The sequence below is a fragment of the Homo sapiens genome, chromosome 19 (assembly GCF_000001405.40).
Source record: "Homo sapiens chromosome 19, GRCh38.p14 Primary Assembly".
Classification (NCBI taxonomy): Eukaryota; Metazoa; Chordata; class Mammalia; order Primates; family Hominidae; genus Homo; species Homo sapiens.
This window is the reverse complement of record NC_000019.10, coordinates 43866497-44152345: the sequence shown is the minus strand read 5'-3', so window position 1 is coordinate 44152345 and position 285849 is coordinate 43866497. Positions and strand designations below refer to the sequence as shown.

The window sequence follows — 285849 nt, the reverse complement described above, 5'->3', positions numbered from 1 at the left end:
CAACAGATATTTATATTAACAGATATCTGCCATGTAACAGGACTATTTAGGCACTGATGATAGAGTAATAAACAAACAAACAAAAAAATTCCTCCACTCTTGGAGATTATATTCCAGTGGGGAGAGAGAGGGGACAAGCAAGTAAACCAAAGTCTATGAGACACAAGAGAAGGTAGGGCAGAGAGTAAAGGATGGCATTTCCAGTAAGGATGTCAGAAAAGGCCACCACTGTGAAATTAAAACTGAGCAGAGACCAGGATGAAGTAAGAGAGGGGCCGAGAGGATTGTAGGTGAGTTTTTCCAGGCAAAGACAAGGGCAAATAAGGGCTTTGAGGCAGAAGTATCTGTAGTTGGCAGAATAATCAACCCCCAAAGAATCCACGTTCTAATTCTCATCCTAAGAATATGTCAGGTTATGACAAAGGGTAATTAAGGTTGCAGAGGGAATTAAGGTTGCAAATCAGCTGAACTAAAAATAGAAGGCAATTCTACATTATCCAAGTGGGCCCAGTGCAATTAGAGGGTCCTTATAAAGTGGAAAAAGGATGAAGAGAGAATAAAAGGGAAATGCAACTATAGAAGAATGATCAGAGAAGCACTGTTGCTGGCTGTGAAGAGGGCCACAAGCTATGAAATTTGGCAGCCCCTACACACTGATAAGGGAACGATACAGATTCTCCTTCCCTAGAGCCTCCGGGAAGAAACAGGGACGGGCTGACAGCTTGATTTCAGCGTAGTGAGACCCATGTTGGACTTCAAACAAAGAACTGAAAGACAATACATTTTTATCATTTAATCCACTCAGTTTGGGGTAATATGTTACAGCAGCAGTAAGAAATGCAGTGTCCAGGTCGGGCACAGTGGCTCATGCCTGTAATCCCAGCACTTTGGGAGGCTGAGGCAGGCGGGTCACTTGAGGTCAGGAGACCAGCCTGGCCAACATGGTGAAACCCTGTCTCTATAAAAAATACAAAAATCCGCCGGACGTGGTTACAGGCACCTGTAATCCCAGCTACTTGGGAGGCTGAGGCAGAAGAATCGCTTGAACCTGGGAGGCGGAGGTGGCAGTGAGCTGAGATTGCACCACTATACTCCAGCCTGGGCGACAGAGCGAGCAATGTCCTTACCAGGTCTGGGAAATAGCAGGGAGGATGATGTGGCTGGAAAAGATGGAGCAAGAGGTAGAATACAGGAGATGTAGTCAGAGACGCAGAGGAGGATGAACAGCAGACCACGCAGGACTCTATAAGCTCCTTTAAGAGACTTCAACTTTAAGAAAAATAAGAAGCCATTCAGAGTATTTTTTTTTTTTTTAAGATGGAGTGTCGCTCTGTTGCCCAGGCTGGAGTGTAGCGGTGCGATCTTGGCTCACTGCAACCTGCCTCTTGGGTTCAAGCGATTCTCCTGTCTAAGCTTCCTGAGTAGCTGGGACTACAGGCGCTGGCCACCACGCCTGGCTAATTTTTGTATTTTTAGTAGAGACGAGGTTTTGCCATGTTAGCCAGGCTGGTCTCAAACTCCTGATCCTCCTGCTTTGGCCCCCAAAGTGCTGGATTACAGGCATGAGCCACTGTGCCCAGCCCTGTACAAGGTCTTAAGTAGAGGAATGGCAATCTGACTTACATTTCCAAAGGATCACTTTAGCTATGATATGGAGAACGCCTGTAGGAGAACATACTTTATACTATTGAGGGTGGATGCAGTGCGCCCAGTACGAAGGCTGTTGCAATCATCCAGGACAGAGGTTTGGCAATTTGGACCCGATGGCAGCAAGAGCAGGGGAGAGAAGTACAACAGATGGACAATCACGTACAAGGACTCTTAGCTGCTTGGTTCTTACCTGATTTCCCTTTTCTTTGAGTTGCTGTCTTCATTATATCAAGCTTTTTTTCCTTTTCTAAAAGGAATACATCATGTTTGAAGGGGTGATGCCCTAGAACACGCAAAGTCACATATTTAAAACAAACACACTAAAGGTACAACTGAACTTACTGGCAATTTGAATTACTACTGTATACTGATCAATCAATCAAAAGTAGTGTTTTCAAACACTTTTAGAAGAACCTAATGAAGAAATATCAGTATTTCAAGATCCAGACACATAGACATAAATATGTGCTATAAAAACCTATTTCTGAAAGGAGTTAGTTCGCTTGCCTTAGGTAGACAGCAAGGGAAGGGTCTTTGGAGAGCCCCTGACCCATGGGTTAGTGTCTTATTTTTATATAACATAAAAAGCAGCCTGGAAAAAAAATTTAAGCTGCAGGCACCAATAAGGGAACTACCACAGGGTGTTGTGCCTGGAGACATGCCCACGGCTGCACAGATAGAAAAACCTCCAGCCCATTTGGATAAAAGCTTGTACATACCTCCAGCTCGCTCAGATAAAGGAGCAAGGCCTGGCATAAGAATGCCTTTGTCCTCTGTATAGTCAGCGGGCTCCCAGGAAAAGGTTTCTTCTCCTTTTGTGGGCATAGGTACAGTGGGCTCCAGTGGGTTCCAGTGGGCACTCTACTTTCTTTTTTTCAAACTGTAAGTCCGGTCTCTATATATCTTTACTTCAACCTGATTGGTCCTGGGCCAAGGTTCCGGGCCAAGCTAAGTCACACTTTCTCCAAAATAGCCCACAAACTAAGCACATTCCTTCCCCTTCCCAGTCCATAAAAACCCCAAACCCCTGCCTCATAGGGGGAATTCCATTTGGGTCCCCCTCTCTGCTGGCAAAAAGCTTTCTTCTTTTGCTTATTAAACCTTCACTCTAACCTCACATTTCTGTCTGCACTCATTAATCTTCTTAAAAATAAAACAAAAAACTCCAGGTGTTATCTCAAACAACAGAAAAACTGTTACATCTTGGTGCATTACTAAAATTACATTTCTAACCAATGTCTTTTTTTTTTGAGACAGTCTCACTCTGTCACCCAGGCTGGAGTGCAGTGGCGTGATCTAGGCTCACTACAACCTCTGCCTCCTGGATTCAAGCGATTCTCATGCCTCAGCCTCCCAAGTAGGTGGGATAAGAGGCATGCACCACCACACCTGGTTAATTTTTGTATTTTTTATTTTTTGGTAGAGATAGAGTTTCATCATGTTGGCCAGGCTGGTCTCGAACTCCCGACCTCAGGTGATCCACCTGCCTCAGCCTCCCAAGGTGCTGGGATTGCAGGCGTGAGCCACTGTGCCTGGCCCCCGTTTATTTTCATTAAATCTCCTCCCACAAGTTCTCACACCACTCATGCAATTTACCAGTTTTATTTGCTATGTATTCCATTAATTTTAGTGAACTCTGATATTTCTATCTCATTTTATTTCACTAAAAACTACTGATAGGAAAGTCAGGTCTACAAATGTAGGCGACTAATTCAAGACCTCCAAAGTGTTGAACCCCTGAAGACACAAAATCACTCCAAGAGACTGACATTGAGTGTTAGAAAGCTCATGTCCTCACCCACTGACAGCAGGTTCCTGAAGTTCTCCAGCATCACATCTTGGTACAGATTCCTCTGGACAGGGTCCAGCAGCCCCAGCTCCTCCTCAGTGAAGACCACAGCCACATCCTTGAAGGTCAGTCCCTCCTATAACATCAAACACACCTTACTTCAGCCTTTTTAACAAACTCTTGAAAAGAAACAGCACTGAGAAAGTGGAGAGTATGTAGGGGGAGCTGGTCCAGATTTTCAGAGACTTAATGTGTAGATTTCTCAGCCCTTCTCCTTCCATCTTACCAATGCCACACTTTGATTTTCCTTAGTGTCAGTAAAAGTACATCAGTAACAATAGCCTTCAATTCCTTTGTGGCTTCACTGAGTCTATTTGTAAGTAACCATCTAGAACTCTAAATGACGCATCCTGAGCCACACGGGTTTCACCTTTCGGTAAATATTACCAATTGCCCCAGAAACATTTAGCAAGTCAGAACCAACATACATGATAACACCCACCTTCCTCCTCTCTCACATAGGAACGCTGGATGCTATCCCTTTTCATTAAAGTCTGCCAAACTAACAAGCTTTTGGTAACATATCTAAAACTGCTATGTAGTTTTCCTTCTGTACACCCAGGGCACACAGCACCAGCATTACCTGCAGCATTTAGTGTCATGATCTGGAGCCATCATGCCTCAGTGCACACAAGGGTACCCTTCAAAGTTGTGTGATCTTGGATAAGTTCACCTAGTTTCATCTTGGTATGATAGTTCTTACATGACAGAGTTCTTTCAAACGTTGAAAAAGAAACTACATATAGCATTTGGAATAGTGTATGGCGCAGACTAAGTACCTAAGAAACATTAGCTATTATCTATTATTATTACCATCATCATCTATTTCACCTCATTTCATGACTGTATATTATTCGAGGGAACTGAAATCTGCATCTACCTGTTCTAATTAATGAATATTTAATTTTCAATATTGTTTTCATTATAACCAATCCAGCAAAGAACATCATTTCATGTAGATCTTACTTTCTTTCCTTTTTTTTTTCTTTTTTTTGAGACAGAGCTTCACTCTTGTTGCCCAGGCTGGAGTGCAATGGCACAATCTTGGCTCACTGCAACCTCTGCCTCCTGGGTTCAAATTATTCTCCTGCCTCAGCCTCCCGAGTAGCTGGGATTATAGGCATGCGCCACCATGCTCAGCTAATTTTGTATTTTTAGTAAAGATGGGATTTCACCATGTTGGTCAGGCTGGTCACGAACTCCTGATCTCAGGTGATCCGCCTGCCTTGGCCTCCCAAAGTTCTGGGATTACAGGCATGAGTCACCCGACTGTCAGATCTTACCTTCGTGTGTATTTAAAATGATTGCAGGCCATGCACAGTCGCTCACACCTGTAATCCCAGCACTTTGGGAGGCCAAGGATGGAGGATTGCTTGAGCCCAGGAGTTCAAGACCAGCCTGGGCAACATGGTGAGACCCTGTCTCTACAAAAAGTACAAAAAATTAGCTGCATGTGGTGGCGTGTGCCTGTGGTCCCAGGTACTCAGGAGGCTGAGGCGAGAGAATTGCTTGAGCCCAGGTAATCAAGGTTGTGGTGAGCGATGATCACACCACTGTACTCTAGTCTGGGTTACAGAGTGAGACCCCGTCCCAAAAAAATAAATTAAACTAAATAACTGCAAATAAAAAATAAAACATCAGAAAAAAAGCACATTAAAAATTATGACCACATAATGGCAGATTTTCTTCCTTTTTTCCTGCCTCCCTAATCTTTCAAGAGAATACAAGCACTTGGCTGGGTGCAGTGGCTCATGCCTGTAATCCCAGCACTTTGGGAGGCCGAGGCAGGTGGATCATGAGGTCAGGAGTTCAAGACCAGCCTGGCCAATATGGTGAAACCCCATCTCTACTAAAAATACAAAAATTAGCCAGGCATGGTGGTGCGTGCCTGTAGTCCCAGCTACTCAGGAGGCTGAGGCAGAAGAATCACTTGAACCCGGGAGGCATAGGTTGCAGTGAGCCGTGATCGTACCACTGCACTCCAGCCTGGGCAACAGAGCCAGACTCTGTCTCAAAAAAAAAAAAAAAAAAAAAAAAAAAGAGAGAGAGAGAGAATGCAAGCACCTTGCTTCTCTATATGATGACCAAAAGCAGGTTATAAATTTTCCAATGGTTTTGATAATCTAATTAGGAAGAACAATTCTATTATTCTTACTTACTTGATTATAAATGAATACCAATGTTTATTATGAATTTCATCTTTTTTGGCACCTGTGTGGTAAATATTTTTGCCCCAACTTGTTTTTCTCTTAATACTCTGTAAGGTATCTTTTGTCACACCCACTAAAACACTTACCAAAAACCTCACCCCCTGATCCCCATGCTTCAGGGTACTCCTCAGAGATGTTCTTGTGTTGTAATGAGGGTGCAGAGGTTGAATGAACCACTTATTAGTAGAATTGACAGTAGAATGATGGCTGTAAACTAGTTTAACCACTGTGGAAGACAGTGTGGCGATTCCTCAGGGATCTAGAACTAGAAATACCATTTGACCCAGCCATCTCATTACTGGGTATATACCCGAGAAACCACTATCTGAGGGGGATATCCGTAGAGTAATTTAAAGACTTTATATAACCACTGTGCTAATCACTGTCCTTGTGCACCTGGAGTGCTGAGCATCTTAGTGCATCTGAGGTGCCACCACATTAGGAACACAAGAGGTCCCCCACTACCTGTGGACGTTATCACCCAACAGGGCACTCCAGACACCCACACCACGGGTCATTCATTGAGAAATATTTGTTTCCTTTTGTCTCTCACTTTCACTTAAATGGAATGGCTAATGTTTCTGACCCCTGACTTTCTATGCCAATCTGAGAAGGTTTCTCATATTTCACCTGTTTAAGAGGAAGAAGAGACCACAAACCTCCTCATTCTGCTGTTCTGAATAAATACAGTAACAGAACACAAGTGACTGGCAAATCTTCCGTGTCACTGGACATTTTAAATGAAGGTTATTACCTACTACTTTGGTCAAACTGGTTACTTTATAAAGGCAATAAGACACTAGTAAATAAAATACATACAAAGTATGATCGAGGCACAAAGCACACAGAATCTAGCTCTTCCTATATGAAAACTCCAACAATATTATTTGTGTGAAGCAGCATTATAGCCTGTTGTGCTGTGCCATGTTAGAGTATTCTATCTACAGCCAGTCACTGTGGCTCATGCCTGTAATCCCGGCACTTTGGGAGGCCAAGGCAGGTGGATCATCTGAGGTTAGGAGTTCGAGACTAGCCTGACTAACATGGAGGAGTCCCATCTCTACTAAAAATACAAAATTAGCTGGGCATGGTGGCACATGCCTGTAATCCCAGCTTCTCGGGAGGCTGAGGCAGGAGAATTGCTTGAACCCAGAAGGCAGAGGTTGTGGTGACAAAAAAATCAGCAGAAAGTTTTCAGAATTGATTTTTGAGGAAACGGTTATGTAGGAAAATTGTCATTGCAGTGTTATGTAAAACAATAAAATTCTTAAATCACCTAAATGTCCATGAATGGGAAGTAGTCAAAAATAAAAAGGCACATTAATTAAATGGGTATATGGCATAACCTCAAAAAATGAACATTATTTAGTACTTAAGGAAAAAATAACAAAAATGAGATATATATCATGAATACCAATATAGTTATGAATGCACATTAGGAAAAGACTATAAGAAAATAAAAACAGCTAATACGTAAGCAGAGAAGTAAAGTAGGAGAACTGTTCATTCACACCAATTTTTCTACTCCATAAAATAAATACAGTTGTCGCTCAATACGCTTGGGGAATTGGTTCAAGGACCCCTGAGGATACCATAATTTGTGGATGCTCAAGTCCCTTATCTAAAATAGTGTTTGTACTACAGTCAGCCCTCCACATCCATGGGTTCCACATCCACAGACTCAATCAACCGCAAAAGGAAAATATGTATGGTCAGCTTTACATAGACTCAGGTTTCAATCTGTGGTTGGTTGAATCCACAAATGCAAAATTCAAAGACGCAAAACCCCTAGATGTGAAACCCACAGATACAGAAGGTCAACTGAAATAATAAAATAAACAACATCTAAAAACAAAGTCAACTCAAAAGGCAGAAGGATGCACTTAGCATAAACAGGTTCTCAAATGCCCGTTGTTCTTGAGTCTTCCTCAGGAAACATGAGAATAGTGAGATGGAATTTTAACAGCAAGAGTGGCAAGCCTTATTCACCTTGAATGTGGTCATTTTTCCTCCTGTTTCTGGGAATTTGCAGAGTCCTGAGTTATGCCATTTGAGAGAAGGCAGAATCGTGCCTGGAACACTATGGAAGACACAAAAAGAGACATGAAAGCGTGGCCAGGGATGTCCCCACCAACACAGATGTGTACTGTGAATTAGCACACGAATGGTCACGGTGGCATTATTCATAATAATCCCAAACTGCACACAACCAAAATGCCCTCCTATGGAAAAATGGATAGACAAATCCTGGCATATCCATACAATGGAATCTTATTTGGAAATTAAGAGGAATGAAGTACTGACTCATGCTACAACATGCATGAACCTTGGAAACACTATGCTGAGTGAAAGAAGCCAGGCACACCAAACCACAGATTGTATGATTTCATGTATATGAAACGTTCAGAACAGACAAATGTTTATAAAGAAAGTAGGTTACTTGTTGATGGGGATTTAGGATAAGAATGGGGATTAACTGTAAATGGGCAAGAGGAGTCCAATTGGGGGATGAAAATGATCTAAACTAAATGATGATGATGATTACTACACTCAGCAAAGTTCCTAAAGATTACTGAATTGTACACTTGAAATGGGTGAATTCTGATACATAAAATACACCTCAATAAAGTTGGAAAAAAATTATTAATCTACATGTCATTTAATTTAACAAGACTGCGTTCTGAGTCCATATTGATAGAATATTTACTTTTGAATGAATGAATAAGCAAACAGGGGAACAGGGGATGCTGGTCTTTACAGTATGTTGCCCACTAACAAGTATATCTACTCATAAAAATTAATTTTATTTTATTTTAATTTATTTGAGACAGAGTTTTGCTCTTGTTGCCCAGGCTGGAGAGCAGTGGTGCAATCTTGGCTCACTGCAACCTTCTCCTCCTGGGTTCAAGCGATTCTCATGCCTCAGCCACCAGAGTAGCTGGGATTACAGGCGCGCACTACCACATGTGGCTAATTTTTGTATCTTTAGTAGAGACGGGTTTTCTTTTTTTTTTTTTTTTCTTTTTCTGAGACAGAGTCTTGCGCTGTTGCCCAGGCTGGGGTGCAATGGCGCAATCTCGGCTCACTGCAAGCTCCGCCTCCCGGGTTAACACCATTCTCTTGCCTCAGCCTCCCAAGTAGCTGGGACTACAGGTGCCCGCCAACACGCCCGGCTAATTTTTTGTATTTTTAGTAGAGACGGGGTTTCACCATGTTAGCCAGGATGGTCTTGATCTCCTGACCTCGTGATCCGCCCGCCTCGGCCTCCCAAAGTGCTGGGATTACAGGCGTGAGCCACCGCGCCCGGCCAGAGACGAGTTTTTGTCATGCTGGCCAGGCGGGTCTCAAACTCCTGGCCTCAAGTGATCCACAGGCCTTGGCCTCCCAAAGTGCTGGGATTACTCGGGCTGTGACCCTGAGTGCCTCAGTTCCATAACTCAGGACTCAGGCATGACCCACCATGCCCTGCCCTCTTATACTATTTTTGCAACTTTTCTATAGACTTAAAATTATATAATTACTGTGTTAAAGTTTTTTTAAAAAATCAGGAAATAGTCATAGGAGAAATAATAATGAGAAGAATAAGAATGAGCATGATAGAATATGGCAGGTCACTAGTTTATTATCTCTTTATCTGGAAATTTCCATGGATAAGCAGATAAATAGAAAAACATTGAGAAATGTATAATAAAAATTTTGTAAAACATTTATAAGTAATATAAACATGGAACCACTAAAACAAAATGCATTAGAAATTTAACCATTACTATCTTTACATCCTGATTTCATAGGTAATTACAATTTTTGTATCTTCGTATTTCTGTAATTTCTGAATGCTTCACAGTGATACGGTTCTATTAGAATGTGAAATATTTGTAATAAATGAAACAAAATAGTTGACAGTTTTTAAAAACTGAGAAAACTCCAAGGCAATTAGCCTTGCTCTTAAGGTCCTTTAATCAAGTTCTAACTTACTTTCCCCACCTGAGTACAGCTAGTTCCTCTGCCTCAATGAGAATATATCCAAGAGATGATCAACTCGGGCTCTGACCCTGAATGCCTAGGTTCCAACCCAAGTTTCACCTCTTACTACTTGGATGACCAGTACCTCTCCACAGAGTCACGTTGCGGCTTAAACGTATCTAATTGTATAAATCCCCTAGAATTGAAGTTAGCAATTAAGGCTTAATTATTATAAATGCCCATGCCCTATTACACATGCTACAAAGATACAGTCTCTGTAAAAGAAAAATGACAAGTCACACTCACGTGGAGCTTTGCTTTCAGTAGCCAAGAAGTCAGTCCGCGCAGTCCTTTTTCAGGCTGGGGAAGGAGAAAGCTGTGAAACATCCTGACTGGGTCGCTGTCCCTGAGAAAAGTTAAATGCTCCCCTCCCTTCGTGGAAGTGGACGCAACCCTCGCCTGCCTAAAAAGAGGTCAGAAGGCGTCCGGGATCGTCCAGCGTCCTGCAGGGATCAGAGATAAGGGCTGAGGCCCCTGCTGCTGGAGCTCTGACCCCACCGGGGGACCTAACAGGTTTCGTGGGAAAGTAACAAGAAACCACCACTCACCAAGTGACAGGGACTGTTTGTGTTGTGTAACCTATTCCAGTTACCAAAACGATTCTACAAAGATGGTCCTAACGTCCCCATTTTAAAGAACAGCAAGGAGAGGCCCAGGGAGATTAACACGCCAACCTTGCACTGTAAAAAAGTGACTGCGCGCCTGGAGTGCAGGGAGGCGGAGTGGGCGAGCTCAGAGCCCCGGAAACCCTCAAACCAGGCGAGACGCGACCCAACCAAGTCCCAATGCCCCCCGCCTCCCGCCGCGGGACACGAGGGGAGCCCCAGCCCAAGAAGGCTCCGCTGACACAACAAAAGCCGCCGCCCTCGCCCCACCAAACCTCTGCTCTCCCACGAGGCTTCTTTTCCCATAACCGGACCACCAGGTCCCAGCGAGCCCCAATCTTAAGTCCCTGACATTAGGAGGGGCCCGCGAGTCGCGGAACTGGAAGAAACTACCGTGGAATGTGCCGTGACAATCGCCCCCTCTTCCCTGGAGCGGAAGTGCCCGCGACTCCACTGATTGGCGGGACTACATTTCCCAGAATTCCCCGGATCCCCCTGCGTGGGTCAAATGGACCACGACTCCACTGAGCGTTTGGATTACACTCAGAATGCTGAGGGAAAAACGTTCAGAATCTCACCCTTCAGGGAAAAGCGATGGGACTCCGCGGTGCTCCTTGCCTACGATTCCCGCACTGCCCATGGGGAACGAATCCTATATCGCTGAGCGCTTGGTAGGGAATGTGGACTGTGACCCTGAGAGTCGTCCTTCCCTCTGCCTGAGTCCTTGAGCGAAAATATTGAATAGACAGCAATTCCTGAAGTCTAAACGCCTCCCAGGACTACGGAGGATTATTGGAAAGAGAACAAGCGAGGAGATACAATCTTCAAGGACTAAATGGGGAATGACTTTTTAGGGGTCAGTAGATGATTGATGATTGATTACTATAAACTGATAATATGAGGCCAAAACTAAAAGTTGGAAGAGTGAGCAAGTACAATGGTTTGGGAGAGGCAATGAAGAACAAAGAAGGTGCCAGCCCCTACTCCAGACGCTGTGGTACCACTGGTTTGGCAGGAAAAACAATCATCATTTGAGAGGGCCAGTGGGGAAGCCCTGTCCTCATGGAAAAGCTATCTTCTTTCGTTTACACTTTTCATGGTATTATGTCTACTGAAGAGGTAAAAACACCAAATTTCAGAGAAGCTCTTAAATTGCCCAATACTTCAAAGCAAGTATAACTGGTGAAGCGCTTGGCATTGATGTCAGACACCCAATGCCTATGATTTATTTAATGCAGTAGCATTAAGGAGGATCCTATACGTGAAGGAACATATTTTATTTTCTTCCTTTATATTTTTTGGTTAAAATATCGTCATTATAGTTAGCAATTTGGAATCTGGCTTACATTGGTTGATACAAATAAATAATAGAATAAAGCAAAATCAGAAAAAAACCCATCTAAAATCTTTCTTCAAGATAACCAGGGGCTGGGTGCGGTGGCTCACGCCTGTAATCCCAGCACTTTGGGAAGGCCAAGGCGGGCGGACCATGAGGTCAAGAGTTCGAGACCAGCCAGGAGAACATGGTGAAAACCCATATCTACTAAGAATACAAAAATTAGCCGGGCATGGTGGTGCGTGCCTGTAATTCCAGCTACTCGGGAGACTGAGGTAGGAGAATCGCTTGAACCTGAGAGGCAGAGGTTGCAGTGAGCCGAGATCATGCCACTGCACTCCAGCCTGGGCGACAGAGCAAGACTCTGTCACGGAAAAAAAAAAAAAAAAAAAGATAACCAGATTTTTTTCTCCCCATAAACATACATTGGCCTATTGATATGGTTTAGATCTGTGTCCCCACCCAAATCTCATGTTGAAATGTAATCCCCAGTGTTGGAGTTGGGGCCTGGTGGGAGGCGATTGGATCACCGGGGAGGTTTCTAATGGTTTAGCACCATCCCTCTAGTGCTGTTCTCCTGATAGAGTTCTCATGAGATCTGCTTGTTTAAAATTGTGTAGCATCTCACTCCTCGCTCTTTTCCTCCTACTCTGGCCATGTGAAGTGCTGGCTCCCTAGTCGCCTTGCAGCATGGTTGTAAGTTTCCTGAGGCCTCCCCAGAAGCTGAGCTGATGCTGCCATGTTTCCTTTACAGGCTGCAGGACTCTGTGTGAGCCAATGAAACCTCTTTATAAATTACCCAGACTCACGTATTTCTTTATAGCAATGGGGGAATGGACTAATACACTTATCAATCTATATTTTTGTTTTTTAAAAAATGAAGTCTCACATTCTAGATTCATTTTATAAACTAAAAAAATACCTTTTCACAATTGTGTTTACATAAAAACAAGGTTACTATGCTAACCACACAATGCCACACATCCCCCTCTTTGAAAATTGACTGACTGCTATTTCTATACTAGTTACAGCTGTATTGTTGCTCTAGTCGGCCCTTCCAAATGACAAAATTTATTGAGATGCTCCATCTCGGCCAGGCGCAGTGGCTCACGCTTGTAAACCCAGTACTTTGGGATGCCAAGGCCAGCGGATTACTTGAGGCCAGGAGTTTGAGACCAGCCTGGCCAACATAGTGAAACACTGTCTCCACTAAAAATACAAAAAATCAGCTGGGCGTGGCATGGTGATACATGCCTGTAATCCCAGCTACTCAGGAGGCTGAGGTACAAGAATCACTTGAACCTGGGAGGCCGAGATCACGCCACTGCACTCCAATCTGGGTGACAGAACGAGACACTGTCTCAGAAAAAAAAAAAAAAAGTGGAAGGGAGGGAGGAAGGAAGGGAAATGCACTCCAGCTGAGTGACAGAGCGAGACTCTGTCTCAGAAAAAAAAACAAAAAAAAAAAGGAAGAAAAGAAAGAAATGTAAATCAGTCAATATCTTCTAAAAAATTTAAAATTATTTTTTCCAGGGTTATATTTTTAACATTTTGATCTTCAGCGATTCCAACATTCAAGATTATGTCTTTCTGGATTATGATCAATTTCTGTCCTTAGTGCATGATCTCAGGATATACCAGATACTAGTTTTTATCCATTACTGGTGCTGCTAAACTTGAACAGTTGATTAAGGGGTTTCTCTCCAGAATTCTGCACTCTAAAATTATTTTTCCCCTAAAAAGTTACTACTATCTGGTGAAAAACTGAGATACTCCAACTCATTCTATGTTGATTTTTTGGCATTATGCTCTAAGAAAAAGCTTTCCATCTATATTATTTATTTGTTTATACCAGTGTGGATTTGTGAATTCTTGTTATATTAATGAGTTCACATCTACTACTGTTATTATGTATTTTGATTCTCTGGTTGTCTCAGATTTTGCCAGTAAAATCCTCTTCAAGCAGTCCCCTCTTGCCTTCTGGCTCCTCCTGTTCATCATGATATGAGCTCTTTGTGCACTGGTTTACTTTCTGATACTGTGTGTTCCAAGTTCATTAGGTATTTTTCAAGTTCATTGGGTATTTTCCCTACCCTAGCCATGAGATCAGATATTTCTCCTAGGACTTCTGGTTCCTATTTGTGGAAAATGTAGTTAGAAACAAAGAACTGAGTGCTAGGTATGATCGCTGCTACCTTAGTGTTTTTTATTCTTGACCCTCTCAGCTGACAAAACTAGCAAATATATACTTTTTTTTTTTTGAGACGGAGTTTCCCTCTTGTTGCCCAGGCTGGAGTGCAATGACGTGATCTCGGCTCACTGCAACCTCTGCCTCCCAGGTTCAAGAGATTCTCCTGCCTTAGCCTCCCAAGTAGCTGGGATTATAGGCATGCACCACCACGCCCGAATAATTTTATATTTTTAGTAGAGCCGGGGTTTCACCATGTTGGCCAGGCTGGTCTTGAACTCCTGACCTCAAGTGATCTGCCCACCTCGGCCCAGCCTTTTTGTTTTTTGTTTTTTTGGTAGAGACAGAGTCTCACCATGTTGCTCAGGCTGGTCTCAAACTTCTAGACTTAAGTGATCCTCTCGCCTCAGGCTTTTTTCACTTTTTATACTGCTATTGATGTCTAGTTATTATGATCTAGACTGTAGTTGGAAAATATATTTTTATGGTGTCAAACTTTTACATTTATCAAGACTTGTTTTGTGGCCTAATATATGGTCTGTCTTGAAGAATGTTTCATGTGCAGTTGAGAAAATGTGTATTCTGTTGGGGGGCGGAGAGTTATGTCAATGTCTCTCAGGTTGAATTGGTGTATAATGTTCTTCAAATTATCTGTTTCCTTATTTATCTTTTGTCTGGGTGTCCTATGCATTTGAAAGAAAGGTAGGGAGTCTCTTACTATTATTGGAGAGCTGTATATTTCTCCCTTCAATTCTGTCAGTATTTACATTTTATATTTTGGAACTCTGATATTTGGTGCACATATGTTTATAACTGTTTCATCTTAGTGAAATGAACCTTTTAGCAATATTTAATGTCTCGTTTAACAGTTTTTGACTTAAAATCTAATTTATCTGTTAGTATAGCTACCTGTGCTGTTATTTTTTTTACATGGGATATCTTTTTCCATCATTTGCCTTTCACCTATGCATGTCATTAATTCTAATGTGCAGAGCATATAATTACATATTGTCTTTCAATCATTTTGACAAACTACATCTTTTTATTGGGGAGTTTCATTAATTTCACTTAAACTAATTATACATAGGTAAGGACTACCATTTTAAATTTGTTTTTTATATGTCCTATTGTGTTTTTGCCTCTCATTTCCTTCATTACAATTGTCCTTTGTGTTGAGTTCTTTTTTTGTAGTGATTAATTTTGAATCACTTTTTTTTTTTTTTGAGATGTTGTCTCACTATGTCGCCCAGACTGGAGTGCAGTGGCACAATCTCAGCTTACTACAAGATCTCCACCTCCCGGGTTCAAGCAATTCTCCTGCCTCAACCTCCCGAGTAGCTGGGACTACAGGCACGTGCCACCATCCCCAACTAATTTTTTTTGTATTTTTAGCAGAGATGGGATTTCACCATGTTGGCCAGGATGGTCTCAATCTCTTGACCTCATGATCTACCCGCCTTGGCCTCCCAAAGTGCTGGGATTACGGGCATGAGCCACCCTGCCTTGCCTTGAATCACTTCTTATTTTCTTTTGTGCATGTTTCATTGATATTTTCTTTATAGTCACCAAAAGTATATGTAACATCCTAAAGTTATAACAGTCTTTTAAATTGATACCAACTTAACTTCAATCAGATATAAAAACCCTACTCCTTCACAGCTCTTTCCTTCCCGCACTGTTACTGATCTCATAGTACATCTTTACATATCGTGTACTTATTTACATAGATTGGTAGTCATTTTTATGCATTTGTCTTTTACGTTGTATGGAAAATAAAAACTGGGATTACAAACTAAAATTACTATCATAATGTTGTTTGTATTGCTTCATGCAATTGCCTTTAGTATAGATCTTTATATTTTCATATGATTTCAAGTTATTGTCTAAAATCCTTTCATTTCAACTTGAAGGATTGATTCCCTTTATCAATTTTTTTTTTTGAGATGGAGTCTCACTGTGTTGCCCAGGCTGGAGTGCAGTGGCACAATCTCGGCTCAGTGCAACCTCCACCTCCCAGGTTCAAGCAATTCTCCTGCCTCAGCCTCCTGTGTAGCTGGGATTACAGGCGCCCACGACCACGCCCGGCTAATTTTTATATTTTTAGTAAAGACAGGGTTTCACCATGTTGGCCATGCTGGTCTCAAACTCCTGGCCTCAAATGATCTGCCTGCCTCAGCCTCCCAACCTTTTCAATTCTTGAATAACTTGTCTACTGGCAATTCTCTCAGCTTTTGTTTTTCTGAAAAGTTATTAATTGATCTCTCATTTTGGAAGTATAGTTTTGCTGAATATAGAATCCTCAATATACCAGGTTTTTTTCCAGCACTTTAATACATCATCTGGCCTTGGAGGTTTGCTGAGAAATCCACTGATGATCTTTTTTTTTTTTTTTTTTTCTTTTTTGAGACAGTCTCCCTCTGTCACCCAGGCTGGAGTGCAGTGGCATGATCTCGGCTCACTGCAATCTCTGCCTTCCAGGTTCAAGTGATTCTCCTGTCTCAGCCTCCTGAGTAGCTGGCACTATAGGTGTACACCACCACGCCTGGCTAATTTTTGTAGTTTTAGTACACACAGGGTTTCACCGTGTTGGCTAGGCTGGTCTCAAACTCCTGACCTCAAGTGATCCACCTGCTTCAGCCTCCCAAAGTGCTGCGATTATAGGCATGAGCCACTGTACCTGGCCAGAGCCATTGATGATATTATTGAGGATCTCTTGTACATGACAAGTCACTTTCATGCTGCTGCTTTCAAGATGTTCCTTGTCTTTTTGATTATAATGTGTCTCAGTGTGAGTCTCTTTGGATTTATCCTACTTGAAAACAAGAATTCAGTCACTGCCAAAATGTGTGATTATTTCTCTTTTTGAGTACACAGTCACAGAAGTTCATGACCATAGGTCCTTATGGAGATCTCTGGGGAAAAAATTAGTGCTGTAAATTTTTTGCAATCTAGCAGGGTCCATCCTTATCCAGAACTGCCCTCCCACCCCATCAAAGGAATTGTGGATTTGTAAAGTGGACATGTCTTGGAATTTATTTTTGGGCTGTGAGTCTGCATTAGACGATTCAAGTTACACTTTGGTTCACTTGAAATAGAAACCTTCTACCTATATAGATTATGTAACAATTTAATAGACTTCTCATAAACTTATTTTTTTGAGATGGAGACTCACTGTATCACCCAGGCAGGAGTACAGTGGCACGATTCTGGCTCACTGCAAACTTCCGCCTCCTAGGCTCAAGCGATTCTCCTGCCTCAGCCTCCTGAGTAGCTAGGATTGCAGGCGCACACCACCACACCTGGCATATTTTTTGTATTTTTAGTAGAGATGAGGTTTCACCACATTGGCTAGGCTGGTCTAAAACGCCGCCTCAGCCTCCCTAAATGCTGGAATTACAAGCGTGAGCCACCATGCCCATCCTCATCAATTTATTTATTATGTTATGGATAATAAGACCAACAAAGGAAGGTCAACTAACCTGACTTGAAGCCTCCCTCCTTTTTCAAATGCAGAGGAAGGATGATAATCTGTAATAATCCCCACCGATTGTGAAAATATAACCAAGTCAAAGTTATATTAGGGAACTCACCAGTGTCCACAAAAGAAAAAGGAAATCAAATCTGTGGTGAAAAATGGCAAAGAATATTAGCCCCACATAAGCTCAGGGTACTAGATATAGAACTAGGTATTTAATATTCAGCGTGGTTGGGAGAAACAGAAATATTAACAAGAAACACAATCAGTCCCACATGTTAACACCATGTTGTAACCAAGTTGATGATCCAGGACACACCAGAGAGCAGACATAGACCCTACCAAACTTTTAATAATTATAATAAGCAAGTATTTTCTGTTTAATCTGCTGAGTGTTCTGTTACAGTTACCTTGGAGATGAGCTATTCTGGTATCGGTGACAGTTAAAAACCAAAACACACAAAACAAAAAGAAGACTGAGCCAACAGTTTTCTAGTACTATGTGCACAAAAAGTTAATATAACAGGCCTGAGACTGCAAATCTTAGAAAGGACTGCTTATAAGACTGGCCTTTAGCTGGTGTTAGGAAACACGGAGTTTGAGAGGGTTGCCACCATTCCATAACTGGTAGGCATGGTTCAAGTTATTCTGAACACTTGCTCCCCTTCTTGGAGTCTAGAATCTTGATATGTACCAGAGGGATGGTACCTACATGATTAGTTCCAATAAGAACCTTTGGTACGGGTTGATAATTAATTTCCATTGTAGACATTTCACAAGTACAGTCACAATTCAATACTGGAGGAATTGAGACCTGTTACTCCATGCACAAAGGATCTTTACAAATTTACATCTGATTCCCTCCAGATATTATACAAGAACCTTTTCCCTTTGCTGATTATTTGTATCCTGTCACTATAATATAGTCATGAGTACAACTATATTCTGAGTCCTCTTAGCAAATCATAGAATCTGGAGAGATTGTCTTAGGGACCTCCAACCCACTATGCAAATTGAGACAGCATGGATCTTCATAAAGTACCTAGCATCCTGAAAAGATACAGTCTAGAACATTAAGTATAAAAATCAAATCTATCTCTAGTAGATTTGATTATAAAAATCAAATCTATCTCTAGTAGATTTGATTATAAAAATCAAATCTATCTCTGGTAGATTTGATTATAAAAATCAAATCTATCTCTAGTAGATTTGATTATAAAAATCAAATCTATCTCTAGAGATAGATTTTGCTGAAGAAAGCCTTTTAACCTAATGTACTCAAAATATCACCACGGTGTCTATGAATGGAATGGCGCTCAATCCTGCTCTTTGTCCTAACTGGTTCCAGACTGTTAGAGGCCGCACTGCTGTCATGCTATTGTTCCCTACCCATACACACCTTTTCTTAAAAGAATCTTTGTTGATTTTTTACATCCACATGTATACCCCTTGATTTCTATCTCCAGGATTTTTCCACTCCTTCACTTATGCTTAAAGCGAGCTCACATGCATTATGTATGAGGACAGCTGAAGACACTCACCAATTTTTCTCTATATTCAAACTAGAGAATTTTTTTTTGAAAACCAATTTCCACAATCTTATTCCTTAATTTTGAGTCATGTCATACTATTATATGATACTTGGTACATATCCAAAGAAAAGGAAATCAGTATGTTAAAGTGTTATCTCCACCCCCCCATGTTTATTGCAGCACCATTCACGATAGCCAAGAAATAGGCCAAGGTATGTAATCAACCTAAGTGTCCACTGGATGAATGAATAAAGAAAATGGGGCAAATATACACATCAGAGTACTATTTAGCCATGAAAAACAACAAAATTCTATCACTCACAGCAAAGTGAATGAGACTTACAGGGCATTATATTAAGTGATATATGCCAGGCACAGAAAGATACATACCACATGTTCTCACACATATGTGGAAGCTCAAAAAGTTAACTTCATAGAAGTAGAGAGTAGAATAGTAGTTCTTAGAGGTGAGGAGGCAGGGTGGTAGCCAAAGGTTGGTTAATGAATACAGAAATACAGGCAGGTAGGAGGAATAAGTTCTAGTGTTTTACACCACTACAGGGTGACAGTAATTAACAACGTATTATTTTCAAATAGCTAGGACAGTGAATTTTAAGGGTTCCCAACATAAATAAATGATAAATGTTTGAGGTGATAGGTATGTTAATTACACTGATTTGATCATTACACATTGTATACTTGCATTAACTATCACACTGTACCCCATAAATGAGTACAACAGTTATGTGTCATTTAAAAATAATGACAAAAGCGTATCAAGATTCAAGCGCCTCTTGTAGCGCTTCCCACAGTCCTCACATTTAGATGTTTTCTCTCCACTTTGGTCTCTTTGTTGGTCTTTAAGGCATGAACTGTGCACAATGCTCTTCCCACAGTCCTCACATTGAAGTAGTTTTTCTCTACTGTGGAGTCTCTGATGGGTTAGATGAGTTGAGGCCCATCTGAAGCTCTTTCCACACTTCTCACATTTGTATGGCTTTTCCCCAGTGTGAACCCTCTGATGGGAATGAAGCTGTGAATTCTCAGTAAATCTCTTCCCACACTCTTCACATTTGAATGGCTTTTCATCACCATGGAGTCTCTTATGATTCAAAATACTTGAGGCCCGGCTAAAGCTCTTCCCACATTCTTTACAATTATAAGGTCTCTCTCCGGTGTGGACCCTCTGGTGCATGTCAAGATTAAACTTACTGTTGAAGCCCTTCCCACACTCTTCACATTTGTATGGCTTTACTCCAGTGTGGACTCTGCGATGAGAATAAAGTTGTGAATTCTGAGTAAATCTTTTCCCACACTCTTCACATTTGAATGGTTTTTCTCCACTGTGGACTCTACGATGGGTATAAAGTTGTGAATTCTGAGTAAATCTTTTCCCACATTCTTCACATTTAAATGGTTTTTCTCCACTGTGGATTCTCTGATGATTCAAAAGACACGAGGCCCAGCCAAAGCTCTTCCCACATTCCTTACAATTATAGGGTTTCTCTCCTCTGTGGACCCTCTGATGAAAGTCAAGATCCAACCTCCTTTTGTAGCCCTTCCCACACTCCTCACATCTATATGGCTTTTCTCCACTGTGCGCTCTCTGGTGAGAATAACGTTGTGAATTTGTATAAAATCCCTTCCCACATTCTTCACATTTGAATGTTGTCTCTCCACTGTGGACTCGCACATGTCTTGAAAGACCTGAGGCCCATCTGAAGCTCTTTCCACATTCTTTACAATTATATGGCTTCTCCCCTGTGTGGTCTATCTGATGCTTATAAAGATCTTGCCTATAAATGAAGCGTTTTCCACATTCCTCACATTTGTACCGTTTCTCTCCTGTGTGGACCATGCGATGACTATTAAGTGCTGATTTCAGACCAAAGCTCTTACCACATGTATCACATCTGAATGGTTTCTCTCGCATGTGAACCATGGAATGCCTATTAAGATTTGCTCTACTACGGAAGCTCTTACAACATATATCACATTTGAATGGCTTCTCCCCAGTATGGATTCTTTGATGTTCCTGAAGCTGGGAATCATGAATGAAGGCCTTCCCACATTTCTCACAAATATGAGGTTTCACTCCTGTGTGTAATTTACGATGAACATAAAGTCCTGATCTACGACTAAAGCCTTTCCCACACTGCTCACATTTGAATGGTTTCTCTCCAGTGTGGATTCTCTGATGAATTTGCAGATGTGAGCTCTGATTGAATTCCTTACCACACACATCACAATTATAGAGTTTCTCCCCCATGTGAACTCTCTGATGAATACGAAGAGCTGAGCTATAACAGAAACTCTTTCCACATTCATCACATGTATGAGACTTCTCTCTTGACTGTAGTTGTTGATGAAGATCAAGGACGGAGACATCACTAAAGGACTTTTTACACGTCCTACCCTCAGAAGGTTTCTGTCTTACGTGAATTATAGATAGTCCTGCATCAACCTGGCAGGGCATATCATCTTGTTTGGAGAACTGAAAGCTGTTTACCATGGAGTCTTGAAACCTGGTTAAGTCACTTGAAATTTGTTCCCAGGTTTGATGACTGAACAAGCCTTCATGTGTTCCTGATTCTGAAACAGTCTCCATCTCCATTTGGATCTTGCCTCCTATAATGACACAGAATTAAGAGATGTGGGCAAGTAAAGCTTTTATTCAGTGTTATCAAGATTTCATACTTAGGACATAGCCTGAAATTTTAATAAATATAGGGAATGTTCAGATTGTATTTTCCTTTTTTTTTTTTTTTTTTTTTTTTGAGATGGAGTCTCGCTCTGTCCCCCAGGCTGGAGTGCAGTGGCGTGATCTCCGCTCACTGCAAGCTCCACCTCCTGGGTTGTTCACACCATTCTCCCGCCTCAGCCTCCTCAGTAGCTGGGACTATAGGCGCCCGCCACCACGCCCAGCTAATTTTTTGTATTCTTAGTACAGATGGGTTTTCACTGTGTTAGCCAGGATGGTCTCGATCTCCTGACCTCGTGATCCGCCCTCCTCAGCCTCCCAAAGTGCTGGGATTACAGGTGTAAGCCACTGCGCCCAGCCCTGTATTTTCCTTTTTTAAAGAGAGTGTCTCCCTCTGTCACCCAGGCTGGAGTGCAGGGACACAATCATGGCTCGCTGCAGCCTTGACCTCCTGGGCTCAAGTGATCCTCCCACCTCTGCCTCCTGAGTAGCTAGGACTACAGGCACATACCACCATAACTAGCTAATTTTTACACTTTTTGTAGAGACAAGGTCTTGCTATGTTGCCAAGGCTGGTCTTGAACTCCTGGCCACAAGTGATACTCCCATTTTGGCCTCCCAAAGTGCTGGGATTACAGGCTTGAGCCACTGTGCCCAGCCAATGTGTTTTCCAGGTACACTATGGACTCTGGTTTGCATGAGACCAATTCAGAACCACACCACGTGTCATATGTGAAATACTTGGTAGAAATAAAACCTTGCATGGTAAATTATGTAACTAATAAATTATGTAAACAGTGAAATATGAATCAAATGTGAACTTTAAGGAGAAGCCATAACATCGTCAAAACTTTGTATATTTTAGTTTGTATTGTATATCCTTATGAAGTAAAGAAATTATCCTAAGTCACAAAGAGGCCTGGGTGATGTCCTCAGCATCTGAGAGGCAATCTCTCAGTCCTTAAAATGTCATGCCCTAGGAGAGTGTCTTTGTTTGCCTGGAGGTAGTAGGTCTAGTAAGTCACTCTGGACGGTGTAATTCTACGATTTAGGATTATGGGTGGCCACACCTATGAGGAGAATGTGGTGCTCACTATGTGAGAAAGACCAACAATGTGATTTATGGTGAGGCTTTAGGTCATGTGGAATCAGTCAACCAGGAGACTGAGACTACTCATACGGGAAAGAAATCAACCAATAATGGCTATGTAATTAACAGACAACGATTACTCTGAATACCAGGGCTCAGGAAAGCTTCCCTGATAGGCTCTCCTCCCGTCTAATGTCACACCTTAATCTTGGGGATGTAATGCATCCTGATTTCATGGGGAGAGTACAATAAAAAGTTCTCATTTGATACTTCCCTGGACTCTGTCTTACTTGATTTTTCTCCTAATTGTAATATGCATCTTTCCCCTATAAAAACCCATAATTTTAAGAATATGGAACATGAAAATAATTTGGGGAAACCACTGAATTTGTCATTGGTATGCAGTGACAGCAGTCTTCTGTGAGCTGTCACTTTAAACTTTGCAATTGGTTAAGCTCTTCACAATACTAAATATCAAATACCTAGGAGTATTTATGTCTACATTTTCAGAGTATTCCTGTACAAGAATTTTTGCAGAACATGTATAATCTCATTTGTCTGTACTGATATGAACAATAACTTGGTTACCTGAAATAGAAAAGGATCAGAAACCTTCAGTTTTGATGGGAATCTGAAAGGCTGGACCTGACAGAAATACACAAAGGGGGATGATCCTGATGAGACAATGAAAGTTGGTAAGATCACCTGGGATGAAAAGAACGCCTAAGGGGTCATGCCCTGATTGGTTCCATGTGAAGTTATTGGACTGTCTCATTGAAAACAGATAGCAGAAAAAATATGATGTAAAGAAACAGACCTTTATACCCATTTTCAAAATAAACACTACAGACTCTTAGTGAGCTGTAAAATAAATCTGAAACCTTCTAAAAAGCATTTAGGAAAAAGAACCAGAATAGAAATTATCATAGCATCGTGACAAACAGGAAAGGTGCCATTATATGAAATGCCTACTAAAGGTACTCATACACATCTACATGCACAAAATATTTTCATCCTGGTGATGATGAAAGATGTATTTCTTACTATGGCTCATGGTCATAAAACATTGAAAATCTTGGTCAGGATATTACCACATTCTGAATTAAGTAAATCAATCAAATGGAAAGTTAATTTTCAATGGCTGAATCTTAGGAAACATTAGTAAGTAAGTGTGTACCTACTGGTGCACATTAGTACATGGATATAATTAAAACATCATCCCTTATAAATAAGAGATTTTTGGGAAGAAGGAGGAGTCTCTTTCAGGATGTTAACATTTTGAGAGGGCAGTTTCCTGATTCCTTCCAGGATATAAAGTTCACCAGTTCAAAATACAGCACCATGTCTCTATACAAAGAAAAGGAAGACTGTACGAAATCTGTATTCTTTAACATGTTTAACAAATTTGTAAAAAATAAAGATGCAGAAATATATACCACGCTATCAAACAAAGATGACTAGAAATACAGGCAACATTCAGATGTGTGACTTGTGTCACCCTTATCCTCATTCTTCTTTCTCTAGGAGAAGGAAAGAGAAACCGGGGGTTGGTGATGTACATGTACATTGGTGATGTACATTGGAAGAGGCAAACAGGCTGCAGATGGGTAAATCTCTCGAAGGAAAGGTAGCTGGAAAGCTGGTTATTTTCTGAGACATCAGAGAATTGAAAGTTTTTTCCCCTTGTATAGGAGAGCTGTTTCAGAAGGAGACATCAGAATCTTCCTTTGAAAAGGTTTTTTTTGGCTAGGAGTGGTGGCTCATTCCCTGCAATCCCAGCACTTTGGGAGGCCGAGGTGGGCAGATCACCTGAAGTCAGGTATTTGAGACCAGCTTGGCCAACATGGTGAAACTCTGTCTCTACTAAAAAATACAAAAAAATTAGCTGGGCATGGTGGCATATACCAGCTACTTGGGAGGCTGAGGCAGGAGAATCACTTGAACCCGGGACACGGAGGCTACAGTGAGCCGACATGGCACCACTGCACTCCAGTCTGTGTGACAGAGGCAGACTCCGTCTCAAAAAATAAAATAAAATAAAATAAAGAAAGAAAAATAAAATAAAAGGTTTCTTTCCACGGATGAATATTCTCCCTACAAAAAGCTCCAAGACAAGATCATCATGGCGGACGGAAGGCAGGACTAGATTGCAGCTCCAACTCAGACGGACAGTGCGGCATACAGAGTCTCCCATTGCGAATTTTACCTCCAGATCAACTGCAAAAACAAACTAGCAATCCCAAGAGGACCCACAGACCCTCTGAAGGAAGTGGACTGCTCCTGCAGGACCCTGGAGACACCCCAAATACTGTGAGTGCCCCAACTGTGGAAGTGAGAAAAAGCCTCCTCTACTGAACACACACCCTCACTGGAGAAACTGAAGGTCTGTTTGTGGGAGAAGTTTCCGACCTTACCTGGAGCTGAGTCAATTTAGAGAGCTGAGTAAGATACAGGGGTAGACAAAGCAACAGAAAGGCCTTGGGACCTCGTTGGGTCCCTAAGCAGGCCATTCTTGCCTGGCATCACAGGGATCCATCAGGAAGGCAGCCAGAGGAGCAGGGGGTGGGGAACTCCACAAGGAGAAAGAAGTATCCAGCTGAACTTTATAACAGTTTGAACCAGGCAAGAAGCCTCCTGGCCAGAACTTGGGGGAGGGTGTGAATCCAGTGTGCAGACTCACAGGCAGGGGAAGACCCAAGCCCTTTTCTTTTGCAGCTGAGAGGTGGTAGCCTGGGGCAAGGTCTCAAGCCCAGCTTGCCCACTGCCTGGAAACAGACTCAGGGCTGTTAGTGGGGGCATGGTGGGAGTGAGACCGGCCCTTTGGTTTGCATGGGAGCTGGGTGAGGCCTATGACTGCCAGCTTTCCCCTACTTCCCAGACAATTTGCATGACTCAGCAGAGGCAGCCATAATCCTCCTAGGTACACAACTCCAGTAACCTGGGAACCTCACCCACATCCCCTACAGCAGCCACAGCAAGACCCACCCAAGGAGAGTCTGAGCTCAGACACACCTAGCCCTCCCCCTCCCTGATGGTCCTTCCCTACCCACCCTGGTAGCTGAAGACAAAGGGCATATAATCTTGGGAGTTCTAGGGCCTCATCCACCTCTGGCTCCTCTCCATACTACCACAGCTGATGCTCTCTGGAAAGTGCCACCTCCTAGAGGGAGACCAACCAGCACAAAAATAAAGCATTAAACCACCAAAGCTAAGAAACCTCACGGAGTCCATTGCACACCCCCACCACCTCCACTGGAACAGGCGCTGATATCTATGGTTGAGAGACCCACAGACAGTTCATATCACAGGACTCTGTGCAGACAGCCCCCAGTACCAGCCCAGAGCTGGGTAGACTTGCTGGGTAGCTAAACCCAGAATAGAGACAACAATCACGGCAGTTTGGCTCACAGGAGGCCACATCCATAGGAAAAGGGGGAGAGTACTACATCAAGGGAACACCCTGTGGGACAAAAGAATCTGAACAACAGCCTTCAGCCCTAGACCTTACCTCTGACAGAGCCTACCCAAATGAGAAGGAACCAGAAAACCAACTCTGGTAATATGACAAAACAAGGCACTTTAACATCCACCAAAATATCACACTAGTTCACCAGCAATGGATCCAAACCAAGAAGAAATCCCTGATTTACCTGAAAAGGAATTCAGGAGGTTAGTTATTAAGCTAATCAGGGAGGCACCAGAGAAAGGTGAAGCCCAGCACAAGGAAATCCAAAAAATGATACAATAAGTGAAGGGAGAAATATTCAAGGAAATAGATAGCTTAAATAAAAAAAAATAAAAAATTCAGGAAACACTGGACACACTTATAGAAATGCAAAATGCTCTGGAAAGTCTCAGCAATAGAATTGAACAAGTAGAAGAAAGAAATTCAGAGCTTGAAGACAAGTTCTTCGAATTAACCCAATCCAACAAAGACAAAGAAAAAAGAATAAGAAAATATAAACAAAGCCTCAAAGAAGTATGGGATTATGTTAAAGGACCAAACCTAAGAATAATCAGTGTTCCTGAGGAAGAAGAGAATTCTAAAAGCTTGGAAAACATATTTGGGGAAATAATCGAGGAAAACTTGCCCAGCCTTGCTAGACACCTAGACAACCAAATACAAGAAGCACAAAGAACACTTTGGAAATTAATTGCAAAAAGATCATTGCCTAGGCACATTGTCATCAGGTTATCCAAAGTTAAGACGAAGGAAAGAATCTTAAGAGCTGTGAGACAGAAGCACCAGGTAACCTATAAAGGAAAACCTATCAGATTAACAGCAGATTCCTCAACAGAAACCCTACAAGCTAGAAGAGATTGGGGCCCTATCTTCAGCCTCCTTAAACAAAACAATTATCAGCCAAGAATTTTGTATCCACCAAAACTAAGCATCATATATGAATGGAAGATACAGTCTTTTTCAGACAAACGCTGACAGAATTTGCCACTACCAAGCCACCACTACAAGAACTGCTAAAAGGAGCTCTAAATCTTGAAACAAATCCTGGAAACACATCAAAACAGAACCTCTTTAAAGCATAAATCACACAGGACCTATACAACAAAAACACATATTAAAAAGCAAAAACAAAAAAATACAAAAACCAAAGTACACAGGCAACAAATAGCAAGATGAATGCAACGGCACCTCACATCTCAATACTAACATTGAATGTAAATGGCCTAAATGCTCCACTTAAAAGATACAGAACTGCAGAATGGATATGAGCTCACCAACCAACCATCTGCTGCCTTCAGGTGACTCACCTAACATGTAAGGAGTCATATAAACTTAAAGTAAAAGGGTGGAAAAGGCATTTTATGCAAATGGACACCAAAAATGAGCAGGGGTAGCTATTCTGATATCAGACAAAACAAACTTTAAAGCAACAGCAGTTAAAAGAGACAAAGAGGGACATTATATAATGTAAAAGGCCTTGTCCAACAGGAAAATATCATAATCCTAAACATATATGCACCTAACACTGGAACTCCCAAATTTATAAAACAATTACTAATAGACCTAAGAAATGTGGTAGACAGCAACACAATAATAGTGGGGGACTTCAATACCCCACTGACAGCATCAGACAGGTCATCAAGAAAGAAAGTCAACAAAGAAACAAAGAATTTAAACTATGTCTTGCAACAAATGGACTTAACAGATATATACAGAACATTTCATCCAATAACCACAGAATACACATCCTATTCAACAGCATATGGAACTTTCTCCAAGAGAGACCATATGATAGGCCATAAAACGAGCCTCAATTAATTTAAGAAAACTGAAATTATATCAAGCACTCTCTCAGACCACAGTGGAATAAAACTGGAAATCAACTCCAAGAGGAACCTTCAAAACCATGCAAATACATGGAAATTAAATAATCTGCTCCTGAATGACCATTGGGTCAAAAATGAAATCAAGATAGAAATTAAAAAATTATTCAAACTGAAAGACAATAATGACACAACCCATGAAAACCTCTGGGATACAGCTAAGATGGTGCTAAGAGGAAAGTTCATAGCCCTAAATGCCTACATCAAAAAGACTGAAAGAGCACAAACTTACATTCTAAGATCACACCTCAAGGAACTAGAGAAACAAGAACAAACCAAACCCAAACCCAGCAGAAGAAAGGAAAGAACCAAGATCAGAGCAGAAATAAATGAAATTGAAACAAAACAAAACAAAACAAAACAAAACAAAAAATACAAAAGATAAATGAAACAAAAAGCTGGTTCTTTGAAAAGATAAATAAAATTGATAGGCCATTAGCAAGATTACCCAAGAAAATAAGCGAGAAAATCCAAATAACCTCACTAAGAAATGAAACAGGAGATATTACAACTGACACCACTGCAATACAAAAGATCATTCTAGGCTACTGTGAACACCTTTACACACATAAACTAGAAAACCTGGAAGAGGTGGATAAATTCCTGGAAAAATGCAACCCTCCTGGCTTAAATCAGGAAAAATTAGATATCCTGAACAGACCAATAACAAGCCATGAGATTGAAATGGTAATTTAAAAATTACAAACAAAAAAAGTCCAGGACCAGATGGATTCCCAGCAGAATTCCACCAGACACTCAAAGAAGAATTGATACCAATTCTTTTGACGCTATTTCACAAGATAGAGAAAGAAGGAACCCTTCCTAATTCATCCTAGGAAACCAGCATCACCCTAATACCAAAACCAGGAAAGAACATAATCAAAAAAGAAAACTACAGACCGATATCCTTGATGAACATTGATGCTAAAATCCTTAACAAAATACTAGGTAACTTAATCCAACAACATATCAAAAAGATAATCCATCATGATCAAATGGGTTTCATGCCAGGGATGCAGGGATGGTTTAACATACCCAAGTCAATAAATGTGATACACCACATAAACAGAATTAAAAATGAAAATCACTTGATCATCTCAATAGATGTAGAAAAAGCATCTGACAAAATCCAGCAACGCTTTATGATTAAAACTCACAAAATCGGCATACAAGGGACATACCTCAATGTAATAAAAGCCATCTATGACAAACCCACAGCAAACATAACACTGAATAGGGAAAAGTTGAAAGCATTCCCTCTGAGAACTGGAACAAGACAAGAACATCTGCTCTCACCACTCCTCAACATAGTACTGGAAGTCCTAGCCAGAGCAATCAGACAAGAGAAAGAAATAAGGGGCACCCAAATCGGTAAAGAGGAAGTCAAACTGTCACTGTTCGCTAATGATATGATCATCTACATTGAAAATCCTAAAGACTCCTCCAGAAAGCTCCTGGAACTGATAAAAGAATTCAGCAAAGTTTCTGGATACAAGATTAATGTACACAAATCAGTAGCTCTTCTACACACCACCAGCAACCAAGCAGAGAATCAAATCAAGAACCCAACCCCTATTATAATAGTTGCAAAAAAAATCAAATACTCAGGAATACACCTAACCAAGGAGTCAAAAGACCTCTACAAGGAAAACTACAGAATGCTGCTGAAAGAAATCATACATGACACAAACAAATGGAAACACATCTCATGCTCATGGATGGGTGCAATCAATATTGTGAAAATGACCATACTGCTAAAAGCAATCTACAAATTAAATGCAATCCCTATCAAAACATCACCATCATTCTTCATAGAATTAGAAAAAAAATGCTAAAATTCATACGGAACCAAAAAAGAGCTCGCAGAGCCAAAGCAAGACTAAAGCAAAAAGAACAAATCTGGAGGCATCACACTAACTGATTTCAAACTATACTATAAGACCATAGTCACCAAAACAGCATGGTACTGGTATAAAAATAGGCACATAGACCAAAGGAACAGAATAGAGAACCCAGAAATAAACCCAAATCCTTACAGCCAATTGATCTTCGACAAAGCAAACAAAAACATAAAGTGGGGGAAAGGACACCCTTTTCAACAAATGATGCTGGGATAATTGGCTAGCCACATGTAGGAGAATGAAACTGGATCTTCATCCCTCACCTTATACAAAAATCAATTCAAGATAGATTAAGGACTCAAATCTAAGACCTGAAACTATAAAAATTCTAGAAGGTAACATTGGAAAAATCCTTCTAGACATTGGCTTAGGCAAGGATTTCATGATCAAGAACCCAAAAACAAATGCAATAAAAACAAAGATAAATAATTGGGACCTAATTAAACTAAAGAGCTTTTGCACAGCAAAAGGAACAGTCACCAGAATAAACAGACAACCCACAGAGTGGGAGAATATCTTTACAATCTGTACATCTGACAAAGGACTAATATCCAGAATCTACAACAAACTCAAACAAATCAGTAAGAAAAAAACCAAACAACCCCATCAAAAAGTGGGCTAAGAACATGAATAGACAATTTTCAAAAGAAGATATAGATGGCCAACAAACATATTTTAAAAAGCTCAAAATCACTAATGATCAGGGAAATGCAAATCAAAACCACAATGCGATACCACCTTACTCCTGCAAGAATGACCATAATCAAAAATCAAAAAAACAGTAGATGTTGGCATGGATGTGTTGTTCAGGGAACACTTCTGCACTGCTGGTGGGAATGTAAACTAGTACAGCCACTATGGAAAACAATGTGGAAATTCCTTAAAGAACTAAAAGTAGAACTACCATTTGATCCAGCAATCCCACTACTGGGTATCTATCCAGAGGAAAAGAAGTCATTACACGAAAAAGATACTTGCACATGCATGTTTACAGCAGCACAATTCAAAATTGCAAAATCGTGGAACCAACACAAATGCCCATCAATCAACGAGTGAATAAAGAAAACTGTGGTATTATATACAATGGAATACTACTCAGCCATAAAAAGGAATGAATTAATAGCATTTGCAGCAACCTGGATGAGACTGGAGACTATTATTCTAAGTGAAGTAACTCAGGAATGGAAAACCAAACATCATATATTCTCACTGATATGTGGGAGCTAACCTACGAGGATGCAAAGGCATAAGAATGAGACAATGGCCTGTAATCCCAGCACTTTGGGAGGCCGAGGCGGGTGGATCACGAGGTCAGGAGATCGAGACCATCCTGGCTAACACGGTAAAACCCGTATCTACTAAAAATATAAAAAAAATTAGCAGGGCATCGTGGCGGGCGCCTGTAGTCCCAGCTACTTGAGAGGCTGAGGCAGGAGAATGGCGTGAACCTGGGAGGCGGAGCCTGCAGTGAGCCGAGATGGCACCACTGCACTCCAGCCTGGGCAACAGAGCGAGACTCTGCTTAAAAAAAAAAAAGAGAGAAATGGACTTTGGGGACTTGCGGGAAAGAGTGGGAGGAGGGCGAGAGACAAAAGACTACAAATATGGTGCAGCATATACTGCTCGGGTGATGAGCGCACCAAATTCTCACAAGTCGCTAAAGAACTTATGTAACCAAATATCACCTATACCCCAATAACTTGTGGAAAATTTTTAAAAAATAAAAATAAAAACATAAAGCTCCAAGACAAGTCAGAGAGAAGGCATAATACTCAGTGTGGCCATAAAAAGAACACTTAGAAGTTTCCATGGGATGTAGGTGAACTGCACATACCTAAAAATAGTATCCCAACAAGGAATCCTAAGAAAGTTCTAATTAGATAGGCAGCCATCAAAAGACAGAAACATGTTCTGCAATAGCTCTCATTCACTCTAGTTTGTGTATCACTTATTAGCTATCTATCTCCATGATTCCTGGAGACACTGAAGTTCCCCTCATCCATTAATTTATTTATCAGGATAACAAATAATTAGATACCTGCCATGTACCAGAACAATACCTTCTAGCCTGTGAATAGACAGCCATGAGCAAAACAGCTAAAATTCATCCTCTTAGACATCACATTCCTGGGGGTAAAAGTGACAGGTAAACAGAAATATATAAGACACAGTGCAAGACAGCACAAGAAGAAAAAAATAGAACAGTGTTTTGTTTGTTTTTTTGAGACAGAGTCTTACTTTGTCACCAAGGCTGGAGTGCGGTGGCGCCATCTCGGCTCACTGCAACCTCCGCTTCCTGGGTTCAAGTGATTCTCCTGCCTCAGCCTCCCGAGTAACTGAGACTACAGGCACACACTACCACGCCTGGCAAATTTTGTATTTTTAGTAGAGATGGGATTTCACCATGTTGGCCAGGCTGGTCTCAAACTCCTGATCTCAGTGATCCACCCACCTTGGTCTCCGAAAGTAGTGGGATTACAGGCGTGAGCTACCGCGCCTGGCCTAGAATAGTATTTTAAATAGGGTGGTTGGAAATGGCCTCTCTAAAACTGAACAGAGACTTGAATATGCTTAAAGGAGAAGCCAGAAAGTTTTGAGGTGAAAGAGTATTCTGATCAGACAGAAAAGCAAGTAAGGGCTCTGAGGCAGAAGCTTCAGTAGTAGACAGAACAATGATTCATAAAAGATGTCCACATCCAGTACCCAAGACCTATGAACATGTTATATTACACAGCAAGGGGGACTGGGATTGCAGATGCAATTAAGGTCACTAATCAGCTAACAAGAAAGAGAGGTCATTGTGAATCATCCAGGGGTAACCAACACAATTACAAGGAACCTGAAAGGCAGGAGAGAGAGGCATAAGAAGAGTGGCAGAGTGAGCATGACTATGGAAGAAGGGTCAGAAATGCAAAGTAGCTGCCTTTGAAGATGGAGGAAGGGAAACAAGAGCCAAGGAATGCCTAGAGACTGGTAAACCAAAATAAAGGCTTCTCCTCAAGAGCATCCAGAAAGAAACAAACACCTACAGACAGCTTGATAATTGTCCGGTGAGACGTGTCAGACTTCAGGCCTAAAGAACAGAAAGATGATAAATTTTTGTTGTTTAGTCGACTAAATGTGTGGTCATTGGTTACTACAACAGGCAATACAGTGTCCTTGGCAGGTCAGAGAAACGGTAGGGAGGACAACGTGGCTGGAAGGACAAGGCAAAAGGGAGAGGACAGGAGATGTAGTCAGAGAGGTGGTGGGGGATGAAAAGCAGATCACATGGTCTCTAAAAGGCACTTAAAACACTTGTAACTTAAGTAAACATAAGAAGCCAGCCGGGCGCGGTGGCTCACGCCTGTAATCCCAGCACTTTGGGAGGCCAAGGCGGGCGGATCACGAGGTCAGGAGATCGAGACCATCCTGGCTAACACGGTGAAACCCCGTCTCTACTAAAAATACAAAAAATTAGCCGGGCGTGGTGGCGGGCATCTGTATTCCCAGCTACTCAGGAGGCTGAGGCAGGAGAATGGCGTGAACCCGGGAAGCGGAGCTTGCAGTGAGCCGAGATTGCACCACTGCACTCCAGCCTGGGCGACACAGCGAGACTCCATCTCAAAAAAAAAAAAAAGAAGCCAGAAAGGCTTTTGAGCCGAGGAATGGCAGTCTGACTTTCCTAAGGAATACATTGGCTGCCATGAGGAAAACAGATGTCAGGGTGGGAAAAGTGGGAGCAGGGAAACCAGCCGAAAGTCAGCTGTAATAATTCAGGAAAGAGGTCTGGCCATTTAGACCAGGACAACAGAGCTGGGCAATGGACAGAAGTGAAACCGATGGGAGAGTCACGCACAAGGACACAGAGTTGCTTGCTTCTTACCTAAATTCCCTTCTCTTTGGGTTGCTGTCTCCATCATCCAAAACTTTTCTTCCTTTAGGAAGTGGAAAGTATCTCTGTGGAGTGATTGATGCCCTGTGAACGTGAAAAGTCATGTGCTTAGTGCCAATATATCCTAGAAAAAAATCTAAGTAAAATTTACTGGAAACTTAGGTTCCCAATGCATACTCAAACTTGAACACTCTAGGATACAAAGCCACTCCTGGTCCTGATGTTCCCTTACAAAGGGTGCCTGTCCTCACCCACTGAGAGCAGGTTCCTGAAGTTCTCCAGCATCACTTCTCGGTACAGTTTCCTCTGGGCAAGGTCCAGCAGCCTCAGCTCTTCCTCAGTGAAGACCACAGCCACGTCCTTGAAGGTCACTGCCTCCTACAGCATCGAACATATGCAACCTCAGTCTCATGACCAATGACTACTGAGAGAGGGGTGGCACTGAGCAGACAGAGGGGAGGAATGAGAAGCTGTTTTGGATCTTGAGAGACATAGGTCAACACACAGACTTCCTTTTTTATTATTTTATTTTATTTATTTATTTATTTTGAGACAGTCTTGCTCTGTTGCCCGGGCTGGAGTGCAGTGGCATGATCTTGGCTCACTGCAACCTCCGATTCCCAGGTTCAAGTGATCCTCCCGCCTCAGCCTCCCAAGTAGCTGGGATTACAGGTGCCTGCCACCATGCCTGGCTAATTTTTGTATTTTTAATAGAGATGGGGTTTCACCACATTGGCCAGGCTGGTCTCAAACTCCTGACCTCAGGTGATCCGCCTGCCTCGGCCTCCCAAAGTGCTGGGATTACAGGCATGAGCCACTGCGCCCAGCCAGCTCATAGATTTGCTATTCATTCTGTCTGTATCCTGATAATGATGGATTTTCCTGAGCTCCACCAGAAGTGCAGTGATGGAAAAGACCTCCTGTAGGTTTACTTTGTGCACTTACTGAGTCTCCTTGTAAGTAACCCTGTAGGACTCTAAATGCAGCATCCTGGGCTGCACGTATATAGGTTTCAGTGAATCTTGCCAACTGCCCCAGTAACATTTAACAATTCAGTCCCAGTCTTGCCTGATAATTCCCATTGTTCTCTCTCATACTTGAACCCTGAATGTTATCATTTTTCTTTAATATCTGCCACCAAACTAACAAAGCTTGTGGTAACCTGTGTGGGACAGCTATACAGTACATCCTGTGTACTCTCAAGGCATAAACTACATACATTGATTGCAGCATTGATCTATGATCTGCAGACAGTGTGCCTAAAAGCACATCCCAAGGCTCTGTGCCTTCCTGGTCACATGACCTTGGACAAGTTCACCTATTTACTCCCTCTCTAATAATTTTCATATTATAGTTTTTTCAATGATTAAACAAGGAAATACATGCAGCATTGGGAAAGTTGATCAGTGCAGACTAAATACCTAATAAACACTAGCTTTTTAAAATTTTTTTTATTATTATTGTCATTGTTGCCATCTATTTTATCTCATTTCATGTCTGCATAGTATTCCAAAGAATTGATAATCTATTTTTATCTACTCTAAATAATCTTTAATTTTATATATGCTCATTAATACCAATCCTGTAAAAAAAAACATTTTGGGTAGATTTTACTACTGTTTATTTAAAATAATTTTAAATGAAAATTAAAATGTCAATAAATAGGCATATTTAAAATTGTGATCATATAATATCAGGTCTCAATTTTTTACCAAACCCTAATCTTTCAAGAGGATACGTGTACACTGATTTGTCTTACCATAACCAAGAGCAGGTTATCAATTTTCCCATGATTTTTGTAATCATATTAGGAAGAATTTAACAGTCTCACTTATTTGATTATAAATAATACCATCACCTTTTCAAATATTTATTGGCCATCTCAATTTCTCCTTTTAAACTTGCCTGTTAATGTCTTTTATTCACATTCCTTTGGATTTTCTTTTTCTATTCTGTACATAAGATTCTTATTTTGGATTTTATCTGTTTCAAATATACAAGTAGTGAATATTTTTGCTCTAGGCTGTTATATTTTCTGGTAACATTGTGTGAGGTACCCTTTACCATACTGAAAGTAAAGATTTTCTATCATGACTATGGTTATCACTGTCCTTGGGTGCCTGGAGCACTGGGTGCATCTGAGTAGGTGTCATGTCAGGAAGAAAGAAGATCACCCCAAAATGGTGCCTGGGAGGAGCAGTGCCACCTGTGGACGCTGGCTCTCGTGTTGGCACAACACAACAGGCTATAACTGCTTAACTGCTGCTTCACACAAGGATTATTGGAGGTGTTCACACGGGAAGAGCTAGATTCTGTTTGTCCCATGCTATATCTCTGTTGTACTCCCTAAGTCTTCCCAAGACTGAGAAGAACCTGTGAGAATATGAGTAGTGAGAAGAAATACGGCCGGGCACGGTGGCTCACATCTGCAATTCCAGCACTTTGGGAGGCTAAGGCAGGCAGATCACCTGAGGTCAGGAGTTTGAGAACAGCCTGGCCAAGATGATGAAACCCCGTCTCTACTAAAAATACAAAAATTTTCTGGGTGTGGTGGTGTGTGCCTGTAGTCCCAGCTACTTGGGAGGCTGAAGCAGGAGAATCACTTGAACTCCGGAGGTGGAGGTTGCAATGAGCCAAAATCAGGCCACTGCACTCCAGCCTTGGCGACAGAACAAGTCTCCATAAAAGAAATTTTAACAGCAAGAGAGGCAAGCTCTACTCACCTTCAACGTGGTCATTTTTCCTCCTATTTCAGGGAATATTCAGAGTCCTGAGTGATACAGTCCAAGGGAAAGCAGAATCCTGCCTGGAAAGTACCAGGGAAGGCAGAAAAAGAGACATGAAAGTGTGGCCAGGGATGCCATCCACCAACACGAATGTGTATTGTAAATTAACACATGAATGTTCCCAACAGCATCATTCATAGTAACCCAAAACTGCACACCAACAAACTCCCTCCTATGCGTACATGGATAGACAAATTGTGGCCTATCCATACAATGGAATCTTATTTGGAAATTAAAAGGAATGAAGTACTGATTCATGCTACAACACGCATGAACTTTGGAAACATTATGCTAAGTGAAAGAAGCCAGTCACATAGGAAGGCCCACATATTGCATGATCCTATATCTATGAAATTCCAGAGTAGGCAAGTGTATATAACGAGAAAGTAGATAGGTGGTCTCTGCATATTTGAGGTGACAAAGAGGATTAACTATAAGTGAGCACAAGGAGGCTTAATGGGGGATGAAAATTATTTAAACTGAATTATGGTGATGTTTATTCCACTCCACAAAGTTCCTAAAAATCATTAAAGTGTACACACGAAATGGGTAGTTTCTATGATATGTAGAATACACCTCAATAAAGTTGGACAAAGCATTGGTAATTGTTCATCCACATGTCATTTAACTTAATAAGACTGGATTCTGGATCTACACTGATAGAATATTTATAGTTGAATGAATGAATAAGCAAATGAAGGAGAAGGGAGAGTTCACCTTTACAGTAGAATGTGCACTAATAAATGTATTTCTCCTTACAAAATTTTATTTAACTAAAAAATTAGGGAGTGTATATTGAGAGCAACTTGAATCTGTGTTCCTGGGGTAAAAAAAAAAATTCAAAATAATTTTACAATGCGGAAATCTGACAAACATGACTTTAGCCAAGTGAACAAAGTTGAGATCACCAATGAAGTGACAAACTGACATATGGCCCCTGTTATGTTGCAATAAGAAATTTACCACTTCAGGCTGGGCACGGTGGCTCATGCCTGTAATCCCACACTTTGGGAGGCCAAGGCGGTTGAATCACCTGAGGTCAGGAGTCTGAGACCAGCCTGGCCAACATGGTGAAATCCCTTCTCTACTAAAAATACAAAAATTAGCCGGATGTGGTGGCAGGCACCTGTAATCCCAGCTACTTGGGAGGCTGAGGCAGGAGAATAGCTTGAACCCAGGAGGTGGATGTTGCAATGAGCTGAGATCGTGCCATGCACTACAGCCTGGGCGACAAGAGCGAAACTCCGTCTCAAGAAAAAAAAAGAGAGAGAGAGATTTACCACTTCTGTGGTATTCCAGCAAAAAATGCATATTTTGAAGTTAAACGTGAAATACATCAGAAAAACTCCAAATGAACATCTTTGACCAAAATAACTTCATCTATACTCTTCAAAAATAACAAGGATAAAATACCAAGAAAAAACGATGAAAGCTATGCTATCTTTCAAGATTAAAGACTAGAAAAACATGACAACTGAAAGCAACACCCATGCCCGAAGACACATCCTATACACTCTCGGTTGGGGTGAGCATCTCTGTCAAAGAAAAAAGCCAAGGATCACTCACGTAGAGCTTTGCCCTCAGAAGCCAAGAAGTCCCTCCCTGCAGCTCTTTTGGAAAGGTCGGGCTGGGTAAGGAGAAGGCTGTGAAACACTCTGACCGTGGTCGCCGTGCCCCATAAAAGTTAAATGCTCCTCTCCCCTCCTGGAAGTGGATGCAACCCTCGCCTTCCTAAAAGAGAGGTCAGAAGGCGTCCGGGATCACCCAGCGTCTTGCAGGAATCAGGGAGAAGGGCCGGTGCCCCTGCAGCTGGAGTTTCACCCCACCCGGGGACCTGACAGGCTTCGTGGGAAATTAACAAGAGACCACCAGTCACCAAGTGACAGGGGCTGCTTTAAGGCTCTCATTTGTGTTACCGCTTTCAGTTCCCAAAACGATTCTATTAGGATGGTCCTAAACTCCCCATCTTAAAGAACTGTAACGGGAGACCCAAGGAGATTAAGTAACATCCCAGCGTTTTATCGCGAGGAAGTGGCCACGCGCGTGGGGTGCAGGGAGGCCGAGTGGGCGAGCTCAGAGCCCCGGAGACCCTAAAACCAGGCGAGACGCGACCCGACCAAGTCCCAAACACCCCGGGGACGCGAGGAGAGCCCCAAGCCCAAGAAGGCTCCACTGACGAGAACGAAAACAGCGGCCCCGCTCCGCCAAACCTCTGCTCTCCGACGAGGTTTCTTTTCCCCTAATTCGATCACCAGTTCGTTAAGGATCCAATGCGTAGGTCCAGGAAATTCAGAAGGGTCTCGCGGAACTGACCCAAACTACCAGGGACAAAACTGCAGCAACCTCACAGTAACGGAGCGGAAGTGGCCCGCTACTCCACTGAGTGTCTGGACTCCACTTCCCAGAATTCCTGAGACAAACTGACCGCGACGACCCCGAGCGTCTGGACTACACTTCCCAGAATTCCCTGGGATCCACCTGCCGGAGTCAAATTGACCGAGACTCCACTGAGCGTCTGGACTACATTTCCCAGAAATCCCCTGATTCGCCTGCCGGAGCCAAGCTGACCGCTACTCCACTGAGCGTCTGGACTACCATTCCCAGAATTGCTTGTATCCTCCTTCTGGAGCCAGTGTGTACGACTCCACAGAGCATTTGGATTACACTCCTCCGAATGCTGAAGGAAAAACGCTCAAAATCTCATTCTTCAGGGGGAAGCGTTGCCACTCCGAGGTGCCCACTGGGAACGAATCCCAAAGCCACGAGCGCCTGCCTAGTGGGGAATGTGAACTGTTATCCTGAGAGTCGTCCTTCTCTCTCCCTGGTCCAGGACAGAAAATACTGAATAGACAGGAATTTCTGAAGTCTAAACGCCTCCAATGATAACAGGAGTGTTATTGGAAAGGGAACAAGCGAGAAGACACAGTCTTCGAGGAGTTAAGTTTTGCTAATCTAATGGTAAGAAATGGTTTCTAAATGTAGTTTTAATTTGTATTTGTTCTTTTGTAAATAAAGTGGAACATCCGTGCATATTTTCCGTTGCCACTATTATAGTCTTTGTGAATTGGTCAAATAGTTTGCCCACATTTCTATTGAGTGTTTAGTTTTTTCCCCTCCGTTAAGTATTATTTACATACTCATATTAACATTGTATCAAATATTGCTCAACCAAAAAGCTTTTTTCCTTTGACTTGTTTTTCGCTATGCAAAACGTTTTTAACGTGGTCGTTTTATTATTTAAAAAATATTTTTGAGGTGTAATTCACAAAACAAAATTATTTTAAGGCACATAATTCAATGGCAATGGCATCTAGTACGAATACAGTGTTGTTAATATATACGAGTTAAGAAGCCATCACTTAGGCAGATAGGGTATGGGAGCCCTCGGTAAGGCTTTTCTTTTTAATGAAAAGCAGCCCCAAATTATTTCCCTTCCTAAGGAAGAGCAGCCTGTAAAATCCAGCTGCCGCAGACATAGATACCAGCAGTTGTGCCAATCATGTTAAAGATGGCGGCTCCATCTTCCCTTCTCTTTGTCAGCCACGTGCACAGTAAGAAGCTGGCAAGATGGGCCAATCAACTGGGAAGCCTATTTGCATAAGAAGATTAGGGTGGGGCGACCAGCCTTCCCCACGCACTATGTAAACGTCATAACTGATCGAACCAATCTATGACCCCTATGTAAATCAGACACTGCCTCCTCAAACTGGTCTGTAAAACTCAGCACATTCACTGCCAGCCGACCCTTTTCCGCTCGGAGACCCCTTCCTCTATGGAGGAACCCGTTTCTCTTTCTCTTCTTCCTATTAAACCTCCGCTCCTAAACTGAGGAGTTTTTGTGTGTCCGTGTCCTAAATTTTTCTGGCGCTTAACGACGAACCCCGGGTTTAAACCTCAGACAAAGTAGCTGCTTCATTGTGAAACCACCACCTCTTGAATTACAAAACATTTTTATCACCCAAAGAAAACCCCATGCCCACTAAGCAATCACTACTGTTGTCCATAATCCCATTCCTGGGGAAACATGAATCTTTCTCTCTTTTCTATTACCTATTTTGGACAAATCATAAAAATGAATGGAACATTTTGTTTCTAACTCCCTTTGCTTAGCATAATATTTTTAATGTTATTCACATCATACCACGTATCAGTACTTCATTCCTTTTCATAGATGAATATTTTATGTTTATACTACAATTTGTTTCTCCATTCATACATTGACGCACATTTGGCTTCTTTTCACCTTTTGGCTGTAGTGAACAGTGTTGCTACAAATGTTCGTGTATACGTATTTGTTTCATTACCAGCTTTCAGTTTTGGTTGTTTTTTGTTTGTTTTTTGTTTTGAGAGGGAGTTTCGCCTCCCGCGTTCAAGCGATTCTCCTGCCTCAGCCTCCAGCGTAGCTGGGATTACAAGCATGTGCCACCACGCCCGGCTAATTTTGTATTTTTAGTAGAGAGGGGGTTTCTCCATGCTGGTCAGGCTGGTCTCAAACTCCCGACCTCAGGTGATTCACCCGCCTCGGCCTCCCAAAATGCTGGGATCACAGGCGTGAGCCACCGCGTCCAACCGTGTATTCCACTTCTTTCTGCTGCTGAGACACAATAATTTCAGATGACTTCTCTTTATATTCACTCATTCTGAATACAGCAAGAGTAGGGAGATGAATATTAGGTGCACTTACCTGTGGCTTCAGAGCCTGCACAAACACAATCTCATATATACCACTTCCAAATGGAATACTAATCTGCACATGTAACTTAAAAAGGTGCAGGGGTCAACACCCGATTCATGATGGAAAGCATAAGTCACATGTTAATTTGGTGGTCTGTGGTCAAGTGTTCTGTCCGTTTTAAGACCCCTAGTGGCCGGGCGTGGTGGCTCACACCTGTAATCCCAGCACTTTGGGAGGCCAAGGCGGGTGGATCACGAGGTCAGGAGTTTGAGGCCAGCCTGGCCAAGATGGTGAAACCCCGTCTCTACTAAAAATACAAAAATCAGCCGGGTGCGGTGGCGGGGCACCTGCAATCCTAGCTACTCGGGAGGCTGAGGCAGGAGAATCGCTTGAAACCGGGAGGCAGAGGTTGCAGTGAGCCAAGATTGCACCACTGCACTCTAGCTTGGGCCACAGAGCAAGACTCGTCTCAAAAAACAAAAACAAAAACAAAACAAAACAAAACACCCTAGCAAAATGAAAAGCTTCTTCTCCAGAGGAGAGTAAGTATATGCAGAGGATGGCAGAAATTTGCTTCAAAATACTAAGCATCTGAATTTTGATTCTCCAATTAGGGCCAACCATAGGCTTCAAACATACTATCTGCCACGGACATTTCAAACACTTTTGGACCCCCGGGGTCACAGGGTTTTAGTGGCAGAGAAGCTTACGTGGAAGCTGGGACATATTACACAAACTTCTCTTGTCTGGGACAAGTCAAAGTTTTTGGGTCACTCATAAAAGTCAGAGTAGCACAATCGAAACAATAAGTTGCATCCAATATCAAAAATGGCACACTAAGCATTGTGACATTTTCTTTGCTTGTAGGGGGGTGATAAGCCCTATTTGTTCTATACCTTAGAAAATATATCACTTTAACTTAACACACTTAAGATATTACTATGGTGTATACCTGATGAATTAACATCTGACAATAGTTTGAATATGTATCCCCTCCAAATCTCATGTTGAAGTATGACCTCCAGTGTTGGAGGTCGGGACTATTGGAAGGTGCTTGGTCATGGAAGCAGATCCTTCATAAACATTGGTGTCCCCACCATGGTAATGAATGAGTTCGCACTCTTAATTCACACAAGAGCTGGTTGTTTAAAAGATCGTGGCATAAAAAAATTAAAAATGCATGGAAGTATAAAATGGAAAAATGCCTGCAAACACTCATTGCCAGCAAAGATCAGTAAAAATATTCATTTACACAGTATGTAAACACTCAAAAGAACATAAAACACACAAAGATATTTATTTGATTAGGTTATGAAGGCTAAAAAAAGCCACATTGTTTTTCTCCTTTTGTTATTGTGTCTATGTCATCATCTCATTGAGTTCATATTATTATAGGAATAAATGCAATTCACACAAATTCCTGTTCTTGAACACTTGTTCTTTCCATTTTAAAATGCAGTGACATCATCAATGTGGTCTTCTACTTTTTGGAGTTTTAGTGTCATAGGCATAGTTTCCTATCCTATGGTTTTCATATCAAACAGTTGCACCTTATACATTCTGGCATGTTCTGCTCTCCAAAAGACATATTTTTACTGCCAGCAATAAAGAGGAGGATTTAAATGTTACTCCTGCCCCCAATAATGAATATATTTGATGAAATTACCAAACTCCATTTTCTCTTCCTGTTTCATAGCGTTGGTGGAAGAATATTGGATAAGAAGGTTGACAAAAGCTGTCATTCAAATTTAGAATATTTTATACCAGAGAAGTTAAAAAAAAAAAAGAAATTGTACAGCAATTAAAAGGCAATCATACCAAGGCCTGCATAGAAATCACAAATCATGATCAATCTAGGATTGACTAAGAAAATTTCTGTCAATGTACATCTGGCACTTTAAAAGTGTTACTGTAAATCTTGCCTTAATACTGTTGAAAACACTTAATTGTGAAATATGCAGTGGTCTGTTATTGCAAAATTAACCAAACCTTTTCAGTCTATACTGTGAGAAAAACTACAAAAGATAATTAAATTTATACCGTATACAAGCAATGGACATTTCATAGAGCCACAAATAATACTCTGACTTCAGAGCACAGGATGGGGGGAAGCCAGGAGCCAAGTGCAATAAAATAATGTTCAATGAATATGATAAATCTGATCAAGAAAAAAATTTAAAAGAAAAAATAATAATATGCAAAATATTGCTATGGATTGCAGTACTGAGTTTACTCTGCATTTCAACTCATGTTTCCCAGAATTATTTTTTGCAGGCTTCCCTTTTTGGATACACAAAATTGTATCCAAATCCATACATATGTTTTATCCTTTCATTGATTTAACAAACAAGTACTGAACACATACAAAGTGCTAATCAATGTTAAGGCTGTGACGACTTAGCAGCAAAGACACATGTAGTTTACATTCTAGTGGACATCAATTTGGACATGTCCACCATTAGTCTGGTAAATTCATGAACTCTTACTCTTTCTAAGGCCTGTCTCCTGAATGATAGCTGTAATTATCAAACTTCTGAATGAAGCTTTATTGCACCATTTACAAGGATTCTCCATTATGGTGGTCCTGAGACTACTGGGGCATGCTGAGCTATGGCTGAAGCACTGATGTTATCTTAAACAAATGTTTTCCCTCTTCCAAGAATGGGTGAAATTTATCACCAGCATGGATTCAGAGATAAAATACTCAAAGGGAAGTGCTTACTATGTGCCTCATATTTTAATGTGTCTCTCCTTTGTGAACTTTCAGATGAGACTGCATTCATGAAGACTGAGTGAAGACTTTATTGCACCATCACATCACTAAGGTTTTTCTCCAACATGAACATTCTGATGAAGTCGAAGGCTTGAGGCCTGACTAAAGCACATATCACACTCCCTACACTTCCATGTTTTCTCTCCCATGTGGACCCTCTGATGCATATCAAGATTCAAGCGCCTGTTGTAGCCCTTCCCACAGTCCTCACATTTGTATGGCTTTTCTACACTGTGAACTTTTTCTTGCACTTTAGAGAATGAATTCTGTACAATGTTCTTCCCATGCTGCTCACATTTGAGAGGTGTTTCTCTGCTGTGGCGTCTCTGATGGGTCAGACGAGTTGAGGACCAGCTGAAGCCCTTCCCACACTCATCACATTTGTATGGCTTTTCTCCAGTGTGCACTCTTTGATGAGAATGAAGCTGTGAATTCTGAGTAAATCTTTTCCCACACTCTTCACATTTGAATGGTTTTTCTCCACTGTGCAGTCTCTGATGTTTCAAAAGACACGAGGCCCAGCCAAAACTCTTCCCACATTCCTTACAATTGTATGGTCTCTCTCCTGTGTGGACCTTCTGGTGCATATCAAGATTAAACTTACTATTGTAGCCCTTTCCACACTTCTCACATTTGTATGGCTTTTCTCCAGTGTGAACTCTCTGATGGGAATGAAGATGTGAATTTTGAGTAAATCTCTTCCCACACTCTTCACATTGGAATGGTTTTTCTCCACTGTGGAGTCTCTCATGTTTCAAAAGACATGGGGCCCGACTAAAGCTCTTCCCACATTCCTTACAATTATACAGTTTCTCTCCTGTATGGACGCGCTGGTGAAAGTCAAGATCCAACCTCCTTTTGTAGCCCTTCCCACACTCCACACATTTGTATGGTTTTTCTCCACTATGGGATCTCTGGTGGGAATAGCATTGTGAATTTGTGTAAAATCCTTTCCCACATTCTTCACATTTGAATGGTTTTTCTCCACTGTGGACTCGCTGATGTTTCAAAAGACACGAGGCCCATCTGAAGCTCTTCCCACACTCTTTACAATTATATGGCTTTTCTCCCGTGTGGACCATATGATGCGTATAAAGATCTCGCCTACAAATAAAGCCTTTTCCACACTCCTCACATTTGTATGGTTTCTCTCCTGTGTGGATCATGCGATGACTATTAAGTGCTGATCTCTGACGAAAGCTCTTATCACACGTATCACATCGGAATGGTTTCTCTGCCGTGTGAACCATGGAATGCCTATTAAGTCTTGATCTACCACAGAAGCTCTTACCACATATATCACATTTGAATGGCTTCTCCCCCGTATGGATTCTCTGATGTTCTTGAAGCTGGGAATCGTGAATGAAGGCCTTCCCGCATTCCTCACAATTATAAGGTTTCTCTCCTGTGTGTAATTTATGATGAACATTAAGTGCTGATCTACGACTGAAGCCTTTCCCACATTCCACACATTTGAACGGTTTCTCTCCAGTGTGGACTCTCTGATGAGTTTGCAGATGTGAACTCTGACTGAATTCCTTACCACACACGTCACACTTATAGCATTTCTCTCCCATGTGGACTCTCTGATGAATACGAAGGGCTGAGATGTAACAAAAGTTCTTTCCACACTCATCACACGTATGAGATTTCTCTCCTGAGTGTAATTGTTGATGAAAATCAAAGTGGGAGACATCACTGAAGGATGGTTTATATCCATTGCCCTGGGAAGATTTCTGTCTTGTGTGAATTACAGATAGTCCTGCCTCAGTCTGGCAGGGGAAATCACCTTCTTTGGAGAACTGAGAGCTATTTATCATCAAGTCTTGAGACCTGGTTAAATCACTTGCAATTTTTTCCCAGATTTGCTGGAAGGACCACTCTTGATGTGTTCCTGCTTCTGAAACAGTCTCCATCTCAGTTTGGATCTTGTCTCCTATCAGAATACAGAATTAAAAGATGAGGACAAGTGAAGCCTTTGTTCAGTGTTATCAAGATTTCACTTAGGCCATGGCAGGAAACTCTCATGAGTATAGACAACATTCAGTTTGTATTTTTCAAGTGCACCATAATCTTTGGTTTGGATGAGGCCAATTTCGAACTAAACCAAGTATCATATGTAAAATACTTGATAGAAATAAAAGACGAAAAACAATAGATGTTGACATGGGTGTGGTGAGAAGAAACGCTTATACACTGCTGCTGGTGTGAATGTAAATTAGTACAACCTCTATGAAATACAGTATGGAGATTCTCTAAAGAACTAAAAGTGGATCTACCATTTGATCCAGCAATCCCACTACTATCTACCCAAAGGAAAAGAAGTCCTTACATCAAAAGGACACCTGCATGCCTATATTTATTACAGCACAATTCACAATTTCAAAGATATGGAACCAACCTAAGTGCCCATCAACCAATGAGTGGATAAAGAAAATATGGTATATATTCACCAGGGAATACTATTCAGCCATAAAAAAATGAAATAATGTCTTTTGCAGCAACTTGGATGGAGCTGGAGGCTATTATTCTAAGTGAAGTAACTCAGGAATGGAAAACCAAATACCGTGTTTTCACTTATAAGTGGGAGTTAAGCTATGGGTATGCAAAGGCATACAGAGTGATATAATGGACTATGGAGACTCAAAATGGGGAGGGTGGAAGGTAGGGTAAGGGATAAAAAGCTACAAGTTGGGTACAATGTACACTACTCAGGTGATGGGTACACTAAAATCTCAGACTTCACCATTAGACAATTCAACCATGTAACCAAAAACCAGTATATACTTTAATAAAAAAAGACTACTGAAATAAAATTTTTAATAAAAATAAAAGACAATAATAAAATTAATATGATACAAACATTATACCTGCTACTCTTCCTAGTGAATTTCCTAATCAGTCTAAAATCTTGCATGGTAAATTATGAAGCTAATAAATTGTGTATATAATAAAATATGAATCAAAACCAATTTTAAACAAAAGTAATATAATCAAGACTTGGTACATTTGTGTTTATATTGTGTATCCTTACAAAGTAAAGATATTAACCTTACTCAAAATGAGGTCTAGATGTTTTCCTCAGGATCTGAGAGGTAATGTCTAGGAGTTTATGCCTGAGGAGAGTGTCTTTGTTTGCTTGAGAGTAAAACTAGGTCACTGGAAAGTGAAACAATATGATTTAGGGTTGTAGCTGGCCACGCCTTTGGGGGTCGGTGCCCCCTATGTCACAAAGAGCAACGTGATTTAAGGTGAGGCTTTAGGTTACATGGAATCAGTGGCCCAGGAGACTGACTAGCCACATGGGAATCAATCAACAAATAATGGCTATGTAATGGAGCCTCAAAAATTACTTGTAAAACCAGGGCTCGGCTGGGCGCGGTGGCTCACGCCTGTAATCCCAGCACTTCGGGAGGCCGAAGCGGGCAGATCACGAGGTCAGGAGATCGAGACCATCCTGGCTAACATGGTGAAACACCATCTCTACTAAAAATACAAAAAAATTAGCCAGACATGGTGGCGGGCGCCTGTAGTCCCAGCTACTCGGGAGGCTGAGGCAGGAGAATGGCAAGAACCCAGGAGTTGGAGCTTGCAGTGAGCTGAGATTGCGCCACTGCACTCCAGCCTGGGTGACAGAGCGAGACTCCGTCTCAAAAAAAAAAAAAATACAGGGCTCAGGTGAGCTTCCCTGATTCGCTGTACCCTCTACGTCACACCTTAATTCTGGGAATTTAACGCATCCTACTCTATGGGGAGAATACAATACAAGATCCTCATTTGGTACTTCCCAGAACTGTTTCTTATTTTTCTCTTGGTGAAATGTAATGTGCATCTCTACCCTGTAAATATCCGTAACTTTTAGTATAAAAGCATTCAGTGAGTTCTGCTTATCTTTCTAGGTAATTACTGAATGTGAAGGTAGTTTTGGGAAATCCCCACACTTGCAGTTGGTGTGAAGTGAGAGCGATCTTCTGTAAACTCTTGCTCTAAACTGTGCAGCCAGTTAAACTCTTCACAATAATATCAAAGGCCTAGGAGTGTTTATATCTACATATTCATAATATTCCTACACAAGAATTTGGCATAACATGTATCTTTAATTTTATTTTTCTGTAGATGTGAACAATAATTTGGTTAACTGAGATAGGTAAGAAACAGACAACCAGTTTTGATGGGAATCTGAAAGGTTGGACCTGACAGGGGTAAAGAAAGGGTGATGCTCCTGATGAGACAATGAAAGGTGGTGAGAACACTTGGGATAAAAAGAATGCCTGAGGGGTCATGCCCTGGGTTGGTTCCATGTGGGGATATTAGACTCTCATTAAAATAAAAAAGACCAGAGGCTAGGCACAGTGGCTCATGTCTGTAATCTCAGCACTTTGAGAGGCCAAGGCGGGCAGATTGCTTGAGCCCAGGAGTTGGTGACCAGCCTGATTAACATGGTGAAACCCTGTCTCTACTAAAAATACAAAAATTAGCCAGGTGTGGTGGTGCACACCTATAATCCCAGCTACGTGGGAGGCCGAGGTATGAGAATCATGTGAACTCAGGAGGCAGAGGTTGCTGTGAGCTGAGATCATGCCAATGCTCTCCAGCATGGGTGACAGAGTGAGACCCTGTCTCAAAAAAATAAAAAAAGAAGAAAAAAGAGGGCAGAAAATATATGATATAGATAAATACTCCTTTATACTTATTTCCAAATGGAAGAATATAGACAAAAAGTGAGCTATAAAATAAATTTAAAACCTTCTAATGAGCATTTAGAAAAAAAGAACTAGAAAAGAAATGATCACATCTTCATGACAAGCAAGAAAGGTATCATTTCATGAAATGCCTACTGAAGTAACCCATAGACATCTACATGCATGAAAAATGTTTGTCCTGGTTATGGTGAAAGATGTGTTTCTTACTATGACTCACAATCATAAAAATGTTGACAACTTTGGTCAGGATATTACCAAGTCCTAAATTAAGTCAGTCAAATGGAAAGTTAACTTCCAAGGTTGAATCTTGGAAAAACAGTAATAGGTAAATATGTACCCAATGGTACACGCTGGAATATGGATATATTTAACACACTGTTACTTAAGAGGTTTTTGGGGAGAAGAGAGAGTCTCTTTCAGGATGTCAGTATTTTGAGAGGGCAGTTTCCTGATTCCTTCCAAGTTATAAAGTTGAAAATAGAGCACTAGGTCTCTAAAAAATAAAGGAAAAATTATGTTGTAAAATCTGTATTCTTTTATGTTTTTAACAATTAAATCTGTATACAATGAAGGTGCAGAAATATACATATTTTTGAACAAAGATGACCAGAAATATAGGCAATGTTTAGCTGCATGAATTGTGTTGCTCTCTTCCTCATTCTTCCCCACCCAGGAGAAGAAGAAACCTGGGGTCAGTGACGTGCATGCAGACTTTGGAAAGGCAAATGGGCTGCAGATGGGTAAATCTCTCAAAGGAAAGCTAGCTGGGAAGCTGGTTATTATCTGACACATCACAAAATGGAGAATTTTTTCCCCTTGTAGAAGAGCTGTCTCACTAGTAGACATCAGAATGTTCATTCAAAAATGATTTCTTTCCAGAAATGAATATGCTTCCTATGAAAAGCTCCAGGATAAGTCATATGGAAGGCATATAGCTCAGTATGGTAATAAATAGAATGCTTAGAAGTTTCCATGGGATGTGGGTCCACCGTAAACACACAAGGCAATCAAATAACGGAATCTAAGAACATTGTAATTAAATACATGGCCATTGGAAGACAAAAAACATGTTCTGCAATATCTCTCTTTCACCGTAGTTTGTGTTTCACTTATTAGTTCTCTCCATAATTTCAGGAGACAGTGAAGTCACCCCATTCATTAGCTCATATATCAGGTTAACAAAAATTTGGAAACCTGCCATGTACCAGGACCATTCTAGGCACTGAAAATACAGCCACGAAGAGTTAAAATTCCTTAGACATTATAGTCCAGCATGTAGAAGTGACAGATAAACAGAAGTATGTGAGACTTGGTACAAGAGAGCACAAGAAGAATCAAAATAGAATGGAATTATAAAGAGAGTGGTTTAGGATGGCTTCTCTCATGACTTTAAAACTGAAAAGAAACTTGAATAACTGAAGGAGATGCCAGAAGGTTTTGAGGTGACAGAGTATCCCAGTGACTGAGATGAGCAAGTAAGGGCTGAGACAGAAGCTTCTGTAGAGACAGAATAATGGTTCCTAAAAGATGTCCACATCCAGTCCCCAGGACTTATGATCACGTTGTTATACAGCAGGGGAACAGAGGTTGTAGATGCAATTAAGGTTGCTAGTCAGTTAACCAGAGAACAGAAAGATCATCCTGGATTATCCAGGAGTGATCAAAACAATTACAAGGGACCCAAAAGGTGAAAGAGGAAGGCATAAGAAGAGTGGCAGAGGGAGCATGACTATGGGGATGCAAGTTGCTGCCTTTGAAGATGGAGGAAGGGAAGCAAGAGCCAAGGAGTATGGACAGTGCCTAGACACTGATAAACTAAAGTAAAGGCTTCTCCCCAAGAGCATCCAGAAAACATGAAGCCCTACAGACAACTTGATAATTGCCCAGTGAGATGTATCAGACTTCATCCCTAAAGAACACAAAAATAATAAATGTTTGTCTCTCAGTCTGCTCAGTCTGTGGTCACTGGGTACCAGCAAAAGGCAACACAGTGCCCTTGGGAGGACAGAGAAACAGCAGGGAGAATAAAGTGGCTGGTAAAGACAGAGCAAGAAGGAGAGGACAGGAGATGTAGTTAGAGAGGTGGCAGGGAGGGGATGAAGAGCAGATCACAGGGTCTCTAAAAGTCAATTAAAGAGGTTGTAACTTTAATAAAAATAAGCCAAACAGGCTTTTGAGCTGAGGAATGGCAATCTGACTTACATTTCCTAAGGATCACTTTGGCTGCTATGAGAACAGATGTCAGGATGTGAAGGCGGGTGGCAGGGCCACCAGGTGTAAGATGGTTGTCAATAATCCAAGAAAGAGGTTTGGCCATTTAGGCCAGGGCAATGGATTTGAGCATGGACAGAAGTGAAACAGGTGGAAGAGACATACAGGGATTCACAGTTGCTTGATTCTTACCTGAATTCCCTTCCCTTTGGATTGCTGTCTTCATCATCCAAATCTTTTCTTCCCTTAGGAAGTGGAAAGTATCCCTGTGGAATGCTTGATGTCCTGCAAACAGGCAAACTTACATGCTTAATCCCAACACATTCTAGGTAATATCAAGGTAAAGTTTACCAGAAATTTAGGTTCTTACTGCACACTCAAACTTGAACCATAGGTTCAAGTTACTAATTAAGACTTGAAACTTTGTACCCTAGGATACAAAGCCACCTCTGGGGCCTGACGTTCTGTTACAGAGGGTGCCTGTCCTCACCCACTGAGAGCAGGTTCCTGAAGTTCTCCAGCATCACATCTCGATACAGCTTCCTCTGAGCAAGGTCCAGCAGCCCCAGCTCTTCCTCAGTGAAGACCACAGCCACGTCCTTGAAGGTCATTGCCTCCTATAGCATCAAACATATGCAATCTCAGTCTCATGACCAATGATTCCTGGGAGAGGGGTGGCACTGAGCAGACAGAGGGGAGGGGTGGGAAGTTGTTTTGGATCTTGAGAGACATAGGTCAACTCGTAGATTTCCTACTCATTCTGTCTGTATCCTGACAATGACTGATTTCCCTGAGTTCCACCAGAAACACAAAGATGAAAAAGACTTCCTGTATTTTTACTTCGTGCAATCATTGAGTCTTCTTGTAAGTAACCCTCTAGGACTCTAAATGTGGCATCCTGGGCTACACATATATATGTTTTGATAAATCTTGACAATCACCCTCAGCAACATTTAGCAATTCAGTCCTGACTTTGTTTGATAATGCCCATTGTCTTCCTCTCTCAAACTCGAACCCTGGATGTTATTGTTTTTCTTCAACATTTGCCAAACTGACAAGCTTATGGTGACATGTTTGAGTAGTTATGCAGTGAGTCCTCTATACTCTCCAGGCAAAAACTACATACATTAATTGCAACACTGAATGTCATGATCTGCAGCCAGCGTGCCTCAGAGCGCATATATAAGGCTCTGTCCCTTCCCAGTCATGTGACCTTGGACAAGTTGGCCTGAATGCATTACTTTCCTCTCTATATAATGATCGTCACATGATATAGTTTTCAAATTAAACAGTGGAATATACGTATGTTACTGGGGAAAAGTGTGTAGCAAGACTGAATACTTAATAAACATTAGCTATTTTTATTTTTGTCAATTATTGTCGATTTTATCTCATGTCTGCATAGTGTTCCATGGAACTAATCTATTGTTATTCTAAATAATGAATATTTAATTTTATATCTTTTCCATGATTACCAATCCAATAAAGAACATTTCAGGTAGATCTTACTCTCCTATTTAAAGTAAGTTTTAAATAACAAAATGTCAGAAATTTAATATTATGATTATGTCATGTTTTCTCAATTTTTTTTTTTACCTAACTTCAAAATCTTTCAAGGGGATACATTATTCTGGTTTTTCTTAACATAGCCAAAAGCAAGTTATCAATTTTCCCATTACTTTGGTAATCTGATTAGGAAGAAATTGTTTTTTTCTTTTTTTTCTTTTTGTAGAGATAGAGTCTTGCTATGTTTCCCAGGATGGTCTTGAGCTCCTGGTTTCAAACAATCCTCCTTCCTAAGCCTCCTAAAGTGCCAGGATTATAGGTGTGAGTCACAGGCCTGGCCATGATTTTGTTTTATTATTCTCACTTATTTGATTATAAATGAATACCACCATCTTTTCAAATATTTATTGACATCTGTTTTTCTCCTTCTATACATTCCTGGTAATGTCCTTTATTTGTATTTCTTTGGATTTTCTTCCCTGGTCTGGGCATAAGATTCTTATTTTGGATTGTATCTTGTTTTAGATATCCAAATGGTAAATATTTTCACCTTAGACTGTTACATTTTCTGGTTTGTGTAAGGCATCTTTTCCCATAATGAATTTTAAAATGTTCTATAACAATTGTGGTAATTGCCGTCCTTGGGTGCCTGAAGTGCTGGGGGCCATGGAAGAGGTACTACGACAGGAAGAGAAGATGCCCCCCTCCCAAGGTAGGTCCAGGGAGGAGCGATGCCACCTGTGGACATCATCACTCAACAGGACACTCCAGACACCCACACCACAGGGCACAGTTCCCTCAATGGAGAATTCTCTCTTTCTTTTTCTCTCTCTTTCAACTGAGTAAAAAGGCTAAAATAACTAATATTCTGGACCCTTGGTCTCCTGTCTGAACCTGAGCAGGTTTCTCATATTTCATGTGTTTAAGAGGAAGATAAGAACAGCCTCATTCAGCTGTTCTGAGGAGTAAATGAAGAAACAAAACACAAGTGACTGGCAAATTTTCTAGTATCATGCACAAAAAATTTAGGTTAGGCTGGGCGCGGTGGCTCACGCCTGTAATTCCAGCACTTTGGAAGGCCGAGGCAGGTGGATCACCTGAGGTCGGGAGTTCGAGACCAGCCTGACCAACATGGAGAAACCCTGTCTCTACTAAAAATACAAAATTAGGCATGGTGACGCATGCCTGTAACCCCAGCCACTCAGGAGGCTGAGACAGGAGAATCCCTCGAACCTGGGAGGCAGAGGCTGCAGTGAGCCGAGATCGCACCATTGCACTCCAGCCTGGGCAACAAGAGTGAAACTCCATCTCAAAAAAAAAAAAATTAGCTTACATATTACTTTGGTCAAATTCCTTAGTATATAAAGGAGTAAAGAAAGGCCAGTAAGTAAAAGACATAGAAGGCATGACTCAGGCATGGGGGAAAGAGAATCTAGCTCTTCCTGTGTGGAAACTTCCAGCAATCCTTGTGTGAAGCCACAGTTACAGCCTGCCATGATGTGCCACATATGGATACTCTATCTACAAAACAGCCAACGTGGCACACATCAAAAGTAGCCTTTCAAAACTGAGTTCCTGGTGTCTGGAAGTATAAAGTAATTAAAAAGGAACATCGATTAAATGGGAATATGGTGCAACCATTAAAAATGAACATTATATAATATTAAATACAAAGAGTGCAATTTAAATTAGATTAACATCACCAATACAAATACAGTTATGAATGCACATGAGGAAGAGTATCACAGGATAAAAATAGCTAATGTGTGAGCAGAGAAGTAGTATAATGAAATAATTATCCATTCCTACAATCTTGTCTACTCCATAGAATAAATGATAGAAGAAAACAAGTAGTAAAAACAAATGCAAAATCCACTCAAAAGTAACAAAGGAAGTACATGGTACACAAGAGATCCTCAAATGTCTGTTTTTCTCCTTGAGTCTTCCCAAGACAGAGGAAAACTTGTGACAATTTAAGTACTGAGAGGGAATTTTAAGAGTAATAGAAGCAAGTCCTACCCACCTTGAACGTGGTCATTTTCCCTCTTACTTCTGGAAACTTGCAGAGTCCTGAGTGATGCAGTTCCTGGGAAAGCAGAATTGTGCCTGCAAAGTGCCAGGAAAGGCAGAAAAAGAGACATGAAAAGGTGGCCAGGGATGCCACCCACCAACAGGGATGTGTATTGTGAATTGGCACATGACTGTTCACAGCAGCATTAATCATAAAAACCCAAAACGGCACAACCAAAATGCCCTCCTGTGGGTAAATGAATAGACAAATCATGGTCTATCCATACAATGGAATCTTACTTGGAAATTTAAAGAAATGAAGTACTGACTCATGCTACAACATACATGAACCTTTGAAACATTATTGCTAAATGAAAGAAGCCAGTTAAAAAAGACCACATATTGCAGGATTCCATTTCTATAAAATGTCTGGGTAGGAAAATGCATAGAGAAAACTGATTAGTGATTGCTTCAGATCTGAGTGAGAATGAAGTCTAACCATAAGTAGGCAGGAGGAAATCAATATGAGCATGAAATGATCACCGAATTGTGGTGATGGTTACTCCATTCAGCAAACTGTCTAATGATCACTGGATGTACACCTGATATAAGTAAGTTATATGATACAATAGGTTGGAAAAAATAATTGTTAATGTACACGTTATCTAACTTAAGAGTCAATTCTAAGGCCATATTGATAGAATATTTGTAGTTGAACAAAGAATAAATGGAGAAGGTCATTTTACAGCTGAATGCCCACTAATAATGTTATCTATTCCTAAGAAACTTTATTCTTTTCAATTTTTTTTAAGTAACTTTATAGTGGAGAAATCTGAAAGACAGCGTCTCGGCCAAGTGGACAAGGTTGAGATCACCAATGAAGAGACAAACTGACATCACTTGGACCCTGTTATGTTGCAATGAAAAGGACATTTCAGCACTTCTGTGGTATCCCTACCAACAATGCATAATCTGAACCCGCAATTCACCACTTCTGTGGTATCCCTACCAACAATGCATAATGTGAACCCGCACATGAATTACATCAGACACAACTCCAAATGAATGCCTTTCTCCAAAATAACTTGCCTATACTCTTCAAAAATATCAAGCATAGAAAGACAAAGGGTGTAGAATCCTCAAGATTAAAGATTATGGAAATGTGACAATTAAAGGCAATGCATAAAATTAGACTGTGAACACAGGTGGTGGTGGCAGATGGGTAGGGGACACTTGTAAGAACCTTAAGTGAAAAATAGAACAAATTTAAATATAGAACTGCAGAGTACATAACATGAAGTTAGGTAATATGTTATCTAGCACTGTATAATAGATAATACAATAAACTACTATTAGCAGTCTTTGGATAGATATCTAATATTTAATAAATAACATTATCTGGTATACAATCTGAAATTATCTAATATGTTATGTGAAACCATATACTAGGTCTTCCTAAATTCTACTTACCAAGACAGCCCCTGGTACGTGGGCTTCCTTGCTGCAGAAAGCTATAATCAGCTGTCTCTGGTTACAGGTATGTTTCTAGTGGTATTCAGCTGATGGTCATCAACAAAACAAACAGGAAAAATGTAAACACTTGGCAAACGTGGGTAAAGAGTAAATAAGAATTTCTTAGGCTACTTTTGCAACTTTTCTATAGGTTTCAAATGACATGAAAATAAAAAGTTTTATAATTTTAGGAAACAGTCATAGGAAAAATAATAACAATAATGAGATTAATGAGTATGATATAACATGATAATTCACTAGTTTAGTCTGTCAGCATTTGGAAATTTCCATAGTTAAACACATAAGGGGGAAATATTAAGAAAAAAATTATAAAAATTTGTAAATGTTCATAAATAAACCTATAAATATACAAAAAGAAAGAAACACATTACGAGCTTAACAGTTGCTACCTTTACTTCATGGATTCGTAGGTAATAAAAACATTTTGTTCTTTTTTTTTTTTTTTTGAGACGGAGTCTCGCACTGTCGCCCAGACTGGAGTGCAATGGCAGATCTCCGCTCACTGCAACCTCCGCCTCCCAGATTCAAACGATTCTCCTGCCTCACCCTCCCGAGTAGATGGGATTACAGGCGCCCACCACCACGCCCAGCTAATTTTTGTAATTATTTTTTAGTAGAGATGCGGTTTCACCATGTTGGCCAGGCTGGTCTCGAACTCCTGACCTCGTGATCCGCCCGCCTGGACCTCCCAAAGTGCTGGGATTACAGGCGTAAGCCACCGCGCCAGGCCCATTTTGTTCTTAATAAAGAAAAATAGAATGCTGTACAATGACATGGTTCTATAAGAATACAAAATATTTGTAATGATTGAAACAAAATAGTTGACAACATTTTTAGAAACTCAGAAAATTTCAAGCCCCTAAGTCTTGCTTTCCCCACCTAAGTCCAACTAGTTCCTCTGCCTCAGTGACAACGTATCCCAAGAGAAGATCAAATCAGGCTCTGACCCAGACTGCTTAGGTTCCAACCCCAGCTCCACCTCTCACTAGTCGGGTGCCTATGCGCTCTGTGTCTCACTTTCGTTTTTAAAATAGAAAAAAGCAATACTTCTCCACAGAGCCACGGTGTGGCGTAAATTTATTTGTATAAAGCCCTTAGAATGAAGTTACTAATTAAGACTTAATTATTATCGACCCCCATGCCCGAGGACACAACCTATACACTCTCGGTTGGGGTGAGCATCTCGGTCAAAGAGCCAAGGACCACTCACGTAGAGCTTTGCCCTCAGAAGCCAAGAAGTCCCTCCCTGCAGCTCTTCTGGAAAGGTCGGGTTGGGGAACGAGAAAGCTGTGAAACACCTTGACCGCGTCGCCGTCCCCCATAAAAGTTAAATGCTCCTTTCCCTTCATGAAAGTGGACGCAACCCTCGCTCTCCTAAAAAGAGGTCAGAAGGCTTCCGGGATCATCCAGCGTCCTGCAGGGATCAGGGAGAAGGGCCGAGGCCCCTGCAGCTGGAGCTCTGACCCCACCCGGTCCTTCGTGGGAAATTAACAAGAGACCACCAGTCACCAAGTGACAGGGACTGCTTTAAGGCTCTCATTTGTGTTACCTCTTCCAGTTCCCAAAACGATTCCATTAGGATGGCCCTAAAGTCCCCATTTTAAAGAACAGTAACGGGAAACCCAAGGAGATTAACACCCCAACGTTATATCGAGAAGAAGTGGCCACGCGCGTGGGGTGCAGGGGGCGGAGTGGGCGAGCTCAGAGCCCCGGAAACCCTGAAACCAGGTGAGACGCGACCCAACCAAGTACCAATGCCCCCGGGAAGCGAGGACAGACCCAAGCCCAAGAAGGTGCCACGGACGAGAACGCAAACAGCGGCCCTTGCCCCTCCAAACCTCTACTCTCCGACGAGGCCCCTTTTCCCCTAATTCGATCACCAGTTCTTTGAGGATCCAATGCGTAGGTCCAGGAAATTCAGAAGGGCCTGCAACGCGCGGAACTGCCCCAAACTATCGCGGAAAAACTGCAGCAACCTCAGTCCCCGAGCGGAAGTGTCCGCGACTCCACCGAATGTTTGGACTCCACTTCCCAGAATTCCCCGGGACCCGCCAGCCGGAGCCAAACTGACCGCGACTCCACTGAGCGTCTGGACTACACTTCCCAGAATTCCCTGGGACCCAACTGCCGGAGCTAAACCGACCGCGATTCCACTGAGGGTCTGGACTGTACTCCTGCAGCATTACACTCAAAGGGAAGTGTTGACGACTACTGGGAAGCCCTTGACCACTCTTCCCACGGGGAACGAATCTCGTACCCCCGAGCGCCTGTTGGGAAATGTGGACTTCTACCCTGAGAGTCGTCCTTCCCTCTCCCTGGGTGCCTAAGAGAAAATACCGTATAGAAAGGAATTCCTGAAGTCTAAACCCCTCTAGTGAGGACAGGAGTGTTACTGGAAAGGGAACAAGCGAGATGATACACTCTTCAAATAAGTTTTGCCAGTGGTAAGAAATGGCATGTAGTTTTAATTTATAACTCTTGTAAAGATGGCATATTCTTGCATATTTTCAGGTGTCATTATTACATTTTTTGTAAATTGTCCAGATGTTTTGCCCACTTTCTTATTGAGTTTTTGGTTTTATCCCTCACTTTTCAAGCACTGTTCTTATATTCATGATATTAACATTTTATCTCGCAAATATTTTCTCAACAAAAACGTTTTTTTTTATTGTTTTATCTATGCAAAACATTTTAATGTATTTTATTATTTAAAACATCTCTATTGAGGTGTAATGCACAAAACGTGAAATTCACCATTTTAGGATATATGTAGTACAAATAAAAAGTTAGGAAACATTTTCATCACCCCAAAAACCCCATACCCACTAAGCAGTCACTGTCTAACACTAATCTCTGTCCTATTGAATTACCTATTGTGGACATTTCATATAAATGGAATTATACATTATGGAACCTTTTGTTTCTGACACCTTTCACTTAGCATCCTGCTTCTTTTTTTTTTTTTTGAGACGGAATCTCAAAAAAAGTGCCAGGCTGGAGTGCAGTGGCACGATCTTAGCTCACTGCAACCTCCGCCTCCCGGGTTCAAGCGATTCTCCTGTCTCAGCCTCCCGAGTAGCTGGGACTACAGGCGCGTGCCACCACGCCTGGCTAATTTTTCTGTATTTTTAGTAGAGACGGGGTTTCACCGTGTTAGCCAGGATGGTCTCGATCTCTTGACCTCGTGATCCTCCCGCCTCGGCCTCCCAAAGTGCTGGGATTACAGGCGTGAGCCACCGCGCCCTGCCAGCATACTGCTTTTAAAGTTCATCCACATCACAGCATGTACCAGTACTTCATAATATTTTATGTTTCTACTACGATTTGTTTTTTTTGTTTGCTTTGTCTTGTTTTGTTTTGAGGTGGGGTTTCCCTCTTGATGCCCAGGCTGGAGTGCAATGGCACGATCTCAGCTCACTGCAACCCCCGCCTCCTGGGTTAAAACGATTCTTCTGCCTCAGCCTCCCAAGTAGCTGGCATTACAGCCATGCGCCACCACACCCAGCTAATTTTTTTGTATTTAGTAGAGACAGGGTTTCACCAGGTTAGTCAGGCTGGTCTCGAACTCCTTACCTCAGGTGATCCGCCCACCTCAGCCTCCCAAAGTGCTGGGATTACAGGCTTGCGCCACAATTTGTTTATCCATTCATTGATTGAGGGACATTTGGGTTCTTTCCACCTTTTGGCTGTAGTCAATAGTGTTGCTACAAACAGTGGTGTACAAGTATTTGTTTCATCACCTACTTTCAATTCTTTGGGGTATATACCTAGATATGAAATTTAGTGATTCATATGGTAATTCTATGTTGGGAACCACGAAACAATTTTCCACAGCAACTGCACCATTTTTACATTCCCACCTTCAGTGTGTGAGGGTAGTAATTTCTCCACATCCTCTCCAATACTTATTTTGTATATATGTATGTATAAAATATATATGTATATGTATATGTGTGTGTGTATAAATTGAAAACGGGGTCTCCCTGCGTTGTGCAGGCAGAATTGCAGTGGCTATTCACAGACAACATCTCACTACTGATCAGCATGGGAGTTCTGACCTGCTGTGTTTCCACCCTGGGCCAGTTTACCTCTCCTGAGGCAACCTGGTAGTCCTCTGCTCCTGGGAGATCACCATGTTGATGTCGACTTAGTGTGGACACCCAGTGGGCATAGCTCACTACACCTCAAAACTCCTGGGCTCAAGCGATCCTCCTACTTCAGCCTCCCAAGTAGCTGGGACTGCAGGTGCCTGCCACCACATCGGCTATTTTCTATTTTTAAAGATGATAGCTAACATAGCTGTTGTAAAATGGCATCTCATTATTGGTTTGATTTGCATTTTCCTAATGACTAATAGTTGAGCATCTTTTCACATAATTGTTGGTAACTTGTATATCTGAAATTTCTATTTGTATCTTTGCCCATTAGAAAATTGGGTGGTTTCTCCTCTTGTTATTGAGTTGTAAGAGTTCTTTCTTTCTTTTCTTTTTAAGAAACAGAGTCTCTCTTTGTTGCCCAGGCTGGAGTGCAATGGTACATCACGCCCCACTGCAGCCTTGACCTCCCAGGCTCAAACAATCCTTCTGCCTCAGCCTCCTGAGTAGCTGGGACCACAGGCATGGGTCACTATGCCTGGCTACCTTTGTTTTTTGTTGTTGTTTTTTGTTTGTTTGTTTGTTTCTTGTAGAGACATGGTTTTCGCCATGTTGCCCAGGCAGGCCTCAAACTCCTGGGCTCAAGTGATCCACCCATCTCAGCCTTCCAAAGTGCTGGGATTATAGGTGAGAGCCACCTCACCTGGTCTAAGAGTTCTTTATATATTCTGATACTAGAAGAATTCATGCTCTTGACAATGTCTCTGTATGCATAGCATTTTTTTTTTTGCTCTAGTCCAATTTATGTGGGGTTTTTTTAGCTTGTGCATATGGTGTCTTATCTAAGAATCCATTCCAAATAAAAAGTCTTGAAGATTAACCTTTATGTTTTATTCTAAGAGTTGTATAGCTTAACCTCTTATATTTAGGTCATTGATCATTTTGAGTTAATTTTTAAGTATAGTGTGAAGTGCGGATCTAACTTCATTATGTTGCATATGTATATATATTTGCCCAGCATTATTTGCTGAAGAGACTATGCTTTCTCCATTAAGCAATCTTGGATCCTTCTTGAAAATCAAGTGACTTTAGATGTATGAGTTTCTTTATGGACTCTAAATTCTATTCCATTACTATAGCTTGGTAGTAAGTTTCGAAATGAAGTGGGAGCCATCCATCATGTTCCTTTAAAAAAGAAAGATTTTGTCTATTTGCCTCCATTACAATTACATATGAATTTATGAATTGATTTCTGCAAAAAAAAAAAAGGCTGTTTGGATTTTGATAGTGATTGCAGTAAAACTGTAGATTGGTTTGGGTAGTACTGTCATCACAAAAATGTGAAGTCTTCCAATCCATGAATGCCTAGACAATAAGCGAATTCAGCATGATCATAGGATACATGATCAGGATACCAAAATTAATTTATATATATTATACTAGCAATGAACACACGGAAATCAAAGTTCATACCTAGATGGAAGTTTGACAAAAGATGTACAAGGGTTGTAAGATGAAAATTACAACACACTGATGAAGAAAATCCAACAATATTAAATGAATGGAGACACATTCCATGTTTGAGGATCGTGGGACTCAATATAGCAAAAATGTTCATTCTCCCCAAATTGATACACAGGGTTAAAATAATTACTATCAAAATTCCAGCAAGATATTTTGTAGATATAAAATTATTCTAAAATTTATATGGAAAGGCAAAGGAACTAGAATATGAGTATGGTTAGGGTTGTCTTCACAGTTGAAAATCTTTCATTTAACCAGAGACATTATAGGGGAGACACTCTGTAAAAAGCTGGTCTCAAACTCTTAGATTCAATTGATCCTTCTGCCTCAGCCTCCCAAAGTGCTGGAATTACAGGTGTGAGCCACCATGCCTGGCCACTTACAAGAGACTTACAAAAGTGAGGCACTAAATTATTAAAGTAAAAATCAATAAATTTCCTTGAAAAATGCCCTGTATAAATGTGATTATTGTATTTTCAGCTTCAGTTTGATTTCACATCACCATCAAAATCAAGGAGCACATAAAAGAAAGCAAGCTTGTTTACTTTTATTTTTATTTTTATTTTTTTGAGATGGAGTCTCACTCTGTCACTCAGGCTGGAGTGCAGTGGCGTGATCTCGGCTCACCGCAACCTCCACCTCCCTGGTTCAAGCAATTCCCTTGCCTCAGCCTCCTGAGTAGCTGGGATTACAGGCACACGCCACCACCACACCCAGCTAATTGTTTTGTATTTTTAATAGTGATGGGTTTTCACCATGTTGGCCAGACTAGTCTCAAACTCCTGACCTCAGGCACTCTGCCCACCTCGGCCTCCCAAAGCGCTGGGATTACAGGTGTGAGCCACCGCACCTGGCCAAAAGCAAGGTTATTATACTCACTTTGGCACGGGAGAAGACCTCTCATAACCAGCAGACAATTTTCTCAGAAAACCTATGTGTAATGAATGTGGACAAGGATTCGGTGATGGCTCTAGACTTGAAATTCATCACTAACTAGATTTAGGAGACAGCCCCAATATCTTTAATAAAATATATGGGCTTTAACGATAGCTGAGTTTTTCCCATTCATGAGTTTTCATCCATAAGCCCATCACCTTGTCAGTGTTGGAAACTTCAGAAATGTGATGCACCTTCAGATGGATTAAAGTCTTCACGTTTATTAAGGAGTCCATGACAATGCTACATCTTTTACAGATAATGAGTATGGTTAGGGTTGTCTTCACATTTGAAACCCTTTCATTTAACCAGAGACATTACAGGGGAGACACTCTATAAAAAGTATGTGCTTTAAATATTCCTGCTTATGTTATGTTCATCTTTATGCCAATATTTTTATGCTGTCCAATTCATCAGATTTTCTTTGTTGTTTAGTGATTTCCACGCCCCCCACCCCCAAATACTAGCCTTCCCAAGTTTGTGGAAACAGTGTACTATTTTGTTATAGAAACTAAAGAAGATCAATCAGGGGTGGTGGTCCATGCCTGTAGTCCCAGCTTCTCAGGGGATTGAAGCAAGAGGATCACTTAGGCCCAGGAGTTCGAGGCTATAGGGCACTGTAACTGCATCTGTGAATAAGCAATCCAGCCTGGGCAACACCGAGAGACCCCATCTCAAAAACAAAACAAAACAAAACAAAATGCTGTGCGCATGGCTCAGGCCTGTAATCCCAGCACTTTGGAAGGCTGAGGAGGGAGAATCGCTTGAGCCCAGGAGTTTGAGACCAATTTGGGCAACATAGTGAGACCCCATCTCTACAACAAAAATTTAGCCAGGCGTGTTGTTGCATGCCTATAGTCCCAGCTTTTGAGGGGCTGAGGCAGAAGGATTTCTTGAGCCTGGGAGGTCAAGGCTGCAGGGAGCCGTGATCATTCCACTGCATGCCAGTCTGGGTGACAGAGCAAGACTGTCTCAAAAGAAAAAAAAAAAAAAAGCCAATTCTTGCCTAATAATGGTCAGAGTTTATAGTGGTACAACCAGTTTGAAATACTTTTCGGAAGTATCTACTAAAATTAACATATTCATATCTTATAACTCTTTGCTGTCACATATATCACATTATTAAGGTTTCTCTACAGAACAGACACTGAATTTGAAGATGTGAGCCCTGACTGAAGCATGTACCACAATCTCCACACTTCCATGGTTTTTCTCCAGTGTAGATCCTCTTATGCATATCAGCATTCAAGTGATCCAGCAATCCCACTACTAGCTGTATATCCAAAGGAAAGGAAATCAGTGTGTTGAACTCCTATCTGCACTCCTATATTTATTATAGTACTATTTGCAATAGCTAACATATGGAACCAATCTAAGTGTTCATCAACAGAAAATGGTAAAGAAAATGTGGCATACATACACAAAGGTACACTATTTAACCATAAAAAATAATAAAATTCTGTCATTTATGGCAAGATAAAGATAAGCTTTGGAGAACATGATGTTGAGTGATGTAAATTCAGGCCCAGAAAGATAAATACCACATGTTTTCACACATATGTGGAAGCTAAAAAGTTGACATCATAGAAGCAGCATAGCATTGGCTGGGCACGGTGGCTCATGCCTGTAATCCCAGCACTTTGGGAGGCCAAGGCAGGTGGACCATTTGAGTTTGGGAGTTCAAGGCTAGCCTGGCCAATGTGGTGAAACCCCATCTTCACTAAAAATACAAAAATTTTTAGGCATGGTGGGCATGGTGGCTCACGCCTGTAATCCCAGCACTTTGGGAGGCCGAGGTGGGCGGATCATCTGAAGTCAGGAGTTCAAGTCCAGGTTGGCCAATATGGCAAAACCCCATCTCTACTACGCATACAACAATTAGTCAGGTGTGGTGGCGGGCGCCTGTAGTCCCAGCTACTCGGGAGGCCAAGGCAGGGAAGAATCGTTTGAACCCAGGAGGCAGAGGTTGCAGTGAGCCGAGATCAAGCCATTGCACTCCATACTGGGCGACAGAGCGATACTCTGTCTCAAAAAAAAAAAAAAAAAAGTACAAAAATTAGCTGGGCGTGGTGGTGCGTGCCTGTAATCCCTGCTACTCAGGAGGTTTAGGCAGGAGAATCGCTTGAACCCAGGAGGTGGAGGCTGCAGTGAGAAAGGATCATGCCACTACACTCAAGCCTGGAAGACTCTGTTCTCAAAAAAAAAAAAAAAAAAAAAAAAAAGCAGAAGCAGCATGGCATAGCAATTACTAGAAGGGAAAAGTAGGAGAGAGGGTGGATGATGAAAGATTCGTTAACAGATATGAAAGTACAGTAAGATGATGAAAGGAACAAGTTCTAGTGTTCCACAGCACTAAAGGTGACTATAATTAATAATAACTTATTTTCAAATAACTAGAACAGCAGTTTTTGAACGTTCAAAGCACAAAGAAATGATAAATGATCCACAAATAAATGATAAAGGAGGTGATGGATATGCTAATAACACTGATTTGATCATTATACATTGTATACATGTATTGAAATATGCTGTAACCCATAAATATGGACAATAATTATATATCATTTAAAAATAATGATAAAATCATATCTAGATTCAAGCGCCTCTCGTAGCGCTTCCCACAGTCCTCACATTTGGATGTTTTTTCTCCACTGTGGTCGCTTTGTTGGTCTTGAAGGCATGAACTGTGCTCACTGCTCTTCCCACAATCCTCACATTGGAATAGTTTTTCTCTGCTGTGGAGTCTTTGATGGGTTAGATGAGTTGAGGCCCATCTGAATCCCTTTCCACACTCCTCACATTTGTAAGGCTTTTCTCCAGTGTGAATTCTTTGATGGAAACGAAGTTTTGAATTCTCAGTAAACCTCTTCCCACACTCTTCACATTTGAATGGTTTTTCTCCAGTATGGAGTCTCTTATGTCTCAAAATACCTGAGGCCCACCTGAAGCTCTTTCCACATTCCTTACAATTATAAGGTCTCTCTCCCGTGTGGACCCTCTGGTGCAAGTCAAGATTAAACTTACTAATGTAGCCCTTCCCACACTTCTGACATTTATACAGTTCTTCTTCTCTATAGGCTCTCTGATGTGAATGGCCCTGTGAATTCATATAAAATCTCTTCCCACATCCGTCGCACTTGAATGTTGTTTCTCCATTGTGGACCCGCTGATGTCTTGAAAGACATGAGGACCACCTGAAGCCCTTCCCACATACATTACAATTATATGGTTTGTCTCCTGTATGGTCCATCTGATGCTTACAAAGATCTTGCCTACAAGTGAAGCTCCTTCCACATTCTTCACATTTGTATAGTTTCTCTTTTGTGTGGTCCATGCAATGACTATTAAGTGCTGATCTCTGACCAAAGCTATTACTACAGGTATCACATCTAAATGATTTCTCTTGCATGTGGACCATGGAATGCCTATTAAGATTTGATCTACTATGGAAGCTCTTACCACATATATAACATTTGAATGGCTTCTCCCCAGTATGGATTCTTTGATGTTCCCGAAGCTGGGAATTGTGAATGAAGGCCTTCCCACATTCCTCACAAATATGAGGTTTTTCTCCTGTGTGTAATTTGCAATGAACATACATTCCTGATCTACGGCTGAAACTTTTCCCACACTGCTCACATTTGAATGGTTTCTCTCCAGTGTGGATTCTCTGATGAGTTTGCAGTTGTGAGTTCTGACTAAATGCCTTACTACACACATCACACTTATAGCGTTTCTCTCCCATGTGAACTTTCTGATGAAGACAAAGAGCTGAGCTATAACAGAATCTCTTCCTGTACTCATTACATGTATGGGATATCTTTCCTGAGTGTAATTGTTGATGAAGATCAAGGATGGAGACATCACTGAAGAATTTTTTACACTTCCCATGCTCAGAAGGTGTCTCTCCTATGTGAATTATAGATAGTCCTGCGTCAACCTGGGAGGGGACATCACCTTGTGTGGAGAACTGAGAGCTACTTATGGAGTCTTGAGGTCTAGTTAACTCACTTGCAGTTTGTTCCCAGATTTGCTGGCAAGACCACTCTTCATGTGGTCCTGTTTCTGGAACAGACTCCAACTCAGTTTGGATCTTGCCTCCTATAAGGACACAGAATTAAGAGATGTGGGTAAGTGAAACCTTTGTTCAGTGTTTTCAGGATTTCACTTAGGACATGGCCTGAAACTTTACTGAATACAAGGAAGGTACAGTTTGTGTTTTCCAAGTGCACCACGGTCTCTCGTTGTCACGAAACCAATTTTGAATGACATAATGTCTCATACGTGGTAGAAATGAAAGACTTAATTTAAAATATTAATATAATACAGTTAATGTGTTACTATTTCTACCAATTTCCTAGTTAGTCTAAAATCTTGCATGGTATATTATGTAACTACTAAATTATATATGTGATGAATCAGAAGGAACGTTAAGGGTAGGAGGACTTCAAGATGGCTGACTAAAGACACCCAGAGCTTGCGTCCTCCACAAAGAGCCAAAATAATGAGTAGTGCTCACTTCAGCAGCACATATGGTAAAACTGGAATGATCAGCCCCTGCACAAGGCCGATATGCAAATTCATGAAGTGTTCTATATATTTTATTACTAAAAAATTTAAAAAGCAAATAGATACTCATACATCAAATAGCATCTAAGAGGGATCACTGGAATTCAGCAGAGAAGTGACAGGAAACACCCGAAGCACAAAAGGAGAGCGAAGGGAGGTAGCCCTTCTGGCCGTGATCACCTGAAAGCCGGGAAAGGCTCCTAGTGCTGGGAAAGGGTAAGTGAGAGAGCCCTAGTGGTTTACATTTCCGCTGTGCACTCCAGCAATCAGCCATGAGAGAGGCCCTCGACCCCTGTGGGCCCTGAGACTAGCACAGGGGGCTACCTGGAGTCCATGCAATGGCACTCAGAGAGGGTACTCATGATGGGACCCACACACTTCCTGAGACTCAAGCAGCTATGGCACAGCGCTATTTTGAGAGCTGCACCCCCACCAGACTGCATCTTGCCCTGGGGCCCAACAGCCTTTGCATCTCCAAATCCCTGAAGCCCCATGGACATGCCCCCACATCCACCCAGAGGGTTACAATAATGCCTGTTAGACCCAGCAGTATGGCAGAGTCCCCAGCAATCTAGGCCACATAGTGTCCCATACTCTAGGGAATGGGCCGTGAAGGACACCAGGGAGGCTGCCCCCAGTACAGTACAAAGGGACCCAAAGTGTGTGCACTCACCAGAGCTTGAAAGCTGCCTGTCTGGGGCTGCTGCCTCTAACGGCAATGCTACCTCACCCCCAGCAGCAGGGCCACTGTACACTCATATGTGTTCTCATTCTGAGGAAAGTTTCTCTGCACACTCTGCCACTGCCACCCAAGCACACCTCCTAAAGGCATGGGGAGTCCCTTGCACTGCCCACCACAACCTGTGCCCGTGCACAGGACAAGCCCACTTCACTTGGTACCGCCCATCTCAGTGCCAGAGCATGACACAGAGGGACCTGGGGATTGCTCTACCCTGTGTTGCCTCAGGCACATGTGTGCACAAACAGGAGACCTGACAAAGACCCAGCTTGTGTGCTGCCAGTGCTGGAGCATGCCATCTGGGGACCTAGGGATCACGCCGCCTCTTCCACCACAGCCTACATCTGCCTGCACCACTGAAAGGCCTGAGGACAGGCTCACCTGGCCTGGCGTCATTCCTCCACTACCTAAGCATACCACCTGGGGCTGTTGAGATCACCCTGCCATGTTGGTTGCCCCAGGCATGAGCATGTACCATGCAGGGAGCTTTACAACAGACCCAGAACCCTGCCGCAGGTGCCCAAGCATGCTGTCTGGAGACCTAAGGATTTCCCTGCCCTGATCACCACCACTGGCATCTGTATACTCCTCCTAGTGACCTGAGGACAGGTCCTACAAGCCTGCTGCCACCATCACCGCTGACACTCACCTGCACACACCATGTGGGGGCCTCAGGACTGGCCCACCCAGCCCATCACCACTACCTCTAACACCGGTACACATAGCCTTAAAACCTGAGGGTTATCCTGCCACCACTATTGGGTACTATGCTCAGTACCTGGGTGACAGGATCATTTGCAATGCAAACCTCAGCATCACACAATATACCCAGGTAACAAACCTGCACATGTACCCCCTGAATCTTAAAATAAAAATTGAACAGCTAAAAGTCCTCCTCTTAAGACATTCCATTCCAGTGGGTAGAGATGACAGCTAAATAGAAATATATAAGACACAGTATAAGACAACACCAGAAGGGTAAAGATAGGATGGTATTCCATTCCCTCTCTCTCTCTCTCTCTCTCTCTCTCTATATATATATATATATATATATATTTCTTTATTTATTTTTTGAGACAGAGTCTCATTCTGTCACCCAGGCTAGAGTGTAGTGGCACAATCCCAGCTCACTACAACCTCTGGCTCCTGGGTTCAAGTGATTCTCACGCCTCAGCCACCCGAGTAGCTGGGATTACAGGACTGTGCTACCACACCCAGCTAATTTTTATATTTTTAGTAGAGTCAGGTTTTGCCATGCTGGCCAGGCTGGTCTCAAACTCCTGGCCTCATGCTATCTGCCTGCCTCAGCCTCCCAAAGTGCTGGGATTACAGGCATGAGCCACCACGCCCGGCTGGTATTTTAAATAGAGTGGTCAGAGAAGGCCTTTCTCATGATATTAAAACTGAACAGAGACCAGAATAAAGGAAGGGTCAGAAGGTCTTGAGGTGAAAGAGTATTCCAATCAGAAAGAAGAGCATATATAAACTCTAAGACAGAAGCTTCTGTAGTAGACAGAACAATGGTCCTTGAAAGATGTCCACATCCAATTCCCAGGACCTATGAACCTGTTATGTTATATAGCAAGAGATATTAAGGCTGCAGATGCAATTAAGGTCACTAGTCAGCTAAAGAGAGAGTAAGAAGGTCATTCTAGATTATGCAGGAGTGACCAATCCAATCGCAAGGGACCCAAAATGTGGAAAACAGAGGCTTAAGAAGGGTGGCAGATGACTATGGAAGAATGGTTAGAGATGCAATGTAGCTGCTTTTGAAGATGGAGGAAGGGAGACAAGAGCCAAGGAGTGTGGACAGTGCCTAGGGATTGGTAAATTAAAGTGAAGGCTTCTCCCCAAGAACATCTAGACAGGAACAAAGCCCTAGGGACACCCTGATTTTTGTCCAGTGAGATGTGTCAGACTTCAGATCTGAAGAACAGAAAGATAATTGTTTGTTGTTTAATCTGCTAAGTGTGTGGTCACTGGGTGACAGCAACAGGCAATACAGTGTCCTTGGCAGGATGGAGAAACAGCAGGGAGTACAACGTGGCTGGAAAATGGAGATGTAGTCAGAGAGGCAGTAGGGGATGAAGAGCAGATCAAGGGTCTCTAAAAGGCACTTAAAGCAGTTGTAACATTAACACAAATAAGAAGCCATAAAGGCTTTTAAGCTGAGGAATGGCAATCTGACTTACATTCCCTAAGGATCACTTTGGCTGCTATGAGGAAAACAGATGTCAGGGTGGGAAGAGGGGGTGGGGGAGCAGGACAACCAGCAGGAAGGAGGTAAGAATCCAGGAAACAGGTTTGGCCATTTATACCAGGGCAATGGAGTTGGGCAATGGACAGAAGTAAAACAGATGGAAGGGTCACGTACAAGGATGCATCGTTGCTTGGTTCTTACCTGAATTCCCTTCTCTTTGGGTTGCTGTCTCCATGATCCAAAACTTTTCTTCTCTTTGGAAGTGAAAAGTATCTCGGTGGGAAAGTTGATGCCCTGTGAACAAAGTCACATGCTTAATCCCAATACATCTTAGGTAAAATTTACTAGAAATTTAGGTTCTCACTGCACACTCGAACTTGAACACTGATATGGTTTGGCGGTGTCCCCAAATCTCATCTTGAATTGTAGTTCCCATAATCCCCACATGTCATAAGAGGGAGCTGGTGGGAGGTAATTAAATCATGGGGGCAGTTTCCTCCATGCTGTTCTCGTGATAGTGGATGAGTTCTCACGAGATCTGATGGTTTTATTTTATTTATGTTTTTTGTTTTTGTTTTTGTTTTTGTTTTTTTTTGAGACGGAGTCTCGCTCTGTCGCCCAGGCTGGAGTGCAGTGATGCGATCTCGGCTCACTGCAAGCTCCGCCTCCCAGGTTCACGCCATTTACCCGCCTCAGCCTCCTGAGTAGCTGGGACTACAGACGCCCGCCACCACGCCCGGCAATTTTTTTTGTATTTTTAGTAGAGACGGGGTTTCACCGTGTTAGCCAGAATGGTCTCCATCTCCCAACCTCGTGATCTGCCCTCCTTGGCCTCCCAAAGTGCTGGGATTACAGGCATGAGCCACCGCGCCCGGCCCTATCTGATGGTTTTATAAGGGGCCTTTTCCCCTTTGCTCGGCACTTCTTCCTGCTGCAATATGAAAAAGGTGCCTTTCTTCCCATCGGCTTTCCACCATGACTGTAAGTTTCCTGAGGCTTTACCAGCCATGCAGAACTGTGAGTCAATGAAATGTCTTTTCTTTATAAATTACCCAGTCTTGGGTATTTCTTCATAGCAGCATAAGAACAAACTAACACAAACACCCTAGGATACAAAGCCATTCCTGGGGCCTGATGTTCCATTACAGAGGGTGCCTGTGCTCACCCACTGATAGCAGGTTTCTGAAGTTCTCCAGCATGACATCTCGATACAGCTTCCTCTGGGAAACGTCCAGCAGCCCCAGCTCCTCCTCGGTGAAGACCACAGCCACATCCTTGAAGGTCACTGCCTCCTACAACAACAAACGTATGCAATCTCAATCTCATGACCAGTGATTCCTGGGAGAAGGGTGGCAATGAGCAGGTGAAGGGGATGGGTGAGAAGTTGCTGTGGATCTTGAAAGATGTAGGTCAACATACAGATTTCCCATTCATTCTGTCTGTATCCTCGCAATGACACTGATTTTCCAGAGCTCCACCAGAAGTGCAATGATGAAAAAGTCCCATAGGTTTACTTTGTGCACTTATTAAGTCTCCTTGTAAGTAACCCTCTAGGACTCTAAATGCAGCATCCTGGGCTGCACATATATAGGTTTCAATGAATCTTGCCAGTTGCTCCAGCAACATTTAGCAATTCAGTCTTAACTTTGTTTGACAATGCCCAGGGTTCTCGTACTTGAACCCTGGATGTAATCATTTTTCTTTCTTTCTTTTTATTTTTTGAGACAGAGTCTCACTCTGTCGCCCAGGCTGGAGTGCAGTGGTGCGATTTCAGCTCACTGCAACCCCTGCCTCCTGGATTCAAGCAATTCTCCTGCCTCAGCCTCCTGAATAGCTGGGATTATAGGCACCTGCCACCATGCCCAGCTAATTTTGTATTTTTAGTAGAGACCATGTTGGCCAGGCTGGTCACGAACTCCCGACCTCAGGCGATTTGCCGGCCTCGGCCTCCCAAAGCGCTGGGATTACAGGCATGAGCCACCACACCCGGCCCATTTTTTTTTTAATATCTGCCAAACTAACAAGTTTACAGTGACCTGTGTGGGACAGCCATGGAGTGGGTCCTCTGTATTCAAGACGCAAACTACATATATTAATTGCAGCACTGAATGTCATGATCTGGAGCCAGTGTGCCTATGATCACACTGAGTGTGTGTGCTCACTCACAAGGCTCAATCCCAAGGCTCTGTGCCTTTGCCTTCCCAGCCACGTGACCTTGGATAAGTTTGCCTACATGCATTCGTTTCCTTTCTGTATAAAGACTGTCACATCAGTTTTCTCCAGGAATAAGCAAGAGAATATAAATGGGGAAAGTCTGTGGCACAGACTAGGTATTTAATTAACATTAGTTAATTTTATTACCTTTTTGTCTTTTTTTTGAGACGGAGTTTCGCTCTTGTTGCCCAGGCTGGAGTGCAATGGCGCAAACTCAGCTCACGGCAACCTCCACCTCCCCAGTTCAAGCAATTCTCCTGCCCCAGCCTCCTGAATAGCTGGGATTACAAGCATGCGCCACCATGCCCAGCTAGTTTTGTATTTTTAGTAGAGATGGGGTTTCTCTTTTTTTGCTGTTTTTTGTTTTGTTTTGTTTTGTTTTTTTTGAGATGGAGTCTCACTCTGTCCCCAGGCTGGAGTGCAGTGGTGCAATCTCAGCTAACGCAAGCTCCGCCTCCTGGGTTCACACCATTCTCCTGCCTCAGCCTCCCGAGTAGCTGGGACTACAGGCGCCCACCACCACACCCGGCTAATGTTTTGTATTTTTAGTAGAGACAGGGTTGCATCATGTTAGCCAGGATGGTCTCGATCTCCTCACCTCGTGATCCGCCTGCCTTGGCCTCCCAAAGTGCTGGGATTACAGGCATGAGCCACCACACCCGGTGGAGATGGGGTTTCTCCATGTTGGTCAGGCTGGTCTCAAACTCCCGACCTCAGGTGATCTGCCCACCTCAGCCCCGCAAAGTGCTGGGAATATGGGCGTGAGCCACCGCACCTGGCTGGTAATGTCCTTTATTCGTATTTCTTTGGATTTTTTATTATAACTTTCATTATAGTTATCTATTTCATTTCATGTCTGCATACTATTACAGGGAACTGATGATCTATCTTTATTCTAAATAATGAATATTTAATTTTATGTAGTTTTCATTAATACCAATCCTGCAAAGAAAATCATGTATGTGGACCTTACTCTCCCGTCTGATCATTGAAAATAATTTTGGCCAGGTATGGTGGCTCATGCCTGTAATCCCAGCACTTTTGGAGGCCGAGACAAGCAAATCATTTGACCTCTGGAGTTCGAGACCAGCCTTGGCAACATAGCAAAACTCCGTCTCTACAAAATATACAAAAATTAGCCGAGCATGGTGGCACGTGACTATAATCCCAGACACTTGGGAGGCTGATACAGAAGAATCGTTTGAACCCAGGAGGCGGAGGTTGTAGTGAGCCAAGATTGCGCCACTGCACTCCAGCCTGGGCAACACAGCAAGACTCTATTTCAAAAAAGAAATAAAATAAAATAATAATTTAGTTTAATTTAATAATTTCAAACCAGGTGCAGTGATTCACACCTGTAATCCCAGTGCTTTAAGAGGCTAAGGTGGGGGGATTGCTTGAATTCAAGAGTTCAAGACCAGACCAGGCAACACAGCAAGACACCAACTTTATAAATTTTTAAAACTAGCCAGGCATCGTGGTGCGTGCCCGTAGTCCTAGCTACTTGGGAGGCTGGGGCAGGAAGATCTGGACCCCAGGGGTTCAAGGCTGCAGTGGGCTACACTTACATCACTGTACTCTATCCGAGGCAACAGAGCAAAACTCTGTCTCTAAAGAATAAGAATAAACTATAATACAATAATTTCAAATGAAAATTAAAGTGTCAAAAAATAAGAATGTTTAAAATTGTGATCATATATGTCAGATCTCAATTTTTTCTCAAACTCCAAAATCTTTCAAGGGGATATATTACCCTGGTTTTTCTTAAAATAGCCAAAAGCAGATTATCAAATTTCCTGTGATTTTGATAATCTCATTAGAGAGAATTCACCTTATTAATCCCATGTATTTGAATATAAATAATACTATCACCTTTTCAAATATGTATTGGCCACTTCTATTTCTTCTCTAAAATTTACCAATTAATGTATTAATGTCCTTTATTCATATTCCTTTGAATTTTTTTCTCCATTCTGTACATAAGATTCTTATTTTGGATTATGTCTTTTTTAGATATCAAAGTGGTAAATATTTTCACCTTAGGCTGTTATATTCCCTGGTAACACTCTATAAGCCATCTTTGCCATTAGGAATTTAAAGATTTTCTATAGTGAGTGTAGCAATCACTGTCCTTTGGTGCCTGGAGTACTAGGTGCACCTGAGGAGGTGGCACAACAGGAAGAGAAGAGGACCCCCGAGGAGGGGTCAGGGAGGAGCTATGTCACCAGTGGTTGTCATCACTCAAGAGGGCACTCCAGACACCCATACCAGAAGGCATAGGTCCTTCAATGGAGAATCCTCTTTCTTCTTCTCTCTCTCTTTCAATTTAGCAAAATAGCTAACATGCCGACCCTAGGTTTCCTCTCTGAACCTCAGCAGGTTTCTCATATTTCACATATTTAAGAGGAAGATGAGGCTGAGAACTGCATCATTCAGCTGTTCTGAGGAACAAACAAAGGAATAGAACACAGTGACTAGAGAATCTTCTGATATCATGGACATTTGAAACTAAAGCTACCAAAACTAAAAAACTAAAAAAAAAAAAAAAAAAAAAAAAGACAGAAAAATGATTACATCCAGGGTTCAAGTACGAGAACCCTGGGCATTATCAAACAAAGTTGAGACTGAATTGCTAAATGTTGCTGGAGCAACTGGCAAGATTCACCGAAACCGATATATGTGCAGCCCAGGATGCTGCATTTTGGTCAAACTCCTTAATACATAAAGGAATAAGAAAAGACCAGTAAATAACATACACACAATGCATGACTTAAGCATGGGGAAAACAAAAGCTAGCTCTTCCTATGTGAAAATCTCCAGAAATCCTTGTGTGAAGCCACAGTTACAGCCTGCTGTGCCATGCCACATATGGATATTTTATCTACAAAACAACCAACGTGGCACATGTCAAAAGTACTCTTTCAAAACTGAGCTCCTAGTGCCTGTGAGTATAAAGTAGTTAAAAAGAAACATCGGCAGGTGCAGTGGTGCACACCTGTAATCCCAGCACTTTGGGAGGCTGAGGCAGGCAGACCACTTGAGGCCGGGAGTTCAAGACCAGCCTGGCCAACATGGTGAAACCCCGTCTCTACTAAAAATACATATATTAGCCAAGTGTGGTGGTGAGCGCCTGTAATCCCAGCTACTTGAGAGGCTGGGGCAGGAGAATCGCTTGAACCCGGGAGGCGGAGGTTGCAGTGAGCCGAGATTGCGCCACCACACTCCAGTCTGGGCAACAGAGCAAGGCTCTGTCTCGAGGAAAAAAAAAAAAAAAGGAGCATCAATTCAATGGGAACATGATGCAACCATAAATAATGAATATTACATAATATTAAACACAAAGAACACAATTTAAATTAGATAAGTATCAATACAAATACAGTTATGAATATACATGAGGAATAGCATGAGAAAATAAAAATGCCTAATTAGTGAGAAAAGATGTAGTGAAATGGGAGAATTGTTCCTTCCCACTAAATTTCTACTCATAACATAAATAATGGTAAAAGTAAACAAAATCAAATCCAAACGCAAATTCAACACAAAAGAAACAAGGAAGCATCTGGCACACAACAGGTGCACAAATAACTGTTGTTCTCCTTGAGTCTTCCCAAGACCGAGAAAAACATGTGACAATCTTAAGTAGCAAAACAGAATCTGAACAGCAAAAGAGACCAGACTTACTCACCTTGAACATGGTCATTTTTCCTCCTTCTTTGGGGAATTTGCAGAGTTCTCAGTTATGCAGTTCAAGAGAAGACAGAATTGTGCCTGAAACATGCCATGGAAGGCAAAAAAAAAAAAAGAGACATGAAGGGGTGGTCAGTGATGCCACCCAACAGTATGAACATGTGTTGTGAATTAGCACTTGAATGTTCACAGGGGCATTATTCATAATAACCCAAAATTGCACACAACCAAAATGCCTTCCTATGGGTAAATGGACAAATTGTCGCCTATCCATACAATGAAATCTTACTTGGAAATTTAAAGAAATGAAATATTGACTCATGCTACAACATGCATGAACCCTGGAAACATTATGTTAAATGAAAGAAGGCAGTCACAAAAACCCATGGACTGTGTGATCGCATTTATATGAAATGTTCAGAATAGGCAAATGTATCATAGAGAAAGTAGATTAGTGGTTGCTTCACATTTGAGATGAGAATGAGGTTTAACTATAAATGGGCACAAGGAGTCCAACTGGGAGATAAAAATGATCTAAACTGAATCATGATCATGGTTATTCCACTTCACAAAATTCCTAAAAATCACGGAGTTCCATGCCTGAAATGGGTGAAAGCTATATGTGAAATACATCTTGATAGAATTGGAAAAAATAATTGTTAATCTACATGTCATTGAAATCAGTAAGACTGAATTCTGAGTCCATATCAATAGAATATTTATAGTTGAATGAAGGAATGAATAAATGGGGGAGAAATGGAAACTCTTCTTTACAGTAGAATGTCCACTAATCATGTATCTCCCCATAAGGAACTTTATTATTTTCAAAATTTAAAAAAAGTAACTTCACAGTGGACAAATCTGAAAGACTTCATCTTGGCCAAGTGAACAAAGTTGAGATCACCAGTGAAGGGACAAACCAACATCATTTGGACACTGTTAGGTTGCAATGAAAAGGACATCTCACCACTACTATGGTATCCCTGCCAATCATGCATACTCTAAACGTAAACATGAAATTTACCAGACAAACCCCAAATGAATGTCTTTCTGCAAAACAACTTGCCTATACTCTTCAAAAAACCATGCATATAAAAGACAAAGGCTGTGGAATCCTTCTAGATTAAACAAAAGTATAGAAATGTGACAATAAAGACAATGCATAAAATTGGACTTTGAATGGGGTTACAGGTAAAAAGTGGGGCAAGGGATAGTTATAAGGACCAAAAGAAGAAACTGAATAAATTTAAATATGGAAGCTGCAGATTAGATAACAACGTTATGTAATATGGTATCCAACACTATCTAATAAATGACACTACAACTACTATTATTAGCTTTTTAACAGATGTGATATGTAATAGATAACAATATTATTTAATATAATATTTAATTATTTTTTTGAGACAGAGTCTCACTCTGTCATCCAGATCAGAGTGCAGGGGCGCCATCTCAGCTCACTGCAGCCTCTGCCTCCCAGGTTCAAATGATTCTTATGCGTCAGCCTCCCTAATAGCTGGGATTACAGGCGCACGCCCCCTCAAATTTTAAAAAAGTAACTTCACAGTGGACAAATCAGCTAATTTTTGTATTTTTAGTAGAGATGGGGTTTCTCCATGTTGGCCAGGCTGGTCTTGAACTCCTGGCCTCAAGTGATCCACCTGCCTCGGCCTCCCAAAGTGCTACAATTACAGACATAAGCCACCATGCCTAGCCAGTATAATATCTAATAGTATCTAGCATGTTATGTGAAACCCTATAACCAGCCCTTTCTAAACACCTCTTACCAAGACACCCCACAATTATCTTGAAATGTGGGCTTCTTTGCTGCAGAAAGCTACAAGCAACTGTCTCTGGCTACAGGTATGTTCCTGGTGGTATCTGGGTGATCAGCAAGAACAAAGCAAACAGGAAAAATGTAAACATTTGGCAAATTTGGGTAAAGAGTATATGAGAATTTCTAACACTATTTTTGCAATTTTTCTATAGGTTTCAAATGATATGAAAATAAAACGTTAAATATTTTTTTTTTTTGAGACCGGGAGGCAGAGGATGCAGTTTCGCTCTTGTTGCCCAGGCTGGAGTATAATGGTGCAATCTTGGCTCACTGCAACCTCCGCCTCCCGGGTTCAAGCGATTCTCCTGCCTCAGCCTCCCGAGTAGCTGGGATTACAGGCATGCGTCACCATGTCTGGCTAATTTTGTATTTTTAGTAGAGATGGAGTTTCTCCATGATGGTCAGGCTGGTCTCAAACTCCCGACCTCAGGTGATCCGCCCACCTCGGCCTCCCAAAGTGCTGGGATTACAGGCGTGAGCCACCATGCCCGGCCAATATCAGGAAACATTTACCAAAAAAAAAATGAGATAACGATGAGATAAATTAGGATGAGCATGATATAACATGTAAGTTCACTAGCTATTTCCCTCTTGGCAGTGTTTCCAAATTTCCATAGTTAAACACATAAGGGAAAACACATTTTTTTAATCATAAAATTTTGTTTAAATGTTTATAAATAAATATGCAAATATGCCAAAGAAAGACCAAAAAGAAATGCACCGGGTGCGGTGGCTCACGCCTGTAATCCCAGCACTTTGGGAGGCCGAGGCTGGTGGATCATGAGGTCAGGAGATCAAGACCATCCTGGCTAACACGGTGAAACCTCATCTCTACTAAAACTACAAAAAAATTAGCCGGGCGTGGTGGCGGGCGCCTGTGGTCCCAGCTACTCACACAGGAGGCTGAGGCAGGAGAATGGCGTGAACCTGGGAGGCGGAGTTAGCAGTGAGCCGAGATCGTGCCACTGCACTCCAGCCTGGGCAACACAGTGAGACTCTGTCTCAAAAAAAAAAAAAAAATGCACTCGAAGTTTAACAGTTACTATCTTTACATGCTGGATTCATGGGTAATTATAAACTTGTACTACTCGTATTTCTCCAATTTCTGAACGCTCCACAATCATACCGCTGCATAACAAGTGAAATATTTGTAATAAATGAAATAGTTCTAATGAATGAAATAGTTGATAAACTCCCAGAACAGTCCAAGCCCATAAGCCTTGCTCTCAAGGCTCCCTTCAATCAAGTCCTAGCTTGCTTTCCCCACTAGATTCCAGCTAGTTCCTCTGCCTCAATGAGAATGTATCCAAAAGATTATCAACTAAGGCTCTGACCTGTAACGCCCAGGTTTCAACCGCAGCTCCACCTCTTACTGCTTAGGTGACTATTCTCAGATAACTCCTGCTCCTTTGTATCTCACTCATCTTTAAAACTGAAAAAAGTAGTACCTCTCCACAGAGCCACGGTGTGGCGAAAATGTGACTACTTGTATAAAGCTCTTGGGATAAAGTTACCAATTGAGGCTTAATTATTATCAACACCCATGCCTGAGGACACATCCTACACTCTTGGTCGGGGTGAGCATCTCTGTAAAAGAAAAAAAGCCAAGGACCACTCTCGTGGAACTTTGCCCTCAGTAGCCAAGAAGTCCCTCCCTGCAGCTCTTTTTGAGAATCAGGCTGGGGAAGGAGAAAGCTGTGAAACACCCTGACCGCATTGCCGTCCGGCATAAAAGTTAAATGTTCCTCTCCCTTCGTGGAAATGGAAACAACCCTCGCCTTCCTAAAAAGAGGTCAGAAGCGTCCGGGATCACCCAGCGTCCTGCAGGAATCAGAGACAAGGGCGGGGATCCCTGCAGATGGAGCTCTGACCCCACCCGGGGACCTGACAGGCTTCGTGGGAAATAAACACTAAGAAGAGACCACCAGTCACTAAGGGAGGGGCTGCTTTAAGGCTTTCATTTGTGTTACCTCTTCCAGTTCCCAAAACGATTTCATTAGGATGGTCCTAAAGTCCCCATTTTAAAGAACAGCAGTGGGAGGTACAGGGAGATTAATAACATCCCAACCCTAAATTGTGAGAAAGTAGCCTCACAGGTGGGATGGAGGGAGGCGGACTGAGCGAGCTGAGAGCCCCAAAAACCCTCAAACCAGGCGAGACGCGTCCCGACCAAGTCCCAACCCCCAGCCTCATGCCCGGGGACGCGAGGACAGCCCCAAGACCAAGAAGGCTCCGCTGACAAGAACGAAAAGAGAGGCCGTTGTCCCTCCAAACCTCCGTTTTCCAACGAGACTCCTTCTCCCCTTAGTCAACTTCCAGGTGGTTGCGAGCCAGCATCGTAAGGGGACACGTTTAGAAGGACCGACAAGACACAGGACTGACACCAAACTACCACCGAATGCACTGCAGCAACCTCGCCCCCCGGGAGCGGAAGTGCCCCTACCCCGCGCAGCGTGTGAACTACATTTCCCAGAATTCCCCGGATACGCCGTCCTGAGCCTACTTGCTCGTCATTCAACAGATCTCCTGCGCTACACTTCCTTGAATCTCAAAGGAGACGTTCTATAGTATCACCTTCCGGCGGGAAGCGTGGGACTCCGCGGTGCTCTTTGACTACACTTCCTGCAATGCCCACGAGGAATGAATCCCATAGACCCAAGCGCCTGGTTTGGAATATGGACTGTGGCCCTGAGAGTGGTCCTTCCCTCTCCCTGCGTCCTCGAGAGAAAATATTGAATAGACAGGAATTCCTGAAGTCTACACGCCTCCCATGATGACAGGAGTGTTACTGAAAGAGAACAAAGCAAGGAGATACAATCTTCAAGGAGTTAGCGGGGAGTGACTGTGGAGCGGTCAGGAGATGGCTGAAAGGCTAATATACTAGACGCTAATAGTATGAGGCTAAATCTAAGAGCTTAAATAATGGGCCAGGAAAAATGGTTTGGGAGAGGCATTGAGTGGGGCACCAGCCCCTGGTACAACCAGACACTGTTGTACCACTGGTTTGGCAAGAAAAACAACCACAGTTTAAGTGTTTAAGAGGGCTGTAAGAGTTAAAGAGAAAAAAAAAAAAAACACGAAAAGCGGCTCAACAGTCAAAGACAGGTTCGTTTTGGAGAATAAACCGAGAGGGCCTTCTGGCCGATTGCAGTCAGGAGCGCTCTCTCTTACGGACTAAGAGTATGTATTGGCTTTAGGGAGAGAGAGCTTACCACAGGCTTAGAATGTTTCTGTATTGGGGAGAAGTCTGTTGTGGGGTTGGAATATCTCTGGTTGGAGGGGAAGTTATCTTGGGACTGACATCTCTCCAATGGAAGGGAGGTTATCTCGGTGCTGGCATGTCTCTGGTCAGGGAGGGGTTTATCTTATGGTTGGAATGTTTCTGATTGGAGATGTCATTTGTGGTTTATGGTCATGCTGACCTTAGCCATTAGGCTGATGCCCTTTGGATTTAGGCAGTTTTTGATCAACGCGAACTTTAAAATGGCAGTGTTTGTCCAAGATGGCGATGCTCCTGCCCTGTCAAGGGCCAATATGGAGGGCCAATTGCCCTCCTGGAAAAGCTATCTTCCCACTTTTAAAGTTTTCATATTAATATTCTTTAGACGTGGAAATGCCACATTTAAGAGAAATTAAACTGCTTAGTATTGTGAAAGGAAAATATCTTGGGCCCCCAAAATCACTAAGGAAATCTCAAGCTGGAAATCGCTTAGGGCAAACCTGCCTCCCATTCTATTCAAAGTCACTCCTCTATCTGTCCTTGCTATCACGAGAACAGCATGGGAAAGACCCACTCCCATGATTCAATTACCTCCTACTAGGTCCCTTTCATGATATGTGGGAATTATGGGAGCTATAATTCAAGATGAGATTTGGGTGGAGACACAGCCAAACCGTATCAGTATGTGTAGATTTCTTATTTTCCATTATTACTTAAAAGAAAGCACGTTTCTAACTCTTCTATGGTCATGTAACAACATATCCTAGAAATCACTTCATGTACAGTACATTCTTTTTAGTGCTGCGTAAACTAGAAAATCCAGAAATAAATTTCTACACCTACAGTGAGCTCATTTTCAACAAAGGTGCTAAGTATATATATTGGGAAAAGGACAGTCTCTTCAATAAATGGTGCTAGAAAAACATGATATCCACATATAGAAGAATGAAACTTCAACCCTGTTGTTCACCATATACAAAAATAAAATCGAAATGGATTAAAGACTTAAATCTAAAACCTCGAACTATGAAACTACTACAAGAAAACATTGGGGAAATGTTCCAGGACATTGGTCTGGGCAAAGATTTCTTGAGTAATACCCCAAAAGCATAGACAACCAAAGCAAAAATGGACAAATGGGATCACGTCAAGTTAAGAAGCTTCTGCACAGCAAAGGAAGCAATCAACAAAGTGAAGAGACAACCCACACAATAGGAGAAAATATTTGCAAACTATCCATCTGACAAGGGATTAATAACCAGAATATAAGAAGCTCAAACCAAATAGGAAAAAATTTAATAAATCAATTTTAAAATGAGCAAAATATCTGAATAGACATTTCTCAAAAGAGGGCATACAAATGGCAAACAGGTATATGAAAAGGTGCTCTACATCATAGATCATCAGATAAATACAAATCAAAACTACCATGAGATATCCCACTCCAGTTAAAATAGCTTTTATTCAAAAGACAGGCAATATCAAATGTTGGTGAGGATGTGGAAGGAGTGAAGGAGGGAATCCTCGCACATTGTTGGTGGGAATGTAAATTAGTAGAACCACTGCGGAGAACAGTATGGAGGTTCCTCAAAAAATTAAAACTATATCAAAGTGATATCTGCACCCTCCCCTGCAATGTTTATTGCAGCACTATTCACAATAACCAAAATTTGGAAGCAACCTAAGTATGCATCAACAGGTGAATGGATACAGGAAATGGACATATACACAATGGAGTACTATTCAGCCACAAAAAGAATGAGATTTTGTTATTTGCAACAATATGGATGGAATTGGAAGGACATTACATTCAGTGAAATAAGTCAGGCACAGAAAGACAAACTTCACATCTTCTCACTTATTTGTAGGAGCTAAAAATTAAAACAATTGAATGCATGGAGACAGAGAGCAGAATGTTGGTTACCAGAGGGAGGGAAAGTTAAGGTTGGTGGTGAGGGAAGTGGGGATGGTTAGTGGGTACAAAACTATGCTTAGATAGAATGAATAAGATCTGGTATTTGATAGCACAACAGAGTTACAGTCAATAATAATTTATTGTACATTTGAAATAACTAAACGAGTACGGATTGTTTCTAACACACACAAAAATCTGATAAATGCTTGTGGTAACAGATACCCCATTTACCCTGATATGATTATTATGCATTGTATGCCTGTATCAACATATATACTCCATATGTGTACCCATAAAAATTAGGATTTTTTTTTTTTAGGCTGAGTGCAGTGGCTCATGCCTGTAATCCCAGCACTTTGGGAGGCTGAGGTGGGCAGATTACTTGAGTGCAGTAGTTCGAGACCAGCCTGGGCAACATGGAGGAACCTCATCTCTATAAAAAAATACAAAACTTAACCAGAGGCTGTGGTGCACGCCTGTAGTCTCAGCTGCTCAAGAGGCTGAGGTGGAAGGATGGTTTGAGCCCAGGAGGCCACCACATCCAGCTAGTTGTATTTTTAGTAAAGACAGACTTTCACCATGTTGGCCAGGCTGGTCTTGAACTCCTGGCCTCAAGTAAACTGCCCACCTCAGCCTCCCAAAGTGCTGGAATTACAGGCATGACACTGCACCCAGCCCTTTGCCCATTTTTTTAATTGAGTGGTTTCTGTTATTGAGTTGTAAGAATTCTTTATATAATCTGGATAGTAGAACTCATGCTGTATGGTCTTTTCATGTTCATGACAATGTCCATGTATGCACAGCATTTTTTAAAACCTAGGTCCCATTTAGGTATTTATATTTGCTTTTGCTTATGTTGTTTCATTGAAGAATCCATTCCAAATAAAGTCAGGAAGATTTACTTCTATGTTTTCTTCTAATACTTTTATAGTTTAGCTGTTACATTAGGTCACTGATGAATTTTGAGTTAACTTTTAAGTGTAGGGTGAGGTACAATCTAACTTCATTATGTTGTGTGTCTGTGTATAGGTGTCCCAGCAGTATTGGTCGAAGAGACTATTCTGTCTCCATAAAGTAATCTTGGATCCTTCTTGAAAATCAAGTGGCCTTAGATGTATGGGTTTCTTTATGGACTCTCACTTCTATTCCATTTGTATATATATCTGCCTCCTGGGTTGAAGCGATCCTCCCACTTCAGCCTCTCCAGTAGTCTCCAGCTGGGACTACAGACATACACCAACACAACTGGCTAATTATTGTATTTCTTGTAGAGATGGGGTTTCTGATGTTCACTGAGAAATCTAAAAATAATGCATACAATTATAAAATAGAAAAATACCAGCAAATATTCACTGCTGAAGAAAATAAGAATATAATTGTAACACACTATGTATGTACACTCAAAAAAAAAATTCCAGAAACACAGAGAGATGCTTGTCTAGAAACAAAGAAAGGTATTTATTTAATTTTTTTTTTTGGAGACAGGGTCTCACTCTGTTGCCCTGGCTGGAGTGCAGTAGCACTACCATAGGTCAGTGCAGCCTCAATCTTCCAGACTCAAGCAATGTAAGGATGCAGCAAAAATACAAAGACACATGTGGCTGACATTCTAGTGGTCATCAATTTTGACATGTTCATCATTAGTGTTTTGAAAGTGTGTGAACAAACTCTTATACTAAGACCTGTCTCCTGAATAATAACTAATTGTCAAACTTCTGTTAGAAACCCTGCAGCATTCTCTGCTCTGACAGTCCCACGACCACTGGGGTATGCTGAGCTATGGCTGAAACACTAACTTCAAACTGTCCTCAATCACATGGGGAAGCTTAAAAAGCTGATTTCTTAGAAGTAGTGAGAACAGTGGCTCTAGAGGCAGGGAAGGGTAAGGGATAGGTGGGATGGCCAAAGGTTGGCTAATGGATGCAAAAGTACAGGTAGATAAGAGGAAGAAGTTCTGCTGTTCTGCAGCACTAAAGGTGACTATCATCGACAACAATTTATTTTCAAACTGCTGGAACAATGAATTTTTAATTTTCTCAACACAAAAAAGAGATAATTGAGGTGATAAATGTGCTAATTACACTGATTTGATCATTATACATCATATACATATATTTAAATATCACACTGTACCCCATAAATATGTACAACACTTACGTGTCATTTAAAAATAATGATAAAATTATATCAAGATTCAAGCGCCTCTTGTAGCGCTTCCCACAGTCTTCACATTTGGATGGATTTTCTCCACTGTGGTTTTTTTGTTGGTCTTTACGGTATGACCGGTATACAAGCTTCTTTCCACAATCCTCACATTTGAATGGTTTTTTTCGGCAATGGAGTCTCTTATGATTCAAAATACTTGAGGCCTGTCTAAAGCTCTTCCCACAGTCATCACAGTTATAAGGTCTCTCTCCTGTGTGGGCTCTATGGTGCAAGTCAAGACCTGACTTAGTAATGTAGCTCTTCCCACACTTGTCACATTTGTATGGCTTTTCTCCAGTGTGGACTCGCTGATGGATCAAAAGATAGGAGGACCGTCTGAAGCTCTTCCCACATTCTTTACAATTATATGGTTTCTCTCCTGTGTGGATCGTCTGATGCTTACACAAATCCAGCCTACGAATGAAGCCTTTTCCATATTCCCCAGTGCTGTTTGGTTTCTTTCCTGTGTGGACCACACAATGCCTATTAAGACTTGACCTAAGACGGAAGCTCACACTACATATCTCACATTTGAATGGCTTCTCCCCTGTGTGAATTCTCTGATGTTTCTGAAGCTGGAAATCATGAATGAAGGCCCTCCCACATGCCTCACAATTATAATGTTTCTCTCCCATGTGTAATTTGCAATGAACTGTAAGTGCTGATCTACATCTGAAGCCTCTCCCACATTGTTCACATTTGAAAGGTTTCTCTCCAGTATGGACTCTCTGATGAGTTTGCAGATGTAAACTCTGACTGAATTCCTTACCACACACGTCACACTTAAAGAGTTTCTCTCCCAGGTGGACTCTCTGATGAATATGAAGCGCTGAGATGTAACAGAAGCTTTTTCCACACTCATCACAGGAATGAGACTTCTCTGCTGAGCGTATTTGCTGAGGAAGATCAAAGATGGACATATCACTGAAGGATTGTTTACACTTCCCACAATTGGAAGGTTTCTGTCCTGTGTGCATTATAGATAGTCCTTCCTCAACCTGGGAGTGGGCATCACCCTGTTCAAAGAACTGAGAGCTCTTTATGGTAGAGTCTTGAGGCCTGGTTAAATCACTTGCAATTTCTTCCCAGATCTGCTGGCAGGACCACCCTTCATGTGGTCCTGCTTCTGGAAAAGTCTTCATCTCAGGTTGGATCTTGCCTCCTATCAGAATACAAAATTAAGAGATCAGGACAAGCTATGCCCTGTTCAGTGTTTTTAAGAGTTCACACTTAGGACATGGTATGAAACTTCAACGAATGTTCAGTTTGTGTTTTCCAAGTGCACCCTGGTTTCTGGTTTGCATGAGAGTAATCTAAAACCATACCATGTCACTGGGGACGGTGGCTCACACCCATAATCCCAGCACTTTGGGAGACCAAGGCACTTTGGGAAGCTGAGGCAGGCAGATCACTTGAGGTCAGGAATTCGGGACCAGCCTGACCAACATAGTGAAACCCCGTCTCTATTAAAAATACAAAAATCAGCTAGGTGTGGTGGCACACACCTATAATCCCAGATACTTGGGAGGCTGAGGCAGGAGAATTGCTTGAACCCAGGAGGCGCAGGTTGCAGCAAGCCGAGATCGTGCCACTGCACTCCAGCCTGGGCGACACAGTGAGACTCTGCCTCAAAAAAAAAAAAAAAAAAGAAAAGAAAGAAAAAAACATACCACATTTCAAATAAAAAATCATTGATAGAAATAAAAGGTTTAATAAAAAATTAATATGACACATACATTTAACCTGTTACTGTTTTTAAAATTTCCAACTCAGTCTGAAATTTTACATGATAAATTACTAAACTATTATGTACGTAATGAAATATGAATCAAAAGGAACTCTAAGGGAAAGCAGTAACATAATAAATACTTCGTATATTTGCCTGTATATTATATATCCTTATAAAGAAGTTAACCTTCCTTTCAGTTTAAGATGGCTTAAAAAACATTTTTAAAAATAAGAAAAGGAGTTAACCTAACTAAAAAGAGGTCAGGACTTTGTCCTCAGTATCTGAGAGGTAATCTGTAGAATCTTGAAGGGGCATGCCTGAGGAGAGTCTCTCTGTTTGCTTGGGGGCAAATCTTGGGTAACTCTTGACAGTGAAATAATATAATTTAGGGTTGTGACTAGCCACAGCTTTGGGGGATGGGAAATGGCAGGTGGCATTCCCCATGTCAGAAAAAATAACGATGTGATTTAATGTAGGTCTTTAGGTCACAGGGAACCAGTGGACCAAAAGACTAAATAACCACACAGGAATCAACCAACCAATTATGGCTATGTAATGGAGCCCCAATAATTACTTGGATCCCAGCACTCAGTTGAGTTTCCCTGATTGGTGGTTCCTTGTGTCTAAGTCACATGCTAATTTTGGGTATGTAACATGCCCGACTCTACTGTGAGAATACAATAGGAGATCCACATTTGGTACTTCACTGGACTCTGTCTTATTTGGTTTTTCCCCCTTGGTTAACTATAATATGCATCTTTTGCTTGTAAAAATCAGTAACTGTGAGAATAAATACATCCAGTGAGTTCTGAGGGTCTTTCTAGGAAATTATTGAATGTGAAGGTAGTTTTGAAAAACTGCCGAATTTGCACTTGGAGTGAAGTGAGAGCAGTTCTCTGTAAAATGTCCCATTAAACTTTTTAGTTTAACCCTTCATGATACTAAACATCAAACACCTTAGAATGTTTATATCTACAAATCGAAAGTATTCCTATACAAGAATTTTGCATGACACATATAAAATACTTAATCTTATTTTTCTGTTTTGATATGGATGATAAGTTGGTTATCTGAAAGAGTACAGAGACAGACAACTGCAGTTCTGAGGGGAATCTGAAAGGCTGTCCTTCCAGAGGTCCACAAAGGAGGATGCTCTTCATCAGACAATCAATGATGTGAAGAATCACTTGGAATGAAAAGAAAGCCTATGATGTAGATAAACAGGCCTTTTTAACTGTTTTTATATTCAAGACTACACATCAGTGAGCTGAAATAAAGTTAAAACCTTCAATAGACATTTATAGAAAGGAGCCAGAATGAAAATTATCACAGTGTGGAGACAAGCAGGAAAGGTGTCGTTACATGAAATGTCAGCTAAAGTCACTCACATACACCTACATGCATGAAAACTGTCCAGGTTATACTGAAAGAGGTGTTTCTTATTATGGTTCATGCTCACAAAATGTTCAAAACTTTGTCAGGATATTACCAAGTCCTGAATTAGGTAAATTTTTCTGATGGAGAGTTAAGTTCCAAAGGTTGAAACTTGGAAAATATTAATAGGTAAGTGGGTACCCATCAGTATACCTAGCCAAACTCCACCCTTAAGCCTAGAACCTCAGCCCTAAGTGAAAACAGATGACCCCATTTTTCTGCCCCAATGTTGCTTTTTTTGGCCTGCCTGCCACTATCCTGTGACCATAAAAGATTTCAGCTGGCAGAGCAACACAAGCAGCTGAGTGGCAAGGATACAAGTCGCTGAGCGGTGAGCAGAGAAGCAACTGAGTGTCGGAAAGTATGGATAGATGTGGCTAACTTCAGAAGGTGCTGCTTTGGAGAGGGGCCCAGCCACAAATGGCCTGGCTTCAGGAACATGTTGATCCCCTTCCCAGCCCCTTTCCAGCCTCCTTTTCTGCTGAGAACCACTCACCACTCAATAAAGTCTTCTGCGTTCATCACCTTTCACACAGTTCATGTGACCTGGTTCTTCCTGGATGCTGGACAAGAACCCAGGTGCCAAGAGGGCAGGGGCTGCTACCCTGATGCTCCACTGAGCTGATTGGCACTTGGCCATCCCCAGATGGCAGAGCTGAAACAGCATGGGTTGTAACATGCTTGGACACTGCTGTGGGGCGTGCATAACAGAGCCTGCTCTCGCCAGAGAGGAGCGACCAGCCAATTCCAGCATTCATTTGCTCCGGTTCCTGCACTTGCTCGCTTGCACACTCCCTCCTGCAAGGAATCGACAGCGGTGGGCTGAGTGAAACAAACCCTGAAGTTCCTGCCCGCAAAGATGGTCAAGGGAACAATCCTGTCTAATAGGTACATGGATATATTTAATACACTGTGACTTATAAATAAGAGGTCTTTAAGGAGATGGGAAGGGGTCTCAGGATGTTTCTATTTTGAGTAAGTAATTCCCCAATTCCTTCCAGGTCATAAAGCTTACTAGTTCAAAATATAGCACTAAATCTATAAAAATAAACAAAAAGCCTGTCCTTTAACTTTTTGACAATTAAATTTGCATAATGTAAAGAAAAGGGAAATACGCACATTTTTGAAGAAAGATGACCAGAAACAGAGTCAACATTCAGCTACATAACTTGTGTCCTCTCATCCTCATTCTTCCCCCTCTAAGGGAAGGAAGGAGGAACTGGAGGCAGTGAAGTGTGGGCCGACTTTGGAAAAGGCAAATGGGCTGCAGATGGGTAAATCTCTCAAAGGAAAGCTAGCTGCAAATCCTCATTCAAAAAGACTTTCTTCTCAGATATAAATATGCTCCCTATGGAAAGCTCCAGGGTAGGTCCCAGGGAAGGCATATTACTCAGTGTGGTCATGAAAAAAAAAATGCTATGCTTAGAAGTTTCCACAGGACATGGGTCAACTGCACACACATAAAACCAATCATGTCAAGGAAACCTAAGAAAGTTGAAAATGGATAAGCAGCCATCCACAGAGAAAAAAAAAATCTGTTCTGCAATATATAATCAGCCCTCCATATCCATGGGTTTGGCATCCATGGATTCAACCAACAGGACATAAAAAATATTTAGGGAAAAAAATTCCAGTTCCAAAGAGCAAAACTGGAATTTCTCACACACTGAGTCCTATGTTGAATCCTTGTGAATGAAGTGACAGGTAGGCATTGCATTTGGTATTATAACTGGTCTAGACATGATTTAAAGTATATGGGAGGATGTACATAGGTTATAGGCAAAGACTTCACATATATCAGGAACTTGAACATCTCTGGCTTTCGGTATCCATGTGGGGTCCTGAAATCAAACCCCTATGGCTTCCAAGGGACTAATATATTTCATACACTCTGGTTCATGTATTACTTATTAGCTAGCTCCATGATTCCTACAGACAGTGAAGTCCCCCCATCCATTAATTCATTCATCAGGATACCAAATATTTACAGATCCCTCCATGTACTAGGACTATTCTAGGCACTGAAGATGCAGTCATAAACAAACAGATAAACACCTTGTAGAGATTATATTTGAAAGGGAACAGGTGATCTATCAGTAAACAAAAGCATATGACACATAATACTTGCAGGCCAAGTAAAGATAGGATGGTATTTTCAATAGGGTGCTTGAAGATGACCTCTTCCATGACATTAAAACTCAGCAGACACCTGCATAAACTAACAGAGGGGGTCAGTAAGTTTTGTGGGAACAGAGGACTCCAGTCAGAGAGAAAAGCAAGTGAGGGCCCTGAGGCAGAAGCTTCTGTGGTAGGGAACATAATTGTTCCTGAAAGATGTCCACATCCAGCCTTCAGGACCTATGATTCTGACACATTACACAGCAAGGCAGATTAAGGCTGCAGATGTCATTGAAGTCACTAATCAGCTAAGCAGAAAGTAGGAAAGTCAACTTGGATCATACAGGAGTGATGAATACAACCACAAGGGACCTGAAAGGTGAAAGACATAGGCATAAGAAGAGTGGCAGAGGGAGCATGACTCTGGAAGAATGGTCAAGGATGCAATGTAGCTGCCTTCAAAGATGGAGGAATGGAAACTAGAGCCACGGAGTGTGGACAGTGTCTAGGGACTGGTAAAACAAAGTGAAGCCTTCTCCCCATGAACATCCAGAAAGGAACAAAGCCCTAAGACAGCTTGATTTTTTCCCAGTGAGATGTGTCAGACTTCAGGCCTAAAGAACAGAGAAATAATAAATGCTTCTTATTTAATCATCTAAGTTCGTGGTCATTGGGTACCAGCAACAGGTGATACAGTGTCCTTGGCAGGATGGAGAAATAAGAGGGATGACAAGGTGGCCAGAAAAGATGGAGAATGAGGGAGAGTATGGGAGATGTAGTCAAGAAGCAGTGAAAAATGAAGAGTAGACCACAGGGGTTTCTAGAAGCAACTTAAAGAGGCTTTCATAAAATTAAGAAGACAGAAAGGCTCTTAAGCTGAGGAATGACAATCTGACATCCATGTCCTAAGGATCACTTTAGCTGCCATGAGGAGAACAGATGTCAGAGTGGGAAGGCACGGAGCAGGGCCACTAGCTGGAAGGAGGTTATCATAATCCAGCAAAGATGTTTGGCCATTTAGAAGAAGGTAATGGAGTTGGACGTGCACAGAAGTAAAACAGATGGAAGTCACAAACAAGGACACACAGTTGCGTGCTTCTTACCTGAATTCCCTTCCCTTTGGGTTGCTATATCCATCATCCAAAACTTTTCCTCCCTTAGAAAGTGGAAAGTATCTCGGTGGAATGGTTGATGCCCTGTAAACAGGAAAAGTCACATGCTTAATCCCAACATATTCTAGATAATATCACGGTAACACTTATTGGAAATTTAGGTTCCCACTGCACACTCAAACTTGAACACCCTAGGATACAAAACCACTCCTGGGGCCTGACATTCCCTTATAGAAGATGCCTGTCCTCACCCACTGACAGCAGGTTCCTGAAGTTCTCCAGCATCACATCTCGATACAGCTTCCTCTGGGCAAGGTCCAGCAGCCCCAGCTCCTCCTCAGTGAAGACCACTGCCACATCCTTGAAGGTCACTGCCTCCTACAGCATCAAACATATGCAACCTCAATCTCACTACCAATGGTTACTGGGAGAGAAGGAACATTGAGGAGGCCAAGAGGAAAAATGGAAAGTTTTTCAGGATCTTCAGAGATGTAGGTCAACTTATAGAATTCCCATTCATTCTAGTCTGTGTCCTGACAATGACACACCTTGATTGTCCCAAGCGTCATCAGAAGTCCAACGACAAAGAAGTCTTGTGGTCTTATTTAGTGAACTCATTGAGTTTACTTGTATGTAGCCCCCTAGGAGTCTAAATGCTGCATACTGGGCTACACGTATATAGGTTTCAATGAACCTTGCTAATAGTCCCAGCGACAGTGAGCAATTCAGTCAGTATCTGCCCGACCTGGCAGCCGGTTGATGAGGCTGTGGCTGTGAAACCCCAATCTCAGTATTCCCAATAATTATTTTTCCTTTTCCCCTTTATAATGCACATCCTGTTGGTAATTTGCGGTTCAGATCACCGCGGTAACTGACAAAGGTCCTCCTGACTCTAATCTGGAGGTGATGCTTTCCTGAACATCCCCTGACTTCTATGGGATCCCACAGTGGTGAAGAATGAGACCACGGAATACCATAGGGGTCACCAGGGTCCTTCTGATGGTACTGGGGACACCTGATCCCATTTGGGTGGCTGGCACTAGCAGGCATTTTTTGTATAGGACGTGACGTCCCTTCCTGACTGAACAACTGAGGCAGGAAGGTCTGAGCCAAACAACCAGGGGAATGGATGTCTACAATGGTAGTAGCCTCAGGACAGGGACAGACAGACTGGGTCGCTGCACCACCTCAGCCCACCCACTATCCAACAGCTATTAATCTGCTGTTCCCCCAAGGATATGGCAGCAGAGGCCTGGAAGCACAGCACATTCCTTATCTCAAGCTGCAGTCACCTCATGTCACCTGGCTAAGTGTTCCATCTGCTACCCTGCATTTATTCTATCACCAACCACAGTGACCCTCTCATCCTGACTATGGTAAACCACACCAGCATCCTTCATGCCACAGTGCACACCAACAGCTCCATAACCCTGGCTTGTCACGTCAGAACCTGGCACCTGCCACATGAGAGAGAGCTGGAGGGCCCTGTGGTAACTGGTGTAAGGCAGCAGAATCACACAACCTCAACAAAGCTACAGTGGACTGTGCTTTCTCGCACCATGTTCCTTTGATTACCTGGATGAGAAATGTTCCACATAATGAAAACCAGGACTGGATGAGTGGTATTCCTCTCTGTAAGGGCCGCATGAATGTCATACTGGGGGAACTGACCTTATGCAACTGTGCCAAAAATGAGATGTGGCTGGCAAAAGATAATGTCCCCATTCCCACAAATGGGTCACAGAACACCCAAACAAGGGAATGGGTGCTGTGTGCACCTGAGCCTTATGGCTTTCTCTGTGGTTGGTTTGGAGGGTGACCCAGATACAGGGTGGGCAATGTCATGCCTGGAAAGCTGGCAGACTGTTAGATCCCAAACATTAGGCATGCTGGGGGTGCCCCTAGATGTCACCCTGGAAGCGAGATGCACCACTGGGCAAGAAGGCTAAAGCTGTGCCCCAGGCTGACTGGGGACCTGCCTGGAGGTGCAGCTAGCTCCAGATTTATGTCCTACACCTACAAGTGAATTCCCATGAAAAATGATGAGACACCTGCCATAGGCAATGGCCGATAGATACTGTTTATTCCACGGCCACTGCCTTGGGAGCCCAGCAACATCCCTTCACTCCCTCAGGAAGGTTCAAAAAACACAAGTGCTCTGTGCTTTTAGCCCTACTGGGAGGAGTGGGTCTGCAACTGCCAACACCTCCGGCCTTCTCTGGATACATAGCTATTGTAAAAACTCAATGAGAGGCAACCCAGAAGCAGGTCCACTGGCTTCAGACACTGGGGCCACCTGAATGATTCTTCTTTGGTATCTTCAGCAGCTTCTTATTTTGATAACTGGGACCTGGGCAGGATTACTACTTCAGGAAGGTCTGGCTGTGCTGCTTGTGGTCATGCTCCTCTGGGGTCCACGGAATGTATTCCAGCTATAATTCCATGAAGTTGGCAGAGATTGTGTCAGTCAAGGTGTTACACTGATCTAACAAGATCAGGGGAGGCCAGGGGAGGTCGATGGACATATGAAATGGACCAGTTTGCTAAGAGGGATATCTGGGTCAGGGGATGGACTGCAGGACAGTTGGGGTGCAGACCCCACCCAGCTCTCTCCCCTTTATTGCTTGTAGTTCTCAAGAATAACTGTAGATTATTCTAAGAATGCAATATTATGGGGAGGAACTGCCTTTGACAGTCTGGGCTTTGTTCCTCTCTCACCTGGAAGGAAGATGACCTTCAAGTTTTTCTCCATGAGTCATGGCACCCTGAAGTATATAAATGGGGGCAGGTTACCTTCTGGGGTGCCTCAGCTCTGGTGCAAGTGGGGCACATACAGTCAAGATTCCATCTGCTCCAGGTAGCTTTCTTGAGCCCTGGATGGCCAGCTCATACTGGACCCTAGGCTTCTGGGCTCGCCTGCTGCCAATCTGTAGTAATAAATCTGCTTCATGCAATCTGTTGCGTGTGAATGTGTTCTGTCCCACAGGACTCACACGAGTTGGTAATCAGTGCACAGTGAACCTGCTCCATGGTACCCTGAGACAGTTATGCAGTGTGTCTTCTGTACTCGCAAGGCACAAACCACATATGCTTATTGCAGCATTTAGTGTCCTGATCAGAAGCCAGAATGCCTCAGTGCACATTCTGAGAGTCTGCCCATTTCTAACCATGTGACCTCAGACATGTTTTCCTACAAGGCTTGTTCCCTCTCTGAATAATAGTTCTTACATGACAAGAGTTTTTTCAAGAATTAAGAAAAGAAATATACGGTATTTTGAAAAGTCTACGGCACAGACTGTTTAATGAACATTAGCTGGTATTACTTATTACTGTTATTACCATTATCTATTTCAGGGTTCCATAGTATTCCAGGGAACTGATGATCTATTTTTAGCTACACTAAATAATAAATATTTAATTTCACATATTTTCCATTATCAGTCCGGCCAAGATGATATGGTAAGTAGTAAGATGTAAGAACATCTGACTCTGTCTCATTTAAAATAATTTCATATGAAAATTAAAATGTGAAAAATAAGCACATTTAATATTATCATTATATAATTGCATACTTTCTTCTCACTTTTTTCCCTACCTCTCTAATCATTCAACAGAATACAAGTACCCTAATTCTCCTTATGATAGCCAAGAGCAGTTTATAAATATTCCCATGGTTTTGTAATCTGATTAGGAAGAACAATTCATTCTATCATTCTCACTTATTATTATAAATGAGTATCACCACTTTTCAAGATTATTGGCGATCTCTATTTCTTCTTTTACAATTGCCTTTTAGTATTCTTTGTTCCAATCTGTTTGAACTTTTTTCTTTATCCTTTTAGAAGATTCTTATTCTGGATTTATTCTTCCTTAACTATCCAAGGGGTAAATATTTTTGCCCCAGGTTGTCATTTTTTCTGGTAACAATGTGTGAGGCGGGCCGGGCACGGTGGTTCACGCTTGTAATCCCAGCACTTTGGGAGGCCGAGGCAGGCAGATCATGAGGTCAGATCGAGACCATCCTGGCTAACACGGTGAAACCCCGTCTCTACTAAAAACACACAAAAAAATTAGCCGGGTGTGTGGTGGCGGGCGCCTGTAGTCCCAGCTACTCGGGAGGCTGAGGCAGGAGAACGGCGTAAACCCGGGAGGCAGAGCTGGCAGTGAGCTGAGATCGCAACACTGTACTCCAGCCTAGGCAACAGAGAGAGACTCTATCTCAAAAAAAAAAAAAAAAAAAAAAAAAATGGTGAGGCATTTTATGCCATAAGGAGGAATTTAGGGATTTTTTTTTTTTTTTTGAGACAGAGTCTCACTCTGTCACTCAGGCTGGAGTGCAGTGGCGCGATCTCGGCTCACTGCAAGCTCCGCCTCCTGGGTTCACGCCATTCTCCTGCCTCAGCCTGCCGAGTAGCTGGGACTACAGGCGCCCGCACCACGCCCGGCTAATTTTTTTTTTTTTTTTTTTTTTGTATTTTTAGTACAGACGGGGTTTCACCATATTAGCCAGGATGGTCTCTATCTCCTGACCTAGTGATCCACCTGCCTCAGCCTCCGAAAAAGTGCTGGGATTACAGGTGTGAGCCACCGCGCCCAGCCAAAGAAAAAATGTGTGAGGTATCTTGTGCCATAAGGAGGAATTTGGAGATAAGAACAGCTGTGGTAATCACTGTCCTTGGGTACTTGGAACAATGAGTACACCTGAGTAGGTGCCAGGTCTGGAAAAGAAGAGGTCACACCAACGCAGGACAGGGAGAAGCAGCGCCACCTATGGATGTCATCACTCAAGGGAGCACTCCAGACATCCACACAACAGGTCACCAGACCCTCAGTGGAGAATTTTTCTTTCTTCTCGTCTCTCTCTTTCACTTGAGCAGAATGGCTAACATTCCTGTTCCTTGATTGCCTCTGATTTTGAGCAGGTTTCTCATATTTCATGAGTTTAGGAGAAGAGATCAGGAACCTCCTCATTCTGCTGCTTTGAGAAGTAAATGAGTGACAGTACACAAGTGACTGGCCAATCTTCAGTATTACTAGACTTTTTTTGTTTTGTTTTCTTTTTTGAGACAGAGTTTCACTCTTGTTGCCCAGGCTGGAGTGCAATGGCCCAATCTCAGCTCACTGCAACCTCCGCCTCCCGGTTTGAAGTGATTCTCGTGCTTCAGCCTACCGAGTAGCTGGGATTACAGGCATGTACCACCATGCCCAGTTAATTTTGTATTTTTAGTAGAGATGGGGTTTCTCCATGTTGGTCAGACTGGTCTCGAACTCCTGACCTCAGGTGATCCGCCTGCCTCAGCCTCCCAAAGTGCTGGGATTACCAGTGTGAGCCACTGCACCCAGCCCAGTATTACTAGCCATTTTAAATGAAGGCTTTCTGGCTGGGTGCGGTGGCTCACGCCTATAATCCCAGCACTTTGGGAGGCCGAGGCGGGCAGATCACTTGAGGTCAGAAGTTCGATACAAGCCTGGCCAACATGATGAAACCCCATCTCCACTAATACTACAAAAATTAGCCAGGTGACAAGAGATCCTCAAAGTCCTGCTGTTCTCCTTGAGTCTTCCCAGGGCAGAGAAAAACACACAACAATCTGAGTAGTGAGATGGAATTTTAACAGTAAGAGAGGCAAGTCCTACTTACCTTGGACATGGTCATTTTTCCTCCTACTTTAGGGAATTTGCAGAGTCCTGAATGACACAGTTCCAGGGAAAGCAGAATTGTGCCTGGAAAGTGCCATGAAGACAGAAAAAGAGACATGAAAGGGTGGCCAGGGATGTCACCCACCAACAAGGACTCATATTGTCAATTAGCACATGAACGCTCACAGCAGCATTATTCATACTAACCCCAAATTGCACACAACCAAAAAGCTCTCCTACAGGTAAAGGGACAGAAAAATTGTGGCATATTCATACAATGGAATCTTATTTGGAAATGTAAAGGAATGAAATACTGACCCATGCAACAACACCCGTGAACCTTGAAAACATTACAGTAAATGAAAGAAGCAAGTCACAAAAACCCACAGACCCTACGATTCCATTTATATGAAATGTCTGGAATAGACAAGTAGAATAGAATAGAAAGTAGGTTAGCAGTTGTTCTAAATTTGAGTTGAGAATGAGGTTCAAAGTAAATGGGCATGAGGAGTCCAACTGGGGGATGAAAGTGATCTCGGCTGAATTATGATGATGATTACCCCACTTCAAAGTTCCTAAAGACCACTGAACTGACTTGTATACCTGAAATGGGTGAATGCTATAACTAAAATAAACCTAGAGTTTAAAAAAAAAACTGTTAATGCACATATCATTAGAATCAATAAGACTGGATTCTGAGTCCACATTGATAGAATATTTATAGTTGAACAAATCAATGAACCAATAGAGGAGAAATGGAAGCTCTTTTTTACAAGAAAATGCCCACTAATAATGTATTTTCCCATAAGAAACTTCATAATTTAAAAAAAAGTAACATAAGAGTGGAAAAATCTGAAAGACATCTTCTTGGCCAGTGACAAAGCTGAGATCACCAATGAAGGGACAAACGAACATCACTTGGACCTTGTTATGTTACAATGAAAAGGGCATCCTATTGCACCATTGTACCCCAGCCTGGGTGACAAGAGCAAAACTGTCTCAAACAAAAAAAAAAAAAAAGAAAAGGGCATCTTAACACTCCTGTGGAATCCCCACCAACAATGTATAATCTAAACCTAAATGTGAAATATATCTGTAGGGGAAAGAAAAAGAGATCAGGCTGTTACTGTGTCTACGTAGAAAAAGGAAGACATGAGAAACTCCATTTTGATCTGTACTAAGAAAAATTCTTCTGCCTTGAGATGCTGTTAATCTGTAACCCTAGCCCCAACCCTGTGCTCGCAGAAACATGTGTTGTATTGACTCAAGGTTTAATGGATTTAGGGCTGTGCAGGATGTGCTTTGGTAAAAATGTGTTTGCAGGCAGTATGCTTGGTAAAAGTCATTGCCATTCTCCAGTCTCGATTAACCAGGGACACCATACACTGCGGAAGGCCACAGGGACCTCTGCCCAAGAAAGCCTGGGCATTGTCCAAGGTTTCCACCCACTGAGACAGCCTGAGAGATGGCCTCGTGGGAAGGGAAAGACCTGACCGTCCCCCAGCCCGACACCCATAAGGGGTCTGTGCTGAGGAGGATTAGTGAAAGAGGAAGGCCTCTTTGCAGTTGAGGTAAGAGGAAGGCATCTGTCTCCTGCTCATCCCTGGGAATGGAATGTCTCGGTATAAAACCCAATCGTACATTCTATTTACTGAGATAGGAGAAAACCGCCTTATGGCTGGAGGTGAGACATACTGGCGGCAATACTGGTCTTTACTGCACTGAGATGTTTGTGTAAAGTCACACATAAATCTGGCCTATGTGCACATCCAGGCACAACTCCTTTCCTTAAACTTATTTATGACAGAGTCCTTTGCTCACATGTTTTCCGGCTGACCCTCTCCCCACCATTACCCTATAGTCCTTCCACATCCCCCTCACCAAGATAGTAGAGATAGTGATCAATAAATACTGAGGGAACTCAGAGACCAGTGCCGGTACAGGTCCTCATTTGCTGAGCGCCGGTCCCCTGGGCCCACTTTTCTTCCTCTATACTTTGTGTCTGTGTCTTATTTCTTTTCTCAGTTTCTCATTTCCACCTTGTGAGAAACACCCACAGGTGTGGAGAGGCAGGCCCCCTTCAATATCAAACTCCAAATGAACAACTATGGAAATGTGACAGCTAAAGACAACGCATAAACTGGACTTTGAATAGGTGAAGGGTGGGGCAGAGGACAGTCATAAGGACTTTAAATGAAAAATTTAACAAATTCGTATATGGAACTGCAGATTAGATAACATGATGCTAGGTAATATGCTATCCAACACTATCTAGTAAGTACACTACAAATACTAGTATTCTTTTAACACATCTATCTGACATGTAATCGGTAACAGTATTATTTAACATAATATCCAATATTATCTACCATGTTATGTGAAACCCTATAACCAGCCCTTCCTAAATGCCTCTTACCAAGACACCCCACAATTACCGTGGTATGTGGGCTTCCTTGCTGCAGAAAGCTACCAATCAGCTGTCTCTGGTTACAGGTATGTTCCTGGTGGTATTTGGTTGATGGTCATCAACAAAGCAAACAGGAAAAATGTAAACACTTGGCAAATTTGGGTAAAGGGTATATGAGAATTTCTTATACTGTTTTTGCAATTTTTCTATAGCTTTGAAATGATATCAAACGTTTTAAAATATCAGGCAACAAGAGACCACTCACCAAGTGACAGGGACAACTTTAAGGCTTTCATTTGTATTATCTCTTTCAATTCGCAAAACAATTCTATTAGGATGACCCTATAAGCACCATTTTAAAGAACAGCAATGGGAAGTACAGAGACATTAACATTCCACATCACACTGCGAGAAAGAGTGTACACACTGCATACGTAGGGAGGCGGACTGAGCGAGGTCAAAGTCCTGGAAACCCTCAGAGCAGGGCACACAAGGCCACCCCAATCCCACCCCCCGGGAGGCGAGCAAAGCCCCCCGACGCCAGAAGGCTCCGCTGACGGGAACAATAAACACCCTCCCCGCCCTCGCACCTCTAAACCTCTGCTCTTCGCCAAGGCTTCTTTTCCCCTGAGACGATCATCGATCATCGGGTGGTTGCGAGCCTCAAGCAAAGGGGGTTCGTTCAAAATGTCCTGCAAGACGCAGAAATGGCTCAAACTACCCCGGTCATTAAAGCAGGAACCTCAGACTAGGAGACCGGAAGTGTCCTCTCTGCGCCAGAGTGTCTGGACTCCACTCCCCAGAATTCCCCGGACCCGCCCCCCTGAGCCAAAGGGCCCGGGACTCCGCAGAGTGTCTGGACTATCGTTCCCAGAATTCAACGGTTCACCTGCCAGAGCCAAAATACCCAGTGTTCCACGAGCCAGTGGACTACACTTCCCGTAAAATGGACTACTCTTCCCAGAATTCTCCGGAAACGCCTACCTGAGCTGAAGTATCAGGAATCCCGCAAGGTGTCTGGACTGCAGAGCCTCAGATGCAAAAGGAAAATGTCCATCACCTCACCCTTTAGGCTCAAGTGTTGCGACTACATGGTGCTCCTCGATTACACTTCCCGCAACACCCACGGGGAACGAATTTCATAGCCCCAGGTTCCTGGTGGGGAATGCAGACTGTTACCCTGACAGTTGTCCTTCCCAGAGTCCTCGAGCGAAAATATTGAATAGAAAGAATTTATGAAGTCTAAATGTCTCCCATGATTGACAGGAGTGTTCTTGGACAGGGAACAAGCGAGGAGATACAATATTCAAGGAGCTAGATAGAGTGACTGTTGAGCCGTCAGATGGCTGAAAGGAGGCTCAGGGTTTAAAGCAAGGATATCCAACTCCAGGGCCACAGACCTGTACCGGTCCACTGACTGTTAGGAACCGGGCGGCACAGCAGGAAGTGAGCGGCAGGTGAGGGAGCATTATGGCCTGAGCTCCACCTCCTGTGAGATCAGCCCAGCATTACATTCTCATAGGAGCGCGGATCCTATTGTGAACTGTGCGTGCGAAGGATCTAGGTCAGGCGCTCCTTATGAGAATCTAATGGCTGAGGTGGAACAGTTTCATCCCGAAACCATTCCCCAGTCCGTGGAAAAATTGTCTTCCACAAAACCGGTCCATGGTGCTAAAACGGTTGGGGACCACTGGTTTAAAGAATGAGCCAGGTAGAATGGGTTGGGAGGGGCAATGAGAAGCCAGGAAAGCATCAGCCCCTGTAACTGAAAAGTAGATCAGTGGCTTCCCGTTTGCAACGTCCAGTTAACAAGAGGGAGATCTGGTATAAAGAAAGTGATTTATTCTAGAGCTAGCGTAGGGGAAGTAGCACAGGTGTTGTCTTTAAGTGCACGGCTTGGCTTTTAGAGCAGAAAGCAGGCACTTTTAAAAGGTAGGGGAGGAAGAGGGAAGGGGTCTGTGTGCTGGCTTGGTGCCTTATCTATTAGGCAGTTGAGCTGGCTTTTTCATGGGCAGAAATAAGTTGTAACCAGAAGGGAGAGAGTAGCAGGCACGCTTTCAACTGTTGTCTCTTCAGGCAACCTCCTGGTGAGTGAGAGTTCAGAGGCCAGCATGCTTTAGTTTGTAAATTGACTGTTAATTCTGGAGGAGAGTTCTGGCTTGGAGCACACAGTTAGATGAACTTTCCCTGTAGGAAGTGTCTGGTGAAGGGGAGGTAAAAGTCTATATTTGCATTTTTAAAGGGCTACATAGGAAGTGGGGAACTAAGGGAATGAGAAAAGAGAGAGAAATAAATAAGCTGTCTCTTAGAAAAATGGTGGTTCTCAGTTACAGCCCTAGTCCAGATGCTGTGGTACCACTGGTTTGACAGGAAAAACAAAATTCCAGCCACCAATGGAGAAGCTGTGTCCTCATGGAAAAGCTACATTTAACATTCTCATGGTAGTAATATTTCTACTTTAGATGTAGAAACGCTAAATTTCAGAGAAGTTAGTGAATTGCTAAGTATCTTAAAGCAAGTATAACTGTTGAAGAGCTTGGCATTGGTATCAATCTGACACCCAATGTCTGATTCAATGCCATAAAACTGGAGAAGATTCTATAGGTGACGGAGCATGATTTATTATTAAGAGTTTCTTCCTTTCCATTTCTTGGTTAAAATATCTTCATTATAGGAAACAATTTGAAAACTGGCATATGTTAGTTGAAAGACATTAATAATAGTATAAAGCTAAATCAGGAAACAATTCATCTAAAATTCTCTTTTGAAGATAAACCATATTTTTTGTCCTCCCAAATAAACATACATTGACCTGTCGACCTATATTTTTCTTTTTAAAAAGAGTCTAATGTCCTGTATCCATTTTCCTAAAGTAAAAAAAAATAAAAAAAAATTAAAAAAAGACTGTTCACAATTTTTTTTTGATACAGAGTCTTGCTGTTTTGCCCAGGCCAGAGTGCAGTGCGCGATCTCGGCTCACTGCAACCTCTGCTTCCTGGGTTCAAGTGATTCTCCTGCCTCAGCCTCCCAAGTAGCTGGGACTACAGGCATGTGCCACTACGCCTGGCTAATTTTTTGTATTTTTAGTAGAGATGGGGGTTTCACTGTGTTAGCCAGGATGGTCTCAATCTCCTGACCTCGTGATCTGCCCACCTTGGCCTCCCAAAGTGCTGGGATTACAGGTGTGAGCCACTGCACCTGGCTGACGTTTCACAGTTTGGTTTGGACAAAAATTAAGGTGACTGAGCAACCACATAGTGCCAAACAAATTTTCAATGCCCCCTTGAAAATTGAGTGATGGCTATTCCTATACCAATTACAGCTGTATCCTTACTCTACTCTGCATTCACAAAAGATAAAATTTATTGATACTCTCAGTGGTAGTGTATGCAAGGAGCTGAGCCTGAGATGTTAGGCGGCACCTGGCATCAAAGGTCCCTGCTGTTGCCCACGTCCCTGTGCTCTGGGCCTCTGATGGGAGGAGCAGCCTCCAAGATCTGTGAAATACTTCTGGGGTCATTCTTCCATTGTCTTGGACAATAGGTCCTGGTTTGAGTCAACATGGTCAATCCATACTAATCTCATAAATCAGTTGTTCAGCCACACCCTTGTTTTCTCCAGGACAGGGTTTTGCATGTTTTCCAAAGTAGATAAGCTGCAAATTTTAAAAGTATTTAGTTCTCTTTACCTTTTAATTAGTAATTCCGGCTTTCAGTCACTTCTCACTTTCTACATTTTACTATAGGTAGTCAAGATTATTCAAGATGCAACTTCAACACATTGTTAAGAAATAGTGTCAGCTAAATATTCAATTACATTGCTCACAAGTTCTACCTACCAAAAAACACTAGGACCTGAATATAATTCAGCCAAATTATTTACCCCTTTATAACAAGAACCCCGCTTTCTTCAGTTTCCAGTAACATGTTCCACATTTCTGACTGAGGTCTCATCATAATGGCCTTTACTGTCCATATTTCTATCAACATTCTGATCGTGACCACATAGGTTTACTCTAAGAAGACTGATGCTTTCTCTAGCTCTCATTCTGTCCTTCTGAGCCCTAACCAGAATTGTCTTTAACAGTCCAATCATGACAATGTAGGTTTTTCCTAGCATGCATTTCAGAAGTCTCCCAGCCTCTACCCATTATACAGTCACAAAGATACTTCCACATTTTTAGATATTTGTTACAACAGCAATCCCACTTCTCAATACCAATATTCTTAGTCACAAAAAACCATGGGCTAGCTGGCTTATAAGCAACAGAAACTTATTCCTCACAATCAAGGCACTGGGAGATTTTATGTCTGAAGTGGGGCTGCTTTCTGGTTCATAGGTGGCACCTTGTTGCAATGTCCTCAAATGGTGGAAGTGATGAACAAGTTTCCTCAGGTCTCTTTTACAAAGGGACTCATCCCATTAATAAGAGTTCTGCCCTCATAATCTAATCACCCTCCAAAGGCTCTACCTCCTAAAACCATCTTATTGGGGGTAAGGAATTAAACATGTGAATTTTAGTGGTCCACAAACATTTAAACCATTGCATCAGGTAGTTTCATAATTACTAAGTCATATTATTGTAAAAATAACTCAGCTAACTAGAGTTCAACATCATTACAGTTCTTTTTGTCTTTATGCTGAGGACATATACTCAAAATACTGTACTGTGTTTAATATGGTACTTAAATGACTTCTTGCTTTCATCTTTAGTCTGTGTTATTGATTTGAATGCATTTAGGTTAGTCTGTTATTCTTTGATTTTAAGTTTCCTGGTTTATCTCCATTCTTGATTTTATATTATTATGTCAATCAATAACATATTCCCATAAGTCTATACTATACAAAATGTTATTCTCAGAAAAGTGCCACTCACTCCCCTCCTTTCCACCGCACCACTTCCACAGTGTTGACTCCTAATACCCATGTGTAACCAATTTCATTATTTTCTGGTTTATCATTACCAGTTTTTACAGAAAACATGTAGATTTCTTATTTTCGCTGTTTACTTAAACAAAAGGTAGCATTCATCTAAACCTTCTATGGTCACTCAACAATATATCCTGGAAAATCACTTCATATAGAGTACATGCTTTTCACAACTCCACAAACTCCATTGTGTGCTTTATTCAATACTGCACCCATTCATGGGCATTTCAGTGGTTTCCAATATTTTATTACTACAAACAATGCCATGATACATAAACTCATACATATATATTTTCTCCCTGTTGATGATATATGTTAAGGGTACATTTCAAAAAGTAGGATTTCAGGGCCAAAATGGGAATAGAAGTGTATTTTGTTGCATATTGTCAAATTGCCTTTATATTTTATACTATTTTTCATTTCCAGAAGCAATGTATGAGGAATGTCTTGCCTTGACACTAGCTAACAGAATGTGGTATTTTGATGTTTTTAAAGTTTTCCCAATCTAATGGTAAGAAATGGTAACTAAATGTAGTTTTAATTTGTATTTTTTTTTGTAAATATCATGGAATATCTTTGCATATTTTCTTTTTTTATAAGGGTAGAACATATTTTATTTTACATGTTATTAGCTTGCTTTGTACACTTAAATATCAAGGCATATGGTAGGTAGGCCTCCATTTGTATTCTTGCCCTGAACCCTGTAAATGTCACAGTCAGGCCTATATTCCTTTTTTTCCACATTTATTCATCACATTTATTCACAAGTTAAAGAATTAGAAACACAGCTTTGTCATTTGTAAAATAACCAAGTTGTATAAGATAATCTCTAATTTTCTTTCCCCCTCTAAAATGTTATGACATTTATTATAATAATAATAATTATTCTTTATTTTACTTTAAGTTGTGGGATACATGTGCTGAACATGCAGGTTTGTTACATAGGTATATGTGCCATGGTGGTTTGCTGCACCTCATCTTTGCATATTTTCAAGGACCATTATTATATTTTTTGGAAACTGTACAAATCTCTTGTCCCATCTTCTATTGTGTTTTTGGTCTTTTCTCCTTAATTTTAAGTATTATTTATACATTTACAATATTAACATATCTTCCAAATGTTTTCTTAAAAAAATAGTTTGAGTTTTCTCTGACTGTGCTTCTAGGTTTTTTGGCTATGCCAGATATTTTGAACATAGTCTTTATTATTTTAAATAAGTTTTCTTTAAGTGTAATTTACAAAAAATAAAATTAACCATTTAAAAATATATAATTTAATGGCAAGGGTACCTCGTACAAATACAAAACCACGACCTCTTAAGTTCTAAACCATTTCATCACCCAAAGAAAACTCCATCCCCACTAAACAGTCACTCACATTGGCCATACCCCTATCCCTGGCAAACACAAATCTTTCTATCCTATTTAATTATCTGTTTTAGTCATTGTATATAAATGGAATCACACAGTATGGGATCTTTGTTTCTGACCCTTTTCATTTAGCATAATGTTTTTAAAGTTCATCTGCATCACAGCATGTATCAGTACATAATTTCCTTTTATACAGGAATAATATTTTATTCTGTGCTTATACTACATTTTGCTTATCCATTGATCTACTGGTAACATTTGGTTCTTTCCACCTTTTGGCTGCTGTGAATAGTGCTACTACAAACATTCCTATACGCATATTTATTCCATTACCTGCTTTCAGTTCCTTTGGGTAAATACCTAGATATGAAATTATATGAATTATAGATATGATTAATAGGGTAATTCTATGTTGAGGATCACAAAACAGTTTTCCAGAAAAATTGCCCCATTTTATGTTCCCACCTTCAATGTGTGAAGGTTGTAATTTCTCCACAGTCTCTCCAACATGTATTATTTTCTATTTTTGGGAATGATAGCTAGCACAGTGGTTGTCAGTGGTATATTATTGTTGGTTTGATTTGCATTTTCCTCATGACTAATGGTGTCGAGCCCTTTATTGGTCACTTGTATACTGGAAATGCCCATGTATGTCCTTTGCCCATTTTTTTTTTTTTTTTTTGAGATGGAGTCTTGCTCTGTCGCCAGGCTGGAGTGCAGTGGCGCAATCTTGGCTCACTGCAACCTCTGCCTCCTGGGTTCAAGTGATTCTCCTGCCTCAGCCTCCTGAGTAGCTGGGACTACAGGCATGCGCCACCACATCCAGTAAATTTTGTATTTTTAGTAGAGACAGGGTTTCACCACATTGGCCAGGATGGTCTTGATCACTTGACCTCATGATCTACCCGCCTCGGCCTCCCAAAGTGCTGGGATTACAGGTGTGTGCCACCATGCCTGGCAGTCCTTAGCCCATTTTTAAATTGGGTGCTTTCAACTTTTTTCATTGCGTTATAAGAATTCTTTTTATATTCGGGATACTAGAACCCATGCTGCATGGTCTTTTTGTGTTCTTGACCATGTATATCCATGCACAGAATTTTTAAAAACTGAAGTCCAATTTATGTATTTTTTATTAGCTTCTGCTCACGTTGTCTCTTTGAAGAATCCATTCCAAATAAAAAGTCAGGAAGATTTATCTCTATGCTTATTTCTAAGAGTTTTATAGTTTAAGCTCTTAAATTTAGGTCACTTACGGATTCTGAGTTAATTTTTAAGTATAGTGTGAGGTACGAACCTAACTTCATTATCCTGTATGTCCATGTATCAGCGTCCCAGCAGTATCGGCTGCTATTCTATCTCCATAAAGTAATCTTGAATGTTTCCTGAAAATAAAGTGGCCTTAGATTTATGGGTTTTGTTATGGACTCTCAATTTTAGCCCATTAGTCTCTCTCTCTCTCCATATATATATATATATATATCTTTGTATGCTAGAACAACTTTGTATGCTAGAATCTTTTTAAATAGATAAAACAATTGTTTTGATTACTATAGCTTGGTAAAAGTTTTGAAATCAGAAAGTGCAAGTTATCCACTTTGTTCATTTTTATCAAGATTGATTTTTCCATTTGTGGCCATTGCAATTACATATGAATTTCGGTATTGGCTTTTCTATTTCTACACAAAAGGCTGTTGGGATTTTGATAAAGATTCTATGAAAAGTGTATAATTCTCTGGGTAGTAGTGTCATCTTTACAATGTGAAGTCTTCCTATCCCCTCAGCTCCTAGATAGTAGGTGAATTCAGGATGATCATAGGATACATGACCAACATACCAAAATCCATTGTATTTCTTTATAATAGCAATAAACACATGGAAACCAAAATAAATTAAATATTCAGGTATAAATCTGACAAAAGAATTACACAGGTTGCAAGTTGAAAATTACAGCACTATGAAAAAAATTAAACAACATGAAATAGATGGAGAGATATTCTATATTAATAGATTGTGAAACTGAACATAGTAAAAATGTCAATTCTCTCCCAATGGATGCACAGCTTTTTGATAATTACTATCAAAATCACAGCAAGTTGTTTTTTTGTTTTTTGTTTTGTTTTGTTTTATTTTGTTTTTTTGAAATGGAGTTTCACTCTTGTTGCCCAGGCTGGAGTGCAATGGCGCCATCTCGGCTCACTGCAGCCTCCACCTCCCAGGTTCAAGCGATTCTCCTGCCTCAGCCTCCCGAGTAGCTGGGATTACAGGCACGCGCCACCACGCCCGGCTAATTTTGTATTTTTAGTAGAGGCGGGGTTTCGCCATGTTGGTCAAGCTAGTCTCGAACTCCCGACATCAGGTGATCTGCCTGCCTTGGCCTCCCAAAGTGCTGGGACTACAGGTGTGAGCCACCACACCCTGGCCAGCAAGTTTTTTTAATAGATAAAAAATTCATATCAAAAGGCAAAGGAACTAGATCACCTAAAACAACTTTGCAAAAGAAGAATAAAGTGGGAGGAATCACTCTAATAATGTCAAGAGTTATTATATATCTACATTAACCAAGGCAGAGTAATATTCTCTGAGTATAGACACACGGATCAGTGGAACACAATAGATAACCCAGAAATGACCCTAACCAACTATAACAAAATGATTTGTGCCAAAATGCTAAAGCAAATAAATAGAAATGGGACAGTGTTTTCATCAAAGACTGCTGGGAAAACTGAACATCCATGTGCATAAAAGAAAAAGAATCTGAGACTTTATTTCAAAATTAAGTCAAATTGGATCATAGATTTAAATGTGAAATATCAATGTAAAATCATAAAATTTTAAGAAGACAGTGTAGGAAAACTGTCAGTACCTAGAGCTTTGTCAGTGTTTGCAGATCTCATATCTGACGAAAAATTTATATCTACAATATATAAACAACTCTCACAACTCAACCATAAAATAGTCTAAGAAGAAAAGGAGCAAAAAACACAAAGACCCAATTCACTTAAGAAGAGTTATGGATGGTATTTGAACACAGAAACAGATACTCACAGCATTAAATAAAATACACTAAGATTAATGATAGGTGATGAGCTAAAAAGAAAATAGCAAAAAAAAAAAAATCTCATGATGTTTTTAAAAAGCTTACAAATTTGTGGTGGGCCACATTCAAAGCCGTCCTGGGCTGCATGTGTGCCACTGGCTGGACAAGTTGAGCTAAAGGGTGTTATGCTGAGTAAAAAGACAATCTGAAAAAGTACATAATACATGATTCCATCTATATGTCATTCCCAAAATGACAAAATGTAGAGATGGACATCAGATGAGTAGTTGCTAGGGGTAATGAATGGTAGGGACACAAGTTGGGTTGACTATAAAGGGATACTTCAAGAGAGATCTTTGTGGTGATGGAATAGTTCTTTCTGTATCATCACTGCCTTGGTGATTCCATTAAATCTACATGAAATACGACAAATAAAAGTGGTATACACACACATTGTACCAATGTTGAATTCCTGGTTTTGATATTTTACTAAAATTATGTAAAATGTAAAATGTAATTAAGAATGTAGATGGAAGACTCGGGGTTTCTCTGTACTTCCCTTGCAATTTCCTGTGAATTTCAAATTATTTCACTACAAAAAGATAACACAACTGATTATTATCAATCCCTGCTTTTCTAAGGAATGTCTTTTTTTTTTTTTTTTTTTTTTTTTTAAGACAGAGTCTCGCTCTGCCGCTCAGGCTGGAGTGCAATGGCGCCATCTCAGCTCATAGCAACCTCCACCTCCCCTTGCTATTCTCATGATAGTGAGTGAGTTCTCATGAAATCTGGTTGTTTGGAAGTGTGTGGCATTTCCCCTTTGCTCTCTCTTTTCTGTTCTAATGTTTCTTCTCCTTCACCTTCCACCATGATTGTAAGTTTCCTGAGGCCTCCCAGTCATACTTCCTGTCAATCCTTGGAACTGTGAGTCAATTAAATCTCTTTTCTTTATAAATTACCCAGTCTCGGGTAGTACTTTATAGCAGTGGGAAAACAGACTAATACAGCTTATTACCCAATTTCACTCCTAAGTATACACCAAGAGAAATGAAAGCTAAGAGATGTGATTCAGAAGAGAGCTCATGTTGTATGATTTCATTTACATGAAATATTCAGAATGGGCAAATCTGTAGAAACAGAAAGTAGAATAATGGTTGCCAGGAGCTAGTGGAGAAAGGATGAGGATTGGGAGTGACTGCCAATGGATAGGGGATTTCTTTCTGGGCCGATTTAAAAAACCTGAAATTAGAGAGTAGTGACAGTTGCACAACTTTGGGAATTTACTAAAAAACCACTAAAGGATATATTTTAAAGTGATGCATTTTATGATATTTGAATCATTACTCAAGTTTAAGCAAGGTTGGACTGGTTGGCCTAATAGTATTTTGGGGCCTGTGTAACCAAGCACCTTAGCTTCAAACTACATTTTAAAGACCGTCTTTTCTTTCCCACTTCTCCCCAGTCTCAAGACGTAGCTTTGAGACAAACTACAGATGTGTTTTCTTTCGTGTTGAAATACAGCCTCCAAATCTGCTTTAAAACTCCACTCCCTTCTTTTTCCCACCTTATGCTTCCATGCCCTATACACATTTATTTACCAGGATGCTTGTTAAGCTCACACCGCGCTCACTTATCTGCTCACATATTTCCTTAGAAGCTTCAGGGGAAGAATACTGATGAGGATCAGGCAGCTCTGGAATTCTCTCCTCCTGGCTACAGATGAACTGCAAGATTGACAGTCCATTAATTTATAACCTGATTGAGCCCATGATCGTGCTGGCCCCTTCACCAGATGCAACAATAATTCAAGATCATCAGAGCGAGACATGCCATCAGGTACCTCCTAAACCCCCTTACCTCTCTGCATTCCAAGCCCACTTCTTAAACTGTGGCCCTCTCTCCAGAAATTGAAAAGTGGCAACTTTTGGAAAAGATTCCAATCACTCTTTCCCTTGCTAGCAACAAGTAATAAAATTCACTCTTTTTATCACACTTTCCTGTTGTTATTTTGGCTTTTTTCTATAAGAGATAAGCAGCTGGACCTTCTTTCACTTATACCAATAGCCCACTCACCTATCATGAATTGGTATATTCCCTTCCCTCACAACACATTGAAAATACTTCTACCATTACACTCACCACAATGCCCAGAGTTAATGCTTCACAGATATGTCTACTCACTGCCCTGTATAACCTGACAGCAATGCTTAGAAACCAAGAGCATAATTATACACAAAGTATCTAAAGCATAATTTGTAATGAGAAATTCCTTAATTCCAAAGTGTGAGAATAATTCAAAAATCAAAAACATGGAGGTCAGCATTATTCTAATAAAACATCACTCTGACTAACTCTGTGGCAGGCTTTCCTGAAGTGGAATTGGACAGAGCATCACCACAAATGTCCTTTACCCACTATTTATTCAGGATACGCCCTACTGACTAGTGCTTGCAGGGTCTACTCCAAACCCCTATTGCCATTCCTTTCTCTTCCATAAAGCCTAAAAAATCAAATATTCTCTTTCTCTGCCTTTGTCTAGCTAGAGATTTTCATGGGACATATTCTGGGAAGTAAGATAGAAAAGGAAGTGAGCAGTCCTCTCCTGACAAGAGATGCTGTGAGGACATAAGGGATTAAGAGAGCAAAAAGGTGATAGCCTCAGTGGATTGTAGGTATTGGCGAGGTACTAAGATTATCGATGCAAGTATGCTGATGGGACTCAGGTGGCAATACAGATGAAAGTTGTTGCGGACTAGTGCTGCAAATTATTACCGAAGAGTATTTTCTAGGAAATGACAATGTTTAGGTTATGACCATGGAAGAGAGCATCCCTTGATATTTCACATGAATCTTGGGTGGATTTTTCCATTTCTGAAAAAAAATCATTGTGATTACGTTAAGGATTGCAGTGAATCTGTAGACCATTTTAGGTGGTATTTACTGCCTTGTAATTTATCTCTCAACTCATTAATAATGGATATATCTCCATTTATTTGTGCCTCTTTTAATTTCCTTCAGTAATATGTTTCAGAGCTCAGTGTTCAAGTGCTTCTCTTGTCCTTGGTTATGACAGTTCCTAAGTAATTGTTTCTTTTTGATGCTATTGTCAAGATAAGTATTTTCCTTTCAGATTGTTTTTTTGTGCAGAAATACAAACTACTTCTTCTATACAGGTATTTTTCCAGCAACTTTTTGACTTTGTTAGCTCTAAGAGGTTTTTTTCTTGTGTATTCTGTAGAACTTATAAGAACATGTCATCAGCATGTAGACACAGTTTTATGTGTTTCCAATTTTAACAGGTTTATTTCCTTTTTCTACCTAATTGTTCTGCCTAGAACTTCCAATACTATGTTGACTAGAGGTGGAAAAGTGGAGCAAATTCATTGTGTTCCTGATATTAGAAAAAGAGCTTGCAGTCCTTCACTATTGAATAAGAAAATAAGCTCTTGAAATTTTCCACATCTAGCCTTTATTTTGTTGAGATAGTTTCTTTTCTTTTTAGTTGAGTGGTATTTTAATCATGAAAGTGTGAATTTTGTTAAATGAATTTTCTGCATTCACTGACATGATCATGTGGATTATATTTTTATATCTTTCAATCTGTTCATGCAGCATAATACATTAATATTTGTATGTTGAGTCATAAATTATATTTGCATTCCAGGAATAAATGTTTGGTCATTGAGTATAATCCTTTTAATATGCTGCTGAATTTTGCTGGTATTTTATGGTAGAGTCTTGCATCAGTATTCATATGGGATGTTGATGTATAATTTTCATGCAATGTCTTTGTCTGGTTTGGTACCATGGTAATCCTGGCCTCAGAGAAGGAACTAGGAAGTGTTCCCTCCTCTTGCCTATTTGGGAAGAGGTTGAGGAGTTATGGTGTTAAGTGTTCCTTAAATGTTTGGAATAATTCTTACTAAGTAAAATAAGGGTTACTAAAAATAAAAATAATTTTTTTTTTAAATGCAAGAATTAACCAGTGGAGCCACCTAATTTTGGGCTTTCTTTGTTGGGAGGCACTGGGTTACTGATTCAATCTCCTTACTAGTTAAGGATCTACTCAGATTTTCTGTCTTCATGATTCATTTTTGGTAGGGTATATGTTTTAAGAGATTTGTCTATTTTATCTAGGTTGTACAATTTGTTGGCATACAATTAAAGATAGTGCTCTGTTATAATCATTTTTATTTCTCTAAAATTTGCAGTAAAGTTCATATTTTTGTGTGTAAATTTTGCTTCTTGAGGCTTCTCTATTTTTTAGTCAATCTAACTATAGGTTTCTCAAGTTTCTTAATCTTCTGGAATAACCAACTCTTGGTTTGGTTAATTTTCTGTTTTTCTATTCTCCATTTGTCATTGCATTAATCGGTATTCTTTCTTTCCTTCTACTAGCTTTCTGGTTCAAATTCTTTGCCTTTTTGTAGTTCATGAATATAAAATTAGGTTGTGAATTTAAGATATTTCTTTCTTTAATATAAGCATTTACAGGTACAAATTTCCCACCTACTACTGCTTTTACCTCATCCAATAAATTTTGGCACGTTGTTTTTAATTTCAATGGTCTCCATATATTTTTTAAGTTCACTTCTAATTTACTCTGACATATAGGTTATTTAAGAATGTGTTTAGTCTCCACATACTTGTGAATTTTCACTTTTCTTGCTGCTATCATTTCTAGTTTTTGTGATCTAGATTGTAATTGGAAAAAATGTATTTTATTATATTAAAATTTAAAATTTATTAACACTTGATTCGTGGCCTAATATATAGCTATCCTGGAGAATATTCCATGTGCAAATGAGAAAATGTATATTCTGTTGTTGTTGTGTGGGTTATTCCGTATATGTGTTTTAGGTCAATTTTGTGTATAATATTCTTCAAATCCTCTATTTCCTTACTTATCTTTGTTTGTTTGTTTTTCTTACATATCTTTGGTCTGGCTATTTGCAAGTGAGGTATGAAGTGTCCTAGTACAGTTGACCCTTAGTATATGTGGGTATATCAAAATGCATACATACTCAAGTCTTGCGGTCAGCCCTGTAGAACCAATGTATATAAAAATTTGGCCCTTCATATATGTGGGTTTCACATCCCATGAATATTGTATTTTCAATCTGAGTTTGGTTGAAAAAAGTTCACACGTAAGTGTACCTATGCAGTTCAAATCCATGTGGCTCACAGTCAACTGTATTATTGGGTAGCTACTTCTCTCTTCAATTCTGTATTTGCTTCATATAATTAGGAGCTCTGATGTTTGGTGCACATATGTTTATAATTGTTATATCTTCTTGGTGAAATCATCCTTTTAGTAATATATAATGTTCTTCTTGGTCTCTTCTAACAATTTTTCACTTAAAGTCTAATTTAGCCCTTAGTAAAGCCACCGTTGCTCTCTTTTTATTACTATTTATATGGAATAACTTTTTCCATCCTTTCCGTTTCAATCTATGCACATCATTAGATTTAAGCATATCCCTTGTGCAGAGCATACACTTGGATACTGTTTTTTTCAATGGTTTTGCCAGTGAACATCTTTTGGTTGAGGAGTTTCACTCATTTACACTAAACTCATTATTTGTAGGAAAGGTCTTACCATTTTGTTATTTTTTAAATGTCTTACTGCCTTTTGCCCCTAATTTCCTCCATTACTGCCTTCCTTTATGTTGAGTCCTTTTTCTGTAGTGATACATTTTGAAACTCTTCTCATTTCCCTTTGTGTGTCTCACTGATATGTTCTTTATTTGAAGAAACATAACATTCTACATGCTATGGTCTAAAGTTATAACCATCTATTTAAAATTGATACCAACTTAACTTCAGTCACATGCAAAAACGCTACTCCTTCACAACTTCTGCTTCCCTTCATGTTATGTGACTGGTATCATGTATTGCAACTATACATATTGTGTACCCATTCACATAGATTTACAATCATTTTAATGCATTTTCCTATTACATAGTGTACAAAATAAAAAGTGGAGTAAAAACTCAAATTACAAAAATAGTGAGTTTTACATCATTCATGTAATTTTATTTACTTTAGATATTTATGTTTTCATATGGTTTCAAGTTGCTGTCTAGCATCCTTTCACTTCAACTTGATGGCATCCCTTTATAACTTCTCATATAAATTGTCTTCCGGTAATGGACTCTCTTGGCTTTTGTTTCTTTAGAAAAGTATTAATTTATCTCTCATGTTTGAAGGATAGTTTTGCTGAATATTGATTTCTCAGTAGACAACTGTGTGTTTTTGGTTTTTTCAGCAGAGAATACATCATCTGTCTTCAGATGTTTGCTGAAAATCTGCTGACATCTTATTGAAGATTCTTTGTACATGACAAGTCATTTTGGACTTGCTGCTGTCAAAATTTTCATTTGTCTTTGTCCTCCAATAATTTTTAACAATATGTCTCAATTGGGTCTCTTTGATTTTATCTTATGTGAAATTCATTGAGCTTGGATTTACAGAATAATGTGTTCTTCATATTTGAGAAGTTTTCAGCCTTTATTTCTGTAAAGCTCTCTTTGACTTTTTCTGTCTCCTCCTAGGACACCTATAATGCATATATGGTGCCTTGGGTTTTGTGTATTTTTACTCATTTCTTTTTCTTTTTTTTTTTTTTTTTGCTTCTGAGACACAATAATTTCCTATGACTTATCTTCATGTTCACTCATTCTGATGGTACTGTAGCAGGAGTAGGAACAATGGGCCTTAGGGGCACTTACCTGTGGCTTCAGGACCCGCTCCAACCCAATCTCATATATACCACTTCCAAGTGGAATACCAATGTGCACATACAATTTAAAGATATGGAGTGGCCAACTACACCCAATTCATAATGGAAACCTTGGCTCACATGCTAATTTGGTAGCCCATGGTTAAGTGCTCTGTCTTTACTAAGTGGGAGGACTGCTTGATGCCAGGAGTTCAAGACCAGCCTGGGCAACAAAGTGAGACCCCATCTGTACAAAAAAAAAAAAAAGAGAGAGAGAGAGTAAACATACGTAGAGGATTTCAGGGCTTCGCTACAAAATTCTATGTGTTTGTGCTTTGATTCATCAGTTGTGGCCAGCCACTCTCTCCAAACATCACTATCTGTTTCTGATATTTCAGTCACTTGTGGGTCTCCTGGATCATAGGACCCTAGTGGAAGAGAAGCTTATATGACAGCTGGCACATATTGCACAACCTTGTCTCAACTGAGGCAAAATGATTTCAGGTCACTCATAAAAAGCAGAGTAGTACACCACAGTGAAGAATAAGTAGCCTCCAACAGCTGAGCAGGGCCACTGGGCATTGGGACACTTTTTTTGGTTTTAGGAAGCATCACATGCTACTTGCCCTACACCTTAGATTAGAAAGAATATCTTTATTTATTTTTTTGAGACAGTCTCACTCTGTCACCGAGACCGGAGTGCAGTGGTGCAATCTTGGCTCACTGCAATCTCCGCCTCTTGGGTTCAAGTGATTCTCCTTTCTCAGGTTCCCAAAGAGCTGGGATTACTGGCACCCACCACCATGCCCAGTTAATTTTTGTATTTTTAGTAAAGATGGGGTTTCATCATGTTGGCCAGGCTGGTCTTAAACTCCTTACCTCAAGTGATCTCCCGCCTTGGCCTCCCAAAGTGCTGGGATTACAGGCATGACCACCACGCTTGTCCTAGAAGGAATATCTCAATAGTTTTGCATCAGTGAACTCATGGAAATTTCACTGAGGTGGAAGTCCTATGAATATTTATAGGACTTATTCTGTCCTTCTGATATGCATGTGTCTTACAAACATGTCTAGATTACTTTCTACTTTTTTCTCACCAGGTCCAATCATCACATTAATGTGCCATTTGACAATAAGGATTCAGTCATTGTCAAAAAGAGTGATTATTTCTCCTTTTGAGTACATAGTCACACAGGTTCATGGCCATAGTTTCCTGTGGAGAACTCTGAAATGTGGTAGGATCTATTCTCATCCAGTATTGGCCTCCCTTTCATGTAAATGAATGTGGATTTGTAAACTGGACATGTCTTGGATTTGATTTTGGGGCTGTGACTCTGTTAGGTGATTCCAGTCACCCTTTTCTTCACTTGCAGTAGAACTCTTCTGAGTTCTATTGACAGAGTAGAGACAGGGCTTGGCTTCAGTTCACCCCGACTAGAGCGTTCTTTCATGCATTCCCAATGATCACAAAACCCACACCTCTACCTCACTGCTAAGAATTCCAGGAACTGGCCTTGGGTGATAACCAAAGTTGTAGAGTGTCTCCCTTCAGGATGAAATGCTAAACAATTGATTTACAGCCTTGTTGCCACCACCCAGACCACCAGGTGGCCCAGTACACAAGATAAGCATTGCAACCAGGTAATGCTGACCTGCATGCCCTACCAGTCATGTGCTTTTCCCAGCCCAGCCTTCAAACCCTATCCCTGATGTTAATTCCCACGCTTTGCCAAATAAACAATCCTATGAGCTCTTTGAAGGGAGTCAGGAAATTCTCTCTTGTGCCGCCTTCCTTATGTCCAGGCATAAGCTCCAGTGAAGGCTTGTCTGGGAAAACCCTTTCAGTCTCATTTCAATTTCTATTGCAGAGCCCAGGAACCTGTGGTTGGTGGCATATTCTTTGGGGATTTGTCTAGGATCATGGGACATGGGGGGCCTTTCTCTCCCTGAGGGGTAGACATGTGAGCTGACAGGACTGCTGGACAAGATTTCTTCATGATTGAAAATCACCTGACTGAACTTTTGATTCAGTGTTACCACAATGGTTGGCTTTCTCCAGCCTCATGGACCTTGCCTCTGCCTCTACTGTAGAGAGCCGAAAGCCGGAGGATCGTGACCAACTCAGCAGTCCAGTGAGGCTATATGATCAAACAACACACTGTTTATCATGAATGCAGGATGTGGGCAAACTCATATCTGTACCTGCCACCAGAAGGTATGCTGAGTTCAATCACTCCCTGGTGCCGTGCTCCTTGAGGTTATCTACTAGAATATCTGGAGACTACTGTTCAGGGAATGCAGTCATCCAGGCCTGCACTGAGTCAAGCAGCTGACTGACAACCACCTCCTTCTCTCTATCTCCTTTGCTCAATAAATACAAAGGGAGCTAGAAGCTCAGGGCCCTTGTTCACTAGAAGCAAGGAGCCTCCTGACCCCTTCTTCCGAATATACTCTTTTGTCTTTATCTTTATTCCCGCGTTCATCCTCCTTTGTTCAGTCCAACAGGGATTGGGGCCACGTCACCCTACCGGCCAATGATTTTCTTTTTTTTTTTTCTTTTGAGACAGGGTCTCACTCTGTCACCCAGGCTAGAGTGCAGTGATGTGATCTTAGCTCACTGCAACCTCTGCCTCCCAGGCTCAAATGATCCTCCTTCCTCAACCTCCTAAGTAGCTGATACTACAGGCATGTGCCACCATGCCCGGCTAATTTTTGTGTTTTTTTAGAGACAGGGTTTCCTCATGTTGCCCACACTGGTCTTGAACTCCTAGACTCAAGCAATCTGCCCACCTTGGCCTCTCAAAGTGCTGGGACTACAGGCATAAGCCACCATGCCCAGTCAATCCCTTCCCTTTTTTCTTTCTCTCTTTTCCTCTTCCTATCTTTTTTCTTACTCAGGGTGCTTTGCCTCTCCTTTCCTAATCCTTACTGGCTTGTGTTGCCTGAATAGACATCCAAGAGGAATGAGTGGAAAGTTTCCCTGTCTTACTGATCCGAGTCACCTGAATAGAAATCCATGCAGGATTTCTATTCAAAGTCAAATTGAAAAGGTTGACTTTGCAGGCCTGATCAACCTGGCAAGCAGTGGGATGGACTGCACCCCTCCCCTGGACTAAGTTTGTTCAGGTTCCAGTCCCAAGAAAAATCTCTCTCTCCCTCTCTTTTCCTCTCTCTGGCACCCTGGCCCTTGATCCTGTAACTTTATTCAAAACTCCGCACTACTCAGCACTTTGGGAGGCCGAGGCGGGCGGATCATGAGGTCAGGAGATCGAGACCATCCTGGCTAACACAGCGAAACCCCATCTCTACTAAAAAAATACAAAAAATTAGCTGGGTATGGTGGCGGGTGCCTGTAGTCCCAGCTACTCAGGAGGCTGAGGCAGGAGAATGGCCTGAACCCAGGAGATGGAGGGTGCAGTGAGCCAAGATCACGCCACTGCACTCCAGCCTGGGCGACAGAGTGACACTCCGTCTCAAAACAAACAAACAAACAAACAAACAAACTCCTCACTACTTCACTTCTATTGTTCTATAGCACTAAAGGTGACTATAACCAACAGTAACTTGTTTTCAAATCCAAAAAACAGATTTTCAATTTTTTCCAACACAAATAATGTTTCAGGTGAAATTAAACTGATTTAATCAGCACACATTATATACATGTATCAAATTTCACACTCCATAAATATGTATAACTTATATGTCATTTAAAAATAATGATAAAATTATATCCAGATTCAAGCGCCTCTTGTAGCGCTTCCCACAGTCCTCACATTTGGATGGGTTTTCTCCACTGTGGTCTCTTTGTTGGTCTTTACAGTATGACCGGCATACAAGCCTCTTTCCACAGTCTTCACATTTCAATGGCTTTCTTTGGCAGTGGAGTTTCTTATGATTCAAAATACTAGAAGCATGTCTAAAGCTCTTCCCGCAGTTATCACAGTTATAAGATCTCTCTCCCGTGTGGGTTCTATGGTGGAAGTCAAGACCTGACTTACTAATGTAGCCCTTCCCACACTCCTCACATTTGTATGGCTTTTCTCCAGTGTGGACTCGTTGATGGACCAAAAGATATGAGGACCATTTGAAGCTCTTCCCACATTCTTTACAATTATATGGTTTCTGTCCCATATGAATCATCTGATGCTTATGCAAATCTAGCCTATCAATGAAACCTCTTCCATACTTTTCAGATTTGTACAGTTTCTCTGCTGTGTGGACCATGCAATGCCTATTAAGACTTGACCTAAGACAGAAGCTCTTACCACATATTTCACATTTGAATGGCTTCTCCCCAGTATGAATTCTGTGATGTTTCTGAAGCTGGAAATTGTGCATGAAAGCCTTCCCACATTTCTCACAATTATAAGGTTTCTCTCTCATGTGTAATTTGCAATGAACTTTAAGTGCTGATCTACATCTGAAGCCTTTCCCACACTGCTCACATTTGAATGGTTTCTCTCCAGTGTGGACTCTTTGATGAGTTTGCAGACGTGAGCTCTGACTAAATTCCTTACCACACACATCACACTTATAGCATTTCACTCCCATGTGGACCCTCTGATGAATATGAAGGGCTGAGATGTAACAGAAGCTTTTTCCACACTCATCACAGGTATGAGACTTCTCTCCTGAATATAACTGCTGAGGAAGATCAAAGAAGGAAACATCACTGAAGAACTGTTTACAATTTTCACCCTGGAAAGGTTTTTCTCTTGTGTGAACTGTAGATAGTCTTGCTTTAATCTGGGAGGGGTTGTCATCTTGTTCAAATAACTGAGAGTTACTTATGGTGGTATCTTGAGACCTGGTTAAGTCACTTGCAATTTGTTCCCAAATTTGCTTGCAGGAAAATTCTTCATGTGTTCCTGCTTCTGGAACAGTCTCCATCTCAGTTTGGATCTTGCCTCCTATAAGGACACAGAATTAAGACATGTGGACAAGTAGGCCAGGCACGGTGGCTCACACCTGTAATCCCAGCACTTTGGGAGGCCGAGGCGGGTGGACTGTGAGGTCAGGAGTTTGAGACCATCCTGGCCAACATGGTGATGCCCTGTCTCTACTAAAAACACAAAAATTAGCCGGGTGTGGTGGCACACACCTGTAATCCCAACTACTCAGGAGGCTGAGGCAGGAGAATCGCTTAAATCCAGGAGGCAGAGGTTGTAGTGAGCCAAGATCAGGCCATTGCACTCCAGCCTGGGCAACAGAGTGAGACTCCGTCTCAAAACAAAACAAAACAAAACAAAAACAGAAACAAACAAACGAACAAAAACACCAAATAAGACATGTGGACAAGTGAAGTCTTTGTTCAGTGTTTTCAAGACTTCACACTTAGGATGTGGGATTTAACTTTAATGAACGTTCATTTTTCTGTTTTCCAAGTGCACCCTGGTTTTTGGTTTGCATGAGACCAATTTAGAACCACACCATGTCTCATATGTAAAATTCTGGATAGAAATAAAATACTTATTTAAAAAATTAATATATACATTTCACTTGTTGCTATTTCTAGTGAATTTTTTAGTCAGTCTAAAATTTTGTGTGGTAAGTTATAAAGCTAAAATACTACATATGTAGTGAAATATGAATCCAAAGGAACTTTAAGGAGAAGCAATAACGAATAAACAGTTTGTATATTTGTCTGTTATACATCCTTACAAAGAAGTTAACCTAACTTGAAAGAGGTCAGGACGTTGTCGTCAGCATCTGAGAGGTAATCTCTAGGATCTTGAAGTGTCATGCCTGAGGAGAGTCTCTTTGCTTGAGGGTAAAACCTGGGTAACTCTGGATAGTGAAACAATATTATTTAGGGTTGTGACTGGCCACTCCTTTGGGGCATGGGGGGTGATACTCCTCACATCAGAAAGAACATCAGTGTGATTCATGGAAGGGCTTTACCTCACAGGGAATCAGTGAACCAGGAGACTAAACAACCACATGGGAATCAACCAACCAATCATGGCTATGAAATTGGAGCCCCAGTAATTACTCTGGACCCCAGCACTCAGGTAAGTTCCCCTGATTGGGAGTTATCTGTGTCTAAGTCACATGCTAATCCTGACAATGTAACATACCCCACTCCACTGGGAGAATACAATAGAAAATAAGGATTTGGTACTTCCCTGGACTCTGTCTTATTTAGTTTCTCTCTTGGTTAACTATAATATGCATGTTTTCCCTGTAAGAATCAGTAACTGTGAGGATAAAAGCATTCAGTGAATTCTAAGAGTCTTTCTAGCAAATTACTAAACATGAAGATAGTTTTGAAAAGCTGCCGAATTTTCACTTGATGTGAAGTGAGAGCAGTCCTCTGTAAAACGTCCCACTAAACTTCGTAGTTGGTTGAACTCTTCACAATGTTAACACCAAACACCTCAGAGTGTTTAATATCTATACCTTCAAAGTATTCCCCCACAATAATTTTACACATGTATAAAAATACTTAATCTTATTTTTCTGTTTTGATATGGATAGTAAGTAACTTGGTTATCTGAAAGAGTACAGGGACAGACAACTGTAGTTCTGAGGGGAATCTGAAAGGCTGTCCTTCCAGGGGTTCACAAAGGGGGATGCTCCTGATCAGACAATCAAAGTTGTTCAGAAACACGTGGAATGAAAAGAAAGTCTATGAGGTAAACAGGCTTTATAACTTTTTATACTCAAGACTATGCCTCAATGAGCTGAAATAAAGTTAAAACCTGCAATAAACATTTACAAAACAAGAACTAGAATGAAAATTATTGCAGCATTATGACAAGCAGGAAAAATGTCATTACATGAATTGCTTACTAAAGCCACTCACACACATCTACACACATGAAAAATGTTTGTCCGTGTTACACTGACAGATATGTTTCTTACTATGGCTAATGCTCACAAAATGTTTAGAACTTTGTCAGGATATTACCAAGTCCTGAATTAGGTACATTTTTCCAATGGAAAGATAACTTCCAAGTTTTTCCAATGGAAAGAATCTTGGAAAATATTAATTGATAAGTATGTACCTTTCAGTACACAGTAGTACATGGATATATTTAATATGCTGTCACGTATAAATAAGTCTTTAAAGAGAAGGGAGAGTATCCTTCGGGAGGTTTCTATTTTGAGAGCAGTTTCCCAATTCCTTTCAGGTCATAAAGTTCACCAGATGAAAATACAACACTATATCTCTATAAATATAAAGAAAGATTTCAGTAAAATCTATATTCCTTCACATTTTTGACAATTAAATTTGTATAAAGATGCAGAAATAGACACATTTTTTGAAGAAAAACATTTGGAAATATAAGCAACATTCAGCTCATAGATATAAAGAATTTCTCACAGACATAAACACGGTCCTTAAGGAAAGCTCAAGGGTAAGCCCCAGGGAAGGCATGTTTCTCAATGTGGTCATGAAAACCATGCTTGAAAGTTTCCATGGGATGTGGGTCAACTGCACACACAGAAAACCAACCATGTCAAGAGAACCTAAGAAAGTCAAAATTGGATAAGCAGCCCTGCACAGACAAAAAAAAAAAAAAAAAAAAAAACAAAACAAAACAAACCAACAACTGTCCTGCAACATATAGTCAGCCTCTATATCTGTGGGTTCAGCATACATGGATTCAACCAACAGTGCATCAGAAGTATTTGGAAAAAAAAAATTCCACAGAGTTCCACAAAGCAAAACTTGAATTTCTCACATTGAGTCCTATACATTGAATCCATGTGAATAAAGCGATGGGTAGGCATTGCGTTTGGTGTTATACCTAATATAGACATGACTTAAAGTATATGAAAGGGTGTGTGTAGGATATACACAAATACTTTACATGTAGAAGGGACTTGAGCATCCTTGGCTTTTGGTATCCACAAGGGGGTCCTGGAATCAAACCCCACGGCTACCAAGGCATGACTATATAACATTCACTCTTGTATGTCTGTTACTTATTAGCTATCTCCATGATTCTTACAGACAGTCAAGTCCTCTCATCCATTAATTCATTCATAAGAATACCAAATATTTACAGATAACTGCCATGTACCAGGAGTATTCTAGGTGCTGAAGATGCAGTCATAAAGAAACAGATAAATGCCTTCAAGAGATTACATTGCAAAGGGGAGGGGCGACTTATCAGTAGACAAAAATACATGAGACACAACACAGGCAGGCCAAGAAGAGTAAAGATAGGATAGTATTTTCAATAAGGTGCTTGGAGACGACCTCTCCCATGATATTAAAACTGAGCAGAGAGCTGCATAAACTAAAAGAGGGGTCAGTAAGTTTTGTGGGGACAGTGTATTCCAATCAGAGAGAAGAGCAAGTGAGGGCTCGGAGGCAGAAGCTTTTGTAGTAGAGAAAATAATCATTCCTGAAAGATGTCTACATCCAGTCCTCAGAACCTATGAACACGTTATGTTCCACAGCAAGGGAGATTAAAGCTACAGATGCCATTGAGGTCACTAGCCAGCTAAGCAGAAAGTGGGAGGGTCATCCTGAATCATCCAGGAGTGATGAATACTATCACAAGGGACCTGAAAGGTGAAAGAGGAAGGCATAAGAAGAGTGGCAGAGGAAGCATGACTATGGAAGAATGGTCAGGGATGCAATGTAGCTGCTTTTGAAGATGGAGGAAGGGAAACAAGAGCCACGGAGTGTGGACAGTGACTAGAGACTGGTAAACCAAAATGAAGTCTTCTCCCCATGAACATCCAGAAAGGAACAAAGCCCTAAGACCACTTGATTTTTGCCCAGTGAGATGTGTCAGACTTCAGGCCTACAGAAGAGAAAGATAAGTGTTTCTTGTTCAGTCTGCTGAGTTTTATGTCACCGGCCACAATAGGCAATACAATGTCCTTGGCAGGATAGAGAAACAGCAGGGAGGACAAGGTGCCTGGAAAAGATGGAGCAAGGGGGAGAGGACAGGAGATGCAGTCAGACAGTGTGGGATGAAGGGCAGATCACAGGGTCTACAAAAGCCACTTAAAGAGGTTGTAACACTAATAAAAACAAGAAGCCAGAAAGGCTTTGAGCTGAGGAATGGCAATGTGACTTCCGTTTCCTACGGATCACTTTGGCTACCGTAAGAACAGATGGCAGGGTGGGAAGGGTGGGAGCAGGGGCATCAGCAGGGAGAAGGCTGTAATAATCCAGGAAACAGGTTTGGCCATTTACCCCAAAATGCTGGAAATGGGCATGGACAGAAGTAACAGGAATCACATGCAGGGACACACAATTGCTTGGTTCTTACCCAAATTCCCTTCTCTTTGGCTTGTTGTCCCCATCACCCAAAACTTTTCTTCCCTTAGGAAGTGGAAAGTATCTCCATGGAATGGTTGATGCCCTGTGAACAGGCAAAGTCACATGCTTAATCCCAACATGTTCAAGGTAATATCATGTTGGTGCAAACGTAATTGCAGTGTACCATTACTTCCAATGACAAAAACCACAATTACTTTTGCACCAACCTAATAGCCAGGCAAAATTTACTGGAAATGTAGGTTCTCACTGCACACTCAAACTTGAAAACCCTAGGATTAAAAAACCACTCCTGGGGCCTGACATTCCATTACAGGGGGTGCCCGTCCTCACCCACTGAGAGCAGGTTCCTGAAGTTCTCAAGCATCACATCTCGGTACAGCTTCCTCTGGGCAGGGTCCAGCAGCCCCAGCTCCTCCTCAGTGAAGATCACAGCCACATCCTTGAAGGTCACTGCCTCCTACAACATCAAGCAGATGTCACCTCAATCTTACGGCCAAAGACTATTGGGAGACAGCAGCATTGCACTGGCACAAGGGACAAGTGTAAAGTTGTTTTGGATCTTGAGAGACATAGGTCAGCTTATAGATTTCCTACTTATTCTGTTTGTGTCCTGACAATGACTGATTAGGCAATAGGGGTTTGGAATGGAGACTGCACACACCAGTCAACAGGGTGTGTCCTGAATAAATAGTGGGTAAAGGACATTTACTGAGATGCTATCTCTAACTCCACTTCAGGAAAGCTTGCTGCAGAGTTAGAGTGATATAGTCCAAATGCTCTGTTTGAGTCGCGGGCCCTTTGACGAAAATGAGACTGAGGCAGGAGAATCACTTGAACCCGAGAGGCGGAGGTTACAGTGAGCCAAGATTGCACCACTGCACTCCAGCCTAAGCAACAAGAGCGAAACTCTGTAAAAAAAAAAATATATATATATATAGAGAGAGAGAGAGAAAGAAAATAGTAGATAAGGTTAAAAAAATTAAAAAGCAAAAAGCAAACAAACAAAAACTCCTATAGAAGTCCAAGCCCCTGAGCCTTGCCTCAAGGTGCCTTCAATCAAGTCCTAACTTACGTTCTCCACCTGTTCCCAGCTAGTACCTCTGCCTCAATGAGAATTGCATTCAAGAGATGATCAACTCAGGCTCTAACCTGGACTGCCTAGGTTTCAACTCCTGCTCCACCTGTGTCTCACGCCCATCTTTAAAATGAAAAAAGCAGCACCTCTCCACAGTGCCACTGTGAAGATCATGTATTTTGGGGTATAAAGTACTTGGAATAAAGTTACCAATTAAGGCTTAATCATTATCGACACCCATGCCCGAGGGACAAATCCTACACACTCTCGGTTGAGGTAAGCATCTCTGTCAAAGAAAAAAAGCCAAGGATCACTCACGTAGAGCTTTGCCATCAGTAGCCAAGAAGTCCCTTCCTGCAGCTCTTTTAGAAAGGTCGGGCTGGGGAAAAAGAAAGCTGTGAAACACCCTGACCGTTTTGCCGTCCCCCATAAAAGTTAAATGCTCCCCTCACTTTCCTAAAAAGAGGTCAGAAGGCGTCAGGGATCATCCAGCGTCCTGCAGGGATCAGGCAGAAGGGCCGGCGCCCCTGCAGCTGGAGCTCTGACCCCACCAGAGGACCTGACAGGCTTCGTGGGAAATTAACAAGAGACCACCAGACACCGAGTGACAGGGACTGCTTTTAAGGCTCTCATTTGTGTTACCTCTTTCAGGTCCCAAAATGAATCCATTAGGATGGTCCGAAAAGTCCCGTTACAAAACAAACAAACAAACGAACCAGCAATGGAAGATAAACGGACATTAAGTGACACTCCACACCACACTGAAAGGGGCTGCACACGTAGGGAGGAGGGAGGCGGACTAAGCGAGGTCAAAGTAGGGCACACCGGGCCGCGCCAATCCCACTCCCTGAGACCCTAGCAGAGCCCCCCGACGCCAGAAGGCTCAGCTGACTGGAACGGCAATCCCCGCCCGCGCCCCTCCAAACCTCTGCTCTCCGCCCAGGCTTCTTTTCTCCTGAATCGATCATTGGGTGGTTGCGAGCCCCAAGGAAAGGAGACTCGTTCGGAAGGACTCGCAAGATGTGGAAATGACTCAAACTACTGTGGTAAATGAAATAGCAACGTCACAGTTGGGGACCGGAAGTGCTCGAGCCTCCACAGAGCGTGTGGACTCCACTTCCCAGAATTCCCCGGACTCGCCCGTGTGAGACAAAGGGCCCGCGACTCAAACAGAGCATTTGGACTATATCACTCTAACTCTGCAGCAAGCTTTCCTGAAGTGGAGTTGGAGATAGCATTTCAGTAAATGTCCTTTACCCACTGCTTATTCGGGACACACCCTGTTGACTGGTGCGTGCAGTCTCCATTCCAAACCACTATTGCCATTCCTATCGCTTCCATAAAGCCTAAGAAATCAAATATTTTCTTTCTCTGCCTTCATCTAGCTAGAAATTTTCATGGGACACAATTTTGGGAAGTGAGACATTAGGAGAAGTGAGCTGTCCTCTCCTGACAAGAAATGTGCTTGGCAGGCTGTGAGTACACGAGGAGTTGAAAGAGTAAAAAGGTGATCGTCTCAGTGGACTGTAGGTATTGGCGAGGTTCTAATATTACTGATGCTAGCATGCTGGTGGGACCAAGGTGGAAATACAAGTCAAAGTTGTTGGAGAGTAGTGCTGCAAATTATTATGGAGGAATATTTGCTAGAAAATGACGAGGTCTAAAATATGACCATGGGAGAGAGTGTCCCTTGATATTTCACATGAATCTCAGGTGGATTTTTTCATTTCTGAGAAAAATGTTACTGTGATTAAGGATTGCATTGAATCTATAGATATAGGTATTGACAGCCTTGCAATATCAAGTCGCCCAATCCATTAATAATGGATATATCTCCATTTATTTGCGCCTTCTTTAATTTTTTTTTTTTTTTTTTTGAGACAGAGTCTCACTCTGTCGCCCAAGCTGGAGTGCAGTGGCACAATCTTGGCTCACTGCAACCTCCGCCTCCTGAGTTCAAGCGATTCTCCTGCCTCAGCCTCCCAAGTAGCTGGGATTACAGGCACGTACCACCATACCTGGCCAATTTTTGTATTTTTAGTGAAGACAGGGGTTTCACCAGGTTGGCCAGGCTGATCTCGAACTCCTGGCCTCAAGTTATTCGCCTGCCTGGGCCTCACAAAGTGCTGGGATTACAGGCATAAGCCACCATGCCTGGGGTGCCTTCTTTAATTTTCTTTAGTAAGATGTTGCAAAATTCAGTGTCCAAGTGTTTCTTGTCATTGGTTAAGACAGTTCCTAAGTAATTTATTTATTTAATGCTATTGCAAAGGGAACTATTTTCCTTTTCAGATTAATTGTTTTTGTATAGAAATACAACTGCTTCTTCTATGTAGATATTTTTCCTGCAACTTTCTGACTTTACTAGCTCTAAGAGTTTTTTTTTCTTGTGAATTCTTTAGAATTTTTATATATAAGAACATGTCATTAGCATATAGACAATTTTACCTCTGTTTCCAATTTTAATAGCTTTATTTTCTTTTTCTATCTAATTGTTCTGCATAGAACTTCCAATACTACATTGACTAAATGTGGGAAAAGTGGAGAAAACTCATTGTGTTCCTGATATTAGAAGAAAAGCTTTCAGTCCTTCACCATTGAGTATGACAATCAGCTCTGAGAATTTCCATATATAGCCTTTATTTTGCTGGGGTAGTTTATTCTCCTTCTAGTTATTTGGTATTTCAATCATGAAAAGGTGCTAGGTGCTGAATTTTGTGAAACTGAATGTTCTGCATTCACTGACATGATGTGATTTATACCTTCCACTCTGCTCATGTGGAGTATTACATTGATATTTGTATGTTGAACCATAATTATATTCGCCTTCCAGGAATAAAACAGTTCGGTCACTAAGTGTAATCCTTTTAATATGCTGCTGGATCTTGCTGGTATTTTGCTGGTGAATTCTTGCATCAGTATTCATAAGGGATATTGGTGTATAATTTTATTGAATTGTCTTTTTCTGGTTTGGCATCAGGGTAATACTGACCTGACAGAAGGATCAAAGAAGTGTTCTCTCTTCTTGCATTTTTGGGAAGAGGTTGAGCAGCTATGGTGTTAAATGTTCCTTAAATGTGTTGAAGCGTTTGCCAGTGAAGCCATCTGATCCTGGGCTTTTCTACATTGGGAGGTTTTGGATTACTGATTCAATCTCCTTACTAGTTAGAGGTCTACTCAGATTTTTTTGTCTTCATAATTCAGATTTGGTAAGGTGTATGCTTTAAGGAATTTGTCTATTTCATCTAGTTATACAAATTCTTGGCATACAATTGTATATAGTATTCTATTACAATCATCTTTATTTCTGTAAAAATTGGTAATAATGTCCCCTCTTGTTTCTGATTTAGTTTCTTGAGCCTTCTGTCTTCATTTTTTATTCAATCTCACTGAAGTTTTCATAATTTTCTTATGAAAATAACCAACTCTTGGTTTCATTGATTTTCTTGGTTTTTCTATTCTCTATGTATCATTGCTTTAATGTTTATTATTTCCTTCCTTCCACTAGCTTTCTTATTCAGATTCTTTTTTGTAGTTCATGAATGTAAAATAGGGTTGTGAATTTGAGATATTTCTTCTTTTTTAATTTAAGTATTTACAGGTACAAATTTCACACCTATTACTGCTTTTTTTCTCATCCCACCAATTTTGACACATTGCTTTTATTTTTAGCTCTCTCCAGATATTTCTAATTTTACTTTTAATTTAGTCTGACATGTAGATTATTTAAGAATGTGTTGTTTCATTTCCACATACTTGTGAATTTTCCACTTTTCATGCTGCTATTGATTTCCAGGGTTTTTTGGCTAGGTTATAATTGGAAAAAAATATTTCCTATGGTACTAAAGTTTTAAATTTATTAAGACAATAAATTTAGTTTAATTAGTTCCCACTTGTCAACTTTAGTTTTATGACATAATATATGGCCTATCCTGGAGAGTGTTTCATGTATAAATAAGAAAATGTGTATTCTATTGTTGTTGTTGTATGAGGTATTCTGTATATGTCTTTTAGGTCCAATTGGTATGTAGGGTTTTTCAAGTCCTTTATTTCATTATTATCTTCTGTCTGGTCTTCTTATCTATTTGAAAGTGAGGTATGCAATGTCATTCCTCACAGAATTATAAAAAACTATTATAAAATTCATATGGAGTTGACTCCTTAGTGGAGTAGGCAGCACATTGGTCTCATAAAATTCATATGGAACCAAAAAAAGAGCCTGAATAACCAAAGCAATCCTCACCAAAAAGAACAAAGCTAGAGGCATCACACTATCAACCTTCTGACTACTGTAAGCCTACAGTAACCAAAACAGTATGGTACTGGCACAAATACAGACATATAAACCAATGAAACAAAATAGAAAACTCAGAAATAAAGCCACACACCTACAACTATCTGATCTTTGACAAAGGCAACAAAAACAAGCAACAGGGAAAGGACTCTCTATTCAATAAATGGTGCTGGGATAACTGGCTAGCCATATGCAGAAGAATGAAACTAGACCCTTACCTTTCACTATACACAAAAATTAACACAAGATGGATTCAAGATTTAAGTATAAGACCCCAAACTACAAAAATCCTACAAGAAAATAACAGAAAATACCCTTCTCGACATCAGCATTGGCAAAGAATTTTTGGCTAAGTCCCCCAAAAGCAGTTACAAGAAAAGTAAAAGTTGACAAGTGGGAACTAATTAAACTAAAGAGCTTCTGCACAGCAAAAGAAACTGTAACAGACAGCCTACAGCATGGAGAAGATATTCACAAACTATGCATCCAACAAAGGTCTAATATCCAGCATCTATAAGGAACTGAAACAAATCAACAAGCAAAAACCAAATAACACCATTAAAAAATAGGCAAAGGACATGAACAGACAGTTCCCAAAAGAAGAAATACACACAGCCAACAAACATATGAAAAGATGCTCATCATCTCTAACCATTTTAGACAACTGCAAATCAAAACCACAATGAGACACCATCTCACAGCAGTCAGAATGGCTATTAAGTCAAAAAACAACAGCTGGCAAGGCTGTAGAAAACAGGGAATGCTTATACACTGTTGATAGGAATGTAAATTAGTTCAGTCACTGTAAAAAGCAGTTTGCAGATTTCTCAAAGAACTTAAAATGGAACTACAATTCAACCCAGCAATCCTATTACTGGATATATACCCAAAGAAAAATAGATTATTATACCGAAAGACACATGCACTTGTATGTTAAGCACCATGGAATGCTATGCAACCATAAAAAAAGAATTGAAATCATGTCCTTCGCAGTAACGTGGATGGAGCTGGAGGACATAATCCTAAGTGAATTAACATAGGAACAGAAAACCAAATACTGCATGTTCTCACTTATAAGTGGGAGCTAAATATTGAGCACACATGGACATAAACATGTGAACAATAGTCACTGTGAACTAGTAGAGGGGGGATGTAGGGTGTGGGGCGTGTGTTGAAAAACTACCTATTGGATACTATGCTCACTATCTTGGTGCAATATACCCATGTAACAAACCTGCACGTATACCCACTGTATCTAAAATAAAAGTACAAATTTTAAAAAAGAAAGTGAGGTATGAAGTGTCCTACTACAGTTGTTCCTCAGTTTACAGGGGCGATTGTTTCCAGGAGCTCTGTATATACCAAAATCCACACATACTCAAGTTTATGGAACCTGTGCATACAAAAAGTTGGCCCTCCATATATTAGGTTTTCACATCCTATGAATATTGTATTTTCAATGTGTGTTTCACTAAAAAAAAATCCACATATAATTGGACCTGTGAAGTTCAAATCCATGTGGTTCAAGGGTCAACTGTATTACTGGGGAGCTGCCTATTTCTCTCTTTAATTCTGTATTTGCTTCATGTAATTTGGAGCTCTGATGTGTGGTGCACATATGTTTATAACTGCTATATCTTCTTGGTGGAATCACCCTTTAGCATTATATAGTTTTTCTTTGTCTCTGCCACTCTTTTCTGCCACTCTTTCTGTCTTTTTGTTACTATTGATATGGAAAAACTTTCCCATCATTTCACTTTAAGTCTATGCATGTTATTAGATCTAAAGCAAATCCCTTGTGCAGAGCATACACTTGGATACTGTTTTTTTCAATCATTTTACCAAACTACATCTTTTGGTTAGGGTGTTTAATTCATTTATGGTAAATCAATTATTCATAGGGAAGGTCTTACCATTTTATTTGTTTCTATATGTCTTCTGGCTCTTTTGCCTCATATCCTCCATTACTGCCTTCCTTGATGTTGATTTCTTTCTCTGTAGTGATACATTTTGAATCTCTTCTCATTTCCCTTTGTGTATGTTTCATTAGTATCTGTAGTTAGAAACATGTAACATTTCTGATTCATGGACTTACATGTAACATTCTACATGTAACATTCTAAAGTTGTAGCAAACTGTTTTCCATGGATACCAGCTTAACTTCAATCACGTGCAAAAACACTACTCATTCACAGCTTCTCCTTCTCCCCACTTTGTACAACTGATGTCATATATTATGTCTATACATATTGTCTACCCATTCACATAGATTTATCTCTCAAGTTTGAAGGACAGTTTGGCTGAATGTTGAATTCTCAATAGACGTGTGTGTGTATGTATGGTGTGTATGTGTTTTTAGCAAAGAATATATCAGCTAGTCTCAGATGTTTGCTGAGAAATCTGCTGACATCTTCATTAAAGATTTCTTTGTACATGACAAGTCACTTTGGACTTGCTGCTGTCAAATTTTTCGCTTGTCTTTGGTTTCCAACAATTTTTAAATAACATGTCTCAGTTGGGTACCTTTGGGTTTATCTTACTTGAAATGCATTGAGCTTCTTGGATTTACAGAATGATGTGTTTTTCATATTTGAGAAGTTTTCAGCTTTTATTTCTATAAGTAATCTCTCTTGGCTTTCTTTCTCTCTACCCAGGACACCTATAATGCACATGTGGTCCTTTAGGCTTTGTTTACTTTTAATCACTTCATTTCTTTTTGCTGCTGTGACACAATAATTCATAGGACTTGTCTTCATGTTCACTCATTCTGAAGATAACATAGTAGGAGTAGGGGTCATGGGCCTTAGATACACTTATCTGTGGCTTCAGAGCCTGCTCAAACCCAATCATACATATACCACTTACAAATGGAATACCGATGTGCACATACAATTTAAAGACAAGGAAGGGCCAACAACACCCAATTCATGATGGAAAGCTTGGCACGCATGCTAATTTGGTAGGTCATGGTTAAGTGCTCTGTCTCTGCTAAGACCACTAGCAAAATCATAGGCTGCTTTTCCAAAGAAGAGTAAGTAGGCTGGGGGTGGGGGCTCATACCTGTACTCATTGCTTTGTGAGGCTGAAGAATGAGAATCTCTTGATGCCAGGAGTTCAAGACCAGCCTGGGCAACAAAGCAAGGCCCTGTCTCTACCAAAAAGAGAAAGAGTAAGTATATGTAGAGGATGACTGGGCTTTGCTACAAAATCCTATCCATCTGTGGTTTGATTCATCAAATGTGACCAGCCAGTGGCTCCAAACATCACTCTCTGTCACTGATATTTCAATTACTTTTGGATCTCCTGGTCCACAGTGTCTTAGGGGTAGAGAAACTTACATGGCAGCCAGGATACATTACACAGCCTTATGGTATCTTAGTTGAGGCAAAATGTTTTTGGGTCAGACAAAAAAAGGCAGAGTAGCATATCCCAGCGAGGCATAAGTAGCATCCAGCAGCCAAGGAGGGCCACTAGACATTGTGACACTTTGTTTGGTTGTAGGAAGTACCATATGCTACTTGTCCTATATCTTAGAAGGGATATCTCAATAGTCCCACATCAGTGAACCTATGGAAATTTCACCAAAGTGGAAGGCCCATGAATATTTATAGGATTTATTCTTCCTTTCTGTCATGTATGTGTCTTACTAATATGCCTAGTGTAGTTCCTACTTTCTCCTCACCATGTCTGATCATCATATCAATGTGCCATTTGACAATAAGGATTCAGTCATTGCCCAAAAGAGTGATTATTTCTCCTTTTATGTACTCAGTCACAGGTTTATGCCCATGGTTTCCTATGGAGAACTCTGAAATGTATCAGGGCCCATACTCATCTAACATTGGCCTCCCCTTTATGTAAATGAATGTGGATTTGTAAACTGGACATGTCTTGGAATTGATTTGAGGGCTGTGACTGTGTTAGGTGGTTGCAGTTAGAGTTCTCTTCCCCTGCAATAGAACTCTTCTGACAACACAAACCCAGTGACAGTATCATAGATTTCCCATCAATTTATTTACTGTGAATACCAAGATCAACAAGGCATAGTTAAGCCCTGCATAGTGATTGACCTCATCTTTTTCTTTCCTTCTTTTTTTTTTTTTTTTTTTTTTTTTGAGATGGAGTCTCGCTCTGTCACCCAGGCTGGAGTGCAGTGGCGTAATCTCGGCTCACAGCAAGCTCTGCCTCCCGGGCTCATGCCATTCTCCTACCTCAGCCACCCAAGTAGCTGGGACTACAGGTGCGTGCCACCACAGCTGGCTAACTTTTTTGTATTTTTAGTAGAGATGGGGTTTCACCGTGTTAGCCAGGATGGTCTCGATCTCCTGACCTCGTGATCGACCCTACTCGGCCTCCCAAAGTGTTGGGATTACAGGCGTGAGCCACAGCGCCCAGCCTTCTTTCCTAATTTCTGAAGCCCAACTAGGAGCATCCAGAAAATACTACTATACTGATAAGTTTGTCTACTGTGTCCTAAACTAACAAATTCATGGTCACCAGAATCATTCCAATAGGCATTTGATTAGGATTATTCAGTATGATATTTGGCATATTATCACACCATGCCTTTCACAACCAGTTCCCTATGTTGCACTGGAAATAAAGTCAATAGTGCTCTTAAATTTAGTAAGAGTAGAAATCCAATTCTAGAAAACACAATCAATTTAGAAAACTCATCCTTAGGGTGCTCTTCCTCTAGAAGTTCTTGTGGGGCAAAATGTCTTTTGGTCAGCATTCAACCAGAGAAACAGAATCAGTATGACATATACAAGCAATTATTGCAAGGAACTCTACTTTGGCACGGTGGAACTGGCTAAGTCTATTAGTCTGTTCTCACACTGCTATAAAGAGCTACCTGGCTGGGTGCAGTGAGCTCACACCTGTAATCCCAGTACTTTGGGAGGCCAAGGCAGGTGGATCGCCTGAGGTCAGGAGTTCGAGACCAACCTGTCCAACATAGTAGAAACCCCGTTTCTACTAAGAATACAAAAATTAGTCTGGGCATGGTGGCACACATCTGTAATCCCAACTACTCGGGAGGCTGAGGCAGGAGAATAGCTCGAACCTGGGAGGCAGAAGTTGCAGTGAGCCGAGATCGTGCCACTGCACTCCAGCCTGGGTGACAAAGCAAGACTGCATCTCAAAAAAAAAAAAAAAAAAAAGAACTACCTGAGACTGGGTAATTTATGAAGAAAAGAGGTTTAATCGACTCACAGTTCTACAGGCCGTACAGGAAGCGTGGCTAGGAGGCCTTAGGAAATTTACAATCATGATGGAAAGTGAAAGGGAAGCAAGCATGTCTTACCATGGCAGAGCAGGAGAGAATGAGAGCAGGAGGAGGTGCTACACACTTTTAAAACAAGCAGATCTCATCAGAATTCCATAAAAAGACAGCACTAGGGGGATAGATGCTAAATCATTAGAAACAGCCCCCATAATCCAATCACCTCCCACCAGGCCCCACCTCCAACACTCAGGATCACAATTCAACATGAGATTTGGGTGGGGACACAGAGCCAAACCATATCACTAAGCAATTCCAAAATGCATATGGCTGGCCACCAGAAAGGTGAAGATGGGACTCTAACCCATGAGAGGAAGATGCCACCAGAAGATGCAATATTTTTTTCATTCAGAGAAGCTTCAGCTCTATTCTGAAGGATCTTCATGTGATTGATCAGGCCTACCCTTATTTAGCATAATATCCCTACTCAAAGCCAACTGATTATGGGCTGAATGTCTACAAAATACCATCACAATGTCTATATTAGTGCTTGATTAAATAGGGACTATAGTCTATGCACTATAAATCCATTAAAATCAATTATCCCACAGATGTTCATCAGCAGGAAACTGCCTTTTGAGTTTTTCAAATTTTTTTTGTATCTTTTCCTCAGGATCTACAGAAAAGTGTTTAATGAAAAAAATAATATTCAGTGCACAAGAGTACTACAGACATTAAAGATAAGATTGGAAGTCAATTTATTAAGAAAACCTTTAATATTGTCAAATCAGAGCAATCTCATTAGAATCTAGCATGCTTAGTATATTCATTTTGTAAAATCTACATTCCTCTTCCTTTCCCAGGTCTCTCTCTAGGAGAGAATTAACTGAAGAGTCTGGCACTGTTTTCAACTGATAAGAGACATTTACCATTTACCATGGAGTCTTCATTTGCATAATAAAAACCTTGGTCTCCACAACCCTTTCTCATAATCCAGACACTCCTTTCTATTGATTCCAGGCCTTTAGATAACTCTTTGAACCAACTGCCAATGAGAAAATCTTTGAACCCACCCAAGACCTGGAAGCACCTCCATGGCCAACTTTGAGTTGTCCCGCCTTTCCAGACCAAATCAATGTATACCTGTATTGACTGATATCTGCCTGTAACTTCTGTCCCCCTAAAATGTATAAAACCAAGCTATAACCCAACCACTTTGGGCACATGTTCTCAGGACCTTTTATGGCCTTGTCATGGGCCTTGGTTACTCATATTTGGCTCAGAATAAACCTCTTTATATTTTATAGAGTTTGACTCTTTTTGTCAACACCATGGTATATAACTCTGAATTGGCATCCAAACCAGGTCTTTGTTCTAACTGGATCCATAGCAACAGAAGCTCTGCTGCTGTCATACTATGTTCCCTGCCCATACACCTCTGGTTTTCAAAGGATCTGTTTGTTTTTTTTTAATTTTTTGAGATGGAGTTTTGCTCGTTACCCAGGCTGGAGTGCAATGACGTGATCTGGCTCACTGCAACCTCTGCCTCCTAGTTTCAAGTGATTCTCCCACCTCAGCCTCTTGAGTAGCTGCGATTACAGGCATGTGCCACCACACTCGGTTATTTTTGTATTTTTAGTAGAGACAGGGTTTCACCGTGTTGGCCAGGCTGGTTTCGAACTCCTGACCTCAGGTGAAGATCTGTTGCTTTAAAAGACAAAAAACAAACAACCTTCACACATATGTATATCTATTTCAATCTCTGAAATCACCTTTGTAAAAATTATAACAGTGAGAACATTATGACAGTGCAAGAGATCTCATCTAACCAACTCCATCTTGCTTTTAACCACCAAACTGCCCTTGGTAGTAATTCCTGGGCGTGGGCCCAGCTAACTTGGGGAGGAATTTAGTTTATAATTTAAATGGTAATAGCCCTTCCCCCAAACTAAACTGCCTTTGTAATACTATTGAAAGGCCCCACTAGTTTACGAGGATGAGAGGGGCCTGAATTCTAAGATATATGTGTAAAGGATTACCAGTCATTATTCTGATTTCCAGCTGTTATTCCAGAGGTCTTAAAATTTGCAAATTCCCCAGTTACTCCAGTAAATAACACCACTATTGTAGAACCTAAGACTGGCCTTTTGAGATGTCTTTTCAGGCTTCTGCATTTCTGACAACCAGATGGCCCCACCTAAACCCATGACTCTTGACTCAACTGGTCCTGTGGCCCCCACCCAGAAGTGGACTTAATGCACAAGGACCATTTTTCACATCCCCAGCCAACCAGCAGCACCCATTCCCTAGCCCCCTGCCTGTCAAACTATCTATGAAAAACCCTAGCCTCCAAATTTTCAAGGAGGCTGATTTGAGTAATAATAAAACCCTTGTCTCCCATTTAGCCAGTTCTATGTGTATTAAATTCTTTCGCTATTGTGAATTCTCTGTCTCGATAAATCAGCTGTGTCTGGGCACTGGGCAGGATCTCCAGTATTTGCACACTCCCTGACTTATCCCTAAAGAAGCATCACATGCTTTAATTACCAAGACAGTTAACCAGACTTCATCACTTTATCTGCATATTCTAAAAACCAGAGAATATATATATATTTTTGAGACAGAGTCTCACTCTGTTGCTCAGGCTGGAGTGCAGTGGCATGATCTCAGCTCACTGCAAGCTCTGCCTCCTGGGTTCACACCATTCTCCTGCCTCAGCCTCCCGAGTAGCTGGGACTACAGGCGCCCGCCACCACCTGGATAATTTTTTGTGTTTTTAGTAGAGATGGGGTTTCACCGTGTTAGCCAGGTTGGTCTCGATCTCCTGACCTCATGATCCACCACCCTCAGCCTCCCAAAGTGCTGGGATTACAGGCGTGAGCCACTGCGCCTGGCCCAACCAGAGAGTATTTCACTTTGAAATGACTTCAAAATGCCCTAGTCATTGTGAACTTACATCATATGACAATATAGAGCAATTTTATTCTGAGATTCTGAGTCCTGGTAGGTAAGTGATTAACGTTAATAAGTTTGCAAATTTATTGCACTAAATTTACTGCTTTGATAAAACTGATGTTCACTGAGAAAAAATGCATAAAATTATAAAATGGAAAAATACCAGCAAATATTCATTGCCAGAGGAAAGAATAGTTGTTCACAAATTACGTATATACACATTAAAAAGTCCCAGAAACACACAAAGATATTTGATTATGTTATGAAGGTTACAGTCAGATTTCACAAAGCTCACATTATGTTTTTCTCCTTTTACTGTATGTCTGGTTCCCTCATTTTATTGGTCTTATGTTATAGGAATAAATGCATTTCACACAAATTCTTGTTGAATACTTATTCCATTTTAAAATGGGGTGATATCATCCATGTGGTTTTCTACTTTTCACAGTTTTAACATCATAATCATAATTTCCTATCCCATCATTTCCAGGTAAAACACTTGTACCTTATACATTCTGATATACACTGCTTACAAAAGACTTATTTTTACTGCCAACAATAAAGAAGAGCATGTAAATGTCACTCCTACCCCAATCATGGATACATTTCATGAAATTACCAAACTCCGATAGGTTTCTCTTGGTATTTCATAGAGATAGGAAGAGAATATTAGGTTAGGTTTCCAAAAATTGTCAAATTGGCATAGCTTCTACCTGAGTTGTTTGATAAAATAAATGCTACCACAATTAGAAGGCCATTATATCAAGGCCTGCATGGAAATACAGAAGCAATCATGAGAATTCAGAACTAAGGAAGTTTTTTCCAACGTAACTACATCTGCCACGTAAAAAGTATTACTATAAATTTTGCCTTAACACTGTTGAAAAAAATGTAATTGTGATATATGCAGTGGACTGTTATTGACAAGTTAACAAACCATTTTCAGCCTGTAGTGTGAGAAGAGTTACAAATGATTGTTGAATTTATATTGTATGCAACCAATGGAGCATTAGACAAAGCCACTAGTAGTAAACTTCAGAACAGAGGATGAGGGGAAGCCAGCAGCCAAGTGCAACAGGGTAAGATTACCCAAAATAATGCTTTGGATTGCAGAACTGAGTGTATTCTGCATTTTAACTCGTGTCCCTGAATTATTTTTTGTAGATTTTCTCTCCTAGATGCAATTTTAAAATATCATATTTTCTCCTTTTGAGTCATTTAACACATACTAAACATGTAAGTGCTAATCAGTGTTAAGGTCCTGAGGATGCAGAAAACAAGGTACCTGTAGTTGACATTCTAGTGGTCACCACTTTTGACATGTTCATCATTAGGGTTTTGTAAATGTGTGAACAAACTCTTATTCTAAGGCCTGTCTCCTGAATGACAAGCGTAAGTTCTGTTTGCAACCCTACTGCACAATTTACAAGAGTTCTCTACTACGATGGTCCTAGGATGATGGGAGAATGCTGAGCTATGGTGAAACACTGAATTTAACTTAAACAAATGTTTTCTGTCCTACAAGCCTGGATGAAATATATTATCAGTATGGACTGTGATAAATTATGATATAAACACACACTGAAGTGCTTACCATATGCCTCTTTTTAATGTTTTGCCCCTTTGTGAACTCTCAAATGAGATTATAGACAACTGAGCAGAGACTTTATCACACACCTCATTACTAAGGATTCTGTCCAACGTGGACACTCTGGTGCAGTTGAGGACTTGAGGCCTGAGGTGGTATGAAGCCATATCACCCTAGCCACACTTCCATAGTTTTGCTCTTGTGTCAAGCCTCTGAGGCATAAGATTCGAGTGATCTAGCAATCCCACTATTGAGTATATCCAAAGCAAAGGAAATCAGTATGTGGATCAGATATCTACACTACCATGTTCATTGGAGCACTATTCTTCACAATAGTTAAGATATGGAACCCACCTATGTGTCCATCAATAGATAAATGAAGAAAAGGTGGCATATATACACAATAGAATACTCTTTGGGCATAAAAAGAAAACAAAATTGTGTCATTTGTGGCAACATAGATGAGCTTTGGAGGACATGTTAAACAATATAAGCTAAGCAAGGTAAGATAAATACTAACTGTCCTCACACACATATGGAAGCTAAAAAAGTTGATTTCATAGAATTAGTGAGTAAAACAGTGGTTCTAGAAGCAGGGAAGTGTAGGGGTTAGGTGAGATAGCCAAAGATTGGGTAACAAGATACATAAGTACTGCTAGATAGGAGAAATACATTCTAGTGTTCTAAAGCACCAAAGGTGACTATAATCAACAATAATTTATTGTTTCTTTTCAAATCGCTAGAACAATGGATTTTGAATTTTCCCAAAACAAAGAAATGTTAATTGTTTAAGGTAATACACTAATTACATCAATTTGATCATTACGTATTATATACACATATTAAAATTTCATACCATATCCCATATATATGTACAACTTACATATCATTTAAAAATAATGATAAAATTATATCCAGATTCAAGCGCCTCTTGTAGCGCTTCCCACAGTCCTCACATTTGGATGAGTTTTCTCCATTGTGGTCTCCTTGTTGGTCTTTACAGAAAGACCGGTGTACAAGCCTCTTTCCACAATCCTCACATTTGAAGGGTTTTTTCCGGCAGTGGAGTTTCTTATGATTCAAAATACTTGAAGCCCGGCTAAAGCTCTTCCCACATTCCTTACAATTATAAGGTCTCTCTCCAGTATGGACCCTCTGGTGCAAGTTAAGACCTGACTTACTAATGTAGCCCTTCCCACACTCCTCACATCTGTATGGTTTTTCTCCACTGTGGATTCGCTGATGGATCAAAAGATATGAGGACCATCTGAAGCTCTTCCCACATTCTTTACAATTGTACGGTTTCTGTCCTGTGTGAATTATCTGATGCTTATGCAAATCTAGGCTATCAGTGAAGCCTTTTCCACACTCCTCAGATTTGTACAGTTTCTCTGCTGTGTGGACCATGCAATGCCTATTAAGACTTGACCTAAGGCAGAAGCTCTTACCACATATTTCACATTTGAACGGCTTCTCCCCAGTATGAATTATCTGATGTTTCTGAAGCTGGAAATCGTGAATGAAGGCCCTCCCACATTTCTCACAAATATAAGGTTTCTCTCCTGTGTGTAATTTGCAGTGAACTTGAAGTATCGCTCTACATCTGAAGCCTTTCCCACATTGCTCACATTTGAATGGTTTCTCTCCAGTGTGGACTCTCTCACGAGTTTGCAGACATGAGCTCTGACTGAATTCCTTACCACGCATGTCACACTTAGAGAGTTTCTCTCTCAAGTGAACTCTCTGGTGAATACGAAGAGCTGAGATGTAACAGAAGCTTTTTCCACACTCATTGCATGTATGAGACTTCTCTCCTGAGTGGAACTGCTGAGGAGGATCAAAGATGGCAACATCACTGAAGGACTGTTTACACTTCCCATTCTGTGAAGGTTTCTGTCCTGTATGAATTATAGATAGTCCTGCCTCAACCTGGGAGGGGACATCACCTTGTTCAAAGAAGTGAGAATTATTTATGATGGAGTCTTGAGACTGGGTTAAGTCACTTGCAGTTTGTTCCCAGATTTGCTGGCAAGGGCAGTCTTCATGTGGTCCTGCTTCCGCAATAGTCTTGCCGCCTATAAGGACACAGAATGAAGAGATGTGGACAAATGAAGCCTTTGTTTGGTGTTTTTAAGATTTCACACTTAGGATATGGCATTCAACTTTAATGAATGTTCAGTTTATGTTTTCCCCATGAATCTTGTTTTCTGGTTTGTATGTGACCAATTTATAACCACACCATGTCTCATATGTAAAATCCTTGATGGAAATAACAGACTCCATTAAAAAACTGATATAATATATACATTTAATTTGTTACTATTTCTAAGGAATTTTCTGGTCAGTCAAAAATCTTGCATGATAAATTACTAAATTAAAACATTATGTTCATAGTGAAATATAAATCAAAAGGAAATTTAAGGAAAAACAATAACAAAATCAATAGTTTATATATCTGTGTTTATGTTGTATATCCTTATATAGAAGTTACCCTAAGTAAAAAGAAGTCAGAACTTTGTCCTCAGCATCTGAGAGGTAATCTCTAGGATCCTGACATATCATGCGGGAGGACAGTGTCTTTGTTTGTTAGGGTGCCAACTCTGGATCACTCTGGATAGTGAAACAATATGATTTAGGGTTGTGGCTGGCCACTCCTTTCGAGGGTGAGGGGTGGGAGACCGTCCTCCCCATGTCAGAAAGAACAAAAGTGTTGTTTAATCTGTGAAGTCTGTTATTTGTTACCAGCAACAGGGAATACAGTGTCCATGACAGGACAGAGTAACAGCAGGGAGGACAACGTGGCTGGAAAAGATGATGCAAGGGCGAGAGGACAGATGTAGTCAAGAGGCAGCAGGGGATGAAGAACAAACCTCAGGGTCTCTAAAAGCCAATAAAGAGGTTGTAACTTTAATAACATTAATAAACCATAAAGGCTTTTGGACCAAGGAGTGGAAAACTGACTTGCATTTCCCAAGGATCATTTTGGCTGCTCGGGGGAAAATAGATGTCAGGGTGGAAGGGAGGGAACAGGACCACCAGCCAGAAAGGGGTTGTAATAAACCAGGAAAGAGATTGGGCAATTTAGATCAGGGTGATATAAGTGGGCATGGTCAGAAGTAAAACAAATGGGAAAGAAAGTCATGTACAAGGACACACAGTTGCTTGCTTCTTACCTGAATTTCCTTCTCTTTGGGTTGCTGTCTCCATCATCCAAAACTTTTCTTCCCTTAGGAAGTGGAAAGGGTGGAATGGTTGATGCCCTGTGAACATGCAAAGTCATGTGCTTAATACCAATTCATTCTAGGTAATATCAAGGTAAAATTTACTGGAAATTTAAGTTCCCACTGCATACACAAACTTGAATACTCTAGGATACAAAGCCACTCCTGAGGCCTGATGTACCATTACAGAGGGTGCCTGTGCTCACCCACTGACAGCAGGTTCGTGAAGTTCTCAAGCATCACGTCTTGGTACAGCTTCCTCTGGGCAGGGTCCAGTAGCCCCAGTTCCTCCTCAGTGAAGAACACAGCCACATCCTTGAAGGTCACTGCCTCCTATAACATCAAGGATACATAACCTCAATCCTATGACCATGGACTACTGGGGGAGGAGCAGCATTGAGCAGGCGGAGAGGAGAAGTGGAGGTCAACTTATAGATTTCCCACTCATTCTGTCTGTATCCTGACAGTGATTTTCCTGAGCTCCACCAGAAGTGCAATCATGAAAAAGACCTCCTGTATTTTTACTTTGTGCACTTACTGAGTCTCCTTGTAAGTAACCCCTTAGGATTTCAAATGGTGCATCCTGGGCTACACCTATATAGGTTTCAATGAATTTTGCCAATTGCCCCAGTTGCCCCAGCAACAATGAGCAATTCAGTCTCAACCTTGTTTGATGAGGCTTATTGTCCTCCTCTCTCAGACCCAAACCCTGGATGCTATCACTTTTCTTTAGTATTTGCCAAACTAACAGGTTTTAGGTAACTATTTTCAAAGTAGCCTTGGATCCATTCTCCCCACTTTCTTGTTTATAGGTCTCAAGAATAACCATAAATGTGCTAGTTATGCAGTGTCCTTCCCAGGGAAGATAACATCTTTTTATTTTTTTTTATGCCTTCTTTGGTTCTAGTCCAATCCATAAAAGATAATATCTTGAGTTAGAGAGGAACTGCTCAGTAAGTCATGTTACCCCTGAGGCATATAGCCTGGGACAGGCTGCCTCTTGGGGTGCCTCAGCTATGGTGCAAATGGGGCAAGTGCAGTCGTGACTCCACCCACTCTAGGCAGCTTTCTTAAGCCTTGGAGGACTGGCTCACAGTGGATCATAGGCTTCTGTTGTCCCTTGCTACCTACATGTAATAAATCTGCTTTATGTAATTTGTCATACATGAGTGTGCTCTCTCATGGTAGACTCGCCAAGTCTGTAACTAGTGAACCTGTTCCATGGAATTGGTGCAGCCAGCAGGGTCCAATTTGACAGAACTCTGGACTGGCAAAGGGGGAGCACTTATATCCTGGGCAATTGGCCCAGTGCTGTGATGGCAGCCTGGGGGCGCAGGCTGGACAGCAGCTTGATGATTTATAAAGAAGACAGAATGATAAGCGGGACACAGGCCACCCCTCCACAGATGTGAGCTGGCTGCATGGATTGAGACAGAAGGACAGAATACGGAAACACAGGAGCTTGGTGTGTGATCCGCTGATTGCGACACCTTAAATAATAGCTCATTCCTGGGGCCAGAGGACTCAGGAGGTGGGTGAAGTGGGTCAGAGGGTCCCTGGAGCATCTAAGAGAAATGGAGCCAACATGCGCAATGTGGGCCTCCACAGAAAGGGGGACTAACTATCTGATGGACAAGTATGAAGAAAACCAGAAGGACATGTTATCTTGGTGTATAGAGCACTCTTGACATAAGGAACTCCATCATCAATACAAATACAGTTATGAATGTACAAGGAACAGCACAAGAAGAAAAATCAGGCTAATTTGAGAGCAAGGAGGTGAAGAAGTGGGAGCACTGTTCATTCCTACTAATTTTTCTACTCCATAATGTAACAGTAAAAAACAAAACAAAACCCAAACCAAAAACCAAATGCAAAGTCAACACAAAAGAGACAAAGGAAGCAACTGGCACACAACAGGTCCCAAATGCCCATTTCCTCCTTGAGTCTTCCCAAGACAGAGAAAAATATATGACAATATGAGCAATAAGATGGAATTTTAATAGCAAGAGAGGTGAGCTCTACTCACCTTGAATGTGGTCATTTTTCCTACTACTTTTTGGAGTCTTCAGTGTCTTGAGTAATGGAGCACAAAGGAAGGTGGAATTGTGCCTGGAAAATGCCAGAGACAGCAAAAGAGAGACATGAAATGGTGGCTGGGGAGGCTGTGTAGCAACAAGCACATGTATTATGAATGATCACAGCAGCATTATTCATACTAACCCCAAAACTGTGCACAACCAAAATGCCTTCCTCTGGGTAAATGGATAGAAAAATCATGGCATATCCATATAATGGAATCTAATTTGGAAATTAAAAGGAATGAAGTACCAACCCATGCTACAACATGCACAAACCTTGGAAACATCATAAGAGAAAGAAGCCAGTCACCAAAATCCATGGATTAGATGATTCCATTTATATGAAATGTCCGAATAGGCAAATGTATACATAGAGGAAAAGTAGGTTAGTGGTTGCTCCAGATTTGGGGTGAGAATGAGGTTTAATTGTAAATGGGCACAGAGTCCAACTGAGGGTGAAAAATAACTAAACTGAATTATGATGATGGTTACTCCACTTTACAAAGTTCCTAAAGATCACTGTACTCCTGAAATGAGTGAATGCTTTATGTAAAATATACCTCAATAGAGTTGAAAAAAAATTGCTAATCCACATGTCATTTACCTTCATAAGACTGAATTCTGAGTCCATATTGTTGGGAGATTTATACTTGAACAAACAAATGAATAAATGAAGAGAACTAGAAGTTCATCTTTAGTAGAATGCCCACTAATAATGTACCTTCCAATAAGAAACTTGAGTTTTTTTAAAAAAGGTAACTTTACAGCGGACAAATCTGAAAGGCATCATCTTGGCCAAGTGAACACAGTTGAGATCACCAGTGAAGGGACAAACCACATCATGTGAACCCTGTTATGTTGCAATAAAGAGGAAACCTCATCACTTGTGCAATATCCTTACCAACAATACATAATCTGAAACTAAACATGAAATATATCAAACTCCAAATGAACATCTTTCTCCAAAATAACTTTCCTATTAAAAAAAAAACCACCATGTTTATAAAAGACAAAGACTGTGGAATCTTTCTAGACTAAAGAAACTGTGGAATGTGACAACTAAAGACAATGCATAAACTGGACTTTGAATGGCATTGCAGGTGAAGGGTGGGGTAGGGGACACAGTCATAAGGACTTTATTTTTTTATTTTTTGAGACAGAGTCTCGCTCTGTCACCCATGCTGGAGTGCAGTGGCGCGATCTCAGCTCACTGCAACCTCCGCCTGCTGGGTTCAGGTGATTCTCTTGCCTTAGCCTCCCAAGTAGCAGGGATTACAGGAGCATGCCACCACACCCGGCTTTTAAAAATATTTTTAGTAGAGACAAGGTGTCACCATGTTGGCCAGGCTGGTCTCGAACTCCTGACCTCAGGAGATCCACCCGCCGTTGCCTCCCAAAATGCTGGGATTACAGGCATGAGCCACTGTGCCTGGCATAGGACTTTAAATGAAAAACTGAACAAATTTAAATATGTAACTACAGATTAGATAACAGGATGTTAGGTAATATGCTATTCAACACTATCTAATGAGTAACACTACAACTACTAGTAGTCTTTTAACAGATCTGATATGTAATAGATAACAATATTATTTAATATCTAATATTATCTAGCATGTTATGTGAAACCCTATACCATCCCTTCTTAAATACCTCTTACCAACACACCCCACATTTACCATGGTATGTGGGCTTCCTTGCTGCAGAAAGCCATAATCAGCTGTCTCTGGTTAGTTATGTTCCTGGTGGTATTTGGCTGATGGTCATCAACAAAGCAACCAGGAAAAATGTAAACAATTGGCAAATTTGGATAGAGTATGAGAACTCCTTATACTATTTTTGCAACTTTTCTATAGCTTTTAAATGATATAAAGATGAAAATATTTTATTTTGTTTTTAGTTTTTAATTTTTTTTTTTTTGAGACAGAGTCTCGCTCCCTAGCCCAGGCTGGAGTGCAGTGGCGCGATCTCGCTCACTGCAAGCTCCGCCTCCCGGGCTCACGCCTTTCTCCTGCCTCAGCCTCTGGAGTAGCTGGGACCACAACTGCCTGCCACCATGCCCAGCTAATTTTTTGTATTTTTTTTTTTAGTAGAGATGGGGTTTCACCATGTTGGCCAGGATGGTCTCGATCTCCTGACCTCGTGATCCACCCGCCTCGGCCTCCCAAAGTGCTGGGATTACAGGCGTGAGCCACCGCGCCCAGCAAAAATATTTTAGATATCAGGAAATAGTCATAAGGATAATGGGAATAATAAAATTGAGCATTATATAATATGGCAGTTCACTAGTTTATTCTTTTTTTTTTTTTTTTTTTTGAGTCTCACTCTGTTGCCCAGGCTGGAGTGCAGTGGCGTGATCTTGGCTCACTGCAACCTCCACCTCCCGGGTTTAAGCAATTCTCCTGCCTCAGCCTCTAGAGTAGCTGGGACTACAGGCACGTGCCATCACGCCCGGCTAATATTTGTATTTTTGGTAGAGATGGGGTTTCACCATGTTGGCCAGGCTGGTCTCAAACTACTGACCTCAAGTGATCCACCTGCCTTGGCCTCCCAAAGTGCTGGGATTATAGGCATGAGCCACCACAACCAGCCTCACTAGTTTAGTCTCTATTAGCAATATTTAAAATTTTCTATAGTTAAAAGACATATGGGAAAACACATTAAAATATAACAATTTTTAAAAAAATGTTTATCAACAAATATAGAAGTAGACACAAAGAAAGACAAAAGAAATCAATTAGAAGCTTAACAGTTACTACCTTTACATCTTGGATACATGGGTAATTAAAAAACTTTTTCTACTCTCATTTCTCCTATTTCAGACTTTTCCACAATGATACAGTTCCACAACAGTACGAAATACTTGGAAAACATGAAACAAAATAGTTGAGAAATTTTTAAAAATTCCTAGACGTCCAAGCCCACGAGCCTTGCTCTCAACGTCCTTTCAATCAGGTCCTAACTTGCTTTCCCTACGAGTCCAGCTAGTTCCTCTGCCTCAATGAGAATGTATCCAAGAGGTGATCAACTCAGGCTCTGACCTGGACTGCCTAGGTGCCAACCCCAGCTCTACCTCTCACTAGTTGGCTGCTATGCACCCTGTGTCTCACTCTCATTTTTAAAACAAAGAAAAGCAATACTTCACAGAGCCACAGTGTGGCCTAAATTTATTTGTATAAAGCACTTAGAATGAAGTTACCAATTACGGCTTAATGATTATCAACACCCATTCCCGAGGACACACTCTCGGTTGGGTGAACATCTCTATAAAGGAAAAAAGCCAAGGACCAATCACATAGAGATTTGCCCTCAGTAGCCAAGAAGTCCCCTCCCTGCAGCTCTTTTAGAAAGGTCAGGCTGGGGAAGGCGAAAGTTGTGAAATACCCTGACTGCATCGCGGTCCCCCATAAAAGTTAAATGCTCCCCGCCCTTCGTGGAAGCGGACGCAACTCGCTTTCCTAAAAAGAGGTCAGAAGGCCTCCCGGGATCATCCAGCGTCCTGCAGGGATTAGGGAGAAGGACCAGGGCCCCTGCAGCTGAAGCTATGACTCCACCCGGGGACCTGACCTCTTCGGGAAGTTAACAAGAGACCACCAGTCACCAAGTGACAGGGACTGCTTTAAGGTTCTCATTTGCGTTATCTCTTTCAGTTCCCAAAAACGATTCTACTAGGATGGTTCTAATGTCCCCATTACCAAAAACAGCAATGGAAAGTATAAGGACATTGAGTAACACTCCACGTCACACTGCGAGAAAGCGGTCGCACAGGTAGGGTGGAGAGAGGCAGGCTGAGCGAGGTCAAAGTCCTGGAAACGCTCACAGCAGGGCACAGAGGACCCCGCCAATTCCAACCCCCGGGATGCGAGCACAGCACCCCCATCCCAGAAAGCTTCCGTGGACGGGAAAAAAACCCCATTCCCCGCCCCCACCAAACCTCCGCTCTCCGCCAAGGCTTCTTTTCCCTTGCTTGGATCATCGATCATCGGGTCGTTGCGACCCCAAGCGAAGGTGACAAGTTCAGAAGGACCCGCCAGACGCAGAAATGGCTCAAACTACGCGGTTATGTAGCAACCGCAGGCTCACACACCGGAAGTGCTCGCGTCTCCACAGAGCGTCTGGACTCCACTTCCCAGAATTCCCCGGTTCAACTGCTTGAGCCAAAGGGTCCGCCATTCCATGAAGTTGATGGACTACAGTTCCCAGAATTCACTCGTCCACCCGCCTGAGCCAACTTGCCCGCGACTCAGAGTGTGTCTGGACTCCGCTTCCTCCAATGCCAAAGGAAAATGTCTATAATCTCACTCTTCAGCGGGAAGCGTTGGACTCCGCGGTGGTCCTTGACTACACACACCGCAGTGCCCACCGGGAACGTATTCCATATCTCTGAGCGCCTGGTGGGGAATGTGGACTGTGACCCTGTGAGTCGTCCGTCTCTCTTCCTGAGTCTTTGAGCGAAAATAGTGTATAGACAGGAATTCCTGAAGTCTAAACGCCTCCCACGATGACAGGAGTGTTATTGGGAAGAGAACAAACGAGGAGATAAAATCTTCAAGGATTAGGATAATCTGACGATGGGAGGTTAAAACTAACGGTTTAAAGGATGAGCCAGGTGGAATGGTTTGGCAGGGGCAATGAGGAGCAGGAAGACACCAGCCCCTACTCCAGAAGCTGTGGGACCACTGGTTTGGCAGGAAAAGCCACCCCCATTTAAGATCACAGCTACTAGTGGAGAAGCGGTGTCGTCATGGAATAGCTATCTTCCCATAAACTTTTCATGGTATTCATATTTCTCCTTAGATGTAGAAACATCAAATTTCAGCGAATGTAGTGAATTGCTCAGTACCTCAGAGCAATAATGACTGATGAAGAGCTAGGCATTGGTATCAATCTTACATTGAGATTGTAAATGCAGTAAAACGGGAGGATTCTATAGGTGAAGGAGCATGTCTTATAAAGAGTTTTCTTCCTGGCCAAGCGCAGTGGCTCAAACCTGTAATGCCAACCCTTTGGGAGGCCAGGGCAGGACGTTCCCTTGAGCTCAGGAATTGGAGACCAGACAGGGAAATACAGGGAGACTTCGTCTCTATAAAAATTTTTTTTTAACTGGCCAGGCATGGTGGCCTGATCTTGGGACTACAAGTTCCAAGTACTCAGGAGGCTGAGGTGGGAGGATTGCTGAAGCCCAGGAGTTTGATTGAGGCTGCAGTGAGCTATGATGCCACCACTGCCCTCCAGCCTAGGCAACAGATACCTCAATAATTAAAGATTTTTTTTTTTAAGTTTCTTCTTATTTCTTGGTGAAACATAATTTCTTTATTATAGTTAGCAATTTAAAAACTGGCATTGGTTAAAAAATAATAACAGTATAAAGCTAAATTAGGAAACAATTCATCTAAAAACCTGCTCTTTTGAAGGTAACTTTTTTTCTCCCTATAAACATACATTGGCCTATAAACCAATATTCTTCTTTTTAAAAAAAATGGAGTCTACTGTTTACCTATTTTTCTAAACTAAAAACTTTTCAAAATTTTGTTTAGACACAAAAATAAGGTGACTGTGCCAAACTTTTGATGCCAAACATCCGCTCTCTGAAAATTGAGTGATCACTATTCATATGCCAGTTATAGCTGTATCCTTGATCTACTCTGCCTTCCCGAAAGATAAGATGTATTGACACACTCAATCGTAGCATGCAGGGAACTGAGCCTAAAAGGTTAGGGGCACTTGGCATCAAAGGTCCCTTCTGCTTCCCAGGTCCGTGCACTCTGGGTCTGTGTTGGGAGGAGCAGCCTCTATGATCTCCTAGATGCCTTTGGGGTCATTCTTCCAGTGTTAATGGACAGCAGGTCCTGGCTTCTGTTGACATGACCAATCCAAACTAATCTCCTAAATCAGTTGCTTATCTCTACCGTTGTTTTATCCAGAACAGGTTTTCTAATTTTTTTTTCCAAAGTAGATAGGCTGTGAATTTTTAAAATTCTTAGTTCTGTTTCCCTTTTAATTAATAATTCTGACTTTCTGTGGTGTCCCTCCCACATGTGGGAATTCTGGGAGATACAATTCAAGCTGAGATTTGGGTGGGGACACATCCAAACCATGCCATTGATGACACTGACAAAAACAACAGGGAAAGGACTCCCTATTCAATAAGTGCTGCTGGGATAACTGGCTAGCCATATGCAGAAGATTGAAACTGGTCCCCTTCCTTACACCTTATACAAAAATGAAGCTGGGCGCTGTGGCTCACCTCTGTAAAAATGGGTAATAATGTCCCCACTTTTAGTTACTTGAGTCTTTTTTAGTCAGTCCTGCTAAAGTTTTCACAATTTTGTTAGTCTTTCAGAATAATCAACTCTTGGTTTGGTTGATTTTCTTTGTATTCTTCTTCTGTATTTTATTTATTAATACTTTAATCTTTATTATTTCCCTCCTAATCACTTTCTGTAAGATTCTCCTTTTCTAGTTCATGAAAATAAAATTAGGCTGTGGATGTCAGATCTTTCTTCTTTAATATAAGCATTTACAGATATAAATTTCCCTCCTCCTACTGCTTTTGCCTCATTCCAAAAGTTTTGGCCATTGTTTTCATTTTCAGTTGTCTAAGGTATTTCCTAATTTCACTCCTGATGTACTCTGACATATTATTTAAGAGTGTGCTGCATGCACACGTATGTTTATTGTGGCACTATTCACAATAGCAAAGACTTGGAACCAACCCAAATGTCCACCAATGATAGACTGGATTAAGAAAATGTGGCACATATACACCATGGAATACTATGCAGCCATTAAAAAAGATGGGTTCATGTCCTTTGTATGGACATGGATGAAGCTGGAAACCATCATTCTGAGCAAACTATCACAAGGACAGAAAACCAAACACCGCATGTTCTCACTCATAGGTGGGAATTGAACAATGAGAACACTTGGACACAGGGTGGGTATATATATATATATATATATATATATATATATATATATATACACACACACATACATATATACATATATATACATACATATATATACACATACATATACATATATATACATACATATATATACACATATATATATAAAGAGTGTGTTTAGTTTCCACATACTTGTGAATTTTCCACTTTTCATGATGTGATTGAATTTCAGCTTTTGTGATCTAGATTATAATTGGAAAAGACTTTTATGGTATTAAACTTTTGAATTTATTAAGATGTTTTATTGAATTTATTACAACGTTTTCAGCCTGTAGTGTGAGAAAAATTACAAATTATTGTTGAATTTATATTGTATTCAACCAATGGAACACTACACAAAGCCACAAATACTAAGAATGCAACTTCGGAATAGAGGAGGAGGGGAAGACAGGAACCAAGTGTGAACAGATATTATCAAAATAATGCTGTGAACTGCAGTATTTAGTGTACTCTGCATTTCAACTCAGGTGTCCCTGAATTATTTGTAGATTTCCTCTCTTAGATACAATTTAAAAACATCGCGTTTGCTCCTTTTAATTCATTTAACACATAGTGAACACAAAGTGATAATCAGTGTTAAAGTTGTGAAGATGCAGCAGAAAACACATGTCACTGACATTCTAGTGGTAATCAACTTTGATATGTTCATGATTCGTTTTGTAAATGCATGAATGAACTCTTAAGGTCTGTCTCCTGAATAACTGTAACTGTCAAACTTTTGTTTGAAGCCCTACTGCACAACTTACAAGGGTTCTCCACTGTGACAGTCCCAGGACCACTGGGGTATGCTGAGCTATGGCTGAAACAGGCTTTAACTTAAATGTTTTTTCTCCTACAGGACTGGATGAAATGTATCATCAGCATGGATTCTGTGATAAATTACAAGATACAAACTCAAAAGGAACTGCTTTCTATGTGCCTCATATTTTAATGTTTCTCCCCTTTGTGAATGCTTAGGTGAGACTGTAGTCATGAAAACTGAGTAAAGACTTTATTACACACATTACTGAGGCTTCTCTCCAATGTGGACATTCTGAAGTTGAAGACTTGAGGCCTGAATGAAGCACATACCACCCTCCTCATACTTCCGTAGTTTCTCTCCCGTGTGGAGCTTCTGAAGCATAATAAAATTCAAGTGATCCAGCAATTCTATTACTGGGTATATCCAAAGGAAAGGAAATTAGTATGTCACGGAGATATCTGCACTCCCAGGTTCATTGTAGCACTACTCACAATAGTCAAGATAAGGAATCCACCTAAGTGTCTATCAATACATGAATGAAGAAAAGGTGGCATATATACACAATGGAATCCTCTTTAGACATAACAAGGAAACAAAATTTTATCATTTGTGGCAACATGGATGAGTTTTCAAGGACATTGTTAATATAAGCCAAGCAAAGAAAGAGAAATACTGACTGTCCTCACTCATATGGAAGTTAAAAAAAGTTGATTTTGTAGTAGAGAGTAGAACAGTGGATGTAGACAGGCAAGGAAGTGTAGGAGGTAGGTGAGATGGCCAAAGGTTGGCCAACAGATACAAAAGAGGTAGAGGGGAAGAATAAGTTCTACTGTTCTGCAGCACTAAAGGTGACTATCATCAACAATTATTTACAAATTGCTAAAAATGTGTTGTAGTCTCACAAATGCACCACACTGTAACAGTCTCTCTGTAACAGTCTCTCTTATCCCCCGGAGTTCTTAATCTCACGTCCAATATGATTAAGAAGCACAGACACAAGGGTGAAATTGGAGTAAAAGTTTAATAAGTGAAAGAAAAAAGCTCTCCACAGTGGAGATGGGGATCCAAATAAGTTGCCCAGTATGAGGCTGGGGTCCGGGGTTTTTATGGACTGGGAAGGGGAAGGAATGCACTTAGCCTGCGGGCTGTCTTGGAGAAAGCGTGATTCAGCTTGGTCTGGGACCTTGGCCCGGGACCAATCAGGAACCGAAGTGATGATTCATAAGGGCTATTCAGCTTGGCCCGGGACCAATCAGGAGTTGAAGTGATTATTCCTAAGGGCTATTCAGCTTGGCCTGGGACCAATCAGGAGCTGAAGTGATGATTTACAGAGGCTGGGCTTTTCCTTTTCCACAAAAGAAAGTGCCAACCTGAACCTACTGAAGCCCACTGTGTTCATGCCCACAAAAGAAGAAACTTTTTCCTCGGAGCCTGCTGATTATACAAAGGACAAAGGCATTTCTGTGTCTGGTCTTGTTCCCTTAACTGAGTGAGCCGGAGGTTTGTGCGAGTTTTTACCTGAATGGGCTGGAGGTTCTTCTATCTGTGCAGCCATGGGCATGTCTCCAGGCACAATCCCCTGTGCTAGTTCCCTTATCAGTGCCTGTAGCTTGATTGTCTTCCCCAGGCTGCTTTTTGTGTTATGTGGGGATGAGACACTGACCCGTTTGGCTGGGGGTCTCCAGGGACCCTTCCCTTGCTGTCTACCAACTCCTCTCAAATGGATTTTGAATTTTCCAACACAAAGAAATGGTAAATGTTTGAGGTAACAGATACACCAATTACACTGATTGGATCACTATAAATTGTATGCACACATTAAAATAGCACGTTGTACCCCATAAATATGAACAATTATGTGTCATTTAGAAATAATGATAAAAGTATATCCAGATTCAAGCGCCTCTTGTAGCGTCTCCCACAATCCTCACATTTGGATGGGTTTTCCCCACTATAGTCTCTCGGCTGGTCTTTACGGTATGTCCTGTGTACAAGCCTCTTTCCACAGTCCTCACATTTGAATGGTTTTTTCTGGCAGTGGAGTCTCTTATGATTCAAAATACTTGAGGCCCGGCTAAAGTTCTTCCCACATTCCTTACAATTATAAGGTCTCTCTCCCGTGTGGACCCTCTGGTGCAAGTCAAGATTAAACTTAGTAACATAGCCCTTCCCACACTCCTCACATTTATATGGCTTTTCACCACTGTGGGATCTCTGATGGGAAGACAGTTGTGAATTTGTATAAAATCCCTTTCCACATTCTTCACATTTGAAGCTTTTTTCTCCACTGTGGACTCGCTGATGGTTCAAAAGGCATGAGGACCATCTGAAGCTCTTCCCACATTCTTTACAATTATATGGTTTTTCTCCTGTGTGGACCACCTGATGCTTATAAAAATCTAGCCTACCAATAAAGCCTTTTCCACACTGCTCACATCTGTACGGTTTCTCTCCTGTGTGGACCATGCAATGCCTATTAAGTGCTGATCTCTGATGAAAGCTCTTATCACATGTATCACACCTAAATGGTTTTTCTCCTGTGTGAACCATGGAATGGCTCTTAAGTCTTGACCTAAAATAGAAGGTCTTACCACATATATCACATTTGAATGGTTTCTCCCCAGTATGGATTCTCTTATGTTCCTTAAGCTGGGAATCATGAATGAAGGCCTTCCCACATGCCTCACAAATGTAAGGTTTCTCTCCTGTGTGTAATTTACGATGAACATTAAGTGCTGATCTACGACTGAAACCTTTCCCACATTGCTCACATTTGAATGGTTTCTCTCCAGTGTGGACTCTCTGATGAGTTTGCAGATGTGAGCTTTGACTAAATTCCTTGCCACACACATCACACATAAAGAGTTTCTCTCCCACGTGGACTCTCTGATGAACATGAAGAGCTGAGATGTAACAGATGCTTTTTCCACACTCATCACATGTATAAGACTTCTCTTCTGAGTATAACTGCTGAGGAAGATCAAAGATGGGAACATCACTGATGGACTGTTTACACTTCCCACCCTGGGAAGGTTTCTGTCCTGTATGAATTGTGGGTAGTCCTGCTTCAACCTGGGAGGGGACATCACCATTTTCAAAGAACTGAGAGTTATTTATGATAGAGTCCTGAGACCTGGTTAAGTCTTTTGCAATTTGTTCCCAGATTTGCTGGCAGGACCACTCTTCATGTGCTCCTGCTTCTGGAACAGACTCCAACTCAGTTTGGATCTTGCCTCCTATAAAGACACAGATTTAAGAGATGTGTACAGGTGAAGCCTTTATTCAGTGATCTCAAGGTTTCACACTTAGGACATGACATTAAACTTTAATGAATACAGAGAATGTTCAGTTTGTTTTCCAAGTACACCCTGATTTCTGGTTTGCATGAGGCCAATTCAGAACCACATCATGTCTCACATGTGAAATCCTTGATAGAAATAATAGACTTAATTTAAAAATATGATATACATTTAACTTGTTACTATTTGTAATGAATTTCCTAGTCAGTCCAAAATCTTGCATGATAAATTATGAAAATAAAAATTTATGTACATAATGAAATATGAATCAAAAGGAACTTTAAGGAAAAGCAATAACTTAATCAACACTTTGTATATTTGTGTTTATGCTGTATATCCTTATAAAGAAGTTAAACTAGGCCAGGTGCGGTGGCTCAAGCCTTTAATCCCAGCACTTTGGGATTGATCACTGGAGTCCAGCAGTTCGAGACCAGCCTGGGCAATATAGCAAAACCCTGTCCCTACTAAAAATACATAAATTAGCCAGGTGTGGTCGTGCACTCTGTAGTCCCAGCTACTTGGGAAGCTGAGGTGGAAGAATTGCTTGAGCCTGGGAGGTGGAAGTTGCAGTGAGCCCTGGGTGACAGAGCGAGACCCTGTCTCAAAAAAAAAAAAAAAAAAAAGTGCTGGATGCAGTGGCTCACACCTGTAATCCCAGCATTTTGGGAGGCTGAAGTGGGCAGATCACTTGAGGTCAGGAGTTCAAGACCAGCCTGGCCTTGAAACCCCGTCTCTGCTAAAAATACAAAAATTAGCCACGTGTGGTGGCACATGCCTGTAGTCCCAGCTACTCAGGAGGCTGAGGCAGGAGAATTGCTTAAACCTGGAAGGCAGAGGTTGCAGTGAGCTGAGATTGAGATCGTGCCACTGCACTCCAACCTGGGAGATAGAGCGAGACTCTGCCTCAAAAAAAAAAAAAAAGTTAACCTAACCAAAAAGAGGTTGGGACTTTGTCCTCAGCATCTGAGAGGTAATCTCTAGGATCCTGAAGTGTCATACCTCAGGAGAGTGTCTTGGTTGGCTTGAAGGCAATCACTGGATCACTCTGCATAGTGAAACAATATAATTTATGGTTGCAACTGGCAAATCCTTTGGGGGATTGGGAGTGGGAGATGCTCCTCTCCATGTCAGAAATAAGCAATGTGATTTAAGGTGGAGCTTTAGGTCACAGAGAGTTAGTGGACTAGGAGACTGATTAACCACCTAGGAATCATCAATCAATACTGGCTCCATAATGGAGACCCAATAATTACTCTGGATCCCAGCACTTAGGTGAGTTTCTGTGACTGACAGTACTTTGAGTCTAAGTCATACCTTAATCCTGGGAATGTAACACATCCTACTCTGCCAGGAGAATACAATAGAAGGTCCGCATTTGGTTATTCTCATCTGGACCCTGTTTTATTTGGTTTTTCTCTAAGTATAATATACATGTTTTCCCTGTAAAAATCAGTCAGTGAGAATAAAAGTATTCAGTGAGTTCTGAGAGTTTAGAAAATTATTGAATGCAAAGGCAGTTTTGAAAACCTCCTGAATTTGCACTTGGTGTGAAGTGAGAGCAGTTCTCTGTAAAATGTCTCAGTAAATTTTGTAGTTGGTTGAACTCTGCACAACATTAAACATCAAACACTTCATAGTGTTTCTATGTACACATTCAAAGTATCCCTGCACAAGAATTTTGCACAGCATATGTAAAATACTTCATCTTACTTTTCTGTATTGATGTGGAGAGTAACTTGGTTATCTGAAGGAGTACAGAGACACACAACTACAGTTTTGAGGGGAATCTGAAAGGCTGTCCTTCCAGGGGTCCACAAAGGGGGATGCTCCTGAGCAGACAATCAAAAATGTGAAGAATCACATGAAATGAAAAGAAAGCCTATGATGCAGATAAATAGGACTTTATAACTTTTTATATTGAAGACTACACATTAGTGAGCTATGAAATACAGTTAAACTCTGCAATAAACATTTACAAAAAAGAACTGGAATGTAAATTATCACAGCATCATGACAAGCAGGAAAGTGGTCATTCCATGAAATGCCTCCTAGAGTCACTCATACACATCTACAGGCATGAAAAATGTTTGTCCGGGTTATATTGAAATATGTGCTTCTTACTATGGCTCATGCTTGCAAAACATTCAAAACTTTGTCAGGATAATACCAAGTCCTGAATTAAGTAAATTCTTCCAATGGAAAGTTAAGTTGCAGAGGTTGAATCTTGGAAAGGATTTATAGGTAAGTGTGTACCTATTGGTATACAGTGGTACGTAGATATATTTAATACACTGTCACTTATAAATAAGAGGTCTTGGCTGGGCATGGTGGCTCACATTTGTAATCCCAGCACTTTGGGAGGCCGAGGCGGGTGGATCACCTGAGGTCAGGAGTTCGAGACCAGCCTGGCCAATGTGGTGAAACCCCATCTCTACTAAAAATACAAAAATTAGCTGGGTGTGGTGGTGGGCACCTGTAATTCCAGCTACTTATGAGGGTGAGGCAGGAGAATCACTTGAACCTGGGAGGCGGAGGTCGCTGTGAGCCGAGATTGCACCATTGCACTCCAGGCTGGGTGACGAGCGAAACTGCATCTCAAAAATAAATTAAATTAATAAGAAATCTTTAAGGAGAAAGGAGAATCTTCAGGATGTTTCTAGTTTTAGAGGGCAGTTTCCCAATTCCTAACAGGTCATAAAGTTCACCAGTTCAAAATACAGCACTAAATCTATAAAAATCAAGAAAAAATTGTGTAAAATCTATATCCTTTAATGTTTTTGAAAACAAAACTTGTATGACATAAAGATGCAGAAATAGACACATTTATGAAGAAAGAGGACCAGAAATAGAGTAAATGTTCAGCTACATGACTTGTGTCCCCTCATCCTCATTCTTCCCCCTTCTAGTACGAAGGAGGAAGCTGGGGCCAGTGAAGTGTATATAGACTTTGGAAAAGGCAAATGGGCTGCAGATGGGTAAATCTTTCAAAGGAAATGTAGCTGGAAATCCTCATTCAAAAAGAATTTCTTCCCAGATATAAATATGCTCCCTATGGAAAGCTCCAGGATAAGTCTCAGGGAAGGCATCTTACTCAGTGTGGTCATAAAAACAATGCTTAGAAGTTTCCACGGGACGTGGGTCAATTGTACACACCTGAAACCAATCATGTCAAGGAACCTAAGAAAGTCAGAATTGGATAAGCAGCCATCAGCAGGCCAAAAAAACTGTTCTGCAATATACAGTCAGCCTTCCTATTATGTTACACAGCAAGGGGGATTAAAACGGCAGACGCCATAACGGTCACTAGTCACCTAAGCAGAAGGTAGGAAGATCATCCTGGTTTATGCAGGAGTGACCAATGCAATCACAAGGGACCTGAAAGGTAGAAGGCAGAGGCTTAGGAAGAGTGGCAGAGGGAATGGGATTATGGAAGAATGGTCAGAGATGCAAAGTAGCTGCCTTCGAAGATGGAGACGTGAAACAAGAGCCAGGGAGTGTGGACAGTGCCTAGACACTGGTAAACCAAAGTGAAGTTTTCCCTCCAAGAACATTCAGGCAGAAACAAAGCCCTAGGGACGCTTTGATTTTTGCCCAGTGAAATGTATCAAACTTCAGGCCTAAAGAACAGAGAGATAATAAATATTTTTGTTTAGTCCACTAAGTTTGTGGTCATTGGTTACCACAACAGGCAATACAGTGTCCTTGGCAGGACAGAAACAGCAGGGAAGAAATGTGGCTGGAAATGATGGAGAAAGATGGAAAGGACACACGTAGTCAGAGAGGCAGAATGGGATGAAGAGCAGACCACATAGGTCTCTAAGATGCACTTAAAGAGGTTGTAACATCAATAAAAATAAGAAGTTATAAAAGCTTTTGAGGAGAGGAATGACAATCTGACTTCCATTTCCTAAGGATCGCTTTGGCTGCCATGAGAACAGATATTAGGGTGGGAACAGGGCCACCAACTGGAAGGCAGTTGTAATAATCCAGGAAGGAGATGTGGTCATTTACATCAGAGCAATGCAAATGGGCATGGACAGAAGCACAACAGGTGGGAGAGTCAGGTACAAGGACACACAGATGCTTAGTTCTTACCTGAATTCCCTTCTCTTTGGGTTGCTGTCCCCATCATCCAAAACTTTTCTTCCCTTAGGAAGTGGCAAGTATCTTGGTGGAACGGTTGATGCCCTGTGAATAGGTAAGGTCACGTGCTGAATCCCAACACATTCTGGGTAATATTTAGGCAAAATTTACTGGCTATTTAGGTTCCCAATGCACACTCAAACTTGAACACTCTAAGGTACAAAACCACTCCTGAGGCCTGATGTTCAGACACAAAAGATGCCCGTGCTCACCCACTGAGAGCAGGTTCCTGAAGTTCTCCAGCATCACATCTCGGTACAGCTTCCTCTGGGCAGGGTCCAGCAGCCCCAGCTCCTCCTCAGTGAAGACCACAGCCACATCCTTGAAGGTCACTGCCTCCTACAACATCAAGAAGACATAACTTCAATCTTATGACCAAGGACTACTGGGGGAGAAGCGGCATTGAGCAGGGGAAGGGGATGAGTGGAAAGTTGTTCTCAGTATTGAGGGATGTAGGTCAACTTAGAGATTTCCCACTCATTCTGTCTATATCCTGACAATGACACATACTGATTTTCCTGAACTCCACCAGAAGTGCAATGATGAAGTCTCATACATTTATTCTGTGCACTCATTGAGTCTACTTGTATGTAACCCTCTAGGACTCTACATGCTGCATCCTGAGCTACCCATATATAGGTTCGACACATCTTGCCAACTGCCCCAGCAACATTAAACAATTCAGTCCCAACTTTGTTGGGTCCTCCTCTCTCGTACTCAAACCCTGGATGCTATTGCTTTTCTTTAGTATTTGCTAAACTAACAAGTTTTAGGTAACTGTGGGTAATTTTCAGGGTGGCCTTGAATCATTCTTTCTTGTGTATAGTTTTGAAGAATAAACATAGAACATGCTAGCAATGCAATGTTCCTGTCCTTCCTAGGGAAGATAATGTCTTGAGTTAGGGAGAAAGTGCCCAGTAAGTCGTATTGCCCCGGAGGTATATAACCTCGGGTGGGCTGCCTTCTGGGGTACCTCTGCTCTGGTGGAAATGGGGTCAAGATTCTACCCACCCCAGGACGTTTTCTTCAGCCTTGGATGGCCACCTCACAGTGTATCCTACACTCCTGTGCTCCCTTGCTGCCAATTTGTAGATAACAAATCTGCTTCACGTAATCTGTTGAGTGAGATCGTGTTCTGTCTCACAGGACTCACACAAGTTGGTAATCAGTGCACAGTGAACCTACTCCACAGTACCAGTGTGGACAGCTGAGTGGGACAGTTATGTAGTGTGTCCTCTACTCTCAAGGTACAAACCACAAATGTTAATTGCAGCCTTCAGTGTCCTGATCAGAAGCCAGAATGCATCACTGTACATCCTAAGGGTCTGCCCCTTCCTAACTGTGTGGCCTTAGACATGTTTGCCTACAGGATTTACTTTCCTCTCTAAATAATAGTCCTTATTTGGCACAGTATTTTAAAGGATTAAACAAGGAAATACATAGCATTTGGAAACATCTGTGCCACTGTTTAATGAACATTAGCTGGAATCTTTTTTACTGTTGTTACTAGCATTATCTATTTCATGGCTGCATAGTATTCCAGAGATCTGATGACCTACTTTTAGCTACAGTAAAGAATATTTAATTTTACATATTTTCCATTATCAATCCTGTAAAGAGCATCATTAAGTAATGATGTAGCAAGATGTAAGAACATCTTACTCTCTCATTGTTTAAAATAATAATTTCAAATGAAAATTAAAACATCAAAAAATAAGCACATTTAGAACTGTGATCATATAACTGCATGCTTTCTTCCCAGTTTTTTACCTACCTCCATAATCTTTGAACAGAATACAAGTACTTTGCTTCTCTTTATCATGACCAAGAGCAGGTTATAAGTATTCCCACAGTCTTGGTAATCTGATTTGGGGAACAAATCATTCTATTATTCTCACTTATTTGATTACAAATGAAAACCATCACTTTTCAAGGTTATTGGCCATCTCTACTTCTCCTTTTACATTGGCCTTTTAGTGTCCTTTGTTCCTATCTGTTTGGAGTTTTTCCTTTATTCTGTGCTCAAGGTTTTGATTTTGAATTTTATTTTCTTTAGGTATCCACGTGGCTAACATTTCTGCCCCAGGTCATTATTTCTTCTGGTAACATTGTGTGAGGCATCTTTTGCCAAAAGGGATTTAAAGATTTTCTATAACAACTATGGTAATCAGTATACTTCAGTGCCTGGAGTAGATGCCATGTCATAGTGACATGTGACAAGAAGTCACACCAAGTAGGGACAGGGAGGAGCAGCACCACTAGGGACACCATCACTCCACAGGGCACTCCAGACATCCACATCACAGGGCACAGGTTGCTCAATGGAGAATTCTGTCTCTCTCCTTGTTTCTCTTTTTCACCTGAGCCGAATGGCTAACACTCCTGACCTTTGGTTGCCTGTGTACACCTGAGAAGGTTTCTCATATTTCACCTGTTCAAGAAGAAGAAGAGACCAGGAACCTCATTCCGCTGCGCTGAGGAGTAAATGTAGTAACAGAACACAAGTGATTGGCAAAACTTAGTATCACTGGACATTTTAAATGAAGGCTTTCTACTGCTTTGGTTAAACTGCTTACTACATAAATGAATAAGAAGAGACCAGTAAATAAAGCACATGCAAAGTATGACTGAGACAAGGAGAACACAGAATCTAGCTCTTCCAGTGTGAAAACTCCAACAATATTTGTGTGGTGCAGCAGTTACATCCTTTTGTTCTGTGCCTAGTTAAAATATTCTATCTGCAAAACAGCCAATGTGGTACATATCAAAAGTACCCTTTCAAAATTGAGCTAAAATGGCATATGGTTTTCAAAATTAATTTTGTGGGAAAAGGTTATGTATAGGAAAGCTGTCACTGCAGTGTTGCTTAAAATATGTCTATGAGCGTGAGGTAGTTATAAATAAAAAGATACATCAATGTAATAGGAATATGATGTAACCATAAAAATGGAAGATTATATAACATATAAAAAGAGCACAGTTTACAATTAGATGTATATCATCAATACAAATACAGTTACAAATGTACATGACGAACAGCAGAGAAGATAAAAACAGATAATTTGAGAGAGGGGAGGTAAGGAAGTGGGAGCACTGTTCATTTCTACTAATTTTCATACTCCATAAAATAAATAATGGTAACAAAACAAAACAAAGCAAAACCAAAAACCAAATGCAGTCAACACAAAAGAGATAAAGGAAGCACCTGGCACAAACAGGTCCCCAAATGCCTGTTTTCCCCTTGAGTCTTCTCATGACAGAGAAAAACACATGAAAATATGAGTAGTGACATGGAATTTTAACAGCGAGAGAGGCACGCCCCCCTCACCTTGAATGTGGTCATTTTTCCTCCTACTTTGGGGAATTTGCAGACTCCTGGGTGATGCAGTTTGAATGAAGGAGGAATCCTGCCTGAAACGTGCCACAGTCTGCAGAAAAAGAGAGATGTGTGTTGTGAATTAGCCCATGAATGATCACAGCAGCATTATTCATAATAAACCCAAACTGCACACAACCAAGATGCCTTCCTCTGGGTAAATGGATAGGCAAATGGTGGTGTATCCATACCATGGAATCTTATTTGGAAATTTAAAGGATGTTTCCAAAGCTTGGAAACATCATGCTAAATGAAAGAAGCCAATCACAAAACCCATGGATTATACGATCCCATTTATATGAACCATCCAGAATAGATAATGGTATATAGAGAGAATATAAGTTAGTGGTTGCTCCAGATTTGAGGTGAGAATGAGTTTTTATTTTTTAAGAGATGGGGTCTTGCTATGTTGTCCAAGCTGGTCTCAAACTCCTGAGCTCAAGCTATACCTCCCACCTTGGCCTCCCAAAGTGCTGAGATTACAGGCATGAGCCACTGTGCCCGGCCTGAAAATGAGTTTTAACTGTAAGTGGGCACAAGAAGTCCAGTTAGGGGATGAAAATGGTCTAAACTGAATCATGATGATGGCAAAACCACTATGTGAAATTCCTGAAGATCACTGAATTGTACACCTGAAATTGGTGAATGCTATGATACGTAAAAAATACCTCAATAGAATTGGGAAAAATAATTGTTAGTTTACATGTCATTTAACTTAACAAGACTGAGTCCATACTGATAGAATATTTATAGTTGAAGAAACTAATAAATAAATGGGGGAGAACTGGCAGTTCATTTTTAGAGTGAATGCCCATTAATAATGTATCTCCCCAGAAGAAACTTGACTATTTCTTTTAAAAAGGTAATTTGATAGTGGACAAATCTGAAAGACATCATCTTGGCCAAATGAATGAAGTTGAGATCACCAATGAAGGGCCAAACCAACATCGTTTGGCCCTGTTATGTTACAATAGGAAGGAAACCTTATCACTTTGGCAGTATCCGCACCAACAATGCATAAGGCCCAGAAGCAATAACAATGCATGATCTGAACCTAAACATGAGATATATCAGATAAATCCCAATGAACGTCTTTCTCCAAAATAACTTGCCTACACTCTTTAAAAATACCACATATATTAAAGAAAAAGGCTGTGAAATCCTTCCAGATTAAAGAAGACAGAAATGTGACGAGTAAACACAATGCATATAATTAGACTTTAAACTGGGGTCAGGGTAAAGGGTAGGGTAGAAGATAGTTGTGAGGACTATAAATGAAAAAATTGAACAAATTTAATTATGGAACCACATATGAGATAACATGATGTTATGGAATATGCTATCTAGCACTATCTAATTATAACACTATAAGCACAATTAGTAGTTTTTTAAACAGATATCTAATATTTAATAAATATCATTTAATATGATATCTTAATATTGTCTAGCATGTTACGTGAGACCCTATAACCTGCCCTTTCTAAACACCTCTTACCAAGTCACCCCATGATCACCATGGAATGTGGGCTTCCTTGCTGCAGAAATCTACAATCGTCTCTGGTTACAGATATGTTCCTGGTAGTATTTGGCTGATGGCCACCAACAAAGCAAACAGGAAAAATGTAAACAATCGGCAAATTTGGGTAAAGAGTATATGAGAATTCCTTATACTATTTTTGCAACTCTTCTACAGCTTTGAAATGATATAAAAATGAAAGGTTTTCAACTATCAGGAAATAGTCATAAGGATGATAACAATGGGGGCTGGGCGCCGTGGCTCACACCTGTAATCTCAGCACTTTGGGAGGCCGAGGTGGGCGGATCACAAGGTCAGGAGATCGAGACCATCCTGGCTAACACAGTGAAACCTCGTCTCTACTAAATATACAAAAAAATAGCCGGGCATGGTGGCCGGCACCTGTAGTCCCAGCTACTCAGGAGGCTGGGGCAGGAGAATGGTGTGAACCCGGGAGGCGGAGCTCACAGTGAGCCGAGATCGCACCACTGCACTCCAGCCTAGGTGACAGAGCGAGACTCCGTCTAAAAAAAAAAAAAAAAAAACACAAATGGGAATAATATTGGATGAGCATGACATAATATGGCAGTTTACTAGTTTATTCTCTATTAGCAGTATTTAAAAATTTCCATAGTTAAAGAAATATGGGAAAACACATTAAGATATTATAACAATTTTTTTAAATGCTTATAAATAAATATACAATAGACACAGAGAAAGACTAAAAAGAAACGGAGGAGAACTGGAAGTTCCATCTCTTGTATCAGACAGTTAGCACCTTCACATCTTGGATTCATGGGTAATTTAAAACATGTTTTCTCCTCCTATTAATCTAATTTTAAAATGCTCCACAATGATATGGTTCCACAATACAAAATCCTTATAAAAAGTGAAACAGGATGTTGACAAATTTTTAAAAGACTCCTACAGAAGTCCAAGTCTATGAGCCTTGCTCTCAAGGTCCCTTCAATCAAGTCCTAACTCTCTTTCCCCACCTGATTCCAGCTAGTTCCTCTACCTCAATGAAAATGTATCCAAGGGATGATCAACTCAGGCTCTGACCCAAACTGCCTAGGTTCCAGCTCCAGCTGTACCTCATTCTACTGGGAACTAAGCACCAGGTGTCTCACTCCCATATTTAAAATGGAAAAGAGCGACCGGGCGCGGTGGCTCACGCCTGTAATCCCAGCATTTTCGGAGGCCAAGGCGGTCGGATCACGAGGTCAGGAGTTTCAGACCAGCCTGACCAAAACGGTGAAACCCCATCTTTACTAAAAATACAAAAATTAGCTGGGCGTGGTGGTGCGCACCTGTAATCCCAGCTACTTAGGAGGCTGAAGCAGGAGAATCGCCTGAACCTGGGAGGCGGCCTATTGCACTGAGCCCAGATCGCGCCACTGCACTCTAGCCTGGGCGACAGAGCGAGACTCCGTCTCAGGAAAAAAAAAAAAAAAAAAAAAAGAAAAAGAGCAATACCTTTCCACAGAGCCATGGTGTGGCGTAAATGTATTTATTTCCATAAAGCCCTTAGAATTAAGTTACCAATTAAGGTTTAATTATTATCAACACCCATGCCCAAGGACACATCCTATACACTCTTGGTTGAGGTGAACATCTCTGTAAAAGAAAAAACCGGCCCGGCGCGGTGGCTCACACCTGTAATTCCAGCACTTTGGGAGGCCGAGGCAGGCGGATCACTTAGGACCACAGGTTCGAGACCAGCCTGGCCAACATGGTGAAACCCCGTCTCTACTAAAAATACAAAAATTAGCCGGGCATGGTGACGCATGCCTGTAATCCCAGCTACTCCGGAGCTGAGGACAGAGAATCGCTTGAACCCAGGAGGCGGAGGTTGCAGTGAGCCAAGATCGCGCCACTGCTGCACTCCAGCCTGGGAGACAGAGCAAACCTCATTCTCAAATAATAACAATAATAAAAACAGACTAACAAAATAAATAACTTTTTTTTAAAAAGAGAAAAGCCAAAGACCACTCGTGTAGACAGCTTTGTCCTCAGTAGCCAAGTCCCTCCCTGCAGCTCTTTTAGAAAAGTCAGGCTGGGGAAGGAGAAAGCTGTCAAACACTCTGCGTCGCCGTCCCGGATACAAGTTAAATGCTCCTCTCCCTTCGTGAAACGTGGATGCAACCCACGCCTTCCTAAAAAGAGGTCAGAGGCGTCCGGGATCATCCAGAGCCCTGCCGGGCTCCAAGAGAAGGGCCGGAGCAGCTGGAGCTCTGACCCCACCCGGGCACCTGACCACTTCGCGGGAAATTAACAGGACACCAAGTGACAGGAGCTGTTAAGTCTTTGTTTTATACCACAACTTTCAACTCCTAAAACAATTCTATCAGGATGGTCCTGAAATCCTCATTTAAAAAACGGCAATGGGAGGTACAGGGAGATTAAGTAACACCCCACGTTATATCGCGAGAAAGAGGTCGCACACTTAAGAGTGGAGGGAGGCGGACTGAACGAGGTCAAACACCTGGAAAACCCTCTAAACAGGCACACAAGACTAGACAGAGTTCTTCCCCGCCCCCCCCGAACCCCCGACGACTCCTCCGGTGGACCTGAGTACAGCCCCCAACGCCAGAAGGCTCCATCGACGGCAACGAAACTTCCCTCCCACCCCTCGCATCTCCAAACCTCAGGTCTTCTCCAGGGCTTCTTACCCCCTTAGTTGACCCCCCAGGTCGTTAGGCGCCCCTAATAACTGGTTCACTTTCGCAAAGACCCGCAAGACACATACTTGGCTCAAACCACCTTGTTAAGTAGCAGTGTCCTGCTCGGAGACCGGAAGTGTCGATGATGCCACAGGCGTCTGGACTACACTTCCCAGAATCCCCCGAATCCGCCTGCCTGAGCCAAAGTTCCCACGACTCCACAGAGCAAATGGACTCCACTTCCCAGAATTCACAGGTCCTCCTGCCTGGGCCAAAATTCCCACGCCTCCCAAGCTACTCGCGAAACGCCTGCGGGAGCCAAATTTCCTGCGCATCGACCGGGCAATTAGACTCCCGCAGGCGTTTCGCTGGTATCTTGGGAAATGGAGTCCATTTGCTCTGTGGAGGCGTGAGAATTTTGGCTCAGGCAGGTGGACCTGTGAATTCTGGCCTATCAACCTATATTTTTATTTTAAAAAAATGGAGTCTCATGTTCTATATCAATTTTTCTAAACTAAAAAAGAATACTTTTCATGGTTTTCTTTAGATAAAGTGACTGTGCCAACCACAGTATGAGGAACACTTCTCTGAAAATTGAGTGACTGCTATTTCTAAACCAGTTACAGCTGTATCCTTGCTCTGTTCTGCCCTCCCAAGAGATAAAAATTTATTGACACGCTCAATCGTAGTAGGCAGGAAACTGTGCCTAATATATTAGGGTATATCTGGCATCAAAGGCCCTTTCTGTCCCCCAGGTCCTTGCACTCTGGGCCTGTGATGGGAGGAGAAGCTGCCATAATCTGTGAAATGCCTTTGGGGTCATTCTTCCATTGTCTTGGACAATAGGTCCTGGCTTCAGTTGACATGGCCAATCCATACTAAATTCATGAATTAGTTAGTTGCTTAACCATACCCTTGTATTCTTCAGGTTTCCTGTTTTTTTTTTTTTCCAAAGTAGATAGGCTGTAAACTTTTAAAAATTTTAGTTCTGTTTCCCTTTTAATTAATAATTATTTCAGTCATTCCTCACTTCGTGCCTTTCACTACGGGTAGTCAAGATGATTCAAGCAACTTCAACACTTTGATTAGAAATTAATTCAGATAAACAATTATATCATTCACAAATTCTACCTTCCATAAAACACTAGCACCTGAATATAATTCAGCCAAATTCTTTGTCCCTTTATAACAAGAAGCTCTCTTCTCTTCCAATAACATGTTCAACATTTCTGACTGAGGTCTTCAGAATGGCCTTTACTGTCCATATTTCTACCAACATTCTGATCATGACTACCTAGGTATGCTCTAACAAGATTGATGTTTTCTCTACAGTTCTTATTCTCTATTTCTGAGCGCTAACCAGAATTGTCCTTATCAGTCCATTCATGGCAATGTAGGCTTTTCCTAGCATACATGTAAAAACTCTTCTAGACTCTATCCATTACATAGTTCCAAAGACTGCTACATTTTTAGGTATTTGTTGCAGCAGCAAGCCCACCTCTCAGTACCAATATTTTTTAGTCACAAAATATCATAGCCTGCCTGGCTTTTATTTTATTTTATTTTATTTTATTTTATTTTATTTTATTTTATTTTATTTTATTTTTGAGACGGAGTCTTGCTCTGTCGCCCAGGCTAGAGTGCAGTGGCGCGATCTCGGCTCACTGCAAGCTCTGCCTCCCAGGTTCATGCCATTCTTCTGTCTCAGCCTCCCGAGTAGCTGGGACTACAGGTGCTCGCCACCATGCCCGGCTAATTTTTTTGTATTTTTGGTAGAGAAGAGGTTTCACCGTGTTAGCCAGGATGGTCTCGATCTGACCTTGTGATCCGCCCACCTCGGCCTCCCAAAGTGCTGGGATTACAGGCGTGAGCGACCACGCCCGGCCGGCTTTTAAGCAACAGAAATCTATTCTTCACAGATCTGGAAACTGGGATCCAAGATCAAAGCACTGGCAGATTTTGTGTCAGGTAGTTGGCCACTTTCTTGTTCATAGTTAGCACCATATTGCTGTGTCTTCATTTGGTTGAAGTGACAAACAAGCTCCTTCTGGCATTTTTTATAAGGGTATTCATCCCGTGACCTAATCACCCTCCAAAGGCCCCACCTCCTATTACCATCACATTGAGGGTAAAAATTACAATATATGGATTTTGGTGGGCCACAAACATTAAGACCATTGCATACGCATCATGCAGTGTCAGAGTTACTAATTCATATCATTGTAAAAAACAATGCAAAAGTAGAGTTCAACATTTTTTATAGTTCTTTTTGTCTTTAGACTGAGGATATATAGTCAAACACTGTACTGTTTAATAAGTTGCTTAAATTACTTCTTGCTGTCACCTTTAGACTGTTTATGTTATTGATTTGAAATACATTTAGGTTAATTTGTTATTCTATGATTTTCACTTTCCTAGTTTATCTACAAAGAAATCTCATTCTTGATTTTATATTATTGGGTATGTCAGTCATCAACATGTTCCCATGAGTCAATGCTCTACCACATATTATTCTCAGAGAAGTGCCACTCCCCTCCTTCCTACCCCTAAACCAATTCCACAGTGTTGCCACCTAACACCTTTATGTAACTAATTTTATTATTTTCATTACCACTTTTTTTTAACAGAATAGATGTGTTTCTTATTTTTCCTTTTTACTTAAATGTTAGGATAGTACACTTCTAATTCTTCTATATTCACATAATAACATCTTGGAAATCATGTCATATGGAGTAATTTATTTTTAAAACTGCATAAATTCCATTGAGTGGTTTATATAACAGTGCTGCAATTTATGGACATTTCAGTGACTTCCAATATTTTATTATTACAAATGATGCTGTTATAAATACACTTGTACATTTGTATATTATCCCTGTTGAAGATACATCAGAAGAGTACATCCCAGAAAGCAGGATTGAAAAGTGAAGATATTAATAGAAATTTTGTTGCATATTGTCAAGTTGCCTTAATTTTTTGGTACCATTTCCATTTGCAGAAGTAATGTATAAATATACTCTTGCCTTGAAACTAGCTAACAAAATGTGTTATTACAACATTTTTAAAGTTTTGCCAATCAAATGGTAAGAAGTGTATTTAAATTTAGTTTTAATTTATATTTCTTGTTTTTTAAATAACATAGAACATTTTTGCATATTTCCTGTGTCAATATTATTTTTCTTTTTGTAAATTGTTCAAATCTATTACCCATTTTTATGTTGAGTTTTTGGTCTGTTCGCCTCAATTTTTTTTTTTAGAACAAGGTCTTGCTATGTTGCCAAGGCTTGTCTTGAAGTCCTGGGCTCAAGCGATTCTCCCACCTCAGCCTTGTAAAGTGCTGATTTACTAACTAGGGCCAGCCAAAGGCTCAACCATCACTATCTTTCATTAACATTTTAATCACTTTTGGCTTTTCTGGGTCATAGGGTCCTGATGGCAGAGAAACTTACATAGCAGCTGGGACACATTGCACAGACTTATCTTGGATGAGTCAAAATGTTTTCAGGTCACACAAAATAGGCAAAGTAGCACGCCTCAATGAGGAATAAGTAGCATACAATAGCCCCAGTGGTCCACTAGGCGTTGTGACGCTATTTTTTGATCGTAGGAAGGGCTATATTCTACTTGCCCTACACCCAGAAGGGATAGCTCAATAGGCCTACATCAGTGAACTTGTGGAAATTTCACCAAGGTGAAAGGCCCATGAATTATTATAAGATTTATTTCTTCCCTCTGGTATGTATGTATCTTACAAATATGCCTAGATTCCTTCCTGCTTCCTTCTCACCAGGCCCAATCATCAAAATATAAACGTGCCATTTGATAATAGGAGTTAGTCGTTGCCAAGATGTTTGAATATTTCTCCTTTTGAGTACATAGTCACACGGGTTAATGGCTGTAGGGCCTTGTGAAGCACTCTGCAACGTACCAGCGTCCATCCTAATACAGAACTGACCTCCCGTTTATTGAAGCAATTGTGGATTTGTAAACTGGACTTGTCTTAGAATTGATTTGGGAGATGTGATTCTGTTAGGTAATTCCAGTTGGATTTCTGTTTACTTGCAAGAGAATCCTCCTGCCTATACAAATAAAGTAACAGTGTAATAGATTTCCTGTCAAGTTATTTACTATGAATGCCAAGATCAACAACACAAGGTTAAGAAGCCATGCATAATGACTGACGCTTTCAGGTTATTCTGATTGAGCTGGAATTTGATGCCTTGTCCTCATCTTTTTCTTTCCCACTTTCTGAAGCACAAATCAGAGCAACTAGTAAATACCACTATAGTCCTTCGTTTGACTATTATGTCCGAAACTAACAAATTCATGGTCATCTAGAATCATGCCTTCTATAGGTATATGCTTGGGATTATCCAATATATTTGGCATATATTTATCACCATGTCGTGGCTTTAACAACCAATGCCCTATTTTCCACTGGAAATAAAGTCAATAGTGCCTTTAAACTAAAAAAGATGAGAAATCCAATTTGAGAAAACACAGAATTGATTTAGAAAACTCATTCTTAAGATTCTCTTCCTCTAGAACCACTTCTGGAACAAAATATCTTTTGGTCAGCGTTGAAACGGAGTAACAAAATCAATATGACATATACAAATGATTTATTGCAAGGAACTTTCTTATGCCACTGTGGGACTGGCTAAGCAACTGCAAAAAACATATGGCTATACCCCAGGATGGCTCAGATGGAACACTAACCCACGAGAGGAAGATGCTACTAAAAGGTGCAATTTCTTTTTTCAAAGAAGCTTCAGCTCTACTTTTAAATAATTTCAAGTGATTCATCAGGCCCACTGACATTATCTCACATAATATCCCTACTCAAAGCCAACTGATTATGGGCTAAATATCTACAAAATGCCTTCCATATATATATATATATATATATGTATTACTGTTTGATTAAATAACTAGGGACTGTAGTCTAGGCATGTTGTAATTAAAATTGATACCACACAGATCCTCATCATCAGAAAACTGTTTAAGGAAAAATTAATATTCAGTACACCAGGATACAGCAGGCATTAGAAATGAGGTTGGAGGTCAACTTATTTATACAGCCTTTAACATTAGTGTCATATTAGGACAATCCTGTTAGGAGCAAGTATGCTTAGTGTGTTCCTAGTTTTGTAAAATTCTATACAATTGTTACCTATATGCATAGATATGCTGAACCATCCTTACCAAAATATTCATACTTCCTATCTTCCACTTTCTTTTTTAGACTTTTCTGTACCAAAGTAATTGTTTCCAATGTCTAGACATTATTCTTGCAAGTAAAATGAGTGTATTTTTACTATAAAAATTAAAAACAACAACAAATCTATCCAGGAAGTTATTGTCATAGTGTATCAAAAAAAAAAAAAAAAAAAAAAAACACACACACACAAATGTTGTGGCATTTAGCTCAAACATTTAAATGGATATCCTACTGATATGGTCAGAGAATAATAACTTGGGAAGCTTCCCTCATTTTTCAAACACAGAGATTGAGACTCTGCAATAATTCCCAATTATAATAATGTACCCAATTTCAAAGTTAACATAGTGAACTTGCCAGGGTCATATACATAAAAGAGACCCAGTCCATCGTGAGAAGTGGCAAGAAATACTGGCCACACAAAAGCTCAGGTACTACATATGAAGCTAGGTATTCAATATTCAGTTTTATTGGGAGTCAAATACTCATGCAGTCTGTGAGACATAAATATGAACAATAAAAACAAATCAGCTGTTAATATCATCCTGTGACCAATTTGAGGACCCAGACACACACGAGGGTAGATGGAAGGCCTACCTATGGTATTTTTTATTATAAAAATATTTAAAAATGTAATCTGATGAATTTTCTTTTACAAATAATTATCTTAGAGATGAACTATTATCTGGTGATAGTTTAAGAAAACCCCACAAGACTGCAGGCCCTACTTTTCTGATACCACATGCACAAAAAGTTAACATAGCAGGCATAAGTCAGACTGCTAACTTTAAAAAGAGCTGTTTGCAACACTGGCCTTTGGCTGGAGTCAAGGAACATGGGGTTTGAGAGAGTTACCACCTTTCCATAATGGGTAGGAGTGGTCACTGCGCCTAAACTCTACAATGCAGCTTATTTGGAACACTTGCTCTTCTTCTTAGAGTTGGGAATCTTGATATGTACTAGACACATACCTACATAATCAATCTCAATAAGAACCTGTGCTGCTGGTTGCTAATGAGCTTCCATTGTAGACATTTCACAAGTAGTATCACAATTCAATGCTAGAGGAGTTGAGTCTTATGTAACACCATGCAGAGAGGACTCTGGTAAGCTTGCTTCTGGTTTCCTCTAGACAACTGCCCATGAGCCATTTCCCTTTACAGATTCTGTTTTGTATCTTGTCACTGTAATATTGTTATAAGTACAACTATAGTCTCAGTTATTTTAGTAAATCACAGAACCCAGAGGTGGTCTTAGGGACCTCCAATCTACTATCCAAACTGGCACAGCATGAATATAGCATCATGAAAATACATTATTTAGAAAATTAATTATGAAAAGCTTACTATCTCAACTAGACACTTTGAAGAATGCCTTTTAACCTAATACAGTTAAGTTACACCATGGTGTATAACTATGAATTAGCACCCAAATCAGCTCTTTGTCCGAGCTGGTTCCACACACTAAGAGACTGCTGCTGTCATGTTAAGTTCCCTGATCATGCGCATTTGTTCTTCAAAGAATCTGTTTTTTTAACCTCCACAACTATATATACCCACATTATTTCTGTCACTAGGATTTGCTTGCTTCCTGACTTATGCCTAAAGCAGAATCACACACATTAGTTATGAAGGCAGTTGACCACACTCATCAATCTGTATATCCAGGTGACCAGATACATTTTTTTATTTTGAAATATGACTTCCACATCCCTATTCCTTAATTTTGAACTGTCATATGACAATGTAGAGCAATCTTATTCAGAGTCCTTATAGGTAAGTGATTAATATTAATAATTTTTCAAATTTTTCATCACATAACTGCTTTGGTAAAATTGGTGTTCAATGAGAAATTTAAAATGCATAAAATTATAAAATGAAAAATTCCAGCAAATACTCATTGCCAGGGAAAATGTCAGAATATTCATCCACAAATGATGTACATACACACTAAAAATAACCAAATAAACAAACCCAGAAACACAAAGACACTTAGTTTGTTATGAAGGCTACAATAGGATTTCCCTAAGGCATACATTATGCTCTTCTCTTTTTATTGTACATCTATGTCATCATTTTACTGGCTTTGTGTTTTTATATTAATAAATGCACTTCATACAAATTCCTGTGGTTGAACACTTGTTCTTTCCATTTTAAAATTAAGTGACATCATCCATGTAATCTACTAATTTTCAGAGTTTTAATGTTGTAATTTTCTATCCTATGATTTCCAGGTTGAACAGTTGTACCTTATACATACTGCCATATACCACTTTCCAAAAAACGTATTCTTATGGCCAACAATAAAGAAGAGTATGTAAAGGTTACTCTTGCTCCAATAATGAATATGTATGATGAAATCACCAAACTCCAACAAATGTTCTTGGTAGTTCATAGAGATGGGAAGAAATACTGAGGTTGCCAAAAATTTTCCTTCAAATTTGGCAAAGCTTCTACCTGAGAAGTCTGATAAAAGAAATAACTACAGCAATTAGAAGGCAATCATATTAAAGCCTGCACAGAAACGCAGAATCACAAATCATGATCAATTCAAAACTTATTAGGAATTTTTTTTTAGATGAAGTCTCGCTCTGTTGCCCAGGCTGGAGTACAGTGGCACAATCTCAGCTCACTGCAACCTCCGCCTCCCAGGCTCAAGCGATTCTCATGCCTCAGCCTCTCAGGTAGCTGGGATTACAGGCACACACCACCACACCAGCTAATTTTTGTATTTTTAGTAGAGACGGGGTTTTGCCATGTTGACCAGGCTGATCTCGAACCCATGGCCTCAAGTGATCCACCTGCCTCAGCCTCCCAAAGTGCTGGGATTACAGGAGTGAGCCACCACACCTGGCCTTTACCAGAAAAATTTTTGTCAATGTAACTACATCTGCCACATTAGAAATGTTACTGTGGGCTGGGTGTGGTGGCTCATGCCTATAATTCAAGCACTTTGGGAGGCTGAGGTAGGAGGATTGCCTGAGCCTAGAAGTTCAAGGCCAGCCAAGCAACATGGTGAGACTGTCTCTATTCCTTAAAAATAATTTTTTAAAAGAAAAAAGTGTTTACTGTGAATCCTGCCTTAAAATTGTTGAAAAAACTTAATTGTACAATATGCAGTGGTCTGTTATTACAAAATCTTTTCACCTCATATTGTGAGAAAAGTGACAAATGATTGTTAAATTTATACTATATACAATCAAGGGAACACTAGACAGAGTCCCAAATAATAAGAATCCGACTTGAGAACAGAGGATGAGGAGAAGCCAGGAGCCAAGTGGAATAAGATAATAATCAAAATAAAGGTCTACATTGCAGTGCTGAGTGTACCCTGCATTTCAACTCATGTTTCCATAAATTATTTCTTGCAAGATTTCTCCTTTTTAATACTATGATTTAGTTTTTTCTTCAACTTTTATTTTAAGTTCAGGGGTACATGTGCAGGATGTGCAGGTTTGTTACATAGGTAAATGTGAGCCATGGTGGTTTGCTGCACAGATCAATCTATCACCTAGGTATTAAGCACAGCATCCATTAGCTATTCTGCCTGATGCTCTCCCTCCCTCCACCCCTCCAAGAGGCCCCAGTGTGTGTTGTTTCCCACCATGTGTCCATATGTTCTCATCATTCAGCTCCCACTTATAAGTGAGAACATGCAGTGTTTGGTTTTCTGTTCCTGTGTTAGTTTGCTGAGGATAACGGCTTCTAGCTCCATCCATGTCCTGGATGATCTAATTTCTTTTTATGTTTGCATAGTATTCCATGGTCTATATGTATGACATTTTCTTTATCCAGTCTATCATTGATGGGCATTTGGGCTGAGTCCATGTCTTTGTTATTTTGAATAGTGCTGCAGTGAGCATACAAGTGCATGTATCTTTCTAATAGAATGATTTATAATTTGGGGGTATATATTACAGTAATGGGATTGCTAGGTGAAATGGTATTTCTGCCTCTAAATCTTTGAGGAATTGCCACACTGTCTTCCACAATGGTTCAACTAATTTATACTCCCACTAACAATGTAAAAGCATTCCTTTTTCTCCCCAACTTCACCAACAACTGTTGCTTTTTGACTTTTTTTTTTTTTGAGACACAGTTTCACTGTTGCCCAGGCTGAAGTGCAGTGGCATGACCTTGACTCACTGCAACCTCTGCCTCCGGTTCAACCAATTCTCATGCCTCAGCCTCCCAAGTAGCTGGGGATTATAGGCATGCACCACCACATCCAGCTAATTTTTTGTATTTTTAGTAGAGACAGGGGTTCGTTTCGCCATGTTGGCCGGGCTGGTCTCCAACTCCTGACCTCAAGTGATCCACCCACCTCAGCCTCCCAAAGGTTTGGGATTACAGCACTTTGAGCTGCTGCAAATGGCTTCTTTTTTACTTTTTTATAATTGCCATTGTGACTGATGTGAGACAGTATCTCATTGTGGTTTTGATTTGCATTTATCTAATGATAGTGATGTTGAGCTTTTTTTTCATGTTTGTCAGCTGCATGTACGTCTTCTTTTGAGAAGTGCCTGTTGATGTCTTTTGCCCACTTTTTAATGGTTTTTTTTCTCGTAAATTTGTTTAAGTTCCTTGTAGGCTCTGGATATTAGACCTTTGTCAGATGGACAGATTGCAAAGATTTTCTCCCATTCTGTAGGTTGTCTGTTCACCCTGATAATAGTTTCTTTTGGTGTGCAGAAGCTCTTTAGTTTAATTAGATCCCATTTGTCAAATTTTGCTTTTGTTGCAATTGCTTTTGGTGTTTTCATCGTGAAATCTTTGCCTGTCCCTATGTCCTGGATGGTATCACCTAGATTTTCTTCTGGGGTTTTTATAGTTTTGGGTTTCATAAGTTTTTAATCCATCTTAATTTTTGTATAATGTTTGTAAGGAAGGGGTCCAGTTTCAATTTTCTGTGCATGGCTAGCCAGTTCTCCCAGCACCGTTTATTATATAGGGAATCATTTCCCCACTGCTTGTTTTTGTCAGGTTTGTTGAATATCAGATGGTTGTAGGTGTGTGGTCTTATTTCTGAGTTCTCTATTCTGTTCCATTTGTCTATGTGTCTGTTTTTGTTCCAGTACTATGCTGTTTTCGTTACTGTAGCCTTGGAGTATAGTTTGAAGTTGGGTTGCATAATGCCTCCAGCTTTGTTCTTTTTTGCTTAGAATTGTCTTGGCTATTTGGGCTATTCTTTGGTTCCAAATGAATTTTAAAATAGGTTTTTTTTTCTAATTCTGTGAAGAATGTCAACGGTAGTTTAATGGGAATAGCATTGAATCTATAAATTACTTTGGGCAGTATGGCCATTTCACAATATTGATTCTTCCTATCCATGAGCATGAAATGTTTTTCCATTTGTGTCCTCTCTGATTTCTTTGAGCAGTGGTTTGTAGTTCTCCTTGAAGGGGTCCTTCGCTTCCCTTGTTAGCTGTATTCCTAGATAACTTATTCTTTCTGTAGCAATTGTGAATGGGAGTTCATTCATGATTCGGCTCTCTGCTTGCCTGTCGTTGGTTTATAGGAATGCTAGCGGTTTTGCACATTGATTTTGTATCCTGAGACATTGCTGAAGTTGCTTATCAGCTTAAAAAGCTTTTGGGCTGAGATGATGGGGTTTTCTAGATATAGGATCATGTCATCTGCAAACAAAGATACTGTGACTTCCTCTCTATTTGAATATGCTTTATTTCTTTCACTTGTCTGACTTGACTGGCCAGAACTTCCAATACTGTGTTGAACAGGAGTGGGGAAAGGGCGGGGGGCTGGTCCTTGTCTTGTGCCAGTTTTCAAGGGGAATGATTACAACTTTTGCCCACTCAGTATGATATTGGCTGTGGGTTTGAAATCTATGGCTCTTATTATTTTGAGGTATGTTCCTTCAGTACCTAGTTTACAGAGAGCTTTTAGCATGAAGGGATGTTGAATTTTATCAAAGGCCTTTTCTGCATCTATTGAGAGAATCATGTGATTTTTGTCTTTGGTTCTCATTATGTGATCACATTTATTGATTTGCATATGTTGAACCAACGTTGCATCCTGGGGATGAAGCCAACTTGATTGTGGTAGATAAGCTTTTTGATGTGCTGCTGGATTCAGTTTGCCAGTATTTTGTTGAGGATTTTTGCATTGATAGTCATCAGGGATACTGGCCTGAAGTTTTCTTTTTTCGTTTTATCTCTGCCAGATTTTGGTATCAGGATGATGCTGGCCTCATAAAAAGAGTTAAGGAGGAATCCCTTCTTTTCAATTGTTTGGAATAGTTTCAGTAGAAATGGTACCAGCTCTTTTTTGTACCTCTGGTAGAATTCAGCTGTAAATTTGTCTGGTCCTGGGCTTTTTTTTTTTTTTTTTGGTAGACTATTACTGCCTCAATTTCAGAAGTCGTTATTGGTCTATTCAAGGATTCAATTTCTTCCAGGTTCAGCCTTAGGAGGGTGTATGTTTCCAGAAATTTATTCTCTTTTTCTAGATTTTCTAGTTTATGTGCAGAGAGGTGTTTATAATATTCTCTGATGGTTGCTTGTATTTCTGTGGGGTCAGTGGTGATATCCCCTTTATCATTTCTGATTGTGTTGGATTCTTCTCTCTTTTCTTCTTTATTAGTCTAGTTAGCAGTCTATTAATTTTTTTCAAAAAACCAGCTCCTGGATTTGTTAATTTTTGAAAGATTTTTTGTGTCTCTGTCTCCTTGAGTTCTGCTCTGATCTTATTTCCTGTATTCTGCTAGCTTTGGGGTTTGTTTTTGGTTCTCTATTTTAGTTGTGATGTTGTTAACTTGAGATCTTTCTAGCTTTTTGATGTGGGCATTTAGTGCTATTAATTTCTGTCTTAACACTTCTTTAGCTGCATCCCAGAGATTCTGGTACATTGTGTCTTTATTCTTATTAGTTTCAAATAATTTCTTGATCTATGCCTTAATTTCAGTATTTACCCAGGAGTCATTCACAAGCAGGTTATTCAATTTCCACATAGTTGTGTGGTTCTGAGTTAATTTCATTTTTGTTTTAATTTTTTGGGTGAATTTCTTAATCTTGAGTTCAATTTGATTGTGCTATGGTCTGAGAGACTGTTATGATTTCAGTTCTTTTGCATTTGCTGAGGAGTGTTTACTTCCGATTATGTGATCAATTTTTAAGAGCCATGTGATGATGAGAAAAATGTATATTCTGTTGTTTTGGAGTGGAGAGTTCTGCAGATATCTATCAGGTCTGCTTAATCCAGAGCTGAGTTAAGGTCCTCAACATCTTTGTTAATTTTTTATCTCAATGATCTAATATTGTCAATGGAGTGTTAAAGTCTCCCACTATTACTGTGTGGGAGTCTAAGTCTCTTTGTAGGTCTCTAAGAACTTACTTTATGAATCTGGGTCCTCTGCTATTGGGTGCGTATATATGTTTAGAATAGTTAGCTCTTCTTGTTGAACCCTTTGCTGTTATGTAATGCCTTGCTTTGTCTTTTTTTTTTTTTTTATCTTTGTTGGTTTAAAGTCTGTTTTGTCAAAAACTAGGATTGTGACTCCTGCTTTTTTCTGATTTCCATTTTCTTGGTAGATTTTCCTCCATCCCTTTATTTTGAGCCTATGTGTGTCTTTGCACGTGTGATGGGTCTCTTAAACACGGCGTATCAATCGGTCTTGGCTCTTTATCCAGCTTGCACTTCTCTGTCTTTCAATTGGGGCATTTAGCCTATTTACATTTGATATTAGTATTGTTATGTGTGAATTTGATCCTGCCATCATGATGCTAGCTGGTTATTTTGCAGACTTGTTTATGTGGTTGCTTTATAGTGTCATTGGTCTATGTACTTCAGTGTGTTTTTGTAGTGGCTGGTAATGGTTTTTTCTTTCCATATTTAGTGCTTCCTTCAGGAACTCTTGCAAGGAAGGCCTGGTGGTGATGAATTCTCTCAGCATTTGCTTGTCTGAAAAGGATCTTATTTCTTTGCACATAAAGCTTACTTTGGCCAGATACTAAATTCTGGCAAAGAATTCTTTAAGAATGCTGAATATTGACCCCCAATATCTTCTGGCTTGTAGGGTTTCCACTGAGATGTCTGCTATTAGTCTGATGGGCTTCCCTTTGTAGGGGACCTGACCTTTCATTCTCTCTGACTGCCCTTTACATTTTTTAATTTTGACCTTGGAGAATCTGATGATTATGTGTCTTGGGGTTGATCTTCTCATGGAGTATCTTACCGGGGTTCTCTGCATTTCCTGAATTTGAATATTAGCCTGTCATGCTAGGTTTGGAAAGTTATCCTGGATAACATCCTAAAGTATGTTTCCAACTTGTTTCCATTCTCCCCATCTGTTTCAGGTTCCGCAATCAGTCATAGGTTCAGTCTTTTTACATAACTCCATATTTTTTTTCAGAGGTTTTGTTCATTACTCTTCATTCTTTCTCTATTCTTCTCTGCCTGTCTTATTTCAGAAAGATAGTCTTCAAGCTCTGAGTCTCTTTCCTCCTCTTGGTCTATTCTACAATTGATACTTGTGATTGCATTGTTAAGTTCTTGTGTTGTGTTTTTCAGCTCCATCAAGTCAGTTATGTTCCTCTCTAAACTGGCTATTCTGGTCATCAGCTCCTGTATTGTTTTATCATGATTCTTAGCTTCTTTGCATTGGGTTATGCCATGCTCCTTTAGCTCAGCAAAGTTCATTACCCACTTTCTGAGGCCTACTTCTGTCAGTTCAGCCATCTCAGCCTCAGCCCAGTTCTGTACCCTTGCTAGAGAGGTGCTGTAGTCATTTGGAGAAGAGGCGCTCTGGCTTTTTGAGTTTTCAGCATTTTTTTGTGTTGACTTTTTATCATATCTGTGGGCTTACCTACCTTCAATCTTGAGGTTGCTGACCCTTGAATGGGGTTTTTGTGGGGTCTTTTTGTTGATGTTCTTGTTGTTTTCTGCCTGTTTTTAACAGTCAAGCCACTGACTGTTAGCAACTGTAGGGCTGCCACAGTTTGCTGGGGTCTGCTCGAGACCCTAGTTGCCTCCGTTTTTCCCGTACCTGGAGGTGTCACCAGTGAAAGCTGCAAAACAGCAAAGATGGCAGCCTTCTCCTTCTTTTGGAAACTCTGTCCCAGGGGGATACTGACCAGTTTCTGGCCTGAAGACTCCTGTAGGAGGTGTCTAGAGACTCCTGTTGGGAGGTCTCACTGAGTCAGGAGGAACAGGATCAGGGACCTACTTACAGAAGCAGTCCAACTGCTTTTGGTACAGCAGGTGTGCTGCGGTGGGGGAGGACCCTTCCTCACCCAGATTGCCCAGACTCTCCAAAGCCAGCAGGCTGGAACAGCTTTGTCAACCGAACCATAGAGACAGTGGTCGCCACTCCCCTGGGAGCTCCATCTGAGGTAGAGATTAGATTTCTGTCAGTATAAGCCTGGCTGGAGTGACTGAAGACCCCCCACAGGGAGACCCCACACAGTGGGGAGGAATGGATCAGGGTCCTGCTTAAAGAAGCAGTCTGGGCCAGGTGCAGTGGCTCATGCCTGTAATCCCAGCACTTTGGAAGGCTGAGGCAGGCGGATCACCTGCGGTCAGGAGTTCAAGACCAGCCTGGCCAACACGGTGAAACCCTGTCTCTATGAAAAATACAAAAATTAGCCAGGTGTGGTGGTACCTGCCTGTAATCCCAGCTACTTGGGAGGCTGAGGCAGGAGAATTGCTTGAACCCAAGAGGTGGAGGTTGCCATGAACCAAGAGCATGCCACTGCACTCCAGTCTGAGCAACAGAGTGAGACTCCATCTCAAAAAAAAAAAAAAAAAAAAAAAAAAAAAAAAGCAGCAGTCTGGGCATGATCTGGCAAAGCAGGTGTTCTGTGTTGGGCAGGGGGATCCTCTCCTTGTCCAGACAACCTGGTCTCTCCAGAGCTGGCAGGCTGGAATGCTGAGTAGACTGAACCACAGAAATGGTGGCCAGCCTTCCCCCACAGGAGCTCCCTCCTATTTCAGGCTGAAGCCTGTTGCTGTTGGTTGGTTGAAATTCCAAGCCAGTGGGTTTTGTAAGGTGCCATGGAAGTGGGGCCCACAGAATGTTGCTGCCTGGCTCCCTGGATTCAGCCCCCTTCCTAGGGGAATATAAGGATGAATCTGCCACCTTGCCAGGAATTCTGGGGCTAGAGCATGTAAACCTCCTGGGTCTCTGTGTGTGCCTGAGAGGCCGCTCTGCCAAAACTCCACACAGCTCTGTGTATCAAACCCAAGGCCCTGGTGGCATGGGCTCACAAGGAGATCTCCTGACCCGTGGGTTGCAAAGATCCTTGAGTAGCATGGTTTCCTGCGCAGGGTCGCACAATCACTCACTGCTTCCCTTGGGTGGGGGTGAGGTTTCCTTTGGCTCCATGCCACACCAAGTGGGCCATAACTCCACCCTACTTTTCTTCATTTTCTGTGGGTTGAATTGATTGCCTAGTCAGTCCCAATGAGAGAACCTAGATATTTCAATTGAAGGTGCTGAATTTATCTGTCATTTTCATTCCTCTGTATGAGTACCATGAACCATAGCTGCTTCTAATTGGCCATCTTGGTCTATCCCAGGTTTCCTCTTTTAGATACAATTTTGAAATATGTTTTCTCCTTTTGATCCTTTAATATCACATCTCTGATATTTCAAAAGATATGAAGCCCAGCCAAAGCTCTTTCTACATCTCTTACATGTACCAAACACACATACAAAGTGCCAATCAGTGTTAAGGTTGTGAAGATTCTGCAGCAAAGGTAAATGCAGCTTATATTCTAGCCGACATCAATTTTGACATGTCCATCATTAGAGATTTGTAAATGCCTGAACAAACTCCTATTCTTTCTAAGGCCTGTCTCTTGAATAACTATAATTGCCAAACTTCTGAATGAAGCCCCAAATTACAAAGGTTCTGTGCTACAGTGGTTCTAAAACCACGTGGGTATGCTGAACTATGGCTGAAACTCTGACTTTAACTTAAATATTTTCCCTCCTGAGACTGTATGAAATGTATCATCAGCATGGATTCTGTAATAAGCTATGAGATATGAACTCAAACTGAAGTGCTTACCACATGTATCAAATTTTTAATGCTTCTCCCATTGTGAACTCTCAGATGAGCTTGTAGTTGAGAAGACTATCACAGATATCACCTTACTAAGGTTTCCCTTGAAAGTGAACAGTCCAATGAAGTTGAAGACTTTGAGGCATAACTGAAGCACATGGCAATCTCCCCAAACTTCCACGGTTTCTCTGCCATATGGACCCTCTGATGCATATCAAGTCAAGTGCCTGTTGTAGTACATCCCATGCTCCTCACATTTGTATGGATTATCTCCACTGTGGACTCTTTTCTTGGTCTTTAAGATGTGATCTATGGCCGGGCGCAGTGGCTCACGCCTGTAATCCCAGCACTTTGGGAGGCCAAGGCGGGCGGATCACGAGGTCAGGAGATCGAGACCATCCTGGCTAACACGGTGAAACCCCGTCTCTACTAAAAATACAAAAAATTAGCTGGGTGTGGTGGCGGGCACCTGTAGTCCCAGCTACTCGGGAGGCTGAGGCAGGAGAATGGCGTGAACCTGGGAGGCGGAGCTTGCAGTGAGCTGAGATAGCGCCACTGCAGTCAGGCCTGGGTGAAAGAGTGAGACTCTGTCTCAAAAAAAAAAAAAAAAGATATGATCTATGTACAAAGCTCTTCCCACAGTTCTCATATTTGAATGGTTTTTCTCTGCTGTGGAGAATTGATGGGTCAGATGAGTTGAGGCCCAGCCAAAGCCCTTCCCACACTTCTCACATTTATATGGCTTTTCTCCCACATAGACTTACTGATGTAAATGAAGCTGTGAATTCTGAGTAGATCTCTTCCCACACTCCAGATTTCAATGGCTTTTCTCCACTGTGGAGTCTCTGATGTTTCAAAAGACATGAAGCCCAGCCAAAGCTCTTTCCACATTCCTTACAATTATAGGGTCGCTCTCCCCCGTGGACCCTCTGGTGCATGTCAAGATTAAATTTACTGTTGTACCCCTTCTCACACTGCTCACATTTGTATAGCTTTTCTCCAGTATGGCATGTCTGATGGGAATGAAGTTGTGAACTCTGAGTAAATCTCTTTCCACACTCTTCACATTTGAAAGGTTTTTCCCCACTGTGGAGTCTCTGATGTTTCAAAAGACAGGAGGCCCAGCCAAAGCTCTTGCCACATTCCTTACAATTATAGGGTCTCTCACCCGTGTGGACCCTCTGGTGAAACTCAAGATCCAACCTCCTTTTATAGTCCTTACCACACTCCTCACAGTTATATGGCTTTTCTCCATTGTGGGATCTCTGATGGGAAGATCGTCGTGAATTTGTATAAAATCCCTTCCCACATTCTTCACATTTGAAGGATTTTTGTCCACTGTGGACTTGCTGATGGTTCAAAAGACATGAGGACCATCTGAAGGTCTTCCCACATTCTTTACAATTATATGGTTTCTCTCCTGTGTGGACCATCTGATGCTTACAAAAATCTCGCCTACAAATGAAGCCTTTTCCACATTGCTCACATTTGTATGGCTTCTCTTCTATGTGGACCATGGAATGACTATTAAGTGCTGATCTCTGACGAAAGTTCTTGCCACATGTATCACATCTGAATGGTTTTTCTCCTGTGTGAACCATGGAATGCCTATTAAGTCTTGATCTAACACGGAAGCTCTTACCACATATATCACATTTGAATGGCTTCTCCCCAGTATGGATTCTCTGATGTTCTTGAAGCTGTGAATCATGAATGAAGGCTTTCCCACATTCCTCACAATTATAAGGTTTCTCTCCTGTGTGCAATTTGCAATGAACATTAAGTGCTGATCTACTATGGAAGCCTTTCCCACATTGCCCACATTTGAATGGTTTCTCTCCAGTATGGACTCTCTGATGAGTTTGCAGATGTGAGCTCTGATTAAATTCCTTACCACACACATCACACTTATAGCATTTTTCTCCCATATGGACTCTCTGATGAATATGAAGGGCTGGGCTGTAACAGAAGCTTTTTCCACACTCACCACATGTATGAGATTTCTCTCCTGAGTGTGATTGTTGATGAAGATCAAAGACAGAAACATCACTGAAGGACTGTTTACATTCATTACAACGGTAAGGTTTCTGTTGCACGTGACTTATAGATAGTCTTGCCTCAATCTGGCAGGGGACATCACCTTCTTTGAAGAACTGAGAGCTGTTCCTTATGGAGTTTTGAGACCTGGTTAGGTCACTTGCAATTTGTTCCCATATTTGCTGACAGGACCACTCTTCATGTGGTCCTGCTTCTGGAACAGTCTCCATCTCAATTTGGATCTTGCCTCCTAAAAAGACACAGAATTAATATATGTGGGCAAGTGAAGCCCTATTCAATGTTTTCAAGATTTCACACTTAGGACATGGCATTAAACTTTAATGAAAACAGGAAACATTAAGTTCATGTTTTCCGAGTGCACTATGGTCTTTGGTTTTCAAGAGAACAATTTAGAACCACATCACATCTCATATGTAAAATCCTGGTAGAAATAAAAGACTGAATTAAATAATTAATAACATACATACACTTAACCCGTTACTAATTCTGGTAAATTTCCTAGTCTAAAATCTTGTATGATAAATTATTAAACTAATAAAATATGAACATGAATAATGAAGCCAAAGGAACTTTAAAGAAGGAAGGCAGTTGCAATAAGTTATGAAAGAAGTTTGGCAATTTAGACCAGGGTGATGGAAATAGGCATGGACAGAAGTAAAACAGATGGAAGAGTCATGTACAAGGATGCACAGTTACTTGGTTCTTACCTGAATTCCCTTCTCTTTGGCTTGTTGTCTTCATCTTCCAAAACTTTTCCTTCCCTAAGAAGTGGAAAGTATCTTGGTGGAATGGTTGATTCCCTGTGAACACACAGTGACATGCTTAATTCCAACCCATTGTAGGTAATATCTAGGGAAAATTTACTGGAAATTTAGGTTCCCAATGCATACTCAAACTTGGAATACAAAGCCATTCCTGGGGCCTAACATTCTGTTACAGAGGGTGCCTGTCCTCACCTACTGAGAGCAGGTTCCTGAAGTTCTCTAGCATCACATCTCGGTACAGCTTCCTCTGGGCAGGGTCCAGCAGCCCCAGCTCCTCCTCAGTGAAGACCACAGCCACATCCTTGAATGTCACTGCCTCCTAAAATATCCAACATACAAAACCTAAATCTTATGACCAATGATTATTCAAAGAAGGGTGGCACTAAGTAGGCAAAGGGGACAGGTGTGGTAAGTTGTCCTAGATCTTGAGGGATGTAGGTCAACATACAGATTTCCCACTCATTCTGCCTATATCCTGACAATGACACACGCAGATTTTCATGAGCTTCATCAGAAGTGCAATGATATAAAAGAAGTCCTGTACTTTTACTTTGTGCAGTCATTGAGTCTACTTGTAAGTAGCCCTCTAGGACTCTACATGCTGCCTCCTGGGCTACAGGTATTTAGGTTTTAGTGTGTTGTTGCCAATTGCCCCAGTAACATTTAGAAGTTTAGTCCCAACTTTGATAATTTCCATTGTCTTCCTCTCTTCCATTGTCTTCCTTTCATACTCAAACTGTGGATGTTGTTAACTTTTCTTTAGTATCTGTCAAACTAACCAGTATATGGTGACCTGTGTGGGACAGCTATGCATTGCATCCTCTATATGCTCAAGGCACAAACTACATACATTAGTTGCATCATTCAATGTCATGATATGGAACCATCATGCCTCAGAGCACATCCCAAAGCTTTGTCCCTTCCTAGATGTGTGGCTTTGGACAAGCTCACCTACATGCATTAGTTTCCTGTCTGTATAATGATTTTCACCTGGTATCGTTTTTTCAAGGATTAAAGAAGGAAATATATATAGCATTGGGAAAACTGTGTGGCAAAGACTAAGTATTTAATAAATATTATCTATTTTTATTATAACTGTCATTATTGTTATTTATTTCATCTCATTTCATATCTGCAAAGTATTCCAGGGCAAAAATGATCTCTTTTTATTTAAATAATGAATACTTCATATTAAATATTTTTTATTATCAATCCTGTAAAGAAAATAATTTTATATAGACTTTATTCTCCTGATTATTTAAAATAATGTCAAATGAAAATGAGAATGTCAATAAACACATTTAAAATTGTGATTACATAATTTCATACTTTCTTCCAAATTTTTTACCTACTTCCCACTCTTCCGAGTGAACACAAGTACCCTTATTCTCCTTATGATGGTTAAGAGCAGGTTGTAAATATTCCCATGGTTTCGGTAATATGATTAGGAAGAAGAATTCATTGTATTAATATCATTCTCACTTATTTGATTATAAATGAGCAGAATGGCTAACATTCCTGACCTTGGTTGCCTATGTGAATCTGAGCAGATTTCTCATATTTTATGAGTTTAAGAGGAAGATGAGACTAAAACCTGCATTCTGCTTCTCTGAGTAAATATAGTAACACAACACAAGTGATTGGCCAATCTTCCAGTATCACTGGACATTTCAAATGAAGGTACCTACTACTTTGGTAAAACTGCTTACTCCATAAAGGAATAAGAAGAGACCAATAAATAACATGCATACAAGGTATGAGTAAGGCATGGCAAACACAGAATCTAGCTCTTCCTGTGTGAAAACTCCAACAACAATATTTGTGGGAAGTAGCAGTCAGAGCCTCATGTGCTGTGCCCTGTTGAAATAATCTACCATCTATAAAACAGCCAATGTAATACATGTCAAAAGTATCCTATCTTGTTTTCAGAATTAATTTTGGGGGGAAGGGGTTATATATAGGAAAGCTGTCACAGCAGTGTTGCTTAAAACAGTAAAATTCCTAAACCACCTAAATGTCTATGAGTGTGAAGTAGTTAAAAATAAGAAGGTACATTAATTCATTGGGACTATGATACCAATATAAAAATGGAACATTATATAATATTATATAAAACGAGCACAATTTAAAATTAGAGGTATGTCATCAATAAAAATACAGTTATGAATGTACATGATGAAGAATACAAGATAAAAACAGCTAATTTGTGAGCAGAGAAGTAGTGAAGTGAAAGAATTATCCATTCCTACTATTTTATCTACTACAGAAAAGAAATTATGTAAGAAAACAAGAACTAAAACCAAACGGAAAGTCAATTCAAAAGCAGCAAAGGAAGCATCTGGCAAACAAAATGCCCTCAAATGCTTGTTGTTCTCCTTGAGTCTTCCCAAGACAGATAAAAATGTGACAATATGAGTAGTAAGATGGAATTTTAACAGCAAGAGAGGCAAGCCCTACTCACTTTGAATGTGGTCATTTTTCCTTCTACTTCAGGGAATTTGCAGAGTCCTGAATGAAGCAGTTCAAGTGAAGGTGAAATCATGCCTGGAAAGTGCCAGGAAAGGCAGAAAAACAGACAGGAAATGGTAACTAGGAATGCCGACCACCAACATAGACAAGTATTTTCAATTAGCACATGAATGTTCATAGCAGCATTACTCATAACCCCAAACTGCAAACAAGCAAAATGCCCTCCTACGGGTAAATGAATAGACAAATCATGGCATATCCATACAACAGAATTTTATTTGGAAATTCAAAGGAGTGAAGAACTGGCTCATGCTACAACATGTATGAACCTTGGAAACATTATGCTAAGTTAAAGAAGCCAGTCTAAAAACCCCATGGATTGTAAAATTCAATTTTATAAAATATCCAGAATAAGCAAATGTATATATAGAGAAAGTAGGTTAGTGGTTGCTCCAGATTTGAGGTGAGAATGAGGTTTAACTGTACATAAGCACAAGGAGTCCAATTGGGGGGCGAAAATGATCTAAACTGAATTATGATGACGGTCACACCACTGTTCAAAGTTCCTGAAGATTATTAAATCGTACGACTGAAATGGGTAAATTCTATGACATGTAAAATACACCTCAATAAAGTTGGAAATAATAACAGTTAATCTACATGTTATTTAACTGGATTGTGGGTCCATATTGATAGAATATTTATAGTTGAAGAAACTGATTAATAAATCAGGGAGAAGTGGAAGCTAATCTTTACAGGATAATGCCCACTAATAATGTATCTCCCGTAAGAAACGTTTTTATTTTCAAAATTTAATTAAAAAGTAACCTTTCAGTGGAAAAATCTGAAAGATATCATCTTGGCCAAGTGAACAAAGTTGAGATCTCCAATGAAGGGAAAAACAGACATCATTTGGCCCCTGTTATGACACTTCAACACTTCTGTGGTATCCACACCAACAATGCATAATCTGAACCTAAACATGAAATACATAAATCCCAAATGACTATCTTTCTATAAAATACTTTGCCTATATACTTCAAGGATGTCAAGAATAAAAAGACAAAGCCTGTTGAATCTTTCTAGATTAAAGAAGACTACAGAAATGTGACACCTAAAAGCAGTACATAAAATTGGACTTTGGACTGGGGGATGGGGGAAAACAGTTACAAGAACTTTAAAAAGCACAACAAATTTAAATATGGGAGTTTGGATAGAAAAGATGATGGTGTCTAGCCATATCTAATAGGTAACAGAATTAACTAATATTAATAGTCTTTTAATTGATATCTAGTATTTAATAGTGATATTACTTAATATTATATCTAATACTACCTAGCATCTTATATGAAACTCTATAGCCAGCCCTTCCTAAATGCCTCTTACCAAGACACTCCATGATCACCTTGCTATGTGGGGTTCCTTGATGCAGAAAGCTACAATAAGTTGTTTCTCATTATAAGTTTGTTCCCAGTGGTATTTGGCTGATGGGTGTTAACAAAGCAAAATACAAAATGTAAATAATTGGAAAATTTGGGTAAAGAGCATATGAAGAGGCAGGTGCTGTGGCTTGAGCCTGTAATCCCAGCTACTTGGGAGGCTGAGGCAGGAGGATAGCTTGAGTCTAGGAGTTAAAGGCTGCAGCAAGTTAGGATTGTGCTACTGTACTCCAGCCAGGGCTCTTAAAGCTCCAACATAATCCTTGACTCCATGTCCCACATCCTGGTATAAGAGATAGACTCCCAAGGCCTTGGGCAGCCAAGTGATATGACTGAGCAGTGGTCTCAGGACCACTTCTCAGAGGGCAGTGGTCCCCTTACCACAGATCCATTAGGTAGTGCCCTAGTGGGGACTCTGTGGGGAGCCCTCACATTTCTCCTTGGCACTGCCCTGGTAGAGGTTCTCTGTTGGGGCTCCCCCACTGTGGCAGGCTTCTGACTGGGATCCCAGGCTTTCTCATACATCCTTTGAAATCTAGGTAGAAGCTGCCAAGCCTCCTTCATGCTTGCATTCTGAGCATCTGCAGCCTTAACACAATGTGGAAACTACCACAACTATCAAGGCTTGAACCCTCTGGAGCTGCAACCCAGCCTGCGCCTGGGGCACTCTAAGCTGAGGCTGGAGCCAGAGTGGCCGGATTCAGGGCACAATGTCTTGAGGCTGCTCAGGGCAGGGGGTCCCTGGGCCTGGCCCTTGGAACCATTCTTTTCTCCTAGGCCCCTAGGCCTGTGATGGGAGGGACTTTCCTGAAGACTTCTGAAATGTCTTCCAGGTCTTTTTCCCATTGTCTCAGATATTACCACTTGGCTTTCTGTTAGTCATGCAAATCTCTTTTGCGAGTGGTTGCTCCACAGCCGACATGTATTCCTCTCCTAAAAATGCTTTTTCTTTCTCTACTAAATGGCCAGGCTGCAAATTTTCCAAACTTTTATACTCTGCTTACCTTTTAAATATAAATTCCAACTTTAAGTCATTTTTTTGCTCCCATATATAATTGTAGGCTGTTTGAAGCAGTGAGGCAGCCAGGCCACTTCTTGAATGCTTTGCTGCTCAGAAATTTCTTTTGCCAGGTACCCTAAGTTATCACTCTTAAGTTCAAGCTTCCAGAAATCCCTAGGGCATGAACACAAAGCAGCAAAGTTCTTTGCTAGGACATAACATGGGTGACCTTTACTCCAGTTCCCAATAACTTCCTCATTTCCATCTGAGATCTCATCAGCCTGGACTTCATTGTCCATATTCCCACCAGCATTTTGGTCACAGCTATTTAATCAGTCTGTAAGAAGTTCCCATGGCTCAGTGAAAAAGTTAAAAAAAAAAAAGTTCCAAGTTTTCCCTCATCTTCTTATCTTCTTCTGAGCCCTCCAAACTTTTTCCAACCTCTGCCCATTAGCCAGTTCCAGAGCCACTTTCACATTTTCAGGCATCTTTATAGCAATGCATTGCACCTCAGTACCAATTTTCTGTATTAGTTCATTTCTGTGTCACTGTAACAAAATACCTGAGGCTGGGTAATTTATAAAGAAAAGAGGTTTCACTGGCTTACATTTATTCAGACTGTAAAGGAAATGTGGTGCTGGCATGTGCTCAGCTTCTGGTGAGGCCTCAGGGAGCTTTCACTCATGGGAGAAGGTGAAGTAGGAGCAGGCATGTCACAAAGTGAGAGCAGGAACAAGAGAGAGAAATTGGAGGACCCAAATTCTTTTAAACAACCAGATCTCACATGAACTAACTGAGCAGGAACTCACTAATCACCAAGGGGATAGCACTAAGCCATTTATGACGGACCCACCCCCAGGATCCAACACCTCCCACTAGGCCCCACCTCCAACACTGGAGATATGGAGGGACCAAACATCCAAACTATATCAAATGTAATTAAAAGGACTGGGTTGGACTCTGATGCTTGACCAAGTTCGAATTTTAGTGAATCTAAGCTTTAGCCACTTGCCTCAAAGCTGTCCCTAAGGGAAAAAATATACCAGGACAACAGTAAGTACCTCTAAGACCTGTGGTTACCAAAAGGCAATCAGTGTATGGGAAGGGTAAAACCAAGAAACTGAAACTACAGTGTACAGTGTGAAGGAATTGTTTATTTTGTAGCTTCTTAAGGAATCTTTACTCAACTGGATTGTGAGAGAAACTAAGTAGCAGCATCTTTGGTTTTAAATGTTGCATTGAAGAGCATATTTGGGTTTATGTAGGACCCACAGTTCACTATGAAACAATTACAGATGGTGATACATGATGCAACAATTACAGACGGTAAACACCTGATGCAGACACACAGGAGATGTGAAAAAAAAAAAACAACCAAAAACCCAATAGTCTTATCTATTTTGGGCTTCTAAAAGTTGTTAGGCCCGAAGGAAACTGAGTCACTGAGCTTGACCTCTTAACTTCCTTCTTTGTTTTCTTGTTCCTGGCTCAGACCAGATAGCATCTAAGATAAAAGATTCTTTGTCTGAGATAAAAGACCCCTTTGACTATTACATCTCTAATGCAGAATGTTAAATACGTTCTTCCCAATAAAAGGAAACACTGCTATCGAATTGCTATAACTATGCATTAATCTTGTATAGAAAATGCTGACATCCTGTTAAGCTTCCTAGACCCTGCCTACATAATGACTCTCAAACCTTTCCACTTCAGAGCACTTATCCAATCTTTTGAAGTCCGTGTCCTCCCAGGTGGACATCTTAAAATTTTGTGTTTGAATAAACTCAATATTTAACCATATTGCCTGAATCTCACTATCAATGTTAACAGATTGTTCCCAAGGGAACAGCCAGCCTGATCAACTGGATAAAAGACATGGTAATGTCTGCTTGCCCTGAAAAAGCGGACTGCTCAACTCACCCTATAAATGCTCGGTGGGATACCCCAGATGATGCAGCTGATATACCGCATGCAAGCCACGTGGGACTGAATTTATGATGACTGGGATATTCATCTGCTGAATATGCTTCTTACCCAGGTCATGGTAAATGCTGTGGCTAAGGGGGCCCCTTTCGCATGGATACCCCACGTGACTTTTGTAAAAAGAAAACTCAAAATGGAGATGGTTATGTCAGAAGTTTCTAAAAAGAGGCATGTGGAGTTGGACCTCAGTTATGTACACATCCAGATGGATTTTAACCTGTTTAACTGGGCCAAATTGTAAAACCAGCTGCATTTGATTGGAATTGTTTATACATGGCCTGATTGCGAAACTCTTGGGGAAACAGCTATGCTGAACTAGATTGATCATCAACCAAAGACATCCTAAGTTGCTAACCAACTGACATCAATCATGGACTGTACTAATACCTTCCAGATATGTAAACTTACAGTAAACATTTATAAGCCCCTGCCCAACCTTGCCTGGATAGAACAGGAAATGATTTAGCTGACTGCTAGATCTGTACTTCTTGATTGCAATTCACAAGACCCCACTTAAAACATCTTTTCTTTTGTTTGTGGCTCAGTATTGATTTTATTTATTAGTTGACATCTTAACTCTTGCAAAACTGAACAACAGTCCTAGAAGCCTTATCAGATTTGCTGTCTCAGCTTCCCTTTAAAGATATTAAAGATGTTAATAAAAACATTAGGTTAATTAGCAAGAGGAAAAAGGCAGAGGGCAGAGTCAAACGACTCATCCCAGAAAGCTAGAAATTTTTTAAAGGTCATTTAAAAAACAATGATAAAGGTGAAACTAAGAAGAAAGAGAGAGAGTCATGGGACTCATTCCAACAGGGTGAAAATCTTTAGATCATTATGTTAAATTAAGTTTAGCCTAAAGCTGCTTTCTTACATACTTTAAGTTAGGTATAAAGGTTTCTCCAGGCGGGTTATGGTGGCTCATGCCTGTAATACCAGCACTTTGAGAGGCCAAGGTGGGTAGATCACCTGAGGTCAGGAGTTCAAGACCAGCCTGGCCAACATGGTAAAACCCCGTCTCTACTAAAAATTAGCCAGGTGTGGTGGTGTGTGCCTGTAATCCCAGCTACTTGGAAGGCTGAGGCAGGAGAATCACTTGAACCCAGGAGGCAGAGGTTGCAGTGAGCCAAGATTGCTCCACTACGCTCCAGCCTGGGCGACAGAGCAGGACTCCATCTCAAAAAAAATAAAAAATAAAAATAAAAATAAGAAAAGGTTTATCCATATATAACGAACTGTAACCTAACTGGAAGTATAAACAGACTGTAACCTACTCTTGTGCCAGTCACTGAGTTTTGACCAATCAAAGGGAGCCAACTGTTCAAACAAGGATCAAATAAGGCAAAAGCTGAGCTGTAACCAAACTGGCTGTTTCTGTTCCTCACTTCCACTTTTTGAATGTCACGTTCCTTTTTCTGTTTACAAATCTTCTTCAACCACATGGTAGCAGTGAAGCTTCTCTGAATCTATTCTAGCTCAGGGGCTGTCTGATTTGCAAATTGTTTTTTGCTCAATTAAATTGTTTGACTTATTTAAGATTTTTTACTTTTAACAGTTTTATTAAGAAATGGAAAAAATAAAATGGAAATTGATGAGGCTAAAACAAAGGTCTGAACACAATAATATTGAAAGTTTGGTGGATCCTCTGCTGATCCCCCAATATTAAAGGGTTTCAAATAAGTTTGTTGTATTTACTCCAGTTTGGAGAAATTTTAAAAGGCCGAAGGTAAAGATTATGATGAGAAACCCCACTTGGAATTGCTTGGGGGCAGTAGTCAAGTAGATTAGTCAAGATAAAGATTGACAAGAGCCAGGGTCCTTTGGCTCAATCCCCTCCTGCTGACTCTCAGTGTTTCGCATAAGAGAGGATAAAATGGCTGGGGGGAGTGTTGGGGTGGGCAAGTGGTGGAAAACTTCCTGGGACTAGAACATAAAAATGTAAGGGTTGATAGGATTATGAAAGTTGGACTATTTAAACAGACTTTATATTAAGAAGTTGTATCTTCTTTACCTAAATGTTTTATGGGAATGGACATTGTATCTGACTAGGGAACGTTTCTCCTGACTAGCATTACAAAACAGAAGGCATATAAATCTACCCTTCAAGCAATATTAGTTGGACATGCTAAATGGGAACCAGTAAGATTGCCTGAGTCCGCACAGTGTAGAATAGAATCTGAAGTGCTGGTATGGACAAATTCTGTTTTGATAGCTCCATGTGGAATGTAGGCTGGGGCTTATGACAGAAGCCTGTGAGTGCCTTCTAGTGACAATTACTGAGACTTTGGACTAGAAAATTTTGACTTGAAGAGTATTTACTACCCCACTATGGGGCATTAACTGAGGCTAGCCCTATGACTGAAAGACATTAAAAATCTTGACACCTGAAATACCTATGCTCTCTTAGGTAATGTTAGGAAAACATTCTAATGGGGATGGCAGTGCCCAGAAGAGTTCCATAATAAAATGGAAATAGTTTATACAGAGTCATGCTACCTGGAGACTGACTCTGGAACTGTGTGAGAAGCTATAAACAACTCTCAACTGACCAGCAAAGAGCTGCTCATTTTGTGAATGGCAGTTCCAAAGTGAATGAACATATGATTTGGAAGGATGCCACCCTGATCAAAGAAGGTAAAAACATATCAGCTCAATGCACTGAATTACACGCTGTTTTCCTAGCAGTGATGAAAAACTGAATGGTGGTAGAAACCCACTTTGGGATCTTTACTGACTCATGGGCAGTGGCAAATGGCCTGGCCATACACTCAGGCAGAAGAGCAGTGGAGATCTGGTCTATTAAAGGGGATGCCCATGTGAGGCATGAACTTACAGAAATTTGAAGTAGGGGGTGTGCATTAAAGTAGGACCTGTTGATGCTCATTGGCAGAGCCCCCTTCAGGTTTTGAATCAACAAGCAGATATCCCCATGTGCTCCCTTGCAGTGGCTGCCTGGGTCCGTGAAATTAGTGGATATGGGAGTAGTGCAGCAGTGCAAAGATGGGCTAAATCGAGACATGTTCTTGCACCCTCTGAGGCACAAAATGCAGATGAAAACTGTTCTGTTTGTCAGCAAAAATGACACAGTGAAGATGGCTGTGAAACAGATTCCCTGGTGGGAAGGACCTGAGTGTAGCTGGCAAGTGATGCTGGTAGCCCTGGGAGGCTACAGATGGGTCTTGACAGCAGTAGACACTGATTCTTGACCGGGTTTTGCTTATATGGTGGAAGATCCAAATGTTCAGAGTGTTTTTAAAAAAAAAGAAGAAAGAAGACCAAGAAACACACTAGATATAGAGCCCACAATGTCCAGCAATGAATAGAGAGCGATCCTCCTCAGAGTAATAGTTTGATAGGGAAGTGGAACAGGCAATTAAAACATTGATTGTCTAAAACAAAGAGATAAAAGCATCAGGGCTGGCTTACACACCTTCGCAAGTGTGTGCTCATACCCAATGTCAGTGGGATAGCAATTTCTCTATTTTTCTGGTTGATCTGGGGAAGACCTGGTGGGAAAGGAGGCTGGGATGACTATGCAATTCTTGCCAAGGGAGGAGAACACCAGTATAATGATTACACTTTTTTTTTTCCTTCTTCCCCATATTACCTCAATTTTTTTCCCCATACCTGATGTAGTGGTCACAGGATCAGGGCTACAACTACAAGTGTTGGAAGCAGGGATGATTCCTAAGCAAGAAACCATAACTAAATTTCTAAAACTTGTGTCAGAATTCCTGAGGGCCCGATGGGGATGGGTTGTGCCTTCACCCCATCTGGCAAAATTGGGCTAACAGTGAATATAACTGTATTTCCTGATGGTAAAAACAGTCCACTATTCTGCACCTAAGTAACCTTACCCTATCTGAATGGAGGTGAACTGAGGGGGAAGCATTTGCTAGACTAGTATTGCTGTCTGCAGTCTAGACCGGCACAGTGGTGATTCTAATGTCCCTTCCAAAGGTGAAAAAGTCTGTGTATTAATGGAAAGAAGGAGAAACGGTAGCTGAGGGTAAAGGAATGAATAAATGAGTTATGAATTGAGAGAACTCCAGTAGTATATTAATACCTTAAGATGACACTGTCTCTTAGCTCAATTACACCAGATGCCTGAAATGGTGAAGCTATATGTTTTGCTAAGACCACTCCTACTTTTAGAACCGTATATCAAATGGAAGCCAGCAAACCTGAGTGGCTTCACCCACTGGACTGGACTTATTAATGTGACTAAATGGGATTCTGATAATGTGGTGGTATCTTTTGAGTTGCATATCCTTTTTTTTTTTTTTTTTTTTTTGAGACGGAGTCTCACTCTGTCTCGCCCAGGCTGGAGTACAGTGGGGCAATCTTTGCTCACTGCAGCCTTTGCCTCCCAGGTTCAGGTGTTTCTCCTGTCTCAGCCTCCCGAGTAGCTGGGACTACAGGCATGTGCCACCATACCTGGCTAATTTTCTATTTTTTGTAGAGATGGGGTTTCCCCATGTTAGCCAGGCTGGTCTCGAACTCCTGACCTCAGGTGATCCACCCACCTCAGCCTCCCAAAAGTGCTGGGATTACAGGTGTGAGCCACCACGCCTGGCTGAGTTGTAAATCCTTTTTATGTAAGAGGATCTGGGTTCAAAGATGGGTATGTACGGTGATAACCTAAATGCATATTTGGTCACTAACATGTCTCCTGGCATACAACTAAAATCCTTAGAATCTCCAAATTGATCTTTTGTATACTCATGAATTGAGTGATGGCTGGCAACCCCTAGGTAGTTTCAGGATGTGGCTGGTCACCTGAAAGACCAATGCATGGTTAGAGAGTAAAGGCATGGGACTTTCAGCCCCACTCCCCAACCTCTGGGAAGGGAGAAGGGCTAAAGGTTAAGCTGATCACCAGTGGCCAATGGTTTAATCAATCGTGTCTATGCAATGAAGTTTCCATAAAAAACCAAGAGGACTGGATTCTGAGAGCTTCTGGATTGCTGAATGCATGGAGGTTCCTGGAGAGTGGCATACCCAGGAAGGTATGGAAGCTCTGCATCCCTTCCCACATGCCTTGCCCTATGCATCTCTTCACCTGTAGCTTTTGTAATATCCTTTGTAATAAGGCAATAAGCATTAAAAAAAAAAAAAAAGCTTAATGACTGGGCACAGTGGCTCACACCTGTAATCCCTGCACTTTGGGAGGCTGAGGTGGGCAGATCACCTAAGGTCAGGAGTTCGAGACTAGCCTGGCCAACACGGTGAAAACTCGTCTTTACTAAAAGATGGGGTGGTGTGTGCCTATAATCCCAGCTACTTGGGAGGCTAAGGGAGGAAAATCGCTTGAACCCGGGAAGTGGAGGTTGCAGTGAGCTGAGGTCATGCCACTGCACTCCATCCTGGGCATGAGAGTGAGACTCTGTCTCAGAAAATTTTAAAATGAATTAAATAAATAAAAATAAGCTTAATGGTTACTATCTTTATATCCTGCATTCAGAGGTAATTAAGCTTTTTTTCTTGTCGTATTTCTGCAATTTCTGAATGCTCCATAATGATATGGTTCTATAAGAATACAAAATATGTGTAATAAGTGAAAAAAAATAGTTGACAAAGTTTTAAAAGAGTCCTAGAGAGGTCCAAGCCCATGAGCCTTGCTCTCAAGGTCCCTCCAATCAAGTCCTAACTTGCTTTCCCCACCTGATTCCAGCTAGTTCCTCTGCCTCAGTGAGAATGTATCCCAGAAATTATCAGCTTGGGCTCTGACCTGGACCGCAAAGGTTCCAACCCCGGCTCCACTTCTTATTACTTGGGCAACTATGGGCAAATAACTCCTGCTCCCTTTGTTTCACTCTCATCTTTAATAGACGAAATGGCAGTACCTCTCCACAGAGCTACCATGTGGTGTACGTGAATTTCTTTGTATAAAGCCCTTAGAATTGAAGATAGCAATTAAGACTTTCTTATCAATGCCCATGCCCGATTACAGCATCCTACAATAGATGTGAACGTTACTGTAAAAGAAAAATGACAAGTCACACTCGCGTGGAGCTTTGTTGTCAGTAGTCAAGGAGTCACTCCGTCTACCTCCAAGCAATCCTTTTAGAGAAGTCAGGATGCGGAAACAATGCTACAAAATACCATGGTTGTGTCACCACTCTTGACAAAACGGTCAAGACCCTCCCCTCCTTCTGTGGAAATTGGAGATACCCCTCCTTTTCCTAAATAAGAGGTCAAAGACGGCCGGGCGCGGTGGCTCACGCCTGTAATCCCAGCACTTTGGGAGGCCGAGGCGGGCGGATCACGAGGTCAGGAGATCGAGACCATCCTGGCTAACACGGTGAAACCCCGTCTCTACTAAAAATACAAAAAATTAGCCGGGCGTGGTAGCGGGCGCCTGTAGTCCCAGCTACTCGGGAGGCTGAGGCAGGAGAATGGCGTGAACCCGGGAGGCGGAGCCTGCAGTGAGCCGAGATCGCGCCACTGCACTCCAGCCTGGGCGACAGAGCGAGACTCCGTCTCAAAAAAAAAAAAAAAAAAAAAAAAAAAAAAAAAAAAAAAAAAGAGGTCAAAGACTGTCCAGAATTTTCCAGCGTTCTGCAGGGATCAGAGAGAAGAGCCAGCTGGAGCTCTGACACCAGCCCAGGGACCTGACCATTTCTCAGGAAATTAACAAGAGATCGCCATTCACTATAACAAAAACTGTTTTAAGACTCTTTTATATTACCTCTTTCAATTCCCAAGACAATTCTATTAGGAAGGTCTTAATATCCCCCATTTAAAGAAAAGCAAAAAGAGTCCCAGGGAGATTAAGTAACACCCCAACGTTGTACCGGGGGAATCGGCCCCGCGCCAGTAGTGGAGGGATGCGGATTGGGCGAGCTGAGAGCCCCAGAAACCCCCAAATAGGGCGAAACGTGACAGGACCGAGTCCCTCGGGATGCTAGGACAGCCCTAAACGCAAGAAGGCTCTGCCGCGGGGATCGCAAACCGCCGCCCTCACCCTTCCAAACCTTTGCTTTCCGACGGTGCTTCCTTTCCTCTAAATCTATCGCTAGCTCGTTGAGGGTTCCGAGAGTAGGTCCAGGAAATTCAGAAGGGCCTGCGAGACGCAGAACAGCTCAAAATATCACAGAATAAAGGGTAACTCCCGCAGCCGTAGCTCCCGCGACTCCACAGAGCGTCTGGACTACATTTCCCAGAATTCCCCGGATCCGCCTGCCTGACCGGAAGTGCCCGCAACCCCACCGACCGTTGGGACACTTCCCAGAATGCCCAAGGAGTAAACGTTCACAGTTTTACCCTCCAGGGGGAAGTGTTGCAACTACACATAGCTTCTTGACCACACTTCTTCCAAGTCCCCGGAGAAGGGAATCCCCCATCCGAAACGCCTATGTGGTAATATGGACTCCTGCACTGAGTGTCGTCCTTACCTTTCTCTTGAGTCTTCAAGCAAAAATATTACATAAACAATGATTTCCTGATTGAAATATCCCCAATTATTACAGAAGTATTACTGGAGAGTGAACAAAGGTGGAGATAAAATCTTCAAGGAACTGACAAGAAATTACTGCTTGAGGATCAGTAGAGAACTGAAAAGAGGAAAATGTTTAGTATAACCTGATGATGTGAGGCTAAAACTGATAGTATGCCGATGTAATTTTAATTTACATTTCCTGTATTGTAAATGAAATAGAACATCTTTTCATATTTTCAAAGGCCATGATTATTATTATTATTATTATTATTGGTAAATTGTTCAAACCTTTTGCCTACTGTACTAATGGCTTTTTGGCCTTTTCCCTCATTTTTCAAATATTGTTTATACATTTGTAAAATAATTCTTTTTTCTTGAAAATTTCTTTTTTTTTTTTTTTTTGAGGTGGAGTCTCGCTCTTTCACCCAGGCTGGAGTGCAGTGGCATGATCTCGGCTCACTGCAAACTCTGCCTCCTGGGTTCATACCATTCTCCTGCCTCAGCCTTCCAAGTAGCTGGGACTACAGGCACCTGCCACCACGCCAGGCTAATTTTTTGTATTTTTAGTAGAGACAGGTTTTCACCGTGTTAGCTAGGATGGTCTTGATCTCCTGACCCCGTGATCCACCCACTTCAGCCTCCCAAAGTGCTAGGATTACAGGTGTGAGCCACCGCGCCTGGCCCAAAGTTTTCTTTTATTAGTTTTATAGATTGAGGTCTTAGATTTAAGTTTTTAATCCATTCTGATTTGCTTTTTTATGTGGTAAGAAATAGAGGTCTAGTTTCATTCTTCTGCATATGGATATCCAGTTTTCCCAGCATCATTTATTGAAGAGACTGTCTTTTCCTCATGTGTTCTCAGCACATTTGTCAAAAATTAGTTATCCGTAGGTGTGTGGATTTGTTTCTGTTCTCTGTTCTGTTCCATTGGTCTCTGTGTCTGTTTTTATGCCAGTACTATGCTGTTTTGGTTATTATAGCTCTGTAGTATAATTTGAAGTCGGTTTTGTTCTTTTTGGTCAGGATAGCCTCAATTATTCTGGGTTTTTTTGTGGTTCCATATAAATTTGAGGCTTTTTAATTTCTCTGAAGAATGTCATTGGTATTTTTAACAGAGATTGCACTGAATCTGTAGATTGCTTGGGTAGTATGGATATTTTAACGTTACTGATTCTTCCAATCCATAAACATGGAACATTTTTCCATTTTTTGGTGTCCTCTTCAATTTTTTTGTCAGTGTTTTATAGTTTTTATTATAGACAACTTTAACTTTTTTGGTTAATTCCTAGGTATTTGACTTTATGTGTGGCTATTAAAAATGGCATTACTTTTGATTACTATTGATATAGAAAATGCAGTATATCCATACATTAAAATAGTATCAAAAACACCATGAGCAAAAAGAGAAAGCTGAAGAATCATGCCAGATTAATGGAGACAGGAGAAACGTGACAGTTAAAAACAATTCATAAAAGTGGGCTAAACTGGAGGCAAATCAATTACAAGGAATTTAAATTAAAAACAGAATAAATTTAAATATGGAGTGTAGGTTAAATAACATATGAACATGCACAGGGGACACACACAGACCTGCAGAAGCCAGTGCCTCATCCCCATGCTAACACCACCACCAGCACTACTACACATACAGTCACCAGTGGGGGGCCCCCCTGCCCCCTTGAGCCATGCTGCCTCCACCACTGCTGTAAGTGCTCACACAGAAGCAGGCATCCCGGTACCCACTAGCAAGCTGCCACAGCTGATGAGCATGCACCCCACCATGTTGCCACTGCCACTGCAGCTGGCATGTGAGAATGATGACAAATCCTGCTGCCACTGCACTAAAAAATGCTTTGGCACCATCCATTGTAGTGCAGTGACCAGCAGCCTGGGAACACCTTGGCCACCCCAGTGTAGTTCGTTCCCAACCTCGAGAATCCAGAGAACAAAGTCAGGGCCCGATATAAGCCCACCAGAGTTACAACATGCAGTCCAGGAGTTGAGAGCTGAGCATTGGCCCCCTAAAATCTTCCTTAAATGAAGCCAGTCAGCTGAACTCACCTTATACCACATCAAACCCTCAAGGATATCAAATAGAATAAAAGGAAAAAAATAATCCAAAGGAAAGCAAGTTCAAAGATTGAAGAACATCATCCCATGAAGATGAGAAATAACCAGCTCAAGAACTCTTGTCAATTCAAAAAGCCAGAGTAACTTCTTTCTTCCAAATAACCATGCTAGCTCTTCAGGAAGGGTCTGAACAGAGCTGAGATGGCTGAAATGATGGAAATAGAATTTGGGATATGGATAGGAATGAAGATCATTGAGATGCAGGAGTACATTGAAACCCAATCCAAAGAAGCTAAGAATCACAATAAAATGATACAGGAGCTGACAGACAAAATAGCCACTACAGAAAAGAATGTGGCCAACCTGATAGAGCTGAAAAATATACTACAAGAATTTCATAGTGCAATCTCAAGTATTAATAGCAGAATAGACCAAGCTGAAGAAAAAAATCTTGGAGCTTGAAGACTGGCTTTCTGAAGTAAAACAGTCAGACAAAAATAGAGAAAAATTAATGAAAAGGAATGAACAAAACCTCCAAGAAATATGGGGTTATGTAAAGAGACCAAATCTACAACCCATTGGTGTTCCTGAAAGAGATGTGGAGAATCTTAGACCACATACTTCATGATATCACCCACGACAAATTCTCCACCTAGCTAGAGAGGTCAACATTTAAATTCAGGGAATGCAGAGAACCACTGGAAGATACTTCCACAAGAAGATCACCCACAAGACACATAACCAAAAGATTCTCCACGGTCGAAATGAAAGAAAAAAAATGTTAAAGGCAGCTAGAGAAAAAGGACAGGTTACCTACAAAGGGAAGCCCATCAAACTAACAGTGAACCTCAGCAGAAAGCTTACAAGCCAAAAGAGATGGGGAGTCAATATTCAGCATTCTTAAAGAAAAGAAATTCCAAGCCAGGATTTCAAATCTGGCCAAACTAAGCTTCATAAGTGAAGGAGAAATAAGATCCTTTTCAGAAAAGCAAATGCTGAGGGAATTTGCTACCACCAGATCTGCCTTACAAGAGTTCCTGAAGGAAGCACAAAATATGGAAAGGAAATAATATTACCAGCCACTGCAAAAACACACAGAAGTACACAGACCAGTGACACTATAAAGCAACCACACAAACAAGTCTGCATAATAACCAGCTAACATCATGATGACAGGATCAAATCCAAACATATCAATACTAACCTTGAATGTAATGGGCTAAATTCTCCAATTAAAAGGCACAGAGTGGCAATCTGGATAAAGAACCAAGACCCATTGGTATGCTGTCCTCAAGAGACCCATCTAACATGCAGTGACACCCACGGATCAAAATAAAAGGATGAAGAGAAATCTACCAAGCAAATGGAAAACAGGAAAAAGTAGAGGTTGCAATCCTAATTTCAGACAAAACAGACTTTAAACCAAAAAAAAAATCAAAAATGACAAAGAAATGCATTACATAATGGTAAAGAGTTCAATTCAACAAGAAGACCTAACTATGCTAAACATATATGCACCCAACACAGGAGTACCCAGATTCATAAAGCAAGTTCTTAGAGACCTTCAAAGAGACTTAGGCTCCCACACAATAATAGTGGGAGACTACAACACCCTACTGACAGTATTACAAACTTTATTGAGGTAGAAAATTAACAGATATGTTCAGGACCTAAACTCAAAATTGGACCAAATGGATATAATAGACCTGTACAGAACTCTCCACCCCAAAACAAGAGAATATACATTCTTCTCATAGCCACGTGGCACATACTCTAAAATTAACCACACAATCAGACATACGACAATCCTTAGCAAATGCAAATTAATGGAACTCATACCAAACACACTCTTGGACCATCACACAGTAAAAATAGACATCAAGACTTTAAAAAATTGCTGAAAACCATGCAATTACATGAAAATTAACCTGCTCCTGAATGACTTTTGGGTAAATAATAAAGTTAAAGCAAAAATAAAGAAGTTCTTTGAAACTAATGAGAACAAACACACAACATACCAGAATCCCTGGGACACAGCTAAGGCAGTGTTAAGAGGGAAATTTATAGCACTAAACACCCACATCAAGAAGTTACAAAGATCTCAATTTGACAGCCTAAGGTCACAACTAAAAGAACTAAAGAACCAAACACAAACCAAACCCAAAGCTAGCAGAAGACAAAAATAACCAGAATCAGAGATGACTGAAGGAGACTGAGACATAAGAAATCATTCAAAATATCAACGAATCCAGGAGGTGGTTTTTTAAAAAAAAAAAAAAAAAAAAAAAAAAAAAAGATTGTTAGCTGGGCTCATAAAGAAGAAAAGGGAGAAGATTCAAATAAACAGAATCAGAAATGACAAGGAGAATATTACCACTGACCTCACAGAAATACAAATAATCATCAGAGAATATTATGAATATTCTATGCATATAAAATAGAAAATCTAGAAGAAATGCATAAATTCCTGGACATATACATCCTCCCAAGACCGAACCAGGAAAAAACTGAATCCCTGAACAGACCAATAACAAGCTTCAAAATTGAATCAGTAATAAATAGCCTACCAAAATAAAAGCCCTGGACCAACAGATTCATAGCCAAAGATTCTACCAGATGCACAAAGAAGAGCTGGTAGCATTCCTACTGAAACTATTTCAAGAAACAGGAGGAGGGACTCTTCCCTAACTCATTCTATAAGACCAGCATCCTCCTGATACCACAACCTAGTAGAGACACAACAAAAAAGGAAAACTTCAGGCCAATACCCTTGATGACTATCAATGCAAAAATCCTCAACAAAATACTGGCAAACCAAATCTAGCAGCACATCAAAAAGCTTATCCATCAGAATCAAGCAGGATTTATTCCTGGGATGGAAGTTTGGTTCAACATACGCAAATCAATAAATGTGATTCATTAACATAACAGAACTAAAGACAAAAACCACAAAATTATCTCAATAGATGCAGAAAAGGCTTTTAATAAAATAACACTGCTTCAAGTTAAAAACTGTCAAACTAGCTATTGAAGAAACAAAATAATAAGAGCCACCTATGACAAACCCACAGCCAACATCATACCAAATGGGCAAATCCAGGAAGCATTCCTCTTGAAACAATTCTAAAAGAAACTCATCTTTCTGGCCAGAAAACTAGAAAGAGGGCCTCTGTGAGTCAGAATGTACGGGGGAAACTCCCTTTCATCTCTTTTTTTTTTCCTGGCCCTTCCCAATGCCAGCACTGATGGTGGAACTGCACTAATATTAGTGCATATGGGCATGTAAAATCCTGAGTGAAAATGTATGTGTCTACATAGAGAAACTGAAAAAAAAGAGGTTTCTGTTGTTCAAAATGTGGGGAGGGATAGTTATCATATACTTCTCTTTTCTCTCACCAGAGTAAGCCAAGGGTGACAGGGTGGGAGGCTAAAACTCTGAGAGAATCTCATCTTTTGGGTCAAAGGATCTTGGGAAGAAAGCCCTTAGAATCCAGAGAGTGTGAGAGAAGATTCAGAAGACAGAGCTGGAGAAGGGGATACCTCAGTTTTGTGGATGAACTGACACAATTTAAAGGCTCATCACTAAGCTGCACATTCAAATAACACACCCAAAGGAACATAGAAAATACATTGAGAACTGAACTATGTTATAAACCATTGCTCAGAAATCAGCTAATCCCTGAGTGGCGCACTGAGTGGCATACCCAAATAGCACAGCAAAGTTTTTAGAACTAACACATAGAGAATATGAGACAAAACTTATGATATGAAATTAAGTACAGGAGCAGTGGCTCACGCCTGTAATCCCAGCACTTTGGGTGACTGACGTGGGCAGATCACTTTGAGATCAGGATTTTGAGACCAGCCTGGCCAACATGGTGAAACCCCATCTCTACTAAAAATACAAAAATTAGCCAGGTGTGGTGGCATGTGCCTGTGATCCCACCTATTTGAGAGGCTGAGGCAGAAGAATTGCTTGAACCCAGGAGGCAGAGGCTGCAGTGAGCTGAGATCACGCCACTACACTCCAGCCTGGGTGACAAAGCAAGGCTCCATCTGAAAAAAAAAAAAAAAAAAAAAAAAAAAAAAAAGGAAATTAACCTGGTTGGCTGCCTGCTAAAACAAACAAAAAAAAAACCCTCAATGTTCTCTATAGATTTTAATAGGACCAGAATCTGGTAACATATTGAAAATGCTCAGGATACAATCCAAAATTACTTGACATGTAAAAAGAAAAACAGGTATATCTGACCAACTTCAAGAAAAAAGCCATTCAAGAGATTCCAACCCCTGAATGTTCTAGATTTTTGCATTATCAGAGACTTTTAAAAGTTATTGTAATCATTCTCCATGAGGTATAGGTAAGCATTTGAAATAAATGGAAATATAAAAGTTGTCAGAAAACTAGAAACTATAAAAGCAAGCAAATGGAAATTTCAGAACTTCAAAATACAATAACTGAAATTTAAAATCAGTCAGTAGCAGAATGGAGATGACAAAGGCAACTCATTGAGCTTAAAAACTGAACAGTATAAAATATCGAATCTGGAGGAGAAAAAGCAAAAATAGAAAAACTGAATTGAGCCCTAAGGACATTTGGGACAACATTAAAAGATCTAACATTCCCATGATTGGAATTCCAGAAGAGGAGGAGAAAGGTATTGAAATAGGAAACTTTTCAAATAAATTATAGTCGAATACTTCACCAATTTAATAAAAGAAATACATCTGCAGATTGAAAAAAAACTCAGCAAAACCTAAATATGTTAAAAATGAAGAAAACCATACCCCAGCACATCATAATGAAACTATTAAAATATCAAAGATAAAGAAAAAAATGTTTGAAAGCGTTTAAAGAAAAATTATACATTGCAAATAGGGCAACAACATTTCAAATGAATGCAAATTTCTTATCAGAAACCCTGGATGTCAGAAGACAGTAAAACAGCATTTTAATGTGCTGAAAGTAAAGAATTGTCAATCCAGACACTATATTCAAGGAAAATATCCTCCAGAAATGGAAATAAAATAAGGACCTTCTCAGACAAAAGAAAACTAAGAGAATTCATCACTAGCAGATATACTTTAAAAGAAATGCTGAAGAGAAATAATATCAGAGGAAAGTTTCAGGAATGAAGGCAGAGAAACAGAACTAGTAAACTTGGTACACATAATACAATATTTCCCCCCCTTTTAAATTCTTTAAAATATATATGATGGTTGAATATAAAAATTTAAAGTATTGGTGGGATTTTTCAGAGCATGTAGATATAATACACACACTATAGCACAAAGAGGGGAGGATAAACAGATCTCAATAGTTGTAAGTTTTCCTTGTTTTATGTGAAGCCATAAACTATTGGCTCAAAATAGTCCACAATATGTTAGGTATGTATACATGGGTTTCTAAAGCAACACTAAATCAAACAAAACAAAAGATAAAACCAAAGTCATGTAGTTTAAAAATAACATGTACAGCCTGGGCAACAGAGTGAGACTCTTGTCTCAAAAAAAAAAAAAAAGCAAATAAAAATAGAGCATTAAAAAAATTCAAATAATCCAAAAGAAGAAAGAAAGGAGGTAACATAGGAACAAAAAGAGACAAACACAAAAATAATAAATTGGTAGGTATAAATCAAACCATATAAATAATTACATTAAATGTGAAGTGTCTAACTACATAAAGACAATGTTTGTCACATTATTTATTTTAAAAACGTGACCCGATCAGGCATGGTGGCTCACACCTGTAATCCCAGCACTTTGGGAGGCCGAGGCGGGCGGATCACGAGGCCTGGAGATCGAGACCATCCTGGCTAACGCGGTGAAACCCCGTCTCTACTAAAAATACAAAAAATTAGCCCGGCGTGGTGGCGGGCGCCTGTAGTCCCAGCTACTCGGGAGACTGAGGCAGGAGAATGGCATGAACCCGGGAGGCGGAGCTTGCAGTGAGCCGAGATTGCGCCATTGCACTCCAGCCTGGGCGACAGAGCCAGACTCCGTCTCAAAAACAAATAAACAAACAAACAACAACAACGAAAAAAAGTGACCCAACTATAAGCTATATATAAGAAACTCACTTTAAATATAATTATATAGAGAGACTGAAAATGGAGTGATGAAAAATATGTGCCATGAAAGCACTAATCAAAAGATTGCTGATACAACAAGTGTTGGCACAGATGTGGAGAAATTGGAAACTTTGTGCATTTCTGGTGGAAATGTAAAATGGTGTTGTCACTGTGGAAAGCCATATAGTAGTTCCTCAAAAAAAAAAAACATAAAATTACCATTTGATATAACAGTTCCACTTCTGGGTGTATACACAGAATGATTGAAAGCAGACACTTGAACAGATATTTGTATAGCAATGTTCATAGCAGCATTATTCACAATATCTAGAAGGTGGCAACAACTCAAATGTTTGTGGATAAATGAATAAACAAAATGTAGTATATACATACAACAGAATATTATTCAGCCTTAAGGAATTAAATTCTGACACGTGATAACATGAATGAAGCTTAAAGACATTATGTTAAGTGAAAGAAGTCAGACATAAAAGGACAAATATTGTATGATTTCACTTATGCGAGGTACTTAGCATAGTCAAATACACAGAAACAGAAGGTAGAACAGCAATTACTCGGGGCTAGGGAGAGAGAGGATGTGAAGTTATTGTTTAATGGGTACGGAGCTTCAGTATGTGATGAAGAAAAAGTTGGAGATGGACAGTAGTGATAGTTGCACAACATTGTGAACATACTTAGCACTACTGTACTGTTCACTTAAACAGTTAAAACAGTAAATTTTATGCTATGCATATTTTACCACAATAAAAAGAAAAACTGTATGGCTGATGTGGTTACATTATTATCAGACAATTTAGACTTTAGGTCAATGAAAACTTCCAGGGATAAAGTGAAACATTACACAATTATAGAGGATCCATTCACTAACAAGACCTAACAATCCTAATTGTGTATGCACCTAAAAACAGAGCTCCAAGATACATAAAGCAAAAACTGATCAAACCTAAAAAACAAAATAGATAAATACACAATCAGAAATGAAAAATAAAAACCATTATTTATAATATTAGTAACATTGAAAATATGAAATATTTCTACATAATTTTTATAGCTATTCTGCCCTCAAGGAGATGGGATATAATTCCCTATTTCCTCCATGTGGGCTACTCATAGTGACTTCCTTCCAAAGAGTACAATATGAGAAAAGGGGAAAAAGGGTGAGGAAACCTAACAAACACTACCTCAGCTACGTGATCAAGGTCAACGTCAAGAGTGATAGGTTATATTGATCATGTACCCTTGAATGACATGATAAAAATGGCACTTTACTTCCCCAAAATCCATAACCTTAATTTGATTATGAGGAAAAAATCCATTTGAGGGATATTCTACAGGACACCCGACCAGCACTCCTCAAAACTGTCAAGGTCATCAAAAACAAGGAAAGTCTGAGAAACGATCACAACCAAGAGGAGCCTAGGGAGACATGATAAACTAAATATAACATGACATTCTGGATGGCATACTGGCACATAAGAAGGACATTAGTTTAAAACTAAATAAATCTCAACAAACCGTGGACTTTAGTTAATAATAATGTATCAATATTGGTTCATTAATTCTAGCAAATGTAACATACTAACGTAAGAAGTTAATAACGGGAAATTGGGTATAGGATATATGGGAACTTCCTCTACTACCTGCTCAATTTTTCTGTAAATCTAAAGCTTTTAAGTATGAGGTTTATTTTAAAAACGACTATTTAAAGGTAAATCTGATCAAAGACATTCATGACATCTACATTGAAAGCTATAAAATATTGCCAAGAGAAATTAAAAGAGGCCTAAATGAATGGAGCAATATAGTATGACTAGGGATTGGAAGATACGATATTGTTAAGTCATCAATTCTTACCAAATTGATCTATAAATTGAATGCAGTCCCGATTAAAATTTCAGCAGGCTGGCCAGGTGTGGTGCCTCATGCCTGTAATCCCAGCACTATAGGAGTTCAAGAAGTATGGATCACTGGAGGCCAGGAGTTCAAGACTAGCCTGGCCAACATGGCAAAACCCCATCTCTACAAAAATTAGCCGGGTGTGCTGGTGCACACCTGTAGCCCCAGCTACTTGGGAGACTGAGGCAGAGAATCGCTTGAATTCAGGAGGTGGGGGTTACAGTGAGCTGAGATCATGCCACTGCACTCCAGCCTGGGTGACAGAGTGAGACTCTGTCTCAGGAAAAAAAAAATCACATGCTTATTTGAGGAAATTGACAAGCTGATTGTTAAATTCATATGAAAATCCAAAGCATCTAGAATAGCCAAAATAACCTTGAAAAAAAAAAGTTGGAGAATGGATGTTGCCTGGCTTCTAGACTTTTTATAAAGCTGCAGCAATCAAAACAGCATAATATTGGCATCAAATTAGACATATAAATCAAAAGAACACTATAGGGAGTCCAGAAGTCAGAAATAAACCCACACACATATATGGTCAAATGATTTTGTACCAAAGGTCTCAAGTAATTTAAAGAAGGGAAGAGTCTTTTTAAAAAATAAATTGGAAAAAAAATGAATTGGAAACACCTATACAAATAGTAATTACTTGGATGACAGGCCTAAATATAAAAGCTAAAGCTTATAAAACTTCTAGAAGAAAACATAGGAGAAAAATCTTATCTTTGGAGTCAACAAAGATTTATTAGATATAATTTTTTTAAACTAACTATAAAAAAATTGATAAATTGGACTTCATAAAAATAAAAACCTGCTCTTCAAAAGATTTTGTTAGAGATAAAAATACATGCCCAGAGTGGAGGAAACTATTCTCACTACACATATCTGACAAAAGGTTTTTTATCCAAAATATAAAAGAACTCTTAATTCATGAATAATAAGACAACTAACGCAGTTAAAAAAATGGGCTCAAGATTTAAGCAGACACTTAACAAAATACATAAATGGCCAAAAAGCACATGAAAATGTGATGAATATTTGGTCACCTGTAAAATGCAAACAAAAACCACCGTAAGCACTACACACCCACAGAATGACTTAAAAAGTCTGACAACACCAAGTGTTGGTGAAGATTGGAGATGCTGGAATCTTCATACATTTTGATGGAAATATAAAAATTACAACGCTTTTGGAAAACAATTTGACAATTTCTGATAAAGTTAAGCCTATAAAAAAATTACAGAGTGGCACAAGGGAAGTTTTGAGTGTGATGGATATGTCCATTACCTTGATTGTGGCATGGTTTCTTAAGTGTGTACATATGTTAAGTCTCATCAAATTATATACTTTATGGGCAGTGTACTGCACATCATTTATGCTTTCATGATGCTATAAAATATAATGTAAGCCAGCACTTTCACTATTAGGAATCTAAACTACAGAAGTAAAAACATATGTTTACACAAATCGTTGTTGTGAAATGTCCACATCAGCTTTGCTCATAGTAGCAAAAAATTGAAAGCATTCCAAATGTTTATCAAGAAATAAATGGATTAATAAGTTGTGATATATCCGTATCATTGAAGAGTACTCAACAGTAAGAACAAATAGTACAACCCGAATGAATTTTAAAAACATGCTGTGTCGGCTGGGTGCAGTGGCTCATGCCTGTAATCCCAGCACTTTGGGAGGCTGAGGCAGGCAGATCACGAGGTCAGGAGACTGAGACCATCCTACCTAACACGGTGAAACCCCGTCGCTATTAAAAATACAAAAAATTAGCCGGACGTGGTAGTGGGCGCCTGTAGTCCCAGCTACTCAGGCAGCTGAGGCAGGAGAATTGCGTGAACCCGGGAGGCGGAGCTTGCAGTGAGCCGAGATGGCGCCACTGCACTCCAGCCTGGGTGACAGAGCGAGACTCCAACTAAAAAAAAAAAAATGCTGTGTCAAAAAAGCTTCACACATCAGAGTACATGTTATATGATTTCATTTGTATGAGATTCTTCGGCAGGAAAACAACTAATTTTTCATAACAGAAAGCAGATTAGTGCTTGGGGCTGGGGACATGATAGAACAATCATAGCAGGGCTAACGAGAGCTTTTTGGGGTGTGAGGTAAATATATGCATCTTGAGTGTGGTGGCTTTACACAAGTGTACACGTTCATCGAATGTACTGAACTTTATACTTTAAAAGGGGTATGTTTTAATAGAAATTATACTTAATAAAGTTGATTTTAAAACATTAGCAGTACCACTACCTCTAGTAGTAATAATGTTAAAAGAAATTGAGTTTGTAAAATGTCCAATGACATCCAAGGATTAAGTAAGGCTATTTTCTCAAATCTGAATTTGAGTAACATATTTAAATCTCATATAGACACACTTATAGGAGAAACATGTTCAGGGTAGTCGTCTTTAGATTTGCATTGTTTGGGAAAGGAGCAGCCTTTGCTCACAAGAGCACTAATAAAAGGCCACAAGTTTAGGATTATGAGAGAGACCCGAATTCTGCTAAGATGTAGGGATAAATAATTACCAATCATTATTCTGGAGGTCACAAATTTGCAACTTCCCCAATTATCCCTATAAATAACATCGCTATTGCAGAACCTAAGATTGGCCTTTTGCTATGTCTTTTCAGGCTTTTGCATTTTTGATGACCAGACGACCCCACCCAGACCCACAACTCTTGACTCTACCAGTCATGTGACATCCACCCAGAAGAGGTCCACACCCCATGATTGCATCCCCAACCAATTGCATCCCCAACCAATAAACACACCCATTCCCTAGCCCCCTGCCCACCAAACTTATCTTTTAAAAACCCCAGCCTCCAAATTTTCAGGGAGGCTGATTTCAGTAACAGTAAAACTTCTGTCAATGAAAAGACTCAAACTCTGTAAAATATTTGAAGAGATTATTCTGAGCCAAATGCAAGCGTCCATGGCCCAGGACACAGCCCTCAGAAGACCCTGAGAACATATGCCCAAGGTGGTCAGGCCACAGCTAGGCTTTAGACATTTCAGTGGGACATAAGACATCAAGCAATATATGCAAGACATACGTTGGTTTAGTCCAGAAAGGTGTGACAACTGGAAGCAGAGGGGGTTGGGAGTGGAGGGCAGGGTGGGGGGTAGGGGTATGTGAAGTGTGTGGGGCTTCCAGGTTATAGGCAGATTCAAAGATTTTCTGATTGGCAATTGGTTGAAAGAGTTTATCTAAAGTCCTGGAATCAATAGAAAGGAAATGTCTGGGTTAGGATAAGAGATTGTGGAGACCAAGGTTCTTATTACGCAGATGAAGCTTCCAGGTATCAGTCTTCAGAAATAAGAGATCGTAGATTTTTCTCATCAGACTTAAAAAGGTAGCCCAGGCACGGTGGCTCACGGCTGTAATCCCAGTATTTTGGGAGGCCGAGGCAGGCAGGTCACCTGAGGTTGGGAGTTCGAGACCAGCCTGACCAACATGGAGAAACCCTGGCTCTGTTAAAAATACAAAATTAGCCGGGCATTGTGGTGCATGCCTGTAATCCCAGCTACTTGGGAGGCTGAAGCAGGAGAATCGCTTGAACCCAGGACGCGGGGGTTGTGGTGAGCTAAGATTGCACAATTGCACTCCAGCCTGGATGACAAGAGCAAAACTCTTAAAAAAAAAAAAAAGTGTCAGACTCTTAGTTGATTCTCTCCTGGATCAGAAAAAATGGCCTGGAAAAAGGAAAGGAGATTCTCTACAGAATGTAGATTTTTCTCCACAAAGGACAACTTTGCAGGGCTATTTCATGATAGGGCAATGAAACATATTTGGGGTTGAAGTATTTTGATTTCCTTTCTTATCCGTCATGAGGTGTTATGACAGGTTGGAAAGTAAGTCACATTATATAGGGTTAAATTAAAACCCCTCTCATGAGACTTTATGGTTTGGAGGGCTTGACTCCCCAGACCCTTAGATAGGAATTTGAGTAAGAAAAGAAAAAACGGCAGAGTTCAGTCTTCACCCTGGTCTCCCATTTAGCCAGCTCTACGTGTATTAAACTCTTTCTCTATTGCAATTCCTGTCTTGATAAATTGGCTCTCTCTGGGCAGTGGGCAAGATGAGTCCATTGGGTGATTACATTTCTCTCTTCCTCTTACTAAAGTAGAGAGAGTACTTATCCAGATTTTGAAATGGCATTGATGCAGGGCAGTTTCTTGGCTTTGCTCAGGAAAGAATTCAACAGCAAGCCAGCAGCGGAAGAAAGCAGGTTTATCGAATCAACAGTGTTAAAAGCTCAGTGACTGTTCCTTGCAGACCAAGACTAGCCCACAGGCAGTGTGCCCAGAGTAGCAGCATATGGGCTGTTGGCTGGGTATATTTATACCAACTTTTCATTACATGCAAATTAAGGGGTGAGTTACTCGGAAATCTCTAGAAAAGGGGTTGGTAACTTCCAGGTGTTGCCATGGCATTTATAAACCGTCACGGCGCTGGTGGGAGTGTCTTATACTGATAGGTAGCAAAGGGAACTTACAGGTTGCTTTCCATCACTTGCTGGTTTCAGCAGGTTTCTTATCTGATCTTGGAATCACGCCCTGCTGGTCTCCTGCCTCAGCCTAAATTGAACATTGTTCAGATGTTTACAGCTACTCCTATGTAGTCAACTTCCATTTTTTCTTCTTTACCCTTTCATAATAAACTTGGAAAAATATTTAGTTTCTACCTAGGAGAAAAGTGAATAGTATAGCTTTCTGTATTTTTTGCACTTCATGTCTTAATCCCTCACTTCACCTCCCTCTCCTTACTGAATATTCATAGACACTTTGGCAAATCATAAGACACCTTTACAGATTCCTGATTCTGAGAGCAAGAAGTGATGTGATTCCTTAATCTGAACTGAATGTTTTCAAGATTTTATATAGGATAGAGCCTATTCAATACTATAATACTTTCTTCAGTATCCTGCGAATGAAAGAAAACTAAGCGCAAGAAAAGTGGAGAATTTTGCTGCTTTTGTTTCATGTCCTGCTGGATGATTGCATCTCCTTTTTTGAGCATTTTTAATCACAGATGAATCCATACCCATATTATAAAAGGCTTGTTGCTCTGGGCGGCTCTGGCCACCTCTTTTATTACCTCTGTTTTTAGCTCACACATAGCATTCCTTTGTATTTTCCTTTTTTTTTTTCATATTCGCAACTTCTGTCACGTATAAAAGGGAACAATGGCAAAAGGAAAAAGCAGGCTGAGCTCTACAAGCAATGACTTAGACTCCCCCCGCTAATTCAAAAGGAAAATTGCAGGCTGGCGGGAAGCTCAGCCCTACAGAGGATTCTGGGACGTGTGGTCCAGACTTTTGGGGGCACTTCAGCTCTGGGAAAGCGCGGCTTTGTTATTTGCTCCCCTGGGGAAATAGGAACCTATACCCCAGTGCTCAGTGGGTTCGGTGGTACTTCGACTATTTGAGGACGAGAACACGAAGCCCGCTCCCCTTGGGGATTCTGAGAAATAAGATTCGGCCGTGGGAGTCGAAGCCCGCACTTCCGCCCAGGGGGCGGGGCAGCGGCTTCCGTTCCTCCCGGGGATGCTGGGAAATGTAGTTCCAGAGCTCCCTGCTCTCCCGGGCACTTCCGCGGCAAGAGGTTGAGAGCGCGGCCTTCATTCCTCTCGTGGAAGTGAGTGAGTCCTGGGACCCCGCGACCTGTTTTAACTTTTATGGTTTGGTCGTAGGATCAGCAGGGCTCGCACTTCGGTCAGCAGGAAAAGACGCTGCGGCGAGCAGCGGAGGGCGGAGTTGAATGGCTGGGCAGCTGATTGCCTTACTGTATCCGGAGCTGCTGCGTTCGGGGCGGTTCGGGAGTCCCCTGGTTGGAAGTGGACCTGAATGGGGAGGCGTCTGAGGATCTCCTGGGCTCTCAGCGGCCCGACCCGCCTTCCCCCACCTCCCACAGCTCTGTAGCTTCCTAGCGGTGTAACGTTGGGTGAGAACTTAATCTTTCGGTGCTTAGTTTCTGGTCTTAGTTTCCTCTTCTGCAAAAGGAAATATTAACCTTATATATTTGTTTTGACAATTAGTAATATAGTACAAGTAAAATGTGTATGGAATAGTACAGGAATGTGGCAACATGTCGGCCGTTAATATTAAAACTATCATAATAAAAAATATTCATTTTTCAGCAAGCGCCTGGCTCTTCTTTCTGATTCCTGCAGGAAAGGAGGCTGTTCTTGGACTATGCCTGACCCGTTTTTTAAGAAAGAGTGCATCACTCAACAGGTGGCGTCTGGAGTTATCCTCTGTGGATTTTCCAGGATCTCAGACAAGATCGTGCAATCTCCCAGCCTCCTTTCCTTCCCCTGCCCTGACTTCTGAAAGAATGCTGCGGGAGAGGAGGAAGGAGAGCATCCTGGCTTCTGGCAGCAGAGCCCCACTGTGACAGGACCTAGCATTCACCTTCCTCTTCTGTTCCGAGTGCGAGAAGGTATTTCATTCCTTGCAAATGTTTCTGCTACAGAAGTGTTCCGTTATTGTATAATTGGAGAAAATGTGACATGAATATTAGTCACACTAGTTAAACATTGGGTGCTGAGTATCACTCTGAGGGCTTTATAAAAACTAACACACTGAACCTTCACAAAGGCCTTGTGTTGTGGGTTCTGTTCACCTTACAAAGGTGATGTGGGTATTGTGATATGGGTACTGTTATTACACCAATTATACAGATGAGGAAATGGAGAGAGCCTAATTTACTTTCCTATATCACAGTGCTAGTAAGAACAGTGGGATTTGTGTCCTAGACTTGGGTTCCTTACATCTGAATACCCTTGGTCTCACAGTTTGAAATCCCAATTTAGAATTAGGAAATAAAATAGATAAATGATCCATATAAATAATCATAGGAAACTGGCTGCAGAGGAGCCATTTGAGATCAAGTTGGGGAGGGAGGTTGGAATTTTACTGTAGAAGATTTTGAAAGCAAGGTTGAGTTTAGACTTTAGAAAATTTTGAAAGAATTCTCATTTAATTTTAAGCAATATTAGTAGTTCATATTTTGATCATAGAGATGCACGTTCTCTGTACAGGATGTAGAAAATACAGAAATATAAAATATTACAAATTTCCTTAATACTAGGATATAGATAATTATTAACATTTTAATGCATTTCTGTTTAGCAGTTTTTAATGTGTTTTTGTCTGTGTTTTATGAAATTGTTATCACACTATTCATAGTGGGTTGTTATTCCCTTATTTTTTACTATGGAAATATCCAAACATACCCAAATATAATGAACTCTTATGTACAGTCACCCTGCTTCCATTCTTGCTAATCTTATTGCCTCTCCCACCAACTTTTTTTCCCTTGAGTATTTTAAAACAAACCCAGATGATGAGTCAGTAAGGCTTAAAAACTAATAATTATCATTAATTGTGTTTTTTGTTTTTTGTTTTTTTTGAGATGGAATCTTGCTCTGTTGCCCAGGCTGGAGTGCAGTGGTACGATCTCAGCTCACTGCAACCTCTGCCTCCTGGGTTCAAGCAATTCTCCTGCCTCTGGCTTTACAGGTGCCCGTCACCACGCCCTGCTAATTTTTGTGTTTATAGTAAAGACTGGGTTTCTCCATGTTGGCCAGGCTGGTCTCAAACTCGACCTCAAGTGATCCGCCCACCTCAGCCTCCCAAAGTATTGGGATTCCAGGTGTGAGCCACCATGCTAGGCCTCACTAATCGTTTATATATGAAGGCCAAGGGAGGGGCAATTATATTCATTTGCCAGGGCTGCCATAAGAAAATACTACAAATTGGCTGGATTATACAGAAATGTATTTGTTACAGTTCTGGAGGCTAAAAGTCCAAAATCAAGGTGTCACCAGTTTTGGTGGCTTGTAAGGCCTCTCCCCTCTGTGTGCGTGAGCTCCCTTGCTGTAAGTCAACTTCATCACCTCTTTAAAGGCCCTATTTCCAAAGACAGTTATTTCTGAGATACCGAGCGTTAGGACTTTAACGTTTTGAGAGAGGCACACACAATTCAGCCCATAATAGATATTAACAGTAACTCTGAGGTTTTTCACTCCTGGCAGCTAGGAGAATGCTACTTATGTGAGAAAGCTAGAAAGAGTTGCAATTAGGAAAAGAAAGATGATTGATTTTCTTTGCTTTTTTGGAGTTGCACTTGCCACTGGCATATAACTCTTGGTTTCCTATCTCTCTCCCATTAGACTTCAGGGACCTCTGTTTCATGGACATTATCATATTCTTCTCAAGAGTACCCAGCAAGAGGTTTGCAAAGAGGAGTTATTCAGTGAGTAAGTGATTCATGTAGCTCTCCAACAGGCATCTGGATTTTGGGTGCTACAGCTTGCAATTAGAGAACAAAATAGAAGGATTATCCACAGTCCTTGTCTGTTATCTCACGTTTGGTGGGCTGTAGAATCCATCAACTTTTTCAGGGTATTCAAAAGTTGATGAACAATTGTGGATAATATTGTCAAGATCTAAAACAAACTCCCTTAAAGACAAATCAGACCACTATTAAGGTTCAGTTTTTTGGGTTTTTTGGTTTGTTTGTTTTTTGAGACAAAGTCTTGCTCTGTCACCCAGGCTGGAGTGCAGTGGCGCGATCTTGGCTCACTGCAACCTCCGCCTCCTGGGTTTCAGCAATTCTCCTGCCTCAGCCTCCCCAGTAGCTGGGATTACAGGCGTGCACCACCATGCCCAGCTAATTTTTGTATTTTTAGTAGAGACGGGGTTTTGGCATGTTGGTCAGGTTAGTCTTGAACTCCTGACCTCAAGTGATCTGCCCGCCTCCGCCTCTCAAAGTGCTGGGATTATAGGCATGAGCCACCATGCCTGGCCAGGTTTAATATTTATCACATGGAGATTCTGATGAGGACTGCTGACATTTGTTGGGTGTTTCTTATGACTTGGAGAATTTCTAGTGCTTTCCATGCACTAGCTTATTTGTTCTTTATGACAGTTCTATTTTATTCTGATTTTAAAGATGAAAAAACAAACACACACAAGTTAACTGTACAGATGAACTGGTGGCACAATCAGCGGGGCAGAGCCAGAATCAAACCTCAGCAGCTAGGTTGGAACACTCAGTGACTGAATAACCTTGGGCAAGTTACTTGACCTTTCTGTGCCTCAGTTTTCTTACCCGTTAAGTAGGGATGATATTAATAACTACCTCGTAAAGTTTCTGTGAAGACTAAAAGAGATAGGTAACATGTTTGAAATAGTGCCTCGCATGTAGTAAGTCCTCTGTGTATTATAGACTAAAGCTGGCCTTCATCTTCTACAGATAAGTTGAAAAATGCAACAAGTTATTGAAGGAGCAAAGGTATATATATATATGTATACATTTTTTTTTTTTGAGACAGAGTCTTACTCTGTTGCCCAGGCTGGAATGCAATGGTACGATCTCAGCTCACTGCAACCTCTGCCTCCCAGGGTCAAGCAATTCTCTGCCTCAGCCTCCCGAGTAGCTGGGATTACAGGCACCCGCCACCACACCCAGCTAATTTTTTTGTATTTTTAATAGAGACGGGGTTTCACCATCTTGGCTAGGCTGGTCTTGAATTCCTGACCTCGTGATCCACCCGCCTGGGCCTCCCAAAGTGCTGGGATTACATGCGTGAGCCACCGTGCCCAGCCTCAAAGGTATATTTTTAAGTATTCTTTTCTTCCCCACTTTCCACTTTTTCTATGGATACTTTAATTCTGTTACATATTTAAACAAATGTGCATAGTTTCTATGATAGTGATTGTTGAAACCTACAACTAATTTGCTGTCTTTTGAACTTAGCAAGTCCCTGTGAGATGATTATATAGTCTATATTGCCTTAATAAAAAGGTCTAAACCTGCACTATCCAATAGTGTAGCCATTAGCCGCATGTGATTATTGAGCACCTGAAACGTAACTAGTCTGAATTGAGATATGTTATAATGGTAAGGCACAACAGATTTCAAAGATCTAGTATGAAAAAAAGAAAGTAAAATCCCTCAATAATTCTTATACTGATTACAAGTTGAGGGGATAATACTTTGGATATGTTGGGTTAAAGAAAATATATTGTTGAAATTAAGTTCACTTGCTTCATCTTACCTTTTTCAGTGTAGCTATGAGAAAAATTTAAATTACACGAATAGCTTGCCTGCATTATATTTCTGTTGGACAGCACTGATCTAAGGGAAGCCTCCCCTTTCATTCTGAGAATTTGCCTCCAGAGGCATTACCAGTCATTCTGCAGCCCTTTCCTCTTATAGAGAGCTCTAGGGGCATCTTATACTGGAGAGGAGCAGGGAGCTGATAATCAGTAGGCCTGAGTGCCAGGCAGAGCCATGCCCCTGGTTTCCTGGGTGCCCTTGGACAGTTCCGTCAACTCTTTAAGAGGCAGTGTAGAATAATGCAGTGGTTCTTGAACTGTGGTCACATCAGAATCATAAGACCCAGGCCCTACACTACTTCTATGAGCTTGAACTTCTGTGTTCTTTATTAGTAATTCGGGGGTTCTGGTCACCTATTCACCCCATTGGTGAAGGAGGGATTCCCCCACCTGCTGCTGTCTGAGTGTCCCCCAAACATTGAAACTTAATCCCCATTGTGGTGTTATTAAGAGGTGAGGCCTTTGGGAAGTGATTAAGTCATGAGGGCATGAAGGAGTTAATGCTCTTATAAAAGAGGCTTCAGAGAGAGAGTTCACCTCCCTTGTTCTTCTGCCATATGAAGACTATGAAGACACAGCATTCCTCCATCCCCCTTTTCCCCTACCCTTCTGCCACGTGAGAACACAGCAAAAAGGCCCTTACCAGACCCACAACCTGCTGGAGCCTTGATCTTAGACTTCCCATCCTTCAGAACTGTGAGAAATTTCTGTTCTTTATAACTGTGGTATTTTGTTATAGCAGCAAAAATGGACTAAGACATCACTTGAACTGGCAGGAGGTGGCTGAACACACAAACCCTACAGTCAGCCTATGCAGAAGAGGTTGGTAGCAGTTTATTAGTCACATATTCACAGCCCAGGGGACTTGCACTTGAGAATAGATTGAACCAACAGGGGCCATGGTAGGTTGATTTTGTAGTGACAGGAGGGTAGCAGGGTGACCCTTGGTTCCTGCAAGAAGATTTAATTGACCATTTGGATAATTCTACAGGCTGGCAGGGAGGCAAAACCTGTTATGTGGAGGACCTGGTGGGGTACAGGTGGTCTGGCTAAATAGGATGAATTGTGCCTAAGTCTTAATTTTATAAAAGCGGCTGAGTGACAACATGGAGAGATTAATGCCAATGAATAGTATTTTAATACTTAGAGTTCCACTGGTACATCACACCACACCAGACCACATGAAGCCCACTACAGGCAAGGGTCAGGAAGCAGACAGAGAAAGGAACTGGGGCCTATGCTTTTGTAATATGTCTTTCTCCCACCGGTGAAAGCTGCTTGCAGGGAAGATGCACATAATTTTGGTTGTTAGTCTGGCCCTGTGATTCAGCAGACTTAGGGAGAGATTAGGAATAGCAGATATCAAATAGCCAGTACATAAAACATGGTTAACACACGAGGAACTAGGCGGGCAGGGATCCTTTCCCACTGAGAGGGCATATCTGGAGAGAGCCGGGAGCTCATGGCTAGGCCTTCAGGGCCCTGTGAGTCTCAAAGGTATCAAGGCAGCACATGGAACCTCAGGCCTTTTGATATGGATGCATACCAGGGTTTGAGAACCACTGTCGAGCGGTTAAGAACATGGGCACAGGTGTCAGATTGCCTGGGTTCATTGCCTGGCGCAGCCAGTGTTCTAGTAGATAAGGCACTGGGTGAAAATCCTGACTTTTCTGTTGACCACTTGTTAAACATGAACAAGTTACTTCTGTGTGCCTCTATTTCCTTGTCTGTAAAATGGGCATAATTATTTTCTCAATCTCTATCATCGTTATGAAAATCAAATGAGATACTACATGTGAAGAATTTATGTAAACAGTGCCTTGGTAGGCAGCCAGTCAGTTGCTCTAAATGTCAGTTGCTGTCATTATAGGGAGTATTTTATGAGTGGCCTGGGTTTTTTCGTGGTTAATGTTAGGAGCATAGAGTTGATCTTGGCACTCCTGATCCTAACAAACCTTCATTCCTGTTTGTTAGTATCAGAGAGAAAGAGAAGCTTGCAGTTTGTTTTTACCTTCTTTAGTTCTTTTTGCCCTTAGGCAATAGGATAGTATATTGGGGTTAGTAGAAAAATTGGAGGTGAAAACCTCAAGTGTTAGTCTGTCTGAAAATATCTAGAGAGCTGTTTTAACTGATGCTATCAAATTGTAATTTAGGGACCAGCAGCATTAGCATCACCTGGGATATTGGTAGAAATAGGTTCTTAGTCCCATCCTTGATCTTCTGTAACTGCAGAAGTACACGTGCAGGTTTGTTATACAGGTAAACTTGTGTCATGGGGGTTTGTTGTACAGATTATTTTGTCACCCAGGTATTAAGCCTAGTACCCATGAGTTATTTTTTCTGGTCCTCTCCCTCCTCCCACCCTCCACCCTCTGATGGAGACCCCAGTGTCTGTTGTTCCCCTCTGTGTGTCCATGTATTCTCATCATTTAGCTCCCACTGATGAGTTAGAACATGCGGTATTTGGTTTTCTGTTCCTGTATTAGTTTACTAAGAATAATGTCCTCCAGCTCCATCCATCTTCCTGCAAAGGACATCTTTTTTTTTTTTTTTTTTTTGAGACAGAGTTTCGCTCTTGTTGCCCAGACTGGAGTGCAATGGTGCGATCTTGGCTCACCACAAGCTTGACCTCCCAGGTTCAAGCAATTCTCCTGCCTCATCCTCCTGAGTAGCTGGGATTACAGGCATTCGCCATCATGCCTGGCTAATTTTGTATTTTTTTTTTTAAGTAGAGACAGGGTTTCTCCATGTTGGTTAGGCTGTTCTCGAACTCCTAACCTCAGGTGATCCGCCTGCCTCACTCTCCCAAAGTGCTGGGATTACAGGCATGAGCCACCGCGCCCAGCCAGGACATCTTTTTTATGGCCGCCTAGTATTCCATGGTGTATATGCACCACATTTTCTTTATCCAGACTGCTATCGACGGGCATTTAGGTTGATTCCATGTCTTTGCTAAATACCAGACCTATGGCTTTTTAACAAAAAAAAATTTTCTATGTTCTTCAGGGCTGAATTACATGCCTTCAGATATCAGATCTCTACATGGCTTTCTCTTCCTATATTTGAGGTCTCTGTTCAAATATAAGAGAAATCTTTCATGACAAAAACTTATTCTGTGACAGCCCCTCCTTTCATCTCTTTATTTCTTTACCCTGCCCTATTGTTCTTAAAAGTGTCTCTCGCTATATATTGGGGGTTTGCTATGCCCTCGTAGCCCATTATAATATCATCTTTGTGAGATCAAGGTCTTTGTTCACTGCTGTATATTTCACATCTAGGACCCTTGGCTGGCACAGAGTAGACCCTTCAACAATCATATGTTGAATGAATGGTTCAGGTGATAAATAATGAGGCCCTGATCCACATGGTGTATCTATCAACTATTCACTGAGTCATTAAAGTAGTCATTCTGCAAATCTTTGGGTTCCTTCCAAATGCTTGTAGCAACTTAGTAGGTGTTGGGGATGGAGCAGGTAACGAAACTCCACATTAGACAAGTGTAATGAATATAAGTAAGTAAATACCTAGAAGGATGTTAGAGAGGAATAAGGGCTTAGAGAAAAGAAGTAAGCAGAGATGAGGGATAGGAAGTGTTGGGGTGCAGTTAGGAGACCGAAATTATCTACAGGATGGCTAGAGAGAGACTCTGAGGTGGTGACATTTGAATAAAGAAGAAAGAGTTTCTTAGTGTGGCTCTCCTAATAGTCTCTCTGGCCCTAGCCTCCTCCCCCTCAAGCCTCCTCCCGTTTGAGAGGGTAATCTGTTTCTAACATGAAAGGAATCTTTTTACTCTCCTTTCCAGAAGTCCTTCAGTGTTCTCCTGCTGACTTGCAGATAATTTTGTGACTTGAACGTCATCATGGTTTGAATTCTGCCTTCCTGCCCATCTCTTTCTGCCTGTTATTTGTCTTCACATCATGACATTTGTTCTCTGGGAGTTTTATAGTGATTTGGATTCTCTGGCTAATAGAGCTCAGTCACCCTCCAGGGCTCAGATTAAGCTACGTTTGTGTAGAACCCCTGCATTCCACTGTGGGCTTATGAGCCCATTCCTCATGCCGCTAAAGGATGCTGTGCACTACTCTGGCATTTAGCCATGTATAGTGGAATTGCCAGCTTCCTCATCACTAGACTGTGAGCATCTTGAGGCTGGGGAATTGCATCTCTTTTAGTAAGGTTCCCACAAGTCTTCACTGAGTTAATAAACTCATCTATTTAATGAAGTAGTAATAAATTCACCTGTCTAGTGCTAATTATGCAGGCAGTAAAATAGTGTTCATTCTCAGTATTTTAAGGGACACATTCTGTGGGTTCTGTAACAGTGACTCATGTCGTCGCTGACTTTGAAGAGCAGAGAGTACTTTCCTAAGATGGTATTTAACAAAATCCAGAGATGCTTTTCCTTCCAAAGATGACTCTGATCTTGCCCAAGGACAGCAAATATGGTGAAAGACCTAGAGGAAAAATTTGGAAATAAAACCCTTGCTCTCCAAATCTTCCCAACTGGAGTCAGTCTCAGGGAGACTTAGACCAACTAGTCTAGTCTTCCTATATGCCTCTCCATGTCTGATGGTGGGTTCAGTCATTTCTGCTGGGCAATTACTTTGTACAGGAACTGTTTTAGGTACTTGGGATATAAAGCTGAATAAACATTCATCACAAGACAGATGGTTGATTTGCTATTATCTCTTTTTTTTCCCGAGGCGATGGAAATATATCCCCTGCAAAACATTCTTACTGAGCAGAGGTTGCTGGGCAAATATAGAGTTAGAACAAAGTGAATTACAAATTCTAAAAGAGTATTTCAGGCTGGGTGTGGTGGCTTACGCCTATAATCCCAGCACTTTGGGAGGCCAAGGCGGGTGGATCACTTGAGGTCAGGAGGTCGAGACCAGCCTGGCCAAAATAGTGAAACCTCATCTGTACTAAAAAAACAAAAGAAACAAAAAAAATTAGCCAGGAATGGTGGCGGGTGCCCATAATCCAGCTACTGGGGAGGCTGAGGCAGGATAATCTTTTGAACCCGGAAGGCTGAGGTTGCAGTAAGCTGAGATCATTCCACTGCACTCCAGCCTGGGCCACAGCGCAAGACTCCATTTCAGAAAAATAAATAAATAAGTATTTCTTCTAAGATTGGAAGGTTTTATGTTTCCCTTTTCAATAGTAAGGGTTCTTCTATCTGAAGTAAGAGAACTAAGAATAATTTACTAATAAATCAAGCAGTAATTAACTAATACTAAGCTTTTAATCTGGGTATTTTACTCGTTTCCACCCTCCATAGAATCAGAATCATACCCTGAGAGCTACAAGAACTCCATTTTTCACTGTGCAGAGGCTCTCTGCTGAAGGGTCAAGTGGAATCTGGAATCCAGCCCATGTTTCCCCATCATCAAGCCATGTGAAGCTGCAGACTCCGTGAGTGCCTTAGTCCATTTGTGCTGCTATAACAAACAATACCATAGGCTGGGTGGCTTAAACAACAAACCTTTATAACTCACAGTCCTGGAGACTGGGAAGTCCATGATCAAGTCACTGGCAAATCCAATGTCTAATGAGGCCACTCTTACTGGTTCGCAGAAGCTGTTGTCTTGTATCTTCCTGGGAGGAAGAGAGAAAGAGCTAGGTTACTTGCTTTTCTTACAAGGAAAGCAATCCCATTATGGAGGCTTCACCCTCATGACCTAATTACCTCCTAAAGGCCCCACCTCCCAATAACATCACATTAGGGCTTCAACATAAGAATTTTGAGGGGACACAGACATTGGTCCACAGCAGCAAGGGAGGGGCTCCCTGACTGTTTCATGTAAAGCATCTGCATGGGTTTATGTGTAACTTCTATTGATTGTTTAAGCTGCCAGAAACTGTTCCACATGTTTTGTGTATACTTAGTCACTTTCACTGACCTTCCTATGAAGTAGGTATTATTATTACATCCAGTTTATAGATTAGACATTAGAGCACAAAGTACTAGCAAGTTGGACATGCCTGTATTCCAGTACTGGTGGGCTGGTTCTGGAGTCTAGACTGTTCACAACTCTGTTCTCTACTCCCTCAAGCAGCTCCCTTGGCTTCAGAGTCCAATCTCCATTTCTGTGTCTGTCTTTTACCCCTAACTCTGGAGCCCTCATTTCTCCTTCCATGAGATCTTAGACTCCCATCTGCTTATTTTTGTCTTTAGAAGCAACAGAGAGACAAGATTTAGAATACTGGCTCTGGTATGAAAGCTGGATTCAGGTACTGTTCCTGCCTCTTGACCTCACCAAGCCTCAGCTTCCTCGCCTGTTAAATGGATACAATTGTCGTCATTATCATCTGTTGAGAACTCCCTAAAATGCCAGGTACTATGCCAAGGGCATTGCATAAATTCACTCATTGATTCCTCACAGTAATCCTATGATTAACATCCTGTTTTCATTTCCCTTCTTATAGCTGAGCATAGGCACAGAAGTTTAGGTGTTTGGACCAAGGTCACACAACTGATACAACAGTAGCTTCTTCACAGGTATGTGTGAAGTACCTTAATGAAACATCATGTGCCAAGTTCTTCATAAGGTCCCTAATATGTATTTAGTTAAATATCACCATTTTTGTTGTTATTATTGTGCTTCCTATAGCTTGTTAATTTCAGTGACATTATCTAATTTATAGTTGCATAAATCTTGCAGAGTCATGATTTTTTATTAAATTTTCTCTGTCTCTATGATAGTCTTTTTAAGGCCCTACTGTTAAAGTAAATTTTGCAAGGTCTTTTTTTTTTTTTTTAGATTTTTTTTTTTTCTCTTTAGAGATCACTCTGTTGGCCAGGTTGGTCTTGAACTCTTGGCCTCAAGCAGTCCTCCCACTTTGGCCTCCCAGAGTGCTAGGATTACAGGCATGAGCCACTCTACACAGCCAAATTTTGCAAGGTCTTATACCTTTTAGAAACCAGTCCATATAGTCAAATTCATAGAGATAACGTGGTTATCAGGGGCTGGGAGGGGGAATGGGGAATTATTACTTAATGGGTACATAAAAAATTCTGATGATGGATAGTGGTGATGGCTGCACAACAATGTAAATGTACTTACTGAATGTAACCACTTAAAAAATGGTTAAAATGGTAAATTTTATGTTACATATTTTACTATCAAAAAAAGCAGTCATCTATGTACAGTAGTCCCCCCTTATCCACAGCAGATACCTTCCAAGTCCCCCAGTGAATGACTTAAACCTCAGATATTACTGAACCCTAAATATACTATGTTTTTCCTTTACCTACATACTTATGATAAAGCTTAATTTATAAATTAGGCACAGTAAGAGACTAACAACAATAACTTATAATAAAATAGAATAATGATAAAATACTGTAACAAAAGTTCTATAAACATGGTCTCTCTCTCTCTCTCAGAATATCTTACTGCACTGTACTCACCTATTTTTGGGCCATAGTTGACTTCAGGTAACTGAAACCACAGAAAGCAAAACTATGGATAGGAAGGACCACTGTAATCTTAAATACTATTGCAAAAGCCTCAAATTAAGTATGGGAAACCAAGAGAGAATAACAGGTATTTCAGAGGTTAAAGGCGAGGTTAAAGTAGAGGTTAAAAAACCTCTACTAAAGAATTCATCAGCTGAGTGTGGTGGCTCACACCTGTAATCCCAGCACTTTGGGAGGCTGAGGCAGGAGGATCACTTGAGCTCAGGAGTTTGAGACTGGCTCGGGCAACATAGCATGACCTCGTCTCTACAAAAAGTAAAAAAATTAGCTGGACATTGTGGTGCACACCTGTGGTCCCAGCTACTTGGGAGGCTGAGGTGGGAGGATCGCTTGAGCCCAGGAGGTCAAGGCTTTAGTGAGTCATGATTGTGCCACTGCACTCCAGCCTGGGCAGCAGAGCAAGACCCTCTCTCAAAAAAAAAAAAAAAAAAAAAAACAAAGAATTTATTGGTAGAAACCATTAATGAGCACAGGTTTTATGTTATGTGCTTTTCTGCAGCTAAGAAATAAGGTACTCTGAAAATATTCTTTGAGCTTTTTCCCTCATTTAATTTGTAAACAATCCTATGAGATTGTTAATTCTCTCATTGTTAATCTCTTCATTTTATGGATGAAAGAACTGAGGCACAGAGATATTAATAATTTGTCCTGGATTTCATAGCGAATAAATAGCAATGCCATAAATCTAGGCATTTGGCTCCAGAGGGGCCAAATACTCTTAATCTGGGTATTTTACTCTCAATTTCTACTCTCCCTAGAATCAGTCATACCCTGAGAGCCACAAGGAGAAATTATGTTGGGGGCATACTCTGTGTGGTCGGGCAGGTCACTTGCTGCCAGGGTCTTACAGCCAAAGGGACAAGTAGTATCTGGAATCCAGCCTAGTTTCTGTTCATCAAGCCAGCCCGAGGAAGGAACACTGTTGCTATTTCACGTTAAAAAAAACAAAACAAAACAAAAAAACAGCTATGGTTTTTTTTTTGGCCAAACTCTCATGGCTTTTTTCTCCTTCCCTCATGTTTTCTCCTTCCCTCTTAAGACTTGGCACTTCTCCAGAAGGAGGAGGACAAAATGACGAAGTCTAAGGTGAGTTGGACCTCCCTTTCTCCGTAATAATTGTCATCTCATTTCGGAAAGATTACATACACCTTATTCTCTTTGTTAGGAAGATGAAGGAGAACGGTAGACATTTGAGAACCTCTTGTGTGCCAAATGCTTGCTGCTTTTTACTTTTGTGTTGTTTAATTTTTGTTGCTTTATTTTATGACTTTATAATTTGATAAATAAGCATAGAATAGAAAAGTCAGTAACAATAAAAATCTCTCATTTTCCTACTGTTTCCCTTACAAAACAACTGTTTTGATTTTCCATGTTCTTTTCCTCAGATGTATTCATAACTGCGTATTTATAAGCATTGTATAGACAAAATGTTCAAGTTACATCTTTTCTAATTAATATTACTTGCTCCATATTTTTATAGTCCCTTGAATTGATGTTACTCTGTGGTGTGTATGTGAGATAACTTTTCTCCTCATTCATCAATGTTTAGGTAGTTTAGAATTTTTACTGAAAATTGTTACTACAGTTTTCCCACAAATAACCATTTTTTCCAAAAAGCAATTTGAAGGAGTTTTGCTATTATTTACTTTTAATGTTATAGAAACACTATATTGAAAAAGTACTTTTGATATGTGGTACTTTGGGTAGTTCCTATGTCAATGATTCAGATATGACATCGTGTGACATGATGCCACTGATTTTAGAGAAAATATTATTAGATATTTCCACAAAAGAAAGCTAGATTTTTCTTACCCAGGCCTGAGTTATACCCTATGTATGTTTACTTACTGATCCGTATTCTTTTACTCTTATGTTAACTTATTTTATTGAAGTAATAATGTACTTAATTTTAAAAGTCTAGCAGTACAAGAGGACTTACCAGATACTTCTCTTACTGTATTTATTCCTCAAACCAACTTTATGAGGCAGTCCTTGGTCTCATGTGCATTTTAATTACAAAGAAACAAGACTGTAGAATTGTGGAAAGTTGCTTAGTTTCACATAGGATACCAAAGATCCAACTGATTTCAAAAGACTCCAGGATTTTTACTTGACTGAAGAGAGAGAGGCAAAGAAAAAGAATTCTCCACTTAGTGGACCTGGCCCTTTTTGTGTGGGTGCCTAGCTTGTCCTGGTTAGTGGAAGATGCCTCAGCTAATACTGCCCCTACTCGATTCACTCTCCAGTGGCCTCTTCTTCTCTATGACCACTGTCATTCATTTAGGGTACCTGAATGTGCAGGGCTCCAGGGATGAACAGTCTTCATATGAAAAGTTAAAACAGTATGATAATGCTGGCCGAGCACAGTGGCTCACACCTGTAATCCCAGCAGTTTCTGAGGCCGAGACAGGTGGATAACTTGAGGTCAGGAGTTCGAGACCAGCCTGGACAAACATGGCTAAACCCCATCTGTACTAAAAATACAAAAATTAGCCTGGCATAGTGGCGCACGCCTGTATTCCCAGCTTCTCGGGAGGCTGAGGCACAAGAATCACTTGAACCCAGGAGGCGGAGATTGCAGTGAGCTAAGATCGTACCACTGCACTCCAGCCTGGGGAACAGAGCAAGGCTCTGTCTCAAAAAAAAAAAAAAAAAAACCAATACGATATGCTAGTGCTTCTTTATCATGGGTGACTTTACCGCCCACTGCCCCCCCCCCCCACCCGGCAACATCTGGAAACATTCCTGGTACCACAGGTCGGGGGTGCTACCAGCATCTAGTAGGTAGAAGCTAAGGGTGCTGCAAAATGCCCTACAGTGCCCTAGACACCCCCACACAGCAGACAACTATCCCGCCCAAGACAGCAATAGTGTTGAGTTTAAGAAACACTCCTGAACACAAAGCTATAAAACACCAGCAAAATGTAGGTGAACAACAACGTATATGCTAAAAAACGACTTAAAATCATCACTAGAAATTTTACAGAGTTATAAGATAAAATTCTAAATGGAATATCAATAAAAGGACAGTAACAGGTGAGATACCAAAGAAAAATAAAGATGTCCAGTAAATATACGAAAATATGATCTTACTAGTTAATTACAGACCAAAAAACCCAGTTGTTTCTTAATGAACAGATTGCCTAGGATTTTTTAAAAATTGGTTATATTCAGTGTTATCTATGGTATGGAAAATCAATGATACTTTATCTTGGGGGAAGGATAAGACAGGGAAAAATTGAAAAGAAAATCTGTCGTACATCATAATTTGGAAGTTGCATATTCTTTGACATTGTGATTTTTCACTTCTTGGAACTTACCTAAGAAAATAGGTGGGTAATATCTATGCAAAAAGTTGTTCTTTACAGCATTTATTATGAAAAGGAAAAACCTAAAATATAATACACTTTATATGTGTTTAACTGTAATAAAGTTGAATATGGTCTCTTAAGAATCTGACACCTTTCCCTACACATCTTTTTCACATTTCTCAGTGCTATCCCTTTTCCAGTGGACCTTTATTGCAAGATTTAGGTGGAGTGTGTTTGATGTTGTAGGAGGCAGTGACATTCAAGGACGTGGCTGTGGTCTTCTCTGAGGAGGAGCTGCAACTGCTGGACCTTGCCCAGAGGAAGCTGTACCGAGATGTGATGCTGGAGAACTTCAGGAATGTGGTCTCAGTGGGTGAGGACAGGCATTCTCTGACTGAACATTGGCTCCCTCTGTTGTCTCTCTGTCCTTGGGTATACAGGGCTTTGGAGCTCTTGAACTGGTTTTCAGTTTTCTAATCATCCATCATAAGACAGATATGGAATTTTTAAAGTCTTTCTCCCCTGGCAAAAGTGTGTATTTTGTTAATGAACCATAAATTGACAGCATGACAACTATACACTTTTATCCTTTCTCAAATTGTGGTCATCTCCAGTTAGTGGGTCCTGATATACATTTGATGAATTGTACCATTGGTTTTTTTAATGAAATAAAATGGGGTAGAAAATGTCAGAGCACTTGGCAATAACTGCACATTGCAGCAAAAACTATGTCCTGTTGCCAAGAAGAATGTGAGAGACAATGGAGGGGGTATGATGAAAACATTTTTTTTCCCAGTAATTTATACTTATATCTGCATATCTTGGGTCTTTGCATGAAATATACTTCCTCCAATGGGTCATGATTAGAAGTGTGGAAAACACTAAGTTTGATGTCCTGAAGACGATGAAATGAGGACAATAATTTTGAGTAATTTTGGCTTCTGATGTATTAATTATAAACCTATGTCCTTGCCTTTTCACAGGGCATCAGTCCACACCAGATGGCCTACCACAGTTAGAGAGAGAAGAAAAGCTGTGGATGATGAAGATGGCAACCCAGAGAGATAACTCCTCAGGTGAGGAGGGGCTGGGGCTGCTGGACATTTTTCTGTTAGCCTTGGAGATATTCCAAGGTTGGCAAACAAAAATGTGTGACGAAGGCATAGTCTAGAACAGTTTTTTTCCCCCTGATGAATATCTAATCTAATTCTAATTTATTGGGTGCTTTTGGATATATGAAGATCTGTATTCATTAACCCACTTAGTTTGCTCAGGATGCTAAAACAAAATACTACCGACTGGGGGAATTATAAACAACGGAATTTTATTTCTGACATTTCTGGGGGCTGGGAAGTCCATGTTCAAAGCACCAGCAGATTCAGTGTCTGCTGAGGGCCCACTTCCTGATCCAATGACAGCACCTTCTTTGCTGCGTCCTTACAGGGAAGGGGCAAGAAATCTCTCTCAGGCCTCTTTTATAAGGGCACTAATCCTATTCATGAAAGATCTGCCCTCATGACATAATCACCTTCCTAATGCCTTAGGAGTTAGGATTTCAGCATACAAATGGCAAGGGCACACACATTGAGACCATAACACTCACATCTAATGAAAGCTTAGCTTTAGTTGTAATCAAATTGAGTATCATTTCCCCCTTGTGGCTTTCCTGTAGCTGTTAATAGTGAATCTTGCTCACTTGGTGAAGAACTACTTTTTAGAATAAAGGTTCTCATAGCCACGTTTTAGGCAGGTCCCCAAAAACACTTTACACAAGGAAAAAACAATGTTTAGAGAATAGCTTTTAAGTCTTTCCCTTTAAAAATTTTCTTTGTGGCAACCATCCACCTCTTCCAAAGAGAGTTACAGAAAAGAATATTACTTATCATTTTAGTAGTCCCTATTCAAATATGGTATGTATGGCAATGCCTTTATTTTCTACAAAATTAGCCACTAAGCAAATAAATGTTATAGAAGATAGCCATTAAATAAACATATACTAAAGAAGGTAGATTTTAGTTTTCTCTGCATTGTAATAAGGGCCTAACATATCATTTTCAATTAGAAACATTATAACCTGGGCAAAATAGGGAAATTGCCCTCCTCAAATTGACACATTCTCAGGAAGACCAAAAAAAGTCACATTTAAAAGTGAAAACTTGCAGCCAGTCATGGTGGCTCACGCCTGTAATCCCAGCACTTTGGGAGGCAGAGGTGGGTGGATCACCTGAGACCAGGAGTTCCAGACCAGCCTGGCCAACATGGTGAAACCCCGTCTCTACTAAAAATACAAAAATTAGCTGAGCATGGTGGCGCATACCTGTAACCCCAACTACTTGGGGGGCTGAGGTAGGAGAATCACTTGAACCTGGGAGGTGGAGGTTGCAGTGAGCCTACAGCGCGCCATTGCACTCCAGCCTGGGCAACAAGAGTGAAACTCCATCTCAAAAAAAATAAATAAAAATAAAAGTGAAAACTTGCAAAGTATATACAGACATGACAAACTATGTAGGCTTCAACTTAAAGGAAACACATTTATCTGTTTCCCAAGTTTCCATTATTACAATGTAACTTTCTATTTGAACAATTTGTTTGATTAAGAAATTAATACCTTTCTTAATCATTTAGACTGGGAGGTTTCAAACTTTTGAGTATGAGTTACAATAAGAAATACATTTTATATCATAAATACAAACATTCACATATGGGTAGGTGTGTGTGTGTGGCCTTAAACAAGAATTTATGCGGAGAAATACATTTCTTGCTTACAAAACACGTCTAATATTTTTCTTTTCTGTTAATGCTTGTCACAAGCAACTGAATTTATTTCCAACTCACTAATAGTCCTAGCCTTCAGTTTGAAAAACAATGGTGTGATCTATATAGAAAAATATATTTACATCCATCCATTTTTATAGTCTGCTTTCAGAGAAAACATTATTCCCGAGGCTCTAAATATTGACTCCTACTTGAAAAAGGAAAAATCAGAGAACAAAAATTTTAGAAGCAATCAGTCCCTAGATCCCCTGGCCACTTTTCTGCCTTATGATTTTTTTTTTTCCTAAGTAATTCTTACCATGATTTTGTGATCAGCATGATTTTCTTATCAGCACCATCCACTTAGCCCTGAATCTGGTGAAACCTTTAAACTTCCCAGAAGAATCGCTCTTTCCAGTCCCTTTCCCATTATGCATCGTTTACTTGAAAAAGTTCTTTCACTTTTGTAATTTGGCTCAAAGTCTCCCAGAGAAGACAAGTGGGAATTCTTTTATTCAACACATCTATTGAACACTGTGTTGAGTCAGGCAGAGCTCTTGGGTGATGATAAAGTGGTGAATGATATAAAATGCTCGTTCTCATGGATGGCAACATCCATTCAACAGAGACATAAAAAATAATAAGGGACATATATAGTTTGTCAGAGGGTAATATGTGCTTTGTCAAAACAAAACAGGTGAATGGAAATTGCCAGGGGTGTAATGTAGATGGGGAGAATTTACTATCTGATATTGAGTGATAAAGAGGCATCACTGGGCCAGGCGTGGGGGCTCACAGCTATAATCCTAACACTTTGAGAGACTGAGGCAGGTGGATAGCTTGAGCTCAGGAGCTTGAGACCAGCCTAGGCAAGATGGTGAAACCCCATCTCTACAAAAAAGTACAAAAATTAGCCAGGTGTGATGGTGTGCTTCTGTAGTCCCAGCAGCTTGGGGGGATAAGGCAGGAGAATCACTTGAGTCAGGAGGTTGAGGCTGCAGCAAGCCATGTTTGTGCCACTGCATTCCAGCCTGGGTGACAGAGTGAGACTCTGTCTCAAAAAAACAAAAAGAAGGCCAGGTGCCGGTGGCTCGCACCTGTAATCCCAGCACTTTGGGAGGCCGAGGCAGGTGGATCACGAGGTCAGGAGATTGAGACCAGCCTGACCGACATGGTGAAACCCCCCTGGTGGTTATGGAAACTTTAATTGCTATCAGGTTTTAGAATAATGTGTGTTATTACCATAAACCTCTTCTCCCAGGTGTTCTCATGGAGGCTATTTCCTAGCAAGAGGTAAAGGACCACTATCTGTTTACACTCGAACTTTAGGTATGTAGGTCAGTGATCCCCAATCTTGGCACCAGGGACTGGTTTGTTGGAAGATGGTTTTTCCACAGACTGGGGTCGGGGGGATGGTTTTGAAATGAAACTGTTCTACCTCAGATCATCAGACCTCAGTTAGATTCTCATAAGATTAGATTCTCACGCAACCTAGATCCCTCGCACGCGCAGTTCACGATAGGATTCGCACTCCTATAAGAATCTAATGTCACCATTGATGTGACAGGAGGCAGAGCTCAGGCAGTAATGCCCACTGGCCTCCCGCTCACCTCCTGCTGTGTGGCCCAGATCCTAACAGGCCACGGACTGGTACTGATCCACGGCCCAGGGGTTGGGGGCCCTGACTTAGGTGATAAGGTATTTTCTGAAAAATGTGTCTTTCTAACTAGCACAGTGCCTCAACATCTCCCAACCTTGGAATAAACTTCCAATGAAATAATCCCAGGCAAAGGTTTTTGAAAATTTATGTGTAGGAGTTTTACTAGACATTTTGAACAGGGCCACTTTGTTCAGATGTCTATGCAGTAGGCAATGGAACCTTCTCCTGGTTCAATGAAGCCTTAGGCTATGGGCCCGAGTTTATAAACTTGACATCTTGGAACAAAACATTATTCACATGCCCCATCTCCACATTTTCTTTATCCTTTTAGGAGCCAAGAATCTAAAAGAGATGGAGACTCTTCAAGAAGTAGGATTAAGGTACCTGCCTCATGAAGAGCTTTTCTGCTCCCAGATCTGGCAACAGATTACAAGAGAGTTAATCAAGTATCAAGATTCTGTGGTAAATATTCAAAGAACAGGCTGCCAGTTGGAAAAACGAGATGATTTGCACTATAAAGATGAGGGATTCAGTAATCAGAGTTCCCATCTTCAAGTTCACAGAGTCCACACTGGTGAAAAACCCTACAAAGGAGAACATTGTGTGAAAAGTTTCAGCTGGAGCTCTCATCTTCAAATTAACCAAAGGGCTCATGCAGGAGAGAAGCCCTACAAATGTGAAAAATGTGATAATGCCTTCCGTCGGTTTTCAAGTCTTCAAGCCCATCAGAGAGTCCACAGTAGAGCAAAATCATACACAAATGATGCAAGTTACAGGAGTTTTAGTCAGAGGTCACATCTTCCCCATCATCAGAGAGTTCCCACTGGAGAGAATCCATACAAATATGAAGAGTGTGGGAGGAATGTTGGGAAAAGCTCACATTGTCAAGCTCCTCTGATAGTTCATACGGGAGAGAAACCCTATAAATGTGAGGAGTGTGGGGTGGGCTTCAGTCAGAGATCATATCTTCAAGTTCATCTGAAAGTTCACACTGGAAAGAAACCATATAAGTGTGAAGAGTGTGGGAAGAGCTTCAGTTGGCGTTCACGACTGCAGGCTCATGAGCGAATCCACACTGGCGAGAAACCATACAAATGCAATGCATGTGGCAAGAGCTTTAGTTACAGCTCACACCTTAATATTCATTGTAGAATCCACACAGGAGAGAAACCCTATAAGTGTGAGGAGTGTGGGAAAGGTTTCAGTGTGGGTTCACACCTTCAGGCCCATCAGATAAGCCACACTGGAGAGAAGCCATACAAATGTGAGGAGTGTGGGAAAGGCTTCTGCCGGGCCTCAAATCTGCTGGACCATCAAAGAGGCCATACTGGAGAGAAACCGTATCAGTGTGATGCATGTGGTAAGGGCTTCAGTCGTAGCTCAGATTTTAACATTCATTTTAGAGTCCATACAGGGGAAAAACCCTATAAATGTGAGGAGTGTGGCAAGGGCTTCAGCCAGGCCTCAAATCTTCTGGCCCATCAAAGAGGCCACACTGGAGAGAAACCCTACAAATGTGGTACATGTGGGAAGGGCTTCAGTCGGAGCTCAGATCTTAATGTACACTGTAGAATCCACACAGGAGAGAAACCCTATAAATGCGAGAGGTGTGGTAAGGCCTTCAGTCAGTTCTCCAGCCTTCAGGTGCATCAGAGAGTTCACACTGGAGAGAAACCATATCAGTGTGCAGAGTGTGGGAAGGGCTTCAGTGTAGGTTCACAGCTTCAAGCCCATCAGAGGTGCCACACTGGAGAGAAACCCTATCAATGTGAGGAGTGTGGGAAGGGCTTCTGTCGGGCCTCCAATTTTCTGGCACATCGTGGAGTCCACACAGGAGAAAAACCATACCGATGTGATGTGTGTGGTAAGCGCTTCAGACAGAGATCCTACCTTCAAGCCCACCAGAGGGTCCACACAGGAGAGAGACCATACAAATGTGAGGAATGTGGGAAAGTCTTCAGCTGGAGCTCATACCTTCAAGCCCATCAAAGAGTTCACACCGGAGAAAAACCATACAAATGTGAGGAGTGTGGGAAGGGCTTCAGTTGGAGCTCAAGTCTTATCATTCATCAGCGAGTCCATGCTGATGATGAGGGTGACAAGGACTTTCCTTCATCAGAGGATTCACACAGGAAAACTCGATAAAATATGTTTTACTATCTCAGATGGGTGCTGAAATATTTTAATAATCAGAGCTATCATAGACAAAACATTTGTTTTATAGAGTCAGTAGTTCAGCCAAGTGATTGGGAGACCACACAGCAGAGAAGCCTCACAAGAGTGGAGACATATGGACTGCATTCAGAACATTGACCATTAGCTGATACATGCAGACAAGAGGATCAGGAAGGATGAGTCTGATCTGGAGTAAATCAGAAGTACTAAGATAGAAATGCTGAATTCTGTTCCACTAGAATATAAGATCCAAGAGGGCAGGGACTTTGTTGACTGCCAAATCTACTCTGCCTTTTCAGTGCCTAATACGTTGTAATTTTTCAGTAGTATTTGAAATTACTGTCATATTTGAAATTCAGTAATATTTGACATTTTTATTTATCTCTAGAAGTTTCTCTAAAATTGTACTCAGAAGAATTCTGCAAGGCTTGGAGGATATATAAGTTAGTCATATGGCCTGATTTTCCCATTTTTGCAGATCTCGTGGACAAGTGTTTATCAAACTGAAGGTTGCAGCTTGTTAGTGGGTTCAGAAATCAGTTTCTGGCTAGCAACTAGAAGTTTTGTATGTTAACAGTACTTTATTGAGGTGTAATCTGCATGCAGTAACATGCACAAGTCTCAAGTTCATGGCTTTCTGAATTTTGACAAATGTAATCATCACCAAGATCAATGTATACAATATGTCTATTAAACCAAAAAGTTTTCTTGTGCCCATTTCCAGTCAATCCCACCTCCAGTGCCAAGTATTATGATTTCTATACCATAAATTAATTAGGTCTGTTCCTGAGCTTCCTATGGATTTAGTATGTACTCTTATATCTGGATTCTTATGATCAAATGTATGATCATCTCAGTAGATTCAGAGAAAACATTTGACAAAATTTAGCATCCACTCATGATGAAAAAATTCTTCAATGAGATAAAAGGCATCCATGAAAATCATATAAGCTAACATTCTTTTTTTAATTAGGGAATAATTTATATACAGTGAAACTGACTCTATCATGCATTTTGGCAAGTGCTGTTATGTGAACACCACCATCACAATCAAGATAGTCTATAGTTCTAGTACCCCCTGCCCTGAAACTTGCTTGTTCTGTTTAGTCAGCTCCTCTCCCCACCACCAGCCCTTGTCAACTGACTCATTTTCTGTCTGTATAGTTTATATCATTTCCAGAATGTCATATAAATGGAATTCTAGAGTATGTTTCCTTTGGAGTCGCACCTTTCACTTAATGCTTCTGAGACTCATCTGTCTTGTTGCATATATCAGTACAGAAGTCATTTCTTTTATTGCTGAGTAGTAGTCTGTCATATGGATGTTCCACAGTTTGTTTATCCATTTATCACTGGTGGGATACTTGGGTTTTCAGTTTTCAGTGATTATGAAGAAAGCTGCTGTCAACATTTGCAAACAGTTTTGTGTGTCCACATTGTCTTAGTAAATATTAGGAGTGGAATTGCTGGGTTGTATGGTAACAGTATACTTATCTATGAAAAACTGACAGACTTTTCTAAAATAACTGTACCATTTTACATTCCCACCACCAGTGTATGAAAGTCCCAGTTCCTTAACTTCACTGACAATTGGTATGTCAGGGTTTGGTTTCATTTTTATTTTGTTGTTAGGATTTCAAAGGGTTATAGCGGGATTTCATTTTGGTTTTAATTTACACTTCCCTAATGGCCATTGAGCATCTCCACTGCTCGTTTGCTATCCATTTGCCTATTTTCTTTTGTGAACTATGTTCAAATCTTTTGTCCATTTTTTTAAAACCTGGATTGTTTCTTATTGATTTTTGAGAGTTCTTTATATGTTCTGGATAGATATCTTTGTCAGTTATGTGTTTTGCAAATATTGTATACCATTATGTGGCTTGTGTTTTTATTCCATTAACAGTATTTTTCACACAAGAAATTTTTTTTAATGAAGTTCCTTTTTTGTCTTTGATGGATTGTGCTTTTGGTTTCAAATATAAGAACTCTGCCTAATCCAAGGTCACAAAGATTTTCTCCCACTTTTTTATCACAAATTTTATGTTTTCAGGCTTTATATTTAGGTCTATGATATATTTGAGTTAGTATTTATATAAGATGTGAATCTTTATATAAGGGAGGTCCACTATTTGCATATGAGAATCCAATTCTTTCAGTATTGCCATGGCACCTTTGTGAATCCATTAACCATACATGTATGGGTCTTTTTCTGGCCTCAGTGCAGTTTCATTGATTTATGTGTCTATCATTTTGCCAAATATTGCACATCTTGACTTTTGTATCTGTATATAATGTCTTGAAACCAGATACTGTGAGTCTTCCAACTCATTATTTTATTTTGGCTATCAAATTTGTCTTGCCATAATTTCCAGAATCAGCTTTGTCATCTGTAAAAATAATTTGCTGGGATTTTTATTGAGATTGCAATGAATATATAGATGAGTTTGGGGACAACTGACATTTTAGCAATACTGAGAATGTTCTAAACCATACACACAGTATCTGCCTATTTAGGACTCCCTTATTACATCAGTAATTTGTAGTTTTAACATATAGATTCTGCACACACTTTATTAGATTTATACCTACATATTCCTTTTTTAGGGTTCTAAATTAGTACTGTTTTTCAAATTTCAATTTCCAATTGTTCTTTTTCAATATAGTTGATTGTTTTATGTTGACCTTGTGTCCTATGATCTTGCTAAACTTAGTATTGGTTTAAGTAGCTGTTCTATTGATTGCTTGGGATTTTCTGTGTAGACAATCTTGTCATCTGCAAAAAAAAAAAAAAATGTTTTTCCCTCCCAATCTATATGCCTATTACAGCACCTCTACTATGATGTGGGGAAACTCCTTCCAAGGTTAGGTTTGAATGTCGAAACTCCTTCCAAGGTTAGGTTTGTATGTCAAACTCCTGACGGTAGTCCTTTGGAATGATCAAAGAAAGATGATTACGGGGTGGGAGGGCTGTCCAAGAAAAGATCCAAAACAGAATAGTCAATGTTCAGGCAGTTTATAAAAGGGGATGTCCTGCCAGCACACAGTTTAAAAGAGGTGGTGGAGGGCATATGCACTTGTGGAGCAGTAAGTGAACCTCATCAGGATTGTGAGGGAGACTGGACATAGGCAAGAGATGCTTATAGGTGGCTTGCACTAAGTCAAACACCAAGTTTCCTCCAGTCTTCACAATTCACCCCTGATGTTTGGGTTAGCACAGCAAACTCCTAGGTTTCCTATAAATAAACTTGCATTTGAGAGAGGCCAAATATGCAAAGTTGACCCAATAAAATTAGGCCAGCAATTATAATAGCTCCCTGAAAGATAATGTGGTGCCAGATAATGTTAATCCAGGCAGAAGGAAGCAGTCAGGAGAAGAAATAGGGATTCAGAAACTCTTGCCACATTTTAGTAACTTAGTAACTTCGTTGACTGTTTTGGTTTGTTATCTACTGAACGATTCTGGAGAGCTTTCCTGTTTTTACTGACCTTCACACAGCCAGAGGTTCCCTTCAGAGGGCCACCTTGAGATGCCACTAGTTAGTCTAATGCAGTATTTTATCAACTACCATGACAGCTACAGAGCTTTATCTCATTAAGGGCTTCTAAATCTTGGGCTGTTTGGTACATATGGTCTGCCAGGAATTGTGACGTTGTTTGGCTGGCAGCTCTAAGAATGAAGTCTGCTACAGAACTGAAAAGATCTAGACTTATGCCTGTTATACCAAAGATTGTGATGAGGCCCAATTTATAATATACAAAAAGGTGGCCTGGTATCCCCTTTTATGGGAAGGGCATTCACCAGTGCATACGTGTGAGGCCCTTGTACTTTCAATGGCTTTATATAATATCAATCGTTGACAGAGGGCAGGAAAGGTGGGACTGTGAAGGAAAAATTCAGAGGAAGAACCTGATGAGGTTGAGGGTGCCTGGGGAAGTAAAGGAGCTGGAGGGTGACCAGAGAGGATGGCGACTGGTTAGTAGTATGGATATCACATACCTCCAAGAGTGTGGAAATCAGTTGTACGAGTGGTTACCCAGGTTGGGACGCCTGCTGGCAGGCCCAGCATTGTTGGAGTTTTATCTCTTGGATGACATGTTCTGTTACTGTTTCACATGTATTATCTGGCAAGTTGAAGAAAGTAGGATGTGGTGTCATGATGAAGGAATAGTGCAGAGTGAAGCATGGATTGTTGGACAATGGGACTGGCGCTGATGTGGTTGTGGAGGTCACTGTGGAGACCACAGAGGGGTAGTTATCATGTCCAGGTCCCAACTGTTAAGCATGAAGGGAAGTATAGTTTTAAAGGCTTTTGTGTAGGGGTCATTTCACCCAAAGGATGAAATTAAGTGGTGTGGCACCAATGGGTGTAAGTTGGCTAGTTTGTAGGGCATTGGCTTACACCAAAAGGGCATCACATGAGGAGCCAATAGAATGGGACAAGGACAAATCTAATCTGCAGTTCCTTGATGCAGAAGAGTAGGTCATTGGCAATGGTAGGTCCCTGTGTGCCGTCATTCATCAGAGTTTGGATATACCTAGATAAGTAAGGGCCTGCCAGTAAGCTTTAGCTTCTTGCAGAGTGTGATTACATTGTGCAGGACAGGAGAATACACAGCTGTAGACAGCTATATAGCAGGCAATGTGGGAGCTTCAGTTAAGTGTGAGGTTTTATGTTAATCTGGCTAGGTGTTGGGCTGTGTTTAATGTTTGATTTAGCTGAAGGTGTCAGAGGTTTCAGTTTTACCTTTCTGTAGTGTCCCTTCTTTTTCCTTCCCTGTTGTCTTTGAATTTCCCTAAGAACTTTAAAAATAGAATCTGTGTCTTGCAGCCTTCTCACTTTTATTATCCTGTTGTTATACAAGAATCCTATTGATATGGTGGTAAAGTGTGGGGAGAGGGGAAGTGTTCTACAATCATATGATTTAATCTGTCTTTTAGTGGGCCTGAGTCCCTGGCCTGTGATCTTCAGACGCAGTTCTTAGTCTTTCTGTTTTCCCCTTAGGTAAGACAGGAAGGCGAGTTGACATATTGCCTTTCTCCCCAGTTATATAAGTATCTGATAAAGTCATTTCCCTTGGATAGCAGTCCTTTGTTATGTGGAACACTCTCAGTGTATTTCAAAATAGTTACTTTTGTCCTCCTCCAAAACATGAGATTTTTCTTGTAAATTCACCATGAGAACCTAGTAGCATTACTGGACGTAAATTCCATGAAAGTGTGAGGCTCCCCCTAAGACTGCGTCCCTGGAAGATTTTTGAAGCTAGCCTCCAATGAATTCTCTAAATTACCAATTAAGCGCTCCTACCAATAGCATTGCTAATTACTTGTTATCAACTAATTGGTAACACTTAGTTACCAACACTTAGTTACCAATTAGCTGGTAATACTTAATTACACTGCTAGTAAATATTACCAATTAGCTGGTAATACTTAATTAGCAGTGTTATTGGTAACACTTAGTTACCAATATTCTTTCCCCGCCTAAATGGTCTTACCTTGGTCCTTCTGCTCCAAGTAAGCTGATCTCCGTTTGCTTGTCTCTCCAGATTTAAGGCTGGTGGTTTGCCTTGTGACCTCTATTATCTGACAGATCCAGAAAAAATTAATTTCTTTAGTTTTTTTTGTTGTTGTTGTTGTTGTGAGGATGGGAGTGATCATCCCAGAAATCTGACTGACTTCCAGAAATTGGATTATCCATTTTTTTTTTATTGTTGAGTTCTAAGAGTTTTTGTATTCTAGATACAAGTCCATTGTCATATGTATGATGGGCAAATATTGTCTCCCATTCAGTGGGTATCTTGTCACTTTCTTGATGGTATCATTTGCAGTAAAAAGTTTGAATTTTGATATACTCCTATTTATTGTTTTGCTTATGCTTTTGGTGTATCCAAAATATCATTGCCTATTCCAAGCTCATGAAGATTTGCCCCTGTGTTGTCTTTGAAGAGTTTTATAGTGTTAGCTCCTATAGGATTTAGGTCAGTGATGTGAGTTAATTTTTGTGTATGGTATAAAGTAGAATTCCAACTTCATTCTTTCTTTGCAGACAGATATCCAGTTGTCTTACCATAATTTGTTGAGAAGACTATTCTTTCCCCTACTAAATGGCCGTAGCACCCTTATTGAAAATGAATCGACAGTGTCAAGACTTACTTCTGGACTTTTAAATCTATTCCACTCATCTCTATGTCTACCCTTGTGCCAGTACCACACTGTAGTTTTCCAGTAACTTTTGAAATTGGGAAATGCGAGTCCTCCAACTTTGTTCTTCCTTTCTAAAGTTGTTTTGGTTATTTTGGGTCCCTTGTGTCTCCATATGAATTTAGGATCAGCTGGTCAATTTCTAGAGGCAGTGGGGTTGGGAGGGGGGAGCCAGCTAGGATATTGTTAAGGACTGCATTGAATCCATAGGTCAATTTGGGAGGTATTGGCATCTTAACAATATTAACTTTTCTTATCCATGAACCACAGATGTCTTTCCTTTTATTTAGGTCGTCTTTAATTTCTTTCAATGATGTTTTATAATTTTCAGTGTACAAACTTTCCTCTTCATTTGTTAACTTTATTCCTTAAGTATTTTCTTCAAATTCTGTTGTAAATGGAATTGTTTTCCTACTTTCATTTTTTGATTATTCATTGCTAGTGTGTAAGAACACAATTTTTTTGCATATTGATCTTCCTGTAACTTTGCTGAACTCATTTACTAGTCTTATTAGTTTTTTGTGATTTCCTTAGGACTTTATGTATATAAAATCATATCTGCAAATATAGCTTTACTTCTTCATTGTACTTCTTCATTTCCATATGGATGTCTCTTATTTCATTTATTTGCCTAGTTGCCCTGGCTAGAACCTCCAGCATGTATCAAATAGAAGTGGTGAGAGTTGGCTGGGCGTGGTGGCTCATGCCTGTAATTCCAGCACTTTGAGAGACTGAGGCAGGGAGATCACTTGAGGTCAGGAGTTCAAGACCAGCCTGGGCAACATGGTGAAACCCCATCTCTACTAAAAATACAAAAATTAGACGGGCGTGGTGGTAGGTGCCTTTAATTCCAGCTACTAGGAGGCTGAGGCAGGGGAATCCCTTGAACACGGAAGGCGGAGGTTGCCGTGAGCTGAGATCGCGCCACTGTACTCCAGCCTGGGCAACAGGGCAAGACTCCTGTCTCAAAAAAAAAAAAAAAAAAAAAAAGTGGTGAGAGTGCACATCTTTGTCTTGTCCCTGATCTTAGAAAGTACTCTGTCTTTCACCATTAAGTATGATATTGGCTGTGGGTGTTTTATAGGTGGTATGTTGAAGAAGTTCCCTTCCATTTCTAATTTGTTGAATGTGTTTTTTATCATGAACAGGTGTGCACATTTCATGGATTTCTCTCTTTTTTTTGTTTCCTTCTGCCTACTTTGGGTTTCAGATGTTCTTTTTTTCTTGTTTCTTAAGGTAAAAGCTTAGGTCACTATATTAGTCTGTTCTCACACTGCTATAAAGAAATCCCTAAGACTGAGTAATTTATAAAGAAAAGAGGTTTAGTTGCTCACAGTGCTGCAGGCTGTACAGGAAACACAGTGGCTTCTGCTTCTGGGGAGGTCTCAAGGAGCTTTTACTTATGGCACAAATCACATGGCTGGAGCAGGAGGAAGAGAGCAAGGGAGGAGGTGCCATGTACTTTCGAACAACCAGATCTCCTGAGAATTCACTCACTATACAGTACCAAAGGCGGATAGTGCTAAACCATTCATGAGAACTCCACACCCACGATCTATTCACCTCCCACCAGGCCCTACCGTCAACACTGGGGATTACAATTTGACATGAGATTTAGTGGGGACACAGATCCAAACCATATCAGTCACTGATGGACGAATACAGTGTTTATCTTAAGAAACAAGAGAAAAAGAAGAGCATCTGAAACCCAAACCATATCAGTCACTGAGACACTCTTCTCTTTTAATATAGGCATTTAATGCTATAAATTTTCCTTGAAGTCTTATTTTATCTACATCCTATATGTTTTGATATGTTGTTTTTATTTTTTATTTTATTTTATTTGACCTATAGACTCTGAAATGCTGGCCGGGTGTGGTGACTCACACCTGTAATCCCAGCACTCTGGGAGGCCCAGAAGGGCAGGTCACTAGGGAGTTGGAGACTAGCCTAGCTAACATGGCGAAACCCTGTCTCTACTAAAAATACAAAAATTAGCCTGGTGTACAGCTTACACCTGTAGTCCCAGCTACTTGGGAAGCTGAGGCAGGAAAATCGCTTGAACTCAGGAGGTGGAGGTTGCAGTGAGCTAAGACTGTGCCACTACACTCCAGCCTGGGTGACAGAGCAAGACTGTCTCAAAAAAAAAAAAAAAAAGTTATTTAGTTCCTGCTATCTTTTTGTTATTGATTCCTAATTTAATTCCATTGTGGAATAGAGAATGTATTTTATATAACTTGAATCCTTATAAAGCTTTTGAGATTTGTTGCATGGTCCAGGTTATGGCCTATCTTGACATATGTACTTGGAAAAATTGGGCAATTTGCTGCTGTTTGGCAGAATGTTAATGTCAATTAAATTTAATTGGTTGATAATATTGTTCAAGTTTTCTCTGTCCTTATTGATTTTTCATCTATCAATTGTCAGCAGAGTATTACTATGTTTAACTATAATTGTTATGTCAATTTCTGTAGAGTTTTACACATTTTTGTGTTTTTGGTCTTTTATCCAGTCTGTTGTTCATTCTGGGTCATTTCTACTGTTCTGTCTTCCAGTTTCCTGATTCTTTCCTCTGTTCTTTCCTTTCTGCTGCTGAGTACATCCAATGAGTTTTTAATTGGTTACTAAATTTCTCAGGAGTCAAAATTCCTTGGTGTTCCATTATATCTTTGATTTCTTTGCTGAGACATTCTATATTTTAATTTATTTCAAGCATGTTCATAATTATTGTCTGAAGCATTTTTAAGGTGGATGCTTTAAAATTCTTGTCAAATAGTTCAAATATTTCTATCATCCTAGTGTAGGCATCTATTGAGTCTTTTTCATTCAGTTTGAGATCTTCCCAGTTCTTGGTGTGGTAAGTGATTTTCTGTTAGAACTGAACATTTTTGGTTTTCTGATCTGAGGCTCTGGATCATACCTAACAAAGTACCACCGACTGGGCAGCTTAAACAACACCAATTAATTTCCTTACAGTTCTGAAGGGTAGAAGTCTGATATCAAGGTGTCAGCAGTATTGTTTCTTGTGAGGTCTCTCTCTTTGGCTTGTAGATGGCCATGTTCTTCTGGTAAACGTGCTACCTTCACACACCCTTTGTGTATCTGTGTCCTGATCTCCTCTTCTTATAAGGATACCAGTCATACTGGATTAGGGCCCACACCAAAGACCTCATTTAACCTTAATTACCTCTTTAAAGACCTTATCTCCAAATACAGTCCACATGTTGAGGTACTGAGAGTTAGGACTTCAACATATGAACTCAGGGAGTGGAGTACACAATTCAGTTTATATCACCTGTTCTCCTCTGACATCACTGTGGTAGGGGAAGTGGATCCTGCCTCATTATTATTAGGTGGTGACAGAAATCCAGATTTCCCACTCAGCCTCCATTGATACCCACAGGGGGGCTCCTCATTACTAGTGGCAGGGGTGGGAGTTCCGGTTTCCCACTAGACCTCCACTGATACCTTTCTAATTTGGAGGGAAAGGAGTGCCTTATTACTGCACTCCATGTGGCTTCTACTGTTAGCACTGGGTTGAGGGGTGGGGAGGAAAGTCCTAACTCTCCAGGCAAGAGTGGAAGCATGGGTCTTTGCTGGCATGCTGGGGATAGTGCTGAAGGTTTTTCCTGTGGTGTTTTGACTAGAGCATGGCAGTAATTGTCTAAAAGTTTTCCTTCTTGCTAGGCTGCCCTCTTCCTTGTCTTTTGGCTAAAGACAGCAGGCTTTTGCTGGGACTTTTTTGTCTGTGCCCATTGGTGTATTGGGACTGCTAGCTTCTTTGGCTTTAAGTCTGGCACAAAGGAGGCACAAAGAAAATCAAGGGAACTCAGCACCAGTCTACCTTTTCTCTACCACTCAGTGTTCTTTTTCTCTTTTTTTATAACTAATGCCCAGGGTTTTTATTGTACTTAGCTGGACAAATAGAAAAAAGTACATCTATTCCATCTTCCTGGAGGTCCCTTCTCAATTTTCTTTTTCTTTTTTTGTAGGGGGAGACAGAATCTCACACTTTCTCCCAGGCTGGAGTGCAGTGGCACGATCTCGGCTCACTGCAACCTCCACCTCCTGGATTCAAGCGATTCTCCTGCCTCGGCCTCCCAAGTAGCTGGGACTACAGGCACGGGCCCCCACACCTGGCTAATTTTTGTATTTTTACTAGAGACGGGGTTTTGCCATGTTGGCCAGGCTGGTCTCGACCTCCTGACCTCAAGTGATCCACCCACCTCAGCCCCCCAAAGTGCTGGGATTACAGGCATGAGCCACCACGCCCAGCCTTTTCACAATGTTTAAAATACCAATTTTCCTGAAAAGTACCCATATATTGAGTGCAATTCCAATAAAAATGGCAATGCCACAAACATCCCCATTCATGTATTTTGGTGAATATGTATACACTTACATTTGGGTTAAAGGTAAGAATGGAACTGCTAGGTTATAGCAAATGCATATATTCAAATTCAATAGATCTTGCCAAATAGTTTTCCCAAGTGATTATATCAATTTATACACTCGCCAGTAGACTACGATATTAAGTTTCTTTGACCTTAAAATTCATTTTCTTATTTTGAAAGAAAACATTTCTGTGGGCTCTCGGTACTTTGCCCATTCAGCCTAATGGATAAGTAGGCCATAGTAGTATTTACCTTGGACAAATCAGCCAGACTCGTATTTTAAGTGAGAGAATGGCAATTGGGCATGAGAAATTTCAGAGTGGGAGTAGGAGTGAAGGGAGAGGGCTTAAAAAATTTACATAATCTCAAAATCTGAAACAAACCATTTCATGTCCAAAGTAACACACTTAGAAACAAACCATAATCCGGAATACAACCCCATCCATGTTCTCACACAATGAATTTCACAATGTCACAGAGTGAAAACACAAAACGCACAGGCATTCTTTCTCTAAAACCAATGCACACTTAACGCCTTCTGTGCTCCTGGAGCTACTATAGGTGCTGGCGCTACCTGGGAGCGCGAAAAACAAAAGCCCCTGTCCTCAGCTCGCACCTAGAATACCAACCGTGGACCATACGCTGGAGCTCGCCAACTTCTCCTCTCACACGCAGGTTTGAGGCTTTGAGGTCTGCATGCCCGTGCTCTGCCTTCTCCAGCCGAGACTCAAGATTCCACTCGCCTCCTCTAAACACGCAGGACGACCTGAAATCATAGCCCTTAATAGAGCAAGTCAACCAACGGTACAGATGGTCAAGCTCTTGCTCATGTGCCCTCCGAGCATAGGCTACAGAATGGCGGGCGCCGTGGACATGGTTATTCCGGGTGGACTACATTTCCCAGAAGTCACCGCGCTAGGGTCACCCTCGAGCTCTAGATCTTTTTCCGGTGTCCGAGCTGCTGTAGCCCCTACGTGGTGAGTAGATCGTCTCCACAGAAATCAGCGGAGGCTTCCACAGTCCCTGGTTGGAATGGAACCGGCGGTGAGGATGAGAGGCGCTGAAGACCAGAAGACCCAGGGCGTGAACGGGGCGTGTCATCCCTGGAGTTTCAGTAGAATTTCAGGCCTGTCTGCTTGAGCAGCAGAGGAGGAGTTTCTGTGTGCCTGTGAGAGACTGTGTGTGTGTGTGTGTGTGTGTGTGTGTGTGAGATGAATGAACAGGGTTGTGTACGTGTGTGTGCGTTAGACAAATGAACAGTGTTGTGTACCTGTGTGAATTGTCACTGTGACTCCAGGCTCTAGGCTCTGCAGATTCCTCAGCCCTATCGCCTCACAGACACTTGGGATGTGCAGCAGGTAAAAGAGAGAAGCCAGATTCATGGAGGCGTGAAGGATCCCAGCAAGAAAACACAGACTTGATCTTGAGACGAGATTTTTGAAATTGGTTGCGGCCTCAAGGCAGGCTCTGAGAAGACTCGATAAAGAGTTCTCAGGAATAGGCATCCCTCCTGGATATTTCCCCCTTGGAAGCGCCGAGGAGCCAGCTCTATGTTTGTAACCATAGCATTTCTAAAGCTCCAGCCCCAGGAACCTGCTGTGAATTAGAGACAGATTCCACCCTAGGCATCACTGATCTTGGCCTCTCTTGTATTGGGAAGGTCAACACTGTTCCAGTTTCTCTCCTACTCCCATCTGGTTGTGCTCGGTGAAGTAGGTGAGCAGGTATGATCATTGAGGGTATTTTCTAAGTTACTGTGCTATCCAAGAAACCCCAGCTGTCTCATGATTGCCTTCTCTTTTCCAGTGCTACCCTTCTGTTAAAAAAAAAAAAAAAAAAAAGATCCTGAAAGAGGAAAGAATTTTTGCTACACATCTGAAAGCTAAAGTCCAGGTGAGTTTATATTTCCTCATTACTTGTAAGATGCTCTTTAATTTTAAAGACATGAGACCCTTTCTTCTCTTTGGAAATGTCCTGCCTAACAGTGACGTATCTGTGAATATGCCATTACAGCCTCCTTTCAAGGCCCTTAAGCCCTTCTCTTCATAATTTATTTAACCTTTTGCCTACTGCGAGCTATTATGTTTCTAATTGTTGACTAAAAACTAGTCTATAATGAACACCATTTTGCAGAGATCTTTGCTTCCTTTTATAGCCATTCCCTGAGGATAAACCCTAGTTTCAAAATTTGAGTCAAATATCAGATATTTACCATGTGCTTGTACTTGTTAGGATACAATGACAAAAAGATATAGTTGCTATCCTCAAATGACTTGGTATCCAGTAAGGAAAATGAAATCGGAATAGGGATAAGAAAGATAGTTGATGTGAAAGGCCACTAGAGAAATTCAGATGACCTGTCTTGGGAGTTCACAGGGAAGAGGCATCTTTCTGGCTATAGCAGCATTGTCAGGATATGATCGAACTGTGAGAACTCAGTGAAAGAAAATGGATCTTATACCTTAGAGTTTTTATTCTAATGATGTTAAATGCAAAGTGACATTAAATGGAACACGATGTCTTAACAGCTGCTTGTAGGACACTGTGATTAGGAGGATAGATTCAGAAGTAAAATAAACCCATCTATCAGGAATGTATAATAGGAAGCAGCTTTGAGACTACCAGTAATGCATACGAAATATCAGAGTCTCCGATTTACATTGACATACATTTCTACAGGCAAACGAATCATAGGGTGGGTTCAGGTAATGGGAACTGATGAAAATAAAGTAAAAGCTTTCAATAAAACACAGCAGCAGTTTTTAGAGCAGCGCTGGTTCTCAAATGTAGGATGCATCAGAATCACCTGCAGGGCTTGTTCAAACAGTTTGCTGGGCCCCAGCCCCAGAGTTTCTAATTCGGTAGGTCTGAGGTAGAGCAGAGAATCTGCATTGGTAACAAGTTCCCAGGGACTATATTTAGAGGACCTTTGTTCTAGAGTATACTAAGTTTTCTCCTCCAGATCAAAAGATATTTAAAAGGTAAGGCAGGGAGGATTTTTTCCCACTTGTTCAGAGAAAAGATTGCTCTGTTAAAAATTCAAAAATCTATCTAACTGTGTCTCAAGACAAAAAGATATAGTTGCTATCCTCAAATGACTTGGTATCCCAGTAAGGAAGAATAAATCAAAATAGGAATAAGTAAGATAGTTGCCTTTTTAAAAAAAGTTTTAATTTTATGAAATATACTTTTAGGAATAGGCAGAAACCCAGGACTATAAAACAAATATTAAGTAAGTTAATATATGGGTTTATGTTTTCCATACTTTTTTCAATTTATTGATGTCTGTCCGTTTTTCTCTATATATTGATAAATACATATATTTTATAAATGTAATCATATTTACATTTGCATAATTGTATACATTTGTAACTCAATTCTTTTTTTTTTTTTTTTTTTTTTTAGACGGAGTCTCGCTCCGTCACCAGGCTGGTGTGCAGTGGCGCGATCTCGGCTCACTGCAACCTCCGCTTCCCAGGTTCGAGCAATTCTCCTGCCTCAGCCTCCCGAGTAGCTGGGATTACAGGCCCATGCCACCACGCCCAGCTAATTTTTCTATTTTTAGTAGAGACGAGGTTTCACCATGTTGGTCAGGCTGGTCTCGATCTCATGACCTCATGGATCCACCCGCCTCAGCCTCCCAAAGTGCTGGGATTACAGGCATGAGCCACTGTGCCCGGCCCGTAACCCAATTCTTAAACAGCTTTATTAACATATAATTCACATGCCACAAAATTCAGTCATTTAAAGTATACAGTTTAATGTATTTAATATATTCACAGAGTTGTGCAACCATCACCACTGTCAACATGAGAAAATTTCCATAACCTCAAAAAGAAATTCCATACCCACTAGCACTCACTCTGCATTTTCCCCAGCCATAGACAACCATTTATCTACTTTCTGTCTCTGAATTCACCTCTTCTGGACATTTCATATGAATAGAGTTATATAATAAGTGAAGTTTTGTGACTGGCTTCTTTCACTTAGCCTAGCGTTTTCAAAATCCATCTGGGTTGTAGCATATATCAGTACTTTGTTTCTTTTTATTGCTGAATAATATTCCATTGTATGAATATGCCACATTTTTGTTGTTTATTCATCAGTTAATGGACATTTAAGTTGTTTCTACTTTTAGCTATTATGAATAATGCTGCTGTGAACATTTGTGTACAAGTTTTTGTATAGACATATGTTTCTATTTCTCTTAGATATATACTTAGAAGTGGAATGGCTGGGTCATATGGTAACTCTTTTGAGGAACTGCCAGATTATTATCGAAAGTATCCCTTTACATTCCCCCCAGCGTAAGAGGGTTCCAGTTTCTCCACATTCTTAGCAACACCTGTTATTACCTTTCTTTTTATTATTGTCATCCTCATGAGTGTGAAGTGGGTATTGTGGTTTTGATTTGAATTTCTCTGATGACTCATGGTGTTGAGCATTTTTTCCTTTGTTTATTGGCCGTTTGTACATCTTTGGAGAAATGTCTATTCAAATTCTTTGCCCCCTTTTTAATTGCTTTTTTAAAAGTTGTAACCTAATTTTCTTCACTGACAATGTAACTTGAATGTTTTTATTCCCTTAAACAGCTTCCTAAACTTAGCATTAAATGGTTGCTTAATATTTCATTATATGGATGCCCTGTTACATATTTAATTAATCAGCTGTTGCTGAGCTCAGAATGGTGAGAATGCCTGCTTCTACATGCTGTTCTCCTTTCATAGAGTGATCAGCTCACTTCTTTCTATTCCTCTGGGCCACATGGGAACTTCAGTCTTTATAATTTCAGAGATAGTAACATCTGAGAACGTGGCAGCATCCTCTACTGTGTGGAGCACTGATCACTGCACTATTTCAGACGGACTTGTAAATGATTGTGATACTGAAAAGCTACAGGAGCAGACTCTTTATGATCAACTCTTTAAATTCAAAATATGATTTCTAGAGCTTTTTTATCCCTTAATGTGACCCTCTAGAGAGGCCCTGGAGTGTTTGAATTTATGAAGGATTTCTTTGAGATTCATTGATCATTCCATTCTGTTTTCCTTGAAGCATCATTTTCTTGGTCCCTCGGGTGGCTTTCATTTGGCCTTTCTTGTATGGAACCTCTCTGCCACAGGATTGTACTGGAATTTTTCAAAAGCCTCAGCATGCCAAAGTCCCATTTCTTTTTTCATATGCAGATATTTCCTGCATGTTGGAAACAATTGATTTTTTAACCAAAATGGCTTATTTCTAAGGTAGGTGCAATTCCTGAACTGGAGCAGGGAGTCCAGTCCTCATAGGTGGAGAGTGTAGTGACAAGAGGATTTATCCAAGTGACTTAGGGAAAACCAGTAAAAGGAAAACTGTTGTATATCAGTATTCAAAACTCAGAGCCTTGATATTCTAATTTGAGACAACTCAAAGACTTTAGGACTTGGGAGAAAACAAGGCCTCCTCACCGTACTCCAAATATCACTGTATTCATAACTTATTTTATTACATTCTCTAATATTAGATTGATTAGCTCTATTATCATTTTTTACTATAAAAGTAATACATTCTCATATAGTAGTTCAGAAAATACAGAAAAACCCAAAGTGAGGAAACAACAACTGTAAACATTTTACTCCAGATCTTTTTGGTTGGGTACGGTGGCTCATGCCTGTAATCTCAGCACTTTGGGAGGCCGAGGCAGAAGGATCACTTGAGCCCAGGAGTGTGCGACCAGCCTGGGCAACATAATGAGAGCTCATCTTTACTAAAAATAAATTAGCCGGGTCTGGTAGTATGCACCTGTAGTCCCAGCTACAGGTCCATGCCACCACCTGAGACGGGAGCATAGCTTGAACCCAGGAGGTCGAGGCTGCAGTGATCCGTGTTTGCACCACCACATTCCAGGCTGAGTGACAGAGTGAGTCCCTGTCTCACACACACACACACAATATATATATGTATATCTCCATCCCTCAAGGCATATGCATATATTCATATGTGTTATTTTACCCACCATAACAGAATAACAGTTTGTAATGTAATATTTTTACTCATTATCATCAAATAAAGTTCTGTCATCACTTTTTATTGAAGCATGTATCATATACAATAAGGTGCCCACATCTTAGCTATATATATAATCCAATGAATTTTTGTATTTGAAAGGATCAGTGTACTCACCAGCCAGATGAAGACACAGAAGATTTCTGTGCCCTGCTTTAGAGGATTTTTCTGTGTCCTGTCCTAGTTAGAATCCACTGTTCTCCCATAAGGAGTAAGTGCTATTCTGACTCCTGTCACTCAAGATAAGATTTGCGTGTTCTTGAACTTCATATAAATGGAATCTCTTGTATCTCTCTTTTTTCATCCAAACTGGTACTTCTGGAATTCACCCATGTTGTTTTGGAAATCAACAGGGCTTTTTTTCAATTGTTATATAATCTTCCTTTATATGACCACACCACAATTTTTTATTCATTCTCATGATGATAGGTTTGTAGGTTCCCCAAGTTTCCCTCGCTCTCTATGTTTCACAGAGCGCCTTGATCTCTCTGTGACCTGTTCAGCTGCATGTTTTCCCTGCAGGTTTGAACCCAAGCCAAGGCCTTGAACATTCCCAGGCACTAGTGAAGTTGTGTAGGTTATGGCCTGAAACACTGGAAGATCAGAATGTGTTGCACAACACACAGAAGCTAGCTGTGATCCTGAGCCAAATTTCTTAAGCCCTCTTATAAATTTCATAACCCAGCCCATTTATTGTGGACATACCTAAGTAGATGGGCCTTCATTAAAATTAAGAACATCTATTTATAATAAGACATGATTAAGAAAGTGAATAAGAAGACACAGGCAACTCTTTCCTCTCTCTCTCTCTCTGTCTCTCCCTCTCCCTCTCCCTCTCCCTCTCCCTTCCCTCTCCCTCTCCCTCTCCCTCCCTCCCTTCCCTTCCTCCCTCCCTCCCTCTCCTCCTCCACCCTCCTTTTTATGTCTGTATACACACACAAAAGACTTGTGTTCAAAATACATTTATAAATTCCTAGAAATCAATAGGAAAATGACAAATCAAATTAAAAAATGGGGAAAAGAGTTGAATGACCCAATAGTATATCAAAATAGATAATATCATATGAAAAGGTGTTCCCATCATTATCAGGAAAATGTAAATAAAAATCACAATGAGATACCACTACACATGCACCAGAATAGCTAAAGTTAAAATGTCTGACAACACGAAGTATTGGCAAGTTTGAGGAGCAACTGGACCTTATATACATTGCAGTCTGATAAACTAGGTAAACCACATCCTCCCTTAGGTATATACCCAAGAAAAACAAGAATATATGTCCACACAAAGACTTGTAAAGGGTGTTCATAGAAGTTTTATTCATAGTAGTCAAATACCAGAAACAACCTTATTTTGTCCTGCTGAACACTCAGCTGGAGTCACCCCAAAAGCAGTGGCAGGGGAGTTCCCTAAAGGGACTGCCCCAAACCATCCCAGGATGGGGCTGTTGGGATTCCAAAGAAAGAAACAGCAATACCAGGGTGACCAATTCAAAGTGTTTATTAGCAGAACTTATGTACATAGGGGAGCTGCAGTGTATCCTCACATTGGACACCAAGATAAGAGATGCTAAAGTTAGTGGGTGAAAGTTTGAGGAGAAAGAGGATTTGCATAGTGTTAAAGTATTACCCTCCCAAGATGTTTATTAACTACAAATGGGAAGGTAGTAATGTACAGAAGGAAAACACAGGAGAAAACACTTTAACCAAGTGATGAAGGTTAATGTCACCAGTAATAAAACATTGATATCATGCACCCTTGGACATGATGATGCAATGTGAAAGACACAGCATCATTACTGTGCCACTGCCAAGAATACATGCCTCATTTCAGTTATAAAAACACATCATACAAACCCAGCGGGGGGAAATTTGACAGAATAAATTATTGGTACTCTTCCAAATTGAAAGGACATGAAGATAGGTATGACAGGCAGATGTTAGGTGGCCCCATGATTCCCACCTCCTGGAGTCCACAGCCTTGTTTAGTCCCCTCCCCTGGAGTATGAGCAGAGGTGGTGACTTGCTTCTAATCAGTGGAAAATGGCAAAGGTCAGGAAATGTCACTCCTCTCATTAGGTTAATTTATATGGCAAAAGTCATGGGTCAAATGGTATTTCTGGTTCTAGCTCCTTGAGGAATCTCCCATTACTGGGTATATACCCAAAGGATTCTAAATCATTCTACTATAAAGACACATGTACACGTATGTTTATTGCAGCACTATTTACAATTGCAGACTTGGAACCAACCCAAATGCCCATCAGTGATAGACTGGATAAAGAAAATATGGCACATATACACCATGGAATACTATGCAACCATAAAAAAGAATGAAATCATGTCCTCTGCAAGGACATGGATGAAGCTGGAAGCCATCATTCTCAGCAAACTAATGCAGAAACTGAAAACCAAGCACCACATGTTCTCACTCATAAGTGGGGGTTGAACAATGAGAACACATGGCACAGGGAAAGGAACAACACACACTGGAGCCTGTCGGGGAGTTGGGGGGCAAGGGGAGGGAGAGCACTGGACAAATTACCTAATGCATGTGGGGCTTAAAACCTAAATGTCAGATTGATAGGTACAGCAAACCACCATGACACATATATACCTATGTAAAAAACCTACACATCTGCACCTGTATCCCAGAACTTAAAGTAAAATAAAAATGAATTAATTAATTTTGAAGAAAAAGAAACCAATAATCCAATTTAAAAATGGGCAAGGACTTGAATAGACTTTTTTCCAAAGATGACACGCAAATGGTTAAGTGGTACCTGAAAAGCACATCAGACAAATGCAAATGAAACCACAATGAGATGTTACCACAATACCTGTTAGGATGACTATTATAAAAAGAAAGTAGGTAAGTGGGCTGGGCGCGGTGGCTCACCCCTGTAATCCCAGCACTTTGGGAGGCCGAGGCGGGCGGATCACGAGGTCAGGAGATTGAGACCACGGTGAAACCCCGTCTCTACTAAAAATACAAAAATAATTAGCCGGGCACGGTGGCAGGCGCCTGTAGTCCCAGCTACTCGGGAGGCTGAGGCAGGAGAATGGCGTGAACCCGGGAGGCGGAGCTTGCAGTGAGCTGAGATCGCGCCACTGCACTCCAGCCTGGGTGACAGAGCAAGACTCCGTCTCAAAAAAAAAAAAGAAAAGAAAAGAAAATAGATAAGTGTTGGTGAGGATGTAGAGGAAAGGGAACACTTGTACACTGTTGATGGCAATATCAATTGGTATAGCCATTATGTAAAACAGTATGAAGGTTCCTTAAAATAATAAAAATAAACCTATCATATGAAAAAAAAAAGTGACGAGATGTCTCTACTGTGATTATGTTATACCATATAAGACTCATAGCAGATTGGACTTCTTTTGTGGGCTTGATGAAGTAAGTGGCAATGTTGGAGAAGCCCATCTTGCAAAGGAACTGCAGGTGGCCTGCAGAACCTGAGGGCAACCTCCAGCCAACAGTCAGCAAAAAGGTGAGGCCCTCAGTCGTATGGCCACAGGGAAATGAATTCTCCCTACAATCTGAATGAACCTGGAAATGAATTCTCCCCCAGTTGAACTCCAGAGGAGAACACAGCCCAGGTAACCCCTCGTTTGCAGCCTGTGAGACCAGCCTGAGGACAGCACCCAGCTAAACTCCAGGTCCATGGAAACTGTGAGATTTTATATATTTATGTTGTTTTAAGCTAAATTCGTGGTAATTGGTTATGGTAGCAACTGAAAATTAATGCAGTAAGAAAGTCTAAGGAGATCGGAAGAGACTAAAGAGAAATAACAGCTAAATGCAACGTAGATTAATGTGTGGGATCCTGGAAAAGAAAAAGGACATTAATGGGAAAACATATTTGAATAAGATGTGCAAATTTTTCGTATTGTACCAATGTTAATTTCCTGGTTTTGATAATTATCCTTTGGTTATGTAAGATAAACGCTAGAATGAAGGGTATATGAGAACCCTCTGTACTACTCTTGCAACTTTTCTCTAAGTCTAAAATAAGTGGAAATTAAAAGTTAAAACAAAAAAAAAGGAAAATTTTATCTATCCCAAGACCACAAAGTTATTTTTCTGTTTCTTCCTCCAGAATCTTTATTGTTTGTTTTCACACTTAGACCTATGATCCATCTTGAATTTATATCTGTGTATGTAGTGGGATGAAGTTCAAAATCATTTTTTTCATACAGATATCCAAGTGCACTGGCACCGTTTGTTAAAAACACTGGCCTTCTCTTAAGCTGCAGTCAGACTTTTACTGTAAAGCATGGGCCCATATATGTGCAGGAGTCTTTCTACTTTTCCGTTGGTCCTCTTTGTCAATCTTTGTGCCAGCACCTCCATTTTAATTCCTGTAGCTTTATATTATATCTTGATAATCTGGTAATATAAGTTGAAGAACAACTTTGTTCTTCAAAATCACTTTGTCTATTCCAGGTTCTTTGCATTGCTCTATAATTTTAGAATGAGTTAATTAATTTTCTCAAAACAAACAAAACGCCCTGCTGACATTTTGTTGGCAGTACATTGAATCAGTAGATAAATTTAGAGAGAATTATCTCAAAATTGAGTCTTACAGTTCATGAACATGGAATACATTTCCATTTATTGAATTCATCTTTAATTTCTTTCCTTAAGGTTTTGTTGTTTCCTGTCTAAAGGTCTTGCACATCTGTTAAATTTATTCCTGTTTTACATTTTTTATGTTTTTACAAACTGTTAAGGTTTTAAAAATTTTATTTTTCAGTAGCTTTGCTTTAATATAATTGTTTTATACTTTTACCCTTTATTCAGCAATAAATTATTTAATTTAAAGCTTGTGGAATTAAAAAATATTTTTATGTACATAATCATGTAATCTACACTATCTGCAAATAAAGATCATTTTACTTCCTTCCATTTACACCTTTTATTTTTTCCTTATAATATTGGATAGGTCTTCTACTACAAAATTGAAAAGACATGTAAGAGTAGACAACCTTACCTTGTTCCTGAAATCAGAAAGACAGTGGTCCATATTATGTATAATGATCCCTTTATGTACAATGGTAGTTGTAGTTTTTATTCTTTAGGTCCCCTTTATCAGATGAAAGAAGTTCCCCTCTAGTCCTGGTTTGCTGAGAATTTTTATCATGATTAATGTTGTATATTGTTAAATGGATTATTTCTAATGAAATAATTGAATGGTTTTCTCCTTTATTAGTTAACATTGAAAGATTACATTGATTTTTTAAAAATTAAACTTATACTTGTTTGAGGTTATGGTAAAAAATTAAATTAAATGGCCTTTGAATTTCTAAAATAAAGCTCTCTTGGTCAATATGTTACTGGTTTCTCTTTGCTAATATTTGGTTTAATATGCTTGCGTCTGTGTTCATGAAACAGATATATTGTAATTTTCCTTTTATGTAATATCCTCATCTGGTTTTGATATCACAGTTATTCTGGCCTTATGACATAGTTTGTTTTTTTCTATTTTCTAGAACAAGTTGAGTTTGATTGGCATTTTTAATTTCTTAAATGTTTGGGAGAATTTGCTACTGAATCCTCTTGGCCTGACATTATTTTTGTGAGAAGATCCTTAATACAGATTTAATTTCTTTAATAAATAAAACAATATTTAGATTTTCAATTTCTTATATCAGTTCAAATTGTGTTTTCAAGGAATTTTAAAATTTCATCTACATTTTCAAGTTTATTAGAAAGTTATAAAGTTGTTCATACAATTCTGATTTTAATGTATGTAGTAAAATAGGTAGTGTTATCTTCTTTTATATTCCTGATATTGGCAATTTTTTCTTGATCAGTGTAACTAGAAGTTTATTATTCTTATTAATCTCTTCAATGAAATAGCTTTGGCTTTATTGATTTTTCTTTATTGTATATCTGGGGTTTTTTGTGTTATTGGTTACTTTTGGTATGTTATACTTTCTATAGGTTTAATTTGCTTTTCCTTTTCAAGCTTCTTGATGTATATCACTGATTTTCAACCTTTCTGTTTTGACAAAACATATATTTAAAGCTTATATCTTCATAAGCATTGGTTTACCTGCGTCTCACAAGCTTTGATATATCTTACTTTCACTATCATTTAACTCAAAATATTTTCTAGCTTCCATTGATTTATTATTTGACCAGTAACTATTTAGAAGTATGCCTTTTACACAGGCACATCTCATTTTATTGCATGTTGCTTTATTGCACTTTGCAAATATTGCAATTTTTACAAATTGAGATTTGTGGTAACCCTGCATTCAGCAAGTATATTGTCTCTGTTTTTCAACAGCATGTGCTCATTCTGTGTCTCTTTGTCACATTTTGTAATTCTAGCAATATTTAAAACTTTTCCATTATTTTTATGGTGATCTGTGATCAGGGTCCTTGGTGTTACTGTTGTAATTGCTTTGGGACACCGTGAGCCACACCCATATAAGACGGTGAACTGAATGAATATATGTTATGTGTCTTCTGACTGCTCCACCGACCAGCTATTCCTGTCTCTCTTCCTCTCTTTGTTTTCCTGAAACACAACAATATTGAAATCAGGCCAGTTAGTAGCCCTACAATAGCCTCTAAGTGTTCAAATGAAAGGAAGAGTCCTCTGTTTCTCACTTTTAATCAAAAGCTAGAAGTGATTAAGCTTAGTGAGGAAGGCATGTCAAAAGCCAAGACGGGCCAAAAGCTTGACCTCTTGTGCCAAACAGTTAGCCTAGTTGTGAATGCAAAGGAAAAGTTCTTGAAGGAAATGAAAAGTGCTTCTCGAGTCATATGGAGATACTGCAATACAGAGAAAGATTAGTGGTCCACATAGAAGATCAAGCCAGCCACAAAATTCCCTTAAGCCAAAGCCAGAGCAAAGACCTAACTGTCTTCAATTTTGTGAAGTCTGAGAGACATGAGGAAGCTACAGAAGAAAGGTTGGATGCTAGCAGAGGTTGGTTCATGAGGTTTAAGGAAAAAAGTCATCTCCATAACATAACAGTGCAAGGTGAAGCAGCAAATGCTGATATATACGCTGCAGCCAGTTGTCCAGAAGATCTAGCTAAGATTATTGATGAAGGTGGCTACATTAAACAAAAGATTTTCCATGTAGACAAAACAGTCTTCTGTTGGAAGAAGATACCATCTAGGACTTTCATAGCTAGAGAGAAGTCAATGCCTGGCTTCAAAGGACAGGCTGACTCTCTTATTAGAGGCTAATGCAGCTGGTGACTATAAGTTGAAGGTGATACTCATTCACTATTCTGAAAATTCTAGCGCCCTTAAGAATTGTGCTAAATCTACTCTGCCTGTGCTCTAGAAATGGGACAACAAAGCCTGAATGACAGCACATCTGTTTATGGCATGGCTTACTCAATATTTTAAACCCACTGTTGAGACCCAATGCTCAGAAAGGAAAAAAAAGACTCCTTTCAAAATATTACTGCCGATTGACGTTCCACCTGGTCATCCAGGAGCTCTGTTGGGGATGTATGGAAAAGATTAATTTTGCTTTCATGCCTACTAACACAACATCCACCCTGCAGCCCATGGATCAAGGAATAATTTCAACTTTCAAGTTTCATTTTTTAAGAAATACATTTCATAAAACTCTAGCTGCCATAGATTGTGATTTCTCTAATGGATCTAGGCAAAGTGAATTGAAAAGCTTCTGGAATGGATTTAACATTCTAGATGCCATTAAGAACACTCCTGATTCATAGAAGGAGGTCAAAATGTTTAACAGGAGTTTGGAAGAAGTTGATTCCAACCCTCACAGATAACTTTGAGGGGTTCAAGACTTGAGTAGAGGAAGTAACTGCAGATGTGGCAAAAATAGCAAGAGAACTAGAATTAGACATGGAGCCTGAAGATGTGGCTGAATTTCTGCAATCTCATGATAAAACTTTAATGGATGAGGAGCTGCTTCTTACAGATGAGCAATTAAAGTGGTTTCTTGAGATGGAATCTACTCCTGGTGAAAATGCTGTGAATGTTGTTGAAATAAAAACAAACAATTTTGAATAGTACACAAGCTTAGTTGATAAAGCAGCACCAGGGTTGGAAAAGATTGACCCCAATTTTGAAAAAAGATCCCCTGTGGGTAAAATGCTATCAAACAGCATCACATGCTACAGAGAAATCTCTTGTGAAAGGAAGAGTCAATTGATGTGGCAAACTTCATTATTGCCTTTTTTTTTTTGAGACAGAGTCTCGCTCTGTCACCCAGGCTGGAGTGCAGTGGAGCGATCTCGGCTCACTGCAACCTCTGCCTCCTGGGTTCAAGCGCTTCTTCTGCCTCAGCCTGCCGAGCGAGTAGCTGGGACTACAGGTGCGTACCACCATGCCCAGCTAATGTTTGTATTTGTAGTAGAGACAGAGTTTCACCATGTTGGCTAGAATTGTCTCGATCTCTTGACCTTGTGATCCACCCACCTCAGCTTCTCAAAATGCTGGGATTACAGGCATGAGCCACCGCACCTGGCCCATTATTGTCTTCTTTTAAGAAACTGTCATAGCCATCCCACCCTTCAGCAACCCTGATCAGTCAGCAGCCATCAACATCAAGGCAATACCTTCCACCAGCAAAAAGATTATGACTCTCTGAAGGCTCAGATGACCATTAGCATTTTTTAGCAATGAAGTATATTTAAATTAAGGTATGCACCGTATTTTTTAGGGATAATGCTATTACACACTGAATAATACAGTATAAACATATCTTTTCTATGCACTGGGAAACCAAAAAATTCATGTGATTCACTTTACTGCAATGTTCACTTTAGCATGGTGGTCTGGGGCCAAGCCTGCAATATCTCCACAGTATGTCTGTATTTGGAAACATTTGAGAACTGCCTCTTTTTGAGTTCTAAGCTAATTGTAAAGGCTCAGAAAATATACATTGTTTTATGTTAATCCTTTGTAATTTATAGATACTTACTTTATAGCCCAGAATGTTATTCTGATAAATGTGATGTAATCATTTGAACAGAATGTGTAGTCTGCAGTTTGGTATAATGTTCATTTGGTTCAATTTGGTTAATCTTCTTCACACTTTTATGGCTTTGTGGATTTTTTTTTCTTTTTTTGGTGTTCCTATTAGTAGTTACCAATAGAGAGTGTTGAAATCTCTAACTTTAAAATTTGTCTGTCCTTTAATTCTGTTGACATTTATTTTATATTTTTTGAAACTATGTTATTAGGTACATACAAATATAGGACTACTGTTGTATTCTTGCTGAATTGCAGAATATGACCCTCTTTATTACTTACAATACTTCTTGCATTAAAATCTACTTTATTTGTTATTAGTATAGCTGTGTCTGTTTTCTTCGCAATACTGCTTGATAGATTTTTTCCATTTTTTTAAACACGTGTCTTTATATTTAGAGAACGTTTCTTGTAAGCAGCCTAATTGATCCTATTTTTCTTTTTAACCTAATCTTATAATATTAGTTTTGAATTGCAATGGTTAGTTCATTTGTATTTACTATAATTACTATAATTAGTATAAGTATAAATTATACTGTAGTAATATACTATAATTTATATTTACTGTAATATAAGCCTGCCATCTTGCTATATGTTTTCTGTTTCTTTATATTTTTAATTGCTCTTTTCCTGATTTTTTTGTATAAATTAAGTTTTTTTTTATTATTCCATTTCATCTCCTCTGTCAGTTTTTTTTGTTTTTTGTTTTTTGTTTTTTGGTTTTTTTTTTTTTTTTTTGGAGATGGAGTCTCGCTCTTGCCCAGGCTGGAGTGCAATGGCTCGATCTCGGCTCACTACAACCTCCACCTCCCAGGTTCAAGCAATTCTCCTGCCTCAGCCTCCCGAGTAGCTGGGATTACAGGCACCCACCATCATGCCTGGCTAATTTTTGTATTTTTAGAAGACACGAGGTTTTCTCATGTTGGCCAGGCTGGTCTCGAGCTCCTGACTTCAGGTGATCCACCCGCCTCGGCCTCCCAAAGTGCTGGGATTACAGGCATGAGCTACCATGCCTGGCCTCTTCTATCAGGTTTTTCAATTGTACATGTTTGTACATTCTTTTGTTTTATTTATTTATTTTTTGAGACAGGGTCTTACTCTGTTGCCCAGGTTGGAGGGCAGTGGCACAGTCTCGGCTCACTGCAACCTGCGCCTCCCAGGTTCAAGCAATTCTCCTTCCTCAGACTCCCAAGTAACTGGGATTACAGACACGCCACCAAGCCCAGCTAATTTTTGTATTTTTAGTAGAGACGGAGTTTCACCATGTTGGCCAGGCTGGTCTCAAACTCCTGACCTCAGGTGATCTGCCCATCTCAGCCTCCCAAAGTCCTGGGATTACAGGTGTGAGCCACCACTCCTGGCTGCCAAGATATTATAATATAATGTGCATCTTTAATAGAGTCCCCGTAGTGTAAGGGCATTTCAATAGTCATTAATAGAGGTTAATGTGTTAACTCCATTAACCTCCTTGCTCACCATTTTTGCTATTATTGTCATTCCTCCATCCTATATTACAAGCCCCATAAAACATTATTATTTTCGTTGCTTTAAATAATTCATTTGTTTAGTCATATCAGTCATGTCTTTACTCCATCTACAGCTGTTCATTGCTTGTTTGCATATTCATGCTTCCATCTGGGATTACTTTCCTTTAGCCTAATGCTTTCTTTTAGTATTTCTTATATTGTGGGTCTACTGATAAAGAATTATCTTAGCATTTGTTTCAACAAGTATTTATTTCACCTTTATTTCTGAAAAATTTTTTCTCCGGGTATAAAATTCAGAGTTCTCAGTTTTTTTCTTTCAGCACTTTAAAGATATAAATTCCATTCTTTAGGCTACTATAGTTTCTAGTGAGAAGTCAACCATTTTTCTTACTGTTTTCTTATAGCTGACAGCTTTTTTTTTTAAACAATGTGGTTTTAAATTATGTTTTTCAATGTTGTTTTTCAGCAGTTTGACTATGATATCTCTAGGTGTGAATTTCTTCATTTTATTTTGATTAGGTTTGACAACTTTTTTGATTTGTATATCAAGGTATTTCCTGAGATTTGGAATGTTTTTGTTTATTATTTCTTTAAATAATTTTTCTGTCCCATTCTCTCTTATTTTCTTCTAGATGTTCAGTGTCACATTTTCACTGTTTCTTGCATTTTTCTTTTCAATTGTGTTCTCTTTTTTTCTCTCTGCATAAGATTATTGTTAATTTGAGGCTCAGTGCAGTGCCTTATACCTGTAATTCCAGCTACTTGGGAAGCTGAGGTGTGAGGATCACTTGAGCCCAGCAGTTTGAGGCTGCAGTGAGTTATGCTCATACCACTGCACTACAGCCTGGGTGACAGAACCAGACCCCATCTCTAAAATAATAATAATAGACATAGAGGATTTTTTGAAAGAAAGATTATTGTAAATTTGACTTAATGTTGCATAATAAGCTCTTTTTTTGAGACGGAGTCTCACTCTGTCACCCAGGCTGGAGTGCAGTGGCACGATCTCAGCTCACTGCAACCTCCACTTCCCCAGTTCAAGTAATTCTTCTGCCTCAGCCTTCCAAGTAGCTGGGATTACAGGCGTATGCCACCACACCTGGCTAATTTTTGTATTTCCAGTAGTGACGGGATCTCACCATGTTGTCCAAGATGGTTTCAAACTCCTGACCTCAAATGATCCACCCGCCTTGACATCCCAAAGTACTGGGATTACAGGCATGAGCCACCGCAATAAGCTCTTAATTAATTTTGTAATTCTAAAATATTCATGTGATTATCTTTTCAGATCTGATACTCTATTGATTTACTCCATTTTGCAATCCATTTTGCTCATCTTTTCTTTTCTTTAGCATGTTAATCATATTTTCAAGCCCTTGTCTGCTACCTCCCATATCTGGATTCTTTGTGAGTCTGTTTCTGTTGAGATTTTTTTTTCTCCTGCTCATTAGTAACTTTTTCCTGTTTTTTTGTGTTTAACAGTTATCATGTGTTGGCATAATCTATTATATATTATAGAGACTCTGGATTACGTTATCTTCCTTTAATGAGTCTACTTCAGGGTTTTTCACCCTTGACACTATTGACATATTTGGCTAGCTAATTCTTTGTTTTAGGGACTTTCCTGTGCATCACACATTGTTTAGCAGCAAACCTGGTCTCTTTCCACTAGATACCTTAACACCTCTGCCTACATTATGACAACCAAATGTGTCTCCAGACATTGCCAAACGTTCTCTTAAGAACAGATTCACTGCCTGTTCAGAACCAGTGATCTACACAATAGTTTTTAATATCTACCTTATTTTCCATTATGTGAATACACAGTCATTTATTTAATTAACTACCTGTCTATGTCTCTTTAGATTTTTCTCCAGCTTTTTTCATTACAACTAATATGTATCATCACATTCTTTTATACATCTTCGAGCACATTTTATAATTATTTCTTTTGGACAGAGTCTCAGAAATGGCCTTTCGTGGTTAAGTTCTTATGCAGAGATTTGCTTACCTGTATTAATGCCCTTGATTTTCACAAGTCTACAGGACACCATGAGAATGCACTTTGCCCTACAGCCTCACTAATATGTGGTACATCATCAACCTTTTAAATGTGACAACTAAATACCTGTAAAATGACAGTATCTTATTGTTTAGAAACATCTCTTTAGTAAAGTTACGTATCTTTTGGCAGGTGATGCCTTGATTACCTAGCTTTGGCTTCTCTGAACTCTGCTTCTCTGATAGAGGAAACCTGAAGAGAACTAGCATTTCTGAAACCATGGCCCGGGTGAGTTGATGTCTCTTTTGCTTTTCTGACTTATTGTGATTTTTTAATTCATGTAATATTTTCATTTTTTTAATCCTGAAACCTCCTATCTCAGAAAGCTCTCTCTTGGAACCTATTTCACATTCCTCCCATTCCAGTGATGGATGATGTCCTCCTCATTTGCCCTCCTTTTTTGAACTGATTTTCACTTATTTTCAAATAATTCATCCATCTTCTGTGTGTTCAGTCTTCTCTCAAGAGCAGTGTTAGAGCAGTGAAAGAGTGAAGTACCTTGAAATAGTTGAGCTGCCGTTGTCAGGTTCATGGTTTCGTGGCATAGGAACAATGGTCCTATTTGACTACAGGAGTGGAAACTTTCTCCACAGCTCCCTTATCTCCACAGTTAGATAAGGGAAAACTTGGTTATGAGTGGTCTCAGTCTGTTTGAGATGAGATCTCAACTTTGAAACGCATTTAGGTTTGAGTGAAGATGGGATTATCACTTACCTAGAGAGAGATTAGGGATCTAGCTAAGGGATCACTGAGAAATGAAAACAATTCCAGGGTCCCATTTTGTAGTGGAAGAGAAATTGACAGTCCTGAGGGAATCAAGGTTGTTCTGGATCATTCTGCATTACTGTGTTCCAACTCAGGAACAGATCTATAAAGAGTTGTAGAAAGGAAAATCAACTAGAATGATATGTGGTAGATGATATTGAACTATGGGGAAGAGGTTGGAATTTGTGTCCAACATACATGCCATATTAGTATAATTCTTTATACAATAATATTATTTTTAATAATAGTGCCTTAATACCTTAAGAAAGATGAATCTAATAAGAGGGTGCTTGTCACTTGATTCTTTTTTTTTTCTTTGAGATGGAGTCTCACTCTGTCACCCAGGATAGAGTACAGTGGCGTTATCTTGGCTCACTGCAACCTCTGCTGCCCAGGTTCAAGCGATTCTCCTGCCTCAGCCTCCCAAGTAGCCAGGATTACAGGCACCTGCCACCATGCCCAGCAAATTTTTGTATGTTTAGTAGAGATGGGGTTTCACCATGTTGGCCAGGCTGGTCTTGAATTCCTAACTTCAAGTGATCTGCCCACCTCAGCCTTTCAAAGTGCTGGGATTACAGTCATGAGCCACAATGCCCAGCCTCTTTTTAATTTTTTTTTTTTTTTTTTAGAGATGGGGTCTTGCTCTCTTGCCCAAGCTGGAGTGCAGTTTTGTTATCAAGGTTTACCGCAGCCTCAAACTCCTGGGCTCAAGTGATCCTCCCACCTCAGCCTCCCAAAGTGCTGAGATTACAGGCATAAGCCACCATACTTGGCCATTTTTTCATTCTTTTAACTGAATTTTGAAGAGCAGAAGTTTTTAATTTTTCAAAGTGATAATACCATTTTACATTCCCACCAACAGTGTATGAGAGTTCCATTTCTGGATGAAATCCAGTTTATCAGCTTTTTCTTTTCTTTACAGATTGTACTTTTTCTTTAGGGATTGTACTGTTGGTGTTGTATCTAAGAAATCTTTGCCTCACCCCAAGCTTATGTAGATTTTTATACTGTGTTTTCTCATAGAAGCTCTATAGTTTTATGTTTTATGTTTATCTCCATGTGCCATTTTAAGTTAATCTTGGCATATGGTACAAGGTATGGATAATTTATTTTGCATATAGATATCCAGTTGTTCCTACACCATTTTTTTAAAAGACGGTCCTTTATCCACTGAATTGCCTTTAGTCACTTGTTTAAAGCCAGTTGTCTAGATACGTGTAGGTCTATTTCTCAACTCTGTTCCATTGACTTATTTGTCTACGTTTATGCAAACACCACATACTCTTTATTATTGTAGTATTACGTTAAGCTTTCCAATTAGTAGGGTTGATCCTCCAACTGTGCTCTTCTTCAATGTTGTCTAGGTTATTCTAGATCCTTTGTGTTTTCATCTGAATTTTAGAATCACCTTGTCTATTTTTACAAAAGCTCTGCTGGGATTTTTTTTTTTTTTTTTTTTTTGAGACAGAGTTTCACTCTTGTTGCCCAGGCTGGAGTGCAATGATGTGATCTTGGCTCACTGCAACCTCCACCTCCCAGGTTCAAGCAATTCTCTTGCCTCAGCCTCCTGAGAAGCTGGGATTACAGGCATGCGCTACCACACCTGGCTAATTTTGTATGTTTTAGTAGAGACAGGGTTTCTCCATGTTGGTCAGGCTGGTCTCGAACTCCCAACCTCAGGTGATCCGCCTGCCTCACCCTCCGAAAGTGCTGGGATTACAGGGGTGAGCCATCGCACCTGGCCTCTGCTGGGATTTTGACTGAGATTTTGTTGAATCTGTGGATCTGTTTGCAAAGGTAAGAGTCATCTGACTGATGAACATATTATAGCTTTCTATTTGTTTAGATCTTTTAAGTTTTTTCTCAGTAATTATTTGTAGTTATGAGAGTATTAGTATTGTCATCTTTTGTTAGATTGATTCCTAAGTATTTTATATTTTTCATTTGATATTCAGTATTTTTAATTTTAATTTCCACCAATTGTTGCTAATTAAAATGCCATTTATGTTTAACATATTGAGCTTGTATCTTCTCAGCTTGCTAACTCACTTGATAGTTTTAATGAATTTTTATTAGATTCTATTAGATTTTCTATATAGACAATCATGTTATCTGTGAATAAAGAGATTTTTACTTCTTTTTCAATCTAGATGCTTTTTATTTCTTCTTCTTGCCTGAGTTGCACTGGCTAGAACCGCTAGTACAATGTTGAATAGAAGTGGTGAGAGTAGATATCCTTGCTATATTCCTGATTTGGGGAGGAAAGCATTCAGCCTTTCACTATCAAATGTGATGTTAGCTATGGGTTTTTTATAGATGTCATTCATTGGGTTAAGGATGTTCCCTTCTTTTCTTGTTTCACCAAGGATATCAGCAGTGGATGTTGGCTTTTGTCAGATGCCTTTTCTGCATCTATTGATATGTTCATACGGTTTTTCTTTTGTAGTTTGTGAATATGGTGCATTACCTTGATTGATTTTTAAATGTGAGACAGGCTTGGATTGAGCCTTGGTCATAATAGAGTTCCCTTTCTTATATACTGTTAGATTTGATGTGCTAAAACTTTGTTTGGAATCGTTGCATCTGTGTCCATGATGGATATTGGTTTGTACTTTTCTTGTTCTCAGTGGAATCCAGTGGGCTTTGCTTAGGTTCCCGCTCCCTGTGCCACAGCCTAGAAATTGTCTCCTTACAGTAAACTAGTGTGACTGTAGGTTTCACCTCATTTGTTACTTGTCTTTCAGGTATCATTGCGCAATGTTTTCTGTCTTGAAAACCATGGTTTAATATATTTTGTTCAGATTTTCAGTTGTTTCATACAAGAAGGTAAATTCAATCCCTGTTATTCCGTGTTGGCTGGAAAAGATTTTATAATACAATTGGGGGAGGGGGTAGTTATCAATTCATGGTTTTTCATATTCCTCGAAGAGAAAAGCTGTAACAACTTGTATTTATTAATATTATATGGCTTAGGTACGTAGAAGGTATTGTGCTTATATATACTATTTAATTTGGAAAGTTTGGTGACTTCATTTATTTTTATATATTTGGATTTTTCTCTAATATTACTAAGAAAATTTTGTGTGCTCCAACAGGATTCCTTAAGATTGTGTGGGCACTCTACTTAAGACATGCTAATTTATTTACTCTTATCTAACCATGTCATCATCTTGTAACTCTAGACTACTTCTTTTTACATATTGCCCCTTTATTGCAATTTAATGTTCCATCTTGAAAAGTCTTCTTTACTTTTACAAATAATACACAGGTTTGTCATTTCAGGTGCCATTGACATTCAGCGATGTTGCCATAGACTTCTCTCAGGAGGAGTGGGAATATTTAAACTCGGATCAGAGGGATTTGTACAGAGATGTGATGTTGGAGAATTATACTAACTTGGTCTCATTGGGTAAGAATATCTGCACAAAATGATGTACAATATGCTCTCTAGAATATCAGCCTTCTCTGTTGTATATTTTATGGTCTATGCCAAGAAACCAGCTACATTTCTGCTCCATATTCTCAAAGTTTGTTAGGTGGAAATGGGCATATTTGAAGTTTGTTAGGTGGAATGGGCACCCCCATTCAGCACCTGAATCTTCACTATTCTTCACTTGCCTTTATGCCTGCCTCTGCCCTGTCCTATAATTACTTCTTTTTCTAAATGACTAGAGGTTTGAATTCTGGTATTTTTCTGCAAAGACACTATCAGCAAAAACAAATTTTAAATTATATGTGTGTTCAGAATGTCTGTAAATACTTTAATTGCTAATCTTCCTACATAAAAAACCATGGTTTTCTCTTTACCACAAAAGAGCCTCCATAATTTTTATAGTAGTAGAATGAATTAAGATTATTCTCTTTTTTACTGTTATTTTTGTAGTTCTAGCAGTTGGCCTGTTGGCTTCCAGTGATCTGATAGATTCCATGCAGAAGGGGCAGTCTTTGTTCAGTTTTTGGAAGATAGGTGACCATTCTCTCCTCCCATCTGGGACTTTAATTACACCTATGTTAGACCTTTTGAGCATATCCCACAACTTTTTCATGTCCTTATCTGCTTTTCTCCTCTCTTTCCCCTCTATTTTTCATATGATGGAGTTTGAATGTTTCCTGTTGACCTGTATTCCAGCTCACTTATTCTGTTTTCTAAAGAGGGGTTTTTCATGTCAGATATTGTCTTTTTCAGTTCCAGAAATTCAATTTAATTCTCTTTTATAACTTCCAAATACTTGTTGAAATCTTCATTCTTTTATTTGCTTTCCTTTTATTACTAAATTTTCATCTGTTTTCTTGGAACATTTTAATCATAGTTAATTTTTTAATTCTTTTATGCCTCATTTTTTGTATCATCTGGGGGTCTGCTTCTTTATTGTTTCTTTCTTTTAATCTTGTTATTTGTCATTTGTTAATGCATCTTCAAGTTACTAGTAGTTGTGATTGTATGCTGGGCATTGCATATAAAATAACTGAAGAGGTTTCAGATGATGCTATCTTCCACCAGAGGGTATTTATGTTTTCCTCTGTTAGTCTGATAGAATGCAGGCTGATGACAGTAATACAACCAGGAATTAAATGGGTCACTGCTGGTTTTCAGTTTGATAATGCTCAGCTACCTCTTTGTAAACGCTGTTCTTTTAACTCCTGCTGTACTTAGAATCAGGGAGTTTTTTCAGGGGAAAAGTAGTTGTAGAGCCTTAGGGCCAACTTACCACTCCTGGCTGGTGGAAACAGGAACTATCCCCTAACTACCCTTGGTGACTTTCAGGTATTGTTCTGCCTACCCCTATATGGTGGTGCTTTCCTTTGCCTCATTAGTTTGCTCACATGTAAATTCATATCAGTACTCAGCCAGAGCCTCCAGGGTAGTTCCATCAGAGTGAACAGGCAACCTACAAAATGGGAGAAAATTTTCGCAACCTACTCATCTGACAAAGGGCTAATATCCAGAATCTACAATGAACTCAAACAAATTTACAAGAAAAAAACAAACAACCCCATCAAAAAGTGGGCGAAGGACATGAACAGACACTTCTCAAAAGAAGACATTTATGCAGCCAAAACCACATGAAAAAATGCTCACCATCACTGGCCATCAGAGAAATGCAAATCAAAACCACAATGAGATACCATCTCACACCAGTTAGAATGGCAATCATTAAAAAGTCAGGAAACAACAGGTGCTGGAGAGGATGTGGAGAAATAGGAACACTTTTACACTGTTGGTGGGACTGTAAACTAGTTCAACCATTGTGGAAGTCAGTGTGGCGATTCCTCAGGGATCTAGAACTAGAAATACCATTTGACCCAGCCATCCCATTACTGGGTATATACCCAAAGGACTATAAATCATGCTGCTATAAAGACACATGCACACGTATGTTTATTGCGGCATTATTCACAATAGCAAAGACTTGGAACCAACCCAAATGTCCAACAATGATAGACTGGATTAAGAAAATGTGGCACATATACACCATGGAATACTATGCAGCCATAAAAATGATGAGTTCATGTCCTTTGTAGGGACATGGATGAAATTGGAAACCATCATTCTCAGTAAACCATCGCAAGAACAAAAAACCAAACACCGCATATTCTCAGTCATAGGTGGGAATTGAACAATGAGATCACATGGACACAGGAAGGGGAACATCACACTCTGGGGACTGTTGTGGGGTGGGGGGAGGGGGGAGGGATAGCATTGGGAGATATACCTAATGCTAGATGACGAGTTAGTGGGTGCAGCACACCAGCATGGCACATGTATACGTATGTAACTAACCTGCACAATGTGCACATGTACCCTAAAACTTAAAGTATAATAATAAAAAATAAATAAATAAATAAATAAAAATAAAGTAAAAGGGGAAATCTGATCCCTCTTAATGTTTCATAACTAAAAGCACAAGTTATTTTCTGTTATCTTTAAAAGCTTCTTTGCATTTTAGTACAAGAGGTTCCAGATTCGCCTTGTATCTTCCCTCCCTGAACTAGGAATTAGCTATTTCTCCAAGGCACCCTAGTTCACATTAATGGGAAATAGTATATAGAGACCGAAGCCTGGCCAACAGGGAGCTAACTAATTGTGACCAGCTGTTTGTGGGGAAAAATATTTTAAATTTTTTTTCTATTTTTTTCATGGAAATTGGTCTGTTTAGATTTTCCATCTCTTCTGGAGTCTATTTGTTGTTATTGTTTTACTTTCATTTTGAAATAATTTTAGAGTTATAGACAAGTTACAAATGTGGTACCACAGGTTCCTATAATGATAACATCTTACATAATCATGGTACATTTATGCAAACTAGCAAGTTAACATTGTTAACAAAACTATAGGCAAACTATTAGCAAAACTATAGATTTTATTCAGTGTACCAGTTTTTCCACTGTCCTTTTTTCTATTCCGTGATTCAATCCAGGATATCACATTGCATTTAGCCATCATGTGTTTTAGTTTCCTCCTACCTGTGACAGTTTCTTTGTCTTTCCTTGTCCTTTCTGGCCTTGATACTTTTTGAAGAGTACTAGTCAGGTATTTTGAAAAGTGCCGGACAATTTGGGTTTGTTGAATTTTTTATGATTAAACTGGGATTATCGGCTTTGGGGAAGAATACCAGAGAAGTAGCTTTCTCATCATATTGTATCAGAAATACATGATATCAGCATGATTTATTGCTGAGGTATTAACCTTATAAATTTGTTTAAGGTGATGTCCGTCATTTTTCTTCACTGTAAAGTTATTATTTTTCCCTTTTCATATTCTGTTTGCTAGAAGCCAGCCAGTAAGTCTAGCTGGTGTCACTTTTGATAAATTTTATTTTCAGGAAGATTCATCATTTCATGTACATTTGAAATATATTAGCACAGTTGTATGATTTTTTTAACATTCTTTATTTCTTTATTGATGGTCATTTCCCCCTTGTCATTATATTTGGATTTTCCCTCCTATCTTTTATTCCTTAGGTATAAAGGAAATAATGGTTTGTATGTGTTAATTCTACTGTTTTATTTAAATTTTGCTTGTATTATATTTTTCTTTTCTGCAGTCCATCATTCTTTTCCTAATGTCTCCCTAATTTTTATTTATATTTATTTATTTATTTTTGAGACAGAATCTCACTCTGTCGCCCAGGCTAGAGTACAGTGGCGCAATCTCAGCTCACTGCAACCTCTGCCTCCTGGGTTCAAATGATTCTTGTGCCTCAGCTTCCCAAGGAGCTAGGACTATAGGTGTGTGCCACCACACCTGGCTAATTTTTGTAATTTTAGATTTCCTATTGTTGGCCAGGTTGGTCTTGAACTCTTGGCCTCAAACAATCTGCCTGCTTCGGCCTCCCAAAGTGCTGGGATTACAGGCATGAGCCATTGAGCCTGGCTGTTTTCCCTAATTTTTAAATGAAATGCTTCATTTATTCATTTTAATTCTTTTATTTTTAATTAGATGTAAGCATGTTAATCTTTGAGTTTGCCTTGGTGCATTATAACTGAAAGCCATAGATTCTGATATGTAGTATCTCCATTATCACTGTCTTCAAGAAATTCTACAGTTTCAGTTTGTATTTTGTCTTTGACCTAAGAGTAGTTGTTGAGTACTTTCTGTTTATAAATAGGAAGTGTTTTGGCTGTTTGATATTGCTACTTATCCTTTATTGCATTGGCTCAGAGGATAACATCTGTATTATTTTGACTTTTTAAATTTATACTTTTTTCACAGAATTCCACTTGTTTTCAATACTTGACCCATTTAGCATATTAGATTTCAAAGGCTGCTCCCTCACACAGATTATCAATCTTCAGCCTACGTCCAATATATTCTTTGTTGCAAACTACTAGGCACTCAGTTTCCTAGACTCTTGCCCCATTTTTTACTTTATTTTTCCCAATATCCCCAGGTTTATTTGCTTTGACTTTGATAAGCCTTTCAATATATTAATTCGTGCAATTCCTGAAAAATTACTGAGATGCATTTCTGTAGAATTCAAGAATGATCCACCTTGGCTTTAAATGAATAGAAGGTAGAATTTGGGAAAGGCATTGAAGAAACACAACAGATTGAAAATGTGTAGAATGAAAAGAAGTAAAACCTTCAACCTTACAGGCATTATTTGTAGATTTAAAAAAAAAATTATTTAAAACATTACAGTAAAAATTAATGCAACACGTGATTACTTTGATTGAGATAGAAACAGAAAAGCATGGCTATGCAAAGGAAAGAATGAACACCAGTGGTAGAGGCATGTATATTTTTAAGGGGACAGGTTATTGCAGAATGGCCACATATCAGCCTTTTCCACTTATATTCTTGACTGAGCTATTTTGGAAGTGCATTTTTCTCACCTGTAAAGTAAATGTGAGGTAAAAGATTAATAAGGAGTGAGAGATTGGAGTCAGGGAGAGATACCTGATAATTTTTACATAATTTTCAGAAATGAAATGGTTAGTTTACTCAGCTCTCTTTTCCAATGACCTTTATTTTCATCCAGTTTACATTTTTAACTCAACATTTCATTCTACAATGAATTATGTAATACTTACCAATGGTAGGGACTTGTTTTTCAATGGGAGTTGAAAGAAGATTTGCACCTATGCTATGTTTTAGGGTAACAAAATAAGTAGTAAAACAAATGAGATTTAGTAAATATGTAATTGAGAGAAGGAGTATAAAGGCAAATAATTGGGAAATGGAATCTAGACTTAAAAATATGAATTTACTTAAAGTTAGCCAATTATTTAAAGAAGCCACTTAAGAGGATTTCTGAAAGGTGGAACATCTATGTAACACCCCAGGAGATGGGAAAGATTTGTGGTGTGTTCTCACAGCTGAAAAGATGCAATGTGGTACAATATAGGGAGCAGATATCAAGGGCTTGAAATGAATTTGTGTGGATAAGACAGGGCCTTTTATTCATGGTTATGTGTTTGGTTTTCATTCTAAGATAAAGCCAAACCACTGACAATTATATAGAGAGCAATGTGATAATGTTAGGAATAGAGATATTCAGGACATACTCCTGTGCATTCTGATCCACTCAGTCTGAGTGGATATCTAAAAGATAGTGTATGTAAAATGCTCCTATGGTAATTCTGATTTGCAACTAAATATGAGAACTAGTGACTTTGTCTTTGCCTACTCATAAATCTTACATCCTCCTGTGCACTTTCATAATTTTCTGAGCCCTTCTTGCCTTTTAAAAATTGCATGGCAGTACTTTAGAATTTTCTAAACTCTTTTATTACTAACAGATACACTTTTTAGTTTATCACTATTTTTAATATAGATGTCCTCTCCCTACCCCTATTATTGGAAAATAGCATTTGTTTGTTTTTTCATTTTCTTCCAGACTTTAATTTCACAACTGAAAGCAACAAGTTATCTTCAGAAAAAAGAAATTATGAAGTAAATGCGTACCATCAGGAGACATGGAAAAGAAATAAAACCTTCAACCTTATGAGGTTTATTTTCAGAACTGACCCACAGTACACAATTGAATTTGGGAGACAACAGAGACCTAAAGTGGGATGTTTTAGTCAAATGATATTCAAAAAACATAAATCCCTTCCTCTACATAAGAGAAATAACACAAGAGAGAAATCATATGAGTGTAAGGAATATAAGAAGGGCTTTAGAAAATATTTGCACCTTACTGAACATCTGAGAGACCATACTGGTGTGATACCCTATGAATGTAATGAATGTGGAAAAGCATTTGTAGTTTTCCAGCATTTTATTAGACATCGAAAAATCCACACTGATTTGAAACCCTATGAATGCAATGGATGTGAGAAGGCCTTTAGGTTTTATTCACAGCTTATTCAGCATCAGATAATTCATACTGGTATGAAACCCTATGAATGTAAGCAATGCGGGAAGGCTTTTAGACGTCATTCTCACCTTACAGAACATCAGAAAATTCATGTTGGCTTGAAACCCTTTGAATGTAAGGAATGTGGGGAAACGTTTAGATTATATCGACATATGTGTCTGCATCAGAAAATTCATCATGGTGTGAAACCCTACAAATGTAAAGAATGTGGAAAGGCTTTTGGTCATCGTTCAAGTCTTTACCAACATAAGAAAATTCATTCTGGTGAGAAACCATATAAATGTGAACAATGTGAAAAGGCCTTTGTTCGCAGCTATCTACTTGTTGAACATCAAAGAAGTCATACTGGTGAGAAACCTCATGAATGCATGGAATGTGGAAAGGCTTTTGGTAAGGGCTCAAGCCTTCTTAAACATAAGAGAATTCATAGTAGTGAGAAACTCTATGATTGTAAGGATTGTGGAAAGGCCTTTTGTAGAGGCTCTCAACTTACACAGCATCAGAGAATTCATACTGGTGAGAAGCCACATGAATGTAAAGAATGTGGGAAGACTTTTAAGCTTCATTCATATCTTATTCAACATCAGATAATTCATACTGATTTGAAGCCATATGAATGTAAGCAATGTGGGAAAGCCTTCAGTCGTGTTGGAGACCTTAAGACACATCAATCAATTCATGCTGGGGAGAAACCCTATGAATGTAAGGAATGTGGAAAAACCTTTAGACTTAATTCTCAACTAATTTATCATCAGACAATTCATACTGGTTTGAAACCCTATGTATGTAAAGAATGTAAGAAGGCCTTTCGTTCTATCTCAGGTCTTTCTCAACATAAGAGAATTCATACTGGTGAAAAACCCTATGAATGTAAAGAATGTGATAAGGCCTTTAATCGCAGTGATCGACTTACTCAACATGAGACAATTCATACTGGTGTGAAACCACAGAAATGCAAAGAATGTGGTAAGGCCTTTAGTCATTGCTATCAACTTAGTCAACATCAAAGATTTCACCATGGTGAGAGACTCTTAATGTAATGAGAGGGAAAGCCTTTAGCCATGGCACATTTTTACTGTTGTCACTATTATGATGCTATAGTGAAGATTAAACTAGTTAATATAGAATATAAATACTTGGAAAGGCATCTGGCACATCGTATTTGCTTACTAAATACATTATTTTTATGATAATTGTTAGAATTACTAAAAATAAATCTTATAGAAGGAAGACCCTATGAGTGTGATATTTTGAAAATGCTCTATCATCACTTCATATAATTTATTCTGGACAAAATCCTGTAGAATATATTAAATGAGAAATTTTTAAATTCAGAATTCATACCCCTGAAGATTAATGCTGGAATAAATAATGTGTATTTATTGAATAATGAAAGGATAGCTGTTGAAAATTAGAGAGTGGTTTAAAGAAATTTTTTCACAAATCCTATAATACAGATAACACATATTTTGCATCCTCTACAATTAAAATAAATTAGAAATGAACAGTTAGGTAGCCAAAAGACAGATATTAACTTGGAAAAGTTTTCCCTAAGTTTATGAAAATGTTAAGATTTACATCCTTACAGAAAAGGTAGCTGTTTACAGTGGTGCAGTGAAGGCTTGTTTGCCCTTCACCTAGTTTCAGTACATCTGATGTCTCTCTTTTTTATGTGTATACTAACACATATATACACACAAATACATATATACCATGCATGTCTTATGTCTATGTATATACACAGATGCATATATATATATATCATACTTATTACACATGAATATATGTATATATTACATATATCACTTTTCCTGTTTTTTGAGTGAATGTTTTAGGTATCATTCACCTCTAAAAAAAAGGCAACATACAACTGCTAGGATCAAAGATAATCTTCTAGATGTCTACTACACCATTGTCACAAAAAAATTAACAGTAACCCTATAATGTCTTAAAATATTCACTCCATTTGCAAATTTCTCCAATTTTTAAAATAATGTCTTTTAGCACTGTCTTTTTCACAAGCCAAGAACCAAACTAATCTCATATATTTTATATGATTATGGCTTATTAAGTCTCTTTTAGTCAAGAGCCTACCCTTCATCATTTTGTGACATAGACTTTTTGAAGACTTTAGATTTGACCTAAATAGTGTTGCACATGCTGTGTTTGTCTTATTGTTTCTGGAGGTGTGATTAACTTGTTTCTTTGTCCTCTATATTTACTGTGACCTGGAGGTTATGATTAGAGGCTTGATTGGGTTTCAGATTAAACATTTTCAAAAGACTACTTCATAGATAGTATCATGTACTTAATATTGTAAAGTATCAGGTGGCCTACAAGTGAAACTATGTTTTATCCCTTGATTCATGTATTGACCACCAGCTCCTTCCATTGTTATGGGTGAATTTTTTCTTTGCAATTAAATAAGTAATCCATGGAAAGTCATGTTGGAAATTTGAACAGTCTTCTGTATTCTATTTTTAGAGATGGGGTATTGCTATGTTGCCCAGGCTGGAATTCAGTGGCTATTCACAGATGTTATATAGCACACTACAGCCTTGAACTCCTGAGCTCAGGCAATCCTCCTGCCTCAACCTCTGGAGTAGCTGGGACTATAGGCACACAGTGCTACACCCAGTTGCTTAAAGAAATTAAGATGAAAATCCTCATCTTTTATATTTACCCATATATTTACTATTTCCCATGCTGTTTATTTCTTTCCAGAGATCTGAATTTTTCTCTGGTATCATTTCCCTACAGTTTGAGGAACTTAACTTAGCATTTCTTGGAGTGAACGTCTGCTGGTGATGAATTTTCATAGTTTCTTTTACTGAAATGCCTTTATTTTTTAAGGATTTCTTCTGGCTATAGAATTCTGGGTTGGCAGTTTTTTGGAGATATATGAATATATGTGTGTGTATATGCACACACACAAAGAATACACACACATATATATACTCATAAAGAGATATATATTGTTTCATATATGTATATATAAATCACCGACTTCTGGTCTTCAAGTCTCCATAGTTTACAAGAAGAAGTCATTTGAATTGTTTTTTCTCTTATGTAATGTGTCCTTTTTCTCTGGGTGCTTTCCAGATTTTCTTATTACTTTTGGTTTTCAGCTGTTTGAGTATGAGGTGCCTAGGTATGGTTTTCTTTGTGTTAATTCTGCTTGGGGTACTCTGAGCCTCTGAAATTTGCACACATGTGCCTTTCACCAAATTCCAGAAATTCTTGGCCATTATATCTTCAAATATTTTTTCTGCATTTACTCTACTCATACGTTAAATCTTTTGGTACTGTCCCACAGGTCACTGTCTTTGTTATTTATCTTCAGTATTTTTTTTCTGTTCTTCAGCTTGGACAACTTCTGTTACTCTGTTTTCAAATTCACTTATTCTTTTTCTCTGTCATTTCAGTTCTGCTGCTAAGCCTATCTATCAAATTGTTTAATTTCAGATATTACATTTTTCAGTTCTAGAATTTTCCTTTAGTACTTTTATAGTTCCTATTTCTTTACTAAGATTGCCTATTTCTTCATTGCATGCATCTTTTCACAAGGCTTTTCAGTCCTGTTAAAATCCTCTATATATTGATTCATGCTAGAAAAATATATAAAATCATTATTATGAACTTATACAGTGAAAAGTTTTCATTTCAATGAATGTTCCTATTATTTTCACTAGGTCACGAAAAAAAAGCTTTCCTTTCCTTGGAGTTTCAGATTTTGCTTATTCATATGCAATGTGATACTGGTGAGAAAAAAAATCACTGTCTTCTTTTTCCTTTATTATTAAATATTTGGAAAACTTTCTTTAAAGAAAATCTTGAACTGGAGTTCAAAGTACGAGAAATCTTTGTAAATGTCTTACACCATTAAACAGATGAGCATTGGGAAAGAACATAAGATTAATTGTTCTCTATTTCTTTTTTGTTTTGTTTTGTTATGTTTTTTTGAGACGGAGTCTCACTCTATCACCTAGGCTGGAGTGCAGTGGCGCGATCTCGGCTCACTGCAAGCTCCGCCTCCCAGGTTCATGCCATTCTCCTCAGCCTCCCGAGTAGCTGGGACTACAGGTGCCCACCACCACACCTGGCTAATTTTTTGTAGTTTTAGTAGAGACGGGGTTTCACCGTGTTAGCCAGGATGGGCTTGATCTGCTGACCTCATGATCGCCCCCCTCAGCCTCCCAAAATGCTGGGATTACAGGCGTCAGCCACCAAGCCTGACCTCTATTTCTTTTAACAGTTCCATGAAGTAGTCGTGATTCATAATATTTACATGTATATACTTCATAGGTATATTCTTTATACAGTAGAGCAAAGCAGTTAGGGAGACATCAGTCTCTTGCATTAAAATTCCAAGGAATTCAGATTTTTAACCTAATACAGCTGGTGTATCATCTATTGTGATAGAAATATTTTTTGATACCTAACAGAAATTTTTCTTTGACAGATATAAAAGACAAAAATATCTATGTCATGACTCTGGTTTTGTAGGCTGCGAATTGACAGCTTTTTTTATTTGGGGATCTTTTGAGACAAAATGTACCCACAGTATCAATTGGGCTAAATTATCTTATATTGCACAACTCATATATGGCTAAAGAAGAGTACTTGAAGCTTTTGCTAACTTTGAATTAATTGATCCATGATATTGTTAGAAATATCTTGTATTCTATGAGCAGTTTTTAGGTGACTTAATTTTTTTTTACTTTTTATAAGATCATTTTAGTCTTTCTCAGAATATGCTAACAAGATTTTTGCAACCAAACTAATAATTTATCTTATCTCTATATCCAACATTTCTTTTTTGTGCAAGAATCAGAGCCATTTTATAGCTCAAAAAGGTTATAAACTCAGATTCTGTTTAAAAATTGTTTAAATATTTTGGTTGGACATTTAATTCTAATTTCAGGCAACTAACTTCATCTATTCCATTTTGCTTCTCAAGAGAAAACGTCTCATCAAATTTACTATGTATTTGCTGAAAATGTTTCACAATATTTTTCTCTTTAACAATTTAATTTGTTATGTAATAAACAGCTTTTTTTTTTTGCTCTCTCACAGCAAATTGCAATTGACATTCATCATGAAATTCATAGTATATTATCTTCCAGGCTCATTTTTTACAATTCTGACCATAGTACTGGTCTCCACTCAATTCTGTGTAATATGCCTTCATTTATTTTAAATTTTAAATTTTGTCCATACTTACTTTTCAACCTAGAATAATAATTTAATTATAAAGTACTAAGTATTTCCATTTAATTACTAATAATTATTTCCTTAGTATCACTGTAACTCTTCTTCTTTTTGAAGTATTCAAATAAATACATCAAGGCAGGGCACAATGGCTCACACCTGTAATCTCAGCATTTGGAAGGCTGAGGCAGGCGGATCACTTGAGGCCAGGAGTTCTTGGCCCGGCCAACATGGCAAAACCCCGACGTTACTAGAAATACAAAAATTAGCCTGGTGCAGTGATGCATGCCTGTAATCCCAGCTCCTCAGGAGGCCGAAGCACAAGAATTGCTTGAACTTGGGAGGCGGAGGTTGCAGTGAGCCGAAATGGTGCCACTGCCCTCCAACCTGGGCAACAGAGTGAGCTCTTGTCAAAAACAAAAAATAAAACAAAAAAAAAAACCCAGAGCTAATACTTTCCATGAATGTTTCCACGTAAGGACTCATCCCCAACTCATCAAAAATTCAGAGTATCTGCAACAGGAAGACACTTACAGAACATTTCCATCATTCCTAAAAGTTCTCTCTTGCTTCTTATCTTTCATTCTCCTAAGGCTACTGTTGTTCTGATTTCTATTACAATTAATGTGTTTTACCTTATCTTGATCTTCATGTAAATGGAATCATACATTATGAATACTACTATTCCTTAATTCTTTCATTCAATAGAAAAATTTGAGATTCTGCTATGTTATTCCTTAGATTAGTAGTTTATAGCTTTTTACTATTTAGTAATATTCAAGGTATGAATATACCATAGTTTATTCATCTGTTCTTCTATTGATGGATTTTTGAATAGTTTGCAGGAATTTTTTTATTATAAAATCTCTCCAAATAGATTTTTTAAGATAAAAAATTATTTCCCTCATTGATTTGCATAGGTGACTCTTATAAATCAATTGGTTGTATATATTTGGAATTATTTCTGGAGCCTGTCTTCTGTTACACTGATATATTTAACTTTCCTTATACAAATACTACACTCTATGAAATAGCTTTATATTAAGCTTTGAAACAAGGTAAGCTAAATATCCCAAAGTTTTGAAGATGGCCGAATAGGAACAGCTCCGGTCTACCGCTCCCAGCGTGAGCGTCGCAGAAGACGGTGATTTCTGCATTTCCATCTGAGGTACCGGGTTCATCCCACTAGGGAGTGCCAGACAGTGGGCGCAGGTCAGTGGGTGCGCGCACCGTGCGGGAGCAGAAGCAGGGCGAGGCAATGCCTCACTTGGGAAGTGCAAGGGGTCAGGGAGTTCCCTTTCCAAGTCAAAGAACGGAGTGACGGATGGCACCTGGAAAATCGGGTCACTCCCACCCGAATACTGCGCTTTTCCGGCGGGCTTAAAAAAACGGCGCACCACGAGATTATATCCCGCACCTGGCTCGGAGGGTCCTACACCCACGGAGTCTCGCTGATTGCTAGCACAGCAGTCTGAGATCAAACTGCAAGGCGGCAGCGAGGCTGGGGGAGGGGCGCCTGCCATTGCCCAGGCTTGATTAGGTAAACAAAGCAGCCGGGAAGTTCGAACTGGGTGGAGCCCACCACAGCTCAAGGAGGCCTGCCTGCATCTGTAGGCTCCACCTCTGGGGGCAGGGCACAGACAAACAAAAAGATAGCAGTAACCTCTGCAAACTTAAAATGTCCCTGTCTGACAGCTTTGAAGAGAGCAGTGGTTCTCCCAGCACGCAGCTGGAGATCTGAGAACGGGCAGACTGCCTCCTCAAGTGGGTCCCTGACCCCTGACCCCCAAGCAGCCTAACTGGGAGGCACCCCCCAGCAGGGGCACACTGACACCTCACATGGCAGGGTATTCCAACAGACCTGCAGCTGAGGGTCCTGTCTGTTAG

General features: G+C 40.4%; 11 protein-coding genes, 5 long non-coding RNA genes and 1 pseudogene across 100 annotated transcripts in view, besides 19 other annotated features; 7 read left to right on the top strand and 10 right to left on the bottom strand.

Annotated features, from left to right (window-relative positions):
- ZNF234 (zinc finger protein 234) overlaps positions 1–10792 on the bottom strand; it is an 18760-nt gene extending 7968 nt beyond the window's left edge. The window contains exons 1-5 of one of the 10 annotated variants that reach the window (XM_006722974.4): positions 10281–10792; positions 9979–10032; positions 7699–7789; positions 3449–3575; positions 1841–1933 (exon numbers count right to left, since the gene is read on the bottom strand). In XM_006722974.4, the coding sequence (XP_006723037.1) occupies positions 1841–1933; positions 3449–3575; positions 7699–7713 (235 nt within the window). In that variant the 5' untranslated portion in view covers positions 7714–7789; positions 9979–10032; positions 10281–10792. Of the gene's footprint in view, positions 1–1840; positions 1934–3448; positions 3576–7698; positions 7790–9978 lie in introns of all 10 variants that reach the window. The other 9 variants (XM_017026149.2, NM_006630.3, XM_017026150.2 and 6 more) reach the window with 9 other exon arrangements.
- Positions 10020–10610: an enhancer, noted in NCBI's record as "H3K27ac hESC enhancer chr19:44645889-44646479 (GRCh37/hg19 assembly coordinates)". NCBI's record gives its function as "activates a minimal SCP1, AML or CMV promoter by ChIP-STARR-seq in primed H9 embryonic stem cells {active_cell/tissue: H9 hESC(primed)}" and the evidence as "EXISTENCE:reporter gene assay evidence [ECO:0000049][PMID:30033119]".
- Positions 10020–10764: a biological region, named in NCBI's record as "H3K27ac hESC enhancer GRCh37_chr19:44645889-44646479".
- Positions 10305–10354: an enhancer, noted in NCBI's record as "active region_14755". NCBI's record gives its function as "activates an Ori minimal core promoter by ATAC-STARR-seq in GM12878 lymphoblastoid cells {active_cell/tissue: GM12878}" and the evidence as "EXISTENCE:reporter gene assay evidence [ECO:0000049][PMID:35858748]".
- Positions 10365–10764: an enhancer, noted in NCBI's record as "active region_14754". NCBI's record gives its function as "activates an Ori minimal core promoter by ATAC-STARR-seq in GM12878 lymphoblastoid cells {active_cell/tissue: GM12878}" and the evidence as "EXISTENCE:reporter gene assay evidence [ECO:0000049][PMID:35858748]".
- ZNF225 (zinc finger protein 225) lies at positions 17524–40921 on the bottom strand. 5 transcript variants are annotated; one of them, NM_001321685.2, is made up of 6 exons: positions 38777–38947; positions 38133–38297; positions 36504–36586; positions 34032–34158; positions 33772–33864; positions 17524–21496 (listed from the first exon to the last, which is right to left on the bottom strand). In NM_001321685.2, the coding sequence occupies exons 3-6, from the start codon at positions 36516–36518 to the stop codon at positions 19611–19613; spliced, it is 2121 nt and encodes a 706-aa protein (NP_001308614.1). In that variant the 5' UTR covers positions 36519–36586; positions 38133–38297; positions 38777–38947; the 3' UTR covers positions 17524–19610. The 5 variants fall into 5 exon arrangements, with proteins under 5 accessions (NP_001308614.1, XP_011525588.1, XP_011525587.1 ...); XM_011527286.3 differs by lacking the exons at positions 38133–38297; positions 38777–38947 and adding an exon at positions 40049–40921; XM_011527285.3 differs by lacking the exon at positions 38133–38297 and having other exon boundaries at positions 38744–38947.
- Positions 38494–39193: an enhancer, noted in NCBI's record as "active region_14753". NCBI's record gives its function as "activates an Ori minimal core promoter by ATAC-STARR-seq in GM12878 lymphoblastoid cells {active_cell/tissue: GM12878}" and the evidence as "EXISTENCE:reporter gene assay evidence [ECO:0000049][PMID:35858748]".
- Positions 38494–39236: a biological region, named in NCBI's record as "ReSE screen-validated silencer GRCh37_chr19:44617263-44617613".
- Positions 38886–39236: a silencer, noted in NCBI's record as "fragment chr19:44617263-44617613 (GRCh37/hg19 assembly coordinates)". NCBI's record gives its function as "represses an EF-1alpha promoter that drives an FKBP-Casp9 reporter gene in an ReSE screen in phorbol 12-myristate 13-acetate-treated (for megakaryocytic differentiation) K562 erythroleukemia cells {active_cell/tissue: K562(+PMA)}" and the evidence as "EXISTENCE:reporter gene assay evidence [ECO:0000049][PMID:32094911]".
- ZNF225-AS1 (ZNF225 and ZNF224 antisense RNA 1) lies at positions 39163–47007 on the top strand. The gene is made up of 2 exons (NR_033341.1): positions 39163–39524; positions 44009–47007. It is a non-coding gene; the product is annotated as a ZNF225 and ZNF224 antisense RNA 1 (long non-coding RNA).
- Positions 42520–57985, bottom strand: ZNF224 (zinc finger protein 224). Of its 2 annotated transcripts, none has more exons than NM_001321645.3 (6): positions 57816–57985; positions 55915–56003; positions 54458–54540; positions 51419–51545; positions 51121–51213; positions 42520–45950 (listed from the first exon to the last, which is right to left on the bottom strand). In NM_001321645.3, the coding sequence occupies exons 3-6, from the start codon at positions 54470–54472 to the stop codon at positions 44062–44064; spliced, it is 2124 nt and encodes a 707-aa protein (NP_001308574.1). In that variant the 5' UTR covers positions 54473–54540; positions 55915–56003; positions 57816–57985; the 3' UTR covers positions 42520–44061. The 2 variants fall into 2 exon arrangements, with proteins under 2 accessions (NP_001308574.1, NP_037530.2); NM_013398.5 differs by having other exon boundaries at positions 57858–57985.
- Positions 58066–58175: an enhancer, noted in NCBI's record as "active region_14752". NCBI's record gives its function as "activates an Ori minimal core promoter by ATAC-STARR-seq in GM12878 lymphoblastoid cells {active_cell/tissue: GM12878}" and the evidence as "EXISTENCE:reporter gene assay evidence [ECO:0000049][PMID:35858748]".
- Positions 62733–80187, bottom strand: ZNF284 (zinc finger protein 284). 4 transcript variants are annotated; one of them, XM_011526908.4, is made up of 6 exons: positions 80055–80187; positions 77731–77824; positions 75942–76024; positions 71205–71331; positions 70241–70333; positions 62733–66632 (listed from the first exon to the last, which is right to left on the bottom strand). In XM_011526908.4, the coding sequence occupies exons 3-6, from the start codon at positions 75954–75956 to the stop codon at positions 65086–65088; spliced, it is 1782 nt and encodes a 593-aa protein (XP_011525210.1). In that variant the 5' UTR covers positions 75957–76024; positions 77731–77824; positions 80055–80187; the 3' UTR covers positions 62733–65085. The 4 variants fall into 4 exon arrangements, with proteins under 4 accessions (XP_011525210.1, XP_024307254.1, XP_011525209.1 ...); XM_024451486.2 differs by lacking the exon at positions 77731–77824 and having other exon boundaries at positions 79751–80187; XM_011526907.4 differs by lacking the exon at positions 77731–77824 and having other exon boundaries at positions 80021–80187.
- Positions 67043–67133, top strand: RNU6-902P (RNA, U6 small nuclear 902, pseudogene; annotated as a pseudogene).
- On the bottom strand, positions 84347–100715 carry ZNF223 (zinc finger protein 223). 4 transcript variants are annotated; one of them, XM_017027258.2, is made up of 5 exons: positions 100545–100715; positions 97155–97237; positions 91765–91891; positions 91505–91597; positions 84347–86282 (listed from the first exon to the last, which is right to left on the bottom strand). In XM_017027258.2, the coding sequence occupies exons 2-5, from the start codon at positions 97167–97169 to the stop codon at positions 85069–85071; spliced, it is 1449 nt and encodes a 482-aa protein (XP_016882747.1). In that variant the 5' UTR covers positions 97170–97237; positions 100545–100715; the 3' UTR covers positions 84347–85068. The 4 variants fall into 4 exon arrangements, with proteins under 4 accessions (XP_016882747.1, XP_016882748.1, NP_037493.3 ...); XM_017027259.2 differs by lacking the exon at positions 100545–100715 and adding an exon at positions 99589–100310; NM_013361.6 differs by lacking the exon at positions 100545–100715 and adding an exon at positions 100151–100310.
- Positions 100084–100323: an enhancer, noted in NCBI's record as "active region_14751". NCBI's record gives its function as "activates an Ori minimal core promoter by ATAC-STARR-seq in GM12878 lymphoblastoid cells {active_cell/tissue: GM12878}" and the evidence as "EXISTENCE:reporter gene assay evidence [ECO:0000049][PMID:35858748]".
- Positions 100084–100644: a biological region, named in NCBI's record as "H3K27ac hESC enhancer GRCh37_chr19:44555855-44556356".
- Positions 100143–100644: an enhancer, noted in NCBI's record as "H3K27ac hESC enhancer chr19:44555855-44556356 (GRCh37/hg19 assembly coordinates)". NCBI's record gives its function as "activates a minimal SCP1, AML or CMV promoter by ChIP-STARR-seq in primed H9 embryonic stem cells {active_cell/tissue: H9 hESC(primed)}" and the evidence as "EXISTENCE:reporter gene assay evidence [ECO:0000049][PMID:30033119]".
- Positions 100364–100423: a silencer, noted in NCBI's record as "silent region_10733". NCBI's record gives its function as "represses an Ori minimal core promoter by ATAC-STARR-seq in GM12878 lymphoblastoid cells {active_cell/tissue: GM12878}" and the evidence as "EXISTENCE:reporter gene assay evidence [ECO:0000049][PMID:35858748]".
- ZNF222 (zinc finger protein 222) lies at positions 119236–126967 on the bottom strand. 5 transcript variants are annotated; one of them, XM_005259208.4, is made up of 5 exons: positions 126868–126967; positions 126260–126320; positions 125197–125323; positions 124856–124948; positions 119236–120529 (listed from the first exon to the last, which is right to left on the bottom strand). In XM_005259208.4, the coding sequence occupies exons 2-5, from the start codon at positions 126272–126274 to the stop codon at positions 119316–119318; spliced, it is 1449 nt and encodes a 482-aa protein (XP_005259265.1). In that variant the 5' UTR covers positions 126275–126320; positions 126868–126967; the 3' UTR covers positions 119236–119315. The 5 variants fall into 5 exon arrangements, with proteins under 5 accessions (XP_005259265.1, NP_037492.2, XP_016882726.1 ...); NM_013360.3 differs by lacking the exon at positions 124856–124948; XM_017027237.2 differs by lacking the exon at positions 126260–126320 and having other exon boundaries at positions 119236–121406.
- Positions 126672–126721: an enhancer, noted in NCBI's record as "active region_14750". NCBI's record gives its function as "activates an Ori minimal core promoter by ATAC-STARR-seq in GM12878 lymphoblastoid cells {active_cell/tissue: GM12878}" and the evidence as "EXISTENCE:reporter gene assay evidence [ECO:0000049][PMID:35858748]".
- Positions 126952–127001: an enhancer, noted in NCBI's record as "active region_14749". NCBI's record gives its function as "activates an Ori minimal core promoter by ATAC-STARR-seq in GM12878 lymphoblastoid cells {active_cell/tissue: GM12878}" and the evidence as "EXISTENCE:reporter gene assay evidence [ECO:0000049][PMID:35858748]".
- Positions 127064–131522, top strand: ZNF222-DT (ZNF222 divergent transcript). Of its 2 annotated transcripts, none has more exons than NR_184028.1 (3): positions 127064–127231; positions 127327–127448; positions 128447–131522. It is a non-coding gene; the product is annotated as a ZNF222 divergent transcript (long non-coding RNA). The 2 variants fall into 2 exon arrangements; NR_184027.1 differs by having other exon boundaries at positions 127327–127467.
- Positions 131523–138421: 6899 nt separating this feature from the next.
- On the bottom strand, positions 138422–149389 carry ZNF230 (zinc finger protein 230). Its single transcript, NM_006300.4, has 5 exons — positions 149239–149389; positions 145253–145335; positions 143430–143556; positions 143176–143262; positions 138422–142077 (listed from the first exon to the last, which is right to left on the bottom strand). Exons 2-5 carry the CDS (start codon positions 145265–145267, stop codon positions 140882–140884), a joined length of 1425 nt encoding a protein of 474 aa, NP_006291.2. The 5' UTR covers positions 145268–145335; positions 149239–149389; the 3' UTR covers positions 138422–140881.
- Positions 149117–149626: an enhancer, noted in NCBI's record as "active region_14748". NCBI's record gives its function as "activates an Ori minimal core promoter by ATAC-STARR-seq in GM12878 lymphoblastoid cells {active_cell/tissue: GM12878}" and the evidence as "EXISTENCE:reporter gene assay evidence [ECO:0000049][PMID:35858748]".
- On the top strand, positions 149476–155450 carry ZNF230-DT (ZNF230 divergent transcript). The gene is made up of 3 exons (NR_110727.1): positions 149476–150081; positions 153114–153823; positions 154551–155450. It is a non-coding gene; the product is annotated as a ZNF230 divergent transcript (long non-coding RNA).
- Positions 154020–168158, bottom strand: ZNF155 (zinc finger protein 155). 11 transcript variants are annotated; one of them, XM_047439370.1, is made up of 6 exons: positions 167998–168158; positions 163788–163887; positions 162234–162322; positions 160672–160798; positions 160412–160504; positions 154020–156253 (listed from the first exon to the last, which is right to left on the bottom strand). In XM_047439370.1, the coding sequence occupies exons 3-6, from the start codon at positions 162279–162281 to the stop codon at positions 154872–154874; spliced, it is 1650 nt and encodes a 549-aa protein (XP_047295326.1). In that variant the 5' UTR covers positions 162282–162322; positions 163788–163887; positions 167998–168158; the 3' UTR covers positions 154020–154871. The 11 variants fall into 11 exon arrangements, with proteins under 11 accessions (XP_047295326.1, NP_001247417.2, XP_011525580.1 ...); NM_001260488.2 differs by having other exon boundaries at positions 168101–168158; XM_011527278.4 differs by having other exon boundaries at positions 168115–168158.
- Positions 168262–168461: a silencer, noted in NCBI's record as "silent region_10732". NCBI's record gives its function as "represses an Ori minimal core promoter by ATAC-STARR-seq in GM12878 lymphoblastoid cells {active_cell/tissue: GM12878}" and the evidence as "EXISTENCE:reporter gene assay evidence [ECO:0000049][PMID:35858748]".
- On the bottom strand, positions 170733–201118 carry ZNF221 (zinc finger protein 221). 5 transcript variants are annotated; one of them, XR_007066976.1, is made up of 6 exons: positions 200946–201118; positions 189539–189621; positions 187270–187396; positions 187021–187113; positions 184262–186542; positions 170733–182576 (listed from the first exon to the last, which is right to left on the bottom strand). XR_007066976.1 is itself a non-coding variant. In NM_013359.3 (6 exons), the coding sequence occupies exons 3-6, from the start codon at positions 189617–189619 to the stop codon at positions 184990–184992; spliced, it is 1854 nt and encodes a 617-aa protein (NP_037491.2). In that variant the 5' UTR covers positions 189620–189621; positions 191990–192159; positions 200946–201118; the 3' UTR covers positions 184637–184989. The 5 variants fall into 5 exon arrangements, 4 of the variants coding, with proteins under 4 accessions (NP_037491.2, NP_001284518.1, NP_001284517.1 ...); NM_013359.3 differs by lacking the exon at positions 170733–182576 and adding an exon at positions 191990–192159 and having other exon boundaries at positions 184637–186542; NM_001297589.2 differs by lacking the exon at positions 170733–182576 and having other exon boundaries at positions 184637–186542; positions 200936–201118.
- Positions 201062–201181: an enhancer, noted in NCBI's record as "active region_14747". NCBI's record gives its function as "activates an Ori minimal core promoter by ATAC-STARR-seq in GM12878 lymphoblastoid cells {active_cell/tissue: GM12878}" and the evidence as "EXISTENCE:reporter gene assay evidence [ECO:0000049][PMID:35858748]".
- Positions 201262–201401: an enhancer, noted in NCBI's record as "active region_14746". NCBI's record gives its function as "activates an Ori minimal core promoter by ATAC-STARR-seq in GM12878 lymphoblastoid cells {active_cell/tissue: GM12878}" and the evidence as "EXISTENCE:reporter gene assay evidence [ECO:0000049][PMID:35858748]".
- On the bottom strand, positions 216532–250480 carry ZNF45-AS1 (ZNF45 antisense RNA 1). Its single transcript, NR_184050.1, has 3 exons — positions 250202–250480; positions 227092–227204; positions 216532–226060 (listed from the first exon to the last, which is right to left on the bottom strand). It is a non-coding gene; the product is annotated as a ZNF45 antisense RNA 1 (long non-coding RNA).
- Positions 217064–239722, top strand: ZNF45 (zinc finger protein 45). Of its 46 annotated transcripts, none has more exons than XM_047439333.1 (12): positions 217064–217116; positions 217652–217920; positions 219656–219738; positions 220981–221099; positions 222349–222428; positions 226888–227021; positions 227785–227944; positions 228036–228108; positions 230129–230175; positions 232647–232773; positions 233384–233476; positions 237146–239722. In XM_047439333.1, the coding sequence occupies exons 9-12, from the start codon at positions 230161–230163 to the stop codon at positions 238957–238959; spliced, it is 2049 nt and encodes a 682-aa protein (XP_047295289.1). In that variant the 5' UTR covers positions 217064–217116; positions 217652–217920; positions 219656–219738; positions 220981–221099; positions 222349–222428; positions 226888–227021; positions 227785–227944; positions 228036–228108; positions 230129–230160; the 3' UTR covers positions 238960–239722. The 46 variants fall into 46 exon arrangements, with proteins under 46 accessions (XP_047295289.1, XP_047295281.1, XP_047295284.1 ...); XM_047439325.1 differs by having other exon boundaries at positions 222346–222428; XM_047439328.1 differs by having other exon boundaries at positions 219656–219742.
- Positions 250540–250609: an enhancer, noted in NCBI's record as "active region_14745". NCBI's record gives its function as "activates an Ori minimal core promoter by ATAC-STARR-seq in GM12878 lymphoblastoid cells {active_cell/tissue: GM12878}" and the evidence as "EXISTENCE:reporter gene assay evidence [ECO:0000049][PMID:35858748]".
- On the top strand, positions 250543–260542 carry LOC100505715 (uncharacterized). Its single transcript, NR_038334.1, has 3 exons — positions 250543–251309; positions 251392–251478; positions 259206–260542. It is a non-coding gene; the product is annotated as an uncharacterized LOC100505715 (long non-coding RNA).
- Positions 260543–268381: 7839 nt separating this feature from the next.
- On the top strand, positions 268382–279981 carry ZNF404 (zinc finger protein 404). Its single transcript, NM_001033719.3, has 3 exons — positions 268382–268390; positions 272210–272336; positions 278269–279981. Exons 1-3 carry the CDS (start codon positions 268382–268384, stop codon positions 279789–279791), a joined length of 1659 nt encoding a protein of 552 aa, NP_001028891.2. The 3' UTR covers positions 279792–279981.
- Positions 279982–285849: the final 5868 nt, after the last annotated feature.

What these genes read in the sequence shown, in the direction of transcription:
- ZNF230 (NM_006300.4), bottom strand. An exon ending in CACGAACCTGCTGTCAGTGG is followed by an intron (nt 143,263 to 143,429) that starts GTGAGCACAGGC and finishes GCATGTTCACAG; the next exon opens with GGCATCAACCATTCCACCCT. An exon ending in CCAAAGAGAAGGAAATTCAG is followed by an intron (nt 142,078 to 143,175) that starts GTAAGAAGCAAG and finishes GTGTCCTTATAG; the next exon opens with GCGGCAAGACTATTGCGGAA.
- ZNF45 (XM_017027227.3), top strand. An exon ending in CAGGAATGTGGTCTCAGTGG is followed by an intron (nt 232,774 to 233,383) that starts GTGAGGACAGGC and finishes GCCTTTTCACAG; the next exon opens with GGCATCAGTCCACACCAGAT. An exon ending in CCAGAGAGATAACTCCTCAG is followed by an intron (nt 233,477 to 237,145) that starts GTGAGGAGGGGC and finishes TTATCCTTTTAG; the next exon opens with GAGCCAAGAATCTAAAAGAG.
- ZNF155 (XM_047439370.1), bottom strand. Translation starts at nt 162,281, where the DNA reads ATGATAAAGAGAAGCAAAGTACTTGTATTCTGTTCAAAGATTATGGAG. An exon ending in TCTGTTCAAAGATTATGGAG is followed by an intron (nt 160,799 to 162,233) that starts GTAGGTAAAAAA and finishes TTGATGTTGTAG; the next exon opens with GAGGCAGTGACCTTCAAGGA. An exon ending in CAGGAACCTGCTCTCAGTGG is followed by an intron (nt 160,505 to 160,671) that starts GTGAGCACGGGC and finishes ACCTATTCACAG; the next exon opens with GGCATCAACCGTTCCACCAA.
- ZNF284 (XM_024451486.2), bottom strand. An exon ending in CAGAAACCTGCTATCAGTGG is followed by an intron (nt 70,334 to 71,204) that starts GTGAGCACAGGC and finishes CTTTGTTCACAG; the next exon opens with GGCATCAACTTTCCCACCGA. An exon ending in CCAAAGAGAAGGGAATTCAG is followed by an intron (nt 66,633 to 70,240) that starts GTAAGAACCAAG and finishes GTGTCCTTATAG; the next exon opens with GAGGCAAGATCCAAACTGAG.
- ZNF404 (NM_001033719.3), top strand. An exon ending in TACTAACTTGGTCTCATTGG is followed by an intron (nt 272,337 to 278,268) that starts GTAAGAATATCT and finishes ATTTTCTTCCAG; the next exon opens with ACTTTAATTTCACAACTGAA.
- ZNF225 (XM_011527286.3), bottom strand. An exon ending in CAGGAACCTGCTCTCAGTGG is followed by an intron (nt 33,865 to 34,031) that starts GTGAGGACAGGC and finishes TCACGTTCACAG; the next exon opens with GGCATCAATCACTCCACAGA. An exon ending in CCAAAGAGAAGGGAATTTAG is followed by an intron (nt 21,497 to 33,771) that starts GTAAGAAGCAAG and finishes GTGTCATTATAG; the next exon opens with GAGGCAAGATCCAAATGGAG.
- ZNF224 (NM_001321645.3), bottom strand. An exon ending in CAGGAACCTGCTCTCAGTGG is followed by an intron (nt 51,214 to 51,418) that starts GTGAGGACAGGC and finishes GCCTGTTTGCAG; the next exon opens with GACATCAAGCATTCCACAGG. An exon ending in CCAAAGGGAAGGGAATTCAG is followed by an intron (nt 45,951 to 51,120) that starts GTAAGAATCAAG and finishes GTATTCTGATAG; the next exon opens with GAGACAAGATCCAAACTGAG.
- ZNF222 (NM_001129996.2), bottom strand. Translation starts at nt 126,909, where the DNA reads ATGATCGATTCAGGAGAAAAGAAGCCTGGGCGGAGAGCAGAG. An exon ending in AGCCTGGGCGGAGAGCAGAG is followed by an intron (nt 125,324 to 126,867) that starts GTTTGGAGGGGC and finishes TTGATGTTGTAG; the next exon opens with GAGGCAGTGACCTTCAAGGA. An exon ending in CAGGAACCTGCTCTCAGTGG is followed by an intron (nt 124,949 to 125,196) that starts GTGAGGACGGGC and finishes GCCTGTTCACAG; the next exon opens with GGCATCAACCATTCCATGGA.
- ZNF223 (XM_017027258.2), bottom strand. An exon ending in CAGGAACCTGCTGTCAGTGG is followed by an intron (nt 91,598 to 91,764) that starts GTGAGGACAGGC and finishes TCCTGTTTACAG; the next exon opens with GGCATCAACCATTCCACCGA. An exon ending in CCAAAGGGAAGGGAATTCAG is followed by an intron (nt 86,283 to 91,504) that starts GTAAGAAGCACG and finishes GTATTCTGATAG; the next exon opens with GAGGCAAGATCCAACCTGAG.
- ZNF221 (NM_001297589.2), bottom strand. Translation starts at nt 189,619, where the DNA reads ATGATTTCACCTTCACTTGAACTGCTTCATTCAGGACTCTGCAAATTC. An exon ending in GAAAAATGACCACATTCAAA is followed by an intron (nt 187,397 to 189,538) that starts GTGAGTAGGGCT and finishes TGGATATTTTAG; the next exon opens with GAGGCAGTGACATTCAAGGA. An exon ending in CAGGAACCTGCTCTCAGTAG is followed by an intron (nt 187,114 to 187,269) that starts GTGAGGACAGGC and finishes GTGTGTTCACAG; the next exon opens with GGAATCAACCATTCCACCAA.